The sequence below is a fragment of the Rhinoraja longicauda genome, chromosome 11, assembly GCF_053455715.1.
Source record: "Rhinoraja longicauda isolate Sanriku21f chromosome 11, sRhiLon1.1, whole genome shotgun sequence".
In the NCBI taxonomy this organism is placed as follows: domain Eukaryota; kingdom Metazoa; phylum Chordata; class Chondrichthyes; order Rajiformes; family Arhynchobatidae; genus Rhinoraja; species Rhinoraja longicauda.
Window position 1 is genome coordinate 46,744,823 of NC_135963.1, and position 246,097 is coordinate 46,990,919.

General features: G+C 42.6%; 4 protein-coding genes across 9 annotated transcripts; 2 read left to right on the plus strand and 2 right to left on the minus strand.

Moving 5' to 3' along the window:
* The first annotated feature begins 43,918 nt into the window (after positions 1-43,918).
* Positions 43,919-63,314, plus strand: LOC144597864 (actin-related protein 2/3 complex subunit 5-like). The gene is made up of 4 exons (XM_078407578.1): positions 43,919-44,230; positions 58,681-58,753; positions 59,375-59,551; positions 61,598-63,314. Exons 1-4 carry the CDS (start codon positions 44,091-44,093, stop codon positions 61,658-61,660), a joined length of 453 nt encoding a protein of 150 aa, XP_078263704.1. The 5' UTR covers positions 43,919-44,090; the 3' UTR covers positions 61,661-63,314.
* A 9,292-nt stretch (positions 63,315-72,606) lies between these two features.
* LOC144597865 (neutrophil cytosol factor 2-like) lies at positions 72,607-120,576 on the plus strand. 3 transcript variants are annotated; one of them, XM_078407579.1, is made up of 17 exons: positions 72,607-72,884; positions 79,498-79,584; positions 87,918-88,187; positions 90,088-90,170; positions 91,399-91,507; positions 94,604-94,738; positions 97,278-97,385; positions 100,510-100,569; positions 106,248-106,291; positions 107,485-107,626; positions 110,741-110,788; positions 112,098-112,173; positions 113,756-113,814; positions 115,558-115,709; positions 116,399-116,513; positions 118,831-118,915; positions 120,446-120,576. In XM_078407579.1, the coding sequence occupies exons 3-17, from the start codon at positions 88,014-88,016 to the stop codon at positions 120,529-120,531; spliced, it is 1,476 nt and encodes a 491-aa protein (XP_078263705.1). In that variant the 5' UTR covers positions 72,607-72,884; positions 79,498-79,584; positions 87,918-88,013; the 3' UTR covers positions 120,532-120,576. The 3 variants fall into 3 exon arrangements, with proteins under 3 accessions (XP_078263705.1, XP_078263708.1, XP_078263707.1); XM_078407582.1 differs by lacking the exon at positions 72,607-72,884 and adding an exon at positions 74,165-74,188; XM_078407581.1 differs by lacking the exons at positions 72,607-72,884; positions 79,498-79,584 and adding an exon at positions 84,346-84,417.
* Positions 78,975-88,133, minus strand: LOC144597866 (nmrA-like family domain-containing protein 1). The gene is made up of 6 exons (XM_078407583.1): positions 87,756-88,133; positions 87,413-87,619; positions 85,688-85,948; positions 84,137-84,392; positions 80,643-80,836; positions 78,975-79,263 (listed from the first exon to the last, which is right to left on the minus strand). The coding sequence occupies exons 3-6, from the start codon at positions 85,943-85,945 to the stop codon at positions 79,081-79,083; spliced, it is 891 nt and encodes a 296-aa protein (XP_078263709.1). The 5' UTR covers positions 85,946-85,948; positions 87,413-87,619; positions 87,756-88,133; the 3' UTR covers positions 78,975-79,080.
* A 3,116-nt stretch (positions 120,577-123,692) lies between the features above and the next one.
* smg7 (SMG7 nonsense mediated mRNA decay factor) lies at positions 123,693-243,428 on the minus strand. 4 transcript variants are annotated; one of them, XM_078407585.1, is made up of 25 exons: positions 243,084-243,428; positions 240,197-240,224; positions 206,853-206,884; positions 204,509-204,626; positions 202,015-202,147; positions 201,149-201,320; positions 196,493-196,564; positions 191,984-192,134; positions 190,893-191,028; positions 187,374-187,536; positions 186,991-187,147; positions 183,775-183,845; positions 182,383-182,443; positions 175,584-175,703; positions 172,508-172,934; positions 169,137-169,281; positions 167,694-168,049; positions 166,607-166,865; positions 164,460-164,569; positions 160,711-160,860; positions 149,981-150,067; positions 146,066-146,225; positions 135,551-135,724; positions 134,584-134,732; positions 123,693-125,990 (listed from the first exon to the last, which is right to left on the minus strand). In XM_078407585.1, the coding sequence occupies exons 2-25, from the start codon at positions 240,208-240,210 to the stop codon at positions 125,877-125,879; spliced, it is 3,531 nt and encodes a 1,176-aa protein (XP_078263711.1). In that variant the 5' UTR covers positions 240,211-240,224; positions 243,084-243,428; the 3' UTR covers positions 123,693-125,876. The 4 variants fall into 4 exon arrangements, with proteins under 4 accessions (XP_078263711.1, XP_078263710.1, XP_078263712.1 ...); XM_078407584.1 differs by lacking the exon at positions 240,197-240,224; XM_078407586.1 differs by lacking the exons at positions 240,197-240,224; positions 243,084-243,428 and adding an exon at positions 211,016-211,076.
* Between the last annotated feature and the right edge of the window lie 2,669 nt (positions 243,429-246,097).

The following is a 246,097-nucleotide window of genomic DNA, read 5'->3' on the forward strand; positions in this document are numbered from 1 at the left end:
GATCCCAAGAGAAGGAATTTGTAGAATGCCTACAAGTTGAATTTTTAGAGCAGGATTTGATGTTGTTTAATGATTTGGCGTTGTGTAATGAACTAGACTTGATTAGGGAGCTTAAGGGGAAGGAACCCCCAGGCGGCAGTGATCATAAGACGATAGATTTCAACCTGCAGTTTGAGAAGGAGAAGCCACAATCGGATGTATCGGTATTACTTTTGGGTAAAGTTAGCAACAGAGGCATGAGGGAGGCACAGACGGTGATGGAGGTCAAGTCATTGGATATTTTTAAAGTGGAGATTGATAGGTTCTTGATTAGTAAGGGCATCAAAAGTTATAGGGAGAAGACAGGAGAATGAGGTTGAAGAGGAAAAATAGATCAGCCATGATTGAATGGCAGAGCAGACTCGATGGGCCGAATGCCCTGATTGAAATAAGGCTATTGTCTATTGCCTGAACACGTTACAAATATTACCTTGGGAATACAACAACAATAGAAGAATAACCAATTACGACAAACGTTGAGAACAGGCTGATTTATTAAGTCTTGCGGCAGTGTATTGGGCTTACTTATTTCCTGTTACTGACCCCTCCATCACTACCAGTTCCCACAGGGCAGTTTCATCACCCCAGGCGTCAATGTAGTAACCTTTGTGACACTATTCTCAAGCTGGGCATATCCTTCCCAAGATAATGAGATCAAAACTGTACACAGATAAGTTTCAACTTTTGTCTTTCTGATGTCATGGTTTAGATGACTTTTGGGTGGTTTTCACCAGCATCCTATATAAACAATCGTGTGGCAAACCACTCGATGGGTCAATGGAGGTCCACCCTGTCCCATTCCTTCCACTCATACATCATTGTTTGGACAGATATGTCCATGAGATATATTTTTATCTGAAGCTCCTATTGTTCTGTCAGTTCTCTAAGAGGTTTCAATTATCCTCATTTACACTTTTACATTTGTTAAGTGATTTATGTGAGTTAATTGGAGCAAACACATCTCTCTAAATTCACAGCTTTCTATGAGAATTGTAACCCATTAAAAATGTAAAACTAGAAAGCACTCATTTTTATTGCATTTAAGGATGTCCTCCAAAAATACTTGTTGAAATATCTCTCAAGACTCCAGGGCATTATTTGTTTTCACAGAAAAGATAATACTACCAGCTTCAGTGGTTTCCTGATTACTTTCTCTACATCATAAGGGTATTCTCTGAATGCATTCAAGAGAGAGCTAGATAGAGCTCTTAAGGATAGCGGAGTCAGTGGGTATGAGGAGAAGGCAGGAACGGGATACTGATTGAGAATGATCAGCCATGATCACATTGAATGGCGGTGCTGGCTCGAAGGGCCGAATGGCCTACTCCTGCACCTATTGTCTATTGTCTATTGTCTATTGGCAGAAGTGGGGATGTTCAATAAATTCATAAAGTTCAATTCCACTTGCAATCGAGTAATGAAGTTGTCCATAGAAATACATATTAAGGCCTTGATAACATTCAGTTCTACACTGGTCAGCGGCAAGTGAAGGTTGTGTCAGGTTATGATCATCTGCAACTACAAAGAGTCTAACCATCTAAACTTGCCATTCACTCCCATTCCCATTATCAACTTGCCATCATTAATATCCTGGAAGGCACCTTTAACCAGAAAGTTTTAATAAAGTTGTACCATATTCTCATTCTTATATTCTCTGTCCTAGTAATGAAGGCTACAAAAGCAGACTCTGAAGTTGGGTACTGTGCAACAAGTATTCACCTCCTAACTCTATAACATCACTGTTAACACAAGGCATAAGTCCGGAATGTGATAATATTCTTTTCACTCTCCTCGATGAGTGCATTTCCAGTAATACTTGGGAAGCTTGGCATTATGCACCAAAAGCAAGTCACTTAAGTCACAGAGTCATTCATCAAGGATAAAGGCCCTTTGGACAATCATGTCTTTGCTGAACCTCCAAATATCTATCAATAGTAATCACATTTACCAGCTCTAGTTCCACAGCCCTTTATGTATTGGCAAGTCAAGATACTTCTTAACTGTGAGAATACCTGCCTTCGCCATTCACTAATTGGTTCCAGATTCCAACCATCTTCTAGGTGAAATGTTCTTCTTCAGATCTCCTCCAGATCTCTTACCCTTCACCTTCAACCTATGCCCTCTAGTTTTAGATAATGTGGCTATGAGGAAATTCATGCCCCTCATAATTTTGTAATACTTCAATCACGTTGCTCCTCAGCTTATCCTGCTTCAAGCAAAAACCCTGTCTATCAAGTCTCTGCTGTTAACTGAAGTGCTCTGTCCCATGCAACATCCTAGTGAACCTCCTCTGCATTCTGTCCATTGCAATCATATCCTTCCTACAGTGTGGCAACCAGGACTGTATACAGTAGTCCTGCTGTGAACTAGCCAATGCTTAATAAAGTTGCACCATAACTTCCTTGCTCTTATATTCTCTGCTCAGGTAATGAAGGCTAATATCCTGGAGGCCATCATCACCATTTCATCTACCTGTGCCACAAATTTCAGGAATCTTTGGGCTTGTACACCAAGATCCCTCTGTCCCACAATACACCCAAGGCCCAACAATTCATTATATATGTGTACCCTTGCTGATTCTCCCAAAATGTATCCAGTCATATTTATCAGGGTTAACTTTGGTATACCATTGCTCTGTCCTTCAACATGATCCTGTAGTCTACAACTAACCTACTAACTATCAATAACACTAAAAAACAAAGTGTTGAGCAGACCAGACAGTATCTGGAATTTCAAAAAACTGCAGTTGCTGGTTTAAATCGAAGGTAGACACAAAATGCTGGAGTAACTCAGCGGGACAGGCAGCATCTCTGGAGAGAAGGAATGGGTGACGTTTTGGGTCGAGACCCTTCTTCAGACTCTTCAGACTCTTCAGACAAAATCCTGGCTCTACTCATTAGGGAGTGGAATGTCTGTTTTTTTTGTCTTTACCATGTCGGGCTATTCCATTAAACCAGTTCATTCTTGCAGATTCCTTGAAGCCCTATTCCTTTAATGTCCACTCTATCCATCTCAATCATGAATAATAAATGCATCCAGCCCTCTGGAATTTCAAAAATCCTTCTAACCTCAGTTGGACATACCTGATCTTGTATTGTATGCCTCCTAGTTTTTAATTCTCCAGCCAGGGAAAATGGTCATGATGGAATCAAACTATCTAAATGAGTGGATTAGGGGGCAGGATAATATTGAACCCGAAAATGTGGGGAAGACAATCTCGACCCTAAGTTCTCCCCACTTGTTTTTCAACAATTGTTTTCACATCATCCAAATTCTGAATTTTTTGAGAGCTCAGAAACCTGAGCATTTTTAAGGCTTCCATTGTGTCAGAAGGAATCTGTTTTAAATTTCAGTGCAGCTGTGCGGATATCCATAGGTCCATGAATCCTGGCAGGGAAGCGGAAGCTCAGGCTCCTGACTCCAGAATGATCAGATAATTACCCTGTCCTTCATACAGATCTCACAATGACATCTACTCTCCTCCAGACCATCAGACTGATTCACTGAACATGAACTGGATTGATATTTGTAGCATCTTAATATCACACTAGACATGAGCTCCCTACGAAATGGCAAAACAGGAGAAACCCACATTGCACTGGGAAAAAGCATCCACAAATCTGCACAATTTAATTGAACATATATCATATGCAAAATGATTTCTACATTCTCAGGTAGATATCAGTTTTATAGCAGTACTGAAATGCGTTGACTGGAAGATGGCTGGAAGAAGCCAATGTGTTGGCTGGAGGATGGACTTGTTCTGGAGCAGAGGTTTACAGTACTGCAGCTGGAATATTGTCGGGTCATGTAGCCTTTGCTGCATCCTGTGCTCTCTGGCAGTTCTAGATATCACATAGGGAGAATCACATTGCCTCGGGACTGACTGCTGAGATGATGGGGCTCTTGGGAGGAAACCAAGATGGATCATTAACTCATCGCTTCTGGCAAAACATGGCTGCAATACCTTAGTCTTGCCTCTGGCTTTCACATGCTAAGGCCTGCAATTATTGAGGCTGGGCATATTCTGTGAACTATCATCTGTTTATCAGTCAAAAATTCTGTTACCTGTTTAACTGTTCACCACCATTCAAGACATGATGTGATACAGATGCAGAGCTTTGATCCACCCATAGTTTGAGAGGTTGCATAGCACTGTCTATTGCATGCTGTCCTGCTGCTCAGCATGGATGGAGCTGTGTTACAGCTGCACCAAGTTGGCACAAGATTTATAATGTAAATCTGGTAAAGATCCCAGCCTGCCTATCTGCACTCTGTGTTGAACTAAGGATGATCCTCTTCCTTGATTGTAATGGTGGAGTGAGGCAGATGGGATTAGAGATTTTGATGGTATATATTTCTGATGATGCTGATGGTACACAGTACCTCAGGGTTATGTAGGTTTGAGGTGCTAGATTTGTTCTGAATCTCTCTCATTTCGCACATTTTTAGGGCCACCAATACAAGGGAGGATGCACTTGGTATGAAGATGGAACTTTGTCTCTACAAGCTCGTTGCGGTGGTCACTTCCAGCAATGGTGTCAGGGTAAGATCCACCTGTCGCAGGCAGACTGGTGAGGGTAAAGTTTCTCTCTTATGTTCGTTAACTCCCATGTCTCTTGGGCTCAGTCTGATAGCATTGTCCTTCAGAACGCAGCCACCTTATTCAGTGCCACTGCTGGTAACGGATATTGGATCCCCCACCGAGTGTACTTCGACTATCAGTGCTCCTTCCAAGTATTGTTTAACATGTTCTATCAGCTGAGCGAAGGCAAACTGGAGGAGGTTTCTTTATCCATTTGACCTGATTCTTTGACAATTCACAAGAGTCTGAAGTCATGTTGAAGGTTCCCGGAGATTCTCCCCCTAGTTTGGAAACTGCCATTTTGGGCATCTGCCGTCCCTGCGTGACAAGACGTACTTGGGGGTTGTAATGGAGGTGTCTGGAACATGGTCAGCAGAGGCACATGCCGGGGCTATTCACACTCTAAACTCGGTCCCGAGCCACAGGTGTTGGCAGGACTCACGCCGCCTAGAGCATGGAGAGACCCACGAGCAACCACTTTGTGAAGGGACCACCAAGAACGAGAGGTCCATAGAGGGCAAGGAGGACCACCGAGAGCGAAGAAGGCCGTCGAGAGCTATCCGTCGGGGGCTGCTGAGAACGTTGGAGGACCTGGTGCGGGGCTGTTGTCAGGAACAGCGACAGGCAAAAGATAGGATTGTTCAGTGAACTTTTATAACTTTGTGAGCACCAGAAACGTGGCGAGACTTGTGTACTAGGTTGATGAGGGCAGCGCTGTAGATATTGTGTACATGGACTTCAGTAAGGCGTTCGACAAGGTTCCACATGGTAGGCTGCTCTGGAAGGTTAGATTACATGTGATCCAAGGAGAGATAGCTGAATGGATAGCAAATTGGCTCCATGGAAGGAAGCAGAGGGTACTGGTGGAAGGTTGCTTCTCAGACTGGAGGCCTGTGACTAGTGGTGTGCCTCAGGGTTCGATGTTGGGCCCGTTACTGTTTGTTATTTGCATCAATGATTTGGATGAGAAGATACAGGGCAAGATTAGTAAGTTTACTGATGTTACAAAAGTTAGTAGTTTTGCAGATAGTGAAGATGGTTGTGAACGATTGCAGCAGGATCTGGATTGATTGGCCAGGTGGGCGGAGGAATGGTTGATGGAATTTAATACAGAGAAGTGTGAGATGTTGCATTTTGGGACATCGAACAAGGGCAGGACCTGCACAATAAATGGTAGGCCTCTGGGTAGTGTTGTAGAGCAGAAGGATCTAGGAGTACAGGTGCATGGTTCCTTGAAGGTCGAGTCGCAGGTAGATAAGGTGGTCAAAAAGGCTTTTGGCACTTTGGCTTTCATCAGTCAGAGTACTGAGTATAGAAGTTGGGAGGTCATGTTGCGGTTGTATAAGACGTTGGTGAGACTGCATTTAGAATATTGTGTTCAGTTCTGGGCACCATGTTTTAACAAAGATATTGTCAAGCTTGAAATGGTTCAGAAAAGATTTTTTAGGATGTTGCCAGGACTAGAGGGTGTGAGCTATAGGGAGAGATTGAGTAGGCTGGGTCACTATTCCATGGAGTGCAGGAGGATGAGGGGAGATCTTATAGAGGTATAAAAAATCATGAGAAAGGATATAGAAAGATGGTCCACCTACCCAATGGATTTTAGTAGTAAGATAAATGTGGTGAAAATGAATATTTTGCCATGGCTATTGTACTTGTTTCAATCTCTGCCAATAGAGGTTCCACTAGATTTATTTGGGGAGGAAAGAAGGCCAGAGTTCGATACACTACACTCCAGTTGCCAAAGGACAAAGGTGGAATGGCACTTCCAGATTTTAGGATATATTTCTATGCAGCCCAACTTCGACCACTAATTAATTGGTGTGAGGATAGCTACATAGCTAGGTGGAAAGAGATTGAAAGAGATTGAGACATATACCCCTGACTTCCACATCCAAACACTCTTGGGAGAAAAAGCACTTCCTGGACATATCAGGAGTATAATCGATCCAATAACGATATTTACTTTAGAAACCTGGTTCACTCTTACCAGACAACTTAAATTGAATAAAGGACAAAAAGTGTTAAGATGGATAGCTTTGGATAGTGAATTTAAACCAGGGATGTATGACTCAACATTTAAAGAGTGAATGAAAAAAGAAATGACTGCATTTTGTACTGTTACTGAAAATGGAAACCTAAGAAGTTTTCAAGATTTGACGGATAGATTTGTACTTCGGAACCAAGACTTGTTTAGATACCTCCAACTGAGAGATTATTACAACAAAAAAGTAAAAAGGGAGGCACCAGAAGAAAATAATCCAGTGGTAGAAGTGGTAGAAGTGATAGTCAATGCGTATCATCAAAAAACATCAAGGATTATTTCTAAACTGTATCATAGTTTAATGGAATGTCAAGCTAAAACTACATTTTATGTAAAATTTAAGTGGGAAAAGGAATTGAACATCATAATCTCAGAAGAAGAATGGCATCATATGTGTGTAACACCACAGACATCCACTAATTCACAAAAATTGAGAGAATTTAATTGGAAAATTTTGATTTGTTTCTTTATTACGCCTAACATAAAAAGCAAGCAAATTCTAAGACAACAAACATGCTGGAGGCAATGTGGCCATACAGACGCAAATCATGCACATATCTTCTGGAGTTGCCCAAAACTAGAACCATTTTGGGACAGAGTGAATTCAGTATTAAAGGAGGTATTAGGATATATAGTCTCCAAGAAGTGTTCCATTTTATACCTGGGTAATATAACCACAGTGGTGCTGAAGGAAGATCATTACTCGGTTAAAATCCTACTTACAGCTGGCAGAAAGGCCATTACAAGAAACTGGCTTGTAGCGGACACACCCAGACTTAGACAATGGTTAGACATAGTACAGGAAATATTTGTGATGGAGAAATAAGAGTGAAAGAAGACGAGTTTAACCAAAAACGGGAAAAAGGGATTAGGTATAGAAATAAAGACATAAACACTGTATAATTTTATTGACAATAATGTAAGTTATTGGAAAATGTTTTAATAAGAAAATAGTTCTGTATACTGCATCATTAATTGTAAACTGAACCCCTGCAACAGCTGCACTGTTGTAAGTTTTGTTGTTATATGTGTGTTTCATTTGTGTATGTATAAAAGCAATAAAGATTAAAGTGTTTAAAAAAATCATGAGAGGAATAGATTGGGTAGATGCACAGTCTTTTGCCCAGAGTAGGGGTATCGAGGACCAGAGGACATAGGTTCAAGGTGAAGGGGAAAACATTTAATAGGAATTCGAGGGGTAACTTTTTCACACAAAGGGTGATGGGTGTATGGAACCTCCTGTCAGAGGAGGTAATTGAGGCTGGGACTATCCCTTCGTTTAAGAAATAGTTAGACAGGTACATGGATAGGACAAGTTTGGAGGGATATGGACCAAGCGCAGGCAAGTGGGACTAGTGTAGATGGGACATTGTTAGCCGGTATGGGCGAGTTGGGCCAAAGGGCCTGTTTCCACACTGTATCAGTCTATGTCTACACATACTCATTGATATAGTTATTTAGATGGAAATAATTTTTCTTGAATGCCTTGGCTGATATGTTACTCTGTTGATCAGCTGGGCAAGATATCAAAACACCACATGAAATCAATTATTTCTAGACCCATCAGAAGAAGACAGCAAGCAGAAAAACTTAGAAAGATAAATTACGAGTTTTAATTAAATACAAGTGTCGCCTAAAAATGTAAAAGTTAGTTTCAAAAATATTAAACACTTAAAAAAGCTATAGCTTGTAGCAAGAAGCAGAGATACGAATGATTCACAAACAAGTTACTTGCCAGAAAACCTGAGAGAACTAGCATTAAGAAATATCAAGCAATGTATCAATGCTCATTCATAATGAGCACTATCATGAGGTTGTGCATTCCACAGAGGAATACCCCCAAATAAAGCAATCCTGTATACATCTTATGTATTACTTTACGTACTGTGGAACATTCCGGAGAAAAGGTTATAGAAAGTAATTAAACAACCCAACCACTTGTTTGAACAAAGCCAACTAAGCAATTTATTGGATCAGCTGCTGCTTAATAACTGAAACTATGTTTACCCTACCATAAATGTCAAGCAAACTACTAATATCCACAAGTATATATATGACCTTTATTGTTAAGCACAAACGTTTAAAGGAAACAAACGGCTTTAAGGGGACAGCAGAGATGGAAGTGATGATTCTGACAAAAACTATGCTTACTATTGAAAGGAATCTTACATTTTGGATTAGCAGGGTTTAACTTCATCATGTTTGTCTGGAACTTGGGATGGTCCCTTTTATCATAGGAATTAGTAGCTTACTTGTGTAGGCGTTGCCATTTATAAACTTTCCTGAAATACTCATCTGAATGCTACCACTCAATCTTAGATTCATGCAATCTTTTTATATGCTAGGAGGTACTTGGCACAAATAACCTGTGCTGATTTCTTAAAAAAATATACCAATCCAGTGTCATTTCCGCAAAGGATAGGAAGATGCTCTTTTCATGAATTTATCCCAATAACTTTGGAAAGTTATTCCTAAAACTCTTACCCTTTCAGGTGGGACATTCCAGATTATAACATCTCAATGCAGAAGTAAATATTCTCATGTCACCTCACCTCTGCTCTCGTGTTAATAACCCACTGCCATTCCAAATGGTTTATTCTATTTCCTCTTTAAAACAGTCCTTAATTCAGAACACCTCAGTTAAATCTCTGTTTAAACTACTCTGCCTTATCAACAGGACTGGAATATTTTAGACAATAGACAATAGGTGCAGGAGTAGGCCATTCGGCCCCTCGAGCCAGCACCGCCATTCAATGTGATCATGGCTGATCATTCTCAATCAGTTCCCCGTTCCTGCCTTCTCCCCATACCCCCTGACTCCGCTATCCTTAAGAGCACTATCTAGCTCTCTCTTGAAAGCATTCAGAGAACTGGCCTCCACTACCTTCTGAGGCAGAGAATTCCCCAGATTTACAACTCTCTGACTGAAAATGTTTTTCCTCATCTCTGTTCTAAATGCCCTACCCCTTATTCTTAAACTGTGGCCCCTTGTTCTGGACTCCTCTAACATTGGGAACATGTTTCCTGCCTCTAACATGTTCAACCCCTTAATAATCATACGTTTCGATAAGATCCCCTCTCATCCTTCTAAATTCTAGTGTATACCAGCCTAGTCGCTCCAGTCTTTCAACATATGACAGCCCCGCCATTCCGGGAATTAACCTAGTAAACCTACGCTGCATGCCCTCAATAGCAAGAATATCCTTCCTCAAATTTGGAGACCAAAACTGCACATAGACTCCAGGTGCGGTCTCACTAGGGCCCTGTACAACTGCAGAAGGACCTCTTTGCTCCTATCCTCAACTACTCTTGTTATGAAGGCCAACGTTCCATTGGCTTTCTTCACTGCCTGCTGTACTGCATGCTTCCTTTCAGTGACTGATGCACTTGGACACCCAGATCTCGTTGTACGTCCCCTTTTCCTAACTTGACACCATTCAGATAATACTCTGCCTTCCTATTCTTACCATCCAAGTGGATAACCTCACACTTATCCACATTAAACTGCATCTGCCATGCATCCGCCCACTCACACAACCTGTCCAAGTCACCCTGCAACCTCATAGCATCTTCCTCACAGTTCACACTACCACCCAGCTTTGTGTCATCTGCAAATTCGCTAATGGTACTTTTAATCCCTTCATCCAAGTCATTAATGTATATTGTAAATAGCTGCGGTCCCAGCACCGAGCCTTGCGGTACCCCACTAGTCACTGCCTGCCATTCTGAAAAGGACCCATTTATCCCCACTCCTTGCTTTCTGTCTGTCAACCAATTTTCTATCCATGTCAGTCCCTACCTCCAATACCATTTGCTCTAATTTTGCCCACTAATCTCCTTTGTGGAACCTTGTCGAAGGCTTTCTGAAAGTCGAGGTACACCACATCCACCGGCTCTCCCCTGTCAATTTTCCTAGTTACATCCTCAAAGAATTCCAGATCAGTCAAGCATGATTTCCCCTTCGTAAATCCATGCTGACTCGGAATGATCCTGTTACTACTATCCAAATGCTCCGCAATTTCGTCTTTTATAATTGACTCCAGCATCTTCCCCACCACTGCTGTAAGACTAACTGGTCTATAATTTCCCGTTTTCTCTCTCCCTCCATTCTTAAAAGGTGGGACAACATTAGCTACCCTCCAATCCACAGGAACTGATCCTGAATCTATAGAACATTGGAAAATGATCACCAATGCGTCCACAATTTCTAGCGCCACCTCCTTAAGTACTCTGGGATGCAGACCATCAGGCCCTGGGGATTTATCAGCCTTCAGTCCCATCAGTCTACCCAACATCATTTCCTGCCTAATGTGGATTTCCTTCAGTTCCTCCGTCACCCTAGAATCTCTTGCCACTAGAACATCTGGGAGATTGCTTGTATCTTCCTTAGTGAAGACAGATCCAAAGTACCGGTTCAACTCGTCTGCCATTTCCTTGTTCCCCATAATAAATTTCCCCCGCTTCTGTCTTCAAGGGACCCACATTTGCCTTGACTATTTTTTTCCTCTTTACATACCTAAAAAAGCTTTTACTATCCTCCTTTATATTATTGGCTAGTTTACCCTCGTACCTCATCTTTTCTCCCCGTATTGCCTTCTTAGTTATCTTCTGTTGCTCTTTAAAAGAGTCCCAATCCTCTGGCTTCCCACTCTTCTTTTCTGTACACATTTGCACACTTAAGAAGCTTTGAAATATTTGTGGCCTGAGCATCTTTTATATATCCCACCTGGACCAGCCAAATTTTCAGCATTGACCACTGTCAAATGTTCAGATGCTTGTAAACTGTTGGTATGGCACACTAAATTCAGACACAAATAGTTAAACACAACCGCTGGTGTATTTATTAAATTGCAGCCAGCATTTCCAAGTTCAGAGGGAAAGTTCATGGGAAAAAGAAGCAGAGTAGAACCGACTGGAGTGGTCGAAATGTGTAGGAAGGAACTGCAGATACTAGTTTAAACCGAAGATAGACACAAAAAGCTGGAGTAACTCAGCGGGACAGGGAGAGAAGGAATAGGTGATGTTTCGGGTCGAGTCTCTTCTTCAGACTGGTTAGAGATAAGGGAAATGAGAGATATAGACGATGATGTGGAGAGATAAAGAACAATGAATGTTAAAAAGTAACGATGATAAAGGAAACTGGGCATTATTAGCTGTTTGTAGGGTAAAAACGAGTAGCTAGTGTGACTTGGGTGGGGGAGGGATAGAGAGAGAGGTATTGCTGTTTAATTCTCTGAAGTTTAATTCTCCTTCCCATTCCTACACAGACCTTCTGTCCAAGGTCGCCTCCATTGTCAGGGTGAGGCTAAATGCAAATTGGAGGAACAGCATCTCAAATTTCGCTTGGGCAGCTTACAGCCCAGTGGTATGAATATTGATTTCTCTCACTTCAGGTAGCCCCGGCATAAGTTTGAAAGATAAATGACCAAGAAACAATATCAGAAAATGGTGAAAACATTCAGCAAATCAAGCAGCATCTATGAAAAGAGGTATGAAAAGAATTAATGTTTCAAATTTCTAGCAGCTGTAGTATTTTTTTTTTTTAATTTCAATTGCTCTTTTGAAAGTGTTTGGATTGGGATAGTTTCACTGAGGAACCCCTGGAGCAATGTTCTGAGACTACAGTGATTGAATTCCAACAACGTTGGCCATCCTTGCTCATGGGAAAAATGATCACATCTCTGCCGGATTTCCCCTTTGGATTACTTTATTTTGCTGGTGGTCTTTGGTGCCCTGCAATTCCAGTTTTATTCAAGATCAAAATGAACCCATTTCCCTCACCGCTAAATACTTGCCATTACCCAACCCTTACTTTTGAGGCAATGATTATACACTTCCTACGTGCTGAGTCATCTCTGTTCTCTCACGAACATAAACTCATATCCAAGAAAGTAGATTATATTTATTCTGTTTAAAAAACTCAAATATTCATAATTCCACAGAATTTTGATTTTATTCCAACATATTAAATTAATCTTACATTTTGAATCTTTTTGGTCATTTCATGGTCAGAATCTCTCTCCGTGAACTTTCAAGAGTCAGCTAACTGAGCCAGTTGACAGTTACAGTAACATTGTGTTGCAGCCCCACCTGCTGGAGGTAATGTTTTCTGCACGTGGCATTGCGTTCAGCTGCTGCCTTTTCTGTGGGCACAAACCATGACTAAGCTGGAAGTAAACCTGGAAGAATCTACTCACCAGCCTGAGGACAACCTGATTGCACAATCTGATTGAGACGAATTCAGAGAAATTGGCTGGAGACAGCACATTAGGAATCAGAGGACAAAGACTCTTTGGAATGTCGCTCATGAAAACAGAACAAGCACCGTGCCCACATATACGGACTATGGCCTACTCATTCCCACCCTTGCATTTATGTCCAATTTGGTTCATTTGGTCATTACAAGAGTCTAGTTCATGTCCTAATGACCTCTCTGACCTGCCGGCTTTCATGTCATTTCTACTATCTTTGGTCAAGAAACCAAAACAGATCTTGCTGGACTAGTGTAGAGTCCTGCTGGGGGGCCATCTTAGGAATGTCCTCATGCCCGTTGGCAGCTTGCATTTCAAGGCCACGTTTAAATATTACAGAAAGATGAAAGCAGTTAAAAGAATTATGGGCCTCACCATCTCCATTTACCCCTCTACTTCACAAATCATCCATGCTGACTTGGAAGTATACTGCTGTTCTTTCCACAAATCCTGCTACTGAGACAATACAGATTTTGGAAATTCAAGATGACAAGATTTCTTTTGAAAATTGCTGTTGAATTTGTATTTATCAGACTCTCTGGGAGTGCATTCCAAATTCTAATCACTTAAAGTGTAAAAGATTTTCCTCATACCATTACCATTTCTATTATTTTGTTAATTGTGTTAAATTTGTGATTTCAGGTGATGTCTTTTTTTATCATTTAGAACTTTCCCCTTCTTTACTTGATTGAAACAATTTGCAATGTTAAATATCATCATCATTTCCCCCTTGGACTTCACTGGACTAAAGAGAATAAACCATGAGGATATCCAAATGACTTTGTTCCCTTATTCTGGAAGCAAATTTACTACACTATACCATTTTTAAAATCCTTGACATTCTTCTTATAATGCAGTGCCTGGATTTGGATCTAGTACACGAGCTGGTGTCAAAGAAATGTTTTACAACGGTTTTAACTCCATGGGTTTACTGCTCTATTAGTTCTGTTAATAAAGCCCAGTATCCTAAAACATCATTAGTTGCTCTGTTAAGTCGGCCTACAACCTTGAAAGATTTTTATGCAAACATTCCCAGGTGTCTTTTTTACTTTAGCCTTGTAAAGCTGTGCATAAAAAATGGAAGATGTAGGTTTGAGGTAAGTTAGAAAGAGTGTAAGGGCACTCTGAGGAAAGATGTTTTTACCTATAGGGTGATGGAATCTAGAATGTATCATGAGGAAAAGATGGAAGCAGATATTCTCACAACATTTAAGAAATGTCTGGACAAACACTTGAATTTCCAATGCACAGAAGGCTACAGATGAAGTGATGCTAAATAGATTAGTGCAGGCAGTATTGATTGTTCTGCATGGATAGAATGGACTGGAGGGCCAGTTTCTGTGCTGAATGCCTCAATGAAACTATGCATCAGCAGGTTCCCTACACATTACTACACTGAATACCATCTGCATGTGTTCAGTCATTCCATTCTCCATGCACTCTTGGACCCCATTAACCACCTTCCATGTATGTTAACCACACCAAGATAGACAACATGGTAAGTAGTGTAGATGTGATCATGATGAGTTTTCTTGCACAGAGGGCAGTTCAACCTACAAGCCAGAGGATTGGGAAACTTTCAAAGGACAACAGAAGGTAACAAAACGGGCAATACAGGCTGAAAAGATGAAGTACGAGGGGAAGCTAGCCAAGAATATAAAGAAGGACAGTAAAAGCTTCTTGATATATGTTAAGTGAAAAAGATTAGCGAAGACAAATGTGGGTCCCTTGAAGGCAGACACGGGTGAAATTATTGTAAATAACAAAGAAATGGCAGAAGAGTTGAACAGGTACTTTGGATCTGTCTTCACTAAGGAAGACACAAACAATCTCCCAGATGTACTAGAGGACAGAGGATCTAGGGGGATAGAGGAACTGAAAGAAAAATTTGCATTAGGCGAGAAATAGTATTGGGTAGACTGATGGGACTGAAGTCAAGTCAAGTCAAGTTTATTTGTCACATACACATACAAGATGTGCAGTGAAATGAAAGGTCACTCTATTGCTGAACTGTGGGTGACCTTTCATTTCACTGCACATTTTGTATGTGTATGTGACAAATAGACTTGACTTGACTTGATAAATCCCCAGGGCCTGATGGTCTGCATCCCAGGGTACTCAGGGAGGTGGCTCTAGAAATAGTGGACGCATTGGTGATCATTTTCCAATCTTCAATAGATTCAGGATCAGTTCCTGTGGATTGGAGGATAGCTAATGTCATCCCACTTTTCAAGAAAGGAGCGAGAGGGAGAAAACGGGGAATTACAGATCAGTTAGCCTGACATCGGCAGTGGGGAAGACGCTGGAGTCAATTATTAAAGAGGAGTAACGGTGCATTTGGGTAACAGTAAAAGGATAAGTCCAAGTCAGCATGGATTTATAAAAGGGAAATCATGCTTGACTAATCTTCTGGATTTTTTTGAGGATGTGACAAGTAAAATGGATGAAGTGGAGCCAGTGGATGTAGTGTATCTAAACTTTCAGAAAGCCTTTGATAAGGTCCCACACGGGAGATTGGTGAGCAAAATTAGAGCACATGGTATTGGGGGTAGAGTGTTGACATGGATAGAAAATTGGTTGGCAGACAGGAAGCAAAGAGTAGGAGTAAACGGGTCCTTTTTGGAATGGCAGGCAGTGGCGAGTGGAGGGCCGCAAGGCTCAATGTTGGGGCCGCAACTATTCACCATATATATTAATGTTTTGGTTGAAGGAATTAGAAGTAACACTAGCAAGTTTGCAGATGACACAAAGCTGGGTGGCAGTGTGAACTGCGAAGAGGATGTTAGGAGGTTCCAGGGTGACCTGGACAGGTTGAGTGAGTGGGCACATGCATGACAGATGCAGTACAATGTAGATAAATGTGAGGTTATCCACTTTGGCGGCAAAAACAAGGAGGCAGATTATTATCCCAATGGTGTCAGGTTAGGTAAGGGGGAAGTGCAGCGAGACCAGGGTGTCCTTGTACATCAGTCACTGAAAGTTGGCGTGCAGGTACAGCAGGCAGTGAAGAAAGCTAATGGCATGTTGGCCTTCATAACGAGAGGATTTCTGTAAAGGAGTAAAGAGGTTCTTCTGCAGTTGCATAGGGCCCTGGTAAGGCCACATCTGGAGTATTGTGTACAGTTTTGGTCTCCTAATTTGAGGAAGGACATCCTTGTAATTGGGGCAGTGCAGCGTAGGTTCACGAGATTGATCCCTGGGATGGCGGGACTGTTAAATGAGGAAAGATTGAAAAGACTAGGCTTGTATTCACTGGAGTTTAGAAGTATGAGAGGGGATCTTATAGACATATAAAATTATAAAAGCACTGGACAAGCTAGATGCAGGAAAAATGTTCCCAATGTTGGGGGAGTCCAGAACCAGGGGCCAAAGTCTTAGAATAAAGGGGAGGCCATTTAAAACTGAGGTGAGAAATAACTTTTTCACCCAGAGAGTTGTGAATTTGTGGAATTCTCTGCCACTGAAGGCAGTGGAGGCCAAATCACTGGATGGATTTAACAGAGAGTTAGATAGAGCTCTTCCAAAGCCAATAACTCAGACAAAAGGTCGCACTGCAGATTGATCAAAAAAAGTAAAATCACAAAGATAGAGCAAGACTTCAGTTGAAACCTGAGGTATTCACTGGAGTTTAGGAAGGCGAGAGGGGATCTTATAGAGACGTATAAAATTATAAAGGGACTAGACAAGCTAGATGCAGGAAAAATGATCCCAATGTTGGGGGAGTTCAGATCCAAGTCTATGAATATAGGGGAGGTGAGAAGAAACCTTTTCACCCAGAGAGTTGTGAATTTGTGGAATTCTCTGCCACTGAAGGCAGTGGAGGCCAAATCACTGGATGGATTTAACAGAGAGTTAGATAGAGCTCTTCCAAGGGCTAGCGGAATCAAGGGATATGGGGAGAAGGCAGGCACGGGTTACTGATTGTGGATGATCAACCATGATCACAATGAATGACGGTGCTGGCTCAAAGGGCCAAATGGCCTCCTCCTGCACCTATTATCTATGTTTCTATGTTTCTATCTAAGTTCGATATTGGCTACAAATCTTGTCTGTACGGAGTTTGTATGTTCTCGCTGTGACCGCGTGGGTTTTCTCCGAGAGCTTTGGTTTCCTCCCACACCCTATTGACGTCCATGTTTGTAGGTTAATTGGCTTGGTATCAATGTAAAAACTGTCCCTAGTGTGGGATAGTGTTAATGTGCGGGGATCGCTGGTCGGTGCGGATTCGGTGGGCCGAAGAGCCTGTTTCTGCGCTGTTTCTCTAAACTAAACTAAACCTAATTTTTTTCTCTTTTTAATTATTTTACCTTTTCCATATTGCACCCAATATCTATTTTGTGTCATGTTAATTCTTCGTCTCTCCATGAGGTGCAGTTTTATGTAATGCAGTTTTGAGTGATGGTAGCAGCTCATGGCAATAACGCTCAGCAGATGCTTACAGCCAACATACACTGAGGATGGTACTGCACATAGCAACTATGCATAGAAACAGGTGGCAACATTTGGCCTTCATGGGATGCCACAGCCAAACACTAATCCTTTTGGGATCTAATAAATGTAGCCCATTTTAATTACTTAGTGTTTGCTGCTAAGAATTTTTAAAACAAAGTTCTTGGAAGAATGAGGTAATGGGGCAGGTGTGTTCAGGGATGATTTTCCAGAACTCGGAGGGAGTGGGAGTGCAGGAAGCCGGAACTGGAGGAGGTTAATAATCTTGGTGTGATGTATTGATTGAGGATATAGGAAGAGGTGGGGGAATTTGGAAACAAGACTGAGAATTTACAAATCAAATGTTTCTGAACTGGGAGAAAAGATACTGAGCTCAGGGGTGAAGAGAGAAGGGACAAGTTAATGGGGGATAGAAAAGTATTGAAATTATCACATCTAAAGAAAAGAAGGGCATGAATGAGGATTTCATCAAAAGACAACTTAAGCAAGAATTGAGTTGGACAATCGCGCTGAGCCAGTAGGTAAATATGTGTGATGTTGTAAGTTGTGTCATAAGAGAGAGGTTTTTTTTCCCAATTGTAGACAAAGACTAAAAGGGGGTGGAGGAAGGATCTGGCTTGTAATTAATCACCAAAAATCACCTTATTGTCATTGATATTTCCTGGAACAAAAGGTTTCAGAATTTCCCAGATAACTCAGAGCAGACATAAGATGGAAAATTATCATATCCGGCAAATGACAACGAGGGAAAATCCATGGGACAGCTTTGAAAGACAGCTGACAAAAGGGAATAGACCCCCGCTGGGGCTGTTAAGGATTAGCACTTCAGTACAGCAGTGGCGTAGATTGCAAACAGTCTCGCAGCACCCCTAAAAAGCTACGACAGATAGTGGAACAATACCCCTAGAATCTGCGAGAGCAGGGGCGTAAGAAGATTCACAAGTAGATTACTCGGCTACAGACCATGGAACAGAAAAGACTATTAGTAGGATTACCGCATCAATGAAGGACAGCGGCTCAGTGGCAAAGAGAAAGAAGCTCCAGGTCTATTCTTGTGGTTGGCAGAAAGTAACAACAGCAAAGGGCCTCAAAATACATCAGGGAAGGGACACTGCATTGAGCGCTCTTCTTGAGAAGTCAATTAAGTCAATCGAGTGAAGTCCAGTGACAGGTAGAAAACCACAGTTTGCAGGACATCATTACCCCTGTCACTTTTGAGGAGGGAACAAGCACTGTAGAGGGCAATGTAGGTGGTGGTGAGGCCAATCTGCCAGTCAGGGATTAGAGGACTGAAACCTAGAATTAAATGGCCTCAGGCAAATGAAATGAAGGAATGGGAAACAGTTAATATAGATTTGGTAAAGGCATAGAGAGCTTGAAAGGGACAGTGGAAAACAAATTTGAGGAGATGGGAGATTACTTATCAGTATGGTGCTGACAAGTTTGGAGTTGAGGGAAAGAAGGTGCAGGTTCTACAGGTGGTTAGATTTAGACGACAGGGAGAAAGAGAAATTAATGAAGGAGAGGATACACTTAAGAAAACTGTGGAGAAAGGCTAAAGTTGAGGATCTGTTTTGATTGTTGTAGCAGTAAGCAAATTGTAGTAGATCCAGGTTCTTTTTGAGGTAGGAGTTGATATGCACCATAACCGACCTCTAAAAGCATTTCATTATCACAGTTACTGTCACTTGCCCTGCCGTTCAATATAATCATGGCTGATCTAACAGAAACATAGAAACAGATAATAGGTGCAGGAAGAGGCCATTTGGCCCTTCGAGCCAGCACCGCCATTCTTTCTGATCATGGATGATCATCCACAATCAGTAACCTGTGCCAGCCTTCTCCCCATGTCCCTTGATTAAACTAGTCCATAGAAACATAGAAAATAGGTGCAGGAGGAGGCCATTCGGCCCTTCGAGCCAACACCGCCATTCATTGTGATCATGGCTGATCATCCACAAATTGTGCCCAAATTCTCCCCATATCCCTTGATTCCATTAGCCCCCAGAGCTCTATCTGACTCTCTTTTAAATTCATCCAGTGAATTGGCTTCCACTGCCTTCTGTGGCAGAGAATTCCACAAATTCACAACTCTCTGGGTGAAAAGGTTTCTTCTCACCTCCCCTATATTCATAGACTTGGATCTGAACTCCCCCAACATTGGGATCATTTTTCCTGCATCTAGCTTGTCTAGTCCCATTATAATTTTATACGTCTCTATAAGATCCCCTCTCGCCTTCCTAAACTCCAGTGAATACCTCAGGTTTCAACTGAAGTCTTGCTCTATCTTTGTGATTTTACTTTTTTTAATCAATCTGCAGTGCAACCTTTTGTCTGAGTTACTGGCTTTCTAACTCATCCTGCAACCCAGTCACAATGACCAATTCTGGGAATTAAATTGTAGAGTAGAATTGACTGGATTGATCTAAAAGTGGTTTATGCATATTCTGTGGCTGAATCATATCAAGTAATTGTTTGTGCTTGGTGTGAGTCCACGGAAAGATGGTTTACAATTTAAGATTAACTGAGTTAATTGTTAATGGAAATATTGTGAAATATTGTGAAATTCAGAAAGATGCAATTCATGACTGGTTGACACAACTGTCTGCACTCTTGAGAAGATTTAATATTCCCGACTTTAATATGCAAAATTGAGCAGCTTGCCTGTTGTACACTGAATAGTAAATGCCATAAAATAATTTTAAATTCAAAGATCCTTGCCAGTTGATCTTAGGTGGAGCTTTAGCAGTGCATGAGTGTATGCTTTAGACAATAGACAATATGTGCAGGAGTAGGCCATTCGGCCCTTCGAGCCAGCACCGCCATTCAATGTGATCATGGCTGATCATTCTCAATCAGTACCCCGTTCCTGCTTTCTCCCCATATCCCCTGACTCCACTATCCTTAAGAGCTCTATCTAGCTCTCTCTTGAATGTATTCAGAATTGGCCTCCACTGCCCTCTAAGGCAGAGAATTCCACAGATTCACAACTCTCTGACTGAAAAAGTTTTTCTCATCTCTGTTCTAAATGGCCTACCCCTTATTCTTAAACTGTGGCCCCTGGTTCTGGACTCCCCCAACATTGGGAACATGTTTCCTGCCTCTAACGTGTCCAACCCCTTAATAATCTTATACGTTTCGATAAGATCCCCTCTCATCCTTCTAAATTCCAGTGTATACAAGCCTAGTCTCTCCAGTCTTTCAACATATGACAGTCCCGCCATTCCGGGAATTAACCTAGTAAACCTACGCTGCACGCCCTCAATAGCAAGAATATCCTTCCACAAATTTGGAGACCAAAACTGCACACAGTACTCCAGGTGCGGTCTCACTAGGGCCCTGTACAACTGCAGAATGACCTCTTTGCTCCTATACTCAACTCCTCTTGTTATGAAGGCCAACATTCCATTGGCTTTCTTCACTGCCTGCTGTACCTGCATGCTTCCTTTCAGTGACTGATGCACTAGGACACCCAGATCACATTGTACGTCCTCTTTTCCTAACTTGACTCCATTCAGATAATAATCTGCCTTCCTATTCTTACCACCAAAGTGGATAACCTCACACTTATCCACATTAAACGCATCTGCTAAGCATCCGCCCACTCACACAACCTGTCCAAGTCACCCTGCAACCTCTAAGCATCTTCCTCACAGTTCACACTGCCACCCAGCTCTGTATCATCTGCAAATTTGCTAATGGTACTTTTAATCCCTTCATCCGTCATTGATGTATATTGTAAATAGCTGCGGTCCCAACACAGAGCCTTGCGGTATCCCACTAGTCACTGCCTGCCATTCTGAAAGGGACCCATTTATCCCCACTCTTTACCTGAACAAGGTTGGTGAGCTGCATATCCCAATAACCTCATGGGATTACAATATTGTGGCAATAAAAGAGACCAGGCTAAATAGCTCGCAGGGAGCTACGTGGGGCAGCAGAAGCTGCCAGTGAGCCATGCAGGGCGGCAGAAACTTGTGGCGAGTCATAGCCATACCTCAACAGCAGGCCTGGCTTGCTCAACATGGAACCGGGAACCCACCTGGAGTCATCCGAGGTTCGTCTCTTGCTCGGCCCCGAAGACCGGGAAGGAGGGATGAGGGAATTGGCGACAGTGGCGGACGCTGGGCAAAGGGCCATTTTCAGGATGGCGGCGGACAGAGGAGAGGCTTGGTGCCACCATGATAACGGGCCTTTAAGGCTAAGATAAGACTGCACTCTTAAGAACTTTGAAACTTTGTGGGCCCCAGAAATGTGCCATCTCTTTGTGTTTTGTCTCGGGGGAGTTTACTATCACACTACAATTGTTGTACTTTGTCTATCTATGATTGTGCTTATCTTTAGTATGATTTTACTGTTATATCCAAAACAAACAATTTCACTGTAAACTTTCCCGCACAACTGTAGGTACATGTGACAATAAAGTATTATCATCATCATCAGATAGAGATTATAGCGGCAACTTTAGTCTTCCCAATAAAGTCCTTAAGCTTACCATATGAGGAAGGTGTGGAGTGATATTTCTTGACCCAAACAATAACAGAGATATCTTCACGATGTTTGTGTAGTTAGTCGTTTATTGAAGTAGTAATACAAACAGATTAGTATATCTCCCGTTGTTTAATTTGGTAAGAATTTATATCTTACCATAGCTCCTTCATGTCTGAAGCATTACGTTAGTGCCTTCCCAATTATACTCATAATTCTGGCTCCTCCCCTGACTCCTCCCAGTCCATATACGTAAGCCTAGTATTCATCTCACGACAACCCCCAAGTGCCCCCAAATAATACAACAGGATAAAAAATAATATAATATGCTAAAAGAGCTAATAAACACAAATGGCTCCGACACACCGGCCCCTATTTGTTCTAAGTATATAATGAAGCAATTACTAAAAAATATTAAAAGGAGCCATAAAAACTTCACACATAATCAAAATAAAGCATGCACTATATGTTGGCATCTAATCTACTATAGTGATTCTTCAACCTTAAAGGCCACCAGTCTTTGCTGTACTCAGGTATCAGCTTCTTGGAGCAGACATATCTTCGTTATCGGTCTTTCCAAGCTGTTGCTTAGTCTGGTCGAACTGTGCGCACAAGATCTTGTGCATCTGGTATGGTCTCCAATATTTTGCCCATTAACCAGGATCTTCTTCAATCTTCTTCTCTTCCAGGTTAAGAAACGGTCTGGTGTTAGTCTTCCTGATGCTTCATCTGCAGGATTTTCCTTTGTGCTAACATATCTCTATTGTGATATATCAGTAACATCCCTTACAAAAGTGATTCTGTTTGCTACAAATGTTTGAAAGCGTTTAGTTTCGTTGTTGATGTACTTAAGCACTGTTGTGCTATCGGTCCAGAAGATGGATTTGTCCATTTGAAGATGTAATTCCATTTGCAGCATTGTCAACTTTGACAGCTAGGACTGCAGCTGTAAGCTCCATACTGGGAATCATCATCTGTTTAAATGGTGCCACTCTGGATTTGCTCCTCTTTACTATCGTTTTCCAGTCGTAGATATGAAACAGTGCCATAGCCACTTTCACTGGCGTCTGAAAAGTGGTGCAGTTGTGCATATCTGATTTGACCAAAGCTCGTAGGCTTCACACACCTGTCCACGTTAAACTCCGCAATCTTATTGAGATCTGCTAGCTATCCTGTCCATCGCTGAGAAAAGGTTTGGGGTATTTCTTCATCCCAACCAAGTTTCTCCTTGCAGAGTTCCTGCATAATCAGCTTGGCTGGCAGAGTAAATGTTGCCAGAATCCTAGTGCTCTCTCCATTGGCAGATTGTCCTTGTCCAAGTACAACTCCTTGATCTCTTTATTTCTGCTTGCTTGAGAAATGGATGCCAATACAGCACGGCTGTTACTGATCCATTTTGACAGCATGAATCCTCCCATTTGGCAGATTGTAGTCAGGTCTCTTACCATTTGAACTGCCTCCTGTTCCGAAGGCATGGGTTTTAAATGTTCCCCTTGTTCAACTGCAACACTGACACTTCCAATTTAACCTTCTCCCTCTCAAATTGCAGATTAAAACTAATCATATTATGATTATTTATTCACAAAATGCTGGAGTAACTCAGCAGGTCAGGCAGCATTTCAGGAGAGAAGGAATGGGTGACGTTTCAAGTCGAGACCCTTCTTCAGACTGATGTCAGGGGGACAGGACAAAGGAAGGATATAGGTGGAGAAAGGAAGTTAGAGGGAGAACTGGGAAGGGGGGGGGGGGGAAGAGAGGGACAGAGGAACTATCTAAAGTTGGAGAAGTCAATGTTCATACCGCTGGGCTGCAAGCTGCCCAAGCGAAATATGAGGTGCTGTTCCTCCAATTTCAGAAACGGCGATCGTTTCGCTCAACACCTCTGCTCAGTCCGCCTTATCCAACATAATCTCCCGATGGCTGAGCACTTCAACTCACCCTCCCACTCCCAGTCTGACCTTTCAGTCATGGGCCTCCTCCAGTGCCAGAGTGAGGCCCACCGGAAATTGGAGGAACAGCACCTCATATTTCGCTTCGGGAGCTTGCAGCCCAGCGGTATGAACATTGACTTCTCCAACTTTAGATAGTTCCTCTTTCCCTCTCTTCCCCCCCACCCCCTCCCCAGTTCTCCCTCTAACTTCCTGTCTCCACCTATATCCTTCCTTTGTCCCGCCCCTCTGACATCAGTCTGAAGAAGGGTCTTGACCCGAAACGTCACCCATTCCTTCTCTCCTGAGATGCTGCCTGACCTGTTGAGTTACTCCAGCATTTTGTGAATAAATACCTTCGATTTGTACCAGCATCTGCAGTTATTTTCTTACACCACATATTATGATTATGATCACTACCTCCAAGCGGTTCCTTTACCTCGAGTTCTCTTATCAAATCTGGTTCATTGGACAACACTAAATCCAGAATTGCCTTTTATCTGGTAGGCTCCAGTACAAGCTGCTCTAAGAATCCATCTCGGAGGCACTCTTCAAACTCTCTTTCTTGGGGTCCAGAACCAACATGATTTTCCCAGTCTACCTGCATATTGAAATCGCCCATCACCACAGTGGCATTACCTTTGTTACATGCCAGTTTTAACTCCTGCTGCAACTTACACCCTACATCCGGGCTACTATTTGAGGGTCTGTAGATAACTCCAATTAGTGTCTTCTTATCTTTACAATTCCTCAACTCTATCCACAGTGACTCTACCTTGTCAGTCCCTATGTCACCCCTTGCAAGGGACTGAATTTCGTCCCTCACCAACAGAGCTACCCCACCTCCTCTGCCCACCTGCCTGTCCTTTCTATAGGATGTATAACCCTGAATATTAAGTTCCCAGGCCCGATCCTCCTGCAGCCACATCTCTGTAATCCCCACAATGTCATATCAACCAATCTCTAACTGAGCCTCAAGCTCATCTACTTCTTATACTTCGCGCATTCATATATACTTATATATATATTCATATATACGCGCATAATACTTTTAATTCCTTACTCATCTCACCTTTCACATCGATTCCTATTACACTTGGCCATACTCTCTTATCCCTTTGTGAGCTTTCTTTCCCGTTAATTCTGGGGTCATTAACTATCCCTTTACTCTCTTTCCCTTTAATTCCATCCTTGACTGTCCCATTTGACACACCCCCCCCCCCCCTATTTAGTTTAAAACCACCCGTGTAGCAGTGGCAAACCTGCCTGCCAGAATGCTGGTTCCCCCACCTGTTAATGTGCAATCCATCCCTTTTGTGCAATTCCCCCTTACCCCAAAACAGATCCCAGTGGTCTAAGAATCTAAATCCTCCTCAGCCACACATTCAGGTCCCGTATCTCCCTCTTCCTGCCTTCACCAGCACGAGGAACTGGAAGCAAACCGGAGATAACCACCCTGGTGATCCTGTTTTTCAGCATTTTTCCAAGCTCTCTAAAGTAACGCTGTAGAATATCTATCCCCTTTTCCTGGCCAATTTAACAATTTATGCTCATTATTCTGTGGGGGACTGTTGGGGGACTGTTGTCTAAGCTTCTGGTGCAAAATACAGGCGGTACTTATGATTTTTTAACCTATAGTTGATGAAGACCCATGTTAATGGATGGTATATCAAATATATCTTGATGCGATGTTAACATTTCTTTACAAATTTCATGATTGTTGATATAGTAAAGGGATACTTTTCATCTTCTCATGGTTTTTGAGTTCATTCAATAACCAATTTTAAGTATGCAATTAATGAAAGCTCATGTAAAGGAATGGTACATCAACTATATGCTGATGTAATGTTCTTGTTACCGGGTCAATTTTGTGATGATATGTTCACCAATCTTCAGAATAAAGAAATGTTATCTAAGCTTTTATGAGCTGCATTACAGGGTTTTAATAATCATTATACATGTCTTACAAAACACATGAACTGAAAAAATGTTAATTCCAAATTCCCATTTAAAAAATAAAATTGGGTTGGTCAGGCCCTTACATATACTTTGAAAAGGCAGCATACGTTTGAAAAAGAAATGAAAAAAAAAGCACCATGGGAATTTGGGATGGCAAAACACTTTTACTTCACAGTTCATGCTCAAATTTAAGTGACTGAAAGTCGTCATGCAATGTTGACTCACTGCCCAGCCAGTGCAGCAGTGATCAGAATGGGATACGTACAGTAGCATGGTTACGGTATTTGTTTCGTAAACAAAAGCATATTCATGATCAGTAAGCGCATGTTTATCAAAATAGAATGTCCATTTTAAGATTATAAATTGCGTTTTTGTACCCACCTGGAGTTGAAGTTTTGCTCTGTTTTCTTCTTATTTTGCTGATGTCACAGAAGCGTCGATAACAACTGATATCGTGATAGCCGACTTTGGCACTTGTCCAGAACAAGGGGTCACAGTTTAAGGATAAGGGGGAAGTCTTTTAGGACCGAGATGAGAAAGTTTTTTTTCACACAGAGTGGTGAATCTGTGGAATTCTCTGCCACAGAAGGTAGTTGAGGCCAGTTCATTGGCTATATTTAAGAGGGAGTTAGATGTGGCCCTTGTGGCTAAAGGGATCAGGCGGTATGGAGAGAAGGCAGGTACGGGATACTGAGTTGGATGATCAGCCATGATCATATTGAATGGCGGTGCAGGCTCGAAGGGCCGAATGGCCTACTCCTGCACCTATTTTCTATGTTGACTGTGCAACAATGCATGATTCTACATCATGAAAATCAATTTCCATCTTCGTCATGGTCTTGATGAAAATTTCACTCTGCAATCGAATTTGAGCCACATTGTTGCGAAGTCGACAAATCGATTCCAGTTGTCATTATCAAATGTAATAAAATTACTTTTGGCTGAAGGAACAACATGCATTACGCAAAATTTTGACGAAAATACAACAGCTTTCGCCCTGGCCGTGTTATTCACGGGTGCCGCCAACTTTGTCTTCAAGCAGATATACGGCGATCGCGATTGGTCAATTGCTTTAACGGGTCATCGAACTCTTGTTACAATGCTGCTGATTGGCTGAACGTATGACCTCAACAACCAAGTCTATGAAATATGATGTCCCAGAAAAATAATAGAAAATCTTCGTTTTTTACGGCTTAATGTGCAATTTCTATCGACGGGGACAATCAGTTTTGAGATATATATATTTCATGAATTATCAGCTATGAATTAAGTTGTCCCGTTTTGTTGCACGAATCAACTGCTTAAAATGGGATGTATAGCATCCTATTATACTATAATATATGTTAGGACGAGTCTGGAGGCTTGTACTTTGTTAAAGAAGTTTATTGCGGCAGCAATATTCAATTACAAAGGATAACAAATGAGATTACAGACAACCATTAACTCAAACTGTTCACATCGAAGTTCTCTTCCCACTGACTGGTTTTGGGCGCCCAAAACCACCACGTGACCTTGCTGGCCAATCAGCGGGTTCGACTCTCAGGACCAATCCCTATGGTCGCACCACCATGTGACCTTGCTGGCCAATCCGAGGGTTCGACTCTCAGGACCAATCCCTATGGTCGCTACATGACCCCCCCCCCAGAACCCGAGGTACGGAACCTAGTAGGGAGCTGGATTTCGCGACCAGAACGAGTCAGGAGAGGGGCTGCAGGAACCACAGGAGCAGGAGGTCCCGGATCAGGTGGAATTGCAGGAGGATGGCCCCGCCGAGGCGGTTGGCCAACCAGGACAGGGCGGTCCTGATCCAAGTGTGCAGGTTTGAGCCTGGACACAGAGACGAGCTCACTCCTGCTCCCAACATCCAAGGTGAAGGTGACCGTCCCTTTACGCAACATGCGGAACGGTCCTTCATAGACCCTCTGCAGCGGGGAACGATGGGCATCTCTACGCAGAAACACAAATTCACAGTCCTTCAAGGCAGGCGGTTCGTGCACCATGGAACACCCATGACGTGAAGTAGGAACCGGAGCCAGGGAACCCACTCGCGCCCGGAGGGATGCTAAAACCGACGGAACCGAGGGCTGCTGACCAGAGGACTCCGGAAGGAAATCCCCGGGCACTCTGAGTGGCGAGCCATATACCAGTTCCGCGGATGAAGTTCCGAGATCCTGCTTAGGAGCAGTACGGATGCCCAAAAGGACCCAGGGGAGCTGATCTACCCAGTCAGGGCCGTCCAGCCGCGCATTGAGGGCCGCCTTAAGTTGCCTGCGAAACCTCTCCACGAGCCCATTAGCCTGTGGGTGGTACGCCGTGGTCTGCTGCAACCGGGAACCGTACAGCTCCGCAAGCGTAGCCCAAAGGGCAGAGGTGAACTGGGACCCCCGGTCGGTGGTAATGACGGACGGAACACCGAAACGGGCCACCCAATGGAGGGCCAGGGCCCGGGCACAAGAGGCGGCGGAGGTGTCGGACAACGGGAAGGCCTCCGGCCAACGGGTAAATCGGTCAACCACCGTGAGTAGGTGAGTGTAGCCCCTGGAGGAAGGTAAAGGCCCAACTAAATCAAGGTGAATATGAAAAAAACGGACCGCAAACTCCTGCACCGGAGGTTGGACATGCCGGTGAACTTTAGCGGTCTGGCAGGGAACACAGGAACGGGCCCAAATGGCTACGTGTTTCCGCAGGCCATGGCACACAACCCTAGCGGCCACTAAGGCAGAGGTGGAGCGGATGGACGGGTGCGCCAGCCCATGAATGGCATCAAACACCCGGCGCTGAAGGGCGGCCGGCACCACCGGCCTAGGGCGGGGAAGGGAAACATCACACCAGACTTTTGTACCCACAGGCCCGCAAGCCACTTGGGCCAACTTCAACCCCGAAGTGGTGGACTGGTATGCTGAGGCAGTGTCTGCCAGGCGCTGTGCCTCCGCAAGCTCCTGGAAATCCACCTCGCATTCCACCGCTGAAATTGGGGAAATGGCTGGCCGGGACAGGGCATCATCAACGGCATTAAGCTTACCCGCGACGTGTCGGACATCGGTAGTAAACTCTGAGATGGCAGTCAGGTGCCGCTGCTGGCGGGCCGACCATGGGTCGGACACTTTCGAAAAAGCAAAAGTCAATGGTTTGTGGTCCATAAAGGCCACAAATGGGTGGCCTTCTAGGAAATACCTAAAGTGGCGGACAGCTAAATAGAGAGCCAGAAGCTCTCGGTTAAAAGGCGCTATACTTCAGCTCAGCCGGATTAAGCTGTCGGCTGAAAAACGCCAAGGGCTGCCAACCTGCTGTTCCAAAACCCCTCCCACCGCCATGTCCGACGCATCGACCGTCAGGGCCGTGGGGGCGGAGGCGCTTGGGTGGACGAGCATGGTGGCGTCTGCCAGAGCCACTTTAGCTGCCTCAAAGGCCGTCTCAGCAGCCGCGGACCACTCCAACTCGACAGGTTTGCCTGCGAGACACTGGAAGAGCGGATGTATGACCCGTGCCGCTGCCGGTACGAACCTATGGTAGAAATTCACCATGCCCTCGAACTCCTGCAACCCCTTTATTGTGGTGGGTCGCGGGAAGGCACGGACAGCCTCCACTTTTTCCGGCAAAGGAGTGGCGTCGGCAGAGGTGATCCGGTGTCCTAAGAAATCAATAGAGTGGAGGCCAAATTGACACTTGGAGGGGTGGATGATGAGCCCGTGGTCTTGAAGCCGCCGGAACACTGTCCGCAAATGGACCAGGTGTTCCTGCTCCGAGCGACTGGCGACCAGGATATCATCCAAATAAATGAAAACAAAAGACAAATCCCGACCAAAATGGTCCATAAGCCGCTGGAAAGCCTGTGCCGCGTTCTTCAAACCAAAAAAGGCATACGCAACCATTCGAACAACCCGAACGGAGTGATCGTGGCAGTCTTTGGTATGTCTTCCGGACGCACAGGAATCTGGTGGTAGCCCCGCACCAAATCAATTTTGGAGAATACCATGGCACCTTCCAGCCCAGACGAGCAGTCCTGGATGTGCGGTATGGGGTAGCGGTCTGCCGTGGTGACGGCGTTAAGGCGTCGGTAATCTCCACATGGTCTCCACCCCCCAGATGCTTTGGAGATCATATGCAACGGAGAGGCCCACGGGCTGTCGGACCGACGGAAAATGCCCATTTGTTCCATCTTCTGGAATTCTGCACGCGCCACCACCAGTTTGTCCGGCGGCAACCTCCGGGCCCGAGCGAAAACGGGGGGCCCCTCGGTGGGAATGTGATGGACAACGCCGTGCCGGGCAGAAGGGGCAGCTCCGGAAACTCAGCCAGGACCGCAGCATACGGGTCGGAGGCCGCGACAATGGCCTGGACAGTCGGGCTGGGCGGGGTGGCCGGCGGTGGAGCAGCGGGCTCATCGCTGCTAGCGGAGGGTCGAAGGCCTTTACCTCGGACATCGGGAACTAGTGAAAAGGCCCAGAGGAAATCTGCGCCCAGGATCGCCTGACCGACTTCCGCGACGATAAACGACCATTCGTACGTGCGGGTGCCAAAAGCCAGAGACATTGCCCGCGTACCATACGTGCGGATGGGGCTACCATTAACCGCGATGAGGGTAGGCCCTCTCTTACCCGATCGGGCTTCGAGGCCGGTCGGCGGCACGATGCTGACTATGGCTCCCGTGTCGAACAAGAATTCTGTGTCCGTGAATCGATCTCGGACGTAGAGGCGTCGGTTCTGGCCAATCGCAACCGCCTCTATGTACGATCGGCCGAGGCATTTCCCGAGAAGGTGCAAGGTGAGCGGCAGTTGCGGGCTTCTCCACCCCATCGCAGATGATAATAACACCAGCCGCGCTTGTGCGGATCTTTTTGGCGGGGTTTTGAAGAAATGGCGGGCGTCGCGGCGCCATCTTGGTGCCGCTGCGGGCTGCCTAATGGTGCCGATACCCTGTTGATCGAACTGTGTTTTTTCGATTTGGACGCCATGAGCGCATTGGCTTTCTCCGCACATGCCACGGAGTCCTTAAAAGAACAATCCGTGAGCATAAGCCTAACATCTTCTGGAAGTTGCTCTCGGAATGCCTGCTCGACCATGAGGCAATCCTTGTGCTCACCTGCCAGCGCCAACATTTCGGCCATGAGGGCGGACGGCGGCCGATCTCCGAGATCCGGCAGGTGCATAAGCCTCTCAGCTCGATCATGCCTACTGAATCCGAAGGTTCGAAGCAAGAGTACCTTCAGCGCCTCGTACTTGCCGTCTGCAGGAGGGGAGGTGATGAATTGCATCACCCGCGCGGACGTCTCAGGCGGTAGAGCGCTGACCAGGTAATAATACTTTGTCTCGTCCACCGAGATGTTTCTCAGGTGGAACTGAGCTTCAGCATGGGCAAACCAAAGTTGTGGTTGATGAGCCCAAAACGGAGGAAGATGAACGCTGACCGCGTTTAGCTGCGGTACGCCGGGCGTTAGAACCAAAGAAGGGGCGTCTTGTCCCTCCATGGTAGATGATCGGCTAGATCACGTCGGGGTCACCAATATGGCGAGTCTGGAGGCTTGTACTTTGTTAAAGAAGTTTATTGCGGCAGCAATATTCAATTACAAAGGATAACAAACGAGATTACAGACAACCATTAACTCAAACTGTTCACATCGAAGTTCTCTTCCCACTGACTGGTTTTGGGCGCCCAAAACCACCACGTGACCTTGCTGACCAATCAGCGGGTTCGACTCTCAGGAGCAATCCCTATGGTCGCTACAATGTGCTATTAACTATTCCAGCAGGCTTATTAAATCACAAAATGTAAAGGAATTTGCAAATCTCAGAAGCAAAAAAAAAGAAAATTTGGTGGCAGCCCATATGCAGCATCTGTTTTAAAATAATGTACGACTGTTGACGTTTTGAATCTGAAATTTTAATCAGAACTAAAAATAAACAAATACTGTATTTCAAGGACACTTTTGGGAATGGAAGCCAGGGTAGAGGGAGAGAATCCATGGATACATATTACTGGAAATGAGACCGCAGATTCTTCAAGCAAGGCTGTTAGATGATGTCCAAAATCTGTGAGGTAATTGGTGATATAGATTAATAGATCAAGGTGCAAATACTAGCGAGCTAGAAGACAAAAGAGACAAAAGACAAAATGTAAGGAGATATGGAAAGAATAAATAGACAAAGAAAAGAAGGGTCAGGGACTCCGATTACTTCAGACACAGAGTTCAAATTTCCAGATTAGTGCCTGCTGTTTTTGGTATTGTTCGTGTATCTGCAGTTGCTGGTTCTGAATTAAGGCCTCAACTGTTCTAATGCCTTCGTCTGTCAGCAACTATTAATAGCTATTTAGCTGGGAACTTGTGTGACAATTTGTCTGAATATCTATATTTGTTGTTACAATTGTACCGGCATAAATCTCAGTTGTGATTTGTAGCTTCTAAATAATTTCAGCAGGTGGTGCTATGTTCCATGTAGTTTCAAATGATAGTCCCGTGAACTATTTGACTATTGTACAGTAGTTAGAAACAAAAAGACAGAGTAGCTCAGCGGGTCAGACAGCATCTCTGGAGAAAAGGAATGGGCGGCGTTTCGAGTCGAGACCCTTCTTCAGACTGATTTATGTACAGTAGTAATTGATGAGAGTTTCACAATTAGGTATATTATATATTGTAGTCATTAGCAGATAAAGGGATTTGAAAAAGCAATATAGAGCTCTTAATGGCAGAACTAAATTATATATTGGAAATCAGGAAATGGCACACTTACTAACCATTACTTTACAAAAATGTTCACAGTAGAAGGTGAAGGATAAAATAACAGAGCTTCATAGAAAATTAAAAATAAACCACTAGGAGGAAATAACTATATTTAAAGTAGAAATGAATGGTCTTGATCACAGAGAAGCAAATGAAGGTAAAGTTAATTAAATTGATTCCAACTAGAGTATAAAAAGAATGTGTATGGAAATTATTGACCATGATCATCCATGAATCGAGTGAATATTTAGTCTTATTTGCTGCAGCTTTATAGACCCGTTAACACAATAACAAAAAAAAATGTAATAATCAATAATACGTAGATTAATAACCAGTAATACCAGGTAACCAGTTCTTAAAAGTGCAAAACCGAAATGCATAGGGTAACCAAACCAAGGTCCATAGTAGGTTAAAGTTACTGAGGGAGAGTTGTGGTAAGTGGTGTGCTGTGATCTGTTGGTTGCTGGGTCAGAGCTGTTCTTGAACTAGGAAGTCACTGTTTTCAGGCTCCTGTATTATCTTCCTGTGGCGAGATGAGAGTAGTGCCATGGTGGTGTGGGTCTATGATGATATCAGATGCCTTTTTGAGGCAGCGCTTCCCCTTCGATGACGGGGAGGTCAATTCCTGTGATGGACCAGATAATGTTTACCACATTTTGCAGCCTCCTTCGAAACTGGGCATTTCAGTTACCAAGCTAGCTATGAAGCAATCAGTCATTATGCTCTCTACTGTACACCTGTAGGAGTTAATAAAGTATTCATCAACATTCTGAATCTCCTCAATCTGGAAGTAGTGGCATTGATGAGCCTTTCTTTGTGCTTACATCAATGCGCTAGTCCAGAACAGATCTTCAGATTTGCACGCCCAAGGATTTGAAGATGTTGACACTTAGGGCAGCACAATGGTGCAGTGGTCGCGTTGCTGTCTTACAACGCTAGCGACCCGAGTTTGATCCTGTCTGTAGGGAGTTTGTACATTCTCCCTTACACCACAGGGGTTTCCTCCCATATTCCAAAGCTGTGCAGGTTTCTAGGTTAATTGGCTTCTGTAAATTGTCCCTAATGTGCAGGATAAAACTAATGTACGGGTGATTGTTGGTCGGAATGGACACAGTTGGCCAAATGGCCCTGTTTCTACACTGTATCTCTCAACTAAATTAAACTAAACCATCCACTAGCTGTTGATAAAGATCGATTCAAGGATCCCTGGCTTTCCCTTCCCATCAATTTTGAAGATTGGAAGGCTGACCATATCAATTCACATAAGAGATGTGAGAGAGTTCCAAGAATGCTTATTTGACGGTTACCAAGCAATTGAACAAATGGAATTAGAGAGAGAACTGATGTGAGTTGTGAATGGCTCACAAAGTTACTTTTTTGAGAACTAATGTGATGAATATGAATCACCTGTGCAAGTTATTTCTTTGGACATTCAGGAAGGATTAAACAAGGTTTCTTATTCTTCTTAGGCAGTCCTCAGGATTGAAGATGACTTGCTTCATCTCCGGTTTTCTGGAATCTGACATGGATAATGAGGCCTACGTGGAATTGGGGCAGGAGATGCTTGACAGGGCTATAGATGGGTAGCTTGTGAGATGATGAGCACCTTCTGCCATTTATGCAAGGTCTCTGTGTGTACCTAATGCTTGGGCCCTAGGTACAAAATGCCATTCTAAACGCCCTTCCTCTATTTTGAGCAATCTTGGGTCTGATTCACAGGAGTTAGTGAAGGTGTTGCATTTTCTCAACAAAGCTTTGTGCACATCCAAGAATCATTTCCTCGGATAACCTGATAATCTCTTCGTGTGTAAAAGCTCGGAATAGAGCGTCTGTCTTGGGGTCTGGTGTTGAGCATGTGAACAATGTGACCTGTCCAATGGAGTAACTAAGTGCAATTAAGGTAGCAGTCCTGGGGATATTGGCCAAAGACAGGACACTGGCATAGCTTCACTTATCATTCTAGTGAATCTAGAAGAAGCAACGTTGGTGGTATCTTTCCCATGTCTTGAATTTGTTGCAGTCAGTCAAAGTCAGGGATGCATGTTGGAGGGCAGGAATCATTGTTTCACGTAAGAGACCACGGATAACAATGAGACTACATGAATAGGGAAGCAGCTTCGATGGGGAATTGATTAAGTAGTGGAAACAGAGACTGTATTTACATCAAAAAGATAGACACACAAAATGCTGGAGTAACTCAGCGGGACAGTTAGCATCTCTGGATAGAAGGAATGAGTGACATTTTGGGTCAATCAATGAGGATCAAGGAAAATGTAGAACAGATCATTGTTAGCTAGAAGAAGGTGGCAACAAAGCAAACAGAGATAAAATGTAATCAGGGGGACAGTCGGACTGGTCGACGAAATAGGTGGGACCCCAAGGAACTATTGTGGAGCGAAGCCAAAACCTTTCAATGTTTTTGTAAGAAACCTTCATGAAAAGCCTTATAACTAAATTTGCTTTGATACCTCTAAGCTGGATGATGCAATGAATAATATAGATAGTACCAAGTATTTGTAAGCTGGTAATTGTAAGTGAGCTGATAAAACAACATGAGATAAATTAATTATGGGAAAGTGTGATGTGAAGTAATCTATTTTGAAGATAACAAAGATAAACTGAAGTGTTTGCTAAATGATGGGATGCTACTATTTTTGACTTCAGTGTCTAAATAGATAAATCTCTAAAACCCTGGGGATGAGAACAAAAAAGAATCAAAAAGCTGTAGTTTTATCCTATAAGCGCTTAAATATCAAGGCTTGGTGATTATGGTCATGACATTGCATCTCAGGATGGGTAAACAGATTTTGAGGGATTCAGTGCAGATTTAACAGAATGTATTCAGACCCCTTCACTTTTTCCACATTTTGTTACGTTACAGACTTATTTTTAAATGGATTAAACTTTTTTTTTTAATCATTAATCTACACACAATACCCAATAATAAAAAGTGAAAACAAGTGTTTAGAAATTTTTGCAAAGTAATTAAAAAAGAAATAACTGAAATATCACATTTACATAAGTATTCAGACCCTTTACTCAATACTTTGTTGAGGCACCTTTGGCAGCGATTACAGCCTCAAGTTTTCTTGGGTATGATGCTACAAGCTTGGCACACCTGTATTTGGGTAATTTCTCCCATTCTTCTCTGCAGATCCTCTCAAGCTCTGTCAGGTTGGATGTGCAGGGTCGATGCACAGCTATTTTCAGGTCCCTCCAGAAATGTTCGATCGGGTTCAAGTCCGGGCTCTGGCTGGGCCACTCAAGGACATTCACAGACTTGTCACGAAGCCACTCCTGCGTTGTCTTGGCTGTGTGCTTAGGGTCGTTGTCCTGTTGGAAGGTGAACCTCCGCCCCAGTCTGAGGTCCAGAATGCTCTGGAGCAAGTTTTCATCAAGGATCTCTCCGTACTTTGCTCCGTTCATCTTTCCCTCGATCCTGACTAGTCTCCCAGTTCCTGCTGCTGAAAAACATCCCCACAGCATGATGCTGCCACCACCATGCTTCACCGTAGGTATGGTATTGGCCAGGTGATGAGCAGTGCCTGGTTTCCTCCAGATGTGACACTTGGCATTCAGGCCAAAGAGTTCAATCTTGGTTTCATCAGAGCAGATAATCTTGTTTCTCATGGTCTAGAGTCCTTTAGGTGCCTTTTGGCCAATCAAAGCAAGCTGTCATGTGCCTTTTACTGAGGAGTGGCTTCCGTCTGGCCACGCTACCACAAAGGCGATTGGTGAGGCTCTGGAGCTCTGTCAGAGTGACCATCGGGTTCTTGGTCACCTCCCTAACCAAGGCCCTTCTCCCCCGATTGCTTAGTTTGGCCGAGTGGCCAGCTCTATGAAGAGTCCTGGTGGTTCCAAAGTTCTTCCATTTAAGAATAATGGAGGCCACTGTGCTCTTCAGGACCTGCAATGCTGCAGAAATTGTTTTATACCCTTCCCCAGATCTGTCTCGACATAATCATGTTTTGGAGGTCTACGGCCAATTCCTTCGTCTTCATGGCTTGGTTTTTGCTCTGTTATGCACTGTCAACTGTTGGACCATATATAGACAGGTGCGTGCCTTTCCAAATCATGGAAAGTCAAATCATTTCCAAATCATTAAATCAATTTAATTTACGGGCACTGGTGGACTCCAATCAAGTTGTAGAAACATCTCAGGGATAATCAATGGAAACAGGATGAACCTAAGCTTAATTATGAGTGTCATAGCAAAGGGTCTGAATACTTATGTAAATGTAATATTTTAGTTATTTCTTTTTAATTACTTTGCAAAAATTTCTAAACACCTGTTTTCGCTTCTTCAATCTGGGATATTGTGTGTAGATTGATGATTAAAAAAATGAATTTAATCTATTTAAAAATAAGGCTGTAATGTACCAAAATGTGGAAAAAGTGAATGGGTCTGAACACTTTCTGAATGCACTGTAAATGGAGCAAAAAATATAAAATTGAGGGTATGCTGCTTCATCCTCTATTCCTTTGAGAAAATGAGGTGGTGAATTAATTAAGGTATTTAGGATAATTAAAGAAATTAAACGAGTACCTGAAGAGAAACTATTTCCTCTTGCTGAAAACAGGCATAACCTTACAGTTGAACCAGTCAATAATGATGTCTTTACATAATTATTTCTTTACATAATGGGTGGTGAAAACTAGAGCTCTCGCTGCAGGAACTGTACTAGTGAACAGGATACAAATTTCAAAACTGGGTTTTTATTAGCCAAGGACATTAGGGGTTATGGAACAAAGGAAAGTGAATGAAGCATAGGCATAGATCTGCCATGGTCTAACAATACCGCTATAGACTATTTCTGATCCCATCTACACAATGTTGTTCTGTTCTCAATATGATTGCAGAGGCCCGTGAAGAACTCAACTCCACCTTGAGAATCCTTCAGTTCATCACTGTGTGAAACTCCATGCTATTGTCATTTTTCTTTTAAAATCTATTGATTACATCCTGCTAAAAGCTGGATAAGAAATCTTGATGTGCTATGTTGTAAATCCTCTGTGTCCTTTGTGCTCCATTCCATCCTGGCCCTATGCTCTTTGCTTTTGCAGACTTGGAAGAAATCACTGATAGTATAATCAGCTGGTAATTATCCACCAATAAATTGTTCACTGATGTTCAGTTTGAGCTTTCCTAAAACAACTTGATTCCAGTCTTCTTTGCAGCATTGGTCTAAACATGAAAAATAATAGTCAAATTCCAGAGATATTGCATTGGCGAGCTTTGATGTCAAAGTAATATTTTGATCATTTATGGAATCAAGAAACCCAGGTAAAACTGAAGTCAGTGTGAATCAAAATGAAAATGAACCTGGCACAACAGAAGATAGTTGTGGTTATTAAAATCAATTATCTGACTCACAACTTCTATGCAGGAGTTCCTCAGGACCGGCCATCTTCAACTTCTTCATTAATAACTTCCTCTTCAGCATAATGTTCAAAGTGAAGAAGCTCGCTTGTGATTGCACTACGTTCAATTCCATTTGCAACTCCTCAGATAAGGAGTCTTTGCTGTAGGCCACAAAACCTGAACACATTGGTGAAGCAAAAAACTGCAGATGCTGGTTTATCCGAAAGATAGACACAAAGTGCTGGGGTAACTCAGCGGGTTAGACTACATCTCTGGAGAAAAAGCATGGTAACGTTTCAGGTTGGGACCCTTCTTCAGGTCTGAAGAAGGGTCCCGACTCAAAACGTCATCCATCGTTTATCCTCCACAGATGCTGCCTGACCAGCGGCATTCCTCCAGCACTTTGTGTCTATCTTTGAACACAGTCGAGCTTAGGCTGATAAAAGGCAGGTAATGTTTGTGTCGCACAAATATCAGGCACCATCCAACAAGTTCACTCCCTATGCCATTCAACTAGATGACATCACTTTGTCCCCACTATTAATATCTGGGGTCACCATTGACCAGAAATCTAATGGAACTGGCCAATGCCTTAGCACAGTCTACCACAGGAGGCTTGAGTCTGGTTATTCACCTGATGAATCACCTCTGACACACTGATGGAATACTCTCCACTTGCCTGGATGAATCCAACTCCAGCAGCAATCAAAAGCCGAATACCAACCATAATAGATCCGCTCACTTGACTGACACCCCATTAACATCGGTTACATCGGCGAAACCAAGCGCAGGCTCGGCGATCGCATCGCTGAACACCTGCGCTCGGTCCGCATTGACCAAACTGATCTCCCGGTGGCCGAGCACTTCAATTCCCCCTCCCATTCCCAGTCTGACCTTTCTGTCATGGGCCTCCTCCAGTGCCATAGTGAGGGCCACCGGAAATTGGTGGAACAGCATCTCATATTTCGCCTGGGCAGTTTGCAGCCCAGTGGTATGAACATCGACTTCTCCAACTTTAGATAGTTCCTCTGTCCCTCTCTTCCCCTCCTCCTTCCCAGATCTCCCTCTATCTTCCTGTCTCCACCTATATCCTTCCTTTGTCCCGCTCCCCTGACATCAGTCTGAAGAAGGGTCTCGACCCGAAACGTCATCCATTCCTTCTCTCCCGAGATGCTGCCTGACCTGCTGAGTTACTCCAGCATTTTGTGAATAAATACCTTCGATTTGTACCAGCATCTGCAGTTATTTTCTTATACCCCATTAACTATCCCACATACTTGGTACATCAAGTGCACTCTTTACACTCAACATGCAAAGTGTTCCATCCACAAAAGGTACTGTAATAACTGGGCACACTTTCTTTGATCCCTCTTCAAAAATCTGCAACCTGTTCCAAGCAGAATGATAAGGGCAACAGGTGAAGGGGTACAACAACACCTACATGTTCACCTTGAAGTCACATATCAATCTTGATATCCAATGAACATTGACAATAGACAATAGGTGCAGGAGTAGGCCATTCGGCCCTTCAAGCCAGCACCGCCATTCAATGTGATCATGGCTGATCATTCACAATCAGTACCCCATTCCTGCCTTCTCCCCATACCCCCTGACTCTGCTATCTTTAAGAGCTCTATCTAGCTCTCTCTTGAAAGCGTCCAGAGAATTGGCCACCACTGCCTTCTGAGGCAGAGAATTCCACAGATTTACAACTCTCTGACTGAAAAGGTTTCTCCTCATCTCCGTTCTAAATAGCCTACCCCTTATTCTTAAACTGTGGCCCCTAGTTCTGGACTCCCCCAACATTGGGAACATTGCTAGGCTTAAATTCTGTGACTTTCGACCCACAGGACAGTGGGTGTAACTTCACCAGCAGGATTAATGCACTCAAGAAATTGCCTTTCGGCAACCCTCACAAGGGCAGTCAGGGATAGGCATTAAACATGGACTTATTAGTCAGCTACATCCATAAGCAGTGTGTTCAACAAAACCTGGAGAATGCTAAAACTGTGTGCTGTGGTATTTGAGCAGCAGGGAGTGCCGGAGTATTAATATAGTACATTGTTTGAACTCTGGGGCATAATGATCACTATCTCTGAATCGTCAAGCAGGCTACCTGCTCCAGCCTGGGAGTCACTAAATGAATGCAACTCACATTCCAGGCAGAATTCTTGGTGTCCAATTACACTACTCACCACCTCATGTGGTCTACACACCTACACAATTGCTCAACTGTACATTATAGGCTCCCTTAATGTACACTTCAGGAGGCTCATGTGATATATTACTTGGAGCCAATTATCCAATGTATAAATGAGTGCAAAGTTGAGCAATAAACATTACCGATTTACCCTCAGAAAAATAGGAGATTCAAGTGCACAGCACCTGAAAACAAGACGCAGGATTTATCTGCACCTTTTTCTTTGCAATACTGGGAGCATATCAGGTTTGGGCTACCTGCTTACATACATGATTGTTGTTTCTACACAGCAATAACCATGCTGCTCCTTGGCTAACTTGTCTCAGAAGATAGACACAAAATGCTGGAGTAACTCAGCAGAACAGGCAGCATCTCTCAAGAGAAGGAATGGGTGACGTTTCAGGTCGAGACCCTTCTTCAGACGGTCTCAGAAAATCGGGTTTGTCAGAGGTAAGATTAGACTTCCCCAAATAAAACATCCGGTTTCCTTCTGCAGAGCTACACTGTAATTAGAGGTTGTGTGGGTAAGCAATCTACTAGCCTTTCTGACCTAAGAAACATTCAAGAATGTCATGGTGCTCGAGAGAGCAAACTCTATGATTATCTGCTATCGTCTGCTGGAGCAGCAGCATCTCAGCAGCGGAGGGGAAGAGACTTATTAACAAGCTGATCAGGAAGGCCAGCTCTGTCCTGTGTTGCCCCCTCGACTCAGTACAGGCAGTGGGAGAGAGGAGGATGATGGCAAAGATAACATCGCTGCTGGACGACTCCCACCCCATGCAGGACACTGTCACTGCACTGAGTAGCTCCTTCAGTGACAGACTCCTTCACCCCAAGTGTGTGACGGAGAGATATCGGAGGTCCTTCCTTCCCGCTGCTGTGAGACTGCACAACCAGCGCTGCTCCCAGCAGACCAGTCAACAGTAACAGTAAAGGAATACACAGTAAATGATGAAAATTTATCCTTGTCTTTATTAAGTGCTATCCACTTTGCTGCTGTAACACTGCAAATTTCCCCAGTGTGGGATAAATAAAGGAATATATATTATTATTATTATTATCTATTGTTTCATCGGAACTAAAGACAGCAGTGGGGCAAAATAGCAGAAATGCCCTGAATTATATAGGCAGTGAGGAGAGTTATCCAGGAGTCAAATTCCAAAGACTCGGGTGCCTTGCTGCAAATAGGTTCTATGTGTCTATATATATATGATCAAGATCAGTGAATACATTTTCAAATGCCACATCCCTCTAGCTCAGATACTGTTCAATAACCATGTCGCCATCACTCATTTAATCACAATCTCCATCAATTAGGACCTGTACCTCTCTGGCAAAAGAGAATTGATTCATATGATGCCCTGCCAACAACCTGTCTGTCCCTTCCTTCTTTTGTTGTTTGTTTGTATGTGTTAAATGTATGTTTTTAGTGTTCTTTAGCTTGTTTTATGTGGGGGGGGTTGAGTTGGGGGAACTTTTTCTAATCTCTTACCTCGACGGAGATGCGATTTTTTCCGTATGGTATCTCCGTCCGCACTGCAGCCTAACATCGAGGAGTTGGCGGCCTTTGCTGGAGACCGATTTCGAGAGCTCCACCATGGTCACCTGCAGACATCACGGAGCTCCCGATCCCTTTGCCAGGGATCGACCTCTGAGCTCTACCACGGGAGTCTATGGGACTTTAACATCACAGAGCTCGCAGTCTCTAGTCAGAGGCCGACTTCGGGAACTCCAAGCCGTGGGGGCTTCGATCGCCCTGATGCGGGTGCTTCGACCGCCCCGACACGGGGGCTTCGATCGCCCTGATGCGGGAGCTTCGACCGCCCCTGCACGGGAGCTTCAATCGCCCCGACACGGAGGCTTCGACCGCCGGCTGTGGGAGCTTCGATCGCCCCGACTGCGGATGGTTCGACTGCCCCGACCATGGGAGAATAAAAGAGGAAGGAGATTGGACTTTATTGCCTTCCATCACAGTGAGGAATGTGGGGAATCCGCTGTGGTGGATGTTTATGTTAACTTTTATGTAGTTGTGTGGCTTGTTGCTTTTTTTTTAGTATGGCTGTATGGAATTCGAATTTCACTGTACCTTAATTGGTACATGTGACATTAAACTGTCCTTGACCTTGAAACCTTGATTGTTAACATTTTTGCTTTCCAGACCAGCATTGATTTCCTAGCCCTAATGGCTCCTGCACCAGGTGGTTTCATAGGATATCTTGGAGGCTGGGAAACATTCAACTATGTGATATATGTGGGGTCACTGATAGGGCACACATGACAGGGATGGCATTTATTTCCACTAAAGGTTCCCTTGACTCGTTTGTACTTAAAACAACTCCCTTAAATATACTCAATGACTCTCACCAAAGTTCTCTTAGGTAGAAATTTCCAGTAACAAATCTCTGAGAAAAAAATCCCTCCTCATCTCAGTCTTAAATAGATAACCTATAATTCTGAAACGTTGGCTGCTTATTCTCAATAGCCCATGTAAGGGAAATATCCTTTCGGCATCTCTCCAGTCAATACCCTCAATGAAACTTCTGCTTCAGTAAGATCCTTCTTCCTCATTCTAAAGATTATAGCCCCAATCTTCTCAAACTCTCGTCATCCCAGTGAGCCCTCTCGTCACTGCCTCCAATATTTCCTTTAATACAGGCACCATAAATGTATACAGTGGCTTTACCAGTGCCTTCCCAAAATGTACACTGGTGTGGCTTTACCAGTGCCTTCCCAAAATGTTGATTTGCAGGTTGAATTGGTAGTACGAATGACAAATGCAATGTTAGCATTTATTTTAAGAAGACAAATATAAATGCAAGGATGTAATGCTGAAGCTATATAAGGGATTAGTCAGACCACATTTGGAATATTGTGCACAGTTTTGAACCCATATCTGAGAAAGGATGTGCTAGCGCTGGGGATTATTGGGTTAATGTATGAGTGTTTGATGGGTCTGGGCCTGTACTCACTGGGGTTTAGATGAATGAGGGGAAATCTCATTGAAAGTTACTGAATAATAAGTGGATGTGGAGAGGATGCTTCCAGTATTGGAAAAAGTACAGGAACAGAGGGCAAAGCCTCAGAATAAATTTAGAGTGGAGATGAGGAGGAATTTCTTTAGACAGATTCTTCAGCCAGATTTGTACCAGCATCTGCAGTAATTTTCTTATACTTCTTCAGCCAGATTGATAGGTTCTTGACTAGTAAAGGTGTCAAAAGTTACAGAGAAGGCAGGAGAATGGGGTTGAGAGAGGAAAAAAAATGATCAGCCACAAACTGGATTAATATAATTACTTGAATTTTAACTTGCTAAGACTAATTGTGATTTGACATTGGAGTTCCGTTCTCTGAATTTATTTTGAGGTGATGGGGTAGTTTCCATAGCTGTCGGACACGTTTTTTACGCAGAGGGTGGTGAGTGCCTGGTAAAGCTGCCAGGGGTGAGGCAAAGACAAACGTGGTATTTAAGAGACTTTTGAATAGGCATATGGATGTGTAGGGAATGGAGGGACATACATTATGTGCAGGCAGGTAAAAGTTGGTCGTGTCATCATATTCGGTGTCATCATACACTGTGGGATGTTCTAATCTCTAATTGTCCAAACCGGACCACTATACTGCTGCACACATATAGGAGCTGATCAAAGAGCATGGCTCTTAATGCAAACTTACTGTACACGAACCAAAAAATGGTAAGCACCAAGAACCTCGAGGGCGATCGGACCTGCGACTTAATCTCGTGTGCATCACCGAAGGCTGCCAAAGTGCAACGGCAGCCTTACAGCCGCTGCAACTGCTGCCAACGGCAGTCTGGCGTGACCAGGGTAGAAGCTGCAGAGGAGGCGGCTCTTGCGCTGCGATGCCGTGCGCGCGAGAGAGCGCGGACGGTTGAGCTCGTGCCCGTGCGCGGGCTCAAGCGCCGGGCCCCGCCCTACCCCACCGCGCTGTCAGTTTGCGGAAGCGCCGGGCTCGCAGTGCGTTAAGGAGAGCAACGGTTGAAGCGGCAGCTCGAGCCGAACCCCAACCCGGATCAGGTCAGAGCTTCACCCTCCCGCGAGTCCGCGACATGTCCAAGAACACGAGTGCTGACAAGTTCCGTCGGGTCAATGTGGACGACTACGACGAGAACAACTACGTGGACGAGGAGGAAGGTGGCGAGAACCAGTCGGGACCCGACGAAGCCGAGGTGGACGCCTCCATCAGGCAATATCCTTTTTATTGTGTGATGTGGGCCCGGCGGGCCACACTTGGGCCGCAGAGCAGAGGCAGCTCCGTTACTGCCGCCCGTCCGGGACATTGTGTGGCAGCTACTGTGTCACACACACTCCCTCCACCATGGGAAGTTGGCGTCCGACTTTTCGCTTTCGCTGCACTTTCCCAGTACCCTGGGCGCGGCTTTTCCTTCCAGCGCCACGGTTTTAGGTTTAAACATCAAGGCTACACTAGATAGATCTCTGTCTCTGATACAGTTGCAAATATTTTATTTTAAAGGCTGTCTCTTAATTTCAGTACCAGTGCTTGTGTTTACATAGCGACAGCTATTAGCATAGATAACAGCGGTGAGTGAGGCACAAATGGTGAATTGCGGTTAATAAGAATTAGAGTTATGCAGTGAAAGATGTGGCTCAGCATGTAACTGAAGTTCGAAGCTTTGGAGCCAAAGCAGGAAGTATGTCTGAGGGTCAGAAGAGCTACTGTTCTGTGACCAAAGTAGACTAGAAGAACAAGAGGCTGAGAGGTGAGAATGGGGAGGAATATGAAAATGTCAGGAGGAAACACACTGAATAACAGCAAGGGCAATTTCTGTCAGTGATGCTGAAGAAGGGCTCAAAAACTGGCTTTGCCTCATGCCAAGCTATTCCAACAACACCTACATCTATTTGACAAATACAAAATATTGCCCAGTTGTGTCCACAAATCAAGACAAGTTCAATCAATCTAATTGCCATCCCACTACCTTTATTTCTCTTGTCAGGGAAGTGATGCTGGGAGTGGTTTGTAGTATAAATAAGGGAGTACTTTATCAACTGTTTCCCCCAAAATCTTGTTTTGGAAAATTACAGCATAACTGATAATTTTTTTGTATCTTAAAAGAAAATGTAGCTCTCCTTTCAACTTCAGCTTCATTCTGAACCAAAACCATATTAAAGCAAGCTTGTTTCCATTACAAATAATCTGGTAAACCACCTATGTCCCCCTATGTTTGCCCGCAAGATATGATGAGCTTGTGGGCAAGTTGTGTTTTGTCATGATGCTGTGTGGGAAAATGCAACCCCAGTTCGAGTAAACTATCATTTAATGTTCATCTTTCCATTACTCGTTTTTTGAAGATGTTGCTTCCCAAACGTATCTTCTGCCTTCCTTCAATTCCATGTCAAAATCGCCTGAATCAAGTTTCATTTCTTATTACATTAGTGAACCAGTTCTAATAAATATCACATATTATTGCCTCTGAGAATGATCATGATCATAATACATTTTCCTGCTTATTCGCCCCAACCTCTCAGCACCTTTAACCACACCAGTGCCCTCTTTTGTGTAGTCCATTGATTTGACTCTCACTCGATTTTGTTGTTATCTATCCAGTCCTCATGAGAAGAAGTGGAATTTTAATTACTCCTGAGTCCCCCAAGAATCAATCCTTGATGCTATTCTCTTTCTCTTCTATCTCAGTGGTAGCATTCAAAGGCTTTGAGCCATTTTCTATGGGTCTATTGACAACCCTACACACTCTGTGTTTTAAATATGGGATGTAGGCTTTGCTGGCAAGACTTTGTGGGAACCTAGTGGTACATTTAAGTGTCTGTTTCCCTTATTCTTGCTGCCCATTTCTGCTTGGTCAACCTCATCTTGCGTAAGCTCCAAATTTGCGCATTTACATGGTTGAATCCCTTTTCTGCACCACAAACTGTTTTGATTAAAAATAGAAAATGCTGGATATATTCAGCAGATCACTCCATATCTGCTGGAAGAGAAACATAGCCAATGTTTCTGATTGAAGGCTTTGTTTCTCTTCTCACTGATACATAGTGAATTGCTCAATATTTCTAGCATCTGCAGTTTTTATTTTAGATTTCCAGCATTTGCATCTTTGTTTTTTGTGAACTATATAGGTTTTCCTTACATCATCATTTGTAGCCACTAACTTGGTTCAAACATCTTTCTAAGTCTAGCATCCTACTCTCTCTCTTTTAGTCAAAAAGGAGATCGAGAGCAGGAAACTACGGGTCAGTTTGCTTTACATTTGTCATTGAGAACATGTTAGAAGCTATTATTAAAGATGTAAGATGTAAAGATGTAAGACTACTGAGAAAGCTATTATCAAAGATGTAAGAGTACTGAGAAAGGTTTGTGGTAATGAGACAAAGTTAACATAGTTTTGTAAAAGGGAAATCATGTTTGACCAACTCAGTGGAATTCTTTGAAGAAGTCTATGTCTAAGTAACATGCTATGAATAAAAGGGATTCTATGATTGTATAATATTTGGACGACCAGAAGGCATTGATGAAATGCCACATCAAACGTTATTGGTGTAGGAGGTAGGGCTTGACTAGCAGATTGTTTCCTGTTAGTCAGCCAGACGTGGTTCTTTTTTTGGTTGGGAAGATGTGAGTAGTGGTATGCCACATAGAATGATGCTGGACTTTAAAAAATATATAAATAAAGATTGAAGATATTGGTAAAATTACTGATGACATAAAAATAGGTTGCAAAGTAAGTTGTGAAAAAGATAGGAAGAGGTTAGAAGGAGATACAAATAGATTGTGAATGGCAAATGAAATATAATATTGCAAAATATATAATTGTCCAATTGACCTGGAAAATACAACTAAGTTTTTTATCAAAATGTGAAGAGATTGAATAGTTCTGAGATGCTGAGGTATCTTGGTATCCTAATGCAGGATTCACAAAAAAAGCTGGTATGCAGGTGAAGCAAGTATTTATGAAAGCAAATTGGATATAAAGCAAATATCTAAAACTAACACTGTAATTTTATAAAATCAACTTCTCGATCTTCAGGTTCCCCGCACTCTTCAACTATTTCTGCAGACATTATGCTATGTGCTCTAGTAAGTTCTTACTTCCTCTGTATTTTGTTTGCTGTTTGCAACTTTCCACCAGTACACTTTGCTGTATCTCCTTTTCATTCAACATATTGATTCCTTCATGGTTAACTGCCATGATTATTGCTTTCTGCTGCAATTCCTGTCATGTCGCTATTATTATTTCTCCCAGTTGACATAACATCATCAATATGGCTGCAATAGTTGGACCTCTTCTATTTCTCATTTAATGTGACTGGATAGTGAGAAAATTAGCATCTGAATTATATTGATGGTTTGCTGTTGATTTGCATAAAGAGTTCCAGACAAATGTACAAACTTTAGCCTTTGCAATTATTTTCCTACTTACTGCAGCAAAGCTTTTGCAATGTTTGCATTGCCTTGTCCTCGTCACTTTTTTTGGGTTGCATGGTCAGTGTATTTGATCAGTCTAGTTTCTTGTTTAGAAATAGAAACATTTGTATCTCCAAGTCATCTGTTTCAGTCTTGTACTAGTGTCAGCAATAGTTTGTCTTCTCTTGGGGAGTTGCCCAAGACCGAGGATGTCTTGCGCATTTTCAGTTCTGTGGATTCTGAAGTGACAGGAGAGGCCAAAGTGGGACTTGCAGAGTGGTAGGGCAAAAAATACTTGAAGGAGTGAGTAGATGAAGATAGTTCAGGATGCACTGCATTTCTGTATGCTCCTAACAAATGGACTATGGCTTCTTTTTACCATCCTGAATGCTCCTACTCCTCTGAGCTGGGTTGGGCTAGGGTTTCCCAGTTGGCAGTGGGTGTGTTACAGTTTCTCGATGCTTTAAGAATATCTTTGAATCTTTTCCTTTATCCACCTCTAATCCTTTGCCATCCTGGAGACTGGAATACTACATCTGTTTCAGGAGTCCAGTGTCAGGCATGTGATCATTGCTGAAAGACACAAAATGCTGGAGTAACTTGGCAGGACAAGCAGCATTTCGGGAGCGAAGGAATGGGTCTGAAGAAGGATTTCGACCTGTCATGTCACACATTCCTTCTCTCCAGAGACACTGCATGTCCCGCTGCATTACTCCAGCATTGTGTCCATCTTTGGTGTATACTAGCATCTGCAGTTCTCTCCTACACATGTGATCACTGCTCCCTTGTGGACCATGATCTTTGTGCCTTAGGTTCTGAGGTATTAACCTTCAGACTTGTTTCCTCAGATGGCTGAAAGCTGTTCAGGCACACTGAAAGCAATCATTAGGATGTTGATGTGCAGCTTTTATTGCCAGCGAGTGATGTTTAGCAGAGCAGGTTGAAAGAGGATCTTTGTTTTGCAAATGTTAAGTGTAAGACCCATTCTCTTGTCTCCTTCAATGAATGAGTCAATGATGACTTGGAACTCGGACTCACAGTTTTTATTTACTTAAGCTTTGTCTGTATAATGCAGCTTGATGGTTGTGGCAAACGTGAGTGTGGGAGCAGGGGATGTAGTGTGACCATGTTAAAACGGTTTCTCATTTGTCCGACAGATTAGTTTCACTCCATTTGAAAGCTTGTTGTAAATGAGGTGCAGCATTATGGCAAGAAAAATAGAATAAACTGTTGGGGTAACAACATGGCCTTTCTTCCTCTGCACTGAGGTTTTGTTTGCTGTGGATCCATTGTAGATACTATCACAGCTTGTGTAGGAAAATAACTGCAGATGCTGGTACAAATTGAACGTATCACAAAATGCTGGAGTAACTCAGCAGGTCAGGCAGCATTCAGGAGAGAGGGAATGGGTGACGTTTCGGGTCGAGACCCTTCTTCAGACTGATGTCAGGGGGGTGGGAAAAAGAAAGGATATAGGTGGAGACAGGAAGACAGTGGGAGAACTGGGAAGGGGGAGGGGGGTGGGGTAAGAGAAGGACAGAGGAACTATCTAAAGTTGGAGAAGTCAATGTTCATACCGCTGGGCTGCAAGCTGCCCAAGCAAAATATGAGGTGCTGTTCCTCCAATTTCCGGTGGACCTCACTATGGCACTGGAGGAGGCCCATGACAGAAAGGTTCTTACTCAGTCTGCCTTAACCAACCTGATCTCCCGGTGGCTGAGCACTTCAACCTCCCACTCCCAGTCAGTCCTTTCTGTCAGGAGCTAGATAGAGCTCTTAAGGATAGCGGAGTCAGGGGGTATGGGGAGAAGGCAGGAACGGGGTACTGATTGAGAATGATCAGCCATGATCACATTGAATGGTGGTGCTGGCTCGAAGGGCCGAATGGCCTACTCGTGCATCTATTGTCATCCTGCTAAACTCCAGTGAATACAAGCCCAGTCTTTTCAATCTTTCCTCGTATGACAGTCCCGCCATCCCAGGGATCAATCTCGTGAACCTTCGCTGCACTGCCTCAATTACAAGGATGTCCTTCCTCAAAGGATGTCACCCTGCAACCTCCTAACATCCTCTTCGCAATTCACACTGCCACCCAGCTTTGTGTAATCTGCAAACTTGCTAGTGTTACTTCTAATTCCTTCATCCAAATCATTAATATATATGGTAAATAGTTGCGGCCCCAACACCGAGCCTTGCAGCACTCCACTCGCCACTGCCTACCATTCTGAAAAGGACCCATTTACTCCTACTCTTTGCTTCCTGTCTGCCAACCTATTCTCTATCCATGTCAACACCCAACCCCCAATACCATGTGCTCTAATTTTGCTCACCAATCTCCTGTGTGGAACCTTATCCAAGGCTTTCTGAAAGTCTAGATACACTACATCCACTGGCTCCCCTTCATCCATTTTACTTGTCACATCTTCAAACAATTCTAGAAGATTAGTCAAGCATGATTTCCCTTTCATAAATCCATGCTGACTTGGACTTAGTCTTTTACTGCTATCCAAATGCACCGTTATTACCTCTTTAATAATTGACTCCAGCATCTTCCCCACCACCGATGTCAGGCTAACTGGTCTGCAATTTCCCGTTTTCTCTCTCGCTCTTTTCTTGAAAAGTGGGGTAACATTAGCTATCGTCCAATCCACAGGAACTGATCCTGAATCTATTGAAGATTGGAAAATGATCACCAATGCGTCCACTATTTCTAGAGCCACCTCACTGAGTACCCTTGGATGCAGACCATCAGGCCCTGGGGATTTATCAACCTTCAGTCCCATCAGTCTACCCAATTGCCTAATGCAAATTTATTTCAGTTCCTCCATCCCCCTTCATCCTCTGTCCTCTAGTACATCTGGGAGATTGTTTGTGTCTTCCTTAGTGAAGACAGATCCGAAGTACCTGTTCAACTCTTCTGCCATTTCCTTGTTACCCATAATAATTTCACCCGTGTCTGCCTTCAAGGGACCCACATTTGTCTTTGCTACTCTTTTTCTCTTAACATATCTAAAGAAGCTTTTACTGTCCTTCTTCATTATATTCTTGGCCAGCTTGCCCTCGTACTTCATCCTTTCAGCCTGTATTGCCCGTTTTGTTACCTTTTGTTGTCCTTTGAAAGTTTCCCAATCCTCTGGCTTCCCGCTACTCTTTGTTGTGTTATACATCTTTTCTTTTAGTTTTGTTCCATCCCTAACTTCCCTTGTCAGCCACGGTTGTCTTCTACTCCCCTTAGAATCTTTCTTCCGCTTTGGAACGAAATGATCCTGCATCTTCCGGATTATGCCCAGAAATTCCTGCTATTGGTGTTCCACCGTCATTCCTGCTAGGATCCCTTCCCATCGATCTTGGCCAGCTCCTCTCTCATGCCTTCATAGTCCCCTTTGTTCAACTGCAACACTGACACTTCCGATTTAACCTTCTCCCTCCCAAATTGCAGATGAGAGTTTTAGTATATAGATAGATGCTGAGGCTTCAAGGCAATTTTGATGGATTATAAGGAAAGTGCTGGTCCAACCCAGTGAATTAAATGAAGGTGTGAATGGTGTGAATTAAATGAAGACTTGAGTGCCAGGATATGTGGACAAACGTGCTTCTGGTGACCATTAATGATATGTCATGAATATCATAAAGTTGTTCTGTAGCCAGAATACTTCCCTGTTACAGTTCTGCTTCTGATTCTGATCTCACTTGTAAACTTTCACATTGATTGCTTTAAAACTGCAGATAATATGTTTCGTGACTAGCTGATGGCTTTAGTGTACAATGGTACAATTAAGTACAATGGTATAAATAAAGCATTTGCTCCACTGTGGTACATGATTTTAGAGTTTATCCCATATTTTGAATGGGAGGAGATGAAACTTATGCTGGAAATTTGGAAAAGGTAGTAGAAAATGCTGACAATATTCTGCAGTTCAGGCAGCATTGTGGAGATTTGATGTTTAAGGATAATGACCTTTAATAATCATCTGGTGTACAACTAGCCAAAGAGCATTTTTCCTTCTGCATTACAGAATATAATGTGAATTCTATGCATGTGAAATAATGAAGAAAGTTAAAGAATCACAAGCTACATCAATGATTTTATCAAGATATCAACAAAATAGAATATTATATTAAAATGGTGATAAATAAGCTAGTGGAATCTGAACAAATTAACTGTTGAGGAATGGAGAAGAATGTTAAAGGTAATGCAATTGTATGTGTTCTTGAACTTTTGGAATGACAGAATATTTCTACATTATAGGTGGCCAACAAAATTATCTGCAGGGGCATTTGAAGTATTTCCTTTTGGTTTGAATATACATTGGAAATATTGATAATGTAGATGTAGTATGATTTGGAGATGTATGCAGGAAATCTTTGAAGCAGGACATGTTGAGAACATTTTAAACTATATGAGATTTCAGACTATTTTAATAAAGGCAAAAGATTACTAACAAAAATTCTGCAATTCCTTTGCAATACAGGTCGTTCTGCTATAACAGGATAACTGTGTTCCTAAGAAACTGTGGGTTATAGAGAATCGTGTTATAAAAGCAATTGTGTTAATGGGGAAAGTGGGGTTAGATTGGCAGAATGACCAGCGAGCTTCAGGCTCACAATAATAATGTTATTTTTCTACAGGATTTTTAAAAATTGAAGATCTTTTAACAAGTATAAGTTTATTTTTGTGACTGCAAGTTAAAAATACTAAAGCTGTATGTTATTTTGTTTCATAGAGAATCATTGGGCAAATGTCAATAAAAGTGATTGCTTGTGTAGGAAGGAACTGCAGATGCTGGTTTAAACCAAAGATTGAGTCAGAAAGCTGGAGTAACTCAGCGGGTCAGATAGCATCTGAGAAGAAAGGGAATAGGTGGCGTTTGGGGTTGAGATCCTTCTTCAAACTGATGATTGCTTGTTAGTTTCCATGGTCACCTGCAGCGAAACTGACAGACTGTTCTTAAGAGACAATATTGTCTGTACTTTTGGAATGTTACATGAAATGTTTATTTCCCCAATACTTTTTCCCCCCAAGAATTTTTTCTGTTTGTCTATTTCCCATGTAACATTTGGTTCCTGATCCAAATCATGTTAGAACCAATTTGGCTTGGATAATACAAATAGTGTTCCCTATTTCATTAATTGCAGTCAATTCGTGTTATGGAAACGCGTTATAGCAGAGCTACCTGAATAATGGTTGGATCTTAACCTTTCTATTCCATTCTGAGTATTACTCCTCAAGAAGCATATCCAAGTTTTAGTGTTGCTAATAGGGACATCTTGAGGGAACATTTTTTAAATCTTGTATTCTGCTGGAAAAGTGCTGGTTGCAGATTCAACATTGACTGTCAAAGGCTTGAATATGAATTTTGTGCATGACTCTGAGGGATCCAACCATAATAGATGTAAAATTCCAGACATGTTTCCAGCATTTTATTCAAGCCTGAACTGGTCTAGAATCAAGGAAAAAACTAGCACAACTCAAGTATCTTTTCTTTTCTATCTGTTGTATAAAATGACTTGTTTTCCTGTTAACTCAAATGAAGTAGCAGATATAGATATTGACTTTGAAACCAAAAACAGAATTATTGGGAATTCACAAGTACTGTATATAATGCCTGGCAGCGACTCTGGAAAGCAGGAGAACAACCAACAATGCCCTGCCGCCCAGAACAACCAACCCAGTTATGCCAATTGCCTTTGTTCGGGAGGGGGAACAAAAACAACGGAAAATTCGGACAGCTGGAGGCAGCCCGGGACTGGCAGATGCGGGCGGATGTGGACCAACGGCTTACAGTTCCACCAGAGATAGCCATCACCAACTTGAGGCCTGATCTTGTCCTCTGGTCCAACTCTCAGCGCATGGTGTATTTTGTGGAGCTCACAGTCCCTTGGGAGGATGCTGTGCAGGAAGCCTTTGAAAGAAAGAAACTGCGCTACACAGACCTTGCAGCGGAGGCAGAACAGCGGGGCTGGAGAGCAAAGATCTGCCCGGTAGAAGTTGGATGTCGAGGATTTGTGGCAACATCTACCGTAAGACTGATGAAGGACCTGGGGATCAGCGGACAAGCCCTAAGCCAGGCTATCAAGGAAACATCACAGGTGGCAGAGCGGAGTAGCCAGTGGCTCTGGCTGAAGAGGAAAGACCCCATCTGGTCTCCCAAATAAGTCGGCTAGGCAGATACAGAGGGGGATGGTTCCGGGACGCCAGAATGCACTGCTGAGCCTACTGTAGACGTCGTGGGTCCAATCAGCGAAACGTCGATGAAAGTAGGTGCCCACTTGATAACCCCAATGACGTGTCTGCCTAGCCTTTCTCAACATCGGAGGAGCATAGGTGAATGCATAAGCCTCCCATTACCACCGGGAGCAAGTTGACATTTGGCACTTTGGATTTCTAATATCTTGTCCTGTGTATTTGGAACAATATAAAGGGATCTACTTATTGTTTTGCGTTAGGAGTTAAAACTAGAAACAGAAATTTGTATTTAGATGTTATGACTTGTATGTATGAGATATTCTATGTTTCTAAAGGTTACTGATTGTGGATGATCAGCCATGATCACAATGAATGGCGGTGCTGGCTCCTCCTGCACCTATTTTCTATGTTTCTATATGTTTCTATTGCCATACTTTATGTAAAATTAATAACTAAATTGTAAATGTAGTGTACTGCTATTTGATTAATGTTGTGGGAAGCCATTTGGATGGATTATGTCAAAATTTGAATTGCAACATTTATATATAGTAAAGGAAATTTGAGGATAGACACAAAAACTGGAGTAACTCAGCGATTCAGGCAGCATCTCTGGAGAAAAGGGTCAAGACCCTTCAGACTGGGAGTTGGGAAAGGGAAATGAGAGATATTGATGGCACATAGAACAAATTAATGAAAAGGTATGAAAAGAGCAATGATGATCAAGGAAAGGTGGAGGGTAGATGGTAACGAGTTATACAGACGGTGAAACTCAACAGGACGACATTAAAACTAGTACTACGACTAGGGTGGGGGAGGGACACAGAGAGAAGGGGGATGCGTGGGTTATTTGAAGTTTGAGAAATTAATATTCATACTGCTGGTTTGTAAGCTGCCCAAGCAAAATATGTGCTGTTCCTCCGATTTGATTTGGCCGCACTCTGACAATGGAGGAGGGCCAGGCCAGAAAGGTCAGCATGGGAATGGGAAGAGGAGTTCAAGTGTTTGACAACCAGGAGATCACATAGAAAATTTGAAGTTTGAGTGTGGAGAAGACTAAACAATGCAAATAGTGAAATCTGATAAGGATGGAATGTGGAGAGTGAAATAGAGAACCAGAGGAAAGGAGAATAGGTGGAGGGAAGGGGGTGGGCTAAGATATATGGGGATACTGGTGTAGGGAGTTGTTGCGAGATGAGCAGATGGAGAAGGAATAAGGAACTGGGTGACAGGGTGGAAGCAGTGGGAAGACAGATGTACGTGGGAGGGAAGTGCAGTGCTGCGGGAAGCAAAGGAGATACGGATGACTGTTTCATCTGCAATGCAGGGGTGAAACAATGTTTATTGAAGGAAGAGGACATTTCTGATATCCTAAAGTTTAAAGCCTCATCTTGCAAACAGGTGCAGCGGAGACAAAATAAATGCGAGGAAGAGATGATTTTCTTGCAAGAGGCAGGATGGGAGGAGGTATAGTGACGGTAGCTGTGGAGTCAGTGGATTTGTGGGAGATGTCAGTGGATAATCTGTCTTCTGAAATGGAGATGGAGAGATCAAGAAAGGGGAGAGAGGTGTCAATGACAGTCCAAGTGAATTAGAGGGCAGGAGGAAGTTGGTGGTGAGTTATTGAAAGTGCAGAGCTCTACACGGGTACCGGGGTTAGCCCTAATGCAGTTGCCGATGTAGTATAGAAAAAGTTAGGGAGTGGTGCCAGGTACATTTGGAATAAAGAATGTTCAACATAGCCAACAGAAAAACAGGCATAATTATGGCCCATATCTACACCTTTAATTTGACAAAGTTAGACGAATTTAAAAAAAGGTTATTGAGGATGCGGACAAGTTCCTCCAGACAGTGGAGAGTGTTAGTTATGGGAAACTGATTGGGTTTCTGCTCTAAGAAGAAACTGAGAGCATTGAGGCCTACATGATGGGAAAGAAGTCTAAAGGTACTCGATGTCTATGGCAAAGATGAGGCTATAAGGGCCAAGGAATTGAAAGTCCTTGAAGTGGTGGAGAGCATATGAGGTGGCCTGAATATAGCTGGGAAGGGACTGGACAAGGGTGGACAAAATCAAATTCAAATATTTGGAGAAGAGTTTAGTGGAGTAAGAGCAGGCAGAAACAGTGGATGGTCCCATAGAAGCTAGAAACAAGTATGGCATAGTCGGAGGCAGTGGAGGTGTGATTGCTGAAAATGATGAGATCTGTAATGGTTTAAGAGATAGTGGTCTGGTATCCATTGATGGGGTTATGGTCAAGATATAGGTATGAGGAAGTGTCTGAGAGCTAAAGAGCCTCAGCAAAATAGAGGCCAATCTGCCAGACTACAACAGCACTGCCCTTGTCATTGGATTTGAGATTGGGATTAGTACAGCGAGTGGAGTGTTGTGCATTCAGAGGGGGTGAGATTAATGGTTTTTAGAAAAGTTCATATGTTTTAATATTATGAGTGGATATATTTTTTAATTTAATGGAGTATTATATGGGCATAGTGATCTTATTCACTTTTCTATCAAGAGGAAAACCCAATACTTCACATAGTGTGAAATAAGTAAATGATAAACTATGTTGATCTGAGGTACAAAGCAAACATGCAGTTGTTAAGGTGTCAATTGTCAAGCAATTAAAGAATTTGTTGGCCTTTATTGCAAGTTCGATTAATTACAAAATTAAATCTTCCTAACACTGAATAGAGTGTGAGTGAGACATACTATGAACAATGTGCAACTTTTGTTTTCCCACCCACAGCTGAATATACCTTCTTTGAAATCTGTGCAATGTAGATTCTGGTTCTAGTTGATTACTGCGCAAACACCTAATAAGTAGTTATCTCGCGCAGATTCACAAGATTGATTTGGGACTGAGGAGATTATCCTATGAAGAATGACTGGTGAATATTGTTCAGTTGCAGGAATTAGATCTGATCTCAGTAAGATTACAATATTCTGGGAGGCTTTGACGGAATAGGTGTTAAGCAACTCTCGCCTATAATGCATGAGCCTAGAATTTGGGGGATGCATGACCTCAGAATACGGGACAGACTATTTAGAATTGAGAAGAAACGTATGCAATTCTCAACAGTGAAAATTCTGTTTGCTCAGCTGTTTAGTTCATGTAAGTGTTTGATTTTTTTTTGAGGGGGGAGTCTGTTTTGGTTTTTATTCATAAATCTGTTCTCTTTTTTCATATTTTCTCATGACATACGTAGCCATTTGGTTGATTGAATCCATGTCAGCACTAAGCCATTCCTATCAGTCCCACCTATCCACGTTCCCTGTTACCTTTGCTCCCAACTCCCACTCTCAGTACCAGTGTCCCACAAGGATACATTGTTAGCTCCTTGCTTTTTCTCCCTCTACATTCTAGACTAGGCGGCAAAATTCTGCTCCAATTCCATTTTACGTTTGCAGATGACGCCACAGTATTGGGCTCGACCTTGAACAATGAAGAGGCAGAGTATAGAAAGGAGATGGCCCTGCATCAGATCTGACACCCTTTTGTCTATTTTTCACCTCCAACTTTTGATACTGATCTGCCAATCAAGACCCTCCTCACCTGTATCCACCTATCACTTGCCAGGCTATGTCTCTCCCAACCATATTTTTCCAGCTTTCTCCCCTTTATTACAATCAGCCTGAAGGGTTCTGACCTGCAATGTCACCTGTCCATTCCCCCCACAGATGCTGTGTTACTCACTGAGTCCCTCCAGTAGTTTGTGTTTTTCCTCAAGATTCCAGTATCTGCAGTTCCTTTGTGTCTCTATGTATATTTGCTTTGTTTCCATGTTGGTGAGTACATAGTTACTCCCATGTCATAGAATTTAAACAGGATACTTACAAATTGATTGCCATGTATATCAGAGCTTTCAGCAATTGTTATGTCTTTAATTCATCATTTTTGCATTGTGTTTCAAAGAGCAGTGGCAATTTTTTTCTGTCAAGCTGTTGCTGCAGATGCTGTATAGAGACATGCTCATCAAGGGATTCATCTGCTTGGTTCAATATACTCTTAATTGCATCATTGCTCATACGAATTCATGAGTGACCATAATCCTCTTTCTCGTTTTTCATTTTCTGTTGGTGACATCTGTACTGCTCCATTTCTGTTTGCGCTTTCTCTCTTCCAACTTTCTTCTTACTGTTAAGATTTTCAGATTTTAGAAGTTGCTTTTCAAGTAAAGCCTCTGTTGGCTTTGTGGACTAAACAGTACTCCTGTTGGACTGAACAGTATGAAGTTTATATATTTGCACAGCTGATATGAACTAAGCTTGCCACAAAATGTTGTCATTTAAATTTGAAAACTCTTTAAATGCCTATCAGAGAACAAAGTCTGGCATTGAAATTTCGGAAGGCTGGACTCTCATTGTCTTAATTTAAGAATGGGTAATCTTAATAATGTTAATTTAGTTGATCTCTGCAATTAATCATTTTATCTCTCTAAATCTGAGAGTGGAAGCAAGCTGTTTTCACCCAATCCTCTGCTTTGAAGTTTAAAAGGATTGGAGTTAGCCTAATGAAAATAAAATATTTGCTCCTGTCACGCAAGAGATGCGCGGTCATTCCCGTGTGTTTTGTGGCATGTTACAGAGAGAGTTCATTGTTGACAGTTGTTTAATTGTACAGATCTTGTCAAATAAAAGTCTGTAAGACTAAAGAATATCATCAGCTGTCAATTTGCAGAGTACCTGATAGATATTGGTTTAAACCTGAGAAAATTGTCAGTGAAAAGATAGTAATTTGGCATGGGTACTGGAAAACTTAGTTTGGATCATACAAACCATAAATCTTAGCCCATTGATACAGATATCATTAATAATATTCCTTGTGATGTGAAGCTTTCTTCAAAACTGATTGTCTCCTATGAAATAAATTATATTAATTTTCAAATTTAATTATATTAAGGACAATGTAGAAAGCTCGTTTAGGCATTCTTCTATGTCACCCTTAATTTAAAAGGAAATGCGTGCATAATGAACTTCCCACCCAAAACTACAAAATTGGATTATCTTTTATACACTTCTATAAACATTTTTCAAGTAGATTGTGATATGTTGTACTCCTTAATATTTGCGCACAGGAAATCTGAATGCAGCTCTTCAAGCAGCTCTAAAGAATCCTCCAATTAATTCAAAGAACCAGGCTGTTAAGGTAAAGCTGAATATTTAAATTGTTGCATAAAGAAGCTGTGGTAATTATGTTCTGTTTGTTTCTAGGGTTGCACCAATTTTAATACACAATTTTGTTTGCTTGTAATATTACTTGAAAAGCTTACATTTCTTACCTATTCTTCTCTTCAGGTCAAATTTAGTTAATGTTTGAAAAATTTAGCTTAATGCCAAGTTTGATAATTTGGCATCCATGTTGTTGCAGTTCCTACATTAGGCATTTCTGTGAGTCAATGCTAATTACTGCAAAATGTATTACCTTCAACTTGGTCTAATCAAAGTTGTTAACAATAAAAATGCTGTTAATAAAATCTTGTAATTGCCTGAATTATGTACTGTCTGCCTAAGCAGATGTGTATAGATGTTTGTAAGGTGGGGATGAAGGAGAATGACATTTTACTATAAACTACTCTAATACTTGCTGCTCCATACCTTTACTACATTTAGGGATCTTTCTTATAGTTGACAGGCAGCGCAGTGGTATTTCAGTAACTCATCTCTGGTCAGGTCATATCTAGAGAATTTCATCTGATTTTTTTTGTAAAGCTTCAATTGATAAAAAAAATTGACAAAGTCATTGACAAAGTTTCTTTTGTTTTAACAGGACAGGGCAGAAAGTACAGTTGTCAAAGTTTTGACTTCATTTAAGAGTAATGATATTGAAAAGGCTGTTCAATCCCTTGATAAGAATAATATTGACCTCCTGATGAAGTATATCTATAAAGGTTTTGAAAAACCATCAGAAAACAGCAGTGCAATATTACTACAATGGCATGAAAAGGTTAGTATGTGATATTTATCAAAATGGGAAATAAGCTGTGGGTAATGCTTACAGTGGCCTCACTGTTGGACATATTGAGCCCACCACAAAACCTTGATATAAATTACGAACATAATTTCCTTTTGATATGCCTCCCATCAATGGAAATCAATTTCTAAAGAACTCAGTAGTATCTCCGTGGGTCCTTCATTGCATCAGCTATTAGCCTATGATAATTTTGCTCTGTAGCTGTTTCTCTTAGCCATGTTTATAAACGTAATGTGTCTCAGTTCAGCACGTGGGAGAGGAGTTTTGCCATACTTGTTTTCCTTTAACTTTAAGTACAAACCAAAACCCAGCCTCTTGGTTAAAATTATCCTTGCTCGTCTAGTGCACATGTAAAAATGTAAGGCAGAGTCTCCACTGTGAAGAAGGGTCTGGACCCAAAACATCACCCATTCATTCTCTCCAGAGATGCAGCTTGTCCCACTGAGTTACACCAGCATTTTGTGTCTACCTTCGATTTAAACCAGCATCTGCAGTTCCTTGCTGCACAGGCAGGAGTGCTAGTTTTGATCAGATTCTCTTCGGCACAAAGACATGTCCCTTTTTCACCCAATTAATTTTTTTCTCTCCACATTGAATTTTGTATCAGTAAATCTCTTTGGCTGCTTTTTCGGGACTAACCTAGTTTAAACAGAGGTATCTATGTTTTTTTTCTGGGAGTATAATAACTGGTAACCATATTAGACTACCACTTTCAGAAACAAAAAAAAGAAAAAACTCTGCACTTTGATGTGTATAACACCAGCAGCTAATCCGGTACTTCCTAACCAGCTAATTTACAAAAGAAGTACCGATGAACAATGAGTTGCATATATAGCATTTTGTATGCAAGAATGGCAATAGGTGCAGGAGTAGGCCCTTCGGGCCAGCACCGCCATTCACTGTGATCATGGCTGATCGTCCACAATCAGTAACCCGTTCCTGACTTCTCCCTGTGTCCCTTGACTCCGCTATCTTTAAGAGCTCTATCTAGCTCTCTCTTGAAAAGAAGTGGAGGCCAAAGAATTGGCATCCATTGCCTTATGAGGTAGAGAATTCCACAGATTCACAACTCTCTGGATAAAAACATTCTTCCTCATCTCCATTCTAAATGGCCTACCCCTTATTCTTAAACTGTGGACCCTGGTTCTGGACTCCCCCAACATCGGGAACATGTTTCCTGCGTCTAATGTGTCCAACCCTTCATAATCTTATCTGTTTCAATAAGATCTCAATAGACAATAGACAATAGGTGCAGGAGTAGGCCATTCAGCCCTTCGAGCCAGCACCGCCATTCAATGCGATCATGGCTGATCACTCTCAATCAGTACCCCGTTCCTGCCTTCTCCCCATACCCCCTCACTCCGCTATCCTTAAGAGCTCTATCCAGCTCTCTCTGACAAACTGCAATGCATTCTGCCTGAAATATGCAAGCAAATCAAAGCATTTTTTGACCAGATGTCCCAAGTACCTCAAGTTCCAGTCACTTAAAAGAACAAGGTAACAGGCACATTTTGTAAATCACCAACCCTGTGAAACTATCAACTATAGACACAAAATGCTGGAGTAACTCAGCAGGTTTAGACAGCATCTCTGGAGAAAACTAATGGGCGACATTTCGGATCAGGACCCATCTTCAATCTCAACGTCACCTATCCATTTTCTCCAGAGATGCTGCCTGACCTGCTGAGTTACTCCAGCATTTTGTGTCTTTAATATAAACTAGCATCTGCAGTTCCTTTTTATTACAAACTGACAACTATCCTTGCTTTGACAACATTGTTGTGTAGATGAAGTTCTTGGATACGTCAGTTAATAACTCAAAATTCACAGGTCAGGAACTGGAATATTAATTGAAGATATTTATATTTAAAGGATGTAGTCTTTATTTCCTATAATCACTTTACTTCTGCTCTGCCCTTGCCCCATTTTTTAAAAAAAACCTCAGGAACTTACAATTCAAAATAAAATTGTAGTTTTGTAGTTGGCATAATCATTTCAACTTTGAATCTCGTTCTCTAGGTACTAGCGGTTGGAGGTGTGGGATCTGTAGTCCGAGTTTTAACAGCAAGGAAAACTGTTTAAGCCATGGAATCAAGATTGCCTGTCTGGTACAGAGGAATTGCTGGTGCAGAGACCAAAAGAACCAGTTTGTGCAACACTGGAGTCATTTTTTAATTATTTTTGGCTTGCTTTTTATGACCAGATTCTATATCTTAGCTCAATTCATTTGTCTGTTGACCAAAATCTTAGGTGCAGTCCAAACTGGTTTTATAAGCTCAGTATTTAGTCCAAACTTTGTACCCAAGCAGGAATATTTCAAAAGACAAGTTGTATTCAAAGTATGGAAATATTTGAGAAATTTGAGATTTTTTTTGCATAAATGATTTCTTTTTATTTTAAATGTTTAATTGAACAAAGGTACAGAGAATGAATGTGTTATCCAAACAGAGAATCCATTGACTCAAACTTAATCCATCAGAGATAGTTAATCACACAGACAGTTAAACGTGGGCATTTCAAATTTGAAACTGGGATAAGGAGCTGAGTGATAGAAGCTGAACACATGGAATCACCAGAAACGCTTCTGTTTGAAATCAAGTCTCAGTTGATAAAAATAACGATAAATGATGAGGCATTGGTGTACTTGGGATTAATTCACTTGTCTGTAATCATTCCAGGCATGTGAGTGATCCTGTTATAATGAGGCCTTGGCGATGATTGATAGCTGTCGATCTGTAGATGTGGATGTACATGTTTCACCCTTCTGAAAATATATTATGTTAAAATTAAGATTAGTAGTATGGGTATCCATACTGAACACACATTTCAGACAATTTAACATCTATAGAGTTTACAGAAATATAGTCAACCACAATTTTGTTTTATTGTCAGCAAAGATCAAAGTTTTGCAGACATGACTGACTTAACACTGGTTTTGAATCATCTCAATAATGCTTCAAATTATTTCATGAAAAATTAAATGTAAATACATTGTTTTTACTGTTTTCAAAACAGTTGGATTAGTCATCCATAAAGGGAGCAGTTGTTCACAGATGGCACAAAAGCCAGTATCCATTTGGTTTGTACCATGTTTTCTTATTCAAATTAGTTCTAAATGGTGCTTTCAGCTTATGGTAAAATGTAATTTTGCATTTTATAGCAAATCGTGCATTCACAATAAAAAAAGGTGAAAGTGGATCAATTGTCTTACTTGTAGATCAAGTTTGTGCCTTTATAAAAGAAGCTGATTTTTCCTTACCCCCACCCCACCCCTCTCCCCCTTTGTATTCCTGAGCCTTGCTAACCCCAAGGTTTAATATCCAACATTAAAGGAGTACTGTGTACATTCAGTTAGAGCTAGCTCACTGAAGATTACAGCTGTTTTATTTTGACACACATAAACATTACAGACCTGTTAGTGGCTGTGATGGTTGGCTCGACTGTTCCAGCAGACAATCTGTTTCACCTTGACTATTTAATGACTATTGTAAAATATGAACAAGGGTTATATATTCTTCATATCTCTTGTAAAAAATATGCAAAATTATTGGATTAATTTAACATCTAATCATTGTGACATAAATGTGTTTTGATAACTCAGCCACAATTTTGTATGCCTGAAGCAAGAGTTAAGTGTGATCAGTATTTCAAGTTTGAGCAATTGCTGTTGTAGTTGGAAGTATTACTTTAATTATGTTGCCCCAAAATTTTTATTGCTTTTATTAAGATAATAAAATGTTGCTAAAATACAGTTGTAATTTGTTATTACATGGTAAGAATTTGAAGTCCAAGTACACTCAATTTATTTTTTTATCTGAATCTAAAGTTTATTTCAAGTTCAGCAGTATCTGTACAGAGAAACAGTTAATGTTTCAGTTCAATAATGTTCCACCACAACTGAGCTATTGTTTGTATATTACTTTAGTAGGAGACTGATTTCAGCTGATAATAACCTGATTGCAAATTTAAGTCAATGCCACCCTGAGCTCACTATAAGGCTTGGTAACATCATTGTAAATTCTCACTGTGGAGTTGTGACATAGATTGTGGATCTTGAATCTGCAAACAATAATTTCCAGCACAGGAAGATGGTAAGAGGTGTAAGCTACTTCAACACCGTAGTTCAGTTACCTTTGTTAATGTGCACATCTTAACCTAGGCCAGGGCCGGATTAAGCTAGTGCGGGGCCCGTAGCATATGTTATAAAGGAGCCTTAAATTTAAAAAATACACATAAATATTAAAACATTATTTACTTTTTCAATTTCATATGTCAAAAGTAACAAAACTACAGTTTAAAAGTCACATTTTCTAGATTTAGCATGAGCAAATTTGTTGATGATGTTGGAAATGTCTATTTCACGCAGAAGTTCATGTTCAATGCTCAGAGTGAGATTGTTCAATCTGTTTTGACCATGGTGCTCTGTAGTTCATTTTTAATCCTTTTCAGTTTTGAAAACATTAGCAAATTTGCAGATGATACTAAGCTGGGGGGTAGTGTGAATTGTGAGGAAGATGCAATAAGGCTGCAGGGTGACTTGGACAGGTTGTGTGAGTGGGCGGATACATGGCAGATGCAGTTTAATGTAGATAAGTGTGAGATTATTCACTTTGGAAGTAAGAATAGAAAGGCAGAGTATTATCTGAATGGTGTCAAGTTAGGAAGAGGGGATGTTCAACGAGATCTGGGTGTCCTAGTGCATCAGTCACTGAAAGGAAGCATGCAGGTACAGCAGGCAGTGAAGAAAGCCAATGGAATGTTGGCCTTCATAACAAGAGGAGTTGAGTATAGGAGCAAAGAGGTCCTTCTACAGTTGTACCGGACCCTGGTGAGACCGCACCTGGAGTACTGTGTGCAGTTTTGGTCTCCAAATTTGAGGAAGGATATTCTTGCTATTGAGGGTGTGCAGCGTAGGTTCACTTGGTTAATTCCCGGAATGGCGGGACTGTCGTATGTTGAAAGGCTGGAGCAATTAGGCTTGTATACACTGGAATTTAGAAGGATGAGGGGGGATCTTATTGAAACATATAAGATAATTAGGGGATTGGACACATTAGAGGCAGGAAACATGTTCCCAATGTTGGGGGAGTCCAGAACAAGGGGCCACAGTTTAAGAATAACGGGTAGGCCATTTAGAACGGAGATGAGGAAGAACTTTTTCAGTCAGAGAGTGGTGAAGGTGTGGAATTCTCTGCCTCAGAAGGCAGTGGAGGCCAGTTCGTTGGATGCTTTCAAGAGAGAGCTGGATAGAGCTCTTAAGGATAGCGGAGTGAGGGGGTATGGGGAGAAGGCAGGAACGGGGTACTGATTGAGAGTGATCAGCCATGATCGCATTGAATGGCGGTGCTGGCTCGAAGGGCTGAATGGCCTACTCCTGCACCTATTGTCTATTGAAAATGAGCGTTCTCCACTGCAGTTTGTAACCATGAGTTACAAATAGATGCGCAAGGCATTTTCTACATTTGGAAAAGACTCCAAAGAATTGTCAGTTATCAAACGGTACAACTGTAACTCTACAAGGTCTTGTTCGGCGCCAATATGAGAAGCAAGATCAGCTTTCAACAGTTCAGTAAACAGCACAAATTCTTCACCAAGACTTGCTTCCAGATAAACACAAAATACTGGAGTAACTCAGCGGGTTAGGCAGCATCTCAGGAGAAGGAATGGGTGACGTTTCAGGTCAAGAACCTTCTTCAGGTCATGGAAACGGGTGGCCACTAGCCAGCGTAGCAGTAGGCAGGTAGTGCAGGAGTCCCCTGCGGTCATCTCCCTCCTAAACAGATATGCCATTTTGGATACTGTTGGGGGAGATGGCTCATCAGGGGAAGGCAGCAGCAGCCAAGTTCATGGCACCGTGGGTGGCTCTGCGGAAAAAGAGGGGAGAAAAAAGAGTGGAAGGCGTTTCTGCGGCCGCAAACGAGACTCCAGGATGGTATGTTGCCTCCCTGGTGCAAGGGTCAGGGATATCTCTGAGCGGCTGCAGGACATTCTGGAGGGGGAGGGTGAGCAGCCAGTTGTCGTGGTGCACATTGGCACCAACGATTTAGGTAAAAAACGGGATGAGGTCCTACAAGGTGAATTTAGAGAGCTAGGAGATAAACTTAAAAGTAGGACCTCAAAGGTAATAATCTCTGGATTACTACCAGTGCCACGTGCTAGTCAGAGTAGGAATAGGAGGATATTTTAGATGAATACGTGGCTTGAAAAATGGTGCAAGGGGGAGGGATTCAAATTTTTAGGACATTAGAACCAGTTCTGGGAGAGGTGGGACCAGTACAAACAGGACGGTCTGCACCTGAGCTGGAATGGAACCAATGTCCTAGGGGGAGTGTTTGCTAGTGCTGTCGGGGAGGATTTAAACTAATGTGGCAGGGGGATGGGAGCAGGAGCAGAGAGACAGAGGGGTGTAAAACGAGGGTAGAAGCAACAGGTAGTAAGGGGAAAAGTAAAAGTGGCAGGCAGACAAATCCAGGGCAAAAGTCAAAAAGGGCCACTTTTCAACATAATTGTATAAGGGGTAAGAGAGTTGTAAAAACAAGCCTGAAGGCTTTGTGTCTCAATGCAAGGAGTATACGTAATAAGGTGGATGAATTAAATGTGGAGATAGTTATTAATGATTATGATATAGTTGGGATTACGGAGACATGGCTCCAGGGTGACCAAGGCTGGGAGCTCAACATCCAGGGATATTCTATATTCAGTCGGGATAGACAGAAAGGAAAAGGAGGTGGGGTAGCGTTACTGGTTAGAGAGGAGATTAAAGCAGTGGAAAGGAAGGACATTAGCTTGGAGGAAGTGGAATCGATATGGGTAGAGCTACGAAACACCAAGGGGCAGAAAACGCTAGTGGGAGTTGTGTACAGGCCACCTAACAGCAGTAGTGAGGTTGGGGATGGCATCAAACAGGAAATTAGAAATGCGTGCACTAAAGGTGCAGCAGTTATAATGACACGGTAGCGCAGCGGTAGAGTTGCTGCTTTACAGCGAATGCAGCGCCGGAGACTCAGGTTCGATCCTGACTACGGGTGCTGCACTGTAAGGAGTTTGTACGTTCTCCCCGTGACCTGCGTGGGTTTTCTCTGAGATCTTCGGTTGCCTCCCACACTCCAAAGACGTACAGATATGTAGGTTAATTGGCTGGGTAAATGTGAAAAATTGTCCCTAGTGGGTGTAGGATAGTGTTAATGTACGGGGATCGCTGGGCGGCACGGACTTGGAGGGCCGAAAAGGCCTGTTTCCGGCTGTATATATATGATATGATATGATACATATAGATTGGGTGAACCAAATTGGCAGGGGTGCTGAGGAAGAGGATTTCTTGGAATGTTTGCGAGATGGTTTTCTAAACCAACATGTCGAGGAACCAACGAGAGAGCAGGCCATTCTAGACTGGGTATTGAGTAATGAGGAAGGGTTAGTTAGCAGTCTTGTTGTGCGAGGCCCCTTGGGCAAGAGTGACCATAATGTGGTGGAGTTCTTCATTAGGATGGAGAGTGACAAAGTCAATTCAGAAACAAGTGTTCTGAACTTAAAGAAAGGTAACTTTGAGGGTATGAGACGTGAATTGTCCAAGATAGACTGGCAATTTATACTTAAAGGGTTGACGGTGGACATGCAATGGAAGGCATTTAAAGGTTGCATGGATGAACTACAACAATTGTTCATCCCAGTTTGGCAAAAGAACAAACCAGGAAACGTCGTGCATCCGTGGCTAACAAGGGAAATCAAGGATAGTATTAAAACAAAAGATGAAGCATATAAATTAGCCAGAAAAAGTATCATACCTGAGGACTGGGAGAAATTCAGAGTCCAGCAGAGGAGGACAAAGGGCTTAATTAGGAAAGGGAAAATAGATTATGAGAGAAAACTGGCAGGGAACATAAAAACTGACTGCAAAAGCTTTTATAGATACGTGAAGAGAAAAAGACTAGTTAAGACAAATGTAGGTCCCTTGCAGTCGGAAACAGGTGAATTGATCATAGGGAACAAGGAGATGGCAGACCAATTGAACAACTACTTTGGTTCTGTCTTCACTAGGGAAGACATAAACAATCTGCCGGAAATAGCAGGGGACCGGGGGTCTAACGAGATGGAGGAACTGAGGGTAATCCAGGTTAGTCGGGAAGTGGTGTTGGGTAAATTAAATGGATTAAAGGCCGATAAATCCCCAGGGCCAGATAGGCTGCATCCCAAAGTGCTTAAGGAAGTAGCCTCAGAAATAGTGGATGCATTAGTGATAATTTTTCAAAACTCTTTAGATTCTGGAGTAGTTCCTGAGGATTGGAGGGTAGCTAATGTAACCCCACTTTTTAAAAAGGGAGGGAGAGAGAAAACGGGGAATTATAGACCAATTAGCCTAACATCGGTAGTGGGGAAAATGCTAGTCAGTTATTAAAGATGTGATAGCATCACATTTGGAAAGTGGTGAAATCATCGGACAAAGTCAGCATGGATTTATGAAAGGCAAATCATGCCTGACGAATCTTATAGAATTTTTCGAGGATGTAACTAGTAGAGTGGATAAGGGAGAACCAGTCGATGTGTTATATCTGGACTTTCAGAAGGCCTTCGACAAGGTCCCACATAGGAGATTGGGGTACAAACTTAAAGCACACGGTATTGGGGGTTCAGTGTTGAGGTGGATAGAGAATTGGTTGGCGGACAGGAAGCAAAGAGTAGGAATAAACGGGTCCTTTTCGGAATGGCAGGCAGTGACTAGTGGGGTACCACAAGGCTCAGTGCTGGGACCCCAGTTATTTACAATATATATTAATGATTTGGACGAGGGAATTGAATGCAATATCTCTAAGTTTGCGGATGACACGAAGCTGGGTGGCAGTGTTAGCTGCGAGGAGGATGCTAGGAGGCTGCAGAGTGACTTGGATAGATTAGGCGAGTGGGCAAATGCATAGCAGATGCAATATAATGTGGATAAATGTGAGGTTATCCACTTTGGTGGCAAGAACAGGAAAGCAGAGTATTACCTGAATGGTGACCAATTAGGAGAAGGGGAGATGCAACGTGACCTGGGTGTCATGGTGCACCAGTCATTGAAAGCAAGCGTGCAGGTGCAGCAGGCAGTAAAGAAAGCGAATGGTATGTTGGCATTCATAGCAAGAGGATTTGAGTTTAGGAGCAGGGAGGTTCTACTGCAGTTGTACAGGGCCTAGGTGCAGTTTTGGTCTCCTAATTTGAGGAAAGACGTTCTTGCCTTAGAGGGAGTACAGAGAAGGTTCACCAGATTGATCCCTGGGATGGCGGGACTTTCATATGAAGAAAGACTGGATAGACTGGGCTTGTACTCGCTGGAATTTAGAAGACTGAGGGGGGATCTTATAGAAACATATAAAATTCTTAAGGGGTTGGAGAGGCTAGATGCGGGAAGATTGTTCCCGATGTTGGGGGAGTCCAGAACCAGGGGTCACAGCTTAAGGATAAGGGGGAAGTCTTTTAGGACCGAGATGAGAAAACATTTCTTCACACAGAGAGTGGTGAGTCTGTGGAATTCTCTGCCACAGAAGGTAGTTGAGGCCAGTTCATTGGCTATATTTAAGAGAGAGTTAGATGTGGCCCTTTTTGCTAAAGGGATCAGGGGGTATGGAGAGAAGGCAGGTACGGGATACTGAGCTGGACGATCAGCCATGATCATATTGAATGGCGGTGCAGGCTCGAAGGGCCGAATGGCCTACTCCTGCACCTATTTTCTATGTTTCAGACTTTCTTCCAGATAAGATTTGATGACCTCTTTACAATCTCTTCAGGTGTAAATGACTGCAACTGATGAAGGAATCCAAATACACCATTCACCTTTTGATAGGCTTTCTAGTGTTTTGACAGGGCAGAAAGCAAGCTATCAATAATGGCAAGAAATGTTCAGCTTTTAAACTTCTGAGAAGGCATTTGAGAATCAACAAGTGGATCAAGAGTGCTGGAACCACTGAAATCATCATTTGTGGGATTTCACTTGTGTTCTCTGAGTTTGTTGTTGATAATCTTCCTTGGCTTTGTGCTCAATGTCTTAAAAAGTAGACCGCATAGCTTGAATATATCCATGCAAGGATTCATAGAGTGCACAAGCTGTGTTCAAGTCTTGGCCAGAAGATTGCAAAGAAGCACTGGTCATTTGAAAATGCTGTAATACTTGATCCCACAATATGACCATTATTCCCGTTTCCAACTTCATCATGGGTGAAAGTAATCCACGAGCCTGTTGTCGACAATCTGCCTTCTGATCATTGTTATTTGAAATGTCATCCAAGACTTGTTTTATGCAGAAAAGCTGTGTAAAAGTGCTTTTGTTGCATCTGCACGAGCTGACCACCTGGTATCTGACATTCTTTTCACAATGGGCAAATGAGCACCACCGTCAGATAATGCAGCAGAAAGGAGATCCCACTGATAAGTAGAAGCAGAAAAAATGGGTACAGGCTTTCTCCAAAGTCAAAGAAAATTAATGCTTCTTGACAACATTCAGCAGCACATTTTCCAACCAAATTTAGTGAATGTGCAAAACATAGAATGTAATCTGCAAACTCATTCAGCTCTTTAAATCTTGCTTGTAGCCACAATACTTGCCACTCATGTTGCTGGCATTGTCATAACTTTGACCATGGCAATCTTTTATATCAATGTCATTTTCCTTTAAAAATCAAGTAAACTTTGAGTGAACTGTTCAGCACTATGAACTTCCATATCCAAAAACTTCACAAATCTTTCAGCTGGACCAGATGGCAAAAAAAATCGCACAGTCAAAGTCAGCTGGTCCACATTAGATATATTTGGAGTAGAATCCAATGGAACAGAATAATACTTGTATTTTTTCACTGCACCGATAATATGATCCAGTATGCTAGAATTTATCAGATGGATAAATTCTTCCATGTTGTTTTAAATAGGTATGATTTATGTCCCTTTCCTTTGTTTGCATGAATATTTATATGCTCTGCCAGAAAAGGATCAAATTTGGCCAATAAATTCTAACAACCTCAAGTAATTTCCATTATGAGGAGAGCCAACAGTTTCATTATTACCACAAAATAAAAGGCCTCGTTCTGCTAAAAACTTTACAACTTCAATTATTTGCACTAGAAGTGTGCGCCAATACTTTTGTTCAGTCTCCATTTGTTTTATAAGTTGGGAATCGACACGTTCACCTTTGTGTTTTGCGCATTGACAATAAGATTAAAGCTTGTCTATGTGAGGAACTTTCTTCATGTCGACGTAAAAGATTGCTTGCATTTTTCCAGTCATTAAACCCCTCTTCACTAAACTATGATGAACATCCTGAAGTCATAACCTTGCATGATAAACAGAATAGGCTTCCTTTGCTTTCTGAATAGCATAACCAATTTCTTGCATGTTGCTTGTTGTAGGTTTATGAACATATGTGAAATAAGACTTCTGACAATGCCGAGGATTCTTTTCATTGTCATACAATCGCATGGATGAAGAGAGGTCACTATTAGCATGTTGACATTCATCACTTCCCTTGGCTATCCAATATTCACGATCACAATCATCTAGATTGTTTGGCCATTCACCAATATCATTAGAGTACTTGGTCTTTTCACTTGTTCTTTCACATTCAACGGATGCTGGCTATTGCTGTATCTTGCCTTCTGCTGCATTAGAACTAGTTGTTCCTATATTTCCAGCTTCAGCCGTTATAGCACCATCACCATGAACATTCAAAAATTCTGTGAACTTGCGTGTTTTTGATATCACAAGTTGGTCTCTTCTTTCTTTTTCTTCCTTCGCTTTACGTTTTGCACTTCCAGAAGCATAATGACGTCCAATATCTCTGGCTCTTTTGCTCATTGCTGTCTGCAATGGAAAAGATTTTCAATTAAATATGCATTTAAAAAGAAATGGTTAATGTAAATAAACATGTGAATGTCAGGAATAAAAAGGTAAATAAAAAGGTGTCGTGTTTTCAGGAGCCGAGCTGATGTAACACACAGAATATATTAAAATAAACTTTATTTGTACAAGAACTAATAATACAACCATGTAGAAGAAATAAAGTAGTAACAACACCTAAGCAAGCAAAAGAGTGAATCGACCACCCCATCCCACCCGGCGACCCGGTGACAGACCCTCACCCCCTCACACCTGGCAACACTGACCCTCATCCAAAAGTTGCTTCATATTTTTCCCTGAACAAAATAAATTTGTGTCATCCGCAAATATAACTAAATGTAACAATTTTGACACCTTACAAATATAACATATAGAGTATAAAGAGCTTTGGACCCAGCACCGAGCCTTGCGGAACCCCACAGGTAACCTTCATAAGTTCTGAATCAAAATTATTTACTTGAACATACTGATATCTATTTTCAAGGTAGCTTTCTTGGCTGTAAGTATAAAGTTAAATGCTTTTTCAATTATATTGTGGATACAGTAGAGTTATATTGTTTGCAAATGCCTAATCTCTGCTTCCATGACTTTTTAAAATAAAACAAAAAGAGATACAACTCGTGGAGATAAAATTAAAATTAACAGAGAAAGCAAAGAACAGTTCATTAAATATGATCAATTGGCCTGATGCAGATTGGATCTCCAGCAGTAACATCCAAAGTTTAAAAATCACGAAGCAGCAATTCTTCAAGAAATAGTTACAAATGTCAACTATCAACTTATCCAAGAAGTTGAACAAAAATAATTGTTTGCAAACATTTTATATACGAATAAATCGCAGAGTTGTGAACACTGCCCTGTCTAGCACACAGAGTCTGCTTACTAAAATGGCGCTGAAATGTACCCATGACCTACTAGGGTTTTTGGAGTCGAGTGGTCTATCTTGCTCCTCTAGTATCTTTGGTGAGAGCAAATTTAAGGTAGCACTTAATCCTTGAAAATTAATATCTCGAAATACCATTTTGATACCATTCTGAGGAAGGGTCTAGATCCGAAACGTCATCCATTCCTTCTGTCCAGCAGAGATGCTGTCTGACGCGCTGAGTTACTCCAGCATTTTGTGTCCATCTTAGGTTTAAACCAGCACCTGCAGTTCCTTCCCATACAAAATACCATTTTCTTACTATCATTACAATTAACATCGATTCTTTAAATTTGCAATGTTTTTTTAAAAATGCATTCTTAAATTGCATGCAATCATGTTGCCCTAGATTTGTCATGTTCATGCTATGCGACATTCCTTTGACTCGTGTAGATTATTCACCGTTCATCGATTCTCATTACTTGATTGAAAAATACAACCCGGCCAGCAAACGAGCGTGGAGTCAGGAAGCCCAGTGACATCCCTTGTCCCGTCCGGATAAGATTTAAAGTTAATTGTGGGCAGGTGGGTGATGAAAGCGGTGACACTGTTTTGGATGTGAGTGCAGATCAGACCAGGTTTGTGTGCTTCCAGATGTCCCGCCAACGCCGCTGCTGCCTTGGGCGTTCGCACGTGAATGTTATATTTAATATTTAACACTTCCATATCGTCACATCATGACAAAACATTCTCGGGATAGTTCAGGGCTACCGTTGTGTTATTTCACGCTGCTCCAGTTTACCCCTCGATTTTCTAATGTTGCGTCTAATGTTTGAATTTACTCCCGATTTAAACCGCCCAACTGCGCAAAATGCAAATTGCGCGTTGACTGGGCTCGTTGTTACTTCCCTAATTCTTGAATTCCGTGTGAGAAGCGGCTTTGCCATGGTGCGGGGGAGAAAGCAACTCCAGCAACGTTGGCGAACGCAGGCAGCGAATGCAAACTTCCTGACGGCCTGCGTGGCTCCCTGACTGTGTAGAGATACTGTGGGTTGTGGTCCCCTCGCAGCGATTGTGCAATGAAATGCTCCTTTCAGCTTTGCCCAAAGGAAACGGCCCAATCCTAGCTGGACTTTCATGGTAGAGGTCTTACATTTCTCCTTTACTAGTTCTCTTATGTGTTGTTCATGCACTTCCAAGAAACAGGCCTAAATGCAAATTGGAGTAACAGCATCTCATATTTTGTTTGGGTCGCTTATAACCCAATGGTATGAAAATTGATTACTCTAACTTCAAGTAACCCCAACATTCCCTCTCTCTCCATCCCTCCCCCACCCAAGTCACATCAGCTTCTGGTTCTCACCTAGCAAACAGCTAACAATGGCCTGTTTCCTTTATCATGTTACTTTTTTGCTTCACCGTGCGGCTCGCCACGTTCGCTGAGTTTACAGGAAACTTCGCCATTTTAAAATTAATTAATTTTAGTCCAAATCTTATGGTATTACAGAAGCAGCTGTTCCTTGTGACTCATTTTGCAAAGCAGTTCAACAATGTCAGAAATTGTAATGCCAAAGGTCAGCCCGTTGGCAATCGATGTTCAGTTCCCCATCCTTTCCTAAAAATCGCTAAAATTGAATAGCTCATTTTCATTGATAAATGATTTGTTACATAAATTTGCTAAAGTCCATTTGCTTCATCCTGTGCTGTGGAATCCTAAAATCCCTTTTAATCTTTCTACCTTTACTTGAATATATGTCTTTAATGGTAGATATCTGAGCTAGGGGATGGGTGTTTCCTTTTCACTATGTATACATTTGTTGTAATTTAATGCACCGTGATCTCTCAGCTTTGCCCAAAGGAAACGGCCCAATCCTAGCTGGACTTTCATGGTAGAGGTCTTACATTTCTACCTTTGCTAGTTCTCTTAAGTGTTGTTCATGCACTTCCAAGAAACAGGCCTAAATGCAAATTGGAGGAACAGCATCTCGTATTTCGCTTGGGTCGCTTATATCCCAATGGTATGAAAATTGATTTCTCTAACTTCAAGTAACCCCAACATTCCCTCTCTCTCCATCCCTCCCCCACCCAAGTCACATCAGCTTCTGGTTCTCACCTAGCAAACAGCTAACAATGGCCTGTTTCCTTTATCATGTTACTTTTTTGCATACCTTTCATTATATCTTTTTCTACATCACAGTCTATCTCTTGTTTCCCTTCCCCCCAACTCTCAGTCTGAAGAAGGATCTCGACCCGAAACGTCACCCATTCCTTCTCTCCAGAGATGCTGCTTATCCTGCTGTTACTTCAGCATTTTGTGTCTATCTTCGGTTGAAGCCAGCATCTACTGTTCCTTCCTACTCATAATGGAATGTGTATGGACCTGTTTTCTGAATGACCAGTGTTACTGCAGCAATGATTATAGAAACATTTCAGAGCAACCTAAACAGAAAAAAATACTGGTTCTTCCTGAAACCTTTTCCTTGGTAATTCTACATGGAGAAATGTTAAATTGCAACTAGATGAAGAATCGGGTAAGTTCAGCCAAGCCTGGGCTCACAGCACCGAGGGATGTGGATGCTTTGCAGCCATCAGGTTTGAATTGACCCCCCTTCAGACTGACACCAGAGGGAGGGAACTGGAGGTAAGAAAAGGCTGTTTATTACCTCCAGTTCCACCCCCTTTACTTTCAGTCTGAAGAAGCGTCCCAACCCGAAACGTTACCCATCCTTTTTCAGCAGAGATGCTGCCTGATCCGCTGATTTACTCCAACACTTCATGTCTATCTTCAGCCAAAATCCTGTGTGGCCTGAAGTGGGAAACTGTTGTCAGACTGGCAACTTCAATGGTCAACTATGGAAGCATTTTGTAACAGGCACCAAGAGGATAGAATGAATTGGTCATAAAGTTTAACTCCCAATCCTCTCCCAACCCTCGGCTTCTGTTTGGAAAATGACATAAATGAAATTTTGAGCCGAGTGTGTCTAAACACTATGAAATTGCAAGCTGAGGGCATGGCTATGGGCTTTCGCTGTATGCGGCTGCAAGTTGGTGTATTCCAGCGACATTTCCTTTGCGCAGATAAGATCAGTGGAATCGTTGCTTCATCTATTGTTTACGAACCATGGAGTATGGGTGAAATTATTATGGGTAACAAGGAAATGGCAGAAGAGTTGAACAGGTACTTCGGATCTGTCATCACTAAGGAAGACACAAACAATCTCCCAGGTGTACTAGAGGACAGAGGATCTAGGGGGATAGAGGAACTGAAATAAATTTGCATTAGGCGAGAAATAGTATTGGGTAGGCGGATGATACTGAAGGTTGATAAATCCCCAGGACCTGATGGTCTGCATCCCAGGGTACTCTGGGAGGTGGCTCTAGATATAGTAGACGCACTGGTGATCATTTTCCAATGTTCAATAGATTCAGGATCAGTTCCTATGGATTAGAGGATAGCAAATGTTATCCCACTTTTCAAGAAAGGAGCGAGAGAGAAAACGGGGAATTACAGACCAGTTAGCCTGACTTCGGTGGTGGGGAAGATGCTGGAGTTAATTATTAAAGAGGTAATAGAGGTGCATTTGGATAGCAGTAAAAGGATAAGTCCAAGTCAGCATAGATTTATGAAAGGGAAATCGTGCTTGACTAGTCTTCTGGACTTTTTGAGGATGTGACAAGTAAAATGGATAAGGGGAGCCAGTGGATGTGTATCTAGAGTTTCAGAAAGCCTTTGATAAGGTCCCACATGGGAGATTGGTGAGCAAAATTAGAGTACATGGTATTGGGGGTAGGGTATTGACATGGATAGAGAATTGGTTGGCAGACAGGAAGCAAAGAGTAGGAGTAAACGGGTCCTTTTCAGAATGCAGGCAGTGGCAAGTGGAGTGCCGCAAGGCTCGGTGTTGGGGCCGCAACTGTTTACCATATATATTAATGATTTGGATGAAGTAATTCAAAGTAACACTAGCAAGTTTGCATATGACACAAAGCTGGGTGGCAGTGTGAACTGCGAAGAGGATGTTAGGAGGTTGCAGGGTGACCTGGACAGGTTGAGTGAGTGGGCAGATGCATGGCAGATGCAGCATAATGTAGATAAATGTGAGGTTATCCACTTTGGCGGCAAAAACAAGGAGGCAGATTATTATCTCAATGGTGTCAGGTTAGGTAAGGGGGAAGTGCAACGAGACCTGGGTGTTCTTGTACACCAGTCACTGAAAGTTGGCGTGCAGGTACAGCAGGCAGTGAAGAAAGCTAATGGCATGAGAGGATTTCAGTATTGGAGTAAAGAGTTTCTTCTGCAGTTGTATAGGGCCCTGGTAAGACCACATCTGGAGTGTTGTGTACAGGTTTGGTCTCCTAATTTGAGGATGGACATCCATGTAATTGAGGCAGTACAGCGTAGGTTCATGAGATTGATCCTTGGGATGGCAGTGAGGAAAGATTGAAAAGACTAGGTTTATATTCAATGGAGTTTAGAAGGATGAGAAGGGTTCTTATAGAGACATATAAAATTATAAAAGGACTGGACAAGCTAGATACAGGAAAAATGTTCTCAATGTTGGACAAATCCAGAACCAGTGGCCACAGTCTTAGAATAAAGGGGAGGCCATTTAAAACTGAGGTGAGAAGGATTTTTTTCACCCAGAGAGTTGTGAATTTGTGGAATTCTCTGCCACAGAGGGCAGTGGAGGCCAAATCACTGGATGAATTTAAGAGAGAGTTAGACAGTGGAATCAAGGGATATGGGGAGAAGTTGGGCACAGGTTACTGATTGTGGATGATCAGCCATGATCACAATAAATGGCGGTGCTGGCTCGAAGGGCCGAATGGCCTCCTCCTTCACCTATTTTCTATGTTTCTATGTAAACCACCATGGTGCTCAGTCTTGCGGGCTGAGCTCTGTTCAGCTTCAGTCAAAAATTACTCTTAAATCCATTGATTCTTTTTTCCTAAGTATTCTGAAAAAATTGTTGAAATCCAGAGATGAAAGATAGCTGTGGCAGAATAATGCAGAGAGCTTTGAAGCATTGAAATGTTGATGGAAGCTAAAGTGGAACGATTGCAGTATTAACTGAAACTCCTTGGCAGGCTGCCTTGGCAGGAAGGACAAAACCTTCTATTTGAGGGGAAAAAGCAAGTGTTCCCTTTGCTTATTCATATATAAACATCAGTGACTGTGCATTGAATGGTCTCCGTCTTCCGATCCACACATTTTATTTCCAGTGTTATCGGTCGCACAGAAGAGAGTGAAAACATTTTTTGAAAACAAACAAGAACTAACTTATTAGAAAGCTGCAGAATCCAGAGTGTGAAAATGATGTGGCAACATTAAAATGGAAAACAGAAGAGACCAAGATATCATTTACTGCACAGCAAGTGCCTTTACTTGAAACATTGTTTTTTTTGTCTTTCAAATATTGTCAGTGTATGTTACAAGTGTTTCTTTTTATCCCTACAAAATGACATTGATTAGCTTTTAAATTAGGAAAAGCATAATTTTCAGATTGCAGAACAGTACTGTGGGTCTATATGCCTTGCTTTGTTTCAGGCAACAGGTTGGATAGACTTAGTTGAATCAAATATACTCGGGGTGTCTCTGGACTGGAGTCTAAGTTTAACGCAATGAGTCATTAGGATGGGGGAGAAGAGGGTGATAGGAAGTGAAACTAGGCATCTGAAGAAAAATCTGATTCAATTTAATCTGCATTCAATACATTGTAACTTGCAATGCAGCAATTTCAGCATTGATTAGAAGCTGGGAGGGATTGCTACAAGGATGGCAGTCAAAGCTGGAAAAGCAGCATGGGTGCGTTCTCATGAATAAAAAAAGAACCTACATTTCAACCAGTAGGTGACATTTTGACAGCCTTTGACCACAATGCATGAGAATGAAATCCAATATTGCGCATACCCAATGGAAACTGCACTAAATGAACTCTTTCCAGTTTGATTATTTACATCATGAAATGTCATCAGAGTTGAAAATTATTACTGATTAGAAATCAGCATATTGCTTGTTTCTATAAATTGCTATCAAGTTAACATGGTGATGTTCAACTCTTGTGGCTGTGGTTTAATGCTTGCTCACACCCCATGTTCAATGAATACAAGCTCCAATGTGTGAAGTTTCATTTTTCTTAATGGATCGGGAAGAATAGTGTAGAAGTGTGTTGTTGGACAGTGTCATGCTTTGATTCCAACCCCTACCAATTTCTCCATTATCTCTTAAACCCAGAAGCGGGAGAGGGGATGGAATCAGTTACCAACATTCCTGACCCTAAACCAGACGGTTCATTGTCAAATCCCATTCCAAAGACCTGCGCACAAATGTTGAGGCTGACACTTGAGTGCAGCATTGAGTGAGTGCACTCATGCAGATGTATCATTCAGCTGAGACCTTTTGCTATCACTCAAATGACCATTAATGAGTTCATTTTGAAGAGGAGCTGGAGAGTTAGCCCAGTGTTCAGGCTGAAATTAATTCATCAATGTTGCTTAAAAACTTGGGTTTCTGGTCATGATCACATTTCTGATAGTTCCTCCAATATGAGGAACATCACCAGAGACCTACATATGGGATTTGAGTTGGCCCAGTGCACGGGGATCACTGGATTCAGAAAGAGAAAGTGTTGACACATCAACCTGAAAGAATAACTTTATTTCTGAATTTCACCTGTTGGTACACACAATTGATGGAGATCCATATCTTGTCTTCTGGAAACATTTTAGAAATGGCCACTATGTTCCATCCATAGGTCTCAGCTGCCCTTGGTACTGCCCTTTAACAAACCAGTGAAGTCTTATTTTCTGAAACCCACTGCTGGAATGTTTGTAACTCTGGATAGAGTTCAAAGCTCATGGTACTGTTTGTTTTCTGTCCACCTCTCTTCCAAAACTCAAACATATTCCCCAAATCTTGAGCCGCTGGTCCTCCAAAGGACTCCACAAACTTTCGGACTGAAATCTGTCACAAATAAATAAAAATGAATGCATCATTCGTATTATTAGGGTAACATTGTCATAATGTACTTGTTCTATAATGTATCGCCACAATGTAGTCCATTGGCATTGAATAGTATTACCAATGAAGATATATAGATATAGATAGAGAGAGAGCGAGATATACAGAGATAGAGATATAGAAACTAGATTCACCACTCTCTGACTAAAGAAATTCCTCCTCATCTCCTTCCTAAAGGTATGTCCTTTTATCTGGTCCAAGACTCTCCCACTGGTGGAAACATCCTCTTCACATTCAATTAAGTGGAGCCGCAACTCTGAGGAAGTAAGTATTTTAGTGGTTGTATTTTACAATGCTTTAAATTTTAATATTTCTAATTTTATTTAATGTCATTCAAATAGTTTAGTAATGGTTCTGAATGACAGAAATGTATAAAGATTGAAAGCCTTCGACAGAGTGAACCATCAGAGGCTGTCGGTGCATCCAGGGTGGAGCTTGGCGACTGCATCCCACCTCACCTCACGCACAGAGACTCAACTCAGGGCAGCACGGTGGCGCAGCGGTAGAGTTGGTGCCTTACAACGCTTGCACCACCGGAGACCCGTGTTCGATCCCGACTATGGGTGCTGTCTGCACGGAGTTTGTATATTCTCCCCGTGACCTGCGTAGGTTCTCTCCGAGATCTTCGGCTCCTCCCACACTCCGAAGCCGTGCAGATATGTAGGTAAATTGGCTTGGTAAAATGGAAAAATTGTAGTGTGTGTGTGTTGGATAGCATTAATATGCAAAGATCGCTGGTCGGCGTAGACCCGGTGGGCCGAAGAGCCTGTTTCCCTAAACTAAACTCAATGGCACTCTGCCCCCAGAGAAGGTCACTCTGGGCAGGTTGGGGCAGGTGAACGAGCACCAAGTGCTGGCAGGGCGGGTCAGGCCTGATTTGGTTCATTGGCCAATGTCACATTGTCTGCCTCAGGTTTGCATGAAATTGGGATAAGGTTTGTCTGAACCTATTTCACGTGGGGTCTTGTAATCACCATGGAAGAGACTGTGCCTGGTTGAGATTTCCTGTGTAAGAGATCACACGCCTCAGCTCTCTCACCATGTTGTAGAGGGTACAAGTAATCATAGGAAATAGAAATGCAGAAAATCGCAGATGTTGGAAATCTGAAATAAAAATCAGAAAATGCTGCAAATGCTCAGCAGGTCAGGCAGCATCTGTGGAAAGAGCAAAGTTAACTTTTCAGATTCAGACTCTGGACTTGAGGTGTCCATGCTTCTCTCTCTACAGATACCACCTGGGTTACTCAGTGTTACAGCATTATCTATTTGTCTTATTAAAAATAACCACACAAAATAATCAGCGTCTCTTGATAAAGCCCTACCCGGGCATCTTTGAACTGCTTGGGGTACAGGTGATGGGTGAGGATCTGTGCGTGTTCCTGCACTGTCAGCCTTCCCGCAGACAGGCTGCAGCTCTTTCCGATCCAGCGTTCCGGGCTCCTGAACAAGGCTGCCACAATCGGTCCAATCTGCCTGACGCTCACTCCGTCCATAGCAACCTCTCCCATTGGGATGGCTGAAAAGAACACACAATTGCTTAGAAAACCGTGTATTTCCATCAGCAAGAATTCAACACTTGTTAGGCCCCTTATAAAATTTATGGCAATACTGATGTAAATTTGAGCATTGACTTTGGCGTTAAATCTTTTACATTTATTTTTGCCTGATGTTTCTGAAAAAGCTGAATATTACTTCAATTAACATTATTTTCATGGGATGTTCCAAACCACCGCTTCTGAATATAGGGACATGGGAACCGTATCTAGAGCTAATTGTCTCATTAGCAGCAAATGGTTGCAGGATAAATGTTGATCAGAACACACACGGGCCATATCCAGTTTTTTTCAGAACCTTTCTCTCTGCCATCTACAGGCAGATGAGTTTCATGTGCAGGATGGCCTCTCTGGTGGCGTTGAGCTCGCTGGGTGCTGTCCTGTACTCGGTCAGCTCCAGACTGCCTGCTGGCATCACAGAGTCGTCTCTCGTTATCTTGCTTGGCAGTGGCTGTCAGATGCACAATGCTGCTTTCAATCAAATTGGTGCAAACTACATACAAAATGCCCAACATTTCCATTCTCTTTGCAAATAGAATGTCAGTAAGCAGGAGGCCTAATTTACAGCACTTGTTAGATTATTCCTTGCCTTTAAAACCACGCATTTTAGCCTGGTGTGGCAACTGCTCTGCTCCTGGCTGTCTGAACCCAAAGAGAGAGGGTGAACACAGATCATCACAGCATCATCACTTCCTTCCATCCAGTCCATCTTCATCAGAAAGGTTGAAATCATTGTTAAGGATGCCTGCCACCCAGGCCATTTCCTTATCCCTCTTCTGCCCTCTGAAAGAAGGTCCAGGAGTTTGAAAGCCCGGAAGTCCAAACTTAAGAACAGCTTCTTCCCCAGTTCTATCAGACTCCTGAACCAAGCACCATTTTCACATCCCCTCCATTGGAGGTGCTGTCATGCACTCTCACTCTTAGCATATTGTTACTTAAGATTGCACTTGGTTAGATTGCACTATAACATTTACACTGCTGTTTTGCACTTGTTATATTTGTTATTCCTGTATATTGTTTACTCTGTGAACTTCATGTGAACAAGGAATTTCAGTGCACCAAGGTGTGTATTTGACAATAAACTAATCTAATCTAATCCATGGCAGGAATGGAGAAGTCCCCTGCTCCAGGAAGCAGCTGGTGCTCTGTTCTTGAACAATTTCTGTTTGGGCCTTTGGTGCCTGAGCCAAACCATCAGGTATTAAACTAGTGAGTGGGTCTGATTCCCAACCACACTGGGCTATGGGTCGTGTATTTGCATCGTCACAATCCAAATGATAAGTGCCACTTACTGGACCAACTCTCTTGTTTTAAGTGGACATTTTCATAAACTTCCTAACCCAAGAACTATTTCTGATGCTTATCTCCCAATCTTAAGCACTCAGAGTGGATGCAAAGATCAGGCAAATGTGAAGTTTGGTGATTTCCCCCTGCCCTCTAATTATGTCATCCATCTATCGTTTCAATGGGGAATCTCTCGGGTACCTCCTGTGGGTGGCTAGCTGAAATATGGGAAAGCAAGTAAATCCAGATCAACCTCCTTGCTATCAGTAGCCAATTGCACTGGGCTACAACACTCTATTAACGAGAGGTGCATTGTAAATGCTTTGGAAATGTCTTTGCAGAACATAGAACAGTACAGCATATGAACGGGTGCTTTGGCCCACAACGTCAGTGCCGAACTTGATGCTAAGGTGATCCATATCCTTCCACACCATGCATATCCATGTACCATCTACCAGCTTCTTAATTGCCAATATCACATCTGCTCCCAGCACCACCCCTAGGAAAATGGTTCTCACTGTCTATCTGTGCCTCTCATAATTTTATATACTTTATCAGGTCTCCCTTCAATCTCTGACACTCCACAGATAACAGTCCAAGTCTATTCAACCTATCCCTAACAGACAGCATTGTGGCAAAGCTATTGTGCAAAGCCTTCACATCCTGTAATGGGGTGAGTAGATCTACAAACAATACTCCAAATACAGCCATTGTCAGTGTTTCATAAAGCTGCAACATAACTTCCTGATTTTTATACTCACTGCCTCGACCGATGAAACCAAGGAAACCATATGCCTTTTTGACCACTCTTTATCTACTGGTGTTGCCATTTTCAGGGAGCTATGGATTTGGACCCCAAGATCGCTCTATACATCAATGCTGTTGAGGGTCATGCCATTAACTGTATATTTTCCTCTTGCATTTCACCTCTCAAAGTGCAACATCTTACACTTGTTTGGATTAAACTCCATCTACTATTTTTTTCCATCCATATCTGTAACTGATCCAAGCCCTGCTGTCTCCTTTGATGGCTTCCTCATTGTCTGAAACCCCCACCAATTTTTATGTAATCTATAAGCTTACTAGCCAACCTATCCACATTTACATCCAAGTCCAAATACATCACAAAGAACAGAGGTCCCAGCAGAAATCCCTGTAAAACACTACAGACCACAATCCTGCACTCAGTGTAACACCCATCCACCACAACCCTCTGTCTTCTATGGATAAAGAATTCTTAATCGAAGCTACCAAGTCACTGGATATCCCATGCATATTAATCTTCTGAATACGTTTAACATGAGGGACTTTATCAAATGCCTTACAAAATCCTACTGCCCTACCTTCATCATTCACCTTTGTCATCTATATACTAAAACTCTCTTTTGTTTGTTTGTTCCTGAACTACAACCAAAACGGTACACGATAGCGTGACAATTTTAGGCCCACCTTACTCACCGTCAAGTTTCATTGAAATTGCTGTTATATTTTTTAAGTTATTCACATTTTAAAGTTTAAATCTATCTCCTAGGGAGGGAAGGGGAGGGAGGGAGGGGAATGGAATGGGGGGGGGGGGGGGGGGAAGGGAGGGGTAGAGGGAGGGGGGAGGAGAGGGTGCTGCACCGATGCAGGAGAGGTTTGGGCCCAACGTGTCCACGGTCTAGTTTCCTCTAAAAACTCAATCAAGTTAGTAAAACATGACCTGCCACTGACAAAGCCATGCTGACTGTTCATTATTATCCCATCTCTTCCAAATGCAAGTAAATGCTATCCTGAACAATCCTCTTCAATAGCTTCCCTGATGTGCAGCCTACCATCGTATAATTTCCTAGATTATATTTCCCTTTAAAGGATAACATTGGCAACTTCCTGTTCTCTAGTGCCTCGCCTATGGCCACAGATGATTCTTTTAAGATCATATTAAATACAAAAAGGTTTATTGTATTAGTGATTCTCTAAAAGTTAATTGAATTCCTTACCAATTTGATAAATGTTATTTCCAGCTGGTTTTGGTTTGAATTTTGTCAGAAAATCTTCAAAGTAAAATGGAACTATTATCTCAGTCTTGGGCAGATTGAGTTCGTTCATGTAGTCGTTGATGCAGGCTTTAGCATCCAGGTGGCGTGCTGGGAGGCTGTACTTCCTGTGGACATGATGAGCCCCAGTCAGTACAACGTGCCTGACGTTGTGCCTTTTACACGAGTCCGCGATCCTGTATCCCTGCCGAATTTCATCCTGCAAGAAGATACAAGAGCCTTTGGTAGGAAGTTCCGATTGTTTTAAATAGTAGACATACAGTGGCATAAGTTACCTTTGCCTCCTTCAAAGGGCCGGTAGATAGGACAAGTTTAGAGGGACATGGGCCAAATGCAGGTAGGGGGGACTGGTGTAGATGGGATTGGTCAGCGTGGGCAAGTTGGGCTGAAGGGCCTGTTTCCACGCTGTGTGACTTCATGACTCTGCCTGCGTGCTTACTTTCAGTGACTGATGAACTAGGACACCCAGATCTTGTTGTACTTCCCCTTTTCCACCATTCAGATAATAATCTGCCGTTCTGTTCTTGCCACGAAAGTGGATAACCTCACATTTATCCACAGATGCAGTTTAATGTGGATAAATGTGAGGTTATCCACTTTCGTGGCAAGAACAGAACGGCAGGTTATTATCTGAATGGTGTCAAGTTAGGAAAAGGGGAAATACAACAAGATCTGGGTGTCCTAGTTCATCAGTCACTGAAAGTAAGCATGCAGGTACAGAAGGCAGTGAAAAAAGCCAATGGAATGTTGGTCTTCATAACAAGAGGAGTTGAGTATAGGAGCAAAGAGATCCCTCTGCAGTTGTACAGGGCCCTAGTGAGACCACACCTGGAGTAGTGTGTGCAGTTTTGGTCTCCAAATTTGAAGAAGGACATTCTTGCTATTGAGGGAGTGCAGCGTAGGTTTACGAGATTAATTCTCGGAATGGCGGGACTGTCGTATATGTTCAAAGAATGGAGCGACTGGGCTTGTGTACACTGACATTTAGAAGGATGAGAGGGAATCTTATTGAAACAAATAAGATTATTAAAGGATTGGACACGCTAGAGGCAGGAAACATGTTCCCAATGTTGGGGAATCCAGAACCAGGGGCCACAGTTTAAGAATAAGGGGTAGGCCATTTAGAATGGAGATGAGGAAAAACCTTTTCACTCAGAGAGTTGTAAATCTGTGGAATTCTCTGCCTCAGAAAGCAGTGGAGGCCAATTTTCTGGATGCTTTCAAGAGAGAGCCAGATAGAGCTCTTAAAGATAGCGGAGTCAAGGGATATGGGGAGTAGGCAGGAACGAGGTACTGATTGAGAATGATCAGCCATGATCGCATTGAATGGCGGTGCTGGCTCGAAGGGCCAAATGGCCTACTCCCGCACCTATTGTCTATTATCTATTGTTAAAACTGCCCAGGCTGTGTGGCTGACTGAAACGTAAAGAACCATTGAACAATGGAAGTTGCCCTATGCTGAGATGTTTCACTGTGAGAGACAGTCTGACCAACCTGCAGAGGGTCACCGCAGCTGAAGTCGGTGTGAGTGACGGCAAAGCACCCGTGCACACCACTCAGATCCACGCTGCCTGGGTCGTTCTCGTCAGCCAGCAATACATGTGCTCCGGCAGCCTGGAGAAGCTGGGTGCTCGGAGACGTTAACCCTTGCACGACCGCCCGCACCGTGAAACCACCACACTCCAGCAAGGCAGAGGCAACAGCGTTCCCTAGCCTCCGGTCAGCGCCAAAGACTGCAACCGTCTCTGGCATTGTCTGCAAAGGAAAGGTTCGACAGTTTAGTTGGGGGAGTTTGATTCCTCGTCAATATTAGAGTGCAGAAGTGATTCTGCGAGGCTAGCAAGGCGACTGGTGACTGAGCTGTCAATGGCCCGAGGTGGGAGTGGGCTCTGCTTTTTCGCAGTAGAAAGGAGATGAGGAGGAATGTCTTTAGTCAGAGGGTGGTGAATCTGTGGAATTCATTGCCACAGAAGGCTGTTGAGGCCAGGTCCATGGATATTTTTGTGGAGATTGAAAGATTCTTGATTAATACGGGTGTCTTGGGTTATGGGAAGAAAGCAGAAGAATGGGGTTGAGAGGGAGAGATAGATCAGCCGTGATTGAGTGGCGGAGTAGACTTGATGGGCCGAATGACCTAATTCTGCTCCCATCACTTATGAACATGAAAGTGTTGGAGTAAGTCAGCGGGTCAGACAGCACCCTGGATAGGTAACGTTTTGGGTTGTGGTCCTTCTTCAAACAGTCTCCCTCCTATCCTTGGCACCTAAGATGCAGTGAAGTGGAATATCTATGACTTTGCTGACCCACTCATCTGGAAACACCGACCACATGGGTGACTGAACGACCGAGAGTAACACAGTTTCACAACAATTTTCACACAAAGTGTGGTGGATGTGTGGAACAAGCTACCAGAGGTGGTAGGTGAGGCAGGGACTATCCCAACATCCAAGGAGCAATTAGACAGGTGCATGGATAGGACAGGGTTGTAGGGATATGGACCAAACGTGGGCAGGTGGGATTAGTGTATAGAAACATAGAAAATAAGTGCAAGAGGAGGCCATTCGGTCCTTCGAGCCAGCACCGCCATTCATTGTGATCATGGCTGATCGTCCCCAATCAATAACCCGTGCCTGCCTTCTCCCCATATCCCCTGATTCCACTAGCCCCTAGAGCTCTATCTAACTCTCTCTTAAAGCCATCCCGGGATTTGCCTTCCACTGCCCTCTGTGGCAGAGAATTCCACAAATTCTGGGTGAAAACGTTTTTTCTCACCTCAGTTTTAAATGGCCTCCCCTTTATTCTAAGACTGTGGCCCCTGGTTCTGGACTCGCCCAACTTTGGGAACATTTTTCCTGCATCTAGTCCTTTTATAATTTTATATGTTTCTATAAGATCCCCTCTCATCCTTCTAAACTCCAGTGAATACAAGCCTAGTCTTTTCAATCTTTCCTCATATGACAGTCCCGCCATCCCAGGGATCAATCTCGTGAACCTACGCTGCACTACCTCAATTACAAGGATGTCCTTCCTCAAATTAGGAGACCAAAACTGTACACAATACTCCAGATGTGGTCTTACCAGGGCCCTATACAACTGCAGAAGAAGTGTAGCTGGGACATTGTTGGCCGATGTGGGCAAGTTGGGCCGAAGGGCCTGTTTCCACACTGTATCATTCTATGACTCTATAACACGGGCGTGCAAACGTCCCCCAGGACTCACCGAATTACAACACCGTCTGTCTTGTCTGTCTCTCTGCCTCCTGTTGCTGACCGTAGCTGTTTGATGTTTCTGCCACTGGCCCTCGCTGGGAGACGGCGGCTGTTGTTGCTACTCTTATTTGTTGTCGTGGAAACATGAAGGCAGCACAGTTACTGTGGGAGAGTGGCCCTCCCCAGGCCGGCCGGCCTGTCTCCCTCCTCACGGACACTTTGTAGAAGCCACCAGACCAGTCCACGCATTGGTTTGCAAATGACAAGAACAAAATCAATAAACACGAAACAGCGCGGGGGGGTTGGAGATTACAAACGATTGCACAGGGTGTCAATACTCGTATCTCACTCACCCACATCATTGCAATGGTTATATTTCCCCCACCTCACCATCAGCTGGTCCTTGCCATCGCCGCTAGTCGCTGAGTCAAGTGGCAATGCCACTGTGGTCCGGTCACAGTTGCAGTAAGTCTTGCGGTTACATTGCATTGCATTGCATGTTTGTCACATTTCAGTAGAGGAAACAGAAGCGGCGGCGTGTGGAACCGTGTAGTTTCTGGACAACCAACCCATGGTTGCGCACACCACTGCCCCCTCACCCACAGCCCAGCATGTCTTTCACCGACACCATCAAGCTGTGGGACGAAGCGATTACAGCGGCAGACCAGCGGCAATGGACAACGGCGCTGGACACGTTCGCTGCCATCCGGGAGCCCAGCTCCAAAATCTGCTTCAACGCCGGCTCTCTGCGCCTCTTACTCGGCCAGCTGAACGAGGCGGAGAAGGTAAGCCAGTCTTTACTGCTTTATCCATCCCAAGCGACGTGAAAAGCAGAGTTAGAGTGTTGCAATTGTAACCCAACGTTGTGGACCTCAGCAGAAGTTTGGAAATAGATATCCTTGGAGAAAGCTTTATACAGTTTTTAAAACTTTATACTGTTTTAAAACTGTTCTAATTTGTTTCATTGGGTTGTTTAAATGAATACTGATTAGCTAATTGGTTTATTGCATCGTATGGGAGGCGCATTCACAATCTCGTTGTACCCCTGTACAATGACAATAAAGGTATATTGTATTGTATTGTATTGTATAAAGAAATTGGGGAAATGTTGGGGTCTGTGTGACTGGGGAAGGGCGAGGCTGGTACATGGTATTATGGGTGCAAGCGATTTAATGGAAGGGGGAAGCGAAACTGCTGTTGACGCATTTGCAGTATAAATTTGATTAAAAATATACCAGAAATAAAACTGGTGCAAAGGAACAGTTCAGTTTTATTATCAAATGAATAAAAGTTAAGCCCACTACAACATGGAGCATTGAAACATGGCAAGTTTGAATTTACAAGCGAGGTGTCCAAGTTCACGATTCATTTATCAACCAACTATCATTTGGCAACGACCATCTTGCAAGAGGAAGAGGCCTAATTACTTCTCTCCTGTCTCGACTATTGCACTGTGGATATTAAACAGAAAACCGTCATCTCAAATCATAATTTGAGGACATAGGTTTAAGGTGAAGGGGACTCTGACGGTTACCTTTTTTACCTTTTTCACACAAAGGGTGGTGGGTGTATGGAACAAGCTGCCAGGGGAGGTAGTTGAGGCAGGGGCTATCCCAACATAAAAGAAGCAGTTAGACAGGTACGTGGATAGGACAGGTTTGGAGGGACATGGACCAAACACGGGCAGGTGGGGCTAGTGTAGCTGGGACTAGGGGTGCCAACTATCTCACTCCCAAATACAGGACAAGGTGACATCACCGCCCCGCGCCCCACGTGACCTCACCCAGCCAGCGGCCACGTGCTCCCGCTCCACCAATGGCGGCAGCCTGGGCCGGGAGGCGGATTGCTATGCAACCTCTGTTACGCGGCACCGGGGACCAGACCACACCGGAGCTAAAATGTCGGAAACCTAGAGTGTTGGGACCTACAGCGTCAGGACCTACAGCGTCCAGGCTAGGACTGCCAACTGTCCCGTATTAACTGGGACATCCTGTATTTTGGGCTAAATTGGTTTGTCCCCTACCCTATTTGGGAGTGAGATAGTTGGCACCCTTAGTCCAGGCCTACAGCGCCCCCCAGGCCTAATATGGGACAAGGGTGGTCCCGTGCAGGACAAACCAATTTAGCCCAAAATACGGGATGTCCCGGTTAATACGGGACAGATGGCAACCTGTCATATTGGTCGGTGTGGGCATGTTGGGCCGAAGGGCCTGTTTCCACATTGTATCACTATGACTCTATAATGTACGAATATCAGCCACATAACATGCTTTACCAAATTGGTCTGATATGCACCTCTCCTTGTTTTGACAACATCCATCGAGTTACATGGTCAGAGATTTTAATCACTTTATAACTGTAATCTAACTCAGCAAGTTTTATTTTCCAATACTAGCAAATGTTTTCCACATATAATATTTTAAAGCTTTTGTTCCACAGAATGTGGCCATTTCTACCCTTTGGTCCCGAGGTGGTGAATCACATTTTCTGCTATGCTGTTAAAATGTTTTAACTAAAGTAAAAGAAATGTCACTAGGCAGTGCTGATGGAAGTCAATTGTGATTTTAATAGAATGGATATTATGGGACTCAATAACGGCAATTAATGGCACCTTGATGTAGAGATGAGGTATTGTAGGATTTTTTTAAGGGAAATGAAGATTAAATGGCACTCCTTACTCTCCAGGCTTTCGATAAGAGTATCAGCAGGGATGAACATTTGGCAGTGGCTTTCTATCAACGAGGAATAACTTTATTCAAAAATGAAAAGTAAGTTACTTTCCTATATCATTTTGGTGTCAGCTCAATATATTTCCCAGTGAAATCACTGGACACACAATGGTTTCTGTGGTAGCAGGAGCAGGCTGATTGGGGAAAGGTTATTGATTCTGTTTATTGATTACTTTTTAAAAGGTGTGTAAATGTAAGATTTATTACCAACTAGACCAAGTGGACCCGTTGGGCCCAAACCTCTCCTGCATTGGTGCAGCACCCTGTCCTCTCCCCTCAAACCCCCCCCCCCCCCTCTCCCTTCTCCCCCCTCCCTCCTCCCCTCCTCCTCCTTTTAAACTTTAAAATGTGAATAACTTTAAAAATATAACACCGATTTCAATAAAACTACTTGCATTATCACTAAAGTGACAATGGTGAGTAAGGTAAGCCTAAAATTGTCGTGCTATCGTGTACCGTTTTGGCTGAAGTTCAGTCACAAACAAGATAACAAACAAGAGTTTTAGTATATAGATGCTAAGCACTGCTTTTATTTTATCTTTTTTGGAACTTTGCGCAGTGTGTGTTTGCTGAAATTGCAAACCAAGGATCATTGATGGAAGTCAGAAATCACTTATGTGATGTGTATGAAGGAACTGCAGATACTGGTTTATACCAAAGATAGACACAAAGTGCTGGAGTAACTCAGCTAGTCAGGTGGCATCTCTGGTGGAAAAGGATGGGTGACATCTCGGGTCGGAAACCTTCTTCAGACTAAAAGTAGAGGGGAGGGAACTGGAGGTAGGAAAAGGACCGAACAAATCAGGGCCGGCAACAGATGACCAAGGAAGGGTGGAGCCCACAATGGCCCATTGTTGGCTGGGAAAGAAGTGATGATAAAGGGATACAGGGATGCAAACAGTGGGACTAGTAGGATGACTAGGTTCAAGTTGGGGGGGGGGGGAGGGAGGGGAATGCAGGGATTGCTTGAAATGAGTGAAATCAACGTTCATACCATTAGGTTGTAAGCTGCCCAAGCGAAATTTGCACGTGACCCTCCAATTTGCATGTGACCTCACTCTGACAGTTGAGGAGGCCCAGGACAGAAATGTCAGAATGGGAAAGGGAGTTAAATTGTTTGGCAAACCAGGAGATTGCATTGGCCAAGGCTGACTGAGTGTAAGTGTTGAGCGAAAAGGTACGGACTGGGGGACCTCTGTCCCTGTCACTTATGTGATGCCTTTATGTAGTTGTTTCATTTAATACTGCACCAAATGTTGTCATTCAGGTGTGAAGAGGCCTTGAGGGACTTTATGGAAGCATTTAATCTACTCAGAGGCAATCAGTTGATTGATTACAAGCAGTTGGGCTTAAGGTACAAGCTGTGTGCTTGTCATGTAAGTACAATTTTAACTCTCCTTTCCATTCTCATACCGACCTGTCTGTCCTTGGCTGCCTCCATTGCCAGAGTGACGCCACACACAAACTAGAAGAAGAGTACCTAGTATTCAGCTTACAATCCAATGGTATGAACATTGAATGCGTCATTTTCAAGTAATACCCCCCCAATCCCCTCTTTCCCCAGTCCCCACCCACAATCTCCAATCGCCCTGCTCCTTTCCCCATCTCTATAGACTTATTTTCCATCCCCAAATCCAATTTTTCCCTTCCCCACCCCCTCTTCTCCCTCCCTCTGTCTGTCCCATTCCTCCCGTATCCCTCACTCACCACTCCTCCTCGTCTTAATTGACACCCGTATATCTCCTTTTCACCTCCAGCCTTGCTTTGTCACTTACTCCACCCATTTGTCAATCACCCATTCCTTCACCTGTATCCACCCATCACTTGTCTGCCTTTGCCCCACCTCCCTTTTCCAGCTTTTTCTGCCCCATTCCACCAATCTGAAGAAGGGTCCTGATTGAAATACTGTCCTTCCCTCCACCGATGCTGCCTGGTCCAATGAGTTCTTCCAGCACTTTATTTTTTGCTCGTGCTTTTAAAGAATAGGCTCATTCAAGAAAAAATGTCCCAGTTAGAGAGAGAATATCCACTAGGAAAGGGCCATCTACGGGCATGAAGGGGACCGAAATAAAGTCCAATTGCTCACTGCCTCAGTGGAGTCAAGCACGATCAACCTACACAGGATTTCCACTACAGGGCGATAAGAAGACAAACCTCATACGTTAGAGCCAGGTGCATGTCGCATATTGTGGGCGGCACGGTAGCGCAGCGGTAGAGTTGCTGCTTTACAGCGAATGCAGCGCCGGAGACTCAGGTTCGATCCTGACTACGGGTGCTGCACTGTAAGGAGTTTGTACGTTCTCCCCGTGACCTGCGTGGGTTTTCTCCGAGATCTTCGGTTTCCTCCCACACTCCAAAGACGTACAGGTATGTAGGTTAATTGGCTGGGTAAATGTAAAAATTGTCCCTAGTGGGTGTAGGATAGTGTTGGTGTGTGGGGATCGCTGGGCGGCGCGGACTTGGTGGGCCGAAAAGGCCTGTTTCCGGCTGTATATATATATGATATGATATTGACTGGCGTCCACTATACTGGACTATCTCCAACACCTCTTTCCCCTTTCTTCATCGCTTTGTCTCCATCACAGGGGACAGACTATCGACTGACATGCACTATAAACCTACCGACTCCCACAGTTATTTGGACTACATTTCCTTCCACCCTGCCTTTTGCAAAGACACTATTCCCTGCTCTCATTTCTTCCATCTCCGTCGCATCTGCTCCCAAGATGAGACTTTCCATTCTAGGACATCCGAGATGTCCTCTTTCCTTAGTAAATGAGGTTTTCCTGCTTCTGCCATAGATTGATTCCTCACCCGTGTCTCCTCTGTGTCCTGTAGTTCAGCTTTTGCTCTCCCTCCCCCTAGATGGTACAAGGATAGAGTTTCCCTGGTCCTCTCCTTTCACCCCACCAGCCACCGCATACAGATCATCCTCTGACATTTCCGTCACCTCTAACATGATCCCACCATCAGTCATATCTCATCTTCACCCTTTTCTACCTTCTGCAAAGACCACTCCTTCTGAAACTCCTTTGTTCATTTATCCTTTCCCACTCAAGCCACCCCCTCCCCAGGTACTTTCCCCTGCAACCACAGGAGATGCTACACCTGTCCCTATACCTCCTTACTTGACTTCATCCGGGGACCCCGAAGGTCCTTTCAGGTGAGGCAGAGGTTCACTTGCACCTCCTCCAACCTCATCTACTGTGTCCATCCTCCCAGTGTGGGCTCCTATACATCGGCGAGACCATGTGCAGACTGGGCGATCGTTTTACTGAACGCCTTCGTTCAGTTTCCCTTGGCCTATGTGAAATTCCAGTTGCAAACATTTTAATTCCCTTTCCCATTCCCATACTGGCCTTTCTGTCCTGGGCCTCCTCCACTGTCAGAGTGAGGCCACACACAAATTGGAGGAACAGCACCTATTTTGCTTGGGCAGCTTGCAGCCCAGCGGTATTAACGTTGATTTCCCTAATTTCAAGTAACTCCTGCATTCTTGGGTTTCAAGTAACCCCTGCATTCTTGGGTTTCAAGTAACCCCTGCATTCTAAACCATCACATAAGATCAGTGAGTGAATGGGGGCAGCCTGTGGGTGACTACATTGACAGAAGACTGTGGGAGTTGTGGAACACCCACCTATGGCTGTTGTAGGGCTAGAAATAGTCCATGCTGCTAGAACATAGTGCAGTACAGCACAGGAACAGGTCTTTTGGCCTACAGTGACTGCGCAAAATACGATGTTCCTCTACCCCCATGGGCCAAAACCCTCCATTCACAGCATATTCATGTGCCTATCTAAAAGCCTCTTAACAGTCACCATCGTGTCTGCCTCCACATACCAGTGGCCCACCATCCTGTGTTTAAAAAAACATCCACATATTACCTTTAAACTTTGCCCCTCTCACCTTAAAGCTCTGCCCTCTAGTCTTTGACACCCTGCAAAAAAAAAATTGCACTCTCTAATTGATCTACGCCTCTCATGTACTTCTATCAGGTCTCCCCTCAACCCTCAAAATTTCACAGAAAACAATCCAAATTTGTCCAACCTCTCCTTATAGTTAATACCCTTTTAATCCGGTAGCATTCTGGTAGACCTCTTTTGCAGCCAACTGTCTATATTTGTTTCAAGTTATATTTATATGTTAACACCTTTCCACCACAACCTTCTGCTTCTATGAATAAGTGACTGAACCCAAACGACCAAGTCAACATGGATCCCATATATCTTAATCTTTTAAATAAAACTACCAAGGGGACTTTTATCAAAAGCTTTACATGCATGTTTGGGATTAAAATCCTGCCAGTTGTAAGCTGGTGCTGTAGGGTCAGAGCATGGAACCTGGCAGTCAGGGTAAAGCTCACAGTTTTCCCCCTCTCGATATCACAATGTTCGTTTGCTGTGAGAAGCTGACGAGTTAAAGGTACAGACCATAACAGTACATTAACCCTTCTTCTGGTTTCTTCCTTGCAGGTGCTTCACAATTTAGCGCTGGCACATGCCACATTAAAGGAATGGGATAAAGCTGAACAGGTTGTGAAGAAAGCCTTAACCTTTAAAACTGAAGCCAAGCACAATTTTGTGGATGAAGCTCTGAAAGCTGTTTCGGTACTGTCTTTCCTCAAGTGTTTACAAGTCTCCAAAAGCCTTCTATAAGTCGCTGCCCGCTGGTGTGCCCACATGCCGCTCCTGATACTTGTGATAAGCTGGGGCTTTGGTGAGGCTACGGCTGCTGAACTGTGTACACTGATCTCTTTATTGACCAGAGGGTGGGAATGCATTGCAGACAGTTCGGGGAAGTGGTTAGGTTTTCTTGAGAGGAATGATTGGACAGGTTGGGCTTGTATCTGCTCAAGTTTAGGAGGGTGAGAGGGGAATTGATTGCAATGTGCTGAGGGCTCCTGTGGGGGCCTTACTCGAATGGTTGAGGCAGCAAAATATGGCAATGGGTGCAAGAATTTCACTGCAGAGCATATGTGAGAATAAAGAACCATTGAAGATGTTCCTCTTCCAGGAGAATTTTAAACTAGGAGTCACTGTTTTAAAAATAAAAGGTAACCAAATTAAGGTAGAGGTGAGGTGATTTTTTTCCCTGAGAATTGCATGCCTTTGGCACTCTGCTCAATGACTGGTGGAAGGAGAATCTAGAATATATTTACGGCAGAGGCAGATAGACACTTGATAAGCCAGAGGGTAAAAGGTTATTGTAGATAGATGGGAATGTAGAGTTGAGGTTACAGTCAGATCATCTGTCGGTTTGTAAAGTGATGGAGCAAGCCTAAGGGGCTGAGTGGCCTATTCCTGTTCCTAATTCATTTGTTCATAAGAGTCCCGTATCACTGAGGAATAGAATAGGTAGACGCACATTGTCTCTTGCCCTTTTTGTAGTGGAATCGAGAACCAGAGGACATGGGTTTAAGGTGAGGGGGGGGGGGGGGGGGAGAGAGATTTAATAGGAACCTGAGGGGTAACTTGTTCACAAAAAGGGTGGTGGGTGTGTGTGGAACAAGCTGTCTGGGGAAATAGTTGAGGGAGGTACTTTTGCAACGTTTAAGAAACATTTAGACAGATACATGTATAGGACAGGCTTAGAGGGATATGGGCCAAAAGCCAGCAGGTGGGATTAGTGTAGATGGGACTCGTTGGTCGGTGTGGGCAAGATGGGCCAATGGACCTGTTTCCACGCAGTATGACTCTGTGATGAATCTGCTGACTCTGCCAATGTACTCGAGAAGAATCATTTGTCTGAGGTTAGACTGTAAATCCCTCACAGCTGTACTTGGTAACAACTGATTTAGGACTGACGTTGTACTATATGTCTGGTGATATTAATGCAGGTATTAATCTCTTTAGGAGCAAGTGGAAAGGCCAAGTGGAGCTGGCTAACCTCCTGATGCACACCGGTTTAAATAACTCGCCTGTTACTTCGAACGCCAACTCCACGCGGCCTTTCCACTTGCTCCTACAATATCACATCTGTCACTGTGCAGGAAAGATGAGGATGGAGATCTCTCCTTCAGATGCCATTCATTGGGCTAATGTTATTAAATGAAAGGTTGCGAAACAGATGCTATCAGAAAGCAAAAGAGCCTAAAAGATATGATAAAGATGCAAGTGAAAGTGTATTTTAAATGAATGGAGATGATTATCCCCCACTGCCTCCTAAATATTAGATTAATTTGTGCTGTATTGGACGACGTGTCCCAGGGGGAGAGGAATCAAGGGATATGGGGAAAAAGCAGGAACAGAGTACTGATTTTGGATGATCAGCCATGATCATATTGAACGGTGGCACTGGCTCGAAGGGCCGAATGGCCTACGCCTGCAACTATTTTCTATGTTTCTGTGAGAGCTCAGATGGAGCACAATTCAGCTCCTCAGAGCTGGCAATGGTTCTGAATGTTAGGGGTGGCACAGCGGTAGAATTGCTGCCTTACAGCGCCAGAGGCCCGGGTCTGATCCTAACCACGGGTGCTGTCTGTACAGAGTTCGTACGTTCTCCCCATGACCTGTGTGGGTTCTTTCCGGGTGCTCTGGTTTCCTACCACACTCCAAAGATGTACAGGTGTGTAGGTTAATTGGCCTTAGTAAAATTGTAAATTATCCCTAGTGTGTGTGTAGGATAGTGATAGTGTGCGGGGATCACTGGTCGGCTAGGACTCGGTGGGCCGAAGGGACAGTTTCCGCGATGTATCTCTAAACTAAACTAAACAATCAAAATATGAACCCCCGATGAAAATTTTCTTTAAAAAAATAAATTAAGAGAACACTTTTTTTAAACCTAGTTATAAATGTTCATACTTATCTTTGGGACGGCATGTATCTGTTCCCCTCTGTGGAAGTACATGGACACTCCCGGCCGCTCTGACAGAGTGTTGCAGGACCCTGGCACAGGGGATAGAGAATCTCTGAACGTCCTGTACCCACACTGACCTCCACCAGAGCCAGCATGCAGTCAGCAAAACACCAACAAACTCCTGACTGCAACTCTGGGATTCTGCATGTTGGTGCTGCTTGTGTAGGGATCAGGAACCTGCTGACTGCAGCACAAGGTTTGATGGCTCGCTGATGATGCCCAGCAGCATTTGGATTTTGTGTCTTGTTTTAAGTGCCGTGACTGTGTCTGTTTCCTGTTCTGTCTCCACAGAAGCAGGAACTGTTTCAGCTCCTGCTGTTTCCGGAAGGGGAATTCTTTAGACCAAAGAAACAAGTCGTGGCTCAGCTGGGAAAGCAGGACTTCCTGGGAGAGGCCATGGTAATGACTCGTCTTTAACTGATCAGCACTCTGAATGATTGTCCAACTCCACTGTGGGGGGATGTGGTCAGCAGAGTTCCAGCTTACTGTGGCCTCCTCACCACGTGGACCATATCTGATGATCATGATACCACTGTGAACTCTCAAAGTTGTGGGATTATAACCAATGTAGCCAACTAATCTCAGCCTTAAATGGGATGGAGGTTGGTAAGGGGACAGAGAGAACCTGTCCACTTCCATTTTCTCACTCAAAACTAATCCCCTCCACCCCTCACCCCCATCCAGACTGTCTCTTGACGGTCTTTTACATTGAGGTTTGATCTGCTCGGATGTAAAGGTGTAGGTCCGTGCTGCTCTACCAGTGACACAGCTGGTAGAGCAGCTGCCTTACAGCACCAGAGACCTGCGTTCGATCCTGACCTCGGTTGCTGTCTGTGTGGAGTTTGTACATTCTCCCTGTGACTATGGGGGGTTTCCGTGCTCCGGTTTCCTCCCACATTCCAAAGATGTACAGGTTTATAGGTTAATAGGATTCTGTGAATTTGCCCCTTGCGTGCAGGGAGTGGATGCAAACATTGTACAACATGAAACTAGTGGCCAATGGTCAGCATGGACCAGGTGAGCTGTCTGTATGCAAGCTGCATCTCTGAACTGAACTAAATTCACCTTATTAATTGTGACATCCATTTTTAAAGGCACTTTTTATTTGAAAGGGAGGATTGTTTGATTTATGTTTTAAGAAATAATGGCGAGGGATTTCAACATTAAGTGAAGCATTTGGCAATATTGGGCAAGTAGGTATTGCACAACAGAAAGAAGCACATAATTTTATGACTTTTTTCAAAATGAAACGGTGAGCTGTAAATGGAGCAGTTTGGCTCCCATGTTTGACTCGTGCCTTGCTGTTCTTGCACCCAGTGACCAGCTCACACCAATGCTGTACTTGGTGCAGAGGGACCACCTGTCTGACCAAGAAATGGACAAGGGATCAGTATTGAAACTGGGCTGCTGGGAAAGAGCCTGGGTGGTGGGATTATTTTTCTGCTGAGATCTGGGTATGGAATGCTGACTCAGGTTGAGGTCGGCCTCCAGCACCGCAGTAGTTCTCTAAGAGATTCGTTTAGTTTTAGGGATACAGCGTGGAGTCTGTGCCAACCAGTGATCGCCCCTTACACTCATATCCTACACTAGGAGCAATTTACAGAAATCAATTAACTTACAAACTTGCATATCTTTGGAATGTGGGAGGAAACCAGAGCACCCGGAGTAAACCCACGTGGTCACAAGGAGAACGTGCAAACTCTGTACAGACAGCACCCACAATCAAGGGCAAACCAGGGTCTCTGGTGCTATAAGGCAGCAAATCCAGCACTGTGCCGCCCATAGCAGACTCCACTGCTGAACCTTGTTGCTTGAGGTCAGAAACCAGTTGGTGAAGGTGTCACTTTGGTGGGGCGGTGTACAGGCTGTGATAGTGGCTTGTCCACAGAGCTGCAGCTTTCAACGTTTTAGTTCTGCTGATTTCGAGTGGGGGAAAAACCCCCAAATCTCATCTATTTTACCTGATTCAGAATTATCACAATAATTCACCTTGCAAACCGCTGTTACCATGATGTCTTAGCCCTGTTCTCTACTGTGTTTCCTCATTGTACAATATATTTCTTCAATCCAAGTATTTTATGAGTAACAACATTTACTTTTATACCAGTTTTAAAGCAGTAAAGTGTTTCACTGTGTCATCAAACAAAGTTTGAAACCAAGCAATAGGACAGATATTTGAACCAGGGTAATAAACCCTTGGATAATGGCATTTTAATGGAGGAAAAAGGCAATGAAAATTGCAGAGCTGGGGTGTGCAGCTGAGAGCTGAGTCACCAGTATTGGGATGATTGAAAACTAGTCTGCTCAACACCAGAACTGGAGGCATGCAAATCCTATAGGAAGGAACAGCATATGCTGGATTAAACCGAAGATAGACACAAAAAGCTGGAGTAACTCAGCGGGACTGGCAGCATCTCTGGAGAGAAGGAATGAGTAATGTCTGTAGAAGGTTCTCGACCCAAAACATCACCCATTCCTTCTCTCCAGAGATGCTGTCTGTCCCGCTGAGTTACTCCAGCATTTTGTGTCTATCTTACGTGAATGCAGTTGGAATGGACGGGGATGGGGTCAAAAGTATCAGAGTTCTGGGTCACGAGTGTATGATGTTTGGACGAGGGAGGCTGGTTATTATGAATGCATTGGTGTAATTAGCTTTATGGTTACAAATGAATGCTTCAGCTGCAGATGAGCTACTGCGGGGGGTGTTGCTGGTGAGTGGGAATTGCCACTTGGTTGAGATATCTGGTTAAACATCATCTCCAGGTTAACATGGCACCATCTGGTGTAGGTTGCCTGGGAGAAAGGATGAATCAGTGATGGGGTATAAATCAAACTGTTGTATGGTTTTGTGCTGTACAAATTATTTTGGAGAATGCTTGTGCTGTTAAGACTCAAACCACAATGGTCACCGATGGCACTAGATGCTGCAGATGCTGGAATCCATAGCCTAAAGAGGGAGACACCTGGAAGAACTCAGCAGAACAGGCAGTCGATGTTTCAGGTCAAGACCATTCATCTAGACCGAACTAATAGAGGGGATGTAGTCAGTGTAAAGAGGTGAAGGGAGAGAGAGGTGGGGCAAGGACTGGCAAGCACAAGGTTGGCACAGGTGATTGGGGATAAATTGGCAGATAACAGTTAGGTCAGGAAGGGGGGGATGAGATGATGAGTGGAGAACAAAAGGCTGCAGATTCTGGAAGGTGAAAGTGGAGCTGAATAAGCAAGTGGGACCAGCAGAGGGATGAGATGATAAGAAGTGGGTGGATGGGTGGATCAAGTGGGAGGAGTGTGTGGTGGAAGGGAGGATGAAATAGCGGATAGGGGCCTGAGAAGTAAAATGGGAAGGGGTGTGAGAAAGGAGGAGAGAGAAAGGGGCAAGAGTTGTGTGTTACCAGAAATTGGAGAATTTGGTGTTCATGCCAAGGTCACTAATGAATGTACAGTGGTGAATGTTATGTCCGATCATCAGCCTGTACAGAGTCCACACACTGATTTCAGCTGCTCTGCTTTGCTTGTATCCTAGGTGGTCGCATCAATCGTTGACAAAGATGCATTCTCAGGTTTCGCTCCCTTGCAGCCTGTGGTATGTTTCATTTTATTTAATTGATTTTTCTTCTAAACAGGAAAGTATGGCTTAACCATGGTTACTAAATGTGTTGAGTTAATCACCTGTTTAAATGCTGTCAACTTGACACAAATGCTGCTTTTGTTAGCGTAAAAATCCCATCATTGTGGTGGTGAAATGTTCAACAATTTTGGTAGAAGCAGGGGAATGAATTTGGAACAGAGTTGGTTTCACAGATAATCCACTCCTCCCTCCGCTCCATCTGTCCCTCTCAGACATTTTTGGAGCCTGATGCGTAATAACAGAAATGGCCAGACATAATGCAACTCCGACCCTTTCAAATGGAATAATGGGCCAGATTTTTGCCTGGGATTATATTTGGGTATTGTGATGAGGACATTAGATCAGAAGTAGTGTCAGAGTAGCTGAAGGTGCAGGCGTTGATGTTATAACACCCACGTCTCACAAAGAACCTGCCTGCAGGGAAGAAGCAACTCTGTACCTCCTTAAACAATCTGATTCACAGCACAGGGACACAGAATGAAGGTTGGTAAATTCAAAAATGAACCTAGTGCAGAAAATAAAATAAAGAGAAAGGGAAAAAAGTGGATTAAAAAAAGAGGAGAGAGGTAGAAAACATTCTGAGAATTCTAAGAACAGTTAAGATTAGAAGGAATAAACTGTACACATAGTGCATTTTCAGTGCAGTGAAATTAGTCATAGAGTGATACAGTATGGAAACAGGTCCTTAGGCCCAACATGTCCAAGCTGCACTAGTCCCACCTGCCAGCATTTGGTCCATATCCTTCCAAACCTGTCCTATCCATGTACCTGTCTAAACCTGTCCTATCCGTGTACTTGCCTAATTGTTTGACAGTTATTAACACATGTTGCATTATTTATGTGGTATTTATACTAGAAACAACCTGTCCTTTGGTATGCTTCTTCATGTACCTGTGTAACATGCAGTAACTTCAGGCTATTCGATGCATTCCACTGGTGAACTAGTTAGTGAGAAGCTGCTTCCAAGTAGCTCATTACAGAGCAGCTTCACCTTGACAATACATTTGAAGATTTGCATTTAATTGCACATCGCCCTCACCCCAATCTGCCAAAAGTACAAACGTAAATAACAATGAACGTCAACAGTACGCTTGTGAATTTTGACTGGAAAATCTAGGTTTAATTTGTCCAGAACACGGTGACATTTAAATTTGAATTTCAGTTTTATTATTTTACAGAAGCTTCTGTTGCTTTGATTCTCTTTTGTAACTGGATTTAGCAAACATATTGTAATTGCGTTGGCACTTTTATTGGACTTAAATAAAATTTAATTTCTTACATTTTTTTAAACAAATGAACTTTGTTTTTGTTAATTTATTAAACATTTTATTTGTTGTTTATATGGTATCTATTGAATACTTTGTTTACATATCTGTTGTGCTGCTGCAAATAACAATTTCATGGTTCTGTTTTGGGACGTATGAGAATAAAACACTCTTGACTTCCAATTTAATTTCTTGTTGCTTTGTCCAATGTTGATGACAATGGCCATGGCAGCATTTACTGTCCATTCCCAGCTACCACTGAACTGAGGTGTGAGTTATGAATGAACCATGTTGTTGGGTCAGGCTGGGTAAGAATAGCAGATTTCCATTCCTGAAGGAAATAAGGATAGGGGAGTCAGGGTGTACGGGGAGAAGGCAGGAACGGGGTACTGATTGAGAATGATCAGCCATGATCACATTGAATGGCGGTGCTGGCTCGAAGGGCCGAATGGCCTCCTCCTGCACCTATTGTCTATTGAATCAAACAAGTGGCTGCTCATGGCAATCTACCAGCTCCATGGCTATTGTTATCGAGACCATTTTAAAAACTGTCTTAATAACTAGTATTTCTAGAGGTACACAAGAGACTGCAGATACCAGAATCTTGAACAAAAAACATAGTACCGGAGGAACTCAGCGGGTCAGGTAATATCTGTGGAAGGAATGGACTGACGCATTTTGGGTTGGGACACTTCCTCAGACTGAAGAAGGGTCTTGATCCGAAACATGGTCTGTCCAGCCCCTCCACAGACCTGTTGAGTTCCTCCAGCACTTTGTTTTTTTTGAACTACTATTTCTAATTTTTACCTCCCCATGTTAAATCTGAATTGCTGATCTTTATTTCTGTGAAGCACTTGATTATGTATATTGAAATATGCTGGTTTGAATTTCTCTCTTTTTAGCTAATTTCATAACCCTGTGCCTTGAATAGCAGAAAAATCAAGTCCCCAAAGATACAACGCCAGAAATAAATTAAATCTTGCATGATTAAAACAGAACAGGAGTCATTTTATTAGGCAATCGACAGGGAATATATGGAGACTTCATTACTGCATAGTTGTTAGAAATTATAAATGGAAAACCTACCTAAGATTTTATGATGCATTGTGGAAACCTAGTTGTGGTTGTTAGCTGCAAGAACATTCAGTGCCCATACCTTGGGCCCATCCGATCGATGGCGCGGTCCAGTCCAGTCGCCGTCGTGGTAGCTCTGCGGGAACTGTGCGTTTTAAACTGGTATGTTTACTTTAAAATTATCCCTAAGTGCTCTAGCGTGTGCTAGCACTTAGCATTAACCAATGTACGACCGGGAAACGCTCGTAAAATTAAACTCAAGCGCTACAGGAGCACTATTAAACAGAAATCTACTCACCGATATACCAATAGAGATCATCAAAGGAGCGCACCGCGGCAGCAGCAGTGGGAGCGCAGGTCAGTGGGAAAGTCGGAAAAAACACCGAGGGAAGCGAGGGGGGATTCGGAACAGGCTGAGAACCCAAGCCTTATGTCCACCTCTGCCCAGCATACTTCTGGCCAACGTCCAGTCCCTGGAGAACAAGCTGGATGACCCGAGGGCAAGGATCAGATTCCAGAGGGACATAAAGAACTGTAACATCCTTTGTCTGACCGAAACATGGCTGACCCCGCTGGTGCCTGACCAGGTCAAGTCAAGTCAAGTCAAGTCAATTTATTTGTATAGCACATTTAAAAACAACCCACGTTGACCAAAGTGCTGCACATCTGACTAGGAAAAAAAGAAACATACAGTGATCTGCCCATCCGAGTCCTTCACTGTTTTCCGGGCGGACAGAACGGAAGAATCCGGGAAATCCAAGGGCGGAGGAGTCTGCTTCTTGACCAATAATAACTGGTGTAATCCTGGGAATATTAAGACGCTTTCTCGTTCCTGCTCGCCGGACCTGGAACATCTAACTATCTTATGCCGACCATTCTACCTACCCCGGGAGTTCAGCTCGGTGATCATCACAGCCGTCTATATCCCACCGCATGCGGACACCGACGTGGCACTGTCCACCCTACACGATGTGTTGTGTCAACACCAAAACAAGAACCCTGATGCGGCTGTGGTGGTGGCTGGAGACTTCAATAGGGGAAATCTCAAAAAGGTCATGCCCAACTTCTACCAACACATCACGTGTGTCACCAGGGGGGAAATAACTTTGGACCACTGCTACACGCCGTTCAGGAAGGCTACAAGGCCGTTTCTCTCCCTCCTTTTGGGAAATCTGACCACGCCGCCATTTTCCTGTTGCCGGAGTACAAACAACGGATAGTACGGGAAGCGACAGTGACGAGGGACGTAAAGCGGTGGGCTGACCATTCAGAGGCCATGCTGCAAGATGCACTGAGTGAAGTCGACTGGAACATGTTCCAAGCAAGTTCCAGAGACGTAAATGAGTTTGCGGAAGCGGTTACGGACTTCATTGCCACAATAGCCGATACCATCATCCCCACGGTAAGGGTCAGTATCTTCCCTAACCAAAAACCCTGGGTGGACAGGTCTATTCGCGTGGCCTTGAATGCTCGCACCGCTGCTTACAACTCCGGCCTGGCATCCGGCAACATGGACGACTACAAGGGAGAGTCCTAATGACTGCGAAGGGCAGTGAAGGATGCAAAAAAGAGGTACCGGGACAAGATGGAGTCACAGATGGAGCAGCAGGACACCAGGCGCCTTTGGCAGGGGCTACGGACTATAACTAGCTACAGGTCCAGCACCCCCTCAACCGGAAGTGCCGGCTCCTCCTTAGCTGATGACCTGAACTCTTTTTATGCACGGTTTGAGACGGGTAACACCACCAGCTCGCCGTCTAAAAACAGCACCGAAGGGGCGTTGGCTAGCGAGGCTGGAGGGGGATCCACCGCCGGGGATGTGCACACATTCTCGGTGTCCGAGCATGAGGTGAGGTGGGCTCTGACGCGTGCGCCCTCCTTCCTCGCAACATGGACCCACTACAGTTCGCATACCGTCCGAACAGGTCCACGGATGATGCGGTCTCCTAGGTTCTACACACCGCTCTCTCTCATCTGGACAGCCAGGGGGGCTATGTGAGGATGCTGTTCATTAACTTTAGTTCAGCATTCAACACAATAGTCCCCAGCAGACTGGTTGAGAAGCTGCTGGAACTGGGGCTTAGCACCCCTCTGTGTGCCTGGGTCCTGGACTTGCTCACTGCCAGGCCCCAAGTGGTCAGGATGGGGGAACACACATCTAGCTCCCTCACCCTGAACATAGGATCCCCCCAGGGCTGCGTCCTTAGCCCCCTACTGTACTCCCTGTACACACATGACTGTGGGGCCAGGTTCAGCTCAAACTCCATCATCAAGTTTGCTGATGACACTGTGGTGGTGGGCCGGATCTCCAACAACGATGAGAAGGCCTACCGGGAGGAGGTGGCTGATCTGGCACTCTGGTGTCAGGACAATAGCCTCCTCTTGAATGTCACTAAAACAAAGGAGCTGATTGTGGACTTCAGAAGGGCTAAACATCCAAGGACGTACACGCCACTGGAGATAAATGGGTCTATTGTGGATAGGGTGAGCAGTTTCAAATACTTGGGAGTCCGCATCGCAGAGGATCTGACATGGGCAACGCACATTGCCGCACTGGTGGGTAAGGCTAAGCAGCGCCTTTACCACCTTAGACAACTGAGGAAATTCAGAGTGTCGCTGAGGATCCTTCATTGCTTCTACTCTGGGGCTGTAGAGAGCATCCTGTCCGGCAACATTACAGTGTGGTTTGGGAACAGCTCTGCCCAGGACAGGATGGCCCTGCAGAGAGTAGTGCGTTCGGCAGAACGCACCATGGGAACTACACTCGTCCCCCTGCAGGACCTATACATCAGGAGGTGCAGATCCAGAGCAAGCAAGATCATGAGGGACCCCTGCCACCCCAGTAACGGACTGTTCCAGATGCTACGATCAGGCAAACGCCTCCGCTGTCACGCTGTGAAAACGGAGAGGATGAGACGGAGCTTCTTCCCACAGGCCATCAGGACTGTCAACTTTTATAACCCTAGAGACTAAATTTTTGTCGACACTTTTTGTGCTATGTTTAGTAACTTATTAACTTTATTTATATGCTGTAACTGTAATTCTTTTTGTGCACAACCCGCAGGCATTGCCACTTTCATTTCACTGCACATCGAGTATGTGTATGTGACAAATAAATTTGACTTGACTTGACTTAGTCTAATTAGGTAAATGAAATAGTGAGCCACAAAGCCTGCAGTGTAGTTTATCTTCAGTATTACACCTCCTCTGAATTACTTCTGTTCTGCATCCTGAATAAAGTATGGTGAATTCTAATACATTAAATCTAATTAATTATTCAAATTTAATTTACAGGCACCAGAACCTGTCCCACAAAGGAAAGTATCTGAAAAGTTCAAGTAAGTAATTTTTACTTCAGCCACATCCAGTTTCTATGTGGCCAGCAGAATGTTCTGGGCAACGGGAGCGTGTAGTTAGTTTACAGCTGCAGAGAGTTACTCAGCTCCTGCAAGCTCCTGATCCATTGCTAGAACAAAGAGGGATAGATACAAATGCTGGAGTAACTCAGAGGGACAGACAACATCTCCGGAGAGAAGGAATGGGTGACGTCTCAGGTCGAGACCCTTTTTCAGACTGAGAGTCAGGGAAGAGAGGGCCTGGAGATATGGAAGGGTAAGGTGTGAAAACGACAGATCAAAGTAGATGATGATCAAGAAAATGAGGCATACAATCAGTAAAATTAATCAGGACAGTGAAACTAGTCGGAGAACTTGGGTGGGGGTAGGGACAGAGAGAGAGGGAAAGCAAGGGTTACTTGAAGTTGGAGAAATCAATATTCATACCTCTGGGTAGTTTACAAGAAGAAAGGTCTTGACCCAAAACGTCACCCATTCCTTCTCTCCAGAGATGCTGCCTGTCCCGCTGAGTTACTCCAGCATCTTGTGTCTTTCTTCGGTGTAAACCAGGATCACAGTTCTTTCCAGAACAAAGGGGGAACAACTTGCTCCCAGTGTTATATGGCTGGAGACTAAATTGCTAGAATTAAGTTACTTACATTGTCAAAAGATTGCCCACACATTTACACGGTTCCATTCTCTGTCTCTCGATAAAACTATCAGCAGGCACAAGACATGTTTAGCCATGTTCACTTTCTTAGTGGATTGAGCTTCATTTCACCTCCCAGAACCCAAGGGGTAATAAACACAAACTCCAGAATAATCACTGATGCTTGTGTTTCACTATCACCTGTCCTCTTAATTCTCAATGCCTCATTTCCAGCAGTTGTGTTCCATGCCTTGTTCATTTCTATTGCAATAGCTTGTGAAACCTAACATTGCTAGACTCATTGTTGAAAGCCTAACCTCTTTCTGAGGGTTAACTCAGTTGCCCCCCAAAATGATTTCTGCTTATCAATTCGTAACCTGTAAAGTTCATCCAAGGTGAGGAAATTGGATATGTGACAGTGAGTCAGTGACATTATTTTTCTGTTGAGATAGACACTCATAATTATACGGTTTACTTCTGTGATATGCTACATTGAAAACTGTAAAGGGATGTGAGCAGATTTGATAATGTTTCTTTATCTGTGTAGAATACTGCAGCGTAAACCTTACCGGGTATTATTTAACTTCATACCGAGTAATGAAATGGAGCTGGAATTGCAGTCAGGAAATATAGTCTTCCTGCTGGAGCAAGGGCAAGACAACTGGGCCACTGTCACGTTCAACGATAAGGCAAGTTATTCCAGAGCAATGCTCACCACATCACAGTGCAGGGAGAGGACTGATCACAGGCCACTGGATACAGCCTGCAATCCCTCAACTGTGTGGCAGTTTTAATTGTAGATTTTAACAGAATTAAGGACACACAATTGATGACATTCAAAGCAACAAGCTATCATCTGTATTATGGCTTATTTGATGTGTGGGAAGAAACTGCAGATGCTGGTTTAAACCGGAGAAAGACACAAACAGCTGGAGTAGCACCGCGGGTCAGGCAGCATCGTAGTGATGCATGGTGTGAGATTCTCTTATTTATGTAGAACGCAATCCAATTATGAAGACAGACACGAAATCAGATGGGTTAGGCAACATCTCTGGAGAAAAGGAATGGGTGACGTTTCAGGTCGAGACTGTTCTTCCTACATAATACAATTATGTCCTTACAGCATGTTTACATTATCATCCCAATAATTTAATAATTAGTATATTATATTAGTATATAAGCACAAGCATAACAGAAGCAGGTCTGAAGTACTATCAAAGTAAAAATAATTTATCATTGGCAGCTGTTAATGCCATACCTAGGTGTCCTTCACCCACATGGAGGTCTAAGTCTTGGCCACACTCTGACAAGTGGACTGATGAGATTAAAACTGAATTGGCCCACCAGTCAAATCTATGTCCCAATTTGCAGATACAAAAGGAAAGGATGCTAGCTATCTCTTGGACTTCAGTCTGAGGAAAAGAAAGGAATGCCTCTAAAATAAGCTGTCTATTATTTTAATGATGCAGTGGAGTGCATGTGTCAATAATGTTGTCAACACCAGAGCATGGGGCTTGAACAGAAAATATTCTTGTTTAATGGGAAACCTGGGCTGTTCTATTAGATTCAGAAAATAACCTGATGGTGAAACTTTGAAGTGGGTGGACTCCAGTAACATGATGTTCAGACTTGTTTCACCAGACAGGCTGCTCCAATTCCACATTGTAGTTCTGAATGAATTGCTCGTATCTACAATAACAGGAATGTTCTGGCAAAGTGTACTCACTGCACATTGTACCAAAAGCCAAACTACTGCATGTGCTGGAACTGCAGTAAAAACAAAAAGGTGCTCCTCAACTTACGATGGGTTACATTCCGAGAAACCCATCGGAAACCGAAAATATCGTAAGTGCATTGAATACACGTGATCACGTGGTCAGAAGCGAGCTGTGGCCCGCTACCATTTTTACCATCGCAAAGTTGAAATATCGTAAGTCAAAGTATCGTAAGGGGGGGAGCACCTGTATTGGAAACATACAGCAGGTCAGACTGCGTATGCAAAGAGAGAAATAGTTACCATTTAAAGTAAATAACTGTTTCTCACCCCATAGATGCTGTTTAACTTACCAAGTGCCTCTGGTAATTTTTTATTTTGCATCATTAAGTCTCCCCTTAATCTGTCAAATGAAGTGAAGCACAGTGCCTAGGAACTCTTTGTCATCGTTTTATGTTAGTTCATGGTTGCCGAGACTGAGCACTTCTGACCCGGGGCTCTGATCATTCAGTACATCTGTCGCTGCCCCAGAACACCCTATCCATCGTTATAGTGTCAGAGCAGCCTGCTGATGTCAGCTGCTGGGAGAGAGGCGAATGGGAAGCTAAGAAACAGGGTCCATTTCCTTGGTCCTCTTGTTTCTGTGACTTGACCCACAGAAGTTGCTGGTGCAGAAAACCACATGGATGCTGCCTGTCAGAGCCAGTGCACCAAGTGGCCACAAACTTACAGAAATGCCTCTAACTGGAGATTGCAGTACCATCTGAGTACAGAGGAAGGGCTGTTCACAGGGTCAGGATAGTGCTAGAGTCCTTGTCTCAATCGATCTCCATTATAGTTACTGGTTCTTACCATTTCAAAAATAGTGGAAGCTGAGTTTCTTTCTTCAGGAAGTTCAATACACTATCCCAAGATATGCCCCTAAAGGTACCATGGCTCCTGCTTTAACTATCAACTGTACACATCCAGTTATGTCTATAGATTATAAATACATTTGTTCTATTCATTATTACAATGGAGTTTTACAAAGTAGAAATAAACAAACTGCAGCAAAGTGAGCTGTCAACTTCCGGTGTATCTGAAAGCAGCATTACCATTTAGAGTCATGATTTTCTGTTCCTTTTCCTGTCTTCTCCATATGGCCCCATCTAGTGGTCATGCTGAGAACCACCAAAACACAATTGAACCAAAATTGATTTGAAACAAAAAGATGGAAATGCCCAGAAGGTCAAGCAACATATGTGGAGGGAGAAGAGGGTTGATGACCTATCATTGGACTGAAACTGGCCCTGTTCCATCCCTTTGTCTCTAATCTCTTGGAGAAAAGGCTTGAATGGAGAGGATGTTTCCACTAGTGGGAGAGTCTCGGACTAGAGGTCATAGTCTCAGAATTAAAGGACCTTCTTTTGGGAAGGAGATGAGGAGAAATTTAATTAGTCAGAGGGTGGTGAATCTGTGGAATTCTTTGCCACAAAAGACTGTAGAGGCCAAGTCAGTGGATATTTTTAAGGCAGAGATAGTTTTTTTGATTAGTACAGGTGTCAGAGGTTATTTGAGAAAAGGCAGGGGAATGGGGTAAGGAGGGATAGATAGATCAGCCATAATTGAATGTCAGAGTAGACTTGATGAGCCAAATGGCCTAATTCTACTCTTATCACGTATGATGTTATGATCTGACTTTGGATTTGGCATGGGTGGCATCTCCACATTGTCTCTCTGCATCGTGACGCTGATGTTCCAGGTGTGCTGAATCATTTAAAACATTGGTTATTCCAAAATCTGTGATTGAAGGAATGGTGACTTGGTCTTTGAGGATCAACTCGCCAATATTCAGAGAAAGGCTATCTGTAACACACCACACCACTATCCACCAGCATTCACCCGTATGCTTCAAACCTGTATAAAATGGAAAGCCCATAATACATACAGATGGTTATTAGCTCATGGTTGTTATGTCTTTTTAGCTCATAACATATTAAATAAAACTTTCAAAGATCTTTCTGCCTGTTGTTAACATGTTTAGTTTGGTCTCATTGATATGTGATAAGCACTGATTGTAAACATTTCCTAACTGTTTCTTGTTTGTTAGACTGGGTTAGTCCCCTACAATTACATTGAACCACTGGAACACACAAAGGTAAAAGCTTTATTTGATTTTGAGTATTTCCCAAAATAGCTACAGAGATCACAGCACTCTAATCACTCCCCCATTTTATGCCCACCTCAGGGAGAGCAGGTGGCTGTGTAACTGGGTCCAGGGAACCTATGCTGAGCAAAGGTGAATCAGTTAGTCCCAATCATACTCTCTTAACAGTACATGAACATGGCTGTGGAGTCATTCTTGCCTCCCCCCATCCTTCCCCCGACATCCGTCAGTGTCTATGAGAATTGCAGATGAGAGAGAACATAGAACAGTAGAGCACAGCAGCAGGTCCTCCGGCCCATTATGCCTATGCCGAACATGATGCCAAGACCAACTCTTATCTGCCTTATCTGCCAACATTGTCCTTATCCCACCATTCCCTGCATATCCAAAAGTGCCACTATCACATCTGTCTGTATCGCTCCTCCTTGCACTCACCACCCTCTAAAAATTTCTTGCCCTGCACATCTATATACTAAAACTCTTGTTTGTTTGTGGTTCCTGAACTACAGCCAAAATGGTACACAATAGCGCGACAATTTTAGGCCCACCTTACTCACCGTCATCCCTTTGGTGCTAATGGAAGAAGTTTCATTGAAATCGATGTTATATTTTTAAAGTTATTCACAATTTAAAGTTTAAATCTATCTCCTAGGGAGGGGGGAAGGAGGGAGGGAGGGGCAAGGATAAGGGGGGTTGAGGAGGGGGACGGGAGGGGGTGAAGAGAGGGTGCTGCACTAATGCAGGAGAGGTTTGGGCCCCAATGGGTTCACTTGGTCTAGTTTCTGTTAAATTTTGCCCCTCTCACCTTAAAGCCTCTAAGTATTTGATATTTCTATCCTGAGAAAAAGGTTCTGACTGTCTACCCCAATGTACGCTGCTCACAATCATGTACTTCTCAACCTCCGGCGTTCCAGCAAAAGCAATCCAACGCTGTCCAAAATCTCCTGTCCAAAATACCCCCTAATCCAGGCTCTATTCTGGTAAACCTACGCCACCTATTGGAGATTGTGCCTCCTATTGATAGTGACCTGTGAATGAAAGCAAGAGGAACACTTAAAGTGTCTGAATTCTGTTCCCTTCCAGCACTGGAACGATATGGTGTCTAGCAGAAAGGGAACCAATGTGCCAAATTGAATTATAGAAGTGGTGCAAATATGCTGATTTTGCATGTACAGAACACAATTTTAAAAACAGCTTTGTGTAATTCTTGACGCTATTTTTTGTTAAAAAAAAAGGAAAACTCCTGTTTAAGATTTTGTATAGAGGATAGGAACCCATTTTGAGTGTGCTTTTTGACCAGGCTGAAAGATCACCCTCTCCTGACATCCCAGCACCACCCAGGACAGCAGCCCCTGACAGACCACTTGGTGTGAAAGGTGAGCAGCTTCACCAGACGCGAAATCACAATTGTAATTGCATGGGCTATAAAGATTTTGATGCATCCACGAGTATATTAAATATGAAAAGCAAAACGCCCAAATTATTTCAAGAAGTTATTCAGATTTAAATAAAAATGGAAAATGCAGGAAACATTCAACAAGTCAGGATATATGAGAAATTAAATTTTCAAATCGCAAATTTTAAATTGATTTGACTAAAAGGTCCAGGATCTGAAAATATAGTTCCCCTTGTACCTCTACAGATATTGCCTGACTTGAGTGTTTACTGCACTTTGGTTTTATTTCAAATCTCTAACACCAACAGTTTAAAGACTGACACAAAATGCTGGAGTAACACAGTGGGACAGGCAGCATCTCTGGAGAAATGGGTGACTTTTTGGGTCAAGACTGTTCTTCAGACCTTCTATTGAAAGATGCTGCCTGTCCTGCTGAGTTATTTCAGTATCTGTGTCTATCTTTGGTGTAAACCACCATCTGCAGTTCCTTCCTACACTGTTTAAAGACTGATGTTGGTGTGGGAGCACTGCATCCATTCCTGCTGAGTGTATGGCAGACTGGTGGCTTTTAATGAGTCCTCATTGCTGATATCCAAGAAGAGTGTCCAATACCCATCTAAAGATATGAATCATGGGCTGCCCTCAAAGGAATGAGGGGAAGAGACGAATGCTTGCCTTTCTAAGAACCACCAGGCCACCTTATGTGAGCTCTTGGCTCAGCTGTCACTGCTGTGCAGAAAAGTAAGGTGCAGTTCTCATTAAAAGGCGTAGATAGACACAAAAAGTTGGAGTAACTCAGCAGGACAGGCAGGATCTCTGGAGAGAAGAAATGGGTGACGTTTTGGGTCAAGACCCTTCTTCGGACTAACAGTCAGGAGAGGGAGACACAGATAAGGAAGGATAAAGTGTGTGAAAACGAGTCATCAAAAGGGATGTAGATCAAGGAAAATATAGAGTAGATCATTGTTAGCTAGTAGAAGGTGACAACAAAGCAACAGAGATAAAATGTAGTCGGTGTCAGTCAGACTGGTCAGAGAACTGGGAAGGGAGAGGGATGGAGAGCAAGGGTTACTTGAAGTTAGAGAAGAAAATGGTTACTGCAGATGGAAAGATCTGCTACTGGCTCCCCTTCACCAGAATCTGTGCACTGAAATTAATGCACCACAAATCCTAACCATAGCTGGAGCTCGTACCCACGCCACAAATGGTCTTGGGATCAGCTAATTGCTAACATTCTCAGCAATGCCAACAGTTTGTAAAGTAAGTAGTAATTTAAGTATTCTTGAACATAGTTGTCTCTCTATATCTGTAATGGGAATGACATTGGAACTGTGATAACTAAGCCTGAACGTGCAATTTCATGGGGAATGATGAAGGACTCCTGCCTTGATGAAGCAGATGGTCATTCAGCATCCTGACCCGAGCCTGCCTCCAATTTCAGATTAAGGCAGTGAGTGGGGGTTAGGGACAGTAATTATAAACATATTGAAAATTAATAACATCATTTTCAAATTAAATGGTTTCTGCAACAAAACAAAAAATTGCTCAATTGTTTTTTTCAGATGAAAATTTACCCACTGCAGCAAGGTCACACGTAATAGAACCTTCAAAAAAGATTGAGGTAAGAGACATTGGAACATAGAAAAATAGGTGCAGGAGTAGGCCATTCGGCCCTTCGAGCCAGCACTGATCATGGCTGATCACCTAAAATCAGTGTAGGAAATTAACTGCAGATGCTGGTAGAAATCGAAGGTATTGCAAAATGCTGGAGTAACTCAGCGGGTCAGGCAGCATCTCAGGAGAGAAGGAATGGATGACGTTTCAGGTCAAGACCCTTCTTCAGTCTAAAATCAGTACTCCGTTACTGCTTTTTCCCATATCCCTTGATTCCTTTAGCCCTACGAGCTAAATCTAACTATCTGTTGAAAACATCTAGGTGTTAAGGTCAAAAAGAAAGCAAGTTGGGCATTGATATTGTCCCCTTGTCACTTTTCTTAAATATTTCATGCAAGAAGTGTGAAGCTGCGACAATCATGTACTGAATGCAGCATCTGTTTTGTGGATCAGAGTCTAAGCAAAGGTTAAATATTAGCTGGCTTTTGGTGACATTGGGAATGCAGGCCAAACACCTGGGAAGCCTGTTTTTAATTTAACTATCCCACTATACTCATTATAAGTGGAATAATCAAACTGCTAAAGGACATCTGCAGCCACGGCAGCACCTGTGAACCAGACAACCAGTTGACATTTTGGGCATTAGGATTGAGAGTGCAGAGGGAAGAAATGGGTATAAAAAGGTGAAGCAATGGGTGGAATATAAGATGGCTATCTTCATCCTTCACCTATGATTTTACTTGATCTAATTATAAACTTTAGATTGTGAACAAAAATTATTGCAAGATCTTGATCAGCTGGGCAAGTGGACTGAGCCTAATGGAGTTTAATGCAGATTCAGTGAATTAAATGAGAGGTGTTGTATTTTGGGAAGTCAAACTAGGTCAGGACTTTCTCAGTGAATGATAGGGCCCAGGGAGTGCTGTAGAGCAGAGGGATGTAAGAGTATAGGTACATAGTTATCTGTAAGTAGCATCTTAGGGAAATAGTGTTAAAGGTGGCTTTTGGCACATCAGTCAGGGCACTGAGTACAGCGATTGGGATGTTATGTTACAGTACAGTTATACAGATGCTGGTGAGGCCACATCTGGAGTACTGGGTTCATTTTTGGTCACCCTGGTATAGGAAGTCTGAGCTGGAAAGAGTGCAGAAAAGATTTATGAGGATGTTGCAAGACTCAAGGACCTGAGCTACAGGGAAAGGTTGGGCAGGCTAAAACTTAATTACTTGGAGCACAGGAAGCTGAGGGCTGATTTTTATAGAGGTGTATAAAATCATGAGGGGAACAGATAGGGTGAATGCGCACTTTTTTTTACCAAGGGTAGAGGAATCAATAACGAGAGGACACAGGTTTAAGGGGAATGATTTAATAGGAACTTGAGGGGCATCCTTTTTGGTATATGGAACGAGCTGCGTGAGGAAGTTGAGGCAGGTACTCTCACAGTACCTTCTTTCATCCCTGTGCACACAAGCTTGCCTAATAATAATGGTAGGTTGGTGTGGATGTTCCATCAAGATTCCTTCTGCCTCCTTTGGAATAGCATCAACTCAAACGCACATTATGGTGGATCTTGGGCACATTGCATAAGCTTGCTTTTGAGACATTACCTCATGACATAGCACTAAATTAGGAAATGTTCATTATTTCTAATGGTATGGGTGTTACAAGCTTTAATTTATTTCACAAGCATATTATGAGCGGTTTAATATAAAATTAGACTAATCTGCAATTCTTTTTTCATTGGAATAGTGCAAAAATCACCCTATGCCAAAAGGTTGTATTGTCAAAATACACTTCAAGTATACGATAGCTGTACGTGTGAAACCAGGGTTGTTGCTCAGCGAGTTGCTGGCTGTCATCTGTCAGAAGTTCGATCTGTCTGAAAAGAGACTTGTGCTCAGGTATGCAAGCCTTTCAAATACTCCTGCTTGTGCTAGATATCCTGCAGCCAACACCTCCCAAGCCCGTGATCTGCATCCTGGAGGAGGACAAGGGCAGATGACACATTGCATCACCATCATATTTCAGTGTTCCTTCTTTGGCACCAAATCCAAATCCTGGAACTCGCTTCTCAGTAACATTATAAACACCAGAAAGCCCATCCATCAATTTAAGGGTAATTAAAAATGGGCAATAAAATGCTGGCCTCACCAGTGCCACCCATATCCCAAAATATCAAAGGATGGTGTGCTCCGCCATTGCTACTAAAGCAAGTCACTTGGAGGATAAACAGGCATTTGGACTGCTGTAAGGTAATTATCACACCATCTTCAACTCAATGGCTTCAAGTCATTGCCTTGACCAAGAGATCTAACTGTAGAATAGTTTTGTTTTTAAAAAGCAAATGACCAAATCTTGACATAAGATTTGCACAGGTTTTGGCAATTTCACTACAGTGGGCAAGCTCACATACATCTTTATAGCGGAGAAGAGATGTGCTAAATGCCTTTAAGGTCATGGAAATTGGGAGATTTAGAAAGTTGGGAGTAAATATTACTGTAAAAATCCAATCTGTTTGCCTAAAGTTTTTAATTCACTGAATCTAAGTAACAGTAATAATGTGCTTTCCATTTTTGGTTCTTCCGGTTAGTTACAAACCACAAGCCGAGGGTGAGCTCATTCCCATTACCACTGAAACCAAAATGAAGAAAATGTGGAGCGAGGTCAGTAGTCAACGTTTAGTCATCTGGGGCAAATTTCTGGAGGTAAGATTCACACATTTTGGAGCCTTGACAATAGAATCTGAGCAAATCTTGTGCAGGGTGGGCAGATCCAATGCAAGGGGGAGCAGTGACTACCTCAAGAATCATGAATAAAAATCAACCAAGCAAAGAGCATAATAGAACAGGAAATAGAGTATTTGGTGAGTGGGGAATTTTCAACACAGAAGCACTTCCTTAGAATTAAGTTCATAAAAAAAAGGTGCTGGTGTTGATATGCACTTGCACAATGTGGGAGGTCATGAGGAAAAGACTGATGCTGGGCATTTTCATGTGAAACAAGGTCTACTTTATCCAACAAATTAGATTTAGCAAAAAGATGACTAGAAATAGCTAACTGTAAATGTTTCAGAGCAATAGGAGGAATTCAAGGAAGGTTCAGAACAAACGCGTCTCCCTATTTTAAAGTAAAGTAGAAGATTCCAATTTCAACATCTGGATATTGAGGAAGAAGGATAAAGCAAAAAGAGGAAACTTGTTGTGAGATAGTGTAAGCTCAATTTAGCAAAAAACCTGAAGGTGCAGGGGTTAAATTAAAGCAGCAATTAACCTCAAGGAAAATTTCAAGATACTCTATAAAAATGAAAAAGGATTAGAAAAGAGTGGGTCGAATTAGAGACGAGATCAGTAACTACAAATGAAAAATCATAAAGGGATTAGAATTGCAAGAGTGAAGTATTCTAAAAGATAAACATGAAAGGAGGCAACATAAAGGGTTTAGCATTTTTAAAGCAAACTAGACCAAGTGGAACCGTTGGGCCCCAAACCTCTCCTACATTGGTGCAGCACCCTCTCCTCCCCCCTGCCCTCTCCTCCCCACCACTCCATCTCCCTCAACCCCCCCTTATCCTCCCTCCGTAAGAGATATTTAAACTTTAAAATGTGAATAACTTTAGAAATATAACACCGATTTCAATGAAACATCGTCCATTAGCACCAAAGGGACGAAAGTGCCTAAAATTGTTGCACTATCGTGTACCGTTTTGGCTGTATTTCAGGAACAAACAAACAAACAGAGTTTTAGTATACAGATAGCTCACCAGGCTGGATAAAAGAGGCAAAGAGCCTGTTGCAATGATTTTAGTGCTCTTTGGCTCAGATCCTATTGTCAAGGCCCCACACCCAAAGTAAATTATGAGAAGTGCTTTAACAGCTGGCCAAACCAAGGCTTACCTGTTTTTAAAACTTGGGTCATTTTGTATTTGAACATGTGGCATTCCTCAATGGTTTAATAAAAGCATCTAAACAATTCATTGTTATTAATTCATGTAAATATTAATTAACTAACCAGTGTGCTTCCTATTCCAATTCCCTGTGAAGTGATGGAAGTCACTGAACCTACGTTAGACAAGCTGGTACAAGTTGAATGGGCAGATTTTCCTGTGTAACTAATAGGGAAAACTATAGGTTGGCACACCACTGCAGGACTCCATGAAGAGTTGGAAAGTAGAGTTTGAGATCAAGAAAGTCATGTTGCTATTTTAGTGTGACCACATCTGGAGCATGAGTACCCATGGATTACCTTGAAAGAGGGCATCTTGGATTAATTTAGTTTCAACCTGGGAATCAATAAGGAGGGATTGAGAATAATCGGCATATCTAACATGGCCTTGGAAAACTTTCCCTTATTTTCACTGAGTGTTATGAATCTTTGCAATTCTCTACCAAGAGCATTTTGATGCTGAGTATACTCAAGACTAAGTAGTAGTGTAGGAGCCATTTAAGCTTAATTTAGTTACTGTCATTGTATTATGGCTATGTTTAATATTTCTAGTTTGTCTTTTTTGCATGCTTGTGGGTGTGATTTGATACGTAATGGGGAGTGTCTACATCTGAGGAGGCTAGCGTAGCACAGAGATTATAGGTCAGTTTAGTCTCGGAGGATGGAGAGAATAGTTTTTTACTACAACCACACTCACGCCAGCCACGACCACACGATCTTTAGTGTATTGTTTGAAGAAGAAACAGTTGATAAGAACGAAAAGTTATGAATTACTCTTTTGATTTGAGCTACTTTAAAGACCAATTAATCAAGAAACAGCATTTGGAAGATTTGTTTTTGTTATCTCGGAGTGCGGTGTGTACGTAAGCTATACCTCCATTCCATCCCCGAGCAGTAATGGCTATTGAAGTTGGACTTTGAGATTGTATAGAAACTGCCATTACAAGTAGACTTGTAGGATCAGGGACCAACGCTTCAAAGGAGAGCTGACAATGCACAAATTGAACAATATTATTGAATGGTGGAGTAGATTCAATGTTTTATTACAAGGTTTTGACACTAATTCATTTTGTACTATAGGTAGTAGCATTATACGACTACAAGTTCACAGACTCCATTGATCTGAGTTTTCAAGAAGGAGACAGAATCCAAGTATTAGCACAAGGTGAGAAACATGTTACTGCTGAGCACTGGACAAAATATTTAATTTTTTGTTGGCATTGCCTCCCCATCTTGGATCAGTTGTTTTGTTACTGATCTGTAAATGTAATTAGTCTAGCATTTAATATTAACAGCGCATACCCGAATGTCACTTGTGTAGTTACATTGGCTGCTTAACTTCATATAAGTCATAACAATATTTCACCACCTTTGTAAAATTAAACACACTGATTTGACAAAAGGTCACCCATCCCTTATAGATATTACTAAAACAAAACAAGGCATTCATTTTGCACCTACACCATTGACCCCTCTCCCAGTTTAAGCCAATGATTTTAACCATATTATCATGTATTTTTCCATTAACTCAACTGTTTTTTCCTTTACTCACCTTTTCAGTCCACTATGGTTACTACCTCAATCACAGAAAAGTGTGGCGAGCTTACTTCTAAATGGGATGGCTGCTTCTGACCAATCTTGCACATTCTGCACTGTGATTGTAGCCAAACATAATTCAGTGCATATAATATTTAAATTTATGTTTTAAGATACAACACAAAATATATGACATGATCAGAGCATGTGACATCAGGGGACAAGTAACAGAATGGATCAATGCAAAGAAATGAAAGATACTGTCAATAAATCTAGATTGTGTATTTAACAGATTTAATGTAGTTCACTTCATTACAAATAATCACATATAATAGTTTCGACAGATTGGAGCACAGTATTATCCAAGGGATGTGATATGCATTTCAGTAAAGTGACAATAAAAAGTTTGAAAAGATCATTAAAAAAAGTGCTTTGGTCTCGATACCTTAATCCCTGGCAAGTGATGGGTGGACAGCATGACAGAGGCCGGGAGGTGATGAATGGAGACAAATGACTGCACAATGTAAACTAATAAAGGTGGTGATGAGTGAAAATGGGCAAGGGATAGACACAAAATGCTGGAGTAACTCAGTACGACAGGCAGCATTTCTGGAGAGAAGGAATGGGTGACATTTTGGGTCAAGACCCTTCTTCAGACTCGGAGTCAGGGGAGAGACAAACTAGAGATATGGATGGGTATAAAGAGAATGTAAGGTGTGAAAAGCAGATCAAAGCAGATGCTGATCAAGGAAATGTAGAATGGTTCATTGTTGGCTGAAGGGAAGGTGACAATGAGGCATTCAAACAGTAAAATTAATCAGGACAGTGAAACTAGTTGGAGAACTAGGATAGGGGAGGGACGGAGAGAGGGAAAGCAAGGGTTGCTTGGTTAGATAAATCAATATTCATACCACTGGGTTGCAAGCTGCCATAGAGATAGAGGGCCCTGTCAGTGGGGGACCAGCAGGAGAGAGGGAAAGCAACTGGGTAAAAGGGGGCGAAAGTATGGAAAGGTTAAAGTTACAATAATTTTATTGCCACATGGATAAATGTGGAGTGAGTTAAAGAAGCCATGTGCAAATTCTGCTCTAAGAGCAAGTGTTGGATGTGCTTTAGTAAGCGGTGCAGCTATTTGAATTGTTTTCTTTTCTCTTCACAGTAAACGACAACTGGCTGGAAGGGCAATGTAATGGAAACACTGGAATTTTCCCAGCATCTTTCATCAAAGAATTAAGCATTGCTTAAACTGTCAATCCTTGAATAAAACGTACAAGTATTTGATTTTTGAAGTGATCCTTTTCTCCTAAACTATCAATTGAAGATATATTTTGCAGCTTAAATATTTAAAATAGTTTATCCTCCCAAGTAGGTCTGCAAGGACCTTGAATTTATGTTAGATTGCTCCAAAAATATTAGGGAACATTTCTTCCCTGTTGTGAGTGCTGAGTTGCAACGTGGGGCAACACAACTAGTTTCAAATATGTACCAGGATTTATAAGTCGATCTTACCTAGGTCGATTTAAAAGGTACAGGCAATGTCATTTCTTTAAGAAAAGCATTTTTTCCCCCCCATCAGCCTTTGTCTATTCTACTTCATCTCAACTTCAACTGGCCTTCTGGTACGACCAAATTCTTGCCATCATTATCGTGGACACTTTGCTATGTCAGAAATCTGGGTGATGGCACTTAATCTGTAAATAAAGTTGTGCCAAGGAAACCATTTTGGTTTTGAGAAAAGTTGATGTTAGTAGAGCAAGAAAAAGGGAACAGCAACGGGGTGGGGAATACTGCCCTGAGCCAACTGCAAATCCAACAGCATCCGCTTTCAATCCAGTCACCTGGACTCCATAGCTGCTCCTTCACTGCATCGTTCCCTTTTCCTCCCAATTTTCCCAAGCCAACCCTATAGTTCTGAACCATAGTCAGTGCTCTTGCTCACCTTCCCTCCAGCAGACTCCGCACACCCATCCAAAAGGTGCCTTTCCAATGATACCAGACTGCAGCCAATCAGAAACAGAGTAGGGTTAGCTTCTCAAATGCCAAAGGGCACAAATCCAGATATTCAGGCAGAAATCCTCTTACCCAAAGATGAAGTTGAGCACATATCGAAACTACTCATCTCTACTTGACATCACCTGACTTCTTGCAACAAAAAATGCAAACATCTGAAACCACCATCCATGCTATCTCTAGCTTTGACTATCCTAATTCACTGCAAGCCATGATGACAATCTAAAACATGCTGCTTCCATCTCAACTCCTAGCAAGTTTTGCTTATCCAACCTTCATTTGCACACAATTTTGTGCTGGTTTCCAGGAAAGCTTTCTCACAATTTTCAAAATTCACATTGATGTAATTCCTCATGGCCCTCCCACCATTTTCTGCATCACACCATAAAAACTCCCTATATTGTCCTAATATCCCCTTTGCAGCAGTGTCAAATTTTGTTGGATGAAATTTCTGTTCCAACATTTCAAAGTGCAAAATAATTGCAAGTTGTTGGTGCTCTTGAGATTTTACGAGCTTTAAGCGTTTCATTCCTCAGTTGGTACCAGCAATAGAAACATAGAAAATAGGTGCAGGAGTAGGCCATTCGGCCCTTCGAGCCTGCACCGCCATTCAATATGATCATGGCTGATCATCCAGCTCAGTAGCCTGTACCTGCCTTCTCTCCATACCCCCTGATCCCTTTAGCAAAAAGGGCCACATCTAACTCCCTCTTAAATATAGCCAATGAACTGGCCTCAACTACCTTCTGTGGCAGAGAATTCCACAAACTCACCACTCTCTGTGTGAAGAAATGGTTTCTCATCTCGGTCCTAAAAGACTTCCCCCTTATCCTTAAGCTGTGACCCCTGGTTCTGGACTCCCCCAACATCGGGAACAATCTTCCCGCATCTAGCCTCTCCAACCCCTTAAGAATTTTATATGTTTCTATAAGATCCCCTCTCAGTCTTCTAAATTCCAGCGAGTACAAGCCCAGTCTATCCAGTCTTTCCTCATATGTAAGTCCCGCCATCCCAGGGATCAATCTGGTGAACCTTCTCTGTACTCCCTCTAAGGCAAGAACGTCTTTCCTCAGGTTAGGAGACCAAAACTGCACACAATACTCCAGGTGCGGTCTCACCAAGGCCCTGTACAACTGCAGCAGAACCTCCCTGCTCCTAAACTCAAATCCTCTTGCTATGAATGCCAACATACCATTCGCTTTCTTCACTGCCTGCTGCACCTGCATGCTTGTTAACTTCGTTGGAGAAAGAGAAAACAGAGACTGCATGGTGATACAGCATGTAACGTCACTGCAATGCAGCTCCAGGACTTGGTCCTCACCTTGGGTGTACCACTTGACAGCACAAGTCAAGGGTGCTCCAGTTTTTCTTCCACATCCTGAAGAAATGCTGGCAGGCTAATTGGCTGCAATAAATTATAACCAAGTGGCAAAAAAAACTAATTAGCGAATTAATGGTTATACGAGATAGAATAAGTTGTAGGGCTGCAGGGAAATTGGGCTGAGTGCGACTGCTCAACAGGGAGTCAGTAGGGACCAGAATGGCCTCCATCTGTGTCAGAAAAAGACTTAACATTTTGCATATAGTAGCTCTCAAACCATAACAAAGCAATAACCAAAGTAAATTTTACAATTGCAATTAAAAGTTTTAACACATAGTTATTCAAATCCTGCAACCTCATGAGATTTTTTGAAATGCCCTTCTTCCGTATGAATGAGTTACTCCAGCCTAAAAGAGAAAACTTACATTAATACGGCATCTTTCCTGATCTCGGCATCTCCTGGTGCTTTACAGCTTATGAAATGTAGGAAATGCTGCAGCAGCCAATCTGTGCACATAAGGTCCCATGAACCAGGTGATAACAAGATCCATTAATTTTTTTACTGATGTTTATCAAGGGATAATATTGGAACGGTCACTAGGGAGAATGTCCCTACCTTTCCTCTGGTTCGTGCCAATGAATCTTTTAAATCTGCCTTAAAAAACAGACAAGACATCCTCTGAAATAAAACACCTCCCAAATTAACATTATTAGGATCAGCACTGTACCAGAGTAGTTGTCAATTTTTGTACTTCATCTGGAAGGGGATTTGAAACACACAACCTGCTAACCGAAAGACCTGTACATCTCAATCTCACACGTGGCTGCATTGCTTCACCCAAATCATCCTTCATTTGTATTCAACTTCAGGCCATTGCATTATGATGTCCAATATGCCTCTAAAGCTACAGCAAGTAACAAATTCATTGTTCAGAGTTAACAGAGCATTTAATCCAGGCCCAATCCTACTTTCATTCATTTGCAGCATAAATCACAACAAAATAGCCAGGAAATCTGAGAGATATTTCTAACCTCCATGACTTAAAAATATAAAATTAGAACTTAGGAAAATTTAAGTAGCACACAACACAAATTATCTTGCATTTTTAACAATGTTTAATGTAAGTTTAGCACCACACCCATGTTTGTAGATTTTTCCTTCAAGGGTCATCCTTAAAAGGAAAACATTGTGCGAAGAACAAGTGATTAAACATAAACTTTTATTTAGAACATGGTTTCATTTATTGAAGGCAAAGCTGATTCCAGCAATTGCTGCACAAGTTCTTACACAAAAAAGACATGAACACAAAAGCTCAGGACAGAAATGTTTTTTTCCAATCTTTCTTGCAGTGCTCCTGTTCCCCAGAAATGTAATTATTCTGAACAGCATACATGCATGCAGGTTGTGAATTCATGCTCTGACACTTCTGCTGGCCTTCTGGGACTCAGCTCAGTGAGTACACCCAAAGGCGAGTGATTCAGTACCAGAATTGCTTTAGATTTAGGTGACCAGAGCAGAATGGTGGAATGTTTCAGTGGGTTGACTGTGGAGCTATACCTTTAACTGGCACAAAGTACAGTTGGATTACATTTTTTTTGTTAAGAAAAATAGGGAGTAGAGGTTGCCATAGTTGTTTTAGGTCTTTATACTGTGAAGAAGTTGTTAAATATCATTTTTCAAAAAAAACAATTCCTTTTCTATACCTCTCCTTTCTAGTGTTGCACATCTTACCAACTTGGCCTGAATTGTCATAGCCCGCACCTGAGCACTGTACTTCTCCCCCACAAGCATGAGATATTGATCTTGAACAGCTCTCAGTAATTCAGACAATGTAACTCTTCAATTGCAAAATACCAGAAAACATTGTTTTCCTGCAATTACATCAGCTTTTGCCATCAGAAATTCAACAAATAGTTTCTACTGCAAGTACTTTTTCCATTGCTGAAGAATGATTTTAACAGACATTTTCACACAAGTCTGCATACAATACATTCAGATCTTTCCACAAAGCTCAATAAAATGACAAATGTTTGTTACATTCAAGAGCCTGAAACCTACTGATAAGATGACCACAGTGTATAACCCATGCTTTTCATATATTTTCTCTTTTAAATTGCAAATGGGAGTAGCAGGTGGCCACATGTAGTAACAAACACCCACAAGTACAAGTGGCCCACTTACTCACTCACTCACATACCTGCTTTGTGCCCCGTTTTGCTGAACCAGCAGCATTGCTGGACCCTTTTTCCACTTTGAAAGACACTGCCAAATCAGGAATAAAAATTACCATCAGACAGAAGCTGACAAAAGCTGTTTTCATCTAATAATTAAAAGAAGCCAGAACTAGAACTAAATAGATAAATTAACCCCTTTCAAGGTTGGTATGCTATAGTAAAATTTATAGCTACTGTTATGATCAAAAACCACTAATTTAAAATCCTTAGCAATTACTGCTTTTTTTTGTTTTAAGCAGAGCTCTGCTGTATGTCTTATCAACAGGATTGCTACAGAACAGTATCACAAGTATTTAATATTGTAATTACTACTGCAGCTATTACATTAACAACTAGTTTTTCCTTTTAAAAAATCTATTCGCTAAAGGTGCAGTGATGTGAAGCTGCTTTCAAACACACAGACCTTTGCTTGTCTGAAAAGTTGCCTTCATGTAAATTTACTAACAGAATGCCTCCACATCCTTGTGTAATAGGTTTGAGGAAAGCTGACGAATGGGCCAGTGTCACTACATTTAGAGATTACAAGCACACCTGTTCCTTAACAGAGCTGAAAATGATCACTCTCAAAAACCAAGATGAAAGAGGATTAAAACGTAACCACATCCTCACTAGCAGAGCATTCATTAGCTGATTCTCCTCCTATTTTGTTTAACACTACCTCAGTCCACTTGGGATTTCTTCCCATTTCACCTCCTTCCATTACCCAACCATCTTAGAGATGTACAAAATAGAGAAGAACATAGGACATCTTTCAGTAGAAACAAGTGGTTAGGAGATAACTGAGTGAGGCGGGTGATGGACCATCCTCTGGAAGTGACAGGAAGCATGTAATGTTCTTTTTTTGTTTTTTCCTCAGCAGCAGCTTTGTGCAGACGCAGCACTGGTGGAGTGCTTACGCCCTCTCTACAGCAAGAAAACACAGAGAAGAGAGGGCTGCCACCTGCAGGGGACCGTGGGTTGTAATGCAAACCCAACATGCCTTGAGTTGTGTAACCTGGATTCACCGGTCATGCCATTGTGCCTCTCAGTGTGGTGGGTTCAGTGTGCCGAGTCCTCGCTGTTGCTTTTGTTTCTGCTGCATTAGCAGCTGCTCCAGTGCAGAGGGTCCAGGATGCATCATTGAACTTGACCAGATTGACTGAAGAGGAGGGGAAGAAAGAAAATATCTGCACATTATGGTAATTCAACAGCCATTAAAAAGATCTTCAGTATGGACATGGACAATGCAAAGGCAAATCGTTATTTCCTTTCTTGAGACAAACCCGAGACTATTGTCTATGCTTTCAACTAATCTTGTACCTCAATTTTGTAAAGATGGGAGGGTCAAGGATGATTCTTCATAGTAGCATCATAACTAATCACTGTATTGAAATGTATTTTTACTTAAAATACCAAAACAACGATATATGATTTTAACACACACTATCAGCAAAGCATTCAAATGAGATAAGGGTTCAAAGGAAGTATTCACATTGATTTGCAAGTACAATATTTGCTCCAAAATAACTATTCTGTTGGGAATGGTCTTGGTTCAAAATATTTAACCACTAAATATTATTTTAATGAAATATTTATATAACAGTGCAAGTTACTATTGAAGCATAGTCAAGCTTGAGTTCAGAGAAGATTTACCAGGATGTTGCCAGGACCTTCAGGACTGAGCTATTGGGAGAGATTGGGCAGGCTAGGGCTTTATTCCTTGGAGCACAGGAGGATGAGGGATGATCTTTATAGAGGTGCACAAAATCATGAGGGGAGTAGATCATGTAAACACACAGAATCTTTTGCCCAGCGTAGAGGAATTGAGAAGCAGAAGACATGGGTTTAAGGTGAGGGGAGAAAGATTTAATGGGAATCCAAGGGATTCTGCCAAGGGATTTTTTCACACAAAGGGTGGTGGGTGTATGGAACAAGCTGCCAGAGACGCAGTTGAGGCAGGTACTATCACAACGTTTAAGAAACGTTCAGATAAATACATGGATAGGGTAGGTTTAGTGGAAAATAGGCCAAAAGCAAGCAGGTGGGACTAATGTAGATGGGGCATGTTGGTCAACATGGGTAAGTTAGGTCCAGCGGTCTGTTTCCACACTATATATGGCTCTAAATATCAAGCTACAACATCTCTGGTGACCTTCTCCAAAACTGATAGTTTATCGTGGGATTCTAAATCAGAATTTTAAAAATTAGAATATTTAAGAAATGGTCCACATTCTCATATTATTTTTTAGATTTAGAGATACAGCGCAGAAACAGGCCCTTCGGCCCACCGGGTCCGTGCCGCCCAGCGATCCCCGCACATTAAAACACTATCCTACACCCACTAGGGACAATTTTTACATTTGCCCAGCCAATTAACCTACAAACCTGTACGTCTTTGGAGTGTGGGAGGAAACCGAAGATCTCGGGGAAAAAAAACCCACGCAGGTCATGGGGAGAACGTACAAACTCCGTACAGTACAGCACCTCTAGTCAGGATCGAACCTGAGTCTCCGGCGCTGCATTTGCTGTAAGGCAGCAACTCTACTGCTGCGCCACCATGTTGTCTATTTGAAACCATTTATGTGTTTAGCTTAACTGTAATGCAATGCAATATTTTAAAATACATTGAGTTGCAGGAACTGTCAACAAGGCCACATCAGTGAACAATTGAAAGTCAACATCTTGGATATGGGATTAGAATTCCACCCAGGCTACGTACAATGACAGATAGCTTATTTCCCTCAAAGGACATTACTGAATTGGTAGTTTTAGGACAATCTAATTAGTCAGCGTTGTATTTCCAAATTTTAATGAAAAAGCTGAACTGAATTCATCAGCCACAATTAGATCTGATATCATTGTTTTAATTGGCCAAGTAGCATCTACTATATAAATAAAAAACTTTAAAATATGGCCAATAAAATTACCAAAATAACATTTAATTAGATAAATGAGAAGATCACCGGGATTAGTGTGCTTCGCTGAGGAATAAATATTAGTTGTGATACCTACTCACAACAATTTGAAATTATTGCCAATTACTTAATTACTTTAATGAAAAGGAAACATTTTGGGTTAGAAAGAGCAGCAAATTCATTGTCACTGGACATTCAAAGCAAAATTGCACTATGGTTTCCTGACCTTGTGCTGAGGAATGAATGGATTTTGGTCGGGAATTACTTCGTATCAAGTTGTTACAGGTTCAATCCATGGAATAAGAAACAAAACTTAAGCTTACTGCTTTCAAGGTGAATTCTATCTCACATATTCCAGACAGACTCCGTTACAGCTCCAATTTCTATTGCACATGTCTTTAAAAGCTTCCCAAGTCATTTACAGTGGGACTTTCACACAACCAACTAGAATTTTGGTTGCCATTTACAATGATAATCAAAGCTGTCAACTCATTCAGCTTGCCCCAAGTAAAATCTTTTCTTTTTCCCATCCCTGTCATAGCATTGCGAGGGTCTTCACCTTTTTTCTAAGCTACAAACAGTAATGCTGCCACTGATCATCAGATCTGGCTGTACTAACTCAAGTGCCAGCAGGACATATTTCCTGGTCAACCATGCCAATATTTAGCATCATGCAGGAAAAAGCTGGTAACTCCAACATCTCCATATCAATGGTCTCCTTAAAACACACTTTAAGGAGTAAAAACACTCTTTCACTCTTATCTGCAATATAAAAGACATGGTAAATAGCAGACTCTGTCATCCTACCATATCATTAGCACCAATGGCATCCACATCACACAACCTAACTAGTGATGACCAAGAAAGCACATCAGCATATTTACTTTTGTAGACATTTGCGAACATTCAGCGCAATTTGATGCGATGCACCTCAGCCTGGCATGGCAACTGTTCAGCTTTTGACTGCCTGAACCTACATAAAGTGGTCAACACAGCCAGTCCAACATAGGCTGGTCACCATCCTTCCATCAAGACCATCTACATGGTGTGTTGCATCAGGAAGGCTGCAACCCTGGTCATTCCACTTCCTCTCTTTATCTTCTCCGAGAAGATACAGAAGCATGAAAGTTGGAACAACTGGACTTAATAACAGCTACTTCCCCACAGCTATCAAACTCCCCAATGAATCACTCCCTTCCCGAAACGAAGGAGGACCCGTGGGAAGCGCTATGGAGCACTCACCCGACTCTGGTGACGAGGATTACGCACACCGCTCCCGAGTATATTCCTCGCAAATCTACGTTCTCTCAACAACAAAGTGGACGAACTACAACTCCTGCGCCACACAAACAAGGACTTCTCTCGAGCCGCTGCCCTGTGCTTCACCGAGACCTGGCTGTGTGAGTCGACCCTGGATAAACGCACTGCAACTGGCTGACGTTCAACTATCAACAGAGGACCGTGAGGCCGATGCAGCGGGAAAAACAAGAGGTGGAATATGCTTCTACACTAACCAGGACTGGTGCAGCAATATCACGGTCCTGTCTAACTTCTAGACAGGGGTTCCACCAATTTAGAATCTTTCTTTATCAACTGCAAACCCTTTTATTCTCCGAGGGAATTTACCTCTTTTATTCTCGCTGGAGTTTAAATCCTCCCCCCCCCCCCCCCCCCCCCAAGCCTGCCTGCGTGAGGCGCAAACGCAACTCGCTGACCAGCTATTGAAGGCAGAGAGTGACTTCCCGGACTCCATGGTCATTGTTTTGGGGGACTTTAACAATGCTAACCTCAGTCATGAGCTCCCAAAGTACAGACTTCATTTTCCCTGCTCCACCGGACACTTGATCACTGTTACACTTCAATCAAGAACGCATATCGCTCTGTTCCTCGGGCGGCTCTGGGTCTCTCTGATCATTGTTTAGTTCACCTTATTCTGACCTATAGGCAGAAACTAAAATCTGTTAAGCCTGTGGTCAGAACAACGAAAAGGTGGACAAGCTGACCAACAGCCTGAACTAGTTCTACTGCAGATTCGAGAAACAGAAACATAACCCTGGGACTCCACCTCCCCCCCCCCCTCCCCCTCCTCCGTTCTGCAAAGACTGGACCCTTCCCCACCCATTCGACCCCAATCACCACTTCAGACCTACTTACAGCCTGACTCGTCTGGAAAGACTGGCCCCATCCTACCCCCACCCCTCTGCAATCACCACTTCACACCCACTTACAGCTTGACTCCAGTCTGAAAAGACTGAGCCCTCGTTCACTACCCACCCCCTCCTTGCTGCCCAACATCAGTCTGACCAATTCTCCATCACTAACAATAGAAATTGAGGAGGTGGAAAGGCTATTCAGGAGACAGAAAAGCCGGAAATCTCCAGGACCGGACAATGTCTCCCCCTCTACCCTTAAGCTCTGTGCCGAACAGAGGATGTACTTCCTGCGGCAGCCGAAGAAACACAATCTGCCACAGCCAATGATGGTCCAATTCTATACTGCCACCATAGTCTGTCCTCACCTTCTCCATCATGGTCGGGTTTGGCTCAACCACTAAGCACGACATCCGGAGGCTGCAACGAATCGTTTGATCAGCTGAAAAGGTTGTTGACTGCAACCTTCCCCTCCCATTGACGAACTGTACATTGCAAGGGCCAGGAAGCGCCTGAGCAAGATCATCTCTGACCCCTCTCACCCTGGCCACAAACTCTTTGAAGCACTTCCCTCCAGAAGGCGACTCCGGACTGTGAAAGCCGCCACAGCCAGACACAAGAACAGCTTTTTTTCCCCGCGAGTAGTAGCACAACTCAATAACCAAAAGTCTGTAGTCTCTTTTTACTCTGGTTTATTTCACTCACATGTTTAAACTGTAATGTTGTATTCTTAATGTTTTAAGCTTTATTCTTAATTGTTCACTGTATGTTCGCGTTGTTACTTGCGGGCGGAACACCAAGGTCCATTCCTTGTATGTGTACATACTTGGCCAATAAACATATTCATTCACTCATTAATAAAAACCTAATTCTGATATTCCTTTCTTATACTTTTATTTTTGCACCACGGTAAACGGATCATGAGCAAGAATGGATCATGATAGGGAAGGGGGGCTAATGGGTAATGTCTGTTATTGCTGATCATCCACTATAACCAATTGAGGGGTACAAAATGTGACGGGGGGGTGGAGGGTGGAGGAGGGAGGTTAAACAAGAGGGAATTCACAGGCTGCCCCAGGCTGGAGATGAGCCCAATACTCATGCCACCACCATACTGCTCACTCTCTCCGCTTTCGTAACCAGAAGTATGCAACGTGGCAACTGCTCACTCAGAAACTGGTGGAAATGGGGGGGGGGTTGGTGCAACAGGAGCCTCGGCCCACCATAACTGAAATTCGCTACATAAAGGTCTGACATTGCGAGGGTTTACTGTACCAGATTGCCTACAATCTTTGCATCATTCTGCTGTTTTGCATTTGTCACTGTATTTATTGCTGTGCTTACTGCATTTATTGCTTTCACCGTGACATTCATGCTAACTACAAATTGCATTGTATGCTGGTTTTTAATGATAAAAAACTAATCTGAATCTCAATTCTATGCAAGACAATTTCTGGGGGATGTGTCCATTCATAATCTCAAATTGGAAATATGAAACAATCATACAAGAAAATCGTTCATATTCAGTATGTTTATCAAACATTTGTTTGAATACTTTGTGCATATTTTGCTTTATTCTATGTTCCTTCGAGTTTTAATCCTTGTCATGTGTCGCATCTGCTAATTTAATGTAGGATCAATTTACTGTTTTCATGTCACTATCCTCAGCATCCCTACATCAAAACAGATTTAAAACAACTAGAAATAGGCTGGCTCCTGTTTGTTGTCCAGTGCTCCATTCTGGAAATGGGGATCTGGACGTTGCGGTCTCCCACCAACTTATCACAAATGAGGGAGGAGCTGGCCAGAGTTGACTGGAAAGAGACCCTAGCAGGGAAGACGGTGGACCAACAATGGTAGGTATTTCTGGGAATAATGCAGAAGGTGCAGGATCAATGCATTCCAAAGAGGAAGAAAGATTCTAAGGGGAGTAAGAGGCGACCGTGGCTGACAAGGGAAGTCGAGGACAGTATAAAAATATAAGAGAAGTATAACTTAGCAAAGATGAGAAGGAAGCCAGAGGATCGGGACTCTTTCAAAGAGTAACAGAAGAGAACTAAAAAGGCAATATGGGGAGAAAAGATGAGGAACCGAGGGTAAGCTATCCAAGAATATAAAGGAGGATAGTAAAAGCTTCTTTAGGTATGTGAAGAAGAAAAACATAGTTAAGACAAATGTGGGTCCCTTAAAGACAGAAACAAGTGAATTTATTATGGGGAACAAGGAAATGGCAGACGAGTTGAACAGGTACTTTGGATCTGTCTTCACTAAGGAAGACCCAAACAATCTCCCAGATGCACTACTGGAAAGAGGTCCTAGGGTGACTGAGGAACTGAAGGAAATTCACATTAGGCAGGAAATGGTGTTGGGTAGATTGATGGGACTGAAGGCTGATAAATCCCCAGATCCTGATGGTCTGCTTCCCAGGTTAACATAGAAAATAGTAAATAGGTGCAAGAGGAGGCCATTCGGCCCTTCGAGCCAGCCTTGGTACTTAAGGAAGGTGGCTCTAGAAATCGGGAAATTATAGACCAGTTAGCCTGACATCAGTGGGTGGAGAAGATACTGGAGTCAATTATAAAAGAAGAAATTGCGGAACATTTAGATAGCAGTAACAAGATCGTTCCGAGTCAGCATGGATTCACGAAGGGGAAATCATGCTTAACTAATCTTCTGGAATTTTTTGAGGATGTAACTAGGAAAATGGACAAGGGAGAGCCAGTGGATGTTGTGTCAGAAAGCCTCTGATAATGTCCCACATACGAGATTAGTGGGCAAAATTAGAGCACATGGTTTTGGGGGTAGGGTACTGACATGGATAGAAAATTGGTTGGCAGACAAGAAACGAAGAGTAGGGATTAACGGGTCCCTTTCAGAATGGCAGGCAGTGACTACTGGGGTACCGCAAGGCTCGGTGCTGGGACCACAGCTATTTACAATTTACATTAATGACATAGATGAAGGGATTCAAAGTAACATTAGGAAATTTGCAGATGACAAAAAGCTGGGTGGCAGCGTGAACTGAGAGGAGGATGCTATGAGGATGCAGGGTGACTTGGACAGGTTGTGTGAGTGGGCAGATGCATGGCAGATGCAGTTTAATGTGGATAAATGAGAGGTTATCCACTTTGGTGGTAAGAACTGGAAGGCAGATTATTATCTGAATGGTGTCAAGTTAGGGAAAAGGGGAAATACAAAGAGATCTGGGCGTCCTTGTTCATCAGTCACTGAAAGTAAGCATGCAGGTACATCAGGCAGTGAAGAAAGCTAATGGCATGTTAGCCTTCATGACAAGAGGAGCAAAGAGATCCTTCTGCAGCCTAGTGAGACCACACCTGGAGTACTGTGTGCAGTTTTGGTCTCCAAATTTGAGGAAGGACATTCTTGCTATTGAGGGAATGCAGCATAGGTTCACTAGGTTAATTCCCGGAATGGCGGGACTGTCGTATGTTGAAAGACTAGGGCGACTGGCCTTGTATACACTGGAGTTTAGAAGGATGAGAGGGGATCTTATTGAAACATATAAGATTAAGGGATTGGACACGTTAGAGGCAGGAAACATGTTCCCAATGTTGGGGGAGTCCAGAACCAGGGGCCACAGTTTAAGAATAAGGGGTAGGCCATTTAGAACGGAGATGAGGAAAAACTTTTTCAGTCAGAGTTGTAAATCTGTGGAATTCTCTGCCTCAGAAGGCAGTGGAGGCCATTTCTCTGGATGCTTTCAAGAGAGTTAGATAGAGCTCATTGATAGCGGAGTCAGGGAGTATGGGGAGGGCAGGAACGGGGTACTGATTGTGGATGATCAGCCATGATCACATTGAATGGTGGTGCTGGCTCAAAGGGCCGAATGGCCTACTACTGCACCTATTGTCTATTGTCAAACCCTTTCTCAGCGAGTTTTGAGAATATCTGCTTAGTAAATTAGTTATTTCCATCTGTTTCCAACCACATATGAAAATGAATCTGCAGAACAGGGGAGCTAAGGGAAGAAACTAGGGCGGCACGATGGTGCAACAGTAGAGTTGCTGCCTTACAGTGCTGGAGACCCAGGCTCAATCCTGACTATGTATGGGTGCTGAGTGTAAGGAGTTTGTACGTTCTCCTCTTGATCGCGTGGATTTTCTCCAAGATTTTTGGTTACCTTGTGGTGACACCTGGTGGCAACCCCAGGGCACAGCAAACCATCGGCTCTAGGGGGTGGTGTCTTAGTGTGGGAGGCACCAGCCACAGGGGCGGTACCGGCGTTGGTATTTAAGGCCGGTATTTAACACGTCTAGTGCACACAACTCGTGTCCGATTAGTTTTTGGCTGGACTCCATCGCGTTCCTGCTACAACCTCACACATTCCAAAGACGTACAGATTTGTAGGTTAATTGGCTTGGTATAAGTGTAAATTGTCCCAGTGTGTGTTGGTAAGATAGTGTTGTGTAGGAAGGAACTGCAGATGTTGGTTTAAACCGAAGATGGACACAAAAAGCTGGAGTAATTCAGCAGGACAGGCAGCATCACTGGAGAATGAATGGGTGACGTTTCGGGTCAAGACTTCTTCAGATGGTGTTAATGTGCAGGGATCACTGATTGGTACGGGCTTGGTGGGCCAAAAAGGGCCTGATTCCGTGTTGTATCTCAAAAACTAAAATAGGAACTGGGCAGTGACAAGGATGGAAAAATCTATGAAACATCATACCTTGAAACTGTCCATGAGCAGTGTGGACGATTCATCCAGTGTGGTGTCTGGGGCAGCCCACGTGTTGCTCGGAGTATTGACCTGATGCCAGGTGATGTCCGAAGACGAGGATGCAGCAGATAGATAGTCCAGGCCAAATCCACTCATTACTACATTTTTTTATTTTCCGCCAAAAAGAAAAACAGATTGTTTTTAATGCACATTTTTTAAAAAGGTTGGAACAACTTCAGTTAGTTTTCATAATTTTAATTTATCTCATTACAAAAACTAGAGCAGCGGTAGAGTTGCTGCTTTACAGCGAATGCAGCGAATGCAACGCCGGAGACTCAGGTTCGATCCTGACTACGGGTGCTGCACTGTAAGGAGTTTGTACGTTCTCCCCGTGACCTGCGTGGGTTTTCTCCGAGATCTTCGGTTTCCTCCCACACTCCAAAGACGTACAGGTATGTAGGTTAATTGGCTGGGTAAATGTAAAAATTGTCCCTAGTGTAGGATAGTGTTAATGTACGGGGATCGCTGGGCGGCACGGACTTGGAGGGCCGAAAAGGCCTGTTTCCGGCTGTATATATATGATATGATATGGAAGAAATAATCACAGCTTCCAGTATTGCTGTCGTCCACAAAAACATCTTACTTTTGCTTAATTTTTTCAGTAGTCCATACAGAATTACCCTTCCCTCCAAAAAACATTTTTTGCTACATTTGGTCATTTCAACATGATTTTGATCTGTAGGGCATCTGTTTTTGGGAAACATACCGAGCCTGACGTAGGATACAAGTTAGCTATATTCATCACCTGAATGATTTCACCATTTCTCACTTCATGGTTCAGAAAGATACGAATGTTGCAGAAAGCAAATCATGAATGCCGGACGTACACAAAGATACTGAAGTGTTGCAGATACCTTACACCAATTATTCCCTTAAAGTTAAACTTGTAAACATGAAACAGAAACTAATACTCTACCTGGCTTGTCTGTACGTTTCATGTTCCACCGATCAGTCAGTCTTCTCTCACCGTTGTCAGGTGTTCCAATCGGTCCAAAGCCAGCAAATGAGTTTTGGTTGTGAGTTGGTGGAGAACTTGGCAAGCTGCTGGGATTAGAGGAGTGAGGAGACTGGCTTGCTGGTGTCGAGTGGTCTATTATTTGAAGTGCATGAGAAGGAGGAAAAACATTTTAAGTGAGGTCCTTTACTTCGGTGCAAGTTCAATAAAGGAACTTGTCATCCCCTCAGCTTAGCCTAGTGATCTATTGATTTGAATCAGATCTCACAGGTGAAAGGAGTTTGCATTTTGCCACCAATACGGATTCCACAAAGACATGCAAAGGGCACATCAGTTAACACAAATCACAGAAGAGTACAGCGTCGGAACACAATATCCACGCCAAACATGCGCCAATCTCTTCTGCATGCACATGATCAATAACCTTCCATTCCCTGCATCTCCAAGTGCCTATCTAAAATCCTCTCAAGCATCACTATATCTGCCTCCACCACCACCCATGGCAGCATGTTCCAGGCACCCACTATAGGGTTAAAAAAAACTCATCCCACTGTAAGATTTGAGAAGTTTTCCCTCATTCTGAAAGCAACACAAAACCAAAGAGCTGCAGTTTGGACATTTTAAACGGGAGACTGGGGCTGATAGCGGAGAAAGGCTGCGGTCAGATTACCAAGGGATGTCACAATCTGTGGGTCCTAAAATGGCCGCAGGACCTCGTGACCAGCCACAAAAAGTAAAAACCTTACAACCCAGTCTCTAGGTTTCTGCAAAGCCACGGCCAGAACAATGGATGGGTATTGGCCATGCAGAAACCTGCGAAACCAGGTCGAAGTCCAGACACTGGGGCGCTGACATCAGCATACTCACAATGCCCCAAGCCGACCTAAACAGTTCATCTCGTTAAGGGGGCACAATAGCCCATAGAAAACTACCTGGTAGGTGATGGGAAACCAGTTAAACCCATCACCTCGCAACGAAATACCAATTAACACCGTCTGGCCATCCCCGGTACCCCCGGACATAAGCGCAGATCAGAGAAAGAACTCATACATATCTTTTTGAACAAAGAGATTCCAAGATCTGGCGGGAGATAGGACGGGTCAGAATAGTATAAGTGGCCACGACTTTTGGGTTCTAAAGGGAGAGAAAACCTGGTTGCAAGAAACAGACGCAAGAAGGAAGTCAAACGAATGCAGGAGGAAGAAAAGACAGGCAAGAAGAACGGATGCAAGAGAGAGGAACAGGCACGCAACTCGAGGAGAAATACTGCAAAACGAACAGCCAGTAACCCCAGTAATAGCCCCATGGTGAGCATGCACCCCGATCTTGCATATCCTGGACATAGTTTAGTGTAGAGGGGAGGGTGGTTTGAATAAACGTTGGGTGTGTAAAGAAATATGTGTTGGTCAATTTTGCGATGTGTCGTACGTTCCCCATCTTACAGTCGTGTATATGTCTTGTAGAACTGTGTGTTTAAGAATTCAGAGAAAAAGGTATTCGTGTATATGTCTTGTAGAACTGTGCGTTTTATGATTCATAAGTCAAAGGTATTCATGTGATTCAATATGTGATTTATAGATATGTCGTATAGAAATGTATAAGTATTCATGGACAATAGTCCCAAGCGCTAAATAAAAGCCTTTTCAATTTAAACCCTGGTCTTCAAATCTGGTCTGGTTGAATTTTTCTGCACTATCAACGCTCCTGCATCTAAGTCCAGTGTCTAGAACCGTAAGGGGTGAGTGGGTCCAACCACTCAGGGGGAACCAGTGTGCGCGCGGCCTGGTCAAGGGATCAGAGCAAGGCACGGGGACCTTAAGTCGGGCGAAAGCTCGGCGCAGAAACCCCTTACAGATAATGGCGACCACGAAGGGACTCTGGCAGCAGGATGATAGTGTACCAGAAAAAGATTTTAAAACTAGGGATGTAATGGACGAGCGCATTGCGGACTATGTGTTTAGCAAGGTGAATATCACCAAACAATGGATGTATGTTTTATTAGATGACAAGCGCCCACTGGATGCAGCGATCCGGTGGACGGCCAGTAAAGCCCACAAAAAATCTGTAGAGAAGGCGGTCTGGCTGACCTGCTATAAAAAGCAGGTCCAGCTTTTGGACCGCGTGGTTGTGGCACAGGCAGTCCAGATCAGGGACCTTCAGGAGGAGGTAGAGGAGAAGGCTGCGGGTGGGAACCAGTTGATTGAGGCTCTGGACTCTTTAAACAAGGAGCGCCGGGTCGTGACCAACCGCCACGAAGCCAGGGTAGAGCTGATGGAGTGTCAGATCACTGCAGCTATGCGCAGTAAGGGCAAGCTCAGGGAGCAGTGCGCTTCCCTGAGCCACCAGCTGGAGACCCAGGAAGAGAACCTTAAGGGAGTTAGGGCAGCCTATAAAATGGTTTTGGAGGACAGGTCGGAAGGGGCCGACCACGGGGCCTGCCTGCAGGAGATAGAGGGTCTGCGGGGTGCTTTAAATAAAGCAAGCGGGCTGGTCTGTTTGATGAACCCCCCAGCGGGCCAGTCACTAGCGGGTGCGAAGGTCCCGGTTCCGATCCCTAGAAAGACCGTGGTGGCTTCGGCCCCCAGACTCCACAATTCCCCTAGCTACGAGGCATCCTGGGAAAGGGGTAGTGTAGGGGAGAGAGAGAGAGAGGAGCTCCCGGTCGAGGACTCGGCACCGGCGCCCATGTGCCCGGTCCTGGAAACCAGACGGGGACCCACCGCGCTGAATGGGGACGCCGAACCCATTCAGAGCGAGATCGTGGTGCCCCACAGCTCCCAGCAGTTAAGAGCCATGATCGGGCATGTAGCAAAATTGTCCGAATCAGGGGACCCTTCGCTGCATTTCAGGGAGATAGAGCAAACCGCCGCGATCAACGGTTGCGACGAGGGAGAACGGGCAAAATTGTTGCTGTTCTCCCTGGACAGCTCGATCCTCCAATGCCTCTCAGATGAAAGCAAAAGAGGGACCAGGACCTACGGTCTCCTACGGGACGAGGTCCTGGACGTCTTGGGGATGGGCGATGAGGGTCCATTTGCCCGATTGGAGAGGACCCTCCAGATGGAGGGAGAACCCCCAAGGGTTTTTGCGGCGCGACTGTGGACAGTGTATCAAAGCAGCTGCCCGCACGTCCCCGCGCGGGATGTCCTGGTCGGGAATGGGAGAGCCCAGTGGCTCCGATGCTTGGTGTCAAACAGCCTGGCAGCCGTCAGGGAGCAGGTAAAAGCCTGGTTTGATCCCACAAATAGCACGGAGGAGGCGGTTTTGGACCATCTCACGGTAGGGTATAGAAACACCCGGAGCACGTCTACCCGACTCATAAAAGGGAAGGTGTACGTAGCGGAGGCTACTGCACTGGCCCAAAAGGAGTGGCGACAGGAGGGTAACCCTACCGCACAGTCCAAGTGTTTCAGGTGCAGTAAGGTGGGACACTGGCGGAAGGATTGCAGGGCCCACACCAAGGAAGATAGCGTTGGCACCACCCTGCGCGCCGAGGTCCCAGTTAAGCCCGAGATCATCGAAACGATGATCGAGGTGATGCAGTCCCTCATGGCCGCCCAGGGGAAGGTGGCAGTCGCTACCGGCTCCCCGGATGCGAGGGGGGCACTGGACATTCCCCAATGACATCAGCCCATGCAGCCTGCCTATCTGTGTCCTCTCCGCTACGATGCGTGGAAGAGGCCGCTTGTGGAGATAGTAGTGGAGAGGCAAAGGGGCAGTTACCTGTTGGACACGGGAGCTTCATGCACCGTGGTCCACACAGAACAACCCTTTGACTCTCCCCTGTCCACGGGGGTCCCTTTCGCACTGGCGGGGTTCACAGGGAAGGAACTGGCTGGCGCGCGTTCACAGCCAAGGATGAGGCAGGTCACGCAGACAGGCAAGGTTGCCTGCGTGAGGGGGGAGGACATTCTCCAGGAATGGAGGGTCTCCCGTTTTGGGTGGGATTCAGATGAGTCAAGTCAAGTCAAGTCAAGTCAATTTTATTTGTGTAGCACATTTAAAAACAACCCACGTTGACCAAAGTGCTGTACATTTGATTAGGTTCCAATAGAAAAAAAATGAAAACATACAGTAGCACGCAAACAGTTCACAGCGCCTCCTCAATGAGCCTCAAACGCTAGGGAGTAGAAATAGGTTTTGAGCCTGGACTTAAAGGAGTCGATGGAGGGGGCAGTTCTGATGGGGAGAGGGATGCTGTTCCACAGTCTAGGAGCTGCAACCGCAAAAGCGCGGTCACCCCTGAGTTTAAGCCTAGACCACGGGATAGTGAATAGCCCCAAGTCGGCCGATCTGAGGGACCTGGAGTTAGAGAGGGAGGTTAGAAGATTTTTGATGTAGGGGGGGGAGTGTCCATTTAGGGCTTTATACGTGAACAGGAGGAGCTTGAAGTTGATTCTGTACCGTACAGGGAGCCAGTGGAGAGAGGCCAGAATCGGGGTGATGTGGTCCCTTTTACGGGTAACCGTCAGGAGTCTCGCTGCGGCGTTTTGGACCAGTTGCAGGCGGGACAGGGAAGATTGGCTGATCCCAGTGTATAGGGAGTTGCAGTAGTCTAGGCGGGAGGAAATGAAAGCGTGAATGATTTTTTCTGTGTCGTCGAATTGGAGGAAAGGTTTGATTTTAGCTATGGTTCGAAGTTGGAAGAAGCTGGCTTTTACCACAGCGTTGACTTGCTTATCAAATTTTAATGCAGAGTCAAATATCATGCCGAGGTTTTTGACATGCGGTTTGACTAGGCAGGATAGGCTTCCAAGACTGCCTGTTATCAATTTGATGGAGTCGGGGGGGCCGAATAGGATGACCTCAGACTTGCTCTCATTTAATTGGAGGAAGTTCTGTGCCATCCAACATTTTATGTCCTCAAGGCAGTGTGAGAGGCTGTTTAAATTTGACTGGTTGTTGGGTTTCAGGGGGAGGTAAAGCTGAGTGTCATCGGCATAGCAGTGGAAAGAAATGCCGTGCCTTTGAATGATTTGGCCAAGGGGGAGCATGTATAGAGAGAAGAGAATGGGGCCTAGGATGGAGCCTTGTGGAACTCCGCAGGAGAGGCTAGCTGGAGCAGAGGAATAACTGCCTATGTTGATGGCGAAACTCCTATATTTGAGGTACGAAGCGAACCAGCTCAGGGCAGTGCCATCAATGCCAACCGCTACCGGAGACGGTCAATAAGGATGGTGTGGTCCACTGTATCGAACGCTGCGCTGAGGTCGAGAAGGAGCAGGATTGCACAGTCGCCGGTGTCGATGGCGAGAAGCAGGTCGTTGTGTACCTTCAACAAGGCAGACTCTGTGCTGTGGTGGGCTCTGAAACCTGACTGGAGACTTTCCAGGATGGTGTTTTGGTGCAGGTAGGGCACTAATTGGTTTAGGATTGCCTTTTCAAGGACTTTTGACAGGAATGGCAGTTTGGAAATGGGTCCGTAGTTGCTAGGCAAGGTGGGGTCTAGGTTAGGTTTTTTCAGTAGGGGCTGGACCACCGCGTGATTGAAACTGGTTGGAACAGTGCCAGTGGCCAGAGAACTGTTGATAATAGAGAGGATGCTGGGACCGGCTATTGCAATGACATCCTTCAGAAGGGCAGTGGGGGCTGGATCAAGGGGGCAGGTTGCAGGTTTCATAGCGGAGACAAGCTTTGCAAGGGAGGATAGAGTGACGGGTTGGAAGCAGTCCAATTTAGATGAACAGACTAGTGAGACAGCTAGGTCACGGGTGGGAGGGGAAATGTTCATTCTAATATTCTCAACTTTGTTGGTGAAAAATTTAGCGAATTCTTCACACTTAGCAGGGGACCCAACTAAGCTGGTACTGGGGGCGGGACATATGACAGAGGTAATTGTTCTAAATAGGACCTTGGAGTTATGAGAGTTTTTGGAAATAAGGTCGGAGAAGTATTGTGCTCTAGCAGACTTTACTGCTTCCTGGTATTTGAGAAGATTGTTTCTCAGAATTTCGAAGGAAATTTGAAGCTTGTCACATTTCCACCTCCTTTCTGATTTTCTGCACTCCCTTCTTAGGGCTTTGGTGGAATCATTGAAGCACGGCCGACCTTTGGGCTTAGGCTTTTTCATTTTAAGGGGAGCGATAGAATCCAGGATGGAATCCAGATGAGGAAGAGCCTGATCAGCCCGACCAGGGGCTGGATCCCATTACGGAGGAAGAGGAGTCGGAGGGGGACGACAGTAACGTCCCCGACTCAAGCACCAGGAAGGCGGGGTAGCGGGCGAAGGCTCACCACCTGTAGGTACAGGCAGGGTGAGGCCGGATGCCGCGGGTATACCCAGCACCAAAGGGGCAGAGCTGGATGAGGAGGGGCCAGGGTCGGCAGCTGCGGGGGGTACCCGAGCTGCGGCACGGCAGGAACCGGTCCTCAGCCAGGCTGTCCAGGGGGCAGTGCCTAAGGTGACCCTCCGTAGGTCCAGCAGGGAACCCCAACGTAGAAAGTTTTGGCCAGAGGTCAGTCACGCCCCGAGGTACGGGAGCCAAGTAAGGAGGAGGGAGCTAACGTTTCAGAGGAGGCCTGGCCCCCGACAGGCAGCGACAGGCTGCGGAGGATCAAAGGTGGGAGACAGCGTGGTGCAGCCGCAGGGGTCGACCCGCTGCAGCCCTGACAGGGATTAGCTGAGCCGCCCTGGGAATGCGGCGCTGTATTATATTTTAGGTAATATAGATAAGGATTAGGTAATATAGATAAGGATTAGGTAATATAGATAAGGATTAGGTAATTAGATAAGGATAAGTAATATAGATAAGTTTTGTGGGGATAGTTAGAGTTTAAATAAAGTTGATGCGTCCAGGATGTGTGGGTGTGGGGTGCAGGCTGGGGGTCAAGAGACCTGCCCGCAGAGGCGTTAACAAAGCCAAGCGCTCCCCAAGAGGCTGGCTATACCATATTTCTTTATCTGTTTTCTGGAGTGGAAGGAGGCACTCGTGTGGCGGATCGTTGCCACGGCGATCGGATGTGGGTGGGCCTAACGGGGCCGCACCAAGGACATCATCATTTACGGCTGCTCCGGGGACACGGCTCCCATCGCGACTGGAAGGAGAGAAGCGGAGGAGACCGCAGTTTACTTCCATGAAGTCCGGTGGCCGGGGTGGCTGGGATCGAACTCTTCAGAGTATTCCAGCGCCTCAGGCTTTGCTTATCGGGACACTTCGTTATTGTGCCCGAGAGTCAAGATCATCGCCCAAAGGGTAAGCGCCACCGTTGGCAAAAGGATTTGCCTGGTATGCACGGGGAAGGTCCCCACGAGCAGGCGATGGTGGCTGAGGAAAACGAGCCGGACAATGGCCAACTCCACTGTTGAGTTGGAGAGACTTAACAACAACACTCACAGAACTATTTCTGGGACTAAAGAACAGTTGAGTGTGTGTTGGGACAAATGGTGGGAACCGGATGAGGGGATTTATATGTGTATGTGGGGTTCGAGGTATCGTTGCCCCACGGGCAACAGCATATTTTTCCAGAGACAGTGGCAGGATGACGGTAAGGGGATGAGGTGGGATGTTAGCTCGCGGGCTTGTGGGGTCCCCCTTTCCCAACGCCACTGAACTCATCACATGGCCACGCATGACACCTCCCACAGTTACGCTGGCAGTAGCACAGGAGGGTGAGTGCCCAAAAACCACTAAGGGGCCCGGGAATGGCCTGGTACTGATACCGACTGACCAGGTATTGTACCAGGGGGTGCACTACGCGGTAGCCTCGGTGATCTTAAACCTCACCGAGGTGCGGTTGCCGGAGTGGTGCCCCAGGGAAACTGAAAGACTGTACCAGGTGCTACTGACTATATTTACTATGTGTGAAATGTAAAGGAGGGCAGCGCCTCAATAACCGGGTATATAAAGGAGAATGGAGAGACCGTTACGTGCGGGTGGGCGAGCAGGACCCAGCCGCAAGCTGCTAGAAGGACGGGCCCCTCCGCACCGAGTGAACTGTGTTTTTGTATTGTCCTCTTCGAATTTGTATCAAGAGTGATTGTGAAGGAATGTACAAAATGTATCGTTTTGCTGTTGTGTTGTTTTCATGTCCTACATTAAAGCTGACACCAGTAGGAGGATGGCGGAGGCATCGGCCTGGGACAAGGTGTAGGTGTATATGTCTGACATGAAAATGTACATACTTGTAATATAGTTTTGCCCGGGACACGGGCAGTAAAGGTCAGCCTAAAAGATGGGGACTGTACGTTCACAATGGAACACTAGTTTAGTTAAAACCTCAGGGGTCTGAATGTGGAGAATCGGGAAAACATTGCTCAACCACATTATTTAATTGATTCGATAAGCTGGGGTTATGCAAATCAACAGGAGGGACTGTAAGATTTGAGAAGTTTTCCCTCATTCTGAAAGCAACACAAAACCAAAGAGCTGCAGTTTGGACATTTTAAACGGGAGACTGGGGCTGATAGCGGAGAAAGGCTGCGGTCAGATTACCAAGGGATGTCACAATCTGTGGGTCCTAAAATGGCCGCAGGACCTCGTGACCAGCCACAAAAAGTAAAAACCTTACAACCCAGTCTCTAGGTTTCTGCAAAGCCACGGCCAGAACAATGGATGGGTATTGGCCATGCAGAAACCTGCGAAACCAGGTCGAAGTCCAGACACTGGGGCGCTGACATCAGCATACTCACAATGCCCCAAGCCGACCTAAACAGTTCATCTCGTTAAGGGGGCACAATAGCCCATAGAAAACTACCTGGTAGGTGATGGGAAACCAGTTAAACCCATCACCTCGCAACGAAATACCAATTAACACCGTCTGGCCATCCCCGGTACCCCCGGACACAAGCGCAGATCAGAGAAAGAACTCATACATATCTTTTTGAACAATGAGATTCCAAGATCTGGCGGGAGATAGGACGGGTCAGAATAGTATAAGTGGCCACGACTTTTGGGTTCTAAAGGGAGAGAAAACCTGGTTGCAAGAAACGGACGCAAGAAGGAAGTCAAACGAATGCAGGAGGAAGAAAAGACAGGCAAGAAGAACGGATGCAAGAGAGAGGAACAGGCACGCAACTCGAGGAGAAATACTGCAAAACGAACAGCCAGTAACCCCAGTAATAGCCCCATGGTGAGCATGCACCCCGATCTTGCATATCCTGGACATAGTTTAGTGTAGAGGGGAGGGTGGTTTGAATAAACGTTGGGTGTGTAAAGAAATATGTGTTGGTCAATTTTGCGATGTGTCGTATGTTCCCCATCTTACAGTCGTGTATATGTCTTGTAGAACTGTGTGTTTAAGAATTCAGAGAAAAAGGTATTCGTGTATATGTCTTGTAGAACTGTGCGTTTTATGATTCATAAGTCAAAGGTATTCATGTGATTCAATATGTGATTTATAGATATGTCGTATAGAAATGTATAAGTATTCATGGACAATAGTCCCAAGCGCTAAATAAAAGCCTTTTCCATTTAAACCCTGGTCTTCAAATCTGGTCTGGTTGAATTTTTCTGCACTATCAACGCTCCTGCATCTAAGTCCAGTGTCTAGAACCGTAAGGGGTGAGTGGGTCGAACCACTCGGGGAACCAGTGTGCGCGGCCTGGTCAAGGGATCAGAGCAAGGCACGGGGACCTTAGGTCGGGCGAAAGCTCGGCGCAGAAACCCCTTACACCACACATCTTCTTTAAACTTTATCCCTCACCTTAAAGCTAAGCCCTTCAGTCTTTGACTTTTCCACCCTGAGAAAATCTTTATATATTCCTATCAGGTCTCTCTTCAACCTTCAATGCTCCAGACAAGACAATTCAAGTTTGTACAACCTCTTTATTGCTGATACCTTGTAATCCAGGCAGCATCGTGGTAAATCTCCCCTGCACCCTCTCCAAAGCCTCCACATCGTTCCTGCAGTGGAAGGACCTAACTGCATACAATACTGCAAATGAGGTTTAACCAGATTCCTATAAAGCTGCAACACGACTTCTTGACTCTTATACTCAATGTCCTGACGTATGAAGACAAGCATACTGTTCACCTTCTTTACCACTCTATCTATTGGTGTTGCCACTTTATGGAAACTGTGGACTTGGACCCCAAGACCCCTCTGTGCATCAATACTGTTAAGGGTCTGGCTGTTAACTATATACTTTCCCCTTACATTCAACCTTCAATGTGCAACACCTCATACTTGCTTGGATTAAACCTCATCTGCTATTTCTCTGACCATTTCTGGAGCTAATCTATATCCAGCTGTATACTTTGACAACATTCCTTGCAGTCCGTAATTCCAATTTTGGTATTATTTGCAAACTTACTAACCAACCCATTTCATTTATGTCCAAGTCGAGTGTACGTATATAAAATGTTTGTAAAGAGGTTTACATGCTACATGAAATAATCCTAAGCACATCTGTATGCTGAAAAGTAAAATTTATACTGAAAACGGCAGCTACACAGAACCATAAAAGAACATTTTCAGTAATCGATTGACTTGATGAATCGTTATTTTTACTAGCAAAGACTGAATTAAAACACTAACCAGAGCTGGCAGGAAGAGATGGGGACCAAGGGTTTCCATCAAATAACGAGTAACAGGAGGTCTCGTGGAATGCCTGTGGGAGTGCATTCTCTGATTTGCCACTTGGTGCCAAATTCTTGCCATAAACCTCACTGAAAATGCTGTTATTCTGAGAGTTCTCCTGAAACAAAAAAAGCACGGAAAAAATGATGGACCTACATAGAAGCTAAAATGCCCTTCCAATGGTATATTTGGGAACCACCACAAGATTTGTTCATATTTAGTTTAAACATAGCATTATTCAGAACAATAGACACAAAATGCTGGAGTAACCCAGCGGGACAGGCAGCATCTCTGGAGAGAACAAATGGGCGATGTTTCGAGTCGAGACCCTTCTTCAGAGTACAGTTCTCCTGACTCTAGTCTGAAGGGTCTCGACCCGAAACGTTACCCATTCCTTCGCTCCAAAGGTGCTGCCTATCCCACTGAGTTACTCCAGCATTTTGTGTCTATCTTCAGTTTAAACCAACATCTGCAGTTGATTCCTACACATTCAGAATAATACATTTGAAATACATGACAAGATTTGTCTGTGTGCTTGTCCACAATGATTACTCCAGAAACTTACCGTTTATTCCACTTCTATTCTGTGCTCCAGGATAAAAAGAGACATAAATAATAACAATAAACAATACATTACAACCACATGAGAACATTTGGCTACTGGTAGAACCAGCCAATCCCCATCTACTAACACTCTCCTCCGCCTAGCAGAGCTGGTTCTTAACCGTAACAACTTCTCCTTTGACTCCTCCCACTTCCTCCAAACCAGAGGCGTAGCTATGGGCACTCGCATAGGCCCTAGCTATGCCTGCCTCTTTGTCGGGTACGTCGAACAATCCCTGTTCCGGGCGTACACCGGCCCCATCCCCGAACTCTACCTCCGCATGCCCTTAAATATACCTGGACTAGCTCCGACATCTCCCTCCCGTTTCTGGACCTCACCATCTCCATCACAGGAGACAGACTGGTGACTGGCATCTACTATAAACCCACTGACTTGCACAGCTATCTGGACTACACTTCTTCCCACCCGGTTTCCTGCAAAAAGTCTATCCCCTACTCCCAATTCCTCCGTCTACGCCGCATCTGCGCCCGGGATGAGGTGTTTCACACTAGGGCATCAGAGATGTCCTCATTCTTCAGGAAACGGGGCTTCCCCTCTTCCATTATAGATGAGGCTCTCACTGGGGTCTCTTCTACATCCCGCAGCTCCGCTCTTGCTCCCCCTCCCCCCACTCGTAACAAGGGCAGAATCCCCCTCGTTCTCACCTTCCACCCCACCAGCCAGCGGATCCAACAAATCATCCGCCAACATTTCCGTCACCTACAACAGGATCTCACCACTGGCCACATCTTCCCATCCCCTCCCCTTTCTGCGTTCCGCAGAGACCGCTCCCTCCGTAACTCCCTGGTCGACTCGTCCCTTCCTACCCAAATCACCCCCTCCCCAGGCACTTTCCCCTGCAACCGCAAGAGATGCAACACCTGTCCCTTTACCTCCCCCTCAACTCCATCCAAGGACCCAAACAGTTTTTCCAGGTGAGACAGAGGTTCACCTGCACCTCCTCCAACCTCATCTATTGCATCCGCTGCACCAGATGTCAACTTATTTACATCGGCGAAACCAGGCTCGGCGATCGCTTCGCTCAACACCTCCACTCAGTCCGCATAACCAATCGGATCTCCCGGTGGCTGAGCACTTCAACTCCCCCTCCCACTCCCAGTCTGACCTTTCTGTCATGGGCCTCCTCCAGTGCCAGTGAGTCCCACCGGAAATTGGAGGAACAGCACCTCATATTTCGCCTGGGCAACTTGCAGCCCAGTGATATGAACATTGACTTCTCCAACTTTAGATAGTTCCTCTGTCCCTCTCTTCCCCTCTCCCTACCCAGATCTCCCACTGCCTTCCTGTCTCCACCTATATCCTTCCTTATTCCGCCCCCCTGACATCAGTCAGAAGAAGGGTCTCGACCCGAAACGTCGCCCATTCCTTCTCTCCCGAGATGCTGCCTGACCTGCTGAGTTACTCCAGCATTTTGTGAATAAATACCTTCGATTTGTACCAGCATCCGCAGTTATTTTCTTACACTACTTTGGCTACTGTAAAGTGCCCTAAGCGCCTAGAGAGTGGATGAGAAAGTGGAACTAGTGTAAACAGGTCGGCATGGGCTCGTTGCACTGAAGAGCCCGTTTGACACTGGGTTAATAATTACCCTTTTCTAAAATAAAATGGGCATCAGTGACCATATGAAATGGCTTCGGGAAGCACAAGTACTGAAGGGTTTAAAACAAAGTGCACTTTAGTTGCTTGTCATAATATTTAGGCCTTCCAAAGCATTCAGATTTCCAAAGCACTTTTTTTTGTTGTGTTTCTTTCATCACTGATCTGCCTGACCTGCTGAGTCGTCCCTGATTGAGATAAGTTTTTAATGCACACCTTTTGGCAGCAAATTTAACATTCAATTTGCAAACAGCAAGATCTCAAAGGCCAAATGGTGTTAGTGTTGAGCTACTTTTTTTGTCATTGTTGAGGGATGCACAATGAGATTCAGAGGTATAGAGAGATACAGCACGGTAACAGGTCCTTAGGTCCATCAAATCTGACCAACCCAGTTACACTAATCCTGTATTAATCTTATTTTTTATTCTCCCCACATTCGCAGACATTAAAAGTATTTCCTTGATTTCCAGGATCTCCTTTTTTTTTCTATCAACTCACCAAGGTTAAGCGACAACAGCAAAAACAGAGTAAATAAGCTGGATACTGAACAATGCATGTTGAAAAAAGTCTGCATCTTACAGGTCATGTAATCTGTTAAAGGTGAAGTACTGTCTTTCTACTGTATCAGTGGAACGCACCTCACATAAGAAACATAGAATTTGCCTGGTGCAATCAGGTTTTTACTCTTCTAGAAGAAGTTGACAAATGTCTTCAGTGACTTATCTAAACAATACCATAATATCTGGATGATTACTTCATTGGCGTCTTAAGTAATACAACAAGATATCGAGTATAATTAAGTGTAGTTAGTAGTTGTTCCTCTGTGTGCTCGGGTAACAATTCTGATAACACTAAAAAACATTTGTTAATCATATAGTCATGCGGTGTGGAAACAAACCCTTCGGCCTAACTTGCCCATGCCAACCAACCTACATTAGTTCCACCTGCCTGCATTCGGCCAATATCCCTCTAAACCTATCCTATTCTGCCTAAATGGTTCTTAAATGCTGTACCTGAACATATGGCTTTTCAATGTTATTATATTACCTGTCTCAACTGTTTCCTCTGGCAGCTCGATCCATGCACCTACCAACCCTTGTGTAAAAACGTTGCCCCCAGGCTCAAATTTTTCACCCCTCACCTTAAACCTATGTTCCAGATTCTCATATGCTGGGTAAAAGACACTGCATTTACCCTATCTACTACTCTCATGATCTTGTACACCTCTATGAGATCACCCCTCACCCTCTTGCACACCAAGGAATAAAGTCCTAACCTGCTCAACCTCTCCCTATAGCTCAGGCCCTTGAGAACATGCAAGATCCTTGTTATCTTTTCTGCACCCTTGCCATCTTAACATCATCTTCCCTATAACATATAGGTATAACATGGGGACCAAATCTAAACACAGTACTCTAAATGTGGCCTCACCAACGTCTTGTACGACTGTAACATGACATCCCAATTTCTATACTCAATACTGAATGAAGGCCAATGTGCCGAAAGCCTTCTTGACTACCCTATCTACTTGTGATACCACTTTCAAGTAACTATGTACCTACACTCCTAGATCCCTCTGCTCCACAACACTCCCCAGAGCCATGCCATTCACTGTTAATTTATAGATATAGGATTTATTTTACTAAACATACCTGATTAAGTGGAAAAGGTGGCAAGGACAATAAGGACGAAGAGGTAATCAGCTCAGAGGGTCTCTCCAGCCGAGAACGATTTGGCATCTACACGAAAATTAAAAGCAATTTTATAGTGTCTACTGCTTAACATTAAATTACAACAATAAATTTGAATTAACTCATAATACAATTATTCATTTACTGGAAGTTTTCTGTAACTCAGAGGTCATCTATGTGCGATCATCCTAGGCATAGTCCTCTCCACATGGAAAGCATCTATTTGAGGCACTTTCTCAAGGAGGTAGCATCTATCATCAAGGATCCCCACCATCTGGGCCATACCTTCTTCTCACTGCTACCATCAGGCAGGAGATATGGAAGTTTGAAGTCCCACACCACCAGTTCCTACAAGCATCAAGTTCTTCAACTGGCCAGCACAACTGTAATCTTACCTCAGCAACAGAACACCCCAGCTCACCTCTTGCACTACCATGGACTGGTTTCTTTTTTATTGCATTTTTGCACTATTGCCTTGTTAATTGCAGTCTTTTTCTTTTCACTGTCTTGTCAAATTTGTGAAATCTAGGCAAGATGAATGTTTTTGTATGTAGTCTGAGTCTATGTGCATGTGGGACAAGATTTTGTTACCTGCACCTCAATGTACTTGCGCATATGATAGTAAATTCAACTCGACTTGAACATCATCTATGTGTGGAGGAACAGGAGATGGGTGAGGCATTAAATGACAATTTCTCATCTATATTTACTGTGGAGAAACACATGAATGTTTTGGAATTCGGGGAAGTTAATAGAGATGTCTTGAAGAGAGCCCGCATTGCAGAATAATAGGTACTGCAGATTTTACACCATATCATGGCGGATAAATCATTGGGATCTGATCAAGTGTATTCTAGGAACTGTTGGAAGCTAGGGAAGAAATTGCGGAACCCCGAGCAGTGTATCAAGAATGGCCACAGGTGAAGTGCCAGAAGACTGGAGGATGGCCAATGTTGTGCCACTATCTAAGAAAGGCTGCAAGGAAAACCCTATGAACTATAGATCAGCGAGCCTAACATCAGTGATAGGCAAGTTACTAGAGGAGACCTGAAGAGATATGATCTATAGGTAATTGAAAAGTCAAGATTAGACTGCAGATAATCAACATGGCAAGGACTACATTTGATACTTATAGCATCTCAGTAGTAATGAACTGAAATAAGTGCGAAGATGTGCAAATTAAATTAAATTAATTCTCATGGAATTTAAGTGAAAAAACCCACAATTTTTTTTTCAACTCTCATTTCACGATGCCTGCAGATTACGCAGCTTCACAATATGGAAAATTGTGATCCAGCGTGTATTTCCATGAACACAATACCCCCTCACTCTCCATAATGCACGAGTATCCTGTGAAGAATTCCATGCTTAAATTTTATAATGTTAGCCTACTGCTGTGGAAGCCATGAAATACCAAGGTGATTTTGTAACTAACCTGAACAATGTTTAGGAGCTATTTATAAAACAATTATACAACCATATTCATGCAACTTCTCCCCCATTCTACTTATGCAACCCCAAAAAATGTTTTACATTAGCCAAATGAGAAAATAAATTAGTAGCCACTCTACTTAAAACTTACTTAATTATTCAAAAAGATCCAATGGGTCACATACGTACAGTACAGCAGTGACTACACTTTAGCAGCACTTCATTTAGTTGGAAGTGCTTTTAGTAAGGCCATTCACACGGAGACAAATTTCCTATTTCCTCTTTTTTAAAGACCGAGCAGTGAGAAATGCATGCAGAATGTATACTTTGGATATTTGGCAAAATTCAGTATATGCCATTAAAAAAGGAAACTGAAAATATGGCATTCAAATCTCTCCGTGGCAGTTTCAGAAAACAGTTGCAAGATGCCAATGAAACTTGAACAATGTCAGAATGGTAGCCCGAGTAATTGTCACCTCCAAAACTGCTTTATGTACCAGTAGTTAACTCGTTTCATACTACTGAGTATCGGCTAAGTTCAAGGATAGAAGTACAATTTAATAAAATCACGTCAATTGAATAGAAAACAAAAACAAACCTAGAGATCAGGAGCAAGAATATACCACTCAGTCCCTCCAGCCTTTCTCCGTCATTTAATAATACACATCAGATCTGATTGCAAGCTCAAATCCACATTTCCATTCACCAACAATAATCTTTCATTTTGTAAGAAGGAACTGCAGATGCTGGTTTACACTCAAGATAGACACAAAATGCTGGAGTAACTCAGCTGGACAGGCAGCATCTCTGGAGTCTGAAAAAGGGTCTAAAGCTGGAATGTCACCCGTTCCTTCTCTCCAGAGATGCTGCCTATCCCGCAGAGTTACTCCAATAACCTTTCATTGCCTTGCTTAGCACATATCCATCTGCCTCTATCTCAAAAATATTCTCAAACTCTGCTCATACCACCATTTAGACTTTAGTTACAGTGCTAAAAAAGGCTCTTCGGCCCGCATAGTCTGTGCCGACCAGCGATCAACCCCTACACTAACACTATCCTACACACTAGGGACAATTCACAATTTTACCAAAGCCATAGATTTTAAAGTGTTGGCCTTCCCCCAGTTTCATTGTTTCTTTGATACCCAACTCAAACTCAAAGATACCAATAATTTCTCAGTACATAGTTTGTTTCTTGCCTTCTAGTGGGAATTATCCATTTGCAGTTCTTGTGCTGAGCGGTTACTTGTGCATGTAAAAGGTTTATTGGTTCACAGAAACATAGATTCTGCTTACGCTGCCATAGAATGGATGGGGACATATAGTAAAGGGCTTGTTGAAGTTGAATACCAATGGAGATGCCGGTAAACACTGAGGTAGTGGGCTACTATGTGGTTGCTTGATGTACAGGAGCATGTCGGAGGAAATGGGGTTGTAAATTGATTGCTATTGCACACAGCTTCGTGACCTGCTTATTCAGTAAAATGCCTTCTGCTTTGACTCTGAGTTCAGCACCATGCTCCTGCTGCTATCCAGCTCCAAAACCTCCAACGACGCTCTCACTCTTTGTTATAAGTTCATTCCTCTTCATAGAAAATAATATATCTCCAGTTTTCAGCAGCATATTGAGGGGGTTGTTACCAAAGTGAAATGTAGTTTTTGCCCATCATTGCACAGCCCATTATCTCAGCTAAACTATTGATTTCCCACCAAAACTACTGGAAGATGCATGTTTTAAATGTCCTTTCTAAATACGAGACACAGAGCAAGCTGAAAAGGTTTGTCATAAATTTAGATGCTTTTGCTGCTAAGTGAGTAAGTAGTCGGAAATTGGATAATAGTTAAAAAGTCGACAAGGGTTATAGACTGTCAGAAGAAGGACGGTAGCAGATTGGCTCCGCAGGTGAAGAGCCTGTCATTCACAATTAAGTAAGTGTTAAAAGACACTGCAATAATGGGTAACAATTTGGACAAAAATGATGGGGGAACGCCCATACAACATGTGTTATTTGAATCCTAAAAGTAATAACGACTATAGAGTATTAAGTTACAAGTTGACAAAACGTTTAGAAGATGAATCCTGGCCAGGAGGAGGAACTTGGAATGTAGAGACCATTAAAAAGGCAGAGATGTTGATATGGGGAAAGAGAAGCAGGAAAGAAATGGAAAAAGAGAATTAAGGAATGGAAAGAGGAGGCAGAGAAGAAGCATGAGGAGAGTAGGGATCGCAGTTGGATGGATAATGTATGTAAGAGAGGGAAAGAGTTAAGGAACAAGGATGGCACTATGAAAGGGTGGAAAGTGTGGCAGCTGGAATGCCAGTGGGCAGAGGAACAAGAGGAAAGGACTAAGGGACAGGCAGGGGGTAGAACACAGGTGATGGTTAATAAAAACAAAACCCAGTACTGGTAAGTCCTCCGGAGGCGACCCTGTTTGAGAGTGAAGATGAGGATTCAGATAATCCCGGGAGGCGCCCACCTCCCTATGCCCCACCGGCAGTGATGGCATCCTTGCCTGTAGCAGCTCGGGTGGTAACACCCATATACCCCAACGTTCTGCTGCTACGAAACTCTCTAGGATTGGGAGCAAGGGGAAAAAACACCCAGATAGGAGGAACAAGAGGAAGAAATGAGCGAGGTAACAGAAAGTGCACAAAACATAGTGATTGACCCAGAGGGATCAATCGGGGAGCGAGTAAGAACCCATAGAGAACATGATGCTCGGGGATACCAGAGTTCCATTTTTGATTGATACTGGGGCAACTTCCTCGACCCTGAATGAGGACCTCGTGGCACATCTCGCTATTCCCATGTCTGATAAAGTAATTCGCCTCTCTGGGTTGGATGGAAAAGCAAGATGTTACCCCCTCACGGTCACCTATGCCAAGAACAATGCACCCTCACCTTCTCTGTCACCCCACACCTCGAATGTAACCTGGCAGGAAGGGACTTGTTAATGGGATTAAAAGCAGGCATCACCTGCTCTGACAGCAGAATACACCTACAGAACAGACGGATGACGTATTCCCATTTCCCCACACCACAGTGGTGGGCAATAGATCTCCCACCATCCCTCACGATAGGAGACATCCCAAACCCACACGTTACACTTTTCTATGATCCCACTGGATGCAATGCCGAGATGAGTGACATCTTCGGGCCACTGCAAGGTAAAACTACCACTGTACGACTGATAGGAAGTGTATCAGGAGAGACAGGCACGGCACTGATAGCACTGATTGAGGAGGGACTGTGGGAACAGAGTGCCTTCCTGGTGGCCCCACACATCACTACCTCGGTAAAACCAGAACATTCAGCAAAGGAGTTGGGATATCTTGTGTATGTATTACGGAACCAGGCCAGAGATAACGTGTTGGGTACACAGCATTTCGCCCAAGGTACACTGGAATATTGGGAAACATGCCAGACACTCGAAGGAACTATCCAAAGACACCAACCACAGCCCGACAGCAAGGACAAGGAACAGATATGGTCGGCGTCACCGCATGAGGTAGGACTGATTATTTGTACCCCAATAATGGTCACACTTAAGCCGGATGTCCACCTCCCTGTGGTGCTCCAGTACCCATTGAAACCTGAGGCTACGGCCGGGATACGACAGCTGGTCCAGTCCCAATTACACCAGAACAGCCCTGTACACTGTCGCACGCCCTGCAACATACCAATATTCCCAATCCCAAAACCAGGACGCAGGGAATGGCGACTAGTTCAGGATCTACGCGCCATAAACGAGATTGTCACTCCTATGCATGCCATTGTACCCAACCCAGCAACCATACTAAGCCAGGTTCTAGCTTCAGCCACCGTATTCAAACACCTGTCACCGTTAGCCTCTGCGAACGCCGCACGCCAGTTTACACTCACTGAGGAACAATCCAAGGCTTTCACAGCCTTAAAACTGGCACTGGCTTCAGCACCCACTGTAGGACGACCATTGTACGATCGGCCTGTCCAGCTTTATGTTACCATCATCCAAGATTGTGCATCTGCTGTGCCCACACAACGCCATGGTAATGTTAAACGACCAGTAGCTTATTTCTCCATTAAACTCAATGCTGTCGCCCGCGGATATCCAACGTACACGCAAATCGTGCCTGGTATCCACGATGCTGTTGCTACCGCAGCAAACATTCCCATGCACCAACCAGTAGTTATCTTCACGACTCACTGTGTTACAGCATTAATGAAAGCGGGACAAACCAAATACCTGACACAGGCACGATTGGGCCGTTATGAATTGACCCTTTTGAATAACCCTAATTTGACATTCCAGCACTGCTCTATGATTAATCCTTCAGCATTTCTGACACAGCCACCCGAACCATGTACGGATCCTTCACATGACTGTGCCCGAGTCAATCCAATTCTGACCAACCCGAGGGAGGATCTGGTTTGTGGACGGCTCTTCCATGATATTCCCTGAAACGAGCCAGCGAGCTTCCGGCTACTCCATTGTTAGCCAAACTACAATAGTGTTGGCGGAAGGACGATTCCTAAACCCAGTATCTGTTCAGCAGGCAGAACAGTTTGCCCTCACCAGAGCCTGCATTTTGACACAAGACAAGTGCATTAGCATTTACACTGACTCTCTCTATGCTTTCGGAGTAGCACACGACTTTGGTGCATTATGGTCACATCGAGGCTTTCTCACCTCCGCTGGTACACCTATTAAAAATGCAGTCTATGTTAGTAATCTTTTATCTGTTCTCAAGCTCCCTAAACAACTCACCATCATCACATGTGAAGCTCACATGAGAAAAGACGACCCAATTTCTAAAGGCAATGTACACGCCGATCGGGTTGCTAGAAATGCTGCTCAGTTCTCCCTCACCAGTCCCCAGGGTAACGCAGTCCTAGCAAACAGAACGGTCTTGCCAGCATGGGGGAGGTATGTACCTTACAGAGGGACGCCTCTGATGCCCAAAAACAACTATGGAAACGAGAGGGCTGTGCCATGGATTCCACCACGGGACTCTGGCTGACCCCTCTCGGACAAGATTGTGTACCTGATGCATTTTTACCTGTCTTACTAACATATATTCACTCCCTTACCCATGCTTGAAAGGAGAGAATGATTAGGATGACGAAGGAAATGTGGTGGCACCCGAAAATCCGGCAAGAGGCGCTGAAGCAGGTCTCTGAATGTAAAATTTGCCAACGATGTAATCCAGGCAAACCAATTAAGGTACCTTCAGGGGTGAGGCCAATGCCATCACAACCGTTTGAATGCATACAGATTGATTTCATTGAAATGCCATGGGCCCATTGCTATAAATATTGCTTAGTGATTTTAGATTTATTTAGCAGGTGGCATTGGCCTCACCCCTGAAGGTACCTTAATTGGTTTGCCTGGATTACATCGTTGGCAAATTTTACATTCAGAGACCTGCTTCAGCGCCTCTTGCCGGATTTTCGGGTGCCACCACATTTCCTTCGTCATCCTAATCATTCTCTCCTTTCTCTCCTTAGTGATTTTAGATTTATTTAGCAGGTGGATTGAAGCTTTACCGACCACTAATAATACTGCTGAAACTACGGTAACATTGTTGTTAAGAGACGTTATTCCCAGGTTTGGCCTACCTACAATCATAAGCTCGGACAATGGTCCCCATTTTATTGCCACTATTAATAAGGAACTATGTGCACATTTTAATATCCAACAGCAATTTCACTGCAACACCACCCACAGGCATCCGGGATGGTGGAAAGAGCCAATGGGTTGTTGAAAAACAAGATTACCAAGCTAATGGGAGAAATGGGACAGATATGGATCAAAGTATTACCCTTAGCATTATTTGAAATGAGGGTAACACCCCATAGTGCTACAAAGCTATCCCCGGCAGAAATTATCTACGATAAACCTCTACGAACCCCCTGGGGAGCAAGCATCACTTATGAAGGAACCGTAAAACATTAAAATGATGAAATTAAAGGGGGAGGGGGAGGAGAGGGTGCTGCACCAATGCAGGAGAGGTTTGGGCCCAATGGGTCCACTTGGTTTAGTAGTCACTAAAACTCAATACCATGGAACTTGATAAGACAAAATACTTGCAGAGTAGTTCCTATTTCTCAAAATATAGCTTGTCGAGTCTGGACAAATGGCACAATCCAACAGAATTGAACTACGTGCTCGATTCAGGTCAGATATTTATTTTAAAAATACAGTCCTCGGGTTCAAATGTTCTATTGTGTCAAAGGAAGTTTTTCAGGAAGCCTGGGCACCCTCTTTTGAGCCAACAACAGCGTGTTATTATGGGGAAAAACAAAATAGCAAATACTGGAATCTGAATTATAGTTAACATTTCAGGCCAAAGAACCTTCTTCAGATAGATGAATATTTCAGCAATTTAGTCATTAACATACTAAAGTTGATAGCTCACTTCCACAGATTGGGGCCAGGGATAGTATGGCGATGTGCATGCATGGAACCAGCTTGCTAACGTCACCATTTTTAATGTCCCATCATAATACGCAAGGAGTCACCAACAGAGCAGTTAATAATTTTACAACATCAAATACAACATTTCTTCTCAACATTCTCCATGATCACAACTTAAAATCTCCATGATCACAACTTAAGTCTATCAAACTTTACAAGGTGTATTTTTACCTGCAGCCACATCTCATGGTCCATTGACTAACAAGGCTGATTAACTATCTTGTCACTGAACAAGACCTCGAGATGAAACAAACTGAGGGAATTTACAAGTTCCTTATTTTAAAGTACAAATGGAGTAAAGCAGAGCACTGCAGAAATGCAAGACATAAATTTGATATCTCGTATATAGTAATACGATTTAAAAGCTTACACTGTCACACCTGATTTGAGGCCCAGACAGATAATTTCAATGTATTTCTAGTGGTAAATAAAATGGGGGAAATGGAAGAATCTAAATCTGAAAGCACACCAAAAACACATTAACACAAATAAACATATTTTGATAGGGTGAATAGAATGGCTCCAATATATGGAGGATTTAAGTTTAGATGGAATAGAGGAATAAAGGGAAATTGGAATACATTGTAAATTACACTGCACATTAGCAAGGCCATTATAAAAACAAACCACAATTTATTTTTAGAGGGGCAGAATTGAAAAGTAGGCAAGGGGTGCTAAACCTGTATCGAATCTTGTTTTAGAGTACAGCATACAGTTCATCTAGGTCTCCATATTTTTTTTTAATGTACTGTTGAAGGTTCAGAGATGAGACTAGAAATGAAAAGATATAGAGTTAAAGAAAAGATGAACAGACTGGCTCTCTCTTCTCTTGAGAAAAGGCATCTAAAAGCTTCTGAATTATTTGAGGCCTATGAAGGGTTTTGATACAGTGGACACAAAGAGAATGTTTCACCTTATAGGGAATAACATGTCTAGATTACAAAATAATCACCATGAAATGCGAAAGGAGATTTTGGAGAAACTTTAGCAAAGAGTGAGGAGAATGTTACAGAGAGGGGTTGAGGTGAGCATCAAAGTGAAGGGTTACACCAATAGTATTATTGGAAGACACTAAGGAGAGGCTCCAAAGGAACATAAATATTGTCATGGATTAGATGGCCAAATTGTCTATAAATTCGGTGCAATTATCTGGAGGAAAAATAATGGAATCCAAAGTAGTATTTATTCTGCACCAAAAGCAACATTTTCATTAATTGTGAAAATGTACATAATTTTCAATTTTGTAACCAGAATAAATCATAATGGATAAGATTTAATAAAATATCAGGCATTCCAATGACCTATTGTACTGACAAACAATTATGAACAATTATTTCAAATACAGATTCTCCCATCTGCTATGTTAATGCACCTTGCCATTTTCATCATTTTCAGTCATCACAAATTCTCTTGCTCAATTTTCATGATTGGTATTTAATATTTGTGCAACATGAGTAATAATATTTTAATGTCCAACCAATCTCCAATGCCCATAGTGTTAAAGAATGGGTTATCTCATAGCAAATCAATTTATGCATGTCATGTAGGGATTATATTAGAGCTTGTAATTCAGCACCTGAGATCAATGGAAATTTCAAATAAATTCAAAGCAAAAATTTCAAGTACATTATCGATAACAGCAACATTTCTGAGATGTGTACAACTGAATAGCTATTTAGTCCAGAATAAATATATGAATCAGAATAAGGTTTTACTTTCTCAATGAGAAATTAGGTAAATTCTACCCAAAACTGAAATATTTTGTGCAACTTTAAGTTTATTAAAAACAAATCAAGACATTAGAGTGGAGAAGCAATTTGTCCACGTTTCCAGTGAAACTAAGGATGAAAAGACAACAGATGCAGAGATATGGGTGAGGGAGGGCAAAGGAAGTAGAAAGAAATAAAAGGGAGAAAAAGGGAAGCAGGCTGGTGGTGCTGATGGTAGTAGTAGTATAAAAGGCATTTACTGACAAATCACTATCATAAATATCCTGTCGGCCTAACGGTCACCAATAAAAACCAATTAAGCTATACATCAAATAAAGCCTTCAGGATAAAAACAAACTGCTAGAGGAACTCAATCGTGCAGGCAACATTTGTGGAACCAAACAGACCGATGAAAATGGGTCCCTCCAGCAGTTTGTTTTTTTGCTTCAGATTCCAGCATCTGCAGATTTTTGTCTCCGGGCCTTCAGAAAAGGTGGAATGGCATAATAAAAAATTGCTACGCAGAAGCCAGAAAGTTTTTGGCAGAACACTTGTTCTGTAATGCACACATTACACCAATTTACATCCCAACATTGTTTCAGAAAAGGGATATTGAATTCTACTTCCTGGAATTTGCATTGCCCTCCTTTCACAAGTACATGCTTCAGCATCTGTTTTCATAATATTGATCGAATTGTTCTTCATCCTTTTATTCTATGTACACTTGCCATTCTTTCCAGCTAGTCCCCAATTTTGATTCTTATACTTTATCCCTTCCCCCGAGATCCATCATCAGGCCTTTTTTTCTAAACTAATAAATCTAACAGTTTAACATTCACATCAAATTTGTTCATGTTAATCCTAAAAGATGCCCTCCTGCAAATAAATGTATAACTATTTGGAGGATCAAAATAAATCAAATTGTCATGAGTAACTCGAGTGGAATAATAATTTTAAATCAAAAACCACAGGTGGCAGAATAAAGTAATTTACTGTCATTGCAGCTTGAATAACTACAATACCAATAACTTAAAATCACTTATCAAGAGCGGAAATGTAAGACAGAAAGCAGAAGATCAAAGAAGTACATACAAAGAAACTATGCCCCGAAGAACTGCCAAGAGGGCCAGCCAAGGCCTGGTAGAAATCATGGGGTTTGGAAAAAGCCAGCTCTTCCTCATCCTCAAAGTCAGCAATACTTTTTAACAAATCAGGAGGCAACAGAGGTGAGCTCTTGGCATCCTATAGACAGAAGAAGAACAAAGGAAGAAAGCATACTCAGAGAGAGGAATCAAAAATAAACAAAGTGATCTGGCCTTAGATGTGAAAAAACTGAAAATGGATTAATTAACAAAAAGGTTTCTGCCAAAGTGTAAGAGTCTAATCATCATAATTTATTCAATGTTAACTTGAAGGAAATAAAGTGCTTAGAAGCAGAGGCCCAAGTTTAACATGTAAAAACTAGGTAAGCTTTTAAATATTATAAATCACAGAATTTCCAAATGGATTGATGAACAAATAAGCCCATCCTTATTGTATAGTAAAAAATAATGAAATATATATAGTCTTTTTAGATACTAACAATTTCATTTTGATGAATTTTGATGTCCTCTTACAGTTTTTAAGTCACCTGCCATTCTAGTTCATAGGCTCAATTTGGAAGAATCTTATACAATTCCACATGTAAATAATTATGCTTTTATAATTAAGTAATATTAAAAGCCATGAAATACTTTAAATAGAGTTGGTGCAGGCATAAGACCCAACCCAATGAACAGGATTAGTTAGTGTAATGTATTAGTGATTAGAAACAATTAAAAATTGAAATGCACGAACTGAAAATGTAACAAGATTTACTGATCGCTGAACATCAAAGGCATTTGCGCAACATAGATCAGAGAATAGAACAGATACAGAATGAGCTGAAGATAATCAAGGAAGCTGCTTGAAGATACCTCTACATTACAAAATGGTCTTGAATATCTGCAATTCTGCATTAACTCATCTGTAAGATATTTATCATGCTTTGTTTTGATGCAAATCAAGCATTAGCCATCTCCAACTACCACTCACGATGAGTCACCTTAAATTGACTAACTCTTTGGGGGGAGGGGTGGGGGAGAAGGGTGGGATGCCAACAAGGGTGGGGTCCAACATTGCTCTTAAGACCCAGGATTTACAACCAATGTCAAAGAAATGGCGATTCCAAGTGGAAACAGTGCACAATTTGGAGTAGAACTTTGCAGGCAGTCCATTTTGATGCATCTGTCGCTAATTTTTTTCTGAGCAGTTGAGGATGCAGGTTTTGGAAATTTTGTTGAAAAGGCACTCAAGATGCTGCAGTGTATTTTATAGAATACACAGGCTCTGACCCGCTGCTGTAGTGGCAGTACTTTGATTATTTTCTTCACCCCACCCCCTCCCCCTTTTCAAGGCTCTGGGCTTTGCTGGCAAAACATTCATTACCCATGTAATGATCCACCCTGTTGAACAGCTGCAGTCCTTATTGAAAGACTATTTCCACAGCATTCTCAAATAGGAAGAGCCATAATTCTGACCCAACAAAGACAAAGGGTAGTGTGGAACACTTAAAACAGGAGACAACCATTTGGTCTTTCAGCTCCATGCTGATTCCCAACAGACTACTCCAATTAGTCCCATTCCTCCTATCGTTATTTCCCCATACCCATGCAGATCAAGTCACCTTTGATATCTTTCTTGTTGGGCAACATTGTTCGTAATTAATCTCCCATCGGGTCGGGTAGGAACCTGCATGGAGAAGTGCTCCCACATGCCCGCTGCTGTTTCCCCTAATTGCAGAGGTTGATGGTGTAGGATTAACATGGGTAAGGAGTGCTGTGCATGGAGTACATACTACAAAGGACAATCGCTGTGCTGTGTTGGTGGGGGAAATGAAAATTTAGCATGGTTGATGGCATGACAATCGAGTGTTTTGTCCTCGGTACAGTATCTTCAGAGATGTTGGTGCTGCACTCATCCAGGAAAATGGATGCATTCCACACCGTCCCAACCTGTACCTTGTGGAAAGTAAAAAGGCTTTGCAGCACCAGACGATGGCTCACTGGCTGCAGGATACCCAATCTCTGATCTGCTCAAAACCACTGTATTTATGTAGCTGAGCTAGTTAGGTTTCTAGTTTATGCCGACTCTCAGAACACTGATGCTGGGGAGCTCAGTGATGGTAATGTCACACATTAAATGTCAAGTATAGGTGGTTAGACTCTCTTTTGCCTTAATGTTGTTTGGGTCTTGATGCATGCAGACACTGATTGCTTCATTTACTGAGAAGCTGCAACTGGTAGTGAACATTATGCAATCATCTACAAATATCACATTTATGACTATTAAGGAAGGTCATTGATGGAAGCTGAAGATTGTTCGGCCTAGGACAGGCCTGGAGCTGGGATGATTGCCAAAATCAGCTTTTATAGATGTTGTTATACACTAAAAGCTGGAGTAACTCAGCGGGATAGGCAGCATCTCTGGAGAGAAGGAATGGGTGACGTTTCTGGTCGAGACCCTTCTTCAGACTTATGACTCCCACCAGTGCATTGTTTTCTCTGATGTTCATGACTTCAGTTTTGCCAATTGCTTTAAATACTGGTCAAATACTGCCTTGATGTCAAATGAGGTTAGACACACTTCCCTCACCACTAGAATTCAGCTCTCACAATGTATGTTTTCACCAAGGTTGTGATAAGGTCTGGAACCAAGAGTTCTTCGCAAATCTCAAACAGCACATCAGTGTGCAGGTTAATACATCACACTGTTTGTTGATGACACCTTCCATCACTTTACTGGTGATTGTTTGATTAGCCAGTAATTAAACAGGATCAAATTTAATTTGCTTTTTGCAAATGGGACATACCTGGGAAATGTTCCACATTATTATGCAGCTACCTGTAACTGTACGGGAATAGCTTGGCTGGGGGGGTGCTGCTGTTCCGGACAGCAGATCTTTAGTACTATAACTAATATTGTTTTGTGCCATTGCCATGCCATTGTTCTTTGCTGCTCCAGTTAAGTTTATGATGAACCAAAAACATTGATCATGGCAAACTCTTCGATGATAAAGTCAATGGTAGGTTGTCAAATTCTCTCTTTTGATCCGTCATACCTCTTTGTAATTGCATTGACTTTCAATGCATAAATGAGATGTGGCAAATTAGCCAATGCCGAAATGATTCCTAGTTCTTGCTGCATTCATGAATAGACTGCTTAATTAAAGTAAAGAATTGCAGGTGGTGAATAAACTAATCCTAATGTAATTGTTGTTTAACAATCCACTTGTGACCTTACCACAGACAAAAGGTCATCAACAAAACAGACAATGGCTAGGTCTCCAGCAGTGATGTTTTGGATATGGGGCGATTGATCTCAAACCACTACCATTTGAGTGGATCTCAAACCACTACCATTTTTTTCTAAGCAGGGCATGACTCTAGCTAGTGAAAAGCTTTCCCTTTAAACTCTAATGATATCAAATTTACTAAACCAGAAGTTATTTTCTCAAATCCTCATATTAATGAAACAAAACTAAAAGAAAAATGTAAAGCTCAGAATTAATCTGCAATTTCTTCTCATGCCTTCTATGATTTTAGTTTCATTATCAGAGCTTCTTTGCACTGACCAGGTTATTCACCAAAAGATGTTAGACAACAGAATGGATTTAAAATCTTAAACTAAATGGTAAAATTACCGTTTTTTCCCCGACAAAATTAAAAAATCTCAGAATTGAAATACAAGTCCAACTAATTTAAATGCACATAATTTTGTGTTCATGTCATACTAAATGCAAACTATTTCCATTTACATCTTACCTCGTATGACTGCATTCTAGTCATATTATCCTGATCTGTTCGAAAAACTCCTTGGTGCCGTTTCACTATATGATCATTACTCAGCTGATGTCCCATCATATGCCGCATGTCTGGCAGAAGAACAAACATTTTAATGATGTGAAAAGTCATCTAGGTTTGTGTCAATTCATACATTAAACACCTGCAATCTCAATTATTTCCACAAACACAACTAAGAAACCCAAAAGAGCTCACTGATAGCTTATCTATATACTAAACCTCTCGTTTGTTTGTTCCTGAATTACAGCCAAAAGGGTACACGATAGCGCAACAATTTTAGGTCCACCTTGCTCACCGTCGTCCCTTTGGTGCTAATGGATGTTTAATTGAAATCGGGGTTATATTTTTTAAGTTATTCATATTCTAAAGTTTAAATCTACCTCCTAGGGAGGGTGGGGGGAGGGAGGTGGGAGGATAAGGGGGGTTGAGGGGGATGGAGTGGGGGGGGGAAAGGGAAGAGGAGGGGGAGGGGGGCAGAGGGGGTGCTGCACCAATGCAGGAGAGGTTTGGGCCCAACGGGTCCATTTTGTCTAGTTTAACTTAAAATCAAGATTTTCTTGATTTCTTCCTCTTACAAAGTTCCTACCGTTTCATATAGTTGAAAGGAAAATCACCTGGATTAAAGGTGATTTCCTTTGAAATCTTCAAAGAGCTTGTTTTAATTATTGGGGAATTGATGTTAAGAAAGCAGAGCAATGCTATAATTAGTGCAGCACTGTTTTTTTACTCAATATATTAAGTAGACATGTTCAAATGTTATTCTCCAGTTTACCTTTAGTAATGACCCAAATAGAAGATAGTATCCTAATACAGTAACATTTAAATTATCACACCTGGATAAAACCAGGCAACAATTTAAGCATGCTAATTGGGACATAGATGTGATCAGGAAATCTATAATAGAAAAAGTATTAAAAAGCTTCTTTACTGTTTATGAAACGATAATCAAACTTCAGCTTATCCAAGTCAAACCTGATTAAAGACTGATGAACTAAGTCCTTGTCACCCATTGACTAACTATGTGCAAATCTACATATTCAAAGTCAACCGCATATAATTATGAGATCATTCTTGAGGATTTACCACCCGAGTTCTCTTCAATGGTGTCCGGTGAATTCTGTTTGCTGTGACATGAATTGAGTTTGATGGCAAGTACTAAAATATCAACAGTTGGAAGTGCAGTTGGAGCTGGGGACTGGAAACTGAAACTTACATAGATGTGGCTGTATCCAATGACAGACCACTGCATGTCATTGCATTCTTAGTGTCATTGTCTTTAATGGTAACCTTTATCTGCAGGTGGTCTAGGTCCTTATTGCTTTCGAATAACAATGATTTAGTGGAAGGACAGATCTGGTTAAATTATATTAGAAAAAGCAGTGCTAGCAATAAATAAAACTTTGGGACATTAAAAGAATTTGTTAAGTGAAAAGAACAGAACAAAACATTTTCTTCTGCATAAAATGAGATGATGTAAAATTATAATGATTTAATATAATGCAATAAATATATAAAATAGCTTAATGTTGTTAAAATAACAAGAAGTTAGAACCAAGAATATACAGAATTTCTATTCCCTTAACTGATGGAACATTTGCCAGAGTGTTAAAACAAAGCATATGAAATGCTATCAATGATTTTCTGCCACCGAGAAGACCAATGCACTATGCTCTAGGCAGTCTAGCAATTGAACTTGAATTTAATATCCTTTCGTGGACTGAAACATGAGGCCAGCAGTTTTTTGTGTTGTACTAGGAAGCCATTTTTCATTTGCAATATGTTCAACAATAATCAATGGGTTAAACTGCAAGGTAATAGTATGACCAAAGTGGAAGTTACTAAAATGTTAACCCATACTCTAAATGTGAACTTTACAAATGTGTGTGTCTGGAGGATGTAGAGGCAGAGTTGAAAGGGAAAGATGGTTGTGGATGTGAATTAAACAGAAGAATGAACACAGGCAAAAATAGGCTTCCCTAACTACCAGTTTACATATCAATGATACCATCTTACTGCTACTCTAATGGATTAAATTAGAAATGTTTTGGAGACAATTCCACATTGCATCAAGCAGGTGACACAAGAATACCCATGCGCATTTAACTTACCATAGTCCCATGCAAAGTCTTGCATTTTGTGCACATCTGAAGGATTCTGGCTAAATGGTTCCATACCAAAAGCCTTCAAATTCTTTTCCATCTGGACTTGCTGTGATTGTTGAAGTGACTTTTCAAACAGCTTTAAAGGGTCCTGATGCATGTAATAGGGCTGTTGCTTCAAAGACATCTGGATGGAATTCTTCTGATGTTGAGAGGCGACAGGATGATGTTGATTCCAAAGCTGGTTAGTCTGATCAGCCTGCAGATACTCATTGAGAAAATATAGGATTTTAATTGCAAGAAACTTGAAATTGATTGCCTATTCACAGCATGGCCTTTAATCCTTCTATCAGAGAAGCATTTTCCATTTAATATCTGATCAAGGATCACAAAAAAACACTAGTTTATGCATTCTATAATGCTGGAAATTCTCTCACTATATTTTGTTCAGTGTTTGAAAAAAAAGTCTCTTGTGGCCTCAGCATTTTAGATCCCCAAAACATGAAAGTCCCAATTCCCAATATCAAAAGGAAAAAAGACATTTTGCTGAGGTCACCGTTCGCAGAATGAGGACATTCAATTTCAATGTCCATAGCAGACCACAAAACAGATCTTAAATAGGAACATTGATAAACAAAAACAATGCACTATGTAGGATAGCAAAAGCATGGGAATTATTGTTAATATTCTGATATATAGGTAAATATCATGAATATATATTTAGCTTCAATTATGGATCTTATATGTGAATAACACAAAATTTCAATTGTTCCAAGTACATAGATCTGATTATTTTCTCAAGATACATTCATATTTATAACCTCTGATCTTTAACCAATTTGGATCAACGATCACGGATAATTCCTCTTAAAATGATATGGTGTGTCAATAATGAGAAACAGAACACATCATTTCTAATAACGGTTGTATCATACCATGGTGTTGACATTTCTCGCAAGGACTGGGCATTATCTACTTGTAGACTAGAGAAAGATAATTTTCTGATTTAAGAAATGGATATTTACAAAACTGATATAATTATTCCATACATTTGCAATGGGTTTTCATCACATTCGATCTGCCACACTTTCCTTACCTGCTGTGGTCCGAGATGATGTTGATTCTTTCCCAACTGTTGCACCGACTTAGTGGGCGACTGTTGGTTCACAACCTGAACCTGCAGCTGCGAGTGGGATGGAGTGACTTGCTGATGTTGCTGAGATTGTTGCTGATGTTGCTGGGGTCCTTGGTTTATTGGCCCTTGCCCAGAAGGACGCTGCTGGCTGTAAGGGACATGGGATTGCTTCCCACCTGGTACCTGGTTTGCTGATTGTGGGTGGCCAGTAGTTTGGATGAAAGGTCCTGGTATAGAGACTCCAGGTGGAAATGTATAGCCAGGAGTCATCTGGAAAGTAACCGGTGGTGACACCAGGTAGGGAGGTGGAGGAAACCCTGCAATTAACACAAAAAGACACAAATACTGGTCATTACAAGACATGCCAGTCTATTGCGTGCAATGGAAAGGCACCATAAAACACGTTGTCGTAGCAATGGTCAGTAACAGCACCAACAATTGAAAATTGTGGAGACTCATCCCAAGGAGAAGGAGGATGATCTTTCCACATTTCACGGTGCACCACATGGACTTCACCAGATATTTTTTATCTCAGCTATTTTCCTGCACTAACCCATTTCCATTGAATCCCTTGAGGTTTAAAAATCCATAATTTTCTGTTTTGAATGCATTCAGCAACTGAGCTTCTACAGCCCTCACAGGTAGTGAATGAAGATTTGTTGGTGCTCGTGCTTAATAGCTGACCTCTCGTGTTGAGCCATTAACCTTATCTCTATCCTATCAAGCACAATAAGAATTTAAGACTGTGCACTTAGCCCTGTTCTGCTCTCTTTAGACCCATGACTTCATGGAATAGCACAGCTTGCTGCAATCTGCCAGGGAGGTGGTACAGGATCTTGAAGTCCACACCACCAGGTTCAGGCACAGTTGCTTTCTTAACAATTTATTCACAAAATGCTGGAGTAACTCAGCAGGTCAGGCAGCATCTCGGGAGAGAAGGAATGGGTGACGTTTCGGGCCGAGACCCTTCTTCAGAAGGGTCTCAACCCGAAACGTCACCCATTCCTTCTCTCCCGAGATGCTGCCTGACCTGCTGAGTTACTCCAACATTTTGTGAATAAATCAATTTGTACCAGCATCTGCAGTTATTTTCTTATACTGCTTTCTTAACAACCTGCACAACCCTAATCCTACCACTGGGAATTACCTCTTGCACAACCATGGATTTGATTTCTAATTGTATTTTGCACTAATGTCGTGTTTTTTGTTTGCAGTCGTTTATTTTTTCACTATCTTTCAGAACTTGAGTAATGCATGTATAAAATATGGTTTTGTGTTGTCTGTCTATGTGCCTGTGATGCTGCTGCGAGCAAGAATTTGCATCTGTACCTCATCAAGTCTGTGCATATGATAATAAACTTGACTTATAACGTCCCATATTTAAGCATACAACTGTTCACTCACCCGGCCGGCTAGGAAGAGGTGGAAACGCTCCTGGATGGTGAATGGGAATGAACTGCGAGTTGCTGGTTTGGTTTTGTGACTGAGTCACTGGTGTCTTCCTTGCCTCCGATACAGGCGTCTTTCGCAATTCAGACTGAGCTTTCACCTGATAAACACATTGAGCATTATAATCCATAATATCACAAAAGAATACATCTTATACAGACCAAATTCAATCCTTGCTCATTTCGGCAAGAAATATTGCAAGCTTCAGATTTTTCCTCTACTTCACAAGAATGAGACAGATTAAGCAAACTGCAAAATCTTCACGCCTAAAATTCATTTCTAGCCCATTAAAGCTCCTTTTTTTTTTAAACTGAAAAGAAAAATACTTCCACAAGTTTCTAGAATTATCTTTCATTGTGCGCCAGATAGATCTGGTCATGACTTGGTTTGAAATGTAAATATGTCTACGGACATGTAGAGTCAAGTATCCTGTCTGACAACCTAATTCTCTGGCTTGCCAGTATGAGGTTTAACACCTTGATGTATATTTTTAAGTTCAGGTTCAAGTTCTCTTTTGTGAATAGTACCTTAAAACGTTCTTCCACCTGAAATGTTAACTCCAGAGAAGTGCCTGGATCTGCTGAATATTTCCAGCTTTTTGTTTTTATATTAGATTTCCATTATCTGCAGGGTTTTTTTTATTTTCAGACTGTTTGTTTCATGTTAATACTCCAACACAATATTCATCCGTAATTTTTTTAAAAGACAACAAAATTCTAAATACATTTTCCAGTGAAGGGGCAAGTTTCCAGGATGTGGAAACCAGGTCCTTTGCGAACCAGATGCCAAATCATTGGGATGTCCAAATGGTCCGATAGCAGATTAAAGTTTTACTATTTGATATAGCTTGGAACAAGGAACATATTTTGACTTGCAGCAGCCGAAATTCAATGCCATAAAATATTAGTACATGGAGTTTTAGTAGATTGTGGATTCAAACTCAACCCAGAATTTGAGCGCAAAATAGACTGACACTTCAATCTTCTCTTCGTAAGCATTCCCTTGGGATGAAGATGAGTACGTCCATTCTCCATCTATATATTGTGCAGCGGCTGCTGATTCCCATGTACAATCCACAAGTGCAGCTTGAATGTGTGGATTGTCTAATGTTTAATGCCTTTCAGTTGCTCTTTCATTTTAAATGATCATGGACTGGAGTTGATAATAAGTGGGTGAGGATGTTACAATATTGTTGGGCAATTCAGAGCCATTCTTAAAATATTTTCTGTTCACCTAGAAATCTTATGTCATGACAGGGCTCAGAGCAAATGTGCTTTTTTTGGGGAGTCTCGTGTCAGGGATGTGGACAATGTGGCCCATCGTACACTTGAAGGACTTTGCACAGGATATACATTGGTTATACTTCCCCTATTTTTATGGTGCCTACTGTACTTTGCCCGTGTCTACACAGGGATCACTTCTGCTCTGAATATTATCATATCATATCATATCATATATATACAGCGCGGAAACAGGCCTTTTCGGCCCACCAAGTCCGCGCCGCCCAGCGATCCCCGCACATTAACACTATCCTACACACACTAGGGACAATTTTTTACATTTACCCAGTCAAATTAACCTACATATTCAACGCTTAAATTCTTCTCTTCAGTCACAGTGGTGAAGTTTGGTAGTGTTATCTACCTTTGGCAAAATATAGCACCTGAGCAAATGAAAAGTGATCCATGTTTTCCCATGCCTTGCTGTGAATCAGACGACCAAAGGCAAAACATGCAATAATTTACTGAGAGGACCTTTGTCCTCTGAATGTCTAGTGTAAGACCCACATTCTAATACAATTGAGTCAAAAACTCAAAGCCGAATTGAACAGCCTTTTAATATGTACATAGCAAGTACTGAATGAATAAGTTTATTGGCCAAGTATATTCATATACAAGGAATGTGTCTTGGTGCTCCGCTCACAAATGACAACACAAACGTACAGTTAACATTTAAGAATAGAGCATAACCACATCAAAACAATAATGATACAACATTACAGTCTAAACATGTGGGTGAAAATAAACCAGATCAAAAAAGAGATTACAGACTTTGGTTATTGAGTAGAACTACTACTCGTGGAAAAAAACCTGTTTTTATGTCTGGCTGTGGCTGCTTTGACAGTCCGGAGTCACTGCACGCATTTGTAGATCAGTACCAAGATTAGGATACTTTTGTCTCTCGAATGGAGGCAATAAAGGTTGAACAGTTTCCTGCTCATCCCTAGGTTCACTTTTTTTCCAGCAAGCAGCTTGATGGAGATTAACTGCAGCACTGGAGCAAGAAAGATTCTATGTTGTATATATACATTAGATGAAAGATTAAACCAAATTCCTCTCTATTGTTCAGGCAGATGTCAATACCAAAAAGCAGTTCTTTCCTATATTGTTAATTGAAGTGTAAAAGATTATTTCATGACTGAAGAACATAAATTCTTAGAATTTTATTCTATGTGATGGTCTGAAACATCTGCCGTGGCAAGATACGAAATAATCTTACGACCAAAATCAGGAGGGCATGAACATGTCAGGAACTAGCTCTGGCAGATAATAGTAAGGGAAATCCAAAGTAATTTGAAGTACATTAAGGGAAAGAGGGCAGGTAGAGAGAGAATAGGGCCCCTCAGAACACAAAGTGGTAATCTTTCATGTCAAGCCATCCATTTAAAACTGAGCGAAAAGGAACTTTTTCACCCAGGAGTTGTGAATTTCTCAAGGGGGGGAGCAGGGGGGCAGGTGGGGGGGGGAGGGTGCTGCACCATTGCAGGAGGTTTGGACCCAACAGGTCCCCTAGTGGCATCTAGTATAATTTAAGATGCCACTTCAACCGCCCCATATTTTCATAGTATAGTACTGCAATGATCAAAAGTCTTAGTGACTCTATAATGTTTACATTTTGAGAGGAGCCAGTGCTATAATCTTCTTTGTTAAGCAAATTTAATTGCGAGAACCAGTAATGGATATAGGTCTGGCCATTAATTTATGTCATTTGTCGGGACATCAAGGACAACTGTACTGCACTTATTTGCCATGAATCTTTAGTGCTTACCTACGACAGCGAACTAGGCCTTGGTTTAGTGTCTCATAACTCATTGGCACTGACTGATAAGGTACGAGACAATAAATCAAATCATTGAAGTCTGAAATGTTGTACTCTATCATATTCAAGTTTTTGAAAATGAAACTTCAACCCACAATCTGACTGAAGACTGCTATCAGTTGACATCGCCAGTGAAGTTTTAAAAGCAATAAATTTCTAAATGAAAGATCAATTTCCATTCCAAGAAACTTCATATTTTCTATGGGGAAAAAAAGGCAGTTCCTTACCTGCACTGCCACATTCTGTTTCCGAGCATGTTCCAGGTTCTTGTCCTGATTATTTTTCTTTGGTTCAGTCTTCCTTTTATTGCTATCTCTTTTTACATCCATTTTGTTTGCAATATCATTTCCTTTGTTATAGTCCAATCTTTCTTTCATGCCTTCTTTCTGATGATGATTCCGATTCTGTTCTCGTGGTTTAATATTCTCCTTGAAGGTAACCAGTTTCTCTCCACTTTCGGAACTGTTACTCTGAGTCTTGCCTGATGACAAGACAGACTTTAAACCATGACCAATCTCAATACTAGTTGGTTCTGAAAAGGGAGGTTCCAGTAAAATCAGGCTGTCCTTTGTTTCAGATGACTCTTCATTAGCCAATTCCGGGATTTCAGTTACGAACACTAGTTTACCTTCTTCATTTCTGCTCTGGATAAGTCTGGGAAATGAACAACTCGTGAGAAAATATGCACACATAACCTGCTTTAAGGGAAGCAAATTGATTAAATTATGATGGTTTGCATTCACAATATTGGATTCCATTTGGTATAGTAAATCAAAGAATAATATAAATATATTAAGATGATTAGGTGACTCGATAAGATAGATGAAGAGAAATTGGCTCCTCTGATAGGAGTCCGGAGTAAGGGTGAGCATGAAATAAAAATTCAGGGGAAATATTAGAAATCACATTCCATGGAGATTCATGGTTGCTGTCCCACTTTTTTTCCCCTTCTTTAAGCACTAGACAAACTTTAAATTCTTCTATACTGATCTCAATATGAAACTTAAATATTAGCGATAAAATGCATTACCCCTTTCCCTTTTACAGCAACAAAAAATGCAGATTTAAAAGGTGCTAGCCTGTTGATGCTTGGAGACTGGATTGAAGGGCATTGAAGTTATATAGGGGCCAAAAAGGAAAGTAGAATTGACATTAATGATCAAATGAGGCATTATCCCACTGAAACCCAGAGAAGGTTTAAGAGAGCAATTAGCCTGCTACTGCTCATTCTTCAAAATAAGGTATGTGAAGATCTGAAACATTCATCCCCAAAATAAAAGTTGCATATATATTTGAAAATTTTAAAACTGAGACCAATAGATTTTTATTTTGCAAGGATATTATAAATTAAGCTAAGAATGCAAATGGGGTCGAGATATAAATCGACTATAGTCTGATTACTTGGAGAAATAGGTTTTCAGGGCTGAGTGACTTAACCTGCCCGTGTTTATATTTATTATTTTCATATTTCAGATACAGCACGGAAACAGGCCTTTTCGGCCCACCAAGTCCACGCCGCCCAGCGATCCCCGCACATTAACACTATCCTACACACACTAGGGACAATTTTTTTTTACATTTACCCAGTCAATTAACATATGTCTTATTTATATAAACTCAATAAAATGCATTGAACCCTTAAATCAATCTCCTTAATAAATCTTCAACCCACATGTTTGAAACACATTTATGGAATTTTAGAAATATGACTTCCCTGTATTTCAGCACTAATATTTTTTTCAAGTAAAACCAAGTCCATCAATATAACACTCAGAACTTAAATGTACTAAACAGAAACTTCTGGAAGCACAGGGGATGTCAAAAAGCATCTGTAAGGAGATTAAATCAACATTTCAGGTCGAGGCCCCATCATCAGAAGTGGGCAAATGAAAAACCAAACATGCTTTAAGTTGCAGAAAGGGGCAGTGGTGGTGAGAACTGTGGGTGTGTGTGAGATAGAGAGTAGTTAAAATGGTAGCCATAATCTTAAAAACCAGCAGATAGATATTGTGTCATCCACCCAAACCCCCCCCACCCCGCCCAATTTAACAGTTTTAACCTCGCCCCACAGTTGTAGTTATACCTCTGATTGGATCAGATTTTCTTTCTCGTCTCTGACCGATTGTTTTATGAAGTTATGACGATGTTGGTCGGCACCCTGCATTTCACATGTTCTCTTCACCACTCATCCTCTGTGCAATTTAAAATTTCCCTCATTCTTCAAATTCTGAAGGACCCTTAAACTGAAATGTTGACTTTCTCTCTGCAGTTTTTTCCTCCAACTGTTAAATGCACTTGTGATATTTGCATGCTTTTAAGTCTCTTCACTTTAGCTCCCTGCACAAGATTAGATAATGATTTTGTGCCAAATTATTCCCCATAATGTCTAATGTCTACATTTTAAAAATCAAGACTTCAATATTAAGGACAAATGGGCAAAAGTTATTTTGAAAGCTGGCCAGGCCCTTTCTGCTGCTGGAATCTGAAATACACTGACATTTTTTGTGGATAAAAAGGTAGAGGAGGTAAGTAACAAAAGAACCTCTATGACTCAATTGCCCTCAAAGGAAAGTGCCTCAAATAACTTCTGTCCAGAGAATATTAGGTAATCTTTTATAGCTTTTCACATTTACAATTCTGTGTAGAGATTGCAGTGCTTCGATATCACACAATTTAAGGAATATTAAAACATAAATTTAATTTTTAGGCACAAACTAAATGTTTTCAAACTTGTATAAATACTACAACCTACAATTATAATGTAATTAGCTACTGAACATAAGCTTATACTGCTTGGCCATTGCAACAAATTACAGTGGCATAATACATTATCACATTTTGCCTACTTCCTCAACCTCCTTTCCTACTGATGCTGATGGATTTCTGAGGTGTAAATCCATCTTCATTGCACATTTTATTATAAAACCTTTCCTGGAAATACTAAGACACTTTAACTGAAACAAGGCCAATACTGTTCCATGTTACATTTAATTGCTGTAGATCATTAAACTTAAATCAGCGGCCAATTATTAATACTGCAATGGCAGCAGATAGCTCAATGCAAGTCAGAGATCAAACTAAGAACCCTTCTGGTTTGGAAGGCTCAGACACCATTGGATAAACTTGCTGAGTCATCAGAGAGCAGTTATGTTTTTGTTTTTTTTGTGGAAAATCCTAAAATGAAATTAAAAGTTAAAATGAAAATTATTCCAATTCACTTTCCTTGGCTAAAGCTACTGTCAGCCAAATGTAATTTGTTCATATGAATCTTGATTTTACACCCTAATTTCAGTGACAATATACCTGGAATGATTTTCTGCTATCCACTTTCCCAAAGCAAGCAATCGCTGATGGCGTGTCCTTAGTTGCTGCCCTTCCTTGTCTCCCACTATTCCTTGGTGCCCGCTCGAGAAATCCAGATTTCTTTACAAGAATGAAATACATCAACGTATAGAGCATCTTGAACAGATTATTATACAGAACAGAAACAATGGTAAAAGTAAAAAAAAAGACATCCATGGATTATTAAAATTAAACATCCTTAGATTATTAAAATTTAAATTTAAATAAATAGACTTAAAGAAAGCAATCAGATGCCTTCAGGGAAAGAAAAACATTGTGGGGGTAAAGCCCATAAAACCCATGCAAGGAAACAAGATGGGAATTTCTTGCCTCATTTTTTAAATATAGTCTGCTACTAATCCCCTTCAAAGTCAGAAAAGCATCACAGCACGGAGCCCAATCATCTCAAAACAATGAAGTACATAGTTTAAGGAAGAGCTAAGTGCAAATGACATTCAATAATACAACCCCCAAGGGTGGCTGGAAGGGAGAAGGAACAACTGAAACTAGCTTCGACTTCGATCCAAACATAAGAAAACTGAAAATCTAATTAGAAGGCATTTGCTAATGTTGTGTACAAGAATTTAAAGCAAAAGTGACAACATAAGCGATTGGAAGTAGAGACAGTGTGAATGAAAAGGAAAGCACTTTTGATTGGCAGCTACAACAACTAGTGATCCAAAGGGGCATTAATCATGGTTGATGGAAAACATGTGTTTATTTAAACTGTGAGATAAAGTTAAAATAAGAAGGATAAAATAAATGGATTCAATAGAAGCTGAATAACAGAATAATTACAACGCTGGGAACTGGAAGTTAATTTGAGGTTATCACTGGAATCAAGAAAGACAAATCAAGATAGCTACTATGTAGCTAGAGATTAGAAAACTGCATGAAGTCACACTTGTACATCTTGGCACACAGATTAAAAAGCTATAATGGGTATAAGACATCATTACCAAGTTCCATGGAACATCACTTTCTATTTCAATTTCAGTTGCCATAAAATTTGTCATTTATAAAGAGCTTTGATTAGTTTGCACATAAAGTATTAAGCTTAGTTCTGATCACTGAACTAAGCAAGGTTTGATTTCAACATAGTTAATTCAACACATTAACAACATTAATGCATTGCATACACTAGGGGTTTATTCCCTGGTTTTAAACATGTGTGATCTTATTAAGGCATTTCAAACAATATAAGAATCCAAGAACGTAGAAATACCCTCTTGTGGAAAAAAAATTAGAGATTAAATACCATATAGGAAGCACCATCAGACAAATAGCAAATGCATAATTCTATCCTCCAAAAGATTCTGATTGCTACTTCTATTTTATCCAGCAAGATAATTAAGTAAAAGGCCAGGAGAATATTAGAAACATAGAAAATAGGTGTAGGAGGAGGCCATTTGAGCCAGCACCGCCATTCATTGCGATCATGGTTGATCATCCACAATCAGTAACCCGTGCCTGCCTTCTCCCCGTATCCATTGATTCCACTAGCCCCTAGAGCTCTATCTAATTCTCTTTTAAATTCATCCAGTGAATTGGCCTCTACTGCCTTCTGTGCCAGAGAATTCCACAAATTCACAACTCTCTGGGTTAAAACGTTTTTTCTCCCATCTCAGTTTTAAATGGTCTCCCCATTATTCTTAGACTGTGGCCCCTGGTTTTGGACTCCCCAACATTGGGAACATTTTTCCAGCATCTAGCTTGTCCGGTCCTTTTATAATTTTATATGTGTAGTTCCATCCTACACGTGTTGGAGAAGCAGCCAGGCGAGTTTGTTGAGATAAGGGTCAGCCGTAACCTAATAAATGAAAAGCAAATTTGAGTAATTGAATGAGTTACTTCAGTTCTTAAACTCATGGGAGGGAGCAGTATAACTTTGTGTCGTCTCAAACTAATGGCCATCTCCAAATATGGATTCAATAATTCTGTCAAATAAGATACCTCTGATACCATTACAATTATAAGTATTCTTTCACTTGTCACAAGAAATTATCTTGTCCTTTTAGTTAGCAAAGTACATCTTGTGCATTTTTACTTGTGTGCATCTAAAGAAAGCTTACAAAACATATTTTCTTCTTGCTGAACCCTAATCTACAGTCGGCAACAAATTAATGCAAGTATAGCTCTGGAATATGTGGATTACATGCAATGAAATCTGAGCCTTACATATTTCTTTCATTGCTCTTGTATGTTAATGGAGTGATCCACTGTTAAAACTGGCAGAAGACAGGATGGGCAAGGTGGGAAACAGCCAGGACTAAGCACATATGCTCCTTTCTGTATAGTGAATAAAATAGTTTCAATGTTACTTTCAATAATTTGTGTTACAGGAATGAAAGGAACTGGTTTGATGCAACAATTAGTAAAAATACAATAAACTGGAACCCTCAGGAGTTTGGCAAAAGAGGGGCACATTTTCCAGATTATAGGGGATTAATCCTATTAATATCAAGTAGTGTAAGAAAATAACTGCAGATGCTGGTACAAATCAAAGGTATTTATTCACAAAATGCTGGAGTAACTCAGCAAGTTAAGCAGCATCTCAGGAGAGAAGGAATGGGTGACGTTTCGGGTCGAGACCCTTCTTCAGTCTGACCCATTCCTTCTCTCCTGAGATGCTGCCTGACCTGCTGAGTTACTCCAGCTTTTTGTGAATAAATACCTATTAATATCAAAGGTCATTGTTAATTCCCATTTTCTTTTCCATAGCTACTATACACCTAGATAATACATTTTATCAGCAAACCACCCAAGGATAATGACACGAAACAAAGTCTGATGAGTTAATAAGCGGTGTGTGAGCAGTGCCCTTGGTGAGTTAATAAGCACTGTGACAAGGGAGCCTCTGGTAAATTTGTAAATAGCATGGGAATAGGTCCCCTGAGTTCAGAAGGAATGCTGGATTAGGACATCAGTGAGCCAGATGCTGAATTAATGGGAAGACACAGAGCATGTAAACCAGCTTCCTTGTTACCACATTTCACTGCCGAATTAATGGAATTCCTGAACAATAGGTTTGTGGATTGCAAGACTTTTATTTTATAAAGCAAAGCATGGGGAGCATGATGGGGTGGAAGTGGTCCTTGATTTTGTTGGCTACCTTTCTCAGACAGTGTGAAATGTACGTGGATTCTCCAGAGGGATTGGGGGTGCGGAGGGGGGGTAGCTTTGTGCGATGCGTTGTGTTCACAACTTTGCAATTTCTTGTGGTCTTGGGCAGAGAAGTTGCCATACCAAGCTGTGATGTGTCCCTATTGGATCCCTTCCAAAATGCATTGATAGAAATTGGTAAGAGTCTTTGGAAACATGCCAATTTTCCTCAGACTTCTGAGAAAGTAGAGACGTTGATGCGTTTTATTGGCCATAGCATCAATGTGGTTGGACTAGAACAAACTGTCGGTGATATTTACACCACGGAACTTGAATATATCAAGTATCTCTTCAACATCATTGACTCAAATTAGGGTGGGTACTGCAACCGCATCCTGAAGTTGACAACCTTCTCCTTAGTTTTGTCGACAGTGAGGCAGAGATTGTTGCCTTGACATCAAGTTATTAATAACCTCTCTTTCACTTTCCTGTATTCTATCTCATCATTATTTAAGAGGCCACTCAATTCGATGGTATCATCTACAAACTTGTAAATGGAGTTAGAGCAGAATTTGGATGCACAATCGTGAGCGTACAGGAAGTATAGTAAGGGCTGAAATATCAGCCTTACAGGACATTGGTCTTGCCAATTATTGTGAAGGATGTTATGTTGCCTATCCTTAGATTTTTTTAGTTAGTTTAGTTTTAGTTTAGTTTATTATTTAATATGTACTGAGGTACAGTGAAAAGCTTTTTTTATTGCGTGCTATTCAGTCAATGAAAAAACTATACATGATTACAATCAAGCAGTCCACAGTGTACAGATACAGGATAAAGGGTATATCATTTAATGCAAGATAAAGCCTGATACAAGATAATTCAAAGGTCTCCAATGAGGTAGATGGAAGGTCAGGACTGCATTCTAGCTGGCGAGAGCACAGTTCAGTTGCCTGATAACAGTTGGGAAGAAACTGTCCCTGAATCTGCAGGTATGCGTTTTCAAACTTCTGTAATAGACACAAAATACTGGAGTAACTCAGTGGGACAGACAGCATCACTGGATAGAAGGAATGGGTGACGTTTTGGGTCGAGACCCTTCTTCAGACAGAGTCCGGGGAGAGGGAAACGAGAGATATGGAAGGGTAAGGTGTGAAAAACAAGAGATCAAAAGGGACAAAGCTCAAGGAAAATGTAGAATAGATCATTGTTAGCTAGGGGAAGATGACAACGAGGCCACAAGGCATACAACGAGGCATAAAGTCAGACAGGCAGAGAACTAGGACGGGGAGGCATGGAGAGAGAGGGAAAGCAAGGGTTACGAAGTTAGAGAAGTCAATCCCTCTTGCCCGATGGTAGAAGGGAGAGGGGAGAAGAGGGAGTGACCGGGGTGAGACTGGTCCTTGATTATGCTAGTGGCTTGTCAAGGCAGCAAGTGTAGACGGAGTCCATGTAAGGCAGGTTGGTTTACATGATGGTCTGGGTTACATCCACAACTCTGCAATTTCTTACAGTCTTGGGTGGAGCTGTTCCCAAACCATGCTGTGATGCATCCAGATAAAATGCTTTCTACAGCACATCTGTAGAAGTTGGTGAAGATTGTAGGGACATACCAAACCCCCTAAGCCTTCTAAAGAAGCAGAGGCTTCGATGTGCTTTCTTGACCTTACTGATGCTGCCTATGGGTGAGGAAGTCAAGTATCCAGTTGCAGAAGTGAATGTTATGTCCTAGGTCCAGGATTTGGAAATGAATTCAGTCAGTAACGATATAATGTTCAAGGCAGAGCTCAATAAATAGGAAACTGACCTGGTGTGTCATTGTTATCCACATATTCCAGGGACGGGTGCAAGGCCAGGGAGATGGTTTCTGCCGAGGACCTGTTGCCACGGCAGGTGAATTTTAGTGCATCAAGGCTGTCTGGGTACTGGAGTTGATGTGTGCCATGACCAGCCTGGATCATTCACTGATCAGTAATCATTAAGGTACACAAGCAGCAGCCGTCCTATGGCGACTCCTTTCTTAAGATATCAGTAAAAGGGACTTGTCAAAATAACACATCATATGACTGCACTGACAGAATAATCCACAGTGGATGTCTCAGATCAACTACATTATGAGTTTTTATTTTTTTTAAAAGGACATGATAAATTTAAAAAATGGTTCAAAGAGGGGATTTTAAACAGTAGTGTTTAGGTAACAAAATACGACTAACAATAACAGACCAAAGGGAAAAGATGGACTGCTTACGGATCTACAAACCAGAGGCACAAAGACCTGGTGAGGCAAGATTATACCTGATAGGGACAGGCAAGCCCATGTATGAATTTAAGCAAGTGCAAAAATTTTGAACTGAAGCTTTGGGATCCACAAATTAATTTATATCTGCAAGGATCAGATTAATGAGCAGGATTGAAGGTGCAATCACATATTAACAACTAGGTACTAGACAAATTGAGGCTTACAATACGCAGAGAATTGAGGATACCCAAGAAACCTATACAATAATTAAATGTGGAGTTAATGAAGGCATGATTAGGTCTCAGTACCTCACATAGGATAATGTACAGATGGAGGCAGGTGATGGTGCAGAGATATAGTATTCATCTGTAAACAGGAGTATAAAATAAGCTAGAAAGATTAAATACAATCTTTTGGGATTTTGAGCTTTTAAATCAAGAGACATAAATGCACTGTTGGGGGGAGCATTTAATGTAGTTAGATAATCAAAATATATAGAAACTTTACATAGTGCATATGAGGCCAAACAATCTAATAACAGCATCGAGAGCAACTGTCATAAGTCGGTTGCAGTCAATTCTCTTCTACAAAACTAAATAAATTAGTAAAAAAAATGAAACATAGAATTTTATAACATTTGCTGGATAATTTAGTTCTGAATTGTTGCTGTCCCAGAAGGCGGTAACATGCTCAAAAACTGGTTAAAACTGGTTTTGCAATATGCAAAATACTTGAATTAGTACAAATTCTACACTGTTCCTTGCTCAAGTTAGTTTGGAGAATGAATTACATGAAGTGCACAAAACTGATAATACTTGGATCACATGAATCCAAGGCTGGCAAGGTAGGCCCAGAATAAAGTATTTGCTGAGAAAGTAAAGTCCATTATTTAAAAATCTAAAGAATTAAAAACAGAGGTAATCCAACACATGGAAAATGTTACTATAAACAATATGGGGAGCAGAGCTGTTTTAAGCATATATAAAAATTGAGAATATTCAAAAGGTATGGGAGAAATAACAGATAAATTGAAATGCAATTCGACTTTCAGAGAGACAAAGTGTAGAACTATCTTCGGGATTGTAAAATTCTACAGTCAGAAGCATCATAGATAATACATTTTCAGTGGAAAATAACTTAATGTTTTGGTCCTGTGCTTCTTTCCCCCCCAAATAATCCATTGAAACTTTGGGGGAAGATTTTAAGGTACTGAATTGGCACATTGGAGTCCCGATGGGTTAAAGTGTAATTTCTAATTTTTCTGTCTATTCTATCAATACAATAAATACAAAAATAAATATTTTTAAAAATAACAAAAAGATAAGATACATCTTTAGTCAATACAAATTAGATTTCCTTCATAAGGTTCAAATATTGATTATGTGCAAGTTATTTTTGATTTTCATTTTTCAATGTTTTTACCTTAGTGAAGGTCTGAGAGCAAGAAATCCCTGCAATTCAAATTCTTCAGGAAGAGGGGTAGCTGAGGGGGCAAAATAAATAATAATTAGAAATTAATCATAGTTAATTATTTAATTATAGAAAATATTTGACAAGCTGGTAATTACTTCTTCCTTTACATACTTGCAGAATTGTTTAAGTCCTAGCTATTTTTCCCCACACTGAAACTTTAACTTCTCTTCTCCGACCCTGGTCCCTCAAGATTGAAAATGATATGCTTTCACCCAATTCTGTAGGTACTTAGATGATTGATAATGTGTTATCCACAAGCGTACTGGGGCAGGAGGTCCCAGATCGGATGGTCGATTGGACTCGCCATTCTCTAAAAATTTGACCCACACATCTCCTTTTAACTTAGCCACTCTCGCCATAAGCAATACCCTCCTGTCTTTGACATGTTAACCCTGGGAAAAAAGTTGAAGTTTACCCTGGGAAAAAAGTTGAAATAGATCCTTTGGCCCACCGAGTCCACGCTAACTATCGATCACCGTTCACATTAGTTCTATGTTATCTGTCTTTCTCATCTACCCCCGACACATGCAGGGTAATGTACAGCAGCCAATTAACCTAAAAACCCAAGTGTTTCAGATGTGGGAGGAAACTGGAACACCCAAAGGAAACCCACATAGTCACTGGGAGATCATGTCAACAGCACCCAAGGTCAGGATTGAACCTAGTCTCCTGTGCTGTGATGTGAGGCAGTAGCTCTACCAGTTATGCCGCCTGACCGTTTATCCTATTAATGCCTCTCATAATTGTATACACATCTATTAGGTCTTGCCATGATCTCTGATGCTCGAGAGAAAAAAAGTTTATCAAATCTCTCCTCATAGCTTTAATCCAGGTAACATTCTTGTAAACAACTTCTGCATCCTGTTCAAAGCCTCTACATCTTTCCTTTAATGGGGCAACCAGAAAACCACACAATAGTCCCAACACAGCCTAACTAAAGTCCTATAAAACTGCAACATGATTTCCTGTCAAAATAAATGTTGTCACATGAAAATAAATATAATTGAAACTTTTCAATACCATTTCATCAAATTGGAACTTTTGGTACATTTTGGAATTTACCTGGAATTTCCAGATAAATATCAGTTCGAGGATGGTCATGTTTTTAAGAGCTTCATACCTGCTTATACATGGTTCTAAGCAAAATTCTCTGTACATTTATATATAATTACCAAAGGGATTTTTTAGAGCAAACAGCCAAAGGGTAACAGAGTGTAGCTCAATATGTAGAGTGCATGTAATATTTTTCCCAGAAATAATTGCTCACAACCAAAACACCAACATTTAATTTTAAATGCATTGATAATTATTGATAATTTTACAAGCAACAAACATTCTTACCATTAAAACAGGACAAATCATCTTCCTGTGGATGAAAACTGTTCAGCAATGATACAATCCAGGGCCAAATGCTGAGGGAAGAGGAAAATAAAGTATGAGAAATTTAAATTCTGGCACTGAACATCTTTTTGCAGGAATAACTGATAGTTCAGCAGTGATGATATCTCCCTGACTGGTGTGGACTTAAGAAAGACCAAGTAAAGAATTCAAAGGGGAAGCAGAAGTCAAACTGGTCAATTGTTAGACTATCAATGCTGAATGCTTTAGTGACCCTGTCTAAGCAGCAAACACTGCCAGGTATAGCTCAGCACTGATAAAAGTAAAGTAGGATTATGGTTATGCAATTGCTCACACCTCATTTTCAAAAGGCTCTTGATAAAGTGAGTCATATGAGGCTGCTAAACAGGTCGGAGCCCATGATATTAGAATTAAGGTACCAGAAGATTGTCTAACTGGCAGAAGGCAAAAAATGCGGATAAAGGGGGCCTCTTCTGATTGCTTGCCGGCGACTAGTGGCTAACATACGAGGAGCATTTGAAGTCTCAGGGCCTGTACTTGCTGGAGTTTAGAAGGATGACGAAGGATTGAAACCTGCTGGATAATGAAAGGCCTCTTCTCCTTGGATTGTCACCTTGTCGTGGTGGAGAGGCCTATGTAGTCCTGGGATCCTGAGAGCGATGCCGCCTGGAGCTATGCTCCTGGTTGGGTCACCCATGGCGGTAAGGTCGACCGGGGTTCCCTGACAAAGAGCAATTCAACCAAGACCTCAACGGTGGAACAGGCGGAGGATGATTGCTGACTTTAGTGAAGCGTCACAACGGCTGGGCAGGAGGATGAAGGCTGCAGCAGAAAAGAGACCCCGGTCGCCATGGATTCCATGCCACAGATCCTGACCCAGATCTGTCAAGGACCATGTGGTGGCTGTCTGTACACCAGCCTCCCCACATTAAACAAAGTCACGCAGAGGCGTCCTTTATGGAGAGGACAGTCATACTTGCTTCGAGTGACTGCCGATGATGATCATGAATGAAAAGCCGAGATGGAATGGATTTGGAAACAGTTTCCAGTAACGGGATAGTCTAGAATCAGAGTGCACAGCCTCAGAATAGAAAGGCGCACCTTCAGAATGGAGATGAGGAATTTCTTTAGCCAGAAGGTGGTGAATCTGTGGAATTCATTGCCACAGATGCCTGTGAAGCCCAAGTCATTGGGTATTTTTAAAACAGAGAATGATAGATTCTTGATTAGTAAGGATGTTGAAGGCACGATCATGGGGTTCAAAAGAAAAATAGATCGGCTATGATTAAATGGCAGAGTAGACTTGATGAGCTGAATGGCCTAATTTTGCTTCTGTATCTTAGACAATAGGTGCAGGAGTAGGCCATTCGGCCCTTCGAGCCAGCACCACCATTCACTATGATCATCCACAATCAGTAGTCCATTCCTGCCTTCTCCCCATATCCATTGACTCCGCTATCTTTAAGAGCTCTATCTAACTCTCTCCTGAAAGCATCCAGAGAATTGGCCTCCACTGCCTTCTGAGGCAGAGAATTCCACAGATTATGTTCTTAAATGGCAAGTGGCATCATGTCATCAAGTGATTAGAAAAGTTAATATAGACACGCTGACTCAAGAAATGACATGCCGACCCAGTAAATTAAAGGTCTATTACCCAGATTGTTCAACCCATAATTCCACTATGCTTTGTGGGCATCCGAATTGTTAGCTATGCTATAGAAGTGACAGAATCTGAATAATTCACTATCAAATTCCCAATAAACGAATTCATCAATTAAATTAGCTGAAATATGGTAAGCAAGAGTTCAGACATGATGCTCCTTGTACTGAAATACTAGAAACACTTGCATTAATGACAAAATGTAGAGTGGTTTTGGTCCTACTGCAGTTGTACAGGGCCCTGGTGAGACCGCACTTGGAGTATTGTGTGCAATTTTGGTCTCCTAATTTGAGGAAGGACAATTTTGCTATTGAGGGAGTGCAGCGTAGGTTCACCAGGTTAATTCCCAGGATGGCGGGACTGATGTATGATGAAAAAATGTGTCGACTGGGCTTGTATTCACTGGAATTTAGAAGGATGAGAGGAATCTTATAGAAACATACAAAATACTTAGAGGATTGGACAGGGTAGATACAGGAAAAACGTTCCCGATGTTGGGGGAGTCCAGAACCAGGGGCCACAGTTTAAGACTAAGGGGTAGGCCATTTAGGACTTAGATGAGGAATACCTTTTTCACCCAGAGAGTTGTGAATCAGCAGAATTCTCTGCCAGAGAAGGCAATGGGGGCCAATTCACTGGATGTGTTCAAGAGAGAGTTAGATTTAGCTCCTAAGGCTAAGGGAATCGAGGGATATGGGGAAAAAGCTGGAACGGGGTACTGATTTTGGATGATCAGCCAAGGGTCGAAGGGTCGAATGGCCTACTCCTGCACCGATTTTCTATGTTTCTAAATACTTTTTAAAAATGCACAGAAAGGTAAATTTAACAATTCTATTCATTATGTATGTAAAACTTGCCAGGAAAATTATGCATCAATGCCTGTTAAAGAAATGTAATACCATTTAAGTACAATAAACCATCATTATAACAGACCATAGAAGGGGGAATGGTGTCTGTTATCGTCGATTGCCCGCTATAACTGAGTATGGTAATATCATTGTACAAGTAGTAGAAACAAACAACTGCTGTTGCTGGTTGATACACAAAACGACACAAAATGCTGGAGTAGCTCAGCAGGCCAGGCAACATCTCTGGAAAACATGGGCAGGTGACATTTCTGCTCGAGACTCCTCTTCAGACTCTCGGTCTAGAACCGAGCCTGGAATCCAGGTGAATTGACGGCCTGCTGAGGAGGCGGAGTCAATGGTCGTGGGACACAGGCTGCCGGAATGCAAGTAAGGGTTGCCGGTGGCAGGCACAGCCTGGAAGCGTCTGAAGAAGCTGTGTGGGCAGATGGCAGCAGCAGTAGTTCTGGCCTGGAAGTGGGCGGGGAGGCCAGGCGAACCAGGGCTAGAGTGGGGGAGCAAGTGGCCGGGAAGGCGGTGTGTGCCAGGTGTGGTGTCTGCAGGTGTTTTAACTGAAATCTATTATAGAGGTCCGTTAAAACGTGGGTTTACTGTATTCCACATTTCTCGATCACTTAAAAGATATATTAATCAATTTATTTACTTTGCTAGATCTGAATAAGGAATACTTACTGCTGTCTCTCTTCCAATGCACTCTCCTGAAAGACATTGGGTCTGAGTTTCAGCCAGTCCAATGAAACTTTAACAGCTGGTAGTGGGCATTCGCCCAAGGCTTCTTTAAGGTTCTCATCCTGCAGTGCACACTTGCACATGACGCCAAGAAAAGACACTAGAAAATTTAAAATAATAACTTTCACAAATACTTCACTCTGGCAGTATTTACCCAATTGCATGCTGTATCTTTTTAAATAATCAAACATCTTCAATCAATTCTAAATAGATGCAAGAAATTACTTCAAATTGGTAGAGCATGGTCCAGCTGTTCCATAATCTCTGATAATAAATTAAAAAATATAAACATTTTCTCAATTTTCAGAAGTCAAGAAATCACTTACTGAAGAGGCCCAGGAGTTGAGTCCAACACAATAGTTCTTCCTGACTATAGCAATGGTCATCAGATTCAGTACTGGAGTCACGCAGATGGTGTAACTCAAACAGATTAATAACTGTGAGGTGAACAAGTTGCTGAGAACTAAATGCCTTTTGAGGAAGAAGTCTCTGAAAATAACCAAATCTAAATTAGAATGATGACTGGTACAAATAACTCCCGAAAATAAGAAAAAATAGCCAAAATGCTGATGTAACTCAGCAGATCATAAAGCATCTCTGGAGAACATGAACAGGTTATGTTTCAGAATCGGGATCCTTCCATAGAAGGATTGTAACAGGGGAGAGAAATGTGGAAGAGCAGTGGGGGCAGGACAAACCCTGGCAAGTCATAGGTGAAGGGGGGGTTTTGATTGGCAGATGGTTGGATAAAGGCTAGAGTTGAAAAGACAAAAGATGGTGAGATAAGAAACAGCACCTTGTATTCCACTTTGGATGCCCCCCACCCCACCTTTTTAACCTCCCCTCTTCCCCGTGTCCCATCTGGATGTGCATCCATTTCCCCTTCCTCCGACTTGACATTTCTTGCCAATTCTCTCCTTATCAGTGTGATGTTTGCAGGATGTGGGAGGTCAGGGATGCAGCATGTGGGAGGTCAGGTGCCTCTGGCTGCTACAAATGTGGTAAGTGTGTCCAGGTTCAGCTCCTGAAGGACCGTGTTGGGGAACTGGAGAGCCAACTGGATGACCTCAGGATCATCCGAGAAAACGAGCCGTCCCTGGACAAGACCTTCAGCGAGATTGTTACACCGAAGATACCGGAGGAGAGAAGGTGGGTGAAGGTGAGGAAGGGAAGGAAGCTTGGAGTACCACTTGAAAACAGGTTCACCCTCTTGGAAGCTGTCGGGACAGAAGACACTGCCAGTCTAAGTGGTGGACAAGTCTGCGAGGCAAAACGTGGCGCTGAGGCAAAGCCAAAGAGACCGACGTCAGGCAGAGCCGTGATAGTAGGGGACTCCATCGTGAGAGGTACAGACAGGGTTTCTGCGGCAACAAGCGGGATTCAAGGATGGTGTGTTGCCTCCCTGGTGCCAGGATCCAGGACCCCAAGGACCGAGTGCAGAGCATCCTCAAGGGTGAAGGTGGTCCGTCAGCATTGATTTATGGAGGGGAAATCCTGCTTGACTAATCTTCTGGAATTTTTTTGAGGATGTGATAATTAATATGGACGAAGGAGAGCCAGTGGATGAAGTGTATCTAAACTTTCAGAAAGCCTTTGATAAGGTCCCACATGGGAGATTGGTGAGCATAATTAGAGCACACGGTATTGCGGGGGAGGGTATTGACATGGATAGATAATTGGTTGGCAGACAAGAAGCAAAGAGGAGGAATAAACGGGTTCTTTTCAGAATGGCAGGCAGTGGCGAGTGGAGTGCCGCAAGGCTCGGTGCTGGGCCCGCAACTGTTTACAATATATATTAATGATTTGGATGATGCAATTAGAAGTAACACTAGCAAGTTTGCCGATGACACAAAGCTGGGTGGCAGTGTGAACTGCGAAGAGGATGTTAGGAGGTTGCAGGGTGACTTGGACAGGTTGAGTGAGTGGGCAAATGCATGGCAGATGCAGTATAATGTAGATAAATGTGAGGTTATCCACTTTGGCGGCAAAAACAAAGAGGCAGATTATCTCAATGGCGTCAGATTAGGTAAAGGGGAAGTGCAACGAGACCAGGGTGTCCTTGTACACCAGTCACTGAAAGTAAGCGTGCAGGTACAGCAGGCAGTGAAAAAAGCTAATGGCATGTTGGCCTTCATAATTAGAGGATTTGAGTATAGGAGCAAAGAGGTCCTTCTGTATAGGAGCAAAGAGACCACATCTGGAGTATTGTGTGCAGTTCAGGTCTCCTAATTTAAGGACATCTTTGATATTGAGGCGGTGCAGCGTAGGTTCACGAGGTTAACCCCTGGGATGGCAGACCACATCTGGAGTATTGTGTGCAGTTTTGGTCTCCTAACTTGCTATTGACGGAGTGCAGCATAGGTTAATCCCTGGGATGGCAGGACTATGATATGAGGAAAGATGGGAAAGACTGGGCTTGTATTCACTGGAGTTTAGTAGGATGAGAGGGGATCTCATAGAGACATATACAATTATAAAAGGACTGGACAATCTAGGTGCGGGAAAAATGTTCCCAATGTTGAGAGTCCAGACCAGGGGCCACAGTCTAAGAATAAAGGGGAGGCCATTTAAAACTGAGGTGAGAAGAAATGTTTTCAACCAGAGTTGTGAATTTGTGGAATTCTCTGCCACAGAAGGCAGTGGAAGCCAATTCACTGGATGAATTTAAAAGAGTGTTAGATAGCGCTCTAGGAGCTAGTGGAATCAAGGCATATGGGGAGAAGGCAGGCCCAGGTTACTCATTGTGGATGAGCCATAATCACAATGAATGGCGGTGCTGGCTCAAAGGGCCGAATGGCCTCCTTCTGCACCTATTTTCTATGTTTCTATCTCACCACCTTATCTCTTTTCATCACTGACCTTTATCCAACCATCTGCCAATCAAAACCACCATCACCTGTATCTACCCACCGCGTGTCAGGCTCCAACTCATCCCCACCTCTCTTCCACCTTTCCCTCGCCACTGTAGTCAGTCTGAAGAAGGATCCCAACCAGAAACGTTACCAATCTCTGTTCTCCGGAGCTGCTGTCTGACCTGCTGAGTTACTCCAGCACTTTGTCTTTTAAAAAAAAAAAAATTAGCACCTGCAATTGCTTGTGTCCAAAAAATGAGTATGTTTTCCAAATCGCAAAGTAGAGAAATTTGGCAATCTCAAGAGACCATTATTTAAAAGAAAAATTATCAAGCAAACTAAATATGAAAAGAGGAAAATTGGAAGCTAGTGCTATAAAAATGGCCATATTTCAAGGAAACACAAAATCAAAGTATAAAGTACTATTATTAAAATGGTCACAAAACGTTTTTCTGTATTTACCTCCTGTAAAACATTGGATTGGAACAAAATGCGAGTTTCATGTGCATAATGGCATATTCACGAAAACTAGCCAATTTTCCGTTTCAACCATTCCAGAAAGTTGTGAGCATTCAAAACATCAAGTCTTGAGAGGTTTTGGCAGTCTCCAACTTCTCAATCAGTAGATGGCAGGCATCTCCAAGATATAACAATAAACTTGTATATGTTGTATAAGAGCAGGCAGGTGAGGACCTTGAGTAGCAGGTCAAATCCACTTTAATTTAGCTAAACCATTTTCTACCTAGATTTTTCAGTCTGAACAAGGCATATGCGATGAAAATACCATGCCCCTTACCCCTCAAGTTTTTAAATAAGTAATGGATAGTTTTCCAATTTGCAAATATTTTAAACTCAATTTACAATTTCAAGACTTGATTGTCAAAAAGGGCAACAGAATGAACAATAGAATATACAAATCAACATCTGAACCGTGATTTTATGTTTAACTGATGTAAAATTAACATCTATTGCTAAAGTACATCTTTGTCCTACCTTGAACTGGTCTTCCAGCTTTTCTCTCAGCATACACAACTTCTCTAAACTTTTAGCCAAATATACATGACCATGGAATTTAATAAAAGCCTTTATGAAGTCAGAAACATTCCACTTAGTCTTCACATCATCACGGCTAGATAACAAAATCAAAATCAAACTGTTTGTCTACATTCTTGAGGAATACAACCAAAAGCATAAAATTGATTGACACCATAAGTACAGTGAATACATACAGATATACCAACAAATAAATCCTATTGGTAACTTCTAGTCCCCAGAATGCCTTCAAATATACTTCTGAGAAATAATGGAAGATTAGATATTTTAAAGTAACTGAAATGAAATTACCCAGAATTGACTTGGCATGCATGCACTTGAATGCTTTAAAAATGACTGAACAAAAGATCGACAAAGAAAAGTACAGAAATTGTTCAAGATTGGATTGGAACGGCACGGCAGCGCAGCGGTAGAGTTGCTGCTTTACAGCGAATGCAGCGCCGGAGACAGGTTCGATCCTGACTACGGGTGCTGCACTGTAAGGAGTTTGTACGTTCTCCCCGTGACCTGCGTGGGTTTTCTCCGAGATCTTCGGTTTCCTCCCACACTCCAAAGACGTACAGGTATGTAGGTTAATTGGCTGGGTAAATGTAAAAATTGTCCCTAGTGGGTGTAGGATAGTGTTAATGTGCGGGGATCACTGGGCGGCACGGACTTGGAGGGCCGAAAAGGCCTGTTTCCGACTGTATATATATATTTCTTTTTTCCTTTTCTTTTGTCACTCCCAACACAACCTAACCTTCATTTCTTTTGTGCTTGACACTTGATTTGGCAGTGAATTTTACTATACTAACTTCATAGATTTGACTCTACACTTTTCATTAATCATCCTTTATCGTTGGTTATGGACACACACCATAGTTGTCCTGTCCCACGTGTCCGAAAGAGGGAGCCACGACACTTGATCCTTTTACTTACATTGCTTAATTTCCAATACCTTTGATACTTTATCAAAGTAAAATCTAATAAACTACATGCATTGGTCTCCAGTTGCAGTAAACCGTGCTGCTTCTGGATGCAAATTTGCTCACCTTTCCAAAGCCTTAGAAAGCGCTTTTTGCAGATTAGTAGAAGCAGCTGGGAATGGAAATTTGACAGCAATACTTCTGCAATAGTAGAAAATGGTAGTGAGGTGATCACCTTTAGAGGAAGCCAGAATTGCCAACTGATTGTATGGTTGACCTGAAAAAAAAGATAAATTGTAATTTTAAATGTATCATTTAAATTCATCCATCGATTGCATTTAGGTTATTAACTAATTCTTACACTGTCCTTCAAATTCATTTTCTAATTTCAAATTGGAAGGGTCACTACTTTAGAAAAAATATATTACTGAAGGTATCATTTTTATTCTATCCATTTCTTTATAATTATTCAACTCCATCTCAATTCTATTGTCACTCTTGCTCTTTAACCATTTCACTTTTGGTAGACAATTATTTACTTTGGTAATTGTCAACAGCCTTTGCCAAGCTATTAGGCTGGGGCAGCAGGAGAGTTGTTGCCAAACAGCGCCAGAGACCTGGGTTTGATCCTGACTAAGGATGCATATTCTGAAGAAGGGTCTCGACCCGAAATGCCACCCATTCCTTCTCTCCTGAGATGCTGCCTGACCTGCTGAGTTACTCCAGCATTGTGAATAAATACCTTTGATTTGTACCAGTATCTGCAGTTATTTTCCTACACTGACTAAGGATGCTGTCTGTACGGAGTTTGTACATTCTCCCCGTGACCACGTGGATTTTCCCCGGGTGCTCTGGTTTCCCCCCATGCTGCAAAGATATACAGGTTTGTAGATTAATCAGCTTCGGTAAAAATTGTAAATTGTCCTTAGTGTGTAGGATAGTGCTAGTGTACAGGGATCGCCGGTCGGTGCGGACTCGGTGGGCCGAAGGATTTGTTTACACGCTGCATCGCTAAACTGAACTAAACTATCGGTAAATAATCAACAAGCTATGTGTTTGGATACGTCAAACAAACAGAAAATCTGTAAAAAGACATCAGGCCTGTCAGTATTTGAACAGAACATCAACAATGAAGATAAAAATCTATATCTTAAACACCAATTTATCTAATGTCCTCGGGTAAGATGAACTACTGAGTTTTCAACCATTTGAGTTTAATGCTGCATTTGAAATAGGCAATATTACATTTAATTATCACCTATACAGCCAAGAATGTAGAGGAATAATCTTGCATCCTTTATTAAAAAATAGACGTATAAATTCTGTAACCGTCTCAACATATCCAGAAGGCAAAAAAGGAGCCAAACTCATGAATTTACTTTTTACATAAAATGCATCATGCCAAAATCTCAACTTGAAAATTTAAAGTCTTGCAGAGTTTGTAAGAGTAACAGAAGATAGACACAAAATGCTGTAGCAACTCAGCAGGACAGGCAGCATCTCTGGAGGAAGGAATGGGTGAAGTTTCAGAGTAAGCTCGCTTGCAACACCAGTATTTCCTTTAATTCACCAGATTTTGCCATGTTAAAGTGAAAATCCTGATATGAAGTCGGTCCATTGCAAAACATCATTATCATAACTAAGGCGGTTAACTCCTACTTACCCAAAGTTTGTATCTCAAATCTGACTAGCTAACACAAGTATTGCTTTTTCCATTGACAAGCAAAACTTATTTTCTACCACCCACAAGCATGTTCATGGTTGTCCTGCTTTTCTCAATGGGTGATTTCTCTCTGCTTCATTATTGATCTGAGAAGTGACCTAGTTGCATACATTACAACAAAACATTGCAGCGGACATCCAGTTAGCCAATGGCTCAATGTGGGAGCATCCAAAGATAGCACATGGTAATAGCACTGTGATGCGGCAGGTTACAATACTACAGATAAAAAGCCATTAAATTAACAGCGGGACTGTAAAAGCCTAAATCTTTTGGTTATCTTTGATCACTCATTTCTATTCTGAGCCCAAGGCGTTGCTTTGCTGCAGGATGCTGCCTCACAAGTGGTGTCTAAAAGTTTCACACCACTGACTGGAGTGATTGTGTCAATAATAGAAAATGGTCTGATCCGCGATCCAGGAATGACTGCATTCAGACACATTGAATGACAAAATAAATTGGAAGTGGAACACCAAATTAGAAGTATATGTTGCATTGCATTGTTAGAGAATTCACCAAATCCAATGACAGATTCCTCAAGACAAAACATTGTTTTTTCTCCTATCAATGGTGAGCAATGTGATTAATAACATAGATTATCAGGAAGAAATCTTAGTAATAAAATTAATTGTTTGAGGTTTTGCATTATGATAAAGAGAAAACATGTCTTCAATTGACAACTTTAAGATGATTTCTTTTAACTATTTAGGGTCAAAATATTTAAGCTATTTGAACAGTATATTGAACAATGATATGCAAACAAAACCTTCGGCCGTACTGAGATGTTTCATTATTTTTCTAACGTAAATCATTGATTTACAATATCTTTTCATCTTCCTACTAAATGCTCTTGGTGCTTTTCTAAATGTTTGAATGTTGCTCTAATGCATTACCTCAAACAATTAATTTTATTATACTCCGCTGTTCCCCGCCGATGGCAGGAGAAATGGGGCCCAGGACAATGCCTTCTCTCTGTCCACTCTCGCCCACCCACGGCCCCGGGAGACGCTCCCCGCCCAGCAACAGGTCCATGCCGTCGCCACCGTTCCCCGCCGCAGATTGCAGCCGAGCTGCAGGAGACGCTTCGGCTCCGCAGGAGAAACAGAGCCGACGTCACTGCTTTTTCCCTTTTTCACGAGTGCCCCCGTGGCACACGGCCACGGGGGCACTCCCCACCTGGCAACGGCTCCACGGTTGGGCCGAGGGGAGGGGTGGAGCGGGAGGAGGGGGGTGGGAGAGTGGGTAGGGAAGGGGGGGAGAGGGGAGGGAGGAGTGAAGGGGATGGGGTGGGGTGAATGGGGTGCTGCACCAATGCAGGAGTGGTTTGGACCCAATGGGTCCACTTGGTCTAGTATCTATCTATATCTCTATATCTATCTATCTATATATTTCATTATGATCTTCAGCGTGCGACGTCACAATGGGACACGCACGAGTGCCTGCCAATGAGAGGGGGGAGGGGCAAGGGAGTCGCGGCCAATAAACTGAAGCGCTCCCCCACCCCTCCCGCATGCTTCGCGCCTGACCTTCCTCTCGTAGCAAGGCGGCAAGGTGAGTTGCTCCCTCTCCCCTTTCCTCTCCCCCCTCGCCCACACCCGGTCCCGGGGGAGATTCCAAGCAGCAGGCAGATGGTCGTCATCCCCGTCATCTCATCGTTCGCCTCCGTCTCCAGTGCCCGCTGCAGCCAACGGCGTCGTTGAGTCCCCGCTCCCGCCCGGGCCCAGCGCCCCGTACCATCAACGGAATACAACCCCACCGGGCAGCTTCTTCTCCTCCTCCTCATCTCCTCCAGCGCTCGCTTCAACCGACGGTGTCGCCAACGACTCCACAAAAATGGCCGTCGCTCTCCTTCTCCGCCTTCTCCGGCTCCGACATCTTGTGCATGCATCCGCCGCCACGCTGCCCGCCGGGGGGGGTAGTCCCAGCTCCCGCCAGGCCCCAGCACATCCGAGCGCTGCACGCATAGGGCAGACGTAAGTGGCTTTCGCCACCAACGGGACCACGCATCGGTCAGCTTGCTGCCCCCCTCACTGCCCCGGGGGACACTCCCCGCACACTAACGGCTGCACACATTGGTTGCATTGATGGGCCCGGGGAAGGGGGGGGGAGGAGAGGGGGGGTAGTGGAGGAGGAGGTGGGGAATGGAGGGGGAGAGGGGTATGGGAGTGGGGGTAGGTGGGGAGGAGAGAGGGGGTGTGGGGGGAGTAGGGGTGGGAGGAGAGGGGAAGAGGGGGATGGAGGGGTGAGGGGGAAGAAGTGGGTGAGGGGAGGGAAGGGGAGGAGGGAGTAGTGGAGGGGAGGTGGGGAATGGAGCGGGATGAGAGTGGGGATAGGTGGGGTGGGGGGAGGAGAGAGGTGGGGTGGGGGGAGGAGAGAGGGGGAGTGGGGGTAGGGGATGGGGGGATTAGGTGAGGGGGGATTGAGTGGGTGAGGGAGGGGGATGGAGTGGGTGAGTAGAGGGAGGAGGTGAGGGGATAAGGGGGATTGAGTGGGGGCGTCAGGGAGCTAGACCATTACAGGAGAGGCTTTGGGTCCACGGCTCGCTCTGGCTACAGCGCTGGCGCTACGGGGCCGATGTAAGTGGCAACTTCTCCCCTTCCCTTCCCTCCCCCCCCTCTACGAGGAATGGGCCCAATGGGTCCACTTGGTCTAGTATATATATATTATATATCTAAAACTCTCGGTTTATTTGCGTGTATGTGTGCACCATAACTTTGTGGTTCTGCACAGGGAGGGGGGAGTAGAGGGGAGGCTGCACCAATGCAGGAGAGGTTTGGACCCAACGGGTCCACTTGGTCTAGTGTAAAAGAAAACATCAATGATCAACGTTATTGTGATGTTACATATGACGGATGATCTTGTTTTTTCCAGAATATACTCAAACTCCAGATCAATAATTAAGAGATACATCTTACCATTTGAAGGAACAAGTTGAGCTGCATGTCTGTAGTAAGACTCAGCCTGGCTAGTCTGATTCCTGTATCGAGCTGCAGAGCAAAGCATGGATACATCAGATGCAGACATCCTTAACACTCAATAAAAATACACCTTACCCAAACGAGCTTCTTGCTCATTTTTTTTCCACATTATCATTGTACTATTTTCCCACTCAAGAATCAGAATTCGCTCACCAACAGAAAGGTAACTGCTTTATTTATACTCAACAAATTTATTACTTTATAACTTAATTATTGACATAAGAGCCTGCAGACATCAGCTAGCCAGTTGATAAAAATTGAGTAGACCATTAGAAATCAGCTGATCAGACAGAACTAACTACATTTAACCAAAAATCGTAGTGGAAATCTACAACATGGGATTCTCTCTACACATTAAGATAAGCGGATTTATTCCAATGTCATTAATCCCCCTGCTTGGTTCACTACCGTCTTTAATGTATCAGCAAAGCCCGCACACTTCACAGCTTGTTCACAAAAAAAATGGATACGGTACAAAGTATAACCTCTGAAAACATAAGTTTGAAATCTAAGAGGTAAGCTGGATCAAAAATCTAGTATTATTCACTTTAGCCACCCAATGCCCAAGATAAAGTAATTCCCAAAGGGAAACACACATCAGGTTTCAATGGGTTTTCACTTCTATCTGGGACAACATGGAACCTGGAGAGTATGGAATTTCTCAAGATATACAAAACATTGTGCATCCAAGACTTTTTGGACCAGGCAAAGAACAGAATGTCCATTTAGTCCATTCTTAAGATATGCAGTGTCTTGACCATATCTTATTAATAAACTGCATACTAATCTAAATGCTTCATTCCCCAATATTCATCCACAACAGTCAATTGATAAAGTACCGAATTAAGATCGCTTTGTAATGTGGAATATAGAAAAAGACCAAACATGTTTCATATTCTTGCTCATACATTATTCAGTTTTAATCTAAATCCAGTTGAAAAGTTTGTTTTAACCCATTTAACCACTTGATATACCAGATTTCCTCTTAAGATTAAGAAAAGAGTGGATTAAGAATGAAAAAATTAAATACAACTAAAAAGTCATAAGAGGAATAGGTCTCCACCCTTGAAGATGCTAATCTTTAATACTACACTATCAATAATCGTTACTGCATTTAAAGTGTACTTTGACTAGAATATACAAGACATCTTATGGCGTTTAAATCATATCTACTGACTAAATTGAGCAACTTAGAGTTATTCTGTACTTTACAGCAAAAATGTAAAAAGTTTGACAGACAACAAAATGTAGCTTCGAAGTAGCTATTCAAGCAAGGCAATCCAAACAGCAGCTTTTTGTAAATTGGGTTTAACCACGCATCCAACTATGTCATGAAATTAATATACCATTTGCACAAACACCAGCAAGCTTCACCATTATTTAAATCTAACCTATCATTAAATGATAATGCAGGAAAGGAAAGAAGGGATGCTATCATTATTTAATAAAAGCACCATTGTTCTTTTTAGATACAAGATACTAAACTAATCTTTGAAAACTCAATAAAACTGAGCAGATGCTGAAGGTAATTTATCAGTTTTCTTAAGTGGCACTCCACTTGCTTGCTTTCAACATTGGTTTAATATTCAAACACATCGTCTGCTCGAAGCTCTGGAATAGGCACTAGTTGGCTGATCTCCCAAAAGAAGTATCTTGGTATCAAGGAATGACATTAGCAACATCAGCATACTGCAAAGGTTTGTCAGCTGAGTGCACACAAGTACTAAAATTAGATCCAGAAAACCTGTCCCTTGAACTGCTCTGTGTTCCCAGCAAAATAAGCACAGGAAAGTGGTTATGCTTTAGGAGAAGAAGCAGAAAACTTCACTACTGCAATTATGGTGGTAATTCACTGACTTCAAAATCAGTGTCATAAATCACAGAAACAGGCCCTGCAGCCCAACTTGTCTATGCCGATCAAGATGCCCAAACCACACTCGTCTCACCCGCCTACATTTCACCCATATCCTTCAAACTTTCCTATCCATGAACCTGTCCAAATGTCTTTTAAATGTTGCTGTAGTACCTGCCTTAACTGCCGACTTGTTCCATATACCCACCACCATCTGTGTGGAAAAAAGTTGCCCCTCAGGTTCATAATAAATCTTTCACCTCTCACCTTAAACCTCTGCCCCCTGGTTCTTAATTTCCCTATTCTGGGTTTAAAAAACCTATACAATTTTCCTATCAATTCCTCCTCATGATCTTTTACACCTCTATCCTTTTACACTCCAAAGAATAAAATCCTATCCTCCCAACCTCTCCCTATAGCTCAGCTTCTCAAGACTTGGCAACATCCTCATAAATCTTTTCTGCACTCTTTGCAGCTTAAAAACATCCTTCCTATAATGGGTGACCAAAATCATACATAATACTCCAAATAAGGTCTCACCAGCGTCTTGTACAACTGTAACATTGCATCTCAATTTCTATACTAAATACTCTGACTGCTGAAGGTCAATGTACCAAATGCCTTTTTGTGACACCACTTAAGGAACTATGTAACTGCACAGCCAGATCCCTCTGCTCTACAATATTCTCCAAGGTCGTGCCATTCACTGTGAAGGTCCTACCCTGGTTTGAGTTCCTCACACATTAGCTTTCATTAACCATCCCTCAGCCCACATGCCTAACTGATCAAGATCCTGCCGTATTTTGATAACAATCTTAGCAATGTACGATGCCACGCATTTTAGTGTCATCTGTAAACTAATCATGCCGTCTACATCCTCATCCAAATCCTTGGTATAAAACACAAACAGCAATGGGCCCGATATCTGAGGCACACGACTAGCCTCACCCTCTGCTCCCTTCCATAAAACCAATTTTCTATCCAGTCAGCTAGCTCTCCCTGGACCCCATGCAATGTAATCTTTCAGAGCAGCCTGCTATGCAGAACCTTATCAAATGCCTTGCTAAAGTTCATATAGAAAATATCTATGGCTTTGCTCGCAAGCTTTTTGGCTATTTCTTAAAAAAACTCAAATTTGTAAGACATGATCTCCCATGTACAAAACCTACTGTCTATCCCCAATTAGTCTCCGTCTATCCAAACGCTTCATTATGCCTCAGAATACTATCCAGTAACTTGCATATCACAGATGTTAGGCCCACTGGTCTATAGTTCCCAGGGTTTTACTTGCAATCTTTCTCAAAAAGAGACACAACATTGGCCATCCTCTAGTGCCTCATCTGTAGGCGTGGCTGTGTTCTGCAGCTGCGGCTCACCGGCAGTCTCTCTGTTTTTTTTGTTGTTTTTTGTCATTGTCGTCGTTAAATGTACGTTTTGTTTTATTTTTAACTCTGTGTATGTGGGGGGGTGGTGGGGGGGTTGGGGGAAACCTTTTTTCAAATCTCCTCCTCAACGGAGATGCGACCTTTACCGTGTCGTATCTCCGTTCGCGCTACGGCCTAACATCGTGGAGTCGGCGGCCTCCAGCTGGGATCGACCTCAAAGACTCCGGTCGCAGGGCCTGGACTTACCATCTCGGAGGCTTCGGCCGTGGGCCCTGCAGACCGCAACATCGGGAGTTCGCAGGTCCCTGGCTGGCGACCGGCTTTTGGGAGCTCCAGCCGTAGCAGCTTCGACCGCCCCGAAGCGCGAGGTACGATCGACCCGCCCGCAGGCCCTTCATCACCCTGCGTGGCTCGGCCGCAGCACTTTCCATCGCCCGGTGGGGGCTCAGGACCTTCATCGGCCTGCTCGGCTCGGCCCTGGGACTTTCCATCGCCCGGTGGGGGCTCAGGACTTTCATCGGCCTGCTCGGCTCGGCCCTGGGACTTTCCATCGCCCGGTGGGGGCTTCAAAAAGTTGGGAGCCTCGATCACCTCGTGGCACCACGGGAGAAGAATGAGGAGGAGATAAGACTTTGCCTTCCATCACAGTGAGGGTATGCCTAGAGCAATCACTGTGATGGCTGTTTGTGTAAAAATGATATCTGTGTGTCTTGTGCTTTTTGATGTCTACTGCCGGACCCTGACGTGAGAGGACGCTGGCGTTGTGTATTTACCGCTTTTCCGTCAGGATAGTTTGTCTGTTTGTTTCTATGTTAATTGTTTTTGTAAAGCGCTTTGAGCACCCGATAAGGCGCTATATAAAATAAATGAATTATTATTATTATTATTATTATCTGTCTAATGATGATTTATATATCTAAACCAGCATAGGTTTACTCCATAACAAAAATGACATTCTGATCTTATAGCTGTAAATTTAGAATGACATTAGTGGTCAAAGATCTTTTTGTTGTAAATGACTGAATTAAAATTAAAAATCATCTAATCCTGGGTTTACTGATATCAAGTTATACATATTCATGAAGCCAATACTTAAATAAACATTCATATCTTGTTCTAAATATCATGAATTGTATGTGAAAATTAAATTAAACATTTAAAAGAGAACCATGTCAGATAGATAGTGCAAGTTAATTGAATACTTCTAACACAGATGAATGTATTGGTCTCAAAAAATGTGTTTATTAATATAGTTTATTGTTAAACAGTAATTTGACAGAACTACCTTTGGTCAGTTGATGGTGTTTTAACCTCTTAACTATGTATATCTCTCACGTATACATCTAATTGACATACCTATGTCTCCAAGATGTACAAGGCAGTGCTGGCAGATATACGAGCAAGAACTAGGTTGGGGTTTCACAATTCCACTGGTGCTGCATTGTTTATTGCTGATGATTCCAAGCTGTGAAGATTTAACACGGCAAGGAAGGTCCACATTGAAGACTGTGCACAGCTCCTGCAGTAACTGTAATGAAACAAAAATAAAATCTTAAATCCCATTTGAACAGTAAATTACATTTACTTTGAGTGATTGTTATCAAAAGCACACAAAATACAAAAATCTAATGATGAAATCTTCACACATTATAAAGTTTTATTGCTATCGTGAAGGCTTGGTTGGATTTTATTCCATCTCCCCCATTCCTCTGAGTCAGTGAAATCAGGCATTGAATGTTTTGTCACGTCAATCAGCATTTAACACAAAGGAAAAGCTGCAAATGGGTTCAAGATAACATGACTGGCTGTGGGAGGACAGAACCTATGTCCTTTTGCATTGTTACAGAGCAGGGACGGCACAGTGGCACAGCGGTAGAGTTGCTGCCTTGCAGCACCAAACACCCGGGTTCAATCCCGACTAAGGGTGCTGTTTATACAGAGGTTGTATGTATAAAGACATGTGTTTTCTCCGGGTGCTCCGGTTTCCTCCCACATTTCAAAGACTTAAAGGTTTGTAGGTTAATTTGCTTCAGTACAAAAAAATGCAAAGTATCCCTACTGTGTAGGACAGGGTGATCACTGGTTGGTACAGACTCGCTGGGCCGAAGGGCCTATATCCGCACTGTATCTCTAAAGTCCAAAGATCAATTCTTGTTATAATTTAATTCAAATTAAGTTACCATGGAAGTCTAAATATTTCAACCGTTTTATTGAGACCTTACCTGCGTGTAGAAGCCACTAGCTGCCTCTAAGAAGAGCGAAAGGTTAGCCTGTACTTCACTACGGTTAGGATTGGCTCGGTTCTTGGCCTGACCCTGTAGTGTTGTTATCTGATTTTTGAAGGCGTGGTTCCAGCTACAGTGAATAACAGAAATGTTAATATAACTCAAATTTCTATTCCTTCAGCATGCCCAAATATTCAGAACTTTCTCAAATAAAATCTCAAAGCATTGAACTAATTTCCTTCAACAACCCATAGAACTGTTGCAACATTTTAATAGTTACATTTTACAAATTCTCATAATTTTGATCCAAAATCCATGGCTATAAATAATGCTAGACAATTATATCAAACCACCTCGAATTCGGCCAACATTAAAAAATAATAAATAAAATCTTGCTAGCACACTGCTATCCAATGTGAACCATTATTTCTCCTCAGTATATTGATCCCTTGCTAGAATAATGGAGGAATATATTTGTCGGTATATGGTATTAGAATGTAAACTTCCTCATTGGCAGATCTCAATCAGTATGAATTGGCAACACTTCCTCCTCGCTAACTATTACTATGGGGCACATCAAAGTGGACTGCTCAGTCCCTTGCTCTGCTCTCTCTGTACATATGACTGTAACCAGACACAGCTCCAATGCCACCTTTAATTTTTCCAACAATATCACCACTGTTGGACAAATAATGGGTAACAAAGACTCAAGAGTACAGAAGGGATATCGATAGTCTGGATGAATGGTGCCAGAATGTTGTTAGCAACACCCAGGAACTGATGGTTTACAAGGCCAAGGAATTGATTCATGACAATTTCCAAGTACGTTAGGATTCAAACTCATGACTCCAGATAAATGCCTCTAATACAAGTCAAGCAAGCATATTTTTGACATCATACCCCAATGTTCTTTGTGAAAATTAACATTAGTTAATCTAATATGAAAAAAATTGTAGCATTTTGCTGAAGCACAGAAACCAACTGTAATTTAATACCAAATGAAAGTATTTTTTAGGGATTAGCTGACGAAAGCTGGATGATGATCCTCTAATGGAGATAAAAAGCTTTAGTTCTTGAAAAGAATTTAGTTCTTAAAAAGAAGTAGTAATCTTGAGCACTGGTAAAATGGATTCATAAAAATAATTCCACCTGGTATGTGTGAGAATAATTCTAGATTTAAATGCACATATACCAGGATATATAAACAGTCTAATGAAAGCTTGATCAAAATTATTTGACAATGCAAGATTATAGAAGCAACATTACTTGAGTTCTTGAGAAAGTGCCTTACTATTCCCTCGCACTGATCTTTGAAATCTGATTCCACATTAATTTCATTTATAACTATTCTGCATAAACTATTCAAGTTACAGCTTTAGAAATTCTTTAACAAGACACGCATTGCCAGCAGGTCTTTTCCTCTGGATTCCATGGAGGTCAAAAGGAAGAAGTGAAACCTTCTAACTGGAGTTGGTTCCGTTATAACATCAGGGCTTTGATGACAATTAACACAAAACTAAGATAGAGTGTTTGTTCCTAATAAACATAGATGCTTTGTTGACATAAAGCAAGTCACTCAAAAATCAGTGGCCATACTAAGAGCAACCAAAATGGAGCACTGCTCTATCAGGATATGTTCCTTATGTGGTGTTCACTGGTGAAATGAAATTTTATTTAAAACTGATCTGCATGCCTATCTTCATCTCAAAGTCTAACTAGTACAAGAATGGACAGCCCAATTTCAAAGTGCAACCTTTCTGGCAAGGATGTTTTGCAGCTTAAATGCCGGCTGGAAATCTGCAACTTAAAGTTGTGAATGCAAGGATGGCCTGCTCTTTAAACCTGTACCTAAGTGAACACAGGCAAGCTAATCAGTTATTCAATCCTTTGTAACCAAATTAAATACTCTCATCTGCAATGCAGAGTTTGAGAAGATTCATTTGTATGGTTTTCAAGTGCAGACCATCAGTTTGGCTTGCCCATCTTTTCGTATGCAGGTCCACCACTGATTTTCCAGCAACTAGTGGTCCAGCACATCCTTTAATCAGAGCAAAATTACAAGAGCACACTTGAAGTTCTCTCCCCAATTACCAATGAAGGAATGATTTATATGGGCCAGACCTTAAGGAGCCGAAGAGAATTAAAGCAAAAATATAATGCCAAATTTTATGCCATTTTCATGTTTCTTTCTTTTACATCAGAGTAGTCCATTTTTATGTATTCAAGGAAAATTGGCTTGGACTTGAATAGTTTATGCAGAAGTGTTTACAAATTAAGTTGATGCAAAATCAGATTTCCAAAAACAGTGCAGGAGCAAGGCACCTTCTCAAGATCTCAAGGAATGTTGCTTTCATAATTTTGCATTTATAAAGTTGTTTTGACCAACCATGCATGAGGCTGTTTGTAAATTTTGATGATGCATATGCATTTAAATTTAAATTTATAATTCTCTCCCATTCTATGACTTCACTGGGACTTGTTGCATACTTACAGGTCCTGCTCCACCTTTTTATCCAATGCATACTCCAAATCCGTGACCAGCATCTTCTGATAGAGGTCTTGCAGAGCTTGCCTGGAAGTCCAGACTTCAGCTGGACCCAACTTTGAATCTGTTCAGAAACATCGATTGTTATGGCGCATGCCTCTTAAAAGATATGCTCACCTTCCTTGGCACATTCATGCTTTAACTTTTCATTTCATTTCAAATTATACAAATATCATTGGGAAAAGTTTCAATAAAGGTACATAATTTTTTTAAATAAGCATATTAATGCACAGACGAACAATTGTTACCACCTGCAAATATGGATTAATTTAACTTAAACCAACAAACCTTGCATTGCATATGCAAATTAAAGCCACATATTCAAACACCATTTATTGGATGAAAAAATGAAGGCAGCAGTGACTTGTTTTGAAAGTGACCAAACACTGAAGGGCAGTAGCTGTACCAGTCTAGCAGCAAGGACATGTATGCATCCTCCAATTAATGGGAAGCTGATATTCTGTACTTGATCATCCATTGCAAAATAATTGTGATGGAAATCAGCAAGCACGTAATTAGAGAGTTACCTAAACTGGAACATCCATAAAACGTTGGCCCAGTGTTTACCCAAATAAACGATAGCAAATTCAGGATTTCCATGCGTGGATATAAAAACTGCCACTAGACTCCATGATGAGTAGAACGTCAGTGTTCCATCATATTGAAATTTCCCAGCAACACCCTAGAACTGGGATAGGGGTGGGAGAGTCACCCCCCAGATCCCGTACTAGATCATTGATGCAAAATCTAATTGCAATGCAGCTATTAGGGCTGTAGAGAAAATGCAAAGAAAGTTTCTACTCTTTCTAAATATTTCAATTCAATTTAACATCTCTAATGATGTTTTGAATTCATTCAAATTAAATATTTTAAGTGTTGCTAATACCTATAACATTAAAAATTGGAATTTAGAAGGATGAGAGGGGATCTTATCGAAACATAAGATTATTAAGGGGTTGGACATGTTCGAGGCAGGAAACATGTTCCCAATGTTGGGGAGTCCAGAACCAGGGGCCACAGTTTAAGAATAAAGGGTACGCCATTTAGAACGGAGATGAGGAAAAACCTTTTCACTCAGAGAGTTGTAAATCTGTGGAATTCTCTGCCTCAGAAGGCAGTGGAGGCCAATTCTCTGAATGCATTCAAGAGAGAGCTAGATAGAGTTAAGGGGTATGGGGAGAAGGCAGGAACGGGGTACTGATTGAGAATGATCAGCCATGATCACATTGAATGGTGGTGCTGGCTCGAAGGGCCGAATGGCCTACTCCTGCACCAATACTCTCTATTATCTTTTCCCTTATCGAGATTTGGCACTTCAGGGGTTGGCTACCAACTTTTGATGTCTGATTCTCACACTCCACTAACATCAGCGCTCATAGTACTCCAGCACTATCTTCAAAGCTATATGGTGTTCAGGTTCTAGCTCGCAACTGATCCTATTCTTTCAGACCATTCCTTCAAATTTGAATAAAACTCTATTAACCAATATTCTGCTTAAACAGGAGCTTCATAATAAATTCAGCTTCCATTCTTATCTCTAATGCTCGACCCTCAAACCTATGTTTTGTTTGAACTCCATTATGAACTCCCTTCTTTGGTGTTCTATTCTTCAGAAACAACAGTTTATCCAAATTGCATCTTGCTGACCAGAATTTGTTTCATCCTTCCTGAACTGTGCAGAGGTCATCTATCATCCATTTCTTACATTGTTGGAATGGTTCCAATTGGTTGTTAACCAAGTTCCTCATTATAACAAAAGATAATATATAAACGCAAATTCTAGACCTACAGTCTATCTATATCACTTTTGGGCACTGTGCATACATTTGCTTACTTCCACTGCAGGACAGCATGCAACTTATAACTTGGATCTTCCATGGAAGGGGCAAGGAAAAAGGCAAGTTCATTATATAAAAAAACCACAGGACGTCTATTTCCCCTTAAATAGCACAAAATTGTAAATGTTCAAAGTAAAATTAGAAAACAATACTAACTTTAGAAATTTCAACCATCTGAGTAAAACATCAAAATGACCAAAAGCCAAAATTAGAATTGAATGAAGTTATGCGGAGAACAAATAAGGTTAGTTTAACAAGGCCATATTAACAAAGCCAGAAAAAGTCTTAAGGTGTTTCATGGATCATTCTCTGTGGATTTTCTGCACCTTACTGTCGTAGCATATGAGCAAAATAAATCTTGATATTGGTGTTCACAGTTCTGAACATCATGACATTACATTTGCATTCAAGTCAGATTGTCAAAAATAGTCCAAAGAAAGAGTTGATCTTACCTGTCATGTCAGCCTTAAGGGCCTCTGCTTGCCTGGAGACAAGAAGAAAAAACAGAAAGTCAATCCCACATGAACATTTCTCAAGCTCAGAACAGACAAATTTAAAATGTCTTCCATTACAATACGTTTTCAATATTTTTGTCATTATTCATATCTAAGGGAACATCATTGTAGCCAGAGTTATAAGCCAGTCAGTAACAGAAATGACAATACCAAGAGATAGTAAAAACAATTTTCTACGGGGAAAAAACAAACATCCAGACTGGGCAAATTAATTAGTAAATTAATTCAAACACATATCAAAACCAAAAGTTATGTTATTTGAAAAACAGGAATTGTTCTGCTTATAATTCTTCCACGGCACCTTTAATGAAGTTACTGCAGGGTATTTATATCCAGACAAAATTAAGAGTCAACAGCTAATAAAAAGCTGAACAAGTACTAGACGAGATGGCTGCTGCAGCTCAGTTTCATGGGCAAACAGTACTGACTGTAATGAGTACATTTTATTTTAAGCTATGTTAAAATGTTCATGCATTATCTCAAAAAGGTAGCAATGAATTGATTTAAAGTTATTCCCAGAAACAGGTGGTTTTACACTAGAAAATAACTTCTAAATTAGTCATTACTTAGCTCAGGAATCATTGTGCCTGCAGTGTTAATAACATCCAAGAAATGCAGAAGCTAAGGAAATGAAGCTGACAAGCAATGTCCTCCTCTTGATGTCTTGTTCAACATCCAAAGAATGTCAACTCTAAATATTTCCACTGCTAAACTGAACTTTACTTTACTTATGCTGAATTCTGTGCATCTGTTCTACCTACCTTTCAATAAAACTTTGATTTATGTTGTGACAGTCCCCAACAAGTTGCACATTCAATGAAAATAGACTAGCATATTTGTATGTATTTTTAGAATACTTATTATTACAATAGTAGTAAGAGCTGGATTATTTAAATGGAGAAATTTGTTCATTTGGTGTAAAAATACAATACAATTGTAATTATACTAAATTAACAGTATTTATATCCCTCTCCTTTCTCATCTGGATTCTTGGCATAGCCAACTATCCTTGAGCTAATCGGGGTAACAAACCTGATCTCAGAGCTTGGCCATTGCTGCTTGTTAACTAGCTAATAGAAATAGGAGGGTAATCAAACCAAGCGTGTCAAGGATAAAAAGATCTTGAACATATTTGAGACAATCATGACTTCCTGAACAATAGAAGAGCACTGAAGTGAAAAGGTCCAGAGACATTTTTATTTCTGGAGAGTAGCATCGTTTTCATGGCGTAATATACTTAGAACAATAACGTTTTAATACGATGCAAGATCATCATCCAGAAGTGTTCTGATGTCAGACATGCCCATAATCAGGATCTCAAGAAAAGTCACAAGATTCATTGAAGAGTGATAGGCAAAGAGACAAAATGCATGATTTGGCAGTGGGAACTGGAGAACAATACCAAGAGATAGGGGAGGAAAAAACACATTTCAACTGGGCATAAACAAACAACCAGACTGGGCACATGAAATAGCAAATGAATTCAAACATGGGTAACAAAAGCAAATGTTACACTATTTGGAAAAGAGGAAACTAATTGAAGCTGAAGTACAAAGCAATTTTGGATAACAAATAAATCGATAAAAATAAAGTGGTGTTTTAATTTTTATTCCAAGAAGTATAGAAATTACAGCAAAATCCTATTAAACTTTGTTTAGAACACAAAGGACTATATAGCATATTATAGAAAAGGCACAAGAGTGCAAAAGGATTTACAAGAATGATCCTGGAAAAAAATCTGAGTTATTTCCACCACAAAAGGATCACATAAATTAATGGAGGCCTTCTGAACATTGAAAGAATGCTAAAGCGAAAAGTTCCATGAATATTTCTGGAGAGAGTCAACAATTCAGAGAATTTCGACAAAGCACGTGGGGAAACAGCAAAACTAGAAATCAGCAACATCAGAAATGAAACAGAATTGAAAAGAAACATCGTTTCCTAAAGGGCTAAATACTAGTGGCTAAAGTAAATGAAGCAAATGGTATGAAGCATTTTTATAGACATATGGACAGGAGGGAGAAGGAAACTTTTGGTCAAGTGCATTATGGGTTACAATACTTAAAACTCTCATCCGGTTATTTAAAAACAATACAGACCTCACTGAGTTGCAGGCGGAATACCAAAAGTAGCTGGAATAATCCTGGGGTAGTTTCAACCATTGAACAGGTACTTTGGATCAGTCTTCACTAAGGAAGACACAAACAATCTCTCTGATGTACTAGAGGACAGAGGATCCAGGTTGACAGAGGAACTGAAAGAAATTTACATTAGGCGATAAATAGTATTGGGTAGACAGATGGGACTGAAGGCTGATAAATCCCCAGGGCCTAATGGTCTGCATCCCAGGGTACTCAAGGAGGTGGCTCTAGGAATCATGGACGCATTGGTGATCATTTTCCAATGTTCAATTGATTCAGGATCAGATCCTGTGGATTGGAGGGTAGCTAATGTTATCCCACTTTTCAAGAAAGGAGCGAGAGAGAAAACGGGGAATTATAGACCAGTTAGCCTGACATCGGTGGTGGGAAAGATGCTGGAGTCAATATTATAAGAAAATAACTGCAGATGCTGGTACAAATCGATTTATTCACAAAATGCTGGAGTAACTCAGCAGGTCAGGCAGCATCTCGGGAGAGAAGGAATGGGTGACGTTTCGGGTCGAGACCCTTCTTCAGATGCTGGAGTCAATTATTAAAGAGGTAATAACGGCGTATTTGGATAGCATTAAAAGGATTGGTCCACGTCAGCATGGATTTATGAAGGGGAAATCCTGCTTGACTAATCTTCTAGAATATTTTTGAGGATGTGACAAGTAAAATGGATGAAGGAGAGCCAGCGGATGTAGTGTAACTAGACTTTCAGAAAGCCTTTGATAAGGTCCCACACAGGAGAATGGTGAGCAAAATTAGAACACATGGTATTGAAGGGCAGGGTATTGACATGGATAGAGAATTGGTTGGCAGACAGGAAGCAAAGAGAAGGAATAAACGGGTCCTTTTCAGAATGGCAGGCAGTAGCGAATGGAGTGCCGCAAGGCTCAGTGCAACTATTTACAATATATATTAATGATTTGATGATGGAATTAGAAGTAACACTAGCAAGTGTGCAGATAACACAGCTGGGTGACAATATGAACTGCGAAGAGGATGTTAGGAGGTTGCAGGGTGACTTGGACAGGTTGAGTGAGTGGGCAGATGCATGGTAGATGCAGTATAATGTAGATAAATATGAGGTTATCCCCTTTGGCGGCAAAAACAAAGAAGCAGATTATTACCTTTACCAGGTAAAGGGGAAGTGCAACGAGACCTGGGTGTCCTTGTACACCAGTCACTGAAAGTAAGCGTGCAAGTACAGTAGGCAGTGAAGAAAGCTAATGGCATGTTGGCCTTCATAACGAGAGGATTTGAGATTAGGAACAAAGAAGTCCTTCTGCAGTTGTATAGGGTCCTGGTGAGACCACATCTGGAGTATTGTGTGCAGTTTTGGTCTCCTAACTTGCTATTGAGGCAGTGCAGCATAGGTTAATCCCTGGGATGGCAGGACTATTGGAGGAAAGATTGGAATGACTGGGCTTGTATTCACTGGAGTTTAGTAGGATAAGAGGTGGATCTTATAGAGACGTATACATTTATAAAAGGACTAGACAAGCTAGATGCAGGAAAAATGTTCCCAATGTTGGGAGAGTCCAGAACCAGGGGCCACAGTCTAAGAATAAAGCAGAGGCCATTTAAAACTGAGGTGAGAAGAAACATTTTCACTCAGAGAGCTGTGAATTTGTGGAATTCTCTGCCACAGAAGGCAGTGGAAGCCAATTCACTGGATGAATTTAAAAGAGAGTTAGATAGAGCTCTAGGGGCTAGTGGAATCAAGGGATATGGAGAGAAGGCAGGCACAGGTTACTGATATGTTTCGACAGGTTCCAAGGTGGCATCTAACCTTAGTGATTGAAAATCAATAAGAATAGCGCAGTGCATATTATCTACATGGATTTTAGTAAAGCTTTTGATAAAGTCCCTCGTGGAAAGCCGATCCTGAAGATTATGATGTACGTGATTTACAACTACTTAGTCGTGGGGATTCCGAATTAGTTTACTTACAGACAGGGCGGTTGTGGTGGAAGGACAACATTCAGGCTGGAGGTCTGCGACCAGTCCTCTGTAGGGATCAGTGATGGGACCTCTGCTGTTTGTGATATATAGATGGGGTGGTTAGTAAATTTGCAGATGGCACTAAGACTGCTGGGGTCACGCACTGTGAGCAAGGCTGAAAAGAAAGCAATGGGATATAGATCAGCTACATGGGAAGAGAAATGACAGTTGGAGTATAATCTGAGCAAGTGTACATGTTACACTTTGGGAGATTGAATGAAAGGAGAAAATATACAATTAATGACATGACCCTTAATAACATTGATGTACGGAGATCTTGGGCTCCAAGATCATAACTCCCTGAAAGTGGCAACACAAGTAGATAGAGTGGTAAAGAAGGCTTATGGTATGCCTGTCTTTATAAAAGAGTTAGGAAGACAAGATAGACACATAAAGCTGGAGTAACTCAGCAGGCCAGACAGCATCTTAGGAGAGAATTAATGGGTGACGTTTCGGGTCGAGACCTTTCTTCAGACTGGTTTGGGGTAAGAGAAACGAGAGATATAGACGATGATGAGGAGAGATAAAGAACAATGAAGACAAGATGCAGCTTTATTGGACTTTGGTTAGGTACCATTTTGACTATTGCCTGCAGCTCTGGTTGCCTCATTACAGGAAGGATGTGGGGGCTTTGAAAAGGGTGCAGAGAAGATTTACCAGAATTAGGGAGTATTAGCTACAGGGAGACATTGGACAGACTTAGATTGCTTCCTCTGGAATGTTGGGGAAACTTCATAAAATTATAAAGGGAATCTTTTTCCCAGGATAGAAAAAAAAAGAAATACTAGAACATAGAACTGGCTCTTCAGCCCCCAATGTATGTGCCGAACCAAGACCCTCTAATGCCTACACCATTGTATCCCTCTACTCCCTGCATATCTATATGCCTATCAAAAAGTATTTTAAATGCCACTAATGTATCTGCTTCAGCTGCCACCCCCAGCAGCATGTCCCAGACATTTGGACAGGTACATGGATAGGATAGGTCTAGAGAGTTATAGGCCAGGCGCATGCAGGTGGAACTAATGTAGATGGGGCATGTTGGTTGGCGTGGGCGAGTTGGGCCAAGGAACCAGTTTTCACGCTGTACGACTACTGGAATATGCCAGTTCTGAACATTGATCGACTGGCCTTTAAATAATTCCCACATGTCAGATGTGGACTTACCCAATAACAATTGCTCCCAGTGTACCCTCCAGAGTTCTTGCCTAATAAGATTGTAGTTGTCTTATTCCAATTTAGCACTTTCCTCCAAAATCCAGCCTTCACACTATTCAAAACAATCTTAAAACCTAGAGTTGTGATCACTATCCCTAAAATGCTCTTCCATGAAACAACAGTCACCTGGCCAGGCTCCTATCCCAACACAAGCTCCAGTATGTTCCTTCTCAGAAGATGGACACAAAATGCTGGAGTAACTCAGTGGGACAGGCAGCATCACTGGAGGAAAGGAATGGGTGACGCTTCGGGCCGAGACCCTTCTTCAGACTGACTTCTTGCTGCCACAGAATCTCCTGTCTGTAGCCCTAAATAACTATTCTGCTATCACTGTGGCTCTGTCAGACTTTCCCCTTCCCCGCTGTGCCTCAGAGCCAGACCGACACCACAGATGTTGCTGCCGCTCTCCCCGACCAGTTTTCCGCCACAATAGTATCCAAAGGAACACACCTGCTGTCGAGGAGAATGATCCCAGATGATTTCTGCACTTTCTGCCTACTCCCTTTCTTGGTGGTCACCCATCTACTTCCTGCCTGTATCTTGAATGTGACCACCTCACTGTAATTCTCTTACCTATGATACCCCCGGATAAACCCGAGGTCACCCAGCAGCAGCTCCAGTTCATTAACACAGTCCTTAAGGAGCTGCAGCTGATCTCATTTACCGCAGTTTTGTCCTCTGTGGCACAGGAAATGCCTGACTTCCAACATCCTGCAGGAGGAGCATCTCACTACCCCACCTAACCGCTGTACGACACCAAAAACCTAGAAAGAATTACCCATAAAAAACGGTTGTACCTTAACCTGTTGTTCCCCTTTTAAAAAATAGCTTTAAGGTTTATCTTGGGGGGTTTTTTTTTACACAGGGGTGTTGAATGCCTGGATTGGTGGTTGAGGCAGATACAATAATGGCATTTAAGAGACTTTTGGATGGGTATATGGAATGATGATGATTACGTGCAGACAGATCTTAGTCTTGGCATCTTGTTCGACATATACATTGTGGGCCAAAGGACCTGTTCATGTGCTGTATGTTATTCATTGGGAGTGAAGCACTGGTATCCAAGGGCAGCAGCATCCTACCCACTATTGTTTTTCTGTTTGTATTTATAATCATATCATATCATATCATATCTATACAGCCGGAAACAGGCCTTTTCGGCCCTCCAAGTCCGTGCCGCCCAGTGATCCCCGTACATTAACACTATCCTACACCCACTAGGGACAATTTTTACATTTACCCAGCCAATTAACATACACACCTGTACGTCTTTGGAGTGTGGGAGGAAACCGAAGATCTCGGAGAAAACCCACGCAGGTCATGGGGAGAACGTACTAACTCCTTACAGTGCAGCACCCGCAGTCAGGATCGAACCTGAGTCTCCGGCGCTGCATTTGCTGTAAAGCAGCAACTCTACCGCTGCGCTACCGTGCCGCCCTGCCTAGAAAACGTAGTGGTGCAATATCTTAAGTCTTACTTTGGAAGCAGAGGTGTATGTCTGTTTCTCTGATGCAAGGGGTTTGAAATAAGCACTGAACCCGCAACCTTTTGATTCAGCCACAACCGATAAATTGCACAGCTGCCATTGCACAGTTCTTACACAAGGAAACTCTCCTCACTAACGTGAGGTCTTATTTCATCAGGTAGCACAGTATACTGAGCACAGCAAATGTGAAACACTAAAGCCAAAGCACAAATCCATGAAGCAAGCAGCAGGAGAATTAGACAACACAATTTGTAATCCCATGCTTCAAATACTTTATCACTACTTTATCACAATCAAACCAAAAGATCAATCTGGGTCAAATGGGCAGTGTAGTTTGCCAGAAATAGGACCATGGTATTGGATTGGATACCAAGTGATTAATCTATTATAGAAGAGTATCTGCAAAGTTCCAGAAGCACTGAGCTATGGACGTCGCCAAGTGATTCCATGCAAAACATATCTAACCGTAGATCTCTTGGCCCACACTGAGAACAACAAATAGTGATGAATGATGACTTAACAAACTAGAGAAGTGGCTCGATAAATTTTACCTTTAGCACAGTAATGCCATGCAAGTGTGCAAATGATTCTATATAATTGCAGGACTCTTCAGCCAAAAGAGCCACATTCAAGTGACTGATCTTGTGTCAGGCACCCAACATCCAGTCATCTGGTTCATAACATAAAGCATTAAAGTGAAGGTCCAAAGAGAAAGTAAATAAATTACATCCTTAGAATGTTATACTTTTATTCACTCTATACTAGAACTAGCCACTCCAGCAAAAACCTACCCCAGTTACACCATTGTTGTTTTCTTGATTTTTTTAAAAGTTGAAATTTGTCCTAATAATGCCACAGGAAGGCTTTAATTTTAGATAATCAGTGATCAAACATTGGTATCATCAACCCTAATACTTCTAGCTTTCTTACTCCTACACTGGTATCTTATTTAGCGCTCAGAATGCATTCCCAAGAACATGGGGACAAATGGAATCAATACTAAAAAGAGGTCATTATTTGTTACTGGGTGCTGTTGTAGCAGGACCCTGACACTAATCCCCATCCTCCTCAAAGACTTGCACTGTTGCACCTGGAAACTAGTAAGAGACCAATATATTGCCCATGGGTTGCTGTTGAGAAGGTTGGAATTGGATGGAATGGGACAACTGGTGCAGCAACTTGGCACTGAGATGCAGGGCTCAGAGCTGGCCGACGCCAGCACTATGAAAATGAGTCATTGCTTGGGACCAGTCGCACCTGTTTCACAACCTTCCTTATCCCAGACATTTCATTGTGGTAGCAACTTTAATGGTGATCATTGGCTATGAACTTATGAACATAGAGAAATCTTTGTGTGGGGGAGACCTACGCAGCAAGGTAGGGAGATAGGAGCTCCCATCCCATACAGAGGTAATAAGAGACTGCAGGATTCAGGTGATCTATGAACAGGTGCTGCCAGCCCACAGCAATGGCCTGCAGTCAATGTGCGGACGAGAGTGCAGCCCAACTCCCACAACTCAGTGCTGAGTGGACACACATGTGCCCCAGCAGACCTACACCCCACAGAAAGCCAAGTGATGAGCTGTAAGTGCAGCAGCAACTGGCAGGGATTCATGCCAGTAAGCAAGATCACTGCATTTCCAGCACAGTATTTGTTAAGAGTTCCCTTTTCGATGCAAGTTTACATTTCTGGAATGGCATCTTTTTTCTATATCATTTTAATGATACATATGGAAATTTTCATCAAACTTTGAAAATCACAAAATGAGACATTTTTATATTTCCTTATAACACAGGATGCCATTTCAATCTACCAAAGACCATGCTGGCTCTCAGAGCCATTCTATTTTCCCAATATGTTCAATAGACAATAGGTGCAGGAGTAGGCCATTCGGCCCTTCGAGCCAGCACCACCATTCAATGCGATCATGGCTGATCATTCACAATCAGTACCTCATTCCTGCCTTCTCCCATACCCACTAACAACACTATCATTAAGAGCTCTATCTAGCTCTCTCTTGAAAGCATCCAGAAAATTAGCCTCCATGGTCTTCTGAGGCAGAGAATTCCACAGATTTACAACTCTCTGACTGAAAAGGTTTTTCCTCATCTCCATTCTAAATTGTCTATCCCTTATTCTTAAACTGTGGCCCCTGGTTCTGGGCTCCCCCAACATTGGGAACATGTTTCCTGCCTCTAGCATGTCCAATCCCTTAATAATCTTATATGTTTCAATAAGATCCCCTCTCATCCTTTTAAATTCCAGTGTATACACATAGTCGCTCCAGTCTTCCAACATACAACATATTAACCCCCATTAACCCAGGGGTTAATCCGCCATTCTGGGAATTAACCTAGTGAACCTACGCTGCACTACCTCAATAGCAAGAATGTCCTTCCTCAAATTTGGAGACCAAAACTGCACATAGTACTCTAGGTGCAGTCTCACTAGGGCCCTGTACAACTGCAGAAGAACCGCTATGCTCCTATACTCAACTCCTCTTGTCATAAAGGCCAACACACCATTAGCTTTCTGCACTGCCTGCTGTACCTGCATGCTAACTTTAAGTGACTGATGAACAAGGACACCCAGATCTCTTTGTACTTCCCCATTTCCTAACTTGACACCATTCAGATAATCTGCCTTCTTGTTCTTACCACCAAATTGGATAAGCTCACATTTATCCACATTAAACTGCATCTGCCATGTATCTGCCCACTCACACAACCTGTCCAACTTACCCTGCATCCTCATAGCATCCTCCTCACAGTTCACCCACCCAGCTTTGTGTCATCCGCAAATTTGCTAATGTTACTTTTAATCCCTTCATTAAATGTATATTGTAAATAGCTACGGTCCCAGCACAGAGCTTTACGGTACCCCACTAGTCACCGCCTGCCATTCTGAAAGGGACCCATTAATCCCTGCTGTTTCCTGTCTGCCAAACAATTTTCTATCCTTGTCAGTACCCTACCCCCAATACCATGTGCTCTAATTTTGCCCACTAATCTCGTATGTGGGACCTTATCAAAAGCTTTCTGAAAGTCCAGGTACACTGCATCCACTGGCTCTCCCTTGTCCATTTTCATCCTCAAAAATTTCCCGAAGATTAATCATGCGTGATTTCCCCTTCGTAAATCCATGCTGACTGGGAACGATCCTGTTACTGCTATCCAAATGTTCCGCAATTTCTTCTTTTATAATTGACTACAGCATCTTCCCCACCACTGATGTCAGGCTAACTGGTCTATAATTTCCCGTTTTCTCTCTCCCTCCTTTCTTAAAAAGTGGGATAACATTAGCTACCCTCCAATTAACAGGAACTGATCCTGAACCTACAGAACATTGGAATTATCACTAATGCGTCCACGTTTTCTAGAGCCACTTCCCTCCTGGGATGCAGACCAACAGGCCCTGGGGATTTATCAGCCTTCAGTCCCATCAGTCTACCGAACACCATTCCCTGTCTAATGTAAATTTCCTTCCGTTCCTCCATTACCCTAGGACCTCTGTCCACTAGTACATCTGGGAGATTGTTTTGTGTCTTCCTTAGTTCATTCACCCTTCCCCTCTCGCTCCTCTCACCCAACAAGTATACACTAGCGGGAGTTTACAGTAGCCAATAAACTTTAGGATGGATGCAAGGGAAAGCCAGAACACTCAGCAGATATCCATATGGTCATAGAGCAAATGTGCAATCTCCACATGGACAGTACCCATGGTCAGAATTGAGCTGGCTCACTGAAGCAGCAAGAACTTTATTGTGCCAATGTGCCATGCTCAAAACTAAAAATATATTAATATTTTTTAAAACATTTTAAATCAAGACAAAACAACTGGGCAATTTCGGATTCTAATTGAATACCCTATAGAAAGCAAAAAAAATTGTGTTTCATAATCATCTTATTACATTTTTACATTTAGGGAAGATCCCGGCAGCTTCAGCCTCCTGTGCATTTAAACAATATGAAAGAACAGGAACCATCGCTGCCATTCAATAGAACTACTGACAAAACATCCCTCAAGTTCTCTTCCCTGTACAATGTGTATTCTTTAATTCTCTGAATATCAAAAAATCTCAGTTTCAACCTCGAAGGGTGTCTTTGCATTAAACAGCTGCATCCAGATAAAGGATCTACAACTCTGTGCAAAAAAAAATCCCCATTTTAATCTTAAATATCGAATCTCCTGACGAAATATTAATCCGGAACAATTTTTTTCTCTCTCCATAAATTGTGCGCGTTCTCCCCCCCCCCCCCCCCAATTTCCAGCATCTGTTTTTGGCATTATGGGCCACCTTACGCTGTATTCGTAACGGAATTCAAATGGGAGTTAATGAAACCTCCATGAGAAATCAGAGTTGTTTATAGATGGCATCTAAAAACACCAAGTTAGTTACAGGATATTCAGTAATAGCGTTTAAATCTTTGTTGATTTCCTTACATATTCAACTGCACCACGTCGCCAAAAGTTCACCATGTTGCAAATTGCAAGGGAAGGTGAAGGGGCTTTCAGTAGTTTTTTTTTTATAAAGTAGAAGCAGCAGCAGCAATGCAACCTCGTAGGAGTGTTGAAGACTAGAGTCAGGTGGCACTCCGGCTCCCAGCCTTCTCCCAGCTCCCGCGCCAGCGCATCACTGTTACCATGACGACCATTTTCACAGCCCGTCAAACGACGGCCCAGAATGAACAATATGCACTGATCCAACCAAGATAATTCCAAAGTGTGGCAACAAACAGCATGCACATATTTTACATATGCAATTTGAAATTAATTTACGTTTGCTCCCATTCCATCCTAAAGCAATCCAAATTCGAGCGGTTTCCCCCACTCTAAAAACACAGCTGGATACCAGTTACCACCGCAGAAAACACTTGGAACAAAGCAAGTTTTCTTCGCCTCAGTTATTGGAACGGGTCATCAATAAGTTTGTGCATTAAAATGAATATAATGGACATATCATGAAGACCACCCAATCATAGCATTTAGGACTGAACAACTGAGAACAGGGCTCTGGGGAAAAAAGACAGGTGCAAAAGCAAATGTTTTGTTTTCCCAGTTCTGACCAAAGGTCTTCAAGCTGAAATGTTAATTGTTTCTCTTTCCAAGCACCCTGTGTGGTTCAAGCATATTCGGTTTTCATGTCAGATTTTCAGCATCTACTATTTGTCATTTTCAAGCTTACTGACTTGGCAGCCAATATTAAAACTTTATATACTAGCCGTGTTCCCCGGATACCCAGATTAAATAAAGGAATGTGGGAGGCGAGCTGATGTAGAAGCACCTGATCTGGGTCTGACAGTTGTGGTAGTAGCAAATGCATTTGTCTTTCTTACACAACTGTGATCAGGACAGGTCTTCCAGTAGATGTGGTGTCAAAGAGAGAACACGCAAGTCGCCTTGTCACCTGCATTCACCTTGGCACTTATAAATAGTGAGGGGCTCCGGAGCCCCAAAGCTGTGAAGTTAAACAACAGAAGACGGAGACTTCGATAAAGTCTGAAGGGCCCTGACCCAAAACATCATCTGTCCATTTCCCTCCATCGATGCTGCCTGACCCACTGAGCTCATCCAGCATCTTGTTTTGTTGCTTAAGTGAAACATTCATTTTGAAACATAGCAGTTAGGTCAGAGTTAAATGGCAGAGATTTTTTACAACTGGTTTGTATTGCTCAAATAACCACACCCATCAGAATATTTCTGCTAGAGCAGATATGTAGTTTGCACTTCCAGCCTCAGTTTATTAGAAAATGTCTCCCTCACTCACAGTCAATCAGGGTCGAGGAGGACTTGCTTCCACTTTCATTCTGACCGCGTGGACTTGAGAGTGAGCTCTGGAGCAACAACCATCTCTCACACAAGATCTAATGATCAGGACTTGCAAATTGGGAAAAGGTAGTCCAGGACTATCACATCAATAACAAATGTGACAAATACTCCATGTAAACCCTTGATTCAGGCCAAGCTTTGCAATGTGCAATTTTGGTTTTTAGGTTCAAGTATGCAAGTATGCAATAATTTGCTTCCCATATTACAAAAACACAAAGTTAAGAATCAAAAGGGCTTGCAATTCTCAATCAAGCACTTTTCTTCTAACCCAAAATGCTATTGGATTCATAGAGATGCAGCACGAGATAGGCCCTTTTCCCCCACCAAACATTTTTAAAATAATTCCTCACTTAACAAATACAAATGTTTGGGCATTTCCTATGCAGGACAGTCCAGAACCAACATGATTTTTGCAGTCTACCTGCATATTGAAATCCCCCATCACCACAGTGGCATTACCTTTGTTACATGCCAGCTTTAACTCCTGCTGCAAATTACACCCAACATCCGGGCTACTATTTGGGGGTCTTTAGACAACTCCAATTAGTGTCTTCTTACCTTTACAATTCTTAAACTCTATCCACAGTGACTCTACCTTGTCAGCCCCTATGTCACCCCTTGCAAGGAACTGAATTTCGTCCCTCACCAACAGAGCTACCCCACCTCCTCTGCCCACCTGCCTGTCCTTTCTATAGGATGTATAACCCTGAATATTAAGTTCCCAGGCCCGATCCTCCTGCAGCCATGTCTCTGTAATCCCCACAATGTCATATCAACCAATCTCTAACTGAACCTCAAGCTCATCTACTTTACTTGTTATACTTCGCGCATTCATATACAATTCTTTTAATACCTTACTGATCTCACCTTTCACATCGATTCCTATTACACTTGGCCATATTCTCCTATCCCTTTGTGAGCTTTATTTCCTGTTAATTCTGGGGTCATTAACTATCCCTTTACTCTCTTTCCCTTTAACTCCATCCTTGACTGTCCCATTTGACCCCCCCCCCACCCCCCCCATTTAGTTTAAAACCACCCGTGTAGCAGTGGCAAACCTGCTTGCCTGAATGCTGGTCCCCAACCTGTTAAGGTGCAATCCATCCCTTTTGTACAATCCATCCCTTTTGTACAATCCACCCTTACCCTAAAACAGATCCCAGTGGTCTAAGAATCTAAATCCCTGCCCCCGCACCAGCTCCTCAGCCACACATTCAGATCCCGTATCTCCCTGTTCCTGCCCTCACCAGCACGAGGAACTGGAAGCAAACCGGAGATAACCACCCTGGAAGTCCTGCTTTTCAGCATTTTTCCAAGCTCTCTAAAGTCACGCTGCAGAATATCTATCCCCTTCTTTCCGACGTCGTTTGTGCTGACATGCACTACCACTTCCGGCTGTTCACATTCGTCCTTGAGGATTTTCTACACTCTGTCGGTGACATCCTGGATCCTGGCCCCAGAGGCTGCACACCATCCTCGAATCCCACCTGTTGCAGAAACCCCTGTCCGTACCTCTCATAAGGAATCCCCTACTACCACGGTGCTGCCTGACGTCGGCCTCTTTGGTTTTGGCTCAACAGCACGTTTTGCTCAGTGTGGCAACGTTTTCTGTCCCAACAGCTTCCAAGTAGGTGAGCCTGTTCTCAAGAGGTACAACACCTTGCACTCCAAGTTTCTTTCCCTTTCTCACCGTCACCCACCTTCTCTCTTCCAGTACCTACGGTGTAACAACCTCACTGGTGGACTTGTCCAGGAACGACTCAGTTTCTCGGACGAACCCGAGGTCATCCAGTTGCTTCTCCAGTTCCCCAACACGGTCCTTCAGGAGCTGAACCTGGATACACTTCCCACATTTGTAGCAGCCAGTCACCAGCAGTGTCCCTGACCTCCCACATCCTGCAAGCATCACACTGAATCAGCTTGCTTGACATTTACTTCTTGCGTCTCACCCTCTCCAACTTTTGGTGTGGCTTCCTCCCTCAGCCACCTCGCCAAAGACTCGCAGCCAAAGACTCGCACTTTTCTCACGGGGCACTTCCCTCGACAGGGCCGCACCCCTCGAGCAAGCCTTGCTTATATCAGTTGCTAAATTGATTAATTGGCCAATTTACCAAACTTCTGATTTAATTGCTCAGCCTGATCCCTGCACACACTCCTAACCTGCCTTCCTCTGATGAGCTTGAAGGTATGTGCTGCTGCTTCTCCCGACCTTGACTGAAAGACTAATCGGCCCTTTGGCGCACTTTTCTTAAACGGACTTTCTCTCTGACTCACTCACACTTCCAGCCAATGCTTGTCCTCGCTGCTGCTTCTCCTGACCTTGACTGAAGGTTTTAGTGATCTTTAGCTTTGCATTATGTGGTGGTGGGGGGGAGGGGGGTTGAGGGAAACCTTTTTTAAGCTCTTACCTTGACGGAGATGCAATTTTTTCTGTAATGTATCTCCGTCCGCACTGTGGCCTAACATAGAGGAGCTGGCGGCCTCTTGCTGGGGATTGACTTTAGGAGCTCTAACTGCGGGAGCCTGCAGGACTTAACATTGTGAAGCTTGTGATCCCTTTCTCAGGGATAAACTTTGGGAGCTCCAACCTCAGGAGCCTCCGGACTTAAATAACGTGGAGCTTGCAGTCCTTTAGTTTGGGACCGACTTTGGGAGCTCCATGCCGCAGAAGCTTCGACCGCCCTGATCGTGGGAGCTTCGATCGCCCTGATGCGGGGGCTTTGATCGCCGGCTGCCGGAGATTCAACCCCCCTACTGCGGATGGTTCAACTGCCCCGATCGCGGGAGAATAAAGAAGATTAGACTTTATTTCCTTCCATTACAGTGAGGAATGTGGGAATCCACTGTGGTGAATGTTTATGTTAACTTTTATGTAGTTGTGTGTCTTGTTGCTTTTTTTAGTAAGACTGTATTGTAAATCGAGTTTCACTGTACCTTAATTGGTCCATGCGACAATAAAATACCTTTGAAACCGAAGCACCCAAAGAAAACCCATGTGGTTACAGGGACAACGTGCAAACTTCATACATGCATCACCTGAGGACAGGATTGAACACAGGTTTTTAGTGCTGTGAGGCAGCAGCTCTACCAGATATGCTTTATCAAATTTTCTCTTTGCCTTTTTAAAGAAAACAATTCCAGCTTCTCTAATCTATTCTAGTAACCGTGGCCTTCATCCCAGAAACCATCCTTGTGAACCTTTTCTGAACATTTTCTAATGCCTTCACTTAATTTCTGTGACGCACCCAAGATTTGCACATATTAGGTCAGCTGAGGCCAGACCAATATTTTATGGAAGTTCAGCATAACTTCCCTGCATTAAGCGCCATGACACTACTGATGGACTTTAAAACGTGTAGCATTATTATCTGCTCTCTCAACCTATCCTGTCAATTTCAATATCATGTGCCCATATCCCTTTGCTCCTGCACTTCTTAAAATAGTATCCTTTATTCTACTTGCTTATCCACAATCTTCACACTAAAATCTCATACCTCACATTTTTCTGCATTAAATTTTAACTGCTGTGCTCAGTCTACCATTTTATTTATATCCCGCTGCAATAAGCGAGTTTGGTATCTCGATATACGCAAAGAATCATGGGATTTGTGAAAGGTCATTCAGGATAAACAATGAGCGTTGCTAGTGAACTTAATGGCTAATGGGGCAATTCCAACCAATAGTTTCACAGTGTTGTGTTTCTTGTAGTCGGACCATGTCAAAGCCTGCAACTGTAGATGCCGTGGTCATTCTATAAATATCTCTGTGCAGTCGAGTATGCATCTCAGTGCTGGGCATTTATTTATTATCTGTTTCGGATGCGTGGACCTTATCATAGAAAATAGGTGCAGGAGGAGGCCATTCAGCCCTTTGAGACAGCACCGCCATTCATTGTGATCATGGCTAATCATTGAACGGCAGTGCTGGCTCGAAGGGCCGAATGGCCTACTCCTGCACCTATTGTCTATTGTCAAGAACAACTTCCCCGCTCTAATCTAATGCTTCAACAGAAGTATTTCCAATCTCCCTTGCTGTACCCTTGCACTTTTTTTAAAAAACCTGCCCGTCTCCATAGCTGTAAAACTATATTCTGTTGTTTCCTTTCTCTTCTCGAACTACATGCTGTACTCTTGTACGGTATGATAGCATGCAAAATAAAGATATTCAGTCTATCTCGGTACACATGACAATAATAAACAAATACTGCTGGAGGAAATCAGTGGGTCAGGCAACATCTGTGGTGAGGAATGGACAGATGACTTTTCGGGTCAGTGGGAAGTTAAATGTTGATCAAGAAGGAGGGTTGGTGGGTAAATAGAAGAGACTTGTGAAGAAAGAAATGGGGGTCCCGGAGTAAGAGATGAAGAGCAGATGGAGGTGGAGAAGGAAGGGAAAGGAACTGGGTGATGGGGCGGGGGAATGGAAAGAAAGGTGTGCTGCGGGGAGGGGGTGGGCGGGGATAGGGGCAAGAGTGGTAGACGAGGGGAGGGACTTATAGCTCAAGCTGGAGAATTTTGTTTTTATGCCCTTGGGTTGTAGACCATCCGAGAGGATTACGAAGCGCTGGTCTTGCTGTTTACATATGCCCTCACTCTGCCAGTGGAGGAGAGCAAGGACAAGAGGTTGATATGGGATTGGGAAGAAGAATTAAAGTGGCTTGCAACTGGTCTTTCCAGTTGGCCCTGGCAGACAGAATTCAAGTGCTTGGCGAAGTAGCTGCCTAATCTACACTTGGATTTACCAACGTAAAGGTTGCCGAAAGAAGAGCTTTTACTTAGTCAATCTTGTAACTACACTATCCATTTTATGCCATGTGCTTCAACACATAAAATGCCTCAGGAAGTCCATGTGCATCATATCAACTGCAATACTCTCATCAACTGTCAGTTACCTAACCAAAAAAAAAACGTTTATACACAATTTGCCCAATCGGTTCTGGTTTGCATTAATCAATTTCCTTCTGGGTGGCTATTAATCCTGCTCAGAACCAATATTTCTAAAAGCTTTCTCACTGCTGACATTAAAAGACTTGCTGGGTTATCGTTCCTCACTTTTCAAAGACATGGAAAAAACAGAAGCCACTTTCCAGTCTTCTGGCATTATCTCGCATCCAAAAAGCATTGAACAATTATGGTCAGTGCCCATGTGATTTTGTTTTGTATTTCCCTCAAAATTCGACGATGCATTCCATCTTGTTCTGGTGACTTGCCCACAGAGCTTAAGCCATTTTTTCTAACACTGCCACACTATTCATTTTTCACATGTCCAGTATTTTGCCTACCTCCTCCTACACTATTAATTTAGAAGCAGCCTCTTCCTTCATGAAGACAGTTGCAAAGTACTCTATAAAACCACAGTGCCCTCAGCATCCATGTGCCAATTCGCATTTTAATCCTTGATAGACCTCACCTTTCAATACAACCTTTGACTATTTATGAGTCTTTAGAATACTTATGGATTCCCATCTATGTTAGCAGCTAATCTCATACTCTCTCTGCTTCTCATTTTAATTTTCACTTGTGAAATCAGCCTGGCTCTTTCCAGTATTTACAATCCAACACGAGTCATATGCAGCCTTTTTTGATTTACCTTTCTCTCTCGTTTTATGTCAGCCACGGAGCTCGAGATTTGTTTGTTCTTCCTTTGTCCTTCAAAAGAATGTTTCAACCATTTTTTTCCTTAAAGGCAGCCCTTGCAAAATTTTGATTCCCACCATTTCACTCCATTTACCTGGACCACATTCCATCTGATCCCTTTAAGAAGTGGCAGCCCTCCAAACTAAGCTTTTTAAAATTTTGTATGATCCTGCTCCTTTTCCAGTCTGCCTGCAGATTCCCTAACCGGCTGGCAGGAATTCATCCCTCTTTCTAACATGCCATTTGTACTGCTTTGGACTTCCTTTGACAGCTCTCTCTTCGAGAGGTGCTGTAGACATTGAGCGATATCCTCAATCCTTGCACCTTCTTCTTCTGTCGCATGTCTTTTAGAACTGCAGCTCCGTTGAGTCGAGCCAGGCCAACGTGCCATCGTCCAGGTCAATCAGACCTCGTTCACCATTCGGTGGCCAGTATTTGGGGCAACTGGTGACTATGTGCTCCACTGTCTGTGTTGGGTCCCCACACTCGCAGAAGGCACTGTCCACGAGACCCCACCTCTTCATAGCTACTCCATAGCGTCCAAAGCCTGTCCTCAAGCGGTTGAGGGTTATCCACTGCTTTCGGGGCAGGTCCTGGCCAGGGACGTCCATGAGTTCACCGATGTAGCGGTGTAGCCTAGATGGTTCCGCTGACTTCCACTGGTCTCTCCATCTCGTCTTGACCCAGGTAGCCTTGGAAGTGTCAACTGGTGTTGTACAGAGCAGCTCGTGGGCTTGCACGGCAAAGGGGCGCCGTGACTTGAGGCGCACATGTCGTGGTGTCTCTGTGATGATCTGATGGAGAAGGTGCACCAAGGAGATAACATAACATTATGGGTTATGTCCACAACTGCAGCAACACCTGTCTGCTCTCAAACCATTGAATCCTTTATCACAATTGTTCCAATGTTTTTTGCCTCCCCTGTAGCTGAGCCACTCGTAGTGGCATGCAACTGATTCTGGCTGCACTCCCAGGTCATAAATACAGTGCCCTCCATAATGTTTGGGATAAAGACCCATCATTTATTTATTTGCCTCTGTACTCCACAATTTGAGATTTGTAATAGAAAAAAATCACGTCTGGTTAAAGTGCACATTGTCAGATTTTAATAAAGACCATTTCTATACATTTCACCATGTAGAAATTACAGCAGTGTTTATACATAGTGTACATACGTAGTGGGCACCATAATGTTTAGGACACAGCAATGTCATGTAAATGAAAGTAGTCATGTTTAGTATTTTGTTACATCTCCTTTGCATGCAATGACTGCTTGAAGTCTGCAATTCATGGACATCACCAGTTGCTGGGTGTCTTTTCTGGCGATGCTCTGTCAGGCCTGTAATGGAGCTATCTTTAGCTTATGCTTGTTTTGGGGGCTAGTCCCCTTGAGTTTACTCTTCAGCGTATAAAAGGCATGTTCAATTGGGTTCAGATCGGGTAATTGATGGCCACTCAAGAAATGACCATTTTTTAGCTTCGAAAAACTCCTTTGTTATTTTAGCAGTATGTTTGGGATCATTGTCTTGCTGTAGAATAAACCGCCGGCCAATGAGTTTTGAGGCATTTGTTTGAACTCGAGCAGATAGGATGTGTCTATATACTTCAGAATTCATTGTGCTACTACCATCAGCAGTTGTATCATCAATGAAGATAAATGAGCCAGTACCTTCAGCAGCCATACATGCCCAGGCCATAACACCCCCACCACTGTGTTTCACATATGAGGTGGTGTGCTTTGGATCTTGGGCAGTTCTTTCCCTCATCCACACTTTGCTCTTGCCATCACTCTGATACCAGTTAATCTTCGTCTCATCTGTCCACAAGACCTTTTTCCAGAACTGTGGTTGCTGTTTTAAATACTTCTTGGCAAACTGTAACCTGGCCATCCTCTTTTTGCAGCTAACCAGTGGTTTGCACCTTGCAGTGTAGCCTCTGTTTTCTGTTCATGAAGCCTTCTGTGGACAGTGGTCATTGACAAATCTACACATGAAGAATATTTCTGATCTGTCGGACAGGTGTTTGGGGATTTTTCTTTATTATAGAGAGAATTCTTCTGTCATCAGCTGTGGAGGTCTTCCTTAGCCTGCCAGTCCCTTTGCAATTCGTACGCTCACCAGTGCTCTCCTTCTTCTTAATGATGTTCTAAACAGTTGATTTTTGTAAGCCTAAGGTTTGGCTGATGTCTCTAATAGTTTTATTCTTGTTTCTCAGTCTCATAATGGCTTCTTTGACTTTCATTGGCACAACTTTGGTCCTCATGTTGATAAACAGCAATAAATGTTTCCAAAGGTGATGGAGAGACTGGAGGAAAGACTATGTACTGAGAGCTCTCATACCTGCATTAAGGAGGCATTTAAACACACCTAAGCAATTACAAACACATGTCCCAAACATTATGGTGCCCTGAAATGGGGTGGACCATGTATGAACCCAGCTGTAATTTCTACATGGTGAAACCAAAACGTATAAAAATACCCTTTAATAAAATCTGACCACGTGCACTTTAACCACATGTGATTTTTTAAAATTACAAATCTCAAATTGTGCAGTACAGAGGCAACTTATAAATAAGTGATGGGTCTTTGCCCAAACATTATGGAGGGTACCAACTATTGTTCAACAGCACTAATCTGACACCATTGAGATAATAATCTGCCTCCTTGTTTTTGCCGCCAAAGTGGATAACCTCACATTTATCTGCATTATACTACATCTGTCATGCATCTGCCCACTCACTCAACTTGTCCAAGTCACCCTGCAACCTCCTAAACATCCTCTTTGCAGTTCACACTGCCACCCAGCTTTGTGTCATCTGCAAATGCTAGTGTTACTATCATCCAAATCATTAATATATATTTAAAATAGTTGCGGCCCCAGCACCAAGCCTTGCGGCACTCCACTCGCCACTGCCTGCCATTCTGAAAAGGACCCGTTTATTCCTCCTCTTTGTTTCCTGTCCGCCAACCAATTCTCTATCCATGTCAATACCCAATACCATCTACTCTAATTTTGCTCACCAATCTCCCGTGTGGGACCTTATCAAAGGCTTTCTGAAAGTCTAGATACACTATATCCACTGACTCTCCTTCATCCATTTTACTTGTTACATCCTCAAAAAAATTCCAGAAGATTAGTCAAGCAGGATTTCCCCTTCATAAATCCATGCTGACTTGGACCAATCCTTTTACTGCTATCCAAATGTGCCGTTATTACCTCTTTAATAATTGACTCCAGCATCTTCCCCACCACCGATGTCAGGCTAACTGGTCTAGAATTCCCCGTTTTCTCTCTCACTCCTTTCTTCAAGTGGGATAACATTAGCTACCCTCCTGAATCTATAGAACATTGGAAAATGATCACCAATGTGTCCCCGATTTCTAGAGCCACCTCCTTGAATACCCTGGGATGCAGACCATCAGACCTTGGTGATTTATCAGCCTTCAATCCCTTCAGTCTACCCAATACTGTTTCTCCCCTAATACAAATTTCTTTTAGTTCTTCTGTCTCCCTAGATCTTCTGTCCTCTAGTATATCTGGGAGTTTGTTTGTGTCTTCCTTAGTGAAGACAAATTCGAAGTGCCTGTTCAACTCTTCTGCCATTTCCTTGTTACCCATAATAATTTCACCCGTTTCTGCCTTCAAGGGACCCACATTTGTCTTCACTAATCTTTTTCTCTTAACAAACCTAAAGAAGCTTTTACTGTCCTAATTTATATTCTTAGCCAGCTTCCCTTCGTACTTCATCTTTTCACCCCTTATTGCCCTTTTCGCTGCCTTCTGTTGTCCTTTGATAGTTGCCCAATCCTCTGGCTTGCCCCTACTCTTTCCTATGTTATACATTTTTTCTTTTAGTTTTATTCCATCTCTATTTTATGGATATGGACCGAGAGGGTCCACGTGTTAAAATGCTCAACTGGGGTAAGGCCAACTTTGAGGTTGTGGGAGAAGGTCTCCCTCAAGTTGACTGGAGCAGGTTATTTGAGGGGAAAGGAACATCGGCTAAGTGGGATGTTTTTAAAAGTGTACGGAAGGAAGCAAGCTCGGGATGTGTACGTACCCCTTATAGAGTGATGGGCAAAGCAGACAAACGTAAAGAAGCTTGGCTAATGAGGGAAATTGAGACGTTAGTCAAAAACAAGAAGAATGCATGGGACAGGTATAGGCAGCTGGGTCAAGTGCATCCCTGGAGGAGTTTTGGGAATTAAGGAGTAAACTTAAAAAGGAAATCAGAAGGGCAAAAAAGGGCCAGGAGATAGCTCTGGCGGATAGCATTAAGGACAATCCCAAAAAATTTTATACAAAAAGGGGAAACAGGTAACTAGAGAGAGAGAGTGGGACCTGTCAGGAATCAAAGCGGTCACCTCTGTGTGGAGCCACAGGAGATGGGCAAGGTACTAAATGAGTATTTCTCCTCTGTATTCACCGAGGAGAAAGACGGTAAGATGGAAGAAATTGAAGCAGTCACTGGAAGTGTCTTCTGAGCAGTCAGGGTTACCATCGCAGAAGTACTGAAGGTACTGTCGTGTTTGAAGGTAAACAAATCACCAGGGCCTGATCAGAGATATCTGAGGACATTGCGGGAAACTAGAGTGGAAATTGCAGGAGCCCTGGTTGAAATTTACGAGTTGTCCTTAAATACAGGAGAGGGTGACAAATGTTGTGTCTCTTTTCAAGAAGGCCTGCAGGGAAAATGCTGAGAACTAAGCTTAACTTGCTGAGCTTGAATGCTAAGAATGCTGAGCTTAACATCTATAGTTAGTAAGTTACTGGAGAGTATTCTGAGGGATAGGTTATGCAGGCATTTGGATGGGCGGGGTGATTAGGGATAGTTAGCATGGTTTTGTAAGTGGGAGGTCATGTCTCACAAATCTGATTGTCTTTATTGAAGACGTGACCAAAAAGGTTAATGAGGGCAGAGCTGTGGATGTTGTGTACATGGACTTCAGCAAGGCGCTCAACAAGGTTCCGCATGGTAGGCTGCTCTGGATGGTTAGGTCACAGGGGATCCAAGGAGAGATAGCTGAATGGATAGCAAATTGGCTCCAGGGAAGGAAGCAGAGGGTGATAGTGGAAGGTTGCTTCTCAGACTGGAGGCCTGGGACTGGTGGTGTGCCTCAGGGTTCGGCCCGTTACTGTTTGTCATTTACATCAATGATTTGGATGAGAACATACAGGGCAAGATTAGCAAGTTTGCTGATGATACAAAAGTTAGTGGTTTTGCAGATCATGAAGATGGTTGTGAAAGATTGCAGCAGGATCTGGATTGATTGGCCAGGTGGGCGGAGGAATGGTTGATGGAATGTAATACAGAAAAGTGTGAGGTGTTGCATTTTGGGATGTCGAACAAGGGCAGGACCTACACAGTAAATGGTAGGGCTCTGGGTAGTGTTGTAGAGCAGAGGGATCTAGGAGTGCAGGTGCATGGTTCCTTGAAGGTCGAGCTGCAGGTAGATAAGGTGGTCAAAAAGGCTTTTGACACTTTGGCTTCCATCAGTCAGAGTATTAAGTATAGAAGTTGGGAGGTCATGAGAGGTTGAGTAGGCTGGGTCTCTATTCCATGGAGCGCAGGAGGATGAGGGGAGATCTTAGAGGCATACAAAATGATTGGAGGAATAGATCAGGTAAATGCACAGTCTTTTGCCCAGACTAGGGGAAATCGAGGACCAGAGGACACAAGTTCAAGGTGAAGGGGAAAAGATTTAATAGGAATCCGAGGGGTAACTTTTTCCACACAAAGTGTGGTGGGTGTATGGAACAAGCTGCCAGAGGAGGTAGTTGAGGCTGGGACTATCCCATTGTTTAAGAAACAGTTAGACAGGTACATGGATAGGACAGGTTTGGAGGGATATGGACCAAGTGCAGGCAAGTGGGACGTGTAGCTGGGACATTGTTGGCGGTGTGGGCGAGATGTGCTGAAGGGTCTGTTTCCACACTATGGATACAATCCACTATGACTCTACTGTACAACTCTGCCTCTACTTTCATCAAAAAAGGTTGTAAACCTATGCTAAATTGTTAGTATTGGTCAGCCAAGGACTAAATTTAAACCAAAGCTGTTTAAGAAATCTAGTCCACACAACATTGAATTTATAAGTAAGCCTGTCATTAAAACTGTTACTATAAATAATAACTCTACCACTGACCTAGACGCTCGTAAGATGTTTCTGTCGCCAATTAACCTACCAATCAACACATCTGTGCAAAGAAATCCAAACACCTGAAGGAAACCCATGCGGTCATAGGGAGAATGTGTCATCTCTGCAGAGACAACATAAGAGGTTAGAATGGACTGAATTGCTGGAGCTGAGGCAATTGTTCTACTATCTGTGCCATTGTGGCCTACTGGAATCTAATAATGTAAACAAGGGATTTAAATTACTATTTAGAATCTGAAAATCACAGGTAAAATTCCACAACAATTGGAAACGTGAACAATAAATAGAAAATGCACAGGTCGTGTGGTATCTGCATAAAGTATATTTTCTGTGCCAGGTCAGTTCAGTAGAAAAATCTTACATCTCGAAACAATACTCCTGTTTTCTCCTCAAATGCCCTCAAACTTAGTGTATTACCCAAATTTTCAGCTGAAACCTCAAACGACACAAAAATTGTAAGTTTGCTACATAATAAGTAGGTGCAGCAGACTCTCAAAGACACCACCTCAGCATCTGGTTGAAAACAGGAATAAATACTTAGCTCGGTGCTACCGAGAACTTGTTTAGTCAAAGGTGGAGTTGGGTGCGCTGAACTGATTACAAGTCGTGGCAGCTCCCCATCTGAAATGCTCTTGCACAGTGCTACCCCATGAAAGGGAAGGATTACATTTAGAGGGAAAGTGAATAGTTAGCATTTCCAAGCGATCAGATGGAAATAATCTGCAGTAGGCATAATGCCCATCCTATTTGACAGCAGAGATGCCTGACTGGGCAAGTGAACAAAGTCTTGATTAAATAGTTAATATGTACCTCAACTGAGTCAGATCCTACACCTGTTCACAGCCAAAACATCTAAATCACCAGTGGTGGTAGATGCAACAAGTGTAGAAATATCTTCTTGTGCTCAAGATCAACTGTTCTCTGATACATCATTAAAGCATCCATTTTTGGGCATGGCCAGATATCTAACAACTTACCAATACTGACAAATGGATAACATGACACCAAGTGACAATCTAAACATGCATATATTGAGGATAGTTAACATTCAACATTCTAATGCTTAACCAGGATCACTACTTAACTAATGCTTAAACAGGGTCAATCACATTGTTTCATGACTATTCTGATTGTGATCAACTCAACTAATCAAGGGGTTGCAATCTCACCAATGTAGCGACCACATCAAGAGCACCAGATGTAATAGACAAAGTTGGTGGAGGTGCATGTCAATCTGTCTCATCTGGAACATCTGCTGTGTTCCTGAATGGAGGCAAGGGAAGTGGTCTCTAGTTGTCGAGGAAAGCGCCCCAGGAGGAGGGATGAATGAATCACGGAAGTACAGCTGCTGGGATCATGTTTAACTGGCACAAATGACAGAGAATTATATGTTGGAGGTGGAGGCTGGTGTGGTACAAGGTGAGAATCTGGGCAACTCTATCCCTGTACTGTGTGTGTGTGTGTGTGTGTGTGTGTGTGTGTGTGTGTGTGTGTGTGTGTGTGTGTGTGTGTGTGTGTGTGTGTGTGTGTGTGTGTGTGTGTGTGTGTGTGTGTGTGTGTGTGTGTGTGTGTGTGTGTGTGTGTGTGGAGATGAGCGGTATGGGGGCAAGAGCAGAACTACAAGAGATGGAGAAGACATGGGTCAGGGCACCTTCCACAACTACTGTGGGTGGGTGGGTGGAGAGAAATCACATTTCCTGAAGAATGATGACACAGATTTCCTGGAGTGAAATTTGAGGGAAGTTTCTGTTATAAAGCAAAAAATTTGTATGCATCACACTTCATAAACATATGATCTACTTTATCATCTATATATGGCCATATCCATTTCAGACTCCAGTTGGAAGATAAAGGGAGAGTAACAGGAGAACTCCCTGCTCCCCTTCAAATAAAGGCATTGTTTCTTTTGTAGCCACTTGAGCACCTGGGCTAAAATCCACTCCAACAACACAGTATCCTTTCCATGCTATGCCAAAACTTCAGTCCAATGCTCGGGAAATAACTTTGTTTCAGAGGCAGAGGTGTTGCCAACAAGTTATGGCATTAACAAAATAAATGCCTTTAGTATGAGAATAAATAAGAGTTCACAAGGACCCTCCACCTCTCTTTCAACAAAGTGGCAGCTGACCTTTGATGTCAATCTGAACTGGCAGATTCAAACATCTTTGCTCAGTCCACCTGGACCTACCTGATCTCCTGGTTGTTAAACACTTTAATTCCCCTTCCCATTCCCACATTGACCTTGTTGTCCTAGGCTTCCTCCATTGTCAGAATGAGGCTAAATGCAAATTGGAGGAACAGCATCTCATATTTCGCTTGGGCAGCTCACAACCCAACGATACTAGAAGGGTCTCGACCCGAAACGTCACCCATTCCTTCTCTCCCGAGATGCTGCCCGACCTGCTGAGTTACTCCAGCATTTTGTGAATAAATCGATTTGTACCAGCATCTGCAGTTATTTTCTTATGATACAAATATTGATTTCTCTAACTTCAAGTAACCGCTGCATTCCCTCTCTCTCCATCCCTCCCCCACCCAAGTCATACCAGATTTTCGTTTTCACCTCGCTACAGCTAACAATGACCTGTTTCCTTTATAATTGCTACATTTTTGCATATATTTAGTTCATTTGTTCTATATCTCTCTACATCATCGTCCATATCTCTTGTTGCCCTTTCGAGTGACTTTCAGTCTGACAAAGGTACTCAACCCAAAACGTCACCCACAGCTTCTCTCCAGAGATGCTGCTTGGTCCCGCTGAGTTACACCAGCAATTTGTGTCTAACTTGGGCAGATTTTCGATGTTGGTTAACATTCCATTCATCATGTTCCAAAAGACTGTCAAGAGGAAGACAAAAATTGAATTGACCTAGCCATTTAAAATGCCTCCTCTATTTAACGCATGAAGAAACATTAAAATATTTTGTTCAGACGAGTGTAAAGACCCCACATTTATTAATCTCTACTTCTATTAATTGATGCTGGAAGACTTGTTTGTTACAGTAGCGTGCCCATTAATATTAGATTGAATGGAAAAGCAAAAATATAAGCAATGCTAGAATTGCGAAATAAAAACAGAAAATGGAAAACTTAGATCGGGCAACATCTGCCGAGAGTGAACATTTCAGACCAACAAACTATCATTAGACAGAGAATCATAGAGAGCCTTTAAATGATATCAATAAGGGCAGCATGGAAACAAGGAACAAAAAAATCAGCTGATCCATACAGAATTGTCCAAAAGAGATAAAAAGATGTGGCATGTGATTTTCCCACTACAATTGTTAGGAGTGCAGACAGGTAAGTGGGTCTATTCGGATAGATAGTGGATTAGGCACTCTGAAGATAGTTGACAACATCGTCAAAGAAGAGATATAGGAGAAGAAACCGGAGGTGTAAAAACAGTTTTCTAAGAAAGGAAAAGTGTCTGAAGACAGGGAATAAGTTGTCATTTTAAATGCATCCAAAGAAGGGTCTGACCCAAAACGTCACCTATCCATGTTCTCTAGAGATGCGGCCTGACCCGCTGAGCTACTTCAGCACTTTGTGTTCTTTTGTGTAAACCAGCATCTGGAGTTCCTTGTATGTACACAAACTTAATTAGTATGTGGTCAGGAAGAAAAACTGGTCAAATGACATATACCAGGAAGGAGCACAAGAGGTGTTCCATTGGCGAAATCAACTTAGCATGATGGGGAAAAACTAGAGAAAGGGAATGAGCTTATTACATAAGAATCTTACAATAGGATGGGCTGCCAGACGAAGATGTAAATACAATTACATACAATACAATTAGAATGTTTGACATTTGGACATGTACGCAAATAGAAACGGTCAAGAGAGACAGAGGCAAAATAAAGACAAATGGGATCAGCTTGAATAGTATGGATAAGTTGGGCCGAAGGGCCTGTTTCTGTGGTGCACAACTCTATGCAACATTCTCTGTAACCCAGGTATAGCAGGCAGTGAAGAAAGCTAATGGCATGTTGACCTTCATAGTGAGAGGATTTAAGTATAGGAGCAAGAAGGTCGCACTGCAGTTGTACAGAGCCCCGGTGAGACCGCACCTGGAGTATTGTGCGCAGTTTTGGTCTCCTAATTTGAGGAACATTCTTGCTATCGAGGGAGTGCAGCGTATGTTCACCAGGTTAATTCCCAGAATGGCGGGACTGACATATGATGAAAGAATGGATCGACTGGGCTTATATTCACTGGAATTTAGAAGGATGAGAGGGGATTTATTGAAACATATAACATTCTTAAGGGATTGGACACCTCCGGTTTCTTCTCCTATACCTCTTCTTTGACGATGCAGGAAAAAAGTTCTCCATGTTGGGGGAGTCCAGAACCAGGGGTCACAGTTTAAGAATAAGGGATAGGCCATTTAGGACTGAGATGAGGAAAAACTTTTTCATCCAGAGTTGTGATTCTGTGGAATTCTTTGCCACAGAAAGCAGTGGAGGTCAATTCACTGGATGTCTTCAAGAGAGAGTTAGATAAAGCTCTTAGGGCCAACAAAATCAATGGATATGGGGAAAAAGCAGGAACTGGGTACTAGTCCTGGATGATCAGCTATGAATGGCAGTACTGGCTCAAAGGGCCACATGGCCTACCCTGACCCTATTTTCTATGTTTCTAACCCACAGTTGCAGCAACTTTTTTTCAGCACTCCTCTCAATCATCTCCCTCTATTTATAACTTCCCCAGATAGATCCACTGTGATTAACATGCCCATTGACCCACAAAGCTCATAGCAAACATCAAGCACCTATTTACAATAATCCTTCATATCCAATTTTATTCCCCTCAGATTCCATTCAACTCTTTCCCCCAATTCCAATTCTAACCCTCTTGGGTAGCCAATTAACCTAGGAATCCTAGTGTGATTGGGTTACAAGAGGAAGAGCACCCCTGGAAACTGACATGGTCACAGGAAGAACGTGCCAACTCCTCAGACAGCAGGCAAGGACTGAACCCAGGTCACTGAAGGTGCAAGACAGTGCTTCAACAAGCTGCACCAGAGGATTGCTGTCCACACTGACCAAGTGAGCATTCTGGGCTAGTTTAATTTGCCTGTATTTAGCCCACATCCCCTTCCACCTGTCAGCTCATTCCAGGTACAGACTACCCTCTGAATGAAAAAAAATCCCTCTCACTTTAAGCCTATGCCCTTTAGTCTTAGAATCCTATATCCCGAGAAAAATACTGGACTGTTCACTTTATCCATGCCCCTTAAGATTTTATACACTTCAATAAGATTACCCCTCAGTTTCCTATGGTCCAAAGAAAAAAGTTCAAATCTAACCAGCCTTTCCCTATAACTCAAGCCCACAAATTCAGGTCCTAATGAATCTCTTCTGCACCATTTCCTACTTAATGACATCCTTCCTATAGTTTGACAACCAGAACTACATTAAATAAACCAAGTACGGTCTCATCAATGACTTGTACAGTTGTATCATGGCAACCCAACTTCTGAAATTCAATACCCATCCCCAATGAAGCCAAGCATGCCAAAGGCCTTCTTCACCACTGTCCTCCTCACTTGCCACTTTCAAGGAACCATGCACCAATACTCCCAGATCTGTGTTCTACAACATTTTCCAGGGCTTTGCCATTTACTGTGAAAGTCCTGCCCCTGGGCGGACTTGTCAAAGTGCAACACCTCCCTCAAAGGCATATAAATATACGAGTATATGCCTATGCAAAAGCTTCTTAAACACCATGATTCTACCACCAGCTTCCACCACCATGTCTCTTTTACATTGGAAACACCAATTTAAATTGTAGGAATGATCCCGGGCTTCAGGTGGCTGAGACTAACTCACCATCCCATTTCCACTCTGACCTTATAACAAGTTCCAATGCTTTGTCTTCCAGCTAGATATACTGCAGCCTGCTAGACTTCTCCAATTTCTCCAACTTTTTTTCAGTCTGGAACTATTTCCGCCTGTCATCAACTTTCCTTTTCGCATACATAGCCTGACCTGAAGGATATGTCCCACAATCTTAACATTAACAACATATTACAGACAAGCTCTCACTAATCCTAACTATTAAATTACCTGATCTCACTCTATCAGAGGTATTCCCTTTGCCATCTATTCTTACTTTCTCTGCTACCTAAAATTAACTTAGGTTCTCTTTTTCCCAGTTATGACAAAGGGTCCTGGACTCGTAATGTTAATTGTTTCTCTTTCTGCCCGATCTGCAAGTGTTTTCAATATCCTATGCTTTTACTTCAGTCGTCTAACATACCAGGAACCCAACTCCAAAAAGCTGATAAGAAACATGATTTTTATTGCTAGAAGATATTCAGTAAAGATATGTGAGAGGAAAAAGGGGACAGAAATAATCTGTTAAAGCAGAAATGGATAGTGAAAAATATCAAAAATAGAAACTGATCAGAAATAAACCATGGAATATAACTCAGCAGGTCAGGAAGCATCTCAGGAGAGAAGGAATGGGTGACGTTTCGGGTCGAGACCCTTCTTCAGACTGAAGGGCTTCGACCAGAAACATCACCCATTCCTTCTCTCCCGAGATGCTGCCTGATCTGCTGAGTTACTCCAGCATTTTGTGAAATAAATACCTTCGATTTGTACCAGCATCTGCAGTTATTTTCTTACAGAAATAAACCATGATCGATATCACTTAACTGAGTTTAAATACAAGCAGCATCCACATACACAATCCCACCCTTATAGAATTCACAAATCACTACCCAAAAATAATACCAAAAAAAATTGCCTTCTCAGAAGGTGTAAAAAAAAAAAGAAATCAACAAGCTTTTTATCCCTAAACTCAGTTCTTGACACATGGGCTGATGCCATGGCTTTGCTTAATGGAAAAAGATTGCAATACCGATCATTTTATAGGAATGCAAACTTCCTTAACCCCCCCGGCCCACTTAATGTGGAAGATACCTATTGGTGTTTAACCCAATGAGGAAGAATACAGTGCTAGATTCAGTTTCAGAAATGAATTGGAACAAACAAAGCAAATTTCTTAGCATGGGACCTTATGGGGAACAATATATCAGCAGCATAATGTTAACTTTTTTGCCCACGTGAGCAGGCAGTATTTCCAGCAATTATACTTCAAATTTCCAGCATCTGCAACATTTTGCTTGCCGTGTATTTTGAGTTATGGCGTTGTTTTTAAAAATCATTTTTCTCCTCTTCTCTGTATTTCCATTCATCTCGTGCTTATATGCTCCATGCAAATCATCTGTGATTAACAAGCATTCAATAATCTCCCAGTCAGCGCCACCATTTGAAACATTCATTTTCGCTGCATCTCCACCCCAACACAGACATTCCCATTGTTCCCTCCTTTCTGCAACTCAAACCACATTCTCAGCTTTGTTGAAAGTCATTGACAGGAACATCTAATTCTCTTTACAAAGATGCTACCTGCCTGGCCTGCAAACTTCCAGCAATTTCTGTTTACGGCTGGCATAAACTGGTTTTGAACAATTATGGATATGGACATGTAACAGGTAGTTCAAAACCATTCTCTCTCTAGACCAAGTAGGATGGATTATTGCAGGATCAAGTGAGCCAAAAGTAATAGCAATGAAAGGATTTAAAGATGAGAATGCAGTAAATACGCAATAAATTTCATGCAAAGACAGAGCTACCTAGTGACCAATATCGAACTTGGACAGAAAAAGGAATCCAGAACAAATGTACAGTCAATTACATAGCAAAGATTGAAAATTAACAATTTTCCATGCATCAAATAGAAAGGAGGATATTGCCAATAAAGATTAAAGGTGGAAGCAATGATAAGGGTATAGGATAAAAACAAATTTAAGTAGTATCTTGATGGCAGGTAATCTTTAAAGTAGAAAAGTCATCAGAAAAGATGGGAATCATTCCAGGTTATTTTCCATAGCCTTCCAAACATCCAGAAGGAATGAATTCCGACTAATGTCACCTTTCCACACAAAAAATAAGGAAGAAATATAAACCTGGCAATTACAAGCCAAACACCAGCTACATATTCCCCAATATTTTGCAAAGCAGGGCCTCTAAGAATTAGTTGCTCCAGACACTCTTAGCATCACTCAAACATATAAGTGTCAGCAGAATTCCCAGAAGAAAGAATAAAGAGAATTTGAATGAATAGACAGACAACAAATGTCAATCCCAATGCAAAACATTCAAGTTACTACAGTCTTACCTGACAAACAGGAAGACAACTGTGGCAATCAGGAGCCAAATCACTGCATCACAAGATACTTTATTCTTGTGAAAGTTCCTTTAGCTACATTATAAGTGGCCTTCCTTTGAGCATAGGATCAGGAACACATCTCTTCACTGACAGCTGGAGCATTCAGTTCATTCACCGGGTCTCTAATATTAAAGTGGTCCTAACTGGATAGGACAAAGAAAATCAGGTTCCGATGGACTGGGAGACCACATTCATGAAGTGCCAAGGACTACCCATGCTCAGCTTGGCCCAGGAACCTATTTCTTCAATAGCTTCTCAGTCCATGATCTCAACCACTGGGGACAATCTGAGAAGAAACATAGTAGGGGCATCTAATTTTCTTACAAGTTATCTAATTTCTGATTTCAACCAAAATCAGCCACTAGTCAAAATCCTGAAATACCCTACATTCCGTAATGTTTAAAGAATAAATTTAACCCCTATTCACATGTATAACAACTGCCACAATATGGGGCAGGAATATCAAAATAAATGTGAGCATAAGTTACTTCAATCAATCTCCAAGCAAAAAAACAGAAACATATACACATTATTTTAAAAATGTTGCCAAGTATAAAAGATTACCTTAGTATGACCATGGTTGAACTCAGTGCTGAAACAATAAAACATTCTGGGAGTTTACTGTGGATATTTTTCAAATATGTCAAATAACTATTTTCCCTTTTTACAACTTTCATTCAAGACAAAAGAAAATAACATGCTGATCCAGGCACTAATGTGCTATCCACTGGGTTTTAACAATATATGACAATCATACAAATGTGAGAAAACACAGAATACAAATTGGCATTTCAACTCATCAAGTCAAATGGTTTCTAAACATGCAACCTCCCATATGGTTCAATCAAACACCCCAAAAGAATATTCTAAACACATAGTGCTGGAGGAACTCAGCTGATCAAGAGGGAATGGACAGGCAATGTTCTGAGTCCTTCATCAGAGGGGTTTTTCCGGCACTTTGTGTTTTGCTCAAGATTCCAGCATCTACGGTTCCTTGTGTCTCCAAAATATTCTAAATGCTACCTGACCAATTGCTAAGGAGTTTTCTCTCTACTGTCAACGTTGAGTGTTCGCTTTCCACTAGTTATCTAATTTGTATGAACACAACATTTTGATTACATTTTAAAATTTCACCATGCAATATAAATCGAAGAAGTTCATCCATCTCATTTACTCATGGCTAATTCAATTAACTGCTTGCGAATCTTTAAGAAAGTTTCTGCCATAGAAAGCTGCTGAAATAGTGATGTGCTCTTAAAAGCATTATCATATCATATCATATATATACAGCCGGAAACAGGCCTTTTCGGCCCTCCAAGTCCGTGCCGCCCAGCAATCCCCGTATATTAACACTATCCTACACCCACTTGGGACAATTTTTACATTTACCCAGCCAATTAACCTACATACCTATCTATCATTGTTTCTTTGAAATAACCACTTGATGAAACATAGTTAATGTTCATCAAAATTGCTTCTCCAAAAACACAAAATGTCTTTAATTTTTGTGGCCTTTGGAAAGATTTCACCTGTTTTGGAAACACTTTGATTTCTATTGATCATAGTACGATACAAAACACAAATGAATGCATGCAGCCAGACTTTTGGAAATAAGATGCTGCACAAAGAGGCAGCAAAATACTGGAGAAAAGACTGAAGACTCTAGGATTTACCAACATTGCTGGATAGGGTTATGTCCCATTCAGAATCATAGATTCACTGAAGTGGGGACAATGCCACATCATCTTTACTTGAGTGTGCCATTGATTTCAACAATATTTGCTTTACGTTTCAGATCATATTTTGCCGAGTGTTAAATCAGTTCTGCAAAGTCCAAGGGTGTATACATACATATTTAACCTCCGATCCTTCACAAGTTTCTTTAAATCCTTACACTAAGTTTTGCTATCATATAAATAAGATGCAGAAAGTGAATGAAGCCGCCAATAATTACAACTCGGGTCACACAAGCACAACCAGTTTAAATGAGCCCTTGTATCCATGTAATAATATTGCCATAAATACATTTACTATACATTTACATTGCAAAACTGATACAAATGCATGATTTATCTGATACACCTAACAATTCATTGACAATCAAGGCCATGGAACCATTAGGCAAGAGTATCAATATTTAACATAAGTAATAGAAACCAGTATAAAGGCTGTTAATTTCAGCCTATATAAGCAATCTATCCAGAGCAAAGTTGTACCTTCACGAAGATGATTAAAAACTACACACAACAAGCAAAGCAAGGGTGTCAGACATAGTCTCCGTGCCCAAAAAAACAATTATGTTTCTGTCAAAAAACAAACAGTATGACAGGCTTTTGATGGTAGAATACCCGCTGCTGCTCAAACTGATATCTCATACACAGCAACCTAAGGAATCACTGTGAAATAGGATTTAATTCATGCTTCTGGTACCAAAATTGTAGTATTACAATTTTTTATCTATCTGAAATTTAGAAGTACGATATTCCCAAAGCAATCCAACATTTTTATAATAAAGTTGATTAGCTTTAATCATGGTCCAATAGATAATTAAAAATATGCAAATTCCCCAAAACAAATGCCATCGTGAACAAACCCAAGGTAGGAGAAAAAATATTACTACTAAATTGCACTATTTTTTTAAATCTTGGAAAATCCAGATGAAAACAGTGACAAGATCAGTACATTATTTATTTATGAAAAAAGGTATTTCCAAATAGGGGAGATAAATTAAGAAAGTAGGGTTTTTTTTGCATTAATGAATTATGAATACAGGGATGTTTACATGTATGTCTATCAGCCCCTTGGATTTGATGCCTTCATTTATGCTACATACTATGAGATCTCCTAACCATACTTCACCTCAGTCAAATTTTCAACAGTGAAGTAATGTTTATACAAATACAAGTATCACCTTCCACTGAAGCACATTCCTGGAGCTAATTAATTTTAACATTACTCGACCACTATTCAGACAAGTAAATCATTAAACATAGATTCCAGTTTCCTGCATTAATTCGGACTGTGAAAGGGGCAGCATCAGAAGATGTTTACTTTTTGAAACGAGTGCCTGCACCATGCATGTGTACTGATACTATCTGATGTGTGTGTGTGTGAGGAACGTTCGAGGTTACCAGGACTATGCCCCAGGACAAGTGCCAAATCCCACCTCCAAACTCTGGTGGCAGATGCGGGGCGCAAATCGTTATCTGGTAAGACGCATGCACTGCCTGACCTGGTGCCAGGGATGGCGACTGGCAGCGGGGAGAAGGACACGGGGGAACACCAAGCAACCGCGTCGCTTGCAGACGCTCCGTGCACGCAGTGCGGAAACCCAGAGCGGGGCTCAGGGCCTGGTGCGGGGAAAGCAGATGATAACCCGGAGTCCGTCAAACACCTCCCACCGCTCTCGGCCGCCATTAGCGGCAGGCCTGGACCACTCACGGCCTCTCACCGTAAATACTGCGCGCAGAGCGTGTTCATTCTTCCTGGCTAAAGCCCAGCAGCAGCCGCCATGTAATCTCCCGAGTGCTCAACGATCCGGATGCCGTCGGCGAGGCGGAGGTTAAACTCATAGCTCGGCGGAGCTGGATAGAGGGCGAAGAAGAAATAAACCACACAAAACCATCAAAATAATCACGAGAAAAATCCGCCTGTGGAGAGGGCAGCGAGGCGGGCGGGCGCTGGGAGTGAGGGAGGGCCGTGGTCTGGTCAGGGGCAGCGGCGGTGGGTCTACGCGTCGTCTCCAGGCCGCTCGCTGCTGGCGGCGGCGGCTTTATCAGTGTCACCGCCGACACCGTCCCCGCGTTCCCCGCCCCCTCCTCCTCGACCCCACTCACTTCCGGCCCCATGTCGGTACAACCTGCATTGCCATCCGGCGGAAACACGCCAACCATTCACCCCGCAAAACTGCTCAAGGAATAAATCCATATTAAGTTACATCGAGGAAGAGAGGTGCGTCAAGGATCCTCTCGTTAGAAAACTGCTCACTTTATCAAGTAAAGAAGGTGTAGGTTTGCACTGACAGATGATTGGAATGGGAATTTTTGCATATGTTTGCACTTGCAGCTCGATTACGAGCACAGCAGGCTCAATAATAGCAATGCTTTTGTTTCAGAGCCATGAATGTTGTTAGTTCAATTCCCATTCCAGAGATAAGGCCTGGTAGACGTACTAACTGCAGGGTAGTGTCAGTACTACCCAATTGATATTGCTATCTTTTGGATAAAATGTTAAAATCAGTTTATTTTGTAATATTTTGAAGTTCTCTCCTGGTATCCCTAATCTAATATCATTGTGCCGAGGCCTAGTCTCTTCTGTTGAACATTTAACAGAACAGTTTAGGAAGGAACTGCAGATCCTGGTTTACACCAAAGGTAGACACGAAATGCAGGAGTAACTCAGCGGGACAGGCAGCATCTCTGGAGAGAAGGAATAGGTGACATTTCGGATCGAGGCCCTTCTTCAGACTGAGTCAGGGGAGAAGGAGACACTTCCAAATCTCTGCTTTCCCTCTCCCCTGACTCAGTCTGAAGAAGGGTCTCAGCCTGAAACGTCACCCATTCCTTCTCTCCAGGGATGCTGCCTTTTTCTGCTGAATTACTCCTTTTTTAAACTTAGTTACTCGTTTTGTGTCTATGTTATGGAACAGAAAAGTACAGGAATAGCCCTATTGGTTGACCATGTTTCAGCCGACCATAATATCAATCTAAATGAATCCCATCTGCCTGCATGTGTTCCGTATCCCTCAATTCCATGTCTTTTCAAATATCTATCCAAGTATCTCTTAAACATTTTTTTATATCGATTACTTGCCCAGGCAAAATATTCCAAGCATGCACCACTCTCTGTGTGAAGTAAACCTTGCCTTGCACATTTCCTCTAAACTTTTCCTCACCTTAAACCTATGCCCTCCAGTATTTGAGCTTTCCACCCTGGGGGAAAAAAAACAGACCCTATCTACAGCTCTCATTTTTCTAGACTTCTATCTAATTACAACCCAGCCTCTGATTTCCCATTGAAAACAAGCCATGTTTTCCCAACCTCTCCTTATGTCTAATACACTTCACTCCAGCCAACATCCACATAAACTGGGATTAATTTAGATTGATATTATGGTCGGCTGAAACATGGTCAACCAATAGGGCTATTCCTGTACATCCTCTTCAAACCATCTACAGCTTATAACGTGGCGGCCAAAACTGCACGCGATACTCCAGACGTGGCCAAATTAATATTTTATTTGGTCGCAATCTAACTTCTCCATTTTTATTCTCAACATCCCAACCAATGATGAACAACTGATCTTGCGCTGCAATCTTGCACTAAATTACTGTTTTACTCTCATCATTGTATATATTGTTGTATTTACCATCCTATCCACTTGTATTGCCACTTTAGGATGTTCAGAGGGATCTTGCACTCAAGATCTCCCTACATATCCATAAGACATGGGAGCAGAATTATGCAGAATCATAAACAGTTAATAAACTAATTGTAAGGGTACAACTTTGGAATTGCAGCCATAAGGTGATTGATGTTATTAATCTATTATGCATGTGCTGACTCACACCAAAACATATCCATTCATTCATTCATATCATAGGGGCAGAATTAGGCCATTCGGCCCATTGAGTCTACTCCACCATTCAATCATGGCTGTTCTATCCCTCTCAATTCCATTCTCCTGCCTGCTCCTCGGAACCTTTGACATCCTTACTATCAATCTCCGCTTTAAAAATACCCAATAACTTTGCCTCCACGGCTGTTTGGCAATGAATTCCACAGATTCACCACCACCTGGCTAAAGAAATTCCTCCTCCTCCCCATTCTAAAGGTACATCCTTTTATTCTGAGGCTGTGCCCTCTGGTCCTAGACTTTCCCACTACTGGAAGCATCCTCTCCACATTCACTCTATATAGGCCTTTCTTCCTAAGGATTCTGTCATTCACTGTATACCTTTTTCTTGTATTTGGACTCCAAAAATTCAACACCTCACAGGGAGAGATTGGGCAAGTTAGGACTTTATTCCTTGAAGTGTAGAAACCTAAGAGGTGATCTTACACAGGTATGTAAAATCATGAGGAGGAATTGATTGGGTGACTGCACTGAGTCTTTTACCCAGAGTAAGGGATTCAAGTAACAGAGAACATCATGAGATTCCCCTCTCATTGAGATGAGAGGGGAAATATAGGTCAGCATGGTGGCGCAGCGGTAGAGTTGCTACCTGTAAGATTTGAGAAGTTTTCCCTCATTCGGAAAGCAACACCAAACCAAAGAGCTGCAGTTTGGACATTTTAAACGGGAGACTGGGGCTGATAGCGGAGAAAGGCTGCGGTCAGATTACCAAGGGATGTCACAATCTGTGGGTCCTAAAATGGCCGCAGGACCTCGTGACCAGCCACAAAAAGTAAAAACCTTACAACCCAGTCTCTAGGTTTCTGCAAAGCCACGGCCAGAACAATGGA

Bases quoted from the DNA above. Each gene is read 5' to 3' on its own strand.
- LOC144597864 (XM_078407578.1), top strand. From the start codon at position 44,091: ATGTCCAAGAACACGAGTGCTGACAAGTTCCGTCGGGTCAATGTGGAC. The intron at 58,754-59,374 runs GTAAAGCTGAAT...TTGTTTTAACAG, and splicing joins CAAAGAACCAGGCTGTTAAG to GACAGGGCAGAAAGTACAGT. The intron at 59,552-61,597 runs GTTAGTATGTGA...CTCGTTCTCTAG, and splicing joins TACTACAATGGCATGAAAAG to GTACTAGCGGTTGGAGGTGT.
- LOC144597866 (XM_078407583.1), bottom strand. From the start codon at position 85,945: ATGCCAGAGACGGTTGCAGTCTTTGGCGCTGACCGGAGGCTAGGGAAC. The intron at 80,837-84,136 runs GTAAGGAATTCA...TGTTCTTTTCAG, and splicing joins AAATAACATTTATCAAATTG to CCATCCCAATGGGAGAGGTT. The intron at 79,264-80,642 runs GTAGGGCTTTAT...TATTTGTGACAG, and splicing joins AGCAGTTCAAAGATGCCCGG to ATTTCAGTCCGAAAGTTTGT.
- LOC144597865 (XM_078407579.1), top strand. From the start codon at position 88,014: ATGTCTTTCACCGACACCATCAAGCTGTGGGACGAAGCGATTACAGCG. The intron at 106,292-107,484 runs GTAAGTAATTTT...TTATCTGTGTAG, and splicing joins AAAGTATCTGAAAAGTTCAA to AATACTGCAGCGTAAACCTT. The intron at 116,514-118,830 runs GTAAGATTCACA...TTTGTACTATAG, and splicing joins TCTGGGGCAAATTTCTGGAG to GTAGTAGCATTATACGACTA.
- smg7 (XM_078407584.1), bottom strand. From the start codon at position 243,112: ATGAACACGCTCTGCGCGCAGTATTTACG. The intron at 172,935-175,583 runs GTATATTGTCAC...TTCATTTCCCAG, and splicing joins ATAGCAGAAAATCATTCCAG to ACTTATCCAGAGCAGAAATG. The intron at 160,861-164,459 runs GTAAGATGTAAA...TTCTGTCTATAG, and splicing joins CTAGAATGCAGTCATACGAG to GATGCCAAGAGCTCACCTCT.